The sequence below is a fragment of the Hetaerina americana genome, unplaced genomic scaffold, assembly GCF_022747635.1.
Source record: "Hetaerina americana unplaced genomic scaffold, ioHetAmer1.1.p SCAF_5, whole genome shotgun sequence".
Classification (NCBI taxonomy): Eukaryota; Metazoa; Arthropoda; class Insecta; order Odonata; family Calopterygidae; genus Hetaerina; species Hetaerina americana.
This window is the reverse complement of record NW_027287095.1, coordinates 33,279,336-33,517,831: the sequence shown is the minus strand read 5'-3', so window position 1 is coordinate 33,517,831 and position 238,496 is coordinate 33,279,336. Positions and strand designations below refer to the sequence as shown.

The window sequence follows — 238,496 nt, the reverse complement described above, 5'->3', positions numbered from 1 at the left end:
ACATAAAACAAAAGTATTCTGCTTCCATAGTACTAGCTCATTTACGTAGACCTTTGTAAACAATATATGGAGACATCGGGTAATTGCGGCAGTTTTGTCATACGCCAGCGGTTTCCAAACTTGCAGGCTCCCGGATGAAACATACACGTTGACGTTGAATCTCCCGAAAGTAATCAGTTCTCTTCCGATCGCAACCGCCCCACACGCGGATGTAGCTTGCTCCTGCGTTCACGACACTACTCGCGTGTAAATTCCCACATAGATCTCTTCCCGAGGAGTTAGAGTGTCAATTGATTCGGATTATGCTTGGTGAGGCGCAGAAACCCGAATATTTTCGAGATGGAAAGGGTGAATAAACGAGAGCCCACTAGGAGGAGGGAAGGTAATGAAATATTTCGAGCAAAGGAAATATGACTCCAACGGACTCGCGAACCTGACATCCCCTCCAGAGTTCCCTTCGAGGAGATTTGAAGGACAGGAAAGAGATTTGTAACTGCCTGAACGCAGGGAGAGGGTTAGAGTTGAAGGCTTCGTCGACGCTTTGGGCATTGGCCCGTTAGGCTCTCAACGCAGGTAAAATGGGTGGAAAGATATCGAACAAAGAGCAAGAAACGTTTCCCTTAGGTTCTACTCACCCACTCCGGTCTCTCCCAAACAATGAATGTCAAAGCGTGGACTACTCCGGCTGATTCTCGACGGCAAATGGACTGCATGCTAGAAAACTCATCTTGATGGCCTATTTTTCGCTCCGGTTTCGAAGTCCAAAGAGCCATCCGCTTCAACTCCACCTGTAAAAATAAAGTTGAGGTCGTACATTTATTTGAACCCATCTCACACATTCATGGTCAATCTAGGAAAATAATAACCTCTTGCTATACGACTTTGCGAAATCATTAAAAAATTGCATTAAAGGGACTCACGTGTTTCGAAAAGTCATTTGAATCTTCATCTGATTCAAGCGCTCTTTGACCTGAGGGATGTTCCTCGCAATGGGAAGTACAGAGGGCTTCCTTCAAGGAATAAAAGGTGCTTCTCAGCTCTAAAATGGTGACCTAAATGCAGTGATTGGTTGTTCAACTCATTTATTTACAAGGGTTCTCGCAAATGTTTATGCATCAACACGCATTCCTACGATCGCATATTTCTCTATATTTGTTGATCTTTATTTGGGGGTGTGTTTTAAGTCTCCTGTTTACGAACGACATCTTTCAGTCATACCCAGTAGAAGCTACCAATCCAATCTCCTTCTGTTAAACGTCTTATTTCCATCAGTTTTCTCAGGGCCTAAACTATACGATGACTAACCTTAATACCTAATGAATGCAAAACCCACCGTACTACCCCGGCCGCCTTTAATTTGGTGAGTTATGCAAATTAAGACCATTCTCAATGGAGGCGTGTGGCGGAAAAAGTTGAAAGTCATAGAAAGTAGTTAAGATCAGTAGTTGGAAAAACCCTGACTTATCTAAATCCGTGGGTTTCACGCGCGAATTTTAATTTTCAACAGAGTTATGCTGTGGACGAGGAAGGGTAAAGAGGTCGTTTTCGACTAAGAAAGAGGGACCGGTTGCATGGCAATTCGAAAAAAAGGCCAGTGAGACGGGGGAGGGATGGAAAACCTGGTATCTATACTGAGAACCTGGATGATGGAAGAGGGGAACTTTAGAAATGCCAGCTCGTGACTGGTAAAAAAGCAGAGGTTTTTCACACCACCAGTTAAAATCCTTCATCGGATGCAGTCACCCATCCTTTGCCGATTTGTCAAAAGCTTTCGGCGCCACCATCGCTTCGCCTATTGGCGTTCAAATTCGCACATGCAATTTCCAAAGGCGCCCGTCACTGTCTTTCCCGTAGATCTACCATACGCTGGCCTCGGAATCGAATGAGCGTCGACGCGTTTCAAAGGGTGCAATGGGTTACTCCTGCCTCCCCGTCTCCCTAACGAATTCCCTCTGGTATATCCTCCAAACTTTCTCTCCGGGAGAAGCCCTCCGAAGTCTGGAAATCACTGGCTTAGATGAAGCTATTTCTCTTCCTTTGGATACTGGTGAGGGAGAGTGCTTCTAGAAGTCGACCCACACAAGACGTCGTGGTTCAAAAAGACTTTCAGTTAGTCGCTACGTTGCGTGGAAATTTTTCTTTGTCCAGCTGAGATGCTGGCGTATATATTTTTGAAACTTGAAACTGAGAAATAAGGTAATTGTCCTTTTTGTTACCAATCATCCATGGATATAGTCTGACCATATCAAAACCACCCAGCACACACAAGTACCGTCAATAGATTTGTTTTACAAATAGCAACAGCAGTGACATTGAAATTATTAGGGAGTCGTCTCACAATAGTTTAATAAGGACGTTCTCATCTTGATTTGAACTTTTATATTTAGATTACTCTAACGTAGGTGTGCATCCCTATAGGCTGTGGACATAACTGTTGAAAAGAAAGCTTTAAATCAATGTTGCTATTGTGCTCATATCATCCCAAGCAAATACTGTTTTGCGTGCTTAAATGAAAAAAATAGACTGTTAAAGGGTTGACTGGAATAATTTATTGTTGTTTTTTCACTGGAATTATGGACGTGTTATTTTATGAATAGTGAATGTATAATTATATATATATTAAAAAGAAAGCTGAAATGCCTCTGGCATATACTTTCCAAATTTTACCGATTTGGAGAGAGGCAATGAAATAATTGCTAAATCACTTCGGCAATGGATGAAGAATGCATTTATAGCTTAAACATGAGGATACCTACTCAACGACTCTTCAAAACATTCAATCGTTCTATAGGGATGGTAATCTTTTGTGATGCTAACGTTAGAATAATAACTTAGAGCTATGAGTACCTATTTTTAAAAAAATTATTACCCATTATACTTCGTTAGAAATAAGAAAATTTCAATGTCTAGGCAAATATATCTAATTTTATGGATTTCATTTTTAAAACCGAACCAATGCCCTGGACTACCAAGATTGCAAAATTGGATCCAGGAGCTCTTCAATATTGTTCAAATACGGGAACTTATTTACACTGCCGTAACGAATAGTGATTGTACAATTTTCAAAAGAGTCGAATGTCTCCCAAGCATTTATTTTCACTAAAAGATTATAATTTTTTTCTTCCTAATAAAATGAAATATTCCTGGTTTTTTCCCACCTTTTTCCTAGCTTAATTCTATATTTCCCAAGTCAAGATTTCGACATGGTCCACTAAACCCTTGCTCATATGAGTAAATACGAATGAAAAGTGTATTTTTGGAATCGACCAAAATTTGTTTCAAGAATGTGCTTGATTCTATGATAATGGGAACGGCCCTTGCCTTGATTTTAAATATAACGTTCTCGCATTGATATACACCACTATTTGACCATGGCGTTTCCAAATTATATTTTCCTCTCCCAAGTTTTCAATGAGTCATGCATAAGCCATGAGCGCTTTGGTTTTTTTTATCGTTACACGGTTCGACAGCATTGGAGTTCCTGCGTTTCGAATTAAAAACAAGCATTTGGTTAATTTTGGGCAAAGTTTTTTATTTAATGATGCAATCCAGTTTTTTATGTGAAACATCTTCACCTAACCTAATGATGATGTTTAACGTCGAAATCCGTGCCGTTTGAATAAACCCGGTGTGAATAACTTTGTTGGCGTATTTCGATTCATAATGAATCGATTCCAGGAAGTTAAGACAAAGTCACGGATTTCTTGAGTTTGACTTTTTTTCACGCTGAGTTAACAACGGTTTGTAAATCGAACACAAGTTTCCTATGAAATGAATGCTGTAGAAATGCGAGTGAATGTTGAAGCAGAATACGAGGTGTACATACACTATACACTCAAAGAGTTGTTATATGATTAATTTACTTTTTAGAGCCGATCCGCCCACAAGAAGCAACCTAGTGTTAATGTCATTGACATAATGTAAATATTCCGTTCTCGTGAATTATATAATTCCTCGAATTTGTTAGATATTGTACCATGAAATGCATTTACACCTTATGCTATGAAATATTAACAGGTAAAAAGCTTTTCTTCCACTCCTACACAGATGTTTATAACAGAATATAGTTGTCGGCGTACTTTTTTATGGCAACAGCTTTGCATTGAAGTTGTAACAATTATTGAAATTGAAGTTGTGCCAGATCCATTCATTAGAACACTTAAAAACTGCTGATTAAAATATATACGCCCATGACAAAGGAATGGCAGAATACTTATGTATACATGTGTCAATTTTATGTGGATAAAATTATTTTTTAGCCAACATGGTTGTTTCAGCTTGAAAAAAAAAGTTTCGCAATTGTTTTACCGTTCGAACATCTTGACGAAGAATGAATGAAAAGGGGACCAAATATTGTCCTTCTTAAAAAAGAGGCATAATTACACAACCAAAAATGCTGTTTTGTAAAGTGAAATTAGAGAAATGAGGCATTGTTGAAGTATTTGCTGTAAACCTGATAAAATGCATGGTGTTTTTAGTTCTCAAAAAGAATGAATATCAATCAGCCATTTGAAGGTTATCACTGTATAATTGTTCATTAAATTGAGAGTTATGTTGATCAAAAAATAAACCTAAAAATGATAAATTGCACCGGCTCTGTTGTTTTTTCAACGCATAAGTGTTAAAAAAATGAATGGGCTCAATCCTTTTCAACGGTCCCGAAGGTCAGAAAAGATTAAACTGATGCCGGAGATATCGACCGGATGACAGATGGCGGCATTATGTACATTAACAGGTAAGTAACTTTAAGACTTCAGTGAGATGCAGATGTGGTAGACGCATTCTCCTCTGTATACATTCTTTTTTCCTCAAAATAAAGTAAAAACACCATATTTCATTATAAAGACTCATGCAAAACCTATAACTAGCATATTTTCACTTGCCCTAATAGTGGTCTTTCCAGTTTAATCACCTTTTTTGGGCGATAAATGAAGTCCTAAAGAGTTTGTCACCATATGCTAACATGATGACACTTCGCCGCCTTAATCACAAGCAGTGAAAGGAGGTATTAATTATTTTTTGGAGTAAACTACGCGTTCATCGTAGATAAAACATAAAATAGGAGATCCCTACAACCCTGTGCATGAAATTTATTATTATATTATCCAGCAGGATTAAATGATCTGTTAAACAGATTTTAAATTAATCAGGAATTAATTTCAATAATCAGATACATAAATGTATGGGATCTATACAAAAAAATGTTACATCCATATGCTAGATCGAGGGAAAAAGATGCCAGTTCGTATTGTAATGAACAGATATGGTGGTAAGAGTTCTTGAGAAATACTAAAATGTTTGAGATGGGAATCTTTTATCAAAAACAAGAAGAGCTAATAGGCAAGTTAGTTAGGTAAATATCGGGTGAATATGAGACATAGCACATAAGAAGATCCTGGAGCGAGTTTAGGAAAGCCAATTTTTATTGGAAAAAAATTATATACATACAAAGTTCAAAGGATAAACCAAAGGACAGACAGAGGAAAGTATTAATTTTTAACACAGGTATAGAAGAGTGGAACTCGATATCGGGAAAATACTGCAATTCCTTGACAATCAATGTCAGAGCGTTTAAAATTAGATTAAAGATGTACAATAATTGAAAAGCTAAAATGTATTTTAAAATGAATTTCAACCACACCGCCGGGTCGTGATCCCATCGATACATGGCTCTAAATAAATACATATCCATGGTTATTAATACTAATGTAATGAATTCTTATCAGCCTTTTTAATTACCAAAATAATAAATATGTTCATTAGTGCCTATGTAGTAATCTGGGCACAGAGTTATACCAATACATCGTCCTCAGCTAACATTTATGCTATTTAAACCAAATATTTAAGAAAATGTATTTCGCACAAAATGCTTGTAATCGCCAATATTTTATAAGTAAAACAAAAGAGGCTTTTGGCCATCCTTTGAGAATCCAAATAAATTTGAATATGACTCTTGAAGATTGTTCTTGAATTTTTTGCTGGCTTCAATCTCCAAAGGACACGATGATAAAAAATCAATTCAAGGAAATTCACCACCCTCTTCTTAAGGTCGTGGCAACGATAAGGAAGTGAGTGTTTGTTATTCGGCTTTTCCCGAAGATTCCTGAGTCAGCGGAATATCTTGCAGGGCGTTCTACGGTTCAACTTTGCATAAACTCTTCTCGGTGGGCGATAGAATGGGTGAGTGGATGGATTGAGTCGAGCACGGCGCTCTCCGCTTTGCTCCCGTTACCCATCGCGTGGGTGTGTGATCACAATGGAGGCATTCCTCCAACAGAATCCTGGCAAAGGTTCACATAAAACTGACGTCACGAACGTATCTCGGAAAAACCGTCAACTTTTCCTCGGGCAAGACAACCGTTAAGGACGGTTAAAACTGTACTTAAACTCTACGACATAAAGTGCTTCAAATCGTGCAGTAAAATTGTATTGAAATTTCTTAACCAGAAATGGCAGATGGAAAATCAAAATTTAACGGTAAGTCTTTGTGGATTGCTTGCTATAAAATGCATCTGCTACACAACCTTATGCGAACAAAAATACGGCACAAAGTACTTAAAGTAATTGAATAAAGGAATAGGCATATTTTTAATACTTTTCTCAAACTAGTATAATGGATTGGTGGTAATAGCGGTGATTACTATCTGAAAATAATTCAAATCATTTCATAAATTCTGCAAAACGGATGGACACCATTTGAAGTCCCTTGTCGTTCTCAGAATAGGTGAAAAAGTTGGAAGCGTGGAAGCTAAAAATTTCCAAGGGATATCATCTTGAAGAAACCAAGTTATAATTTGGATGTCTGCCATTCTGCAAAATAAGCCATAATATGGCAAAAGAAACATTCAAGTAGCGTTTCTTTAAAATTCACTTAAAGTATTCTGTAACCAACTGAGGCCCATTTAGGAAACAATTCAATTAGAAATTAGAGAACACTTCTGAGAACTAAGAAAATGAACTGATAAATACTGAGACAAACCGAGAAAAGCTTCCTGACTAGCGGGAAATTTTTTTTCTTCGAAATATTTGTCCTCTTCTTTCATTTAACTTTTTAATGGAGTTTGATTGAATAGCCTATACTAAATAAAATTCTACCCGTTTTTATGAGATTTTATTCTTCATAAAAGTATTAAAATTACACATTATTTTAAGAGAAGAATGAAAAAAATTAAATTGAGCAGAAAATAAAATCAACTAAGAAGTACTGGGCATGGAAGAGGAGGTGTCTAGGTTGGGAGAAATTCAAAGTGGATGTAGGGCGTTTCAATAGGCGATTGGATGGCCAAGATTGCGACAGAGGGGAGAAGGTTTGGCAAGGGGAGAAAAAGGAGAGACATGTCGGACGGAATAAAGGGAGGTAGAAAGTATGCAGAATAGAAGAATGTTGAGAGGATCAGAGAGACCAGACAGGCCTTTTGCGAGACTCGTAAATGTAGAGATGGTTAGTCTGTGTTCATCCAGAACCTACCTTGAACAATAGACTACCATTAGCAAGAAAAAGGCGGGAGACATTGAAAATGTTTCTTTTCGAATTTTTAATACTCGTATACATTTCTACATTACGAAATTAAAATACAGTGAAAACAAAGAAAACATTAGTATACGAAGGAACCTTTTCCGGAGCAGTCGAAATTTAACTCCAAAGTTTACGAATGTTATTGTTGCTCATGATTCTCGAGGAAAAGTAAAACCCCAAATTTCTATTCATCTATTTAACGAAGAATGGAACATCAATTAACATACATCAAAAATCTTCCCTTAAATCTTGATTGAAGGGAGATTCTAACGCCTTACATTTTCCTTAACACATATGGCCCTGTTGTCTCAAAAGTTCTTTCAGATTTTAACTATTATACTTAAATACAGAGGTCTTATTTTGGTAGTATTTTCTTGAAATTTGTGCTGCAAATGAATATATATATATATATATATATATATATATATATATATATATATATATATATATACACACACATACATACATATATATCCATATATGTATATATATATATATTTATATTTTTATAAAATAGTTTAATTTCAAAGAACTTCGGGAAATACAGTAGTTACTTTAACGAAATCATCCACTGAGGATTACACAAATGCTAAAGTTTCGGGCGTAGAAATAATTCTCCTTGGCCGGGATGCGAACCCTCATCCCTTGTCCTGGCGAGCGCTTTTAACCAACAGCTAACGAGACGTCCTTCTTGCACACTATGAATTTCTAACGGCCTTGATAGCTTTACTGGACGAAAGCAATCGGCCGGGTATCGAAGGATCCGCCGGTCAAGAATAATTATTTTTACACGGCGAAATTATCACATAAATAATAAACTACTTATTTCGGTCTTATTTGTGCATACGGTAAGAGCACGCCGAAAGACATATCAAAAAAGGTCAGCTGAAGAAATTTTTTTCCCTTCGCTCCTATAAGCAAAAGCCTGTTTAAACCCTATCAATATCTCCAAAATAAATCCTTCTCCGTCACCGAAGCGCAAGCACTATTCATTTAAGGCAAGGTAAGACGCATTGTCGCTTCGTTGATGATCTCTTGAGTCCAACGCGTCAACTGTTTGCACTGGAAGATGGTCAACGTTCTGGATGTTTGACCTCTTCCCACAAGTTTGCTCTCCTCCCCACTTCGGTTCCGCACTCGCCAAAATGGAATCCCGATCACGTGCGCGCGTCGAGGACATCCAAAATTACGTGACTTCACTCTCATTTGAGACAGTTTACTCACCTCGGCTTGACGGTCGGTCGAATTCCGGGCAGGACAAAAGGAAAGAGGGGGGATTCGACGAGGGAGAAACTAAAGAGAGGGCTCGAGAGAAAGCAGGTATGTGTGTGCCCATCAAACCCCAAACTCCCCGACGGAGGAATGAGGAGATACTTTATTCACGGTCATCTCACTCCCCACGAACAAACAATCGCCCGAACGGTCGTCGGGTCGGATTCGCGTCGAATGACAAATATTGAAAGAAAGCGTCTCAAAAAAATACGGTTTCTTCATTGGAAGTTTGAATAACTTCCATTTCCACGCTATTATTCCGAGCATTTCGTGTAAAAGAAATTGTTTAAAATCACAGGCTCTAAATGGCAATGCTGGCTATCTTCAGTAAAAGAAATGAACTTCATAATATTTCAGTTTTAAAGAATTATACAAAACGGATTATTTTAATGGCTTTATTTTGTACAAAATACAAATATGCATTATCTGAGGAGACATTAGCGATGAAGGTTTCAATAATTTCCGTTTCATCGTAGAGTAAGAGAAAATTTATAATTGATGAAACTTCAATAAAACGCATTAATAGTTGCCAAACGAATAGGTTTGACAACTGCTGATGGGTTTCCTAGTTTAAATCAAACAAATCCGCATCTCAAAGTCGAGGATATTATTGAGTCTTTTCAGCTTCTTGACGAATATATATCAGGTGCTTAAACGCACTGCCAGTAGTTTTAATTGAAATTTATCGATATTCCGAGAGGTCACGACACGTCAATACGGGTGGTTACGATTGGTTCAAAATTCCCTTTGCCGAACATTGAGTTTACATGTGTTTTATGCAGTTTATGTCTATGTAGTTGTTACCAAACAATTTAATAAGTAAGAATATTTTTAGATATAATTATCATAGGAGAAGCATAATGAATTCTATGGTCTCGGGCTCAACTTTGTGGAGGTTCATGTTCGTTTAAATGAATATACTTTGTAACTTCCACACAATTTTTATTCGTACTACCGGTTTCAACGCAACGGCGTCATCATCAGGTACAAACATTTTTAGGGCACAGGGTTGTATATATATGCACTCTTCGGAAAGGAATGTTGGGGGAGGGTGGGTGGGGTGAATGGCTAATGGGAGGGAGATTCACCCCACCCACCCTCCCCCAACATTCCTTTCCGAAGAGTGCATATATATACAACCCTGTGCCCTAAAAATGTTTGTACCTGATGATGACGCCGTTGCGTTGAAACCGGTAGTACGAATAAAAATTGTGTGGAAGTTACAAAGTATATTCATTTAAACGAAGCATAATGATATAGGGTAAAACTCATACTTTTAAGGGCAAATGTTGCCCTTCGATGGCCATTTATTAAAATTCTGAGAGATGTTGGCACGCCCACTGCAAGATCTCTTTAATTTCCTACCGTGATCACAGAATTTTGGTCGGCTGTTTCCCATTTTCGTCTCACCCAAAATTCACTCGGCGTATTAAATGTATTGAACAAATAAGTAAATGATGAGCTAAGAGACGTGCCGGAGAAGACCACCGCGCAGATGAGTTCGCAAACACTCATAAATCACGAGAAAGTGAAAAAAAAACAACTTCAGGGGAACACAATGGATGATAATTAACCGGGACATTAAGTCCGACTCGTTACGGTTGCTGGTTAGACTCTCCTATTGACGGGAAGGCGTTTCTTTCTCGTTTTTCTTCCGAGTGGGACTAAGAAAGGTTGAGAGAGGGGAAAAAAGGACGGGAGGTGGTGTTGGGAGATTGGGGGTGTGGGGAGGGACGCACGAAAAATAAGCCGTTAGCCGCGCGAGGAAATGCTGGTGGAAGAGAAATCGCACCTCGGGGGAGATTCCCCGAGTTCCCAAGGTCAGGCTCGAGTCCGCGATAGAGATCGAGGAACGCGTTCCCTCACACCCGCGATCTCAGTTGTCGTCCGCGGGGATTCGCGAGCCGGTCATCCGCTCCCCCGGGCGGAACCGACCCCTCTCCCATTCCCGCCTAGGCAACCTCCGAAATACACTCGTATCTACCAAATCCCTGAGCCAAGCCGTCTAACGGTGTGCTGAGGTGAGTGGGCAACGGATGCCGTGCGGGTTAAAGGATGTCTTAGGGATCGGATCAGGAGTGTTCAACCGTGAGGACGGTCAACTCCCGGAAAAAATGCATCGTAGATCGGTTTGTTTTCTGTCGCATCAAGAATTTAGTTACCACTACGGTGGTTCTTCGGACGATTCTGTCCTCGAATAGAATGACTCCTGATATTCTTAGTTGTTCGAGGTGCGACTCTATGGAGTCGATTCATTTCATTACCATTCACCCAATAGATAATAAATGCCCTATCAGTGCTATTCCTCCTGTAGTTAGTCAATGATATTTGAATAAAGAGCTCTCAACATTTGAACACAAAGTTTTCAAAATTAACTGACTGTGTTGTTACACAACTTCCTCGTATCATTTTCTATGTTGTCGAAGACAAGCTGTCGAAACAATGGTCAGCTAATTTTGAAAATGCGTACATTATGGAAATTTAAAAGAGCAGCTTATTTTAATGAAGCAGTAGCTGTTATAAGAAGCGCCAATGAGTGAAGAAATCTACTCCATGGGTGTAGTTGTGGATGTTATTTGGCGTGGGTAAAATTTTCAGGGAAAAGGGGAATGGTTATGGGAAATCTGGCATCTTAATTAACCAACTCTCAACGAAAGGCGCCGAGGGTCCCACAGCCTAACTTCCCGTCCGACGTACTTCACTTGAAGCGCTCTATCTAGGGATTGGAATGTCCCTAAAAATCTCTGTTACCGCCAGGATACGAACCCAGGTCCGAGGAGTGGGAATTCTAGCTACCTCACCAACCCGATTACCTACTATTGTATTATATGGATACTAAAAATATTCACAAGGTAACGTCAGTATAATATCCAGTGGAAGAGCGTTATTAATAAATAATAAAACATACCTAGTCAAGTTTATCTAATGGATTATTACAATAGTTTCGTTTTCGTAGAAAAATATTAATACCTTACCATTACTAAACTTGGGAAATGTTAGTGCTAAAGGTTTTTATCAACGGCAACACGACCAAAGATAAGATCTGGTTCCAAATGTTAAGTATTTCGGAATTTATCGTCGTGAAGAGAGAAAATGGAGGCCTGATTTAAATATGTTTTACAATCGTTAATAACGGCTCAACTTAAAGTGATACGTGACCCTTTAATAATTAATTGCCAAATAACCTATCTATATCAATTACAATAAAGTGATACGAAAGAACTAAATGCTAACGAGTTATCAACCGAAAGGCCGGTTTGCTAGGTGAGAGATCACCTAGTGCTAAACCAAACGACGTGTGAAATTTACACTTCGGGGTAGGTATCTTTCCCTGTGCCGCCTGTGGTCCTCCAGGCAATACCCGAAAAATCACACAAGTGAGAGTTAACTATGTTCTCAGATGAAAACTTATTCCACCTCAATGTATTCCTATTTTAATAAAATGCCATGCAATTCTCGAGTAATTGGTTTAAATGACAGAAATTTTGACATTTTTATAGAATGTATATTGGTAATACGAGTTTTTCTCGAGTGATAAATATTACTTTTTCATTAAACACTTAAATGTCCCTAGCAACGCTAAGTCGTTTCACTACACTCATAAATCATTCATATGAAAGTGTTCTACAAATTATCTTACAAGAACATCGGTATGATATTGAGTCAGTAATTAAATAACTCCGGTTACTCCTAGCAATGATAAATCAATTTTTAATTTAATATGAATAAAATCAATGAAAAGCGTATTAATGCCCCTCACGCAGTCAATCTCGAAAAACCTTAGATAAAGAGGGAGTGTGATAGCCTAGTGGGCACAGTGCTCGGCTGCTGACCGGAGTACCTCTGTTTCAAACCTCCTTTGATGTTTTCAAACTAAACCATCAAATTAAATCCAACCGATGCGAGTACTATGTTTACTTCTACTTTTTAAGGAAAGGCATTTTGGTAATAGGGAATTAGGCCCTTTAAACTAAAAATGTGAATTTTACAAATTTAGGAATAGAAGGCCTAATGTCTCAGCTCGGACATAGCCCTTCATTCGCCCAACAAAACGAAACTTCGGAACACTGAGGTTTTTGTTCAGTGTTCTTAGAGTTTTTTCGACGAAGAAATATTTCGGCAATAAAAGAGGAGGCCTAGAACAAAGTTGTTTCAGAGTAATGAACATTCCTAAATTAAATCCTGCATCCGATTGCAAAAAGACATGATGCGACCTATAAAAATGAACGATTGCACTCCATGCGTAAACTGACGAGCTCTTAAATATTAAAATTATTTCCATCCGGTATTAAATTTTAGTTTTCCGTCATGAATCACAGTCGTTTCAGAGATGAAATCCAATTTACGTTGTCTGTCCAGCTGCGAACCTGCGCTGAAACTCTACCACTCCACGAATACAAGTTTCCTGTCCGAATCCTACACCCTTATTGCTTGGTCCAAATGGCGACCAAAGAAGGCACCATACCTGATTTTCTGAATAATTTATTCCAAATCTATTATAGCTCATTCCTCAATATCTGTCCATTTAATCTCCTGCAATTGCCTCTTGGGCCATGTTTAAGAGGCTTCTATTCTTCGCTCGTCCACTTTTCCGTTGTTACTCCTCTCTGATCCGTACACTTTTATGCTCCATACGAACATTTTAAATAAAGAAAGTACATGTAATAGTAGAGAAGGAAAAACAATATTACAAACTCAATGACAAAGAAAAAGTACGAGTTACTTCTTGTACATGGATTGGACAAACCTTGAGGCAAAATATTTAAGTTAGAAACATTATAGAAGGGAAAATTGAAGGGAAGATCTCTCGTGGAAGAACAATAGAAATGTACACAGGACAAGTTAAGAAGGGCGTAAAAAAGGAAAGCTATCAGAGGGTGGAGGAATCAATACCTGACAGTAAAAACTGGAGAGTTGCAGTAAACTATCTTATGAATGAAATATTGATGGTGATGATTCCAACAATTAGTCCGACGAAACCCATTTTCTTATTCCGTTTTCTTCCACAATCCCCTTCGACCTTCCCCGTGCCTGCATTGTGGTCGCAGTCCTCGTGAGCGAGGCAAAAATCATGACCCACGGAGTACGGATCTAATGTTTACCGTATTTCATCCTACTAATGGCCCGGCGGCAGCGGCGTCCGTGACAGAGCGTGCGCCCATAACATCACCCCCTCTCACCCGCCACCCTAATCTTCGCTGCGGGTCAAGAGAAGATGATCCGTTGACCGAGAGGGCCTCAAGAACCGAGGAGGGGGCTGCGAAGGGGAGAGATATGAGGAAGAGAACCCTTTAATAAGACCCCTTCTTCCTCATGCTTTTTGCGGCCGGCGTGAGAATCCCGCGGAGTCATCTTTTCCGTTTCCATCGGTTCATACTCAAGGACCGCGCCATCATCGCCGGCAATCAATCCTGTTATTGGTTCATAGCAAGTCTCCCAAGCTATCATATTGCCTGTCATTTCCTTCATTCCCGCATGGTTCCTCCCGCTGATGTCTCCCATCACCCGCTTCTCTTATTAATTCTCTGTCTTCCTCCGTAATTCTTCCCCCTCTAATATTACATTCAATTTTCTCTCTTCCTCTATTAAATACCCTCCAAAGACTTCTCATAACTTCCACTTTCCGAAGTACTTCGTTTGTTATTCCATCTATTTTGTTTACATAGTAACTCTTCGGGAGCACCACGTTCCTTTAACTCCAAACTTTTCCCTTCTGCTATTCACGTCGTCCATGTCTCACAGCCTTAGAGAGGCAAACTCTATTTGCAAGGTGATCAGAAAAAAGTGGAATGAATTTCGGTCAGCGACACAAAAACACTATACACGTGCATGCATTCGTAGCGTCTCAAGCAAGGATCAGCTCTCCCCTATCAGACATAGTGCCTTCGCTTTATAAAAATATCTTTTTAAGCCCCACCTTTTTTGCTAAAATAGAATTTAAGAGTAATATGCCTTATGCAATCCTGGCAACAACGGAATTCTCCCCACTTGACCATATGTCTCACCAATCAACGGGAAAGACAGATCGTTCCACGGTCTCACAAAATCCTTAAAAGAAGGCGACAGCAGGATGACAAAACATACAGAAGAGGGCCAAACAATTTAGAATAGTGACTTGGAATGTTAGGATGATGTTTAGGACAGGAAAATTAAAAAATATTAAGCAAGAGATGGAAAGAAGAAATATTGATGTTTTTAGGGCTGTGCGAGGTGAGATACCTGTATACATAGAGGTGGAGGTGTAGACAGCCAGCGAGGGGTGGCAATATTATTGAATGAAAAGGTAGGAAGAAACGCAGTAAACATAAAAATGCGACACTAGAATATTTGTAATATCATTCAAATCTGAACCAAAGAACTTGATAATTCTTTAGGTTCTCATACCAACAAGCAATCATACGCAGGAAGATGCCGGCTAGGTATACGATCAGTTAGAGGACATACGGGTTGTAGAGGACATGCTGTAGTTGAGGGTGTTCCTGGAGGGACACAGTGAAAAGTGATGGGACAATAAAACGCCACGGTAGGCGAAGATGGTAGTGGGGTTGGGGACAACGGTTTAGGAACAAGAAATTACCCTGGAGAGAAAGCAATAGAGTTCTGCAGACGACAGGGCTTAATCATTACCACAGTAGGAAGAATATTTTACAAGGGGGAAATAATTGATGACAGGGACGTTGAGGAAAGATGTTAAGAAAAAACTCGTTAAAATTTTATATGAAGCGCAGATCTGTACGGCGCGGAAATATGGTCGTTGAAGCAAGACGATTGGCGTAGATTGGAGCCTTTTGAAATATGTTTGTGGAGAAAGATGGAAAAGATGAAAGGGATAGAAAGGAAAACAAGCAAAGAAGTGCTCGTGCGGAAGTAGAATGGGATCGCTGGGAGAAATCTGAAGGAGACAGGGAAGATGGATGCAGAGCATTTTGATTGGCGATGGGATATTGATGACTGATTGAGGGTATAACGTTAGAGATGCGAGGAAAGGGTAGAAAAAGGATAGGTATGTTAAATGGAATTAGGAGGAAGGAAGTTTGTGTAATTGAAGATGGGTTTATTGTGGTGGCGGATGTCAGGTTCTGTTTTTTTCAGATAGACGAATAAATGTATCGTCGTACCGTTGAAAAATTTTTCAATCCTGACCTATCTTGACCGCTACAATACCAATAATAATAATACTATATGCATTGCTTCAAAGTTGTTTGACATTTCCACAACATCGTAGGTGAAAAATTGAGGGTTTCCGCTACGACGGACCACGTGGAGGGTCTAGGGAGACAGTAATGGCCGCAAATGGGCGGTTTAGGGGGATGGCCCTCTCCAACGCACCCGCGATTCCACTTCGCGTATTCTTGAGAACTCGATCCTGGTTTCCTGCCGGCGACCACAACGGGAAACGGTTAAATATCCTCGATTCCGAGGGAAATTTCTTCCATCCTGGCGAAAGTCACCGTTACGCATCATATTAGCGGGAGGGAGTGAAATGACTAATCATCCCCCACGGATAGAAGGAGGTGCTCTTTGAGGGTTCCCAGGAATAATGGGGAAAAAAAGTCGTTATCCTCTCGTTTTAAAAGGGGAAACATTTCATTCCGTGTCATTGCCGTCTCACAGATCGTGTCCCCACCGACCCGCGGGAGGATCCGGCGTGTGTCGACGGATGAGTAAGGGGGGGATGGGAGAGGGGGAGACGGCCGAGCGGGCGGATAACGTAAAGGAACGGGCGAGGGGAGGATGAGGTTCGCATGCCTGCTAGCAGCACAGCGGAGAACGAGATGTGAAAGCGGATTTCGAATCCGCTTGCTCACACACGCACACACACTAACTCACACGTCGGCTCATTCCCCGTCTTTGAAGCTAGGGGAGGATGAAGGCGAGTATGGCAGTCTGAAACTCCGTTTTCAGTAGATGATGCGTCCGGCTTCTAGCTGTTGACAATAAGTATTTTGTCACCTTGCGCAATGCGGCTAGGTGAGAATAGGAATGTTGTTGTGAGACAGAGCACCCACTTGGCAGTCGATGCTCACTGACATCCATCGCAGTGCCATTGGTTTTGACAAAGTAGGATTTATTTTTTTTACGAATGAGGCCTGGAAATGAAATAAAAATACAAACCTGACATGACATCCTACAAGCCACCATCTTGAAGTGTGGAAGGGGATGTACCCACACATGCCACGCATTTGAAGAGTTTCGGTCATTGGTCGTGCAACAAAGACCGGTTACATAATTTCGTAGAAAGACGTATCATGCCTGTCGGATGACGCATGAGTACGAATATTAACTTCATTCACTCATTTGCATTTAAACATAAATCTTATGCGGAAAATATTTTTTTTATATTAATGAGTTACATTTAGCTCCTACGATTTCCAAATTTGTTTCTAACGAATTTATAGCACAAAAAATTCGAAACTTCAGTTACTTTCAAAAAATCTCCCTCTAGACGCACACATTTTTACAACGTTGACGCCATGATTGGTAAAAAAATGAAATTGCCGCGGAACATAGGAGTAGACTGGAGGAATAGGAGAGTTATCCGCAACATGTACATATCACAGACTGCTTAAGTGTGAGTGGTAGATGGAGAGTCGGGATGGACAGTTTTGGGAAGAGAGGTAAGATGTGGGTATCCCTTATAACCTACACTTTTTGATGTATATGTTGAGGTAATGCTAAAAGAGGTATGGTATCAACTGGAATTAGAAACAGAAATAGGTGTAGAATTCGTAAAATAGGTTAACTTTGCTGATGATCAAACTTTACTTTGCCAATCCGTCAAGGGTTTGTGAAGATTTCTGAGCGCATTGAAAAGACAGTGCGATAGGTATAGGATGAGAATAAATATAAACAAAACAGAATTTAGCGGTTTCCGATAAAGAGGAAGGTTTGAAATATTAATAAAGGAGTTCGTAAACTAGAGCAGAAGGAACAGTTTACCTGTCTGGGAAGTCTTCTGACCGAAAATGGCCAAAAAAGTAGGTGCATATGTTGAAGAATTGCGTTAGACAAATAAAATTTCTCAAGGAGGGAATCGGCGACAGGGATGTTGAGCAAGGAGATTGAGGAACGGCTCGACAAAACTTTAATATGGAGCGTGGCTTTGAACAGCGCGGAAACATGGTCACTGAAGTAAAATGATAGGCGTAGATTGGAGGCTTTTGAAATGTGAGTGTGAAGATGGATTGAAAAGGTGAAACAGACAGAAAGGAAAAAACAAACAAAGAAGTGCTAGGCATGGTGGGGGAGGAGAGAGGGTTGTTGGGAGAAACTGAATAGATGCAGGAAAGATTGATTTAGAGCACTTTCATTGGGAATGGGATATTGAAGGCTGTGATAGAGGGAAGAACCTTAGGCAGACGAGGAAAGAGAGGGAATAGGATGGGGATGTTGGATGAAATGAAGGGAGGAAAGAAGTACTTGAAGAGGGACTTAATGTAGTGCCTGATGTCAGGTTGTGTTTTTTTTGGGAGAGGTAAGTAAATTTAATATTGTACAATTGTATAGGCTGTGTTCATTCAAAACCTACCTTAACCGATAGAATACCAATAATAATAAAATGTTTGTCGCGAAACATGAACTGTGAGGCAGCGCAGGGAGGTATTTTTCATGGTTGCACTCTTGGGATATTTTACGGACTGTATTTTACGTTTGTGTACTTGGTAACCTATGGGTCTCTTTAGCTTAACTGGTTAAAGCACTCGAACGGAAGTCGCCGTATCTGGGTTCGATTGCCGGTCGAGGTGAATGAGTTTTTTTCCTCCGAGAAAATATCTCGCATTTATGCGCACACAATCGGCCGACTCCGCTAAAGTTACCGTTGCGGCATTTTTAGAATTTTTTCAATTAAAGCAATCGGTGTTCACGAAGGAATTTACGGCGGTGCCTTCTGCCAACGCAGCTAATAAATGGTTACGCGGAAATTCGCAATGTGCTTACAGGGAATGTTTGACTGCAAAGTGAGCTGTGGTCCTCGAAATTTTTTCATCTCCCGCCTCCCTCGAGAAATTGAATTTTTTTTTGGACCACCCCGAGTGCATGAATTGCAATGTAAGCGTGATGATTAATCGTAAATTGCGCCTTCCTTGACGTCTCACCACGCCTCCTTGGGAATTTGCGGCTTCCACGTCGGAAACCGAGGGCACTATCCCATTAGCCATGTTCGTTGGTGTTCACTTTGTATCATTCGTCCGCAAACTTCTGCGGTGTTGGGGTTGAAAATTTTTCGGAGTATTTTTTTCGGGTTCCCGAAAATGGGTTGACTCTCGAGAGTGCGGGGAACGGTTTTGCGGAGCCTGTCATAGACATCCATTCCGGACTTGAAACTGTCGGCGAAGCCGCTGAGGGAACTGTCTCGAAATTGACGCGATGCGGGTGGTTATCCGAAAACAATGAAAGAATGTCTACTTCGTAATATGTTTTCAGATACGCATCAGCTTGGAAACGCGAATTTAAACACTTGAATAACATCACAGCACAAAGCGCACTTTACCAAACTTTCAATGTGGCACACAGTTTCCATGATGCGTGCAGGTGAGACATCAAAAGAGAAACATTTTGAAATAATCTTTCAGTTAAATGAATTTGCAAAAGTTTTTCAATCATCTCAAAATTATTTTCCATTGGTAAACTCAACGACCTCAGGAAAAGTAAGATTTTTTTATTCATTATTGAACGTAATGAAATTATGCAAGCCTAATTTTTCATCAGAGAGGCTTATCTACTGCACCTTGACACCTCAGCGCCAACATTGGAAACTTTAAAAACGCCCGGCATAGTCGGTCGGAGCGAAACCCGCAAATTAAAGAGCGCAGCTTGCGTCGGGACTCCATTGTTTCGCCCACCCGGACCCAGTTTAGCGGCGTTTGGGTATGGTGGACTAGCTGCCTAGCTAGCTCATTGATGATAGAACGAGCCGTGTCCACAAAGACTAGGCTTAATATTTCATCCTCGAACCCAGTGATGTGAAAAAAACGGTCGATGGGAAAGCCGTGAGTCTCGTAATGCGGTTTAGCTCAATTTTAACTAGAAATTCGTTTATCCGTTCTTCCCTCGTACGGAAATGTCGTATATTCTTTCTAATATACCCGAGAACTTCAGCAGTGTGTAAAATTAACGCTCAATTAATTAAAACTAATACTCGTTTGAAAATAATTTTTCCATGAACATATATATGGGTTTGCATCGCCAAGCACGTATTTTCAGGTATATTGAGTGTTTTTTTTCACTTTCCCAAATACTGTAAATTCATATTCTTCCTTAGCCTTTACCCTTTCCATTTGGTGTTTGCATTCTCCGCCACACACCTCTTTGCAGGAACGCGGGGTATTAAAATATCATAGATAAATAGCCCAAAAACCCGAATCTTTTAAGTCACATACCAAAAGTTAATGATTAAGCCAAACCTAACAATAATTACATGATATAAATAAGCATGTACGTGCGTATGCGTGCAAGTTGTTTTATTTTATTAAATATATATTCATATGCATGTACCTGTATGGATGGTACCTTGACACTCCCTCCGTACGTACTTCAGCGGCTTGCAGAGTATTACATGTGGAAGTAGATAAAATGCGTACGCGTAAACATGATAACGGACTATAGTAACGCACTTGGTAGAATAACATGCATATTGTATTACCGTAAGCATTCTCTTACAAAGTTCCGAAGTTTTTGTTCAACGAATATGGTCTACACCAAGGGTAGATGTAATTTATGGACTTATAGCAATTCAGCTTTTCGAATATAAAGACTCGGAAAATAAATGATAAAATGAAAAAGTGGGTATAAAAGTTCCAAAAAAAAGATTGTAAAAGTATGGGAAGACGAAAGTAAGTATTTGCTGGCGCATGGTACACGACCGAGAACCGCTTCCAGGCATCAATAGAGCAACCTTCTCTTTCTTTATCCCTGAGAATAAATATCCCCCTGTCAATTTTCTAGATAAGTTCTTCTTTTTCTTTTGCTGTCAACATATCGCAGACAAGGATGTTTTCTCCTGCGATTCCTCGGGGGTTATTCAGGAGTTTCTGTGCCGATCGGTTCGAAACTATAGATTCGGCTTGACATCACAATTGAACGGATGTCTCCAACTTGCTATTCGGGGGCTTTTAAGCTGTCCAATACGTATATTCAGTTGCGGACCGATTATACATTCCGCTGAAATGATAACTAAAGGCCACTCGATGCGATTAATCGAGTGGTTCTATGAGCTTCGGATGCCCATGTGCCCTTTTAAGAGTGTAAATATTGAAGAACTCAGCAGCAGAGAAACTTTTAAAATAGTTAATTAGTATAATATACATTGGTAGTGGCAAATAGACTCGTTCATAGCCCCTGTATGAAACGGCGGTAAATGGTAAACATTGACAGGGCAATTACTTTCGAAAGAAAGTTTTGTAAACGAAAATATTTGTTCTTCTGTTGATTTAGAATGAAATCCGCAAAAATTTGGGAGCGTTAAATAAAAGCATCACTCTGAATGGGAGAATTTGTACCTACTGTACGAGCATATTATTGTTGTACAAGGATTGTTTCATGAAAAGAGAAGAAAGAGGGTCTTGATATGGTATCATAATAAACTTAATGGCCATGTTCAACAAGTTAATTATTTACCGGTCCAGGCGAATGATTTTTACACTCTAAAATAGTTGCATTGAAATGCACAATAGCTGATAACTACGTTAAAAGTTACTGTTGCAGCATCTCCCTATAGAGTATCTTTGGAATTAACAATTCACGTTGCCACTATGCAATTCGAATTCAATTCTTGTAGATACATGTATTTTGCCTGAATAATATTATACCCGTATTTTGTAAATTAGACAAGCAAACTAACTAAACCACCTTGCTTTATCTTATCAATGTCAAAACGCGTTTCCTTTTAATAAATAGTTCTATTTTATATACTGATCGCGCACATGCTTTTGGAAGCACATTTTTTCATTAAAACACTGTTCCTACATAGTTTTCATTGGGGTTACTAAATACTTGTTGATATGTATTGTATTCATTGAAATTATTGCATTCATGATGGTTTCTGAAGCTTTACGCAGAGTTTCTGAGCCATTACTGTCATCTCATTGAGCTAAAAGTCTCTGTGTTCAGCGACTATATGACAACTCTCAAATAACATTACTCCTAACGTGCGCAAATGAATTTGAAATCTTATGATATGTGTGGACATATCATAAGATTTATCAGAAAATTAAAAAGCACACGACCTTCCCGGGAACTAAAGTCGATAACTATAGACTATTATAAATCACTTACATAGTTATTATTACATTTAAGAACCTATGCTATCACGATGAACAAATATCACCGGATAATAAATACATAGGTAATACACAAATTTCAGCATATAACCTATCTCTTCCCGCCATCAATTACGGCTTATTACTATAAATAGATTTAGGGGCTAATTATCCAACACCTACGTAACAAAATATTTCAAAATGAACTTCGAACATCGCGTAAGGAAATGTTGCATTAAACTTTTTGCATTTAATCCGTATGCCTATTGACCCTATCAGTGATAACTTGGGGCCACGGCAATTATTGTGATTATTTTAAATGATGAATCTTTCTGTCGTTTTTGTCAAATACTTTGATTAATTTCCTAAGTCAAGAAAGTCTTAATCAAGAAAAGGTCTAATATTACTGTAATGGACTTGTTAATAAGAACAGCATATGACGCAAGCACTCACTTTTTTAACTAGAAAAAATAGCAAGATCATAATAGTTCATCACTAGTAAAAATGTGATTGTTTGACAGGAATGTATGCCTAAGCCTGGCAGCAGTACACGTCTTCACTGTAGTGAACACCATTATTAAAATGAGGAACAAGAAGAAAAAAGTATATTTCAACCAAAATACTATAAATAATATTAAAATGAATTAACACTGCATTTCATACAAACAAACATGCAATGATGTGATCCCCAAGATCGTAGTTTTACCGTGTTAGCGTGCTAGAATATTTTTAAATGCATTTTATAATGAAAATATCAATATCATTTCAATGCATAAAATCTTGAAACTACGACCTCAGTGAAGTTTCCAATATTCCATTACCTTCACTTCTTCACGCATTGGGTGCTTATTACCAAATAAACAAATACTATTGCTTTGATCGTCCACTTTAAGTCCGTTTGTTGCACCTGAGCTGTTACCCACACAAACACATTCCAACTGTCATCGCTTAAAATTAACCAAAGATATCACTCGTTGGATATTTCGACTTAAGTGACTCTTGGCAGCGTAATGAAAGATCTAAACAGATGAATAATAAATAAAATGGGTTCCCGAAAATCAAAGTCTAATGGAATCGGTAAGCTGACTGATCAACCAGCCAGCGCCGACGAATCGGTTGAATTAACTCGACTGAGGAAAACTCCATAATAACCGACCTCATAACGATTACTACTCGTACAAGAAGTGGGAGCCACCAAGAAATTCTCTCGCTCTTTCCCCTCTCCTTTCCTCGCGTAGCCTCTGCATCTACCGTATGCACTGCTCATTGAATCCTGATGGCTTTCGTCTGTGCAGGAGCCAGTCTGATTCGCCACGGTCGAGTCCCAGTGGGGCACGTCCTCTCGGACTCGCGGTTGGAGATCGATTCTGTCTCCCTGTGAGAGCGCAAATATCTCTAGGCTCCAGCATTTGAAAATTTGGAGAAGGAAAGGCGAGGGTAAAGTACGATACGGGGAGAGGAAGATCACGTCATGGAGGCAACGAAGTGAGTTACCCACGTCTCATAAGGTTTATGAAAGTTCTTTCTTATATTCCACAAATGATACAAACCTTTCTTTTCATATGAATGCACTTCTTCGTACGCATATTCTTGCTACTATTCCGTGATTATACAATCGATCGCAATTTTAATGCTAGCGTTCGGAGGAGTTCAATTTACAGCGTTTTTCAAGTCTGACTCGAGGCTTGGCTGTGGATCGATAGATAGCATCCAAATACTCTCACCGGCAGTAACGAGACTTCTCTTCTACCACCTTGCTTGGTTTTCTATTCAGCATCACTCACGTTCAGGCGAAGCGAAAAGGAGTTGAGACGGGATCGGCCAGTAAGCTGACGTACCACATTTCCATACCAAAGATATGGGTTCGAATATTAATGGTAGCGAGTTTTCAAATATATTAAAAATCCATAGATACAAGAATCTAACAGTTTTCTTATCACTTCCCCAGGCGTTTTCATGTGCACAGGAATGGGTTTGCTTCGTATTTCTCGAGAGGCATTGTTTTAGAGGATATCCTCGAAATATTTTTAATCACACTCCGATCAATAGAGACGATTGTCTGTTTTCCTATTCATCCCCGCCGGCGAGAAAGGAAAAAGAAGGGAGGCCATTATTGGAGAAGGGAAACGGAGGGTACAAAAGGCGGAAGAGGGGGAGGAGGGGGCTGGGAATGACCATTTCCCCCACGAGGCGGGCGGCTCGCGGAATAAAAAAGGGGACGGCTCCACGCTTCCGGGAAAGAGCGAACGTGATGGACGCGAGAACCCAGCCCACCTCTTCCAGTCTGCCCACCGTATCCTGCCTGCCTCCGACCCCACCCTACCCAGGGGAGCCTCGGGAGGAAAAGAGGGGAAGGGAACTGGAAGAGGGCGATATTTAGCTTCACCCCCTTCTCCTGTTGTCACACGCGCGCACGCATGAATGCGACGGAAGAAGACGACCGTGCTCCGGCGTCGTTGACCTCGTCCGTGTCAGGGGTCGGACCGGCCGCAGTTGTGGACAGGCTCTGAGCGATGAGCAGAGGCGGCACATTGAGATTCGTCAGTTCCGATTACTCATTTTGGCCTCCAAGACCCGTTTCCGTGAAACAAACACCGAAAATCAATTAACACGAAAACGCTAGGGGTGAAACGTCTGTACAAACACCAGTCCACGCATATCGCTTATCATTGTCGCGTCTGGGGAAACTCACCGAGTATACTGCTGAAAGATAATAAGAGTCGTACCCAGTGTGGTGTCATGGGGACTGCTCGTTGCCGAATGTTGGTTTAACCTGCGTGCATGGCTGTTCATCCAACGATGGGTGAACAAGCACGATACCCAACTCTAAACGTTCTAAGGGGCACAGATTAGTCGGGTCTAAACCAATTCGAAGTAAAATATTCACTCGTCAGACGCGGAAAAAAAATCATTTGAGAAAACAATTAGCCCCAAAAAAATGTTATCAAAATATGATCGTTCTACGAATTCGTATTTTATCCACTTAAATTGTATAAATACCTTCCTAAAAGCCATTGATGAGCGTAGAAGAACTTAGATGTTATACAACTCGGTTATTTTTTCAGCAGTTCAAGATTTTGAAAATCTTAAACAGCGTATTTAGGACACGCGGCATTAATGTTGCAATTCAAAACTTCATTTCTATATTTCACTGAACGGTAATACATGATAATTGATGACAAAAGGATGATATTGCGAATTTAATCACCATTCTTTATCATTTTTAATCCCGCTTACCAATGCACACTAAAGATTAAAATATAACCTCCATCTCCAATATTCTGCCAGTAATATGATATTGGCACTCATTATAAAAATATGGTTGGATCTTCGATAATCATCAGCCAGGAGCGAGCTGCAGACTGGCTATTCTTTAACTTTGATAATTTTATCAATTTTTCAGCAGACCCGGCACTTCTTTTTGTCTTGACACCGCACATAACTTTGTTTTATTAATGGATTGATTAATCACTTACCGAAGAATAATGAATGTAAATCATGGGCGATTCGGAATCAATGATGCGCATTAATTCTCAAATGATTACCTATTACTTTATCGCCTTACACTGCCAAATGTTTCAATAGATATGCAAACAGAAGAGACCGAGTGCATTCGTCACCTCTTTCTCATTCTTCTCATTCGACCTGAAGCATCATGATGCCACAGGATACGCAGGCGCCAGAGCTTCATATGTCCACGTCGCTTCTATCCGACATAAGTAGATCACACGCAATATGCCATCCGTGGCTGACAAAAGCCAGATAAACAGTCACCAACTGATCAGCGAAATGCTGCAGATGCTTTTATTCTACAACCCTTCTATTCTATTCCCCGTTAGCCGTCTCATTCCTAAGTGATTCTTGGCATTCTCGCGCTACTTCGTTCACTTTGCACACATGATTCCCTCCGGTAGACCTTATGCCACCCTCGTAGCAAACTGTTTTTCATCCTCATCAGAACGAGAAGTTTATAACCTCTATCTCATAGTTTTTCATAAAGATACATTTAAAATATTTAATATTTCCTAACCATACCATTTGCAATCACCTGACACGGCGAAGCTTATCTAAGCTTCATTTGCTGCATTTCCATTTTCTCGTATTTATGTTTATTTTAAGTGAGTCACATATCACGAAATAAACTTTGAGTAAATGGAACAGTTTACCTATCTAGTGAACCATCTTGGGATGAGAATAAAGGTAAACAAAATAGAATTTATGCGGTTTCCGATAAAGAGGAAGGTTTTAAATATTAATAAAAGAGTTCGTAAACTAGAGCAGTAGGAACAGTTTTACCTGTCTGGGAAGTCTTCTGACCGAAAATGGCCAAAGTAGTAGGGCCATAATTTGAAGAATTGCGTGAGGCAAATAAGCTTTCTCAAGGAGGAGGGAATCGGTGACAGGGATGTTGAGCAAGGAGATTAAGGAACGGCTCGACAAAACTTTAATATGGAGCGTGGCTTTGAACAGCGCGGAAACATGGTCACTGAAGCAAAATGATAGACGTAGATTGGAGGCTTTGGAAATTTGGGTGTGGAGATGGATGGAAAAGGTAAAGTGGACAGAAAATAAAACAAGCGAGAAAGTGCTAGGCATGGTGGAGAAGAAGGGAGGATTTTTCGAAGAAATTAAAAGGAGGCAGGAAAGATGAATTAAGAGCGGCAGACAGTTATGATTGGGAATGGGATGTTGGAGACAGAGATAGATGGGAGAACGCCCGGCAAAAAAGGAAGGGAAGGAATAGAATAGGTATGATGAACAGAATATCCTTACAAGCATCAGTATGTGTCTAATTCGAAGCCTGGAGACTGACTTCCTCTTGTCTTCCCGAATCCGAATTTATTTTCCAACTTAGAAAGATTGTCTTCTAGCTTTCCTCACTTCCCTCAGCCCATTATTTGTGCTACAACGCTGATGCAAGTGACATCATAATCACGATTTAGTACCCCGAACATGATTTTCACATCGCATTTATAGTACCCTTACCGATATTTACCAATAATCTCTTGCGTATCCGCCATTTATTATTTAAAATTACATATGTTAAAATACCGCAGATAAGTTCTCCGTTGATTTTGCCAGTCCGGGAGCCTTGTTTCTCTTTAGATCTTCCTTTTCCCAATATTGCCTCTCGAATTCACCACTGAATATTATTATCTGAGCCTCGGCTCCACCGTCCACATCCCTCTCATCTTTCATTAAGCCGTTTCCCAAAGGTTTTGACCCTCGATAAAGCTTTTTAATATATTACCTTTTTTCTTTATGCGATGCATATTTCTAAAAATTTCTTTTTATTTCAGAATGTAAATTGTGCTGCTCAGCTATGGAAAAGCTGACTGAAGCGCTTAAGCATCAAGTAATAATTATAGATTTTTGATAAAATAACCTTTTTTGGGATCTGCGAGTTCAAAGGAAAGAGGACAAACCGAGGAATTGGAAGGAACTCCAACGGATAAAGTTCAGCGTTATTTCTTATTTAATTTACTCGATGTAATACAGTTTTCGGTGGTCTAATTACATTAAATGTCCCTCATTATTTCATGTTTTTGCAAAGTTAATATATTTAGGGTGGTCATTCACAGAACACCTTTAATTTTATCTCGTGCAAATATCGCATCTTTTCTTTTCGAAAGTAAGCTTAAACTTCATTCATCCACTTACGGACATATCTGAGCGGTCGCGCGCTGTATCCGAAATATTAATGAGATTCCAATCATCAAATCGACACATCGATTGGGACGCCGAAGTTGGAAAAATATGGATTCCTCGGTAAGCGCTACGGGTAGTCTACCTGAAGTATCGTTATGAAGTATACTAAGCCCACCTGAAGGGCATGTGCAATCAATGTAACAGGTGCAACAATATACATATCATGGGTACCAATGCAATAACATTATTGCTACGTTACTCTTTTGGTGCCAAATTTGCGCAAGAGCAGCATTTCATCTCTAAGGCAAAAGCCGGGCGATTTGCTCCGCGGTAACTAAGGCGGTAGCCGTAGCAAAGGACTTTAGTGGGACGTTGGCCCGGCCTGTTAATCTACTAACTGATCCTACAGGCAGCGTGGACTTTGTAAAGACTGCAAAATGTAGTAAGACTGAGTGATAATTGAAATTTAAACGTTGGAGCATTGTGATTTACAAAATAAATCAAGATAAATTGGTGGAAAGCTATCACTTTTTCAAATTATACAATTGGCTGCAATCTATCGACGGAAGCCCCGGTTTTTATAGCACAAATCTGAATTACGAGTGCAATCACGGTCTCCTCTGATAACTTCAAACTGTATCACTCGGCCTAAAAAATTTTGTATAGGTACACATGATAACTGCAGACTTATTAAGTAAAAAAAATATTAACTCTCAATATGACCTGAATACCTACTTCGCCGACAATTAGCAATGCCGAAAGGAGTCTCAAGTATTTGCGTTATGACTGTCTCCTTACCAGGCCTGCTTGTCTAAATGATCGAAAGTGCCTAAGATCTGGATGGAAGACAAATGTCCACCAGTTTTCCTAGGGGTAGGAACTTAAGATGTATCATAGTGAAAGTGAGTATGTCGATGCTCACAGATGCCAGGTCAATACATTTCAATGTGCCTCTTCGCATTTGAGTAAATACGTCAATTTTGAGAAAATGACCATAGAAGCCTCCGGAATAATGGCTTAATTTTGTAAAACACACTCGCACTCGCTAGTAAGCATGCTGGTAGTGTGCGCAGTGAACGAAGAAAAATATGTCTGCATTACAATGAACCCGGGGAAAGTGAAGTTATGGGAAACATTTCCGTCACGGTCGAGGGTAAAGTAATGCGAACAAACTGACCATTTGAAGTGCGCACTGAACAAAGAATTCTAAGCGGGAGTGATGAATATATGATTGATAATTTACTGTACTAGCGATTAGGTTAAAGAGCGGTTTATTAAAAATAGCAAAGCAACACGAATATTAAATGCTCATGTCAAAGTTTTGATTGGCAAGCATAGTTTCGATAACTTGAATTAACATCAAGTAAATCATAAAATTATAGTGCGCAAATTTAAATATTGATGTTTCATTTAGAACGTAACGAAATTTCACCGAGTGACACCTGAATGTTTATCTTCCAGGCGGTTAAATGACGTATCGCATTTTATGAAACGAGTTCGAGGATGTATTTAATTCGGAGAGACGAGAGAGAAGAGTTTGATGGATGAAATGTGGGAGAATGAGCGGGAAGGTAAATAGGGACAGGGATCTTACCTCGGCGCGAAGGTCGTAGGGTCTCCTCCGGTCCACGGTACTCCGCACTTGAGGAGTCAGCAACCAAAGTCAATGAGACCCATCGATCTTTGTCGCTAGGCGGTGCATCGCCGCCCGGATATCCGCAAGCTTACACCACAGTGGATCCACTGCCGTGGTGTCAGGAAAATCCCTAAATTAATTCAGAGCATCCTTCCTCTCCGACGTCCTCTTCATCCGGGGTTGGTCCTCGTCGCGACCAGTCGCCATCCGTGCTCTCTTGTGCCACTTAAGAAAGTAAATATGGAAGATGCACCGACATGGAGATCATTTTCTATATTTAATTATTTCAAACACACCCGGTAAATCGATTAATATCGACTGTTTAACCACGTTCATAATATCGTCCATGTCATTATATTAAATCGGATGGACGATACATATTCATTATATTGTCCTTATCGATCATATACTCCACATTGACAATATCGCTCATATCATACCGACGATAATTATTGACCAACGATATAGAGGTTTCTCTAAACTTTTTGCGAGTGTACCCTTTTTTTTAAATTAATCTACCGTTTATGGGAAATTATTAAATTAGTATCGATATTTGTCGATAATCGTCAAATGGCATACTCTTAGACGTAACTTTCTCCAGAATTCTCGCCTCAAATGAAGGAAGGTGAATGAATTCTTCGCGGTTGAAGATAAGGTTATGTCTACTTCAAAGGTATGGACCAATGAAGGCACTTAATAAAACTAATTAGACGGTATAGTCGATATTACTAGATAAATCTATCCGAATATTACCACCATGCTGATGCATCATCGCCGCCTCTATTTTATATTTACTATATTTTCTAGCAACGGCCAAGAGTGGAGTACGAATATCGCACTATCCAGCCAAAATGACAAACAAAAATATTTAACGTTCTATATAAAAGTCTATGAATACCGAGAATGATCGATAAAATTATTTATAGAGCTAGAAATCAAAATAATAGCTGACAAACGAAAAAAAAGATTCAGTCGGTGGTAAGACCTCACGGAAGTACACAAAGAAGAGACTAGCGAAGGCCTTGGTCTTAAGCCATTAGTTTGGTGTGGAGCGTTTAAAGAACCGTAAAGTTTTTTTAGATGCAGGCATGAAAAACGGTTTGAAAAATTTAATGACGGAAAGAAAGACAAACTAGGAAGAGAGGCGCATGGCACAAGAGAGGATCAAGGTGTATCTAGAGGAAAATTGAAAGTTTTCGATCACATATTTTCAAAAACTCAAAATTAGTTTAAAATTTACTTGATTAAATGTAAGGCTTGATAGTTTTCCTATAAACAACATCAAATAATAGTTTTAATTTCATATTAATTGAATTTAATTTTGCCATTGGAAGACCAATAGGCGCCCTTTCTTAGACACACCGGAAGCCACCGAGAGCACCGTTGCTAAATCCGGGAATGTGGGATGCAACTGCCGGTGATAGAAGTGCTCTCGGGTGGTCAATATTGAGCCTAACGTTGCTCGGTTCTGAAACCTGATCTTTGAGGAAATATTCCCACACAGACTTTATTGGAAGCTTTTGGTTGGTGAGGATGGAGGAAGATGGAGAAAATAAGCTAGAGAGAGAGAAAAAGCGTGACGAAGAAGTGTTAGAAATGGTTGAGGAAGAGAGGGAGCTCTTGGTGGATATTCCAAGAATGCAGAAAAAGTGGATGGATGAGATCTTGAGAGGTAATAGGATGTTGGTTTGGAGAACGTTGGGGTGGAGAGGAATAAGAAAAAAAAATATTTTTGGTCGGCAAAAAAAGGGGGTGCTCAAATCTGAGGGATCAAAGGAGAAGATAGTGTATACGAACGTAATCGTTTAATAATAATATCTTAAAATAATCGTAATAAGCGTTTTTTAAGCGTTAAAGAACTGCTTTTCAAGCCCATATGGGGCCGTCAAATTCATGCCTCTAATGAAAAATGCATTAAACAATAATTTAAAGTATTATGGAAAATTGCGACAACATAAATATATAGGCATAGTCCTTAATCTAAGTAATGATAAAATAATTCCTTTGTAGTAGTGATCGCATTAAGTAACTTTTCATACCTAATCCCATTAATCCAACACAAAGCTGTGAGTGGTGCGAGTACGTAGTACACTTGCATGAAATAAATTTCAAAAACGAACAGGAAAAGAGTGAAATGTATCATAATAAAAAAGATTTAACATATTAAAGGCGCACTAACCAAAAGAGAAAAATATTCATAGTTTGTGTACATAATTTATGCATAGGTTCCAAAAGGATCCCACAAAAGAGATGAACCTTCAAAGGAGTGAGTTATAAAGCGTGAGATAAACCTCCTTCCCAATATCTAATAGTAAAAATACGAGATAATGTCTCTCTAAAAAGTATCGGCTAGAACAAATTTCAAGCAAATTCGAAAAATCCTCACTAAACCACTGTTGGAAAGGCCCTCGCAAAAGGAAAGTAACCACGATGCCCCTGTCTACATAGTTATATCAATATGAGGGTAAATAGAAACAACATTTCCACCATGGTGCGCATCATCGAAACCATGGTCGCGAAATATTAAATCTTAATGGTGGAAATGTTAAGTTTCTTTTTACCCTCATAATGAAGGAATTACACAAAGTTAAACCTGAAACTGTTGTGTTTACTTATGGTTACCACGCGGCAGAAGTGAAATACTGCTTATTAAACGAAGGGTCTCAAAAATGACCGGGTAGTACTTCTGTCTTATCTTATGTAGTAAAGTGGTTAAAGAATCTCTCTGACAAATTTTTCGACAGCAAATGACTAAATCTTTATCTTATTTTCTACTGACCAAAGTTTTATATACTTCCAGGAGTCTCACGTGAAACAGTTCTTCCTTATTTTTCTTGTAATATATTAACTGTTCCAAAGATAAAAACCGATTGCAACCGTTGGAAAATGAGCTCAAAGATAAACACAAATAAAAACAATATTTAAAATGGATTTTTAACTATTAGCTAGAGCCAGCTGTTTATGCAAGTAGGCTTTCCAAAAATTATACTCAGGCTAATATTAATATTTTTAAAATTCCAAATTTTTTATTCACTTTCATATAAATATGTAGAAAATTTTGGTTCTCCAATATTTACCTTTGTTTCATTGAGTGTATTTGCAATGCAGAACATATGGATCATCTCTCTTCTCTGAACGCAAATCACGTGCAAAATTCCTTTTTGCTCTTGGGTTTTTCCCCCAAAACGTGACCAAAAAAAGTTTTAATACTACTAGAAACTAGGCTAAATCGTTCCATTCGCTACCAGATGTCGCCGTCATCTTTCGCAATCACAGAAAAAGTCGAAAAATCCTTCTTCTCTTTTTGACCTCGCTCTCTCTCTCTCTCCCACACACGGACGAAGACGAGAAAGAGCGCGCACACGCAGATTGCAAGTGCGGCGTCGACGACCGAATGCCGTCCGAGGAAACGGTTTTCGAGGAACCGGAGGAAACGCAAGACGGGGTGAAGGATCAGAGAGGGTTGCCGTGGGAGGGGAGCGTGTGTGAGGGAAGGGAGAGATGTGATGTGGGCGAAAGGGGGTGGGATATGGAGGAGTGGAGAGATGCACGTGGATAGGGGAGAAGGGAGAGATGAGGGAGAGGGAAAGGAGTCAGAAAAAAAGAGAGGAAAGGACGATTGCGGGGGATGTTGGCACTGTGGTGGGAGGGGGAAGGAGGGAGATGTAGGGAGGCGGGGAGGGGTGGAGAAAGAGTGTCGTGACCCGGGAGAGATGGGTAGGCGAAGAACTGATATGATCGAATCGGGAGGGCGCCGTAAAACTTTCCCTAAGCGGTTCACGGAAGGAGAGCGTTTTCGGTCGACACCGCAGATGTACGACGAAGACTTGGACCAGACGATTACATAGTAGCGAAGGAACCGAAGGGCAGCATACCGGATGGCATAACCTGTTGACGGATATAAAATGTGGATAAGATCGCATAAGAAGCATATGAATGTGGGTCCGTGTCTAAGAAATCCGCCTTCACTGAACGCATTACCGTAAATGTCATGAAAAAGCAGAATGATAAAAAATTGAATTTCAACATATTACATTTACAATGCGTCGCAATTTGAGAAAAAGTTGAGGCCGATACTTTATGGAAATCCATTTCTAAGGCACGAAGAAAAAACAAAGGCTTTGATTATTTCTTCGTGCTTTATAATGTGTCACTAGTTCATGGGATTAATCAGGAATGGTTCTTTTGGTGGAATTTGATGTATTCCGGAGAAAATAAATCTATTTAGCGTTGGAAGTGTTGAACGAAATAGCCTAGATATTATAATAGGAGACCGATTCATATGAGAAAAACCCAGACCAGGTCTTTGAGAAAGGAATACAATATTTGGATTTATTTTAAGACAAATTAAATCACTGAAATCTCAACATGCACCGGAGGCACTCTCACATAAAATAGCACACCATACCACACTCGCATATTTTAATCACTTAAATGCAAAATTCGCATCTCAACATAACTTAGGCCTACCCCAATCATTTTTATTTTTTAAACCTTTGCAATAATTAAGATCAATCGCCAGCCATAATCGAGATTATTTCTGTGCATTAAAGTATTTAATTATTATTCCTCTTTGTTTACATCGCCGTCTGACGTGCTCTGATATCTAAAACACCTGAAGCGAGTGCAACAGGTCTTAGAAAATTCTTAAATTGATCTTTGAATCGAACTATTGATTATACTTTTATGTAGCATACGGCCCAAGAAAAAACTCTGGGAATGATATGTTCAAACATAAGTTTAATTTTAATCCTAGCCTTCCGAATAGAATGTAGAACTTGACTCATCTTATGCAAATATTTAAAAACCACTACTGAGCGATTGCATGATGTAAAAGCGTCTCAGCTGATTACGCAAAAACAAATTTTGAAATAGTTCTTCGCAATTCCGGTCGATCGTAATAGATATTATATGAATCAATTGAACACTCGTTTAGCAGCTAGTTCAGGAAAAACATTGCTTGAAATAATAATGGCAAATTTTACATGGTATTAAAACCACATGAAAAGGAAGAGACGTATATTCTTTCATTGAAGGAGGCAAAGAAATTGAAACCTTGTTGACCAAGAGCCACAATGAAAAAATGCTGCATGAGAGTGTCCACCACTTAAGACAAGTATGTTGTATGAATAAGATTGTTGTTGCAAATTAAGCAATTGCAATGTTAGAGAAATGGTATTCCTGCAAATGTCAGTTTAAGTCATTTTACTCCAAATAAAACATAGTTACTTGCATAAAAAAAGCAAAATTTTAGCAAAATAATTTCTACTATGTCATGAAAGCGTGAAATTCCTTATGCTCCTTTTATGTGATAATGTTCCTGTTTTATTGAACTTTTGGCCAATTATAAAAAAACTGATTCATTCTAAAAATTCTAGATATGATAATACGCTAACATTAAGGAACCTCAGAGAATAATAATGTCGGTCCGAATGTTTCTTCTGCCTTTGAGATCTATTATTTTAAAAGTGAAGACCAATTAGAGGCAACCGGTTAGAAAACGGATTCTGAATCACTAACAACCAATCACGCCATACTCTTCTAAAGCTATAAAAATTGCATACTTTAGTATATAATTGTACACCTCATCCATGAACTTGTCTCGGCGAGTAGAACAAACGGTTCACGACGCTGTAATAACTAGGAATAGATAATGGATTACAGCGCCAAAAAATTAGCCTACCAGCTTTGCAAGAGACAATTCGCTACACTGTGAACCGCAGGTGGAATAAAAATAGAAACTAAAATGGGGGACAAGGCAAATATTAAAGCTAACATCATAAATGCTCAAAATACGTTTATAGAGGAAAAAAGAACCACAAAAATGGGCTTCCGAGGATTTAGGGCGAATGAAGAACACATTAACAAGCACTATTTCACAGATGCAATCGTCTATATGATAGAAAATCGGCAAACCCAAAAGTAAGTCTTATACTCAATGGATCAGCATCTTCTAAGCTATGACATGAAAATAAATATGAGTAAGTCAAAACCACATTATAATGGAGAGAGAAAATGTGAAATTTGAGCAGAAAATTTGGAAAAGAGGGACTCTTTCACCTATTTCGGATGTAACATTATGTGAAATGGAAGGAGGTCTACGGACATTAAATGCATAATAGCTCAAAATAAGAAGGTTTTTACCGCTAACAGACAATAGCTGCGCTAAAAAATATATGACTTCAAAAAAAGAGTGATTGTGTGAAGACGTTCACCAGTTCTCACTTAATCGATTAGGGATTTGTACTATCGAAAAAAGAAGGCCAGGAAAGAATACGAGCTTTTGAAACAGTGTGGAGAAGGCGGATGCTGAAGGTCATATGGACAGATAATATGAGAGATGAGGTATTCCATGGCTATACGTAAGACGGCTTTACTATGAGAAAGTCAGCACTGTGTGAAAAGGCAAGGAGCGTATGAAAAAGAGATACCAACTAGTCCAGGCACACCTTAAAACACAATGGATTTCAAATGAGCACAATGCGATCAATACTAAAAAGGCGAAGACGAGGAACACAAAGGGATGAATCCGTAGGGAAAAGTGAGAAAGACCAATTAGTAGGGGATCCATAGTAAATAACTGAGCGCTATAATCAACACTTATCGAATTGCGAAATTGGTGACAATAATGATGTAACTCAGTGCACCTATAGCCACCGTTACTCATCCCTTACACCGCAAAGAATCCTATTCATCTATATATATAGTGGAATAATTTTAAAGCAAAAATTAACAATAATCAATCTCCAGAAGAATCACATTAACTTCTAATTAAAAATAGTCCATAACATGAAAAATGTCATAGCAAAGAACGAACAATTTCCTTGAGTCATCCAAGAAAATCAATGCAAACATTTTTAACACAATTTATAAAGCCATATTTCAAAAAAAGGTCAAGGTGAAGTCAGTCAGGTTCTGCATGAGATGAAGTTTGATAATTTAGGACACATTTTTCAACATATCACAAGCGTAGATACATATGGAAAATTCCGAGAGATATAGTAGGCAGGGTTAGATTCTAGTTGTAGTAGTTTTAGGAGAGGCGACCGACAGTGAAGGCCATTTGTGCCATTAGGGATGGGTGGGAAAGGTGGAAGGGTGGAGAGAAACCAGGCATCGGCATTTAGCCTTCTCTGGACGAAAGGCGTCAAAAGGTCCTTCATAATGTCCCATCCGACAGACGGCGCACTCCCTCTAAGTGCTCTCAACGAATCACCTCGAGTAGGGATCGAGATGCCACTAAAAAATACTTGCCGTCTCCAGGATTCGAACCCGAGCCCTCTCTGTAGGAAGCCAGTAAGTTAACCACCGCACCATACCGATCCACGTTAGCTTCTACCACGATGAGCAGTCATGGTGAGTTAAGACAGATTAGGGATTGTCGTTCTTATTGAGTAACGGTGGAACGGTGAGAGACGGATTAAATGTTATAAAAAAAAGTCATACAATTCTCGAGAAATAGGAGGTCTAAGATAATCATCAAAGTAGGAGGAAATCAACTAGACCAGGTGGAGCAGTTCGTGTATATTGGAAGTATTTTAGAGATAAACGAGTGCAGTAGTGCGAAAATTAGGAGAAGAATTGTGTTGGCAAAGAGACATTTGCAAGAAGAAAATGTATGATGGGCACCCCAAGTTAATACGTGAAAAAAATAAGTAAAGACTTAAATATTAAAAATTTACGAATGTGAGACCTGGTCTTTGAGGCAAGAGGATCAGCGTGGATTCGCAGGTTTGTTGGGCGTGGCGAAGAATGGAAAAATAAATTGGAAAGAAGACAAACTCTTGGGTTTGGCATTGGATGGGCGAAAAGAGGAATTCAGCAGAGGAAATTCCAAAAAAGGCAATGAAAGTGGATGAATGAAATATTGGAAGGTATAAGGGTGTTGTAGGTCGTGATATAAGAGGGAGAATATTGGGCAAGTGGGGTAGGCAAGAAGGCTTCCTAGACAGCATGAAGGAAGTTGCGAAGAAATGAAAAAACAATATAGAGTAAAGGAAAAAGAATTTTTCATCTTTATTTTCAGAATAGTCTTTCTAAACCACCTTAATTCTACATTTAAATGGATATTATACCTTGAATGAATTAAAATGAATTTATTTGGTGTGAATTAAGAGGAGCACAGAGGATATGAAGTATAGAGAGGTATGAATATAAATTTAAGTTACAGTATTGAATGTGATAATTGAAAAAAATCATTCTATTAATGATGAGTAAATTGCAATGCTTATATCCAAAAATTATCATTCTCAAAATATTTTATAAACTGAGATGTGCGTACATATGAAACAAAAATCCAAATTTCGGCATTAGACTCAGGAACAGACTCCACATTCATGACCAAATTTGCATTCAATACTCCCGAGATTTGGCGTCCACGAGGAAAATAAGCGGGCATATCTTCGAATTCTCTATTAATTGGTTAACCAATTTTATGAACGAACAATGGGAGCTATCAAATTTCAGTTATCCCAACTCTTTGAATGTTTGAAGCATTAAGCTAAAGGTCTCACAACAAAAAGCACATGCTGCAAATTCTATTCCCCGGATGCAGTAACGAGTATGGTATACTTTCTAAAGTTTACAGAACAATGGCTCAACTCAACGTGGCAACAGTGATGTCGAGGATTTCAATGCAAAGCGTGCTTAAAACTATTCACATTGAACATAATTAACTAAAATAACGACTTTCCCTTGGGCATGTTTACCGTTCCTGCGTGTGGCCTCAATAACATCCATTTCGAAATCATTGTCCGTAATAAACAATTATCATTCAGTGTTATATGAACCATCGCACATAAGGAAAAAACGCTTTTTTTACAGTTACATCTACGATAACCATCACCCGAGACTAGTACCTTCTTCCCGGGAAGTAAAAGCGGCGTAAGAGGATATTTTCTGAATTATTACCCGTGAACTCCCACTCCGGACACACGTTATGCAGCGGAAGGGGCAAAGAACCCCGACAGCAAGGTAGTGCGCGCGCTAATACGGTCGCGAAAGTAAAAGAGAATACATGGCGGGTATGAAATAAAAACCACAGTTCGGGTTTCTTCATGTTAGCAATTGAAATTAAAACTTAAGAAAACTAAGCTAAATGATTTACGCCGGCATTTAGTGTTATTTTTCGTATATTGGAATCCAACCAACAAATATATGTTCCATAAATGTATTTAATGGTATTTACGGGGTTTCTCCACGTCGTGATACCTTCCTGACCTGAAAATGTCATTACACGACGAAACTCGAAACGTTTATATTGAATAAATTATGGAAATAAAAAGTTTTTAGTTTGATTCAAATTAAAAAACTAAATATAATATGACATTAGAGAACATGTAGTGTACACCTATGACGCGATCATTGATATTTTTCTAGAATTATACTTATATGCCTGTGAGTGCGTGCGTACATAAATGTACATAAGTGCGCATGTATGTATGTGTGTGTGTGTATATATGTATATATATATATATATATATATATATATATATATATATATATATATATTTCTATATATATATATATAGAAATATAAAAATATATAAACACACGTACACATTATACACATACTTACACGCAGCACAGTGTGCGCGTTTTGAAGTTCCTTGATTGCGCCCAAGAGTTAGTTGACCATAGTATCACATATTAACTGAACCCAAGGTCGGTCGGTTTAGTGTGAGAGGAATTCGGAAAATGTGATAGTGAGCCAAGAGTATCTTTTATGCTCAGGGTAAACGAGCAGCCACAACTTCCATTGAGACAAAAAGTAATGTTGAAAAATAAATAACGAAATACCCAATTAATCGAAACTCATTTGATAACTCTAATCCAACCAGGTCAACAAAGGTCAAACCAATAGCTAACACTTACTGATTTTACAAAAATGTCATTATTCGCTTTTGGAGACTCAATCTAAAACCTTATTCGGCATTCTTCTTGATGATTGATCGCTCAAATTTTAAGAAAAATATGTAAATGATTGAATAACGGTTGTGAAGTAAAATTAGTCATCTCTGACTAAATGAACATCGTATCCAGCAATCAAAAGCTAGGGACTTGGCACACCGTGATTTCAAATAAGAAATAAAGAATCCACAGTTTAAGTTACGAGGAAGTTAGGGCAAGTTATAGAAGTCATTTTTTGAAGAAAAATAGGACATATTTTTATAGTTTTTATGCAGTCATATTAAATTAACAATGATGCCATGGACGACGTGAATATATATCGAAATTTCGTTGCTTCCCACATTCTTAGATTCGATAACGATTTCATCACTTCAATTCTTTTTCATTGAAAACAATTCTCACCGAGGGTCAACTGAGTGTTCATTTTGTCTGCCAAATCGAAACTCGTTTCCCGATGGCATTTATTTCCTCTCCTTATGCTACTCGCTTCGCGCGCGAGGTCAAGTTCGCATAACGTAAGACCTAAGGTCACTCCGAAATGAGTGCGAAAACTCCAATGAGGGCATAATGCAACATTGGACGTCCACCATCCACACCATCGTCCTGCAATCCATGTCCCGTAGAGGATCGTCGGGTGGGTCCGGGAGTGGGCGCGCGTGAGAGGGGGTGAGGGAAGCGAGAACGAAGGGAGAGGGATGAGAGGGGGAGGGCGGGGAGGACAGCGGTATTCCATCCGCGCCGCCGCGGTGGTCTCGCGCACACCAGCTCCGGAGGTCAGTGTGAGAGGTTCTTTCCCCTTCGCTCCCCCACGCGTCCCCGAAGTCTCGTCGTCCCGGACGTTAAGCGCGTCACGGTGGCATCACACCGACCGACCGCTCGCCAAGTGTGGGTGGCCGTGGAAGACAACAGTCGACCCTCGAGCGCAACTTGAGGAGGAGGACGACCAGGTCAAACCAGTGTTCCGCACCTTTCATTCACGGGGACCGCTTCTCATTTTCCGGTCGTCCATCTGGAGAGCGCCCCGCGAATACGACGGAGGGGTGACCGGGCGCCTCGGTCTCCCGGGCGTTGAAGTCTCCACACTTGTGAGTTTCATGTGAGTACGACTTAAGTGTATCCGAAGGGAAAAATAGGTGAGGTTGTGCCCTACTCTACCGGAAAAATACTCCACCGATCGAACACGTTCATCGGCCCGCAGTTAAGGGTAACTAAGTCCTCGCCGTTAATTTCGAGGTGAGCCTCATCTAGCAACCGCCCAAGTGAGTTGACCCAGTGCGACAAATGAAGAGCATAATATCGTGGGTCTCCCCGATTCCGTGCACAGCTCACAACACTCAGATATAACCCGAACATAGACTTAGATTATGTTCAGGAGTCGGGCATTCTTCCCGCTTGACAACACGAAAGAATGAATTTCCGAGGATGAAATGTAAACTAAGGGGGTTTGGAGAGACATCGTAAGACTAATATACGGCCTAAATAATCAAATCCCTAAGAAATAAATATTTTTAGCTATGAATTGAAGGATTCTACAATTTTTTTCAGGATACCAATAAAATACTCGATTTATATTTCGTAGAAAATATTGTACCCGGTAGTAAATTTTCCTTCGCGGAGAATGACTACCAGGTCCCGGCTTCGGTCTCCGGTCATAGTCTGAATTTTCAATTGCCCCTTGGCGAAATTTTCCGTCCATTTTCCCTTTGGCCCTTCAGTTATTTATGAGATGAGTGAAGCGACATGAACCGCTCGTCGAAAACGGAATTAGCTTACTCATCACTTTTCGTCATGAGCAATCCAATAACGTCACAGAGTTTACTGCGTTTCTCAATCCATATCGTGGATTCCCACCAAATTGCCGCCACTAGTCAATTCTAAATCAGTCACCAAGTTCAATCCTTTTAGAGGTTAACTCACAAGTTATAGAAATAATTCGACAGGGAGTGGCTGCATTCGGTTGGGGAATGGGGAATGATAGGGCGTTGGTGGACGAGTAGGCGAGAGAGAAAGTTGGCTGGGAGATACCGATCCGTACCAACTGTGGGAATCGGCTGCTGCTGATGAGATTCGGCTGTATGGGAATCTATGGGATAGTAAGAGAAGAGTTAAAATAACGGTGAATTTCGGGTTAAATATGAATGCTGAAATTAAATTTTCCTTAACCGAGACTTTTAGGAGTATGCTCACATAAGGGTAACCTCGATATCATCGGCTGACAAATTTAAGGCACTCAGGGTAATAAATTCTGGAGCAATGACATCCCAAAAAAATATGAACCAAAGCGAAATTTAACGCACTTGTCTTCTAATTCCTAAGTCATCCTAAAGGTGTGATTAAGCATGAGGTCTTTATTGCTTTTGTGTACATCAAGTGAAAAAATTGTGAGAGTGACAAAGCTGGTGAGGATTTTTGGGTTTTCTTCCGCGTTTGGCACTTATATCTGAAACACGATATAAGCGACCAAAGCGGAGAAAAACACGAAACTCCACCAGTCGACCATGGGAACCTGCGGATCTTTTGGTCTAGTGATTCTTGTCACCAGTTTTCACTAATTAAGCCCGGAGAACCATAAACAGAACGGCAAAAAAATTCTTTAACACGTAGCCAACGTTTAGGCCACAACTATTTTGTAATAAAATGCCACATGAAATGGAGCCAATGTATTCTATTTATCGAAACGCCATTTAAAAATGTTTCTTTTTGATCGAATATTGCGGAAGATATGACCAAATCCACATTTTTTAAATTTCTATTCCAGTAAAAAATATTTGCGACACTTTTATAGCCAAAGTTAAACATTCTTACTTTATCGCTGTAAGTTAAACGCTCTCACAAAACCTATTTGAGTAGGTGCGATGTATTATACAGTGTTGACTTCGTGCCTAAATTAGACTAACAGATTTTCCTTAAAACAACCCAAAATTATAAGAAGACCCTGTTCAAATTTTGTCTTGCGATTACTGGATAAGTAGAGGAGTATATTCATGTATTCTCTTATGCCTTAAAAATCGGATGCGTAATTAACATTGAAACTGATTCGTGACAGATAATTCCACCAGCGTTTATTCACAAAACTAAGGAGAATATAGCAGCATTAGTCCAACTAAAGACGCCGCTTTCCAGTTAGCTTTATTTCATATATATCCTGACAAAGCCTTGTGTCATAAACGCATCAACCTCCCTCTAAAAGGTGTTTGAGCGGGTAGTATATTTCCGAAAGTCATAGGGAGAACATTCCTTTATGAAACGTGCATAAAGAATTACTACGGTCGGGATAAAATTATTTTGAGTCATAAGACCGATTTCTTGGGGTGGTAAGGAACGAATAACTCTCTCTGATATTACCACGGAAATACGTAGAGATCACTTTTCCGGAGGTAAATCGTTTCATATAAACTGTATCGATGAGGGGGACTTTAATAGTTTATTTATAATACTGAGAAAGAGTAGAAAGCATTTTATGTGAGATAAATAGAAAAAAGGCATGGAAATTATAGAAAAAATGGATGTAAGGAGCTCAAGCGATCGTCATGTGTAAAAGGTTTCCGTGGAGTTTAGATCGTGAACGCCGCATATTCTCTAGAATTCATTTTTCTCTACACTTCCTATTCTCGCGTCTTGACGTGTATACTGCTTTCAGGCGGAGTCGGTTTTCTCGCCGTTCTTTTTGGTTCCTGAAGGTCAAAGTGAATCTACATACAAATTTCCTCGGCTTAGCGCAACAAGAAGACTGGGAATTAAACAGCTGGTACACCATCAAAACCGTTTTCGCTAAAACGCAAACTGCGCGGTGGGAATTAAGTCTTCAAACGAATATGGTAAGGTTTAACTCCCATATTCACTCGTGTATTATATATATTTGGATGCATTATAAAATCGTCTCACTGAATGATTTCACACGAGTATGACATATTTCCATAGAAGAGAAATTAAGAGTTGGCAATATGACGAGCTCTTTTGTTGACAAGTTTGATACAGTCAAGGCCGAAAATTATCAAGATTTTCCACAAATATTCATGATAACGCTTTCTCTTTTTGACGACATACAGGGTTCGTCCGGAAAATAAGTGTACTGATTTTTTCCCGCCGCTCCAGGCGCGCCCAGCACCGCTCTGACGGGCTGCGATTGGAGGGGGGTATGTTGGCAAGCGACGCTGAAAAAGGCAGTCGGCTCTGAGCTGTGGTGTAGTGAGGAGCTCTGTTAACGCGAACCTCCACGCTCGACCCACGTCACGGAACGCGATGCCGAAGTTTTTGGAGCAGCGTTATTTCATCAAATCTGCGGTAAAGCTTGGGAAATCGTCTACCGAAACTGTCGGTATGATTAACCAGGCTTACGGGGAGTCAGCCATGTCCAGAAACATGATCTTTCGGTGGCACAAGATGTTCGTGGAGGGCAGAGAAGAGGTCGACGACGAACCACGGCCTGGACGCCCATCAACGACACTCACCGACGAAAATGTGCGAAAAGTTCGCGATGTACTGAACTCTGATCGTCGTCTTAGTGTTTGGATGATAGCAGAGCAGTGTAATGTGCCAAAAACAATAGTGCACGTGATTAAAAACATCTGGCGGCTGCATCACGACAATGCGCCGTCTCACACCGCGCTTGTCGTGTCGGACTTCTTTGCCAAGCACGGCGTGGTAACGCTGCCGCACCCGCCCTACAGCCCGGACTTGGCACCACCGGACTTCTTTCTGTTCCCGAAGATAAAGAGGAGTTTGAAAGGAACGCGATACGGGACTTTGGACGCCGTCAAAGAGGCCGTGACGACGTGTCTTCGAGAGGTTCCCGATGATGCCTTCGCGGGAGCGTTCCAGGAATGGGAACGCCGCTGGAACAAGTGTATCGACTCACAAGGGTCCTATTTTGAGGAATATTAGCTTAAGATGTGTAAAAGTGTAATACATTTTTTTTCCTGAGCTCAGTACACTTATTTTCCGGACGAACCCTGTATATGCATATGAACTCCAACTGAACCAGAATTTATGAATTTCACGTCCTTCCTGGTTTTATTTATTGTACAAGATTAAATTAAATTCAATAATGGCTAATAATTGGCATATTAAATGCCTACATTTACGTTAAACTGCAATTTTAAGCGCAAACGGGTATGCACTTGATTCATGTCGCATGTAAATAAATATTGTAAATTGTAATATTGAAAACTGCCTCCGGAGTCATCAACCCGACCTTGTCTCTCTTTTTATGTTAAAGTAAAATAAAATAATGAATTAACTTTACCCAATTTAGTTACTTAGAATTTGAGCCATAAATCAGCAACGAATGGTCATAAGTGACCCGAGTAAATAAAAATTGTACTTTAGGCAACATAAATTGCCTGAAGGCAATAAGTTGTACATCTCAAGCGCTGTTTTAACGTCGAAGAATCTTAATCAAAAGGAAACACCTTCAATAATTATTGGAGGAAACGACACGATGGATATTCTTTTATTTACTAGAGCATTACCGTGAAAATATAAAAACCGTGTAGGTGAATTCAGGATTGCAATTAGCAGGCGCAAAGCTATCGTATTAATGACTCAGATATAATTCTTAAGGGCAGTACTATGTACATAGTACTTGTAAAATGTTTAAAAAGTTATATTTTCAACGCAATGAACCAGAGAAATCTTTCGACGCGTTGAACAACTATGATGTTAAAAGGCCAAATCTCATTATGAACATTAACATTTTAAAAAGAGACGTTTCAGGCGTGATATGGTGGAATATCATGATTAATTAAAAATAGCAATTTTCCACAAAAATAAAATTTAATGCGACCGGTTTCAATGTTACACCACCTGATGATGATGTAGTAACATTGAAACCGGTCGCATTAAATTTTATTTTTGTGGAAAATTGCTATTTTTAATTAATTAACATTTTATTTGCGATTGCGGAATCACTCAAGCAAAATAAATGTTCCGAGTCTTAAACAGGCCAATACTACATTCAGAGGTCAATGAAAGTGAGTATCAAATGAAATAACTTAGAAATGTCATCAGAAGTACGGGTTTTTTTAGTTTCCTCGTAGTACAGGCCGAAGAGAGCTTAAATCTTACGCAGAACTGGTATCCACGAGTATCAATCAATTTGAGATTGAGATATTAGGAGAAAAAAAAGCCGAACTGATTATTTTTTTCCAACGCTTTATTTCTGGGATAAGGGTGAAGTAAAAAATGTGCGGAGATTTATTTATTTAATTATTTCCATGTAATGGCATGAGATACCTTGGAGATATAAGCATTAACATGGAATATTTATCTGTCAGTTACCACCCCTTCTGCTATACATATTATCCCAAGTCTAATCATATCATCTACTTTCAATACAAATGTGTATATATATCGCTATCAATGTTCGTGTCCCTAAACTGAATATTTTTAGCCAATCTGCCCATAAGATCTCAGCGGCATGCACACGCGGAGAGACTTTAGTCGTGCAAGCGTGTTCAGGAGACCTCGAAATGAGTATTTCCGTTGGAATTTCCGTAGTCACTTTTTTCCATGAAAACATCACTTTCATCTATAAAACGTACACACACACACACATATATATATATATATATATATATATATATATATATATATATATATATATATATATAAAACTGGTCCAGTTTTGGATAATAATTCACATAACTGGCATTATGAAACTTCTTTTTGAAGAAGAATATTCAGTAGATGTTGGGCTGTTTTGTTAAGAGAGACATGGGCATTGTTGCTGAAACGTTAGGTAGATAGTGCCCACCAAAAACCTAAATTAAACGGTAGATTACCGAAAGCAATAATATAGAGTTGGTAAAAGTTCCTTTTTCCTATATGCAAGGAATATTTTGGAATGATTTTCAACATGCTATATCTCACTAGCCTATCAGAAAAAAGGAATCTTCTGTAGCATCCCATTATATTCTATAGTAATTTTCAAAATGGCATAATTTTTCATCAAATCTTTTCGATCGATTCTTTCTTTAGTTCATCATCAATAAGAAATTCTACCTTAACATTATTACAAAAAGGAATCTTTATATTGCATTCGTAAATTTCTTTCATTGGCGGAAGAAATGAGTTTGAAGGAACATTCAGTGTCATTATGTCAGACTGAGTAGCATATAATGCATTTCATCACAAAAATGAATTCTTCATGTAATTTTATGTAATTTATGTTAAGAATATTTCATTTCATCACTTTGTGTGTGTGTGCTGGTGCTGAGTGTGTGTCGGGCCAATGCTCACACACACATGTATGTGAGCATTGGCCCGACAAGTCTTGGTTCAAGTCCCGGTCAAGGAAATATTTTTGCACTCGTGATCTGCTTGATTCCGTCTTTTCTGTGTTTGTCTTATATATCATCTATGTGTTTCAGATGCTCTACCACACCCGTGAAAACCTTGCCGTGATTGCCGATAAAAAAATATCAAATTCCTCCTCCAAAAAATAATTTGACCAATAGTGCAACATTTATCAAAGTCAGAACTTCTCTGTCGAACCGTTTCAACAGATAATCAATGCGATTAGTCATAGTTAAAATCTCCTGCACTTTTTCTAGGAGAATAGATACACAGTTTCACATTAAATCTTGATCACTGATTCTCTAGTTGTCCTTCCTCGAATAGAAATAGTTGGAAACGTCAATAATGCAAATTTAGCGCAATTCAAAATACAGTATTTCATTTCGTGCATACTGTCCCGGCAATGAAGGATGGGTAATTGGGACTCGACCCTGCCAGGGCTGAGACTCCGTTGGCTGCGAGATTTCAAAACTTTTTTCCGTTATCCGAAAGATGACAGCACTTCAGTCATGATCTAGACGGAAATGGGATCTCATTAGCAAGCGTCATGCACGGATTCCTCCCTCAAACTCACGATTCAGACAATCGTGTTTCTGGGAGCAAATGCTACGATTTGAGAAGAATAAGGATGGCGATTCTTGTCTGGAGGCATACATCCTGCATAAATCGGAATAAGTAACGGAGAATATGCTAACTAAATATTACATGCATAAAACTTCAACCCGGGAAATAACACGATGAATGCATAATATCCCAAAAATCTTCAAGAGAAAGATTTTCATGTCTTAAACAACCCAAAATTTTGTACAGATTTTTAATAAATGGCAATCGATTTGTTTGGAACAGTGGTAAATACCTCAGAATCAGTCATACAAATGATATATTGAGGTGGCACAGAGACAAGGGACGAGAGAAAACTCATTAATTTATATAAGGCAAAAAGAAAAAATAGTCTGTGGCATGAAATGTAAGTGCTAAAGATATTTTATCTTATAAAGTAGTAAGGCCTTAGGAGTGCTGTAGTACGTAGTCCTAGGGTTCATCAAAAACTTACCGCTTGCCGGTAGACGACTACTACTAATAATAGCAGATAAAATAATCCAATGTAATAATAAAACTGAGCAATTAAAATTTGTACTCAAGAAAATTTTTTCTATTATGGAGCAAGATCACTAACGAACGAAGAATCAAGAAAAGCTTTGAATGTTTAAAGACGCATCCACATCCCCACGGAAAAGGGACATTTTAGCACAAGCCAGGAAGGTTTTATTCCATAAGAAAAGTCTAATCTGCAAAAATTAGATAACCCAAACGCATACTAAGAGTGTACTTCACACAGATACACGTATGCAATCCATGTATCGCGAACATTGGCGGCAGCGAACCTAATTACGTAGAAGGGAAACGATTTGAAAACAGTAAGGGAAACTGATAAGGATCGATTAATTTTAAAAGATTATTCTGCCCAAAGTGAGAGGAGAAATTAACCTATTAAAAGCGCTATAATGAAACAAAGATTGCGAATACATTTGAAGACATGTCGGATCGCTCCAGATAATCGTTCAAGAATGATGGTCGAATATATAACCGGAAGTGGCGGTGATAAACTACTAATGAGTTGCCATCTTCCCAATCAGTCAAGTCACACCAGTTTCCGCCTGAAGAAGTTCTCCTAGGATACGCGGCGGAATGCTCTGAGTACTGCAAATCAGAAAATTAAGCTAGCCATCATCTTGGAAGTTATGGAGGGTTTAAATTTTAATTTAAATCAATATATTTCTCGCTGTTCATATGTCACGGTTGAATTTTTAATAGGGAGTCAAATATGATTAACTTTGTACTTAATTTAGTATCATGATATGATATGTAAATTCTGTTGAAGTTTATGTAGGACTTCAATTTCTCCCGGCGGATGATGGCAGTGAATTCTTCTCGGGATTTCATCCAATTCCAAAGGCTACTGGGACCGCCTCACCAAGGAGGCAATTGAAATACGACTCTCTAAGAATAACTTTAACAGAGACGAGGGTTTCAGCCTAAGCAGGACATGGAACCCGATCCTGAAAATGGCGGGAAAACGTGCTCGGCCTCCGCCAATCAGAAGGGACCCAACATGACCTAAGCAGGACATGGGACCCAATCCTGAAAAAGGCGGGAAAACGTGCTCGGCCTCCGCCAATCAGAAGGGACCCAACATGACCACCGAGGATATATAAACCGGCACCTTCAGACTGGCATCATCGGCCCTGATGACGATGGAAAAGGATTTCATCGAAACGTCGGCAGCGATGGAGATGGAGGAGATTACCCGGATGAAATCCCGAGAAGAATTCACTCTGTTGAAGTTTCTCTTTTCACAGACAATTCTCGATGAAGTAATTTTCTGCTTTCAAGTTCTTTCTTTACTTTTCACGAATTATTTATTGAATCGGCCATAGTTGTGATATGTCATTTCATTTTCAAGGTCACGATTTCAGTTTTACGAGCCATATGTACACTCCAGGGAGTCATAAAGTCAGAGGTCAAGGGAGGTGGGAGTAGGGAAAGGAGAGTGATGGGGAAAATGGAATAGCAAGGATAGAAAGGTAAAAATTATAGCAGAATACGATTATTCTTTGCAATGAATAATCCAATAGATCTTTAGGATTAATACGAGAATACAGTAAGGGGACACCAAGTACTAAATCACCACTAAGGAGGACTGGTAAATAGCCTAACTAAAGAATAAAGGTTATTTATCAGTAGACCGCAGATTCTTACGTTCTAAACGTTGTTTTAGGAGTCTAAAATAGGCTCTTCTAATAACTTAATTAGGCTTCACGAATGTTGAAAATCATGTATATAGCGTTGCTACAAATAAAGATGTACTAAAAATCAGAAACATCATCTTCGTCAGCTATCAACTTCAACTCACGAAAAGAAGGAACTTTCACGTTGAAATAATTACGTTAAAGAGTTCAAATATTTTCAAAGAACTTAAAAAATTTTAACAGCATGTACTAAAACTTCTTTTTTAAGGTTTCAAGAATCTATTAAGTTGAACAGACATCACACTTTTTTATATAAGAGTCGGTCTTTAAAACTAAGGGGGTCGGGCGAATGGTAACCCAGAAGCAATTAGTTACTGGCCAGAGGGTCAGGGCTCGATACTGGGAGACGCCACGGTACACCATTACCTTTGCCAAAGCTAAGTGAATTTTGGCTACCAGATCTTCGTGGGAAACCACAGGCGTCACGAGCGAAGCAACTGGCCTTCATTCGCCCCGATGCGTGAATTTCACCACCAGTGGCTTAGCACTGGGTGAGCTCTACCCTTACCTATTATAACAACCTTGGTAACCGTGGTTTATAGAATTAAAAATAGTCTGCTAAGTGCCACTAGATGAAAAAGTACTTTCAGATAGTCCCAAGGAATAATTTCTTCAGTTTATAAGTATTTAACGAAGGTTAATTTATACCAACGGTGACTAATATTTTTACCGAAATGTTCGGAAAATACTGCTGGTCTGCTGGGTAAGTGCGCGCAGCAGTAATTTTAAAATTATGTTAATATCAAAACCATTTAATTCATGTATGAGTTTAATGAAATCTGATTAAAGTTATCGGGCGCCATTTAAAGGAATTTCTTCACGTCAACCAAGCACAGCACTCATTTGACTTTACACTGTGCCTTTAATTTTGTGCCCCATTGATGCAAAATTAATTATATCTTTCTCATAATTAAAGAACAAAATTAATCATATTTTGCTCCCTGCTAAAAATTAAACTATTAAATATGAGCATCAAGCTATCTATTGATTTCAAATAAAATTAATACGGATTTAATATTTGTGCATCGACACGAGTCGTTGGGAATAATGGCGGTGGATTAATTTAATTTTTAAATTTTGAATAAAATATTACGTTCACGCTATATTCTATTCTTCTCTTGTTTTGCTTATTTATAATTTTCCACTTGATGTAATCTAAAATCGAGGAGATAAGGCAATACATATTTTATAGTGTTTTTCGGCTACTCTCCTTTACTTCCGTGCATCCTAATATCAAAATTCCTCCTGCCAAAATATGTAAACCTTTTTCTGAAATCTCCTTGAAATAGGTTTACAATATTTACGTGAGATGATTTTTTTAGAAAGAGACAGAAATTGCAGCTAATTGAAGATTCAGACAGGGCTTTCTGAAACTAATGAATATGGGCATGTATGATAATTAGGGTACCAAATTAAAAACACTGTTTTGACACATATATACATACATATATATATATATATATATATATATATATATATATATATATATATATATATATAGATGATTTCGTCGACGTAACACGGAAGCGTTGAATAATAAATTGGACAGCAACAAACAATATATAAACACATAAAAAGATCACCCACACGTTATTTCTTGATCATTTCGACGGAATTCTGGTCCGTCTTCATCGGAAGATATAGAAGTAATGATTACTTCTATATCTTTCGATGAAGACGGATCAGAATTCCGTCGAAATGATCAAGAAATAACGTGTGAGTGATCTTTTTATGTGTTTCTATATTGTTTATTGCTGTTGTATATATGTTTTTGTTTTCAGTTTACATTTTTTAGTGCAAACTGAAAAGTAAATATGACATGTAGTAATTTCTAAAGGAGACTTCTTCATAATAATCTTAATACGAATCTCAACACGAAAGGTTTGCCTTCTCTCTCCGTGAGTACACTTTTGCATCCTCCTCCAGGAGAATGAGAACCATTGTACTTTTTCACAGATCTTAATTCAACGCATTACGTCATATTCAAGATATATATACATATATATATATATATATATATATATATATATATATATATATATATATATATATATATATATATATATGTATATATATATATATATCAACACTAATATGTTCATATCTTTGAATCCTTAGTCGGTGGATAACAAAGCTCTGGAAAAATACACCGATTTTCATTCCCATAAGATTCTTCCACGATGTCACTCCGAAAGTATTTTAAATTTAATGGGGGTTGATCAGCTCAGTAGATATCATACCATAGTTACGAGTATACGCTCGTTATTAGAACGTAGATAATGTATTCTGTGAAACTGGCGTCAAACAAAAAAGGCGCGATCAATAAAATAATTTGATGTACTAGATTTTATTCTAGGCAAGGATAATGCTTAAAAATATGTTTTCAATGTCTCCCAAATGGTTTTAAAAAGCTTTGACTGACCATAAAATTCAAATTATGCCTATTTTATGCCACCCAACCTGAATAGTTCCCACCGTTAAAGTATGTAAATAATGTTTAGTATAAGTTAGGCTCGCAATCTTTTGCTTCAAATATTGTTACACTGAAAAAGCCATTAAATTTATCATCCACATATTACTTCATTTTCTTTAAGATCTTAATAGCTGATATCTCAACTAAATCATGAAGTTTATGCAAACAAAAATTTAAAAGTTAATATCAAATTTGTACTGGATTAAATTTGCACTGATTTTATTAGCAACATATATAAATAATTGGCTCTGAATATAGTCATTTTAGAGTTTTTCATTTACTGTCAAAAACATCTTAAATCTAACGTATAAATGAAGTTTTTATTGGAATAATTAAGGTGATGTTTCAACAACACTGGCATAGTCGAGTAAATAAGTATTTTGAATATTTTCATTTTTTCATAATAGTTTTAAGTAAAAGGTATTTTTAATAAAGCTCCAGATGAATATTCTCGAATATAGTTTATATTTATGCGTCATAAATCCTAATCAACTGACGCGGTTTTCTGAACCAAACATAGTTTTCATTAGCCGTCCTGATTGGACTGTGTTGAATTACCTATGCTTATGAGGGCTTAAGCACAAATAAATATCTCTTTTGTATCATACAATAGTAATATGCACTTGAAAATAAACTTGAATGGATACTTTTAAAATTGCATCACTTAGTAGTGAAATCTTCCTTATATGGGAATGTCTATCATAATAATTTCATAGGAAGGGAAGAGATCAATAAATGCTGAAAAGAATAACACATTGGGTGTAACTTTACATTTTACTCCCATATGAGGTCAAAATCTAAGTGAAATTTTGTTCAAGATGCAGTTTTCTCACGTGGTAATCTAAAACCAACATTTTTTTAGCATTTAATTAATCCTAAGATTAATATTATTCCCTCGCCTTCCATTAGACAGGCAATACTTGTTACAGAAATGAATGAAGGAACAATGCCAGTAAAATACTTTATCGCCAATAATACGGTGAAAGTATTCATAACTCAATTATTTTCTATTCTCCTGTTCCTCGAACATTTTTGAAAGCATATGAACATTGATTTATTTGATTAAAATAGAGGAACTAAATGGGGATTTAATGTCGGCTTTATTTATCCAGGGCGCAAAAGGACAAGGGAGGTGAAGTTTCTAGTTTATCCAAAACAGCTGCAAATTGCCCAAAGGTAACATGGCTCTGCGACATTCTCAGCCCCGGCGCGTGCCTGACGTCTTCCAAAACGATCTCAGACCGTTCCCTCCGTTACGAACTACGAATGTGCTTCATTAATAAATTCATGAGTCATTCACGTTACTTATCCAGCGATAGACATCAAACTTTAGAGAACCGAACCTACGAAAAACATTCCGGCCTCAATAATGAATGAGGAATTTGTAATTTGGGGAGAACACAGGCGCAGACGTAACACCGAAGGGTCCTTCCCAAGAGAGGGAGAACGCTTCCTACGTCTGATGCGAAAAATCCGCGCAATTCATAATTCAGAAATCTTTGTTCGAGAGGGAAGGTGGGAGAGAGAGAGAGCATAACCTCCTCGCCATTCCGTTTTCGGTAGTTGCCTACCCCTCGAGTCAAGGACTTTAAATCGAGAGAGAGCGAGAGATGCCTGGGGTGCATAACCATATAACAGGCGCTTCATAATGCATGGCATGAAGTTCGACAACATCAACCGAGATGGTGGGATATGGGGAGAGAGTTCAACGACACCGCGGCTGCACTACTTGGGTGGTGTGGGTGGATGGAGCGGAGCACGCCGCTGGGCTTCCGAGGTGCTGTTCCGAATGGTTGGGCCCGGGATGTATTCGTTCCCCCCTCTTCTCCCCTCTCCCTCGCTGTGTATCCGAGGGAGCGAGGAAGGGGTCGGGCGGACGGGGAGTGTCGAAAGGGAGCGGGCGGCAAGGGTTGCGGGAGGGATTGGGGCGATGGGGAATCCGGCGGAAGGTAGGCAAGCAGTCAAGAGGGAGGGAGGGAAAGGGGGGGGGGCAAAAAGAGAAAGTTAAGGGAAGATGTGGGGCAGATTGAAAGGGCCGATTAAATAATTGATTTGCATGGGGGACTCCGGGGTGGGATCCGGACGTTTTATTCTGTATTCCTCTTTCTTTTTTATTCTTTTCATTTCTTCACCACCTTCCCCTCCAACCCCACCCCACCCCCCACATCCAACGACCCCCCTCCTCGCCTGTCCCAAAACACCTCGCCGGGAACATCCGCCTTTTCAGAAACACCGCCGCCGGGGATAAAAGCCATTAATTACAATCCCTTATCGTAGGAAAACGTACCGTTATGCCTCGCGACCTACGAAAATCGTATTTAATAAAGCGCACGGAATGGCCGAGGCCGCAGACATTTAAGGGATGTCGATTAACGAAGAGAATCAATCGAATTGGTCCGGCTTCATCATCATTGGGTTGACCACAGCGATAACCACTCGGGTGGTTAGCTCTCCCATGGGGTAAATCATGTTTATCATTGGAAAAAGCAATGGGTAAGGTTTACTTGGCAGGTCCATGAGTATTTGAGCAAGATACTCAATTTCATTTGGTAATTACCCTATTTTTCACGAAATAAACCAATTAGGACGGTGTTTTCAATGGATTCAACAAGTTCCGATGCGTTTATGTCTTCTCGTGACGTAAAGCAGGAGGGAGATGGCGCCTCATGTAATGATCAAGAAATAACCGAACAAGAAAAGTTTACCATTACAACATGTATCGTTTTAATTCACATATGAAGGTCATTTATGGATATTTCAATGAAAATATTAGAAGTGGTGGCATTAAAACACACGCTTTGGATAACATATTCATTCTTTCTCCGAGTCCATGGCTTTTGTAACGGTTGAGTATCAAATTCAAGGTGGCGTCATATAGATGGGTATCTTATATTTTACATTTTCACCTCCGAAAAATATTGTAAGAAACTTCATCAATGATATACATTAAATAAAAATTTAATCCCAATTGTGTCTCATTTTTAATTAAAATACGTGTAGAATTTCAATACAGATGGACAGATATCCATGGAGACGTCAAAAAAGTGAGTTCTTTTTCCTTTTGTTGAATAGGTTGCGTCAAGAGAATCGTGACTAATGCTGATTATATGACATTAATTTGATCCGATGACCTAAATTTGATAATTGGGACACGTGGGAGAAATAATGCTTCGAATAAGATTAGGATGCACACGATAATCAAGAGCATCCAGCGCAAAGTACTTCCTTCTGATTTAATTGGCAAGGTGTTTAAGTAACCGGTCAACATGACCAGAGGAGAAAATCTTTTGAAGGTTGATCAAAATCTGCAAAATAACATCATTTATCACTCAAATCGACTTAATTCAGTGGTTTCCCGTTAAAAGATTATCTTTAATGTGGCAGGTCTAACACGCAGAACCCAAAAGAAAATTAATATCCCGTTGCATTATGCCGTATTTTTTTAGAAAAAGTAGATTGCAATCTTTCGAGTTACATCCTTCCCAAAACTTAAACTTAGCTAAAATAAAAAACATATGAGGGCCGCAAAAATATCGTAGGAAGTGAAAGGAACAATGATTTCTAAAACTGAATTTCTTTGTTTTTCTTCCAAAAAAGGTCCTTGCAAAGAAAAGAGGGAACTTTCAATACAGAATCTTTGGAACTCCCTCAATGGCTATTAAATTGTATATTTAAAAACCAAATAAAAAATGGGCAAGTTTCTATAAAAAATTCGCAACACCAAAAGCGCCTCTTAATGCAATGGAAATGTAAATTGCGCTTTCCCAATAACAATAAATAACTCCACATTTCAAATACGGTCCTTAACCTATGAAGATGGAATTTTTTTCCCATAAATATAGGTTATATCACATTTTTCAGTTTCCCTTGGAGCAGTTTTTTTTACATTTTCAGACATATTATAATATAGGAAGCGGTTGATAAAAAATATGCCCGACATTCCTGACATTATTTATCACCTCTGATAATGGCCGCCGGCGGGGTCAATATTCTCTAGGCAGAGTTGAGTTAAAAAAATTTTTTTAAGATTATTAACGGTGAATTCATTCAAACATTTTTACTTGTACAACTCACTCAATTTTATATGACTTTTTCCTAAAGGAAAATTTTTGTTGGATTTTAACTCTGTTTTCTTAGTAGAGCTGAGAAGCCATTCAATAATCATTGCAGCGTAATCTCCGCATTAGTTTCCGATATTTGCGAGTAGGCAGGTTTAATTGACAGTTTCGTGGGTGTTCAAGTCCATTTCTATTCAGAAATAAAAGTTCATCGAAGTCGCAAAATGACCTTCGAATTGTAGACTCCCATTTTAATCCCCGAGGAGTCTTGTGAACGCGTGTAGAATACGACAAGAAAAATGTGTGAGAGTTGTTAAAATAATTGTGAAAAAATTGGTTAGTGACGAATTAAAATAAATCAATGTGAAGTACAACTGATGAAGTACAGAGTTTACGAAAAAGAACACTTCAAAATATGTATGCGTTATGGTGGTGCCAAAACCGGTGGCGGTGCAGCTTCCATTGGGATGATTGAGCTTTAGTTTCCACGTCATAACCATAATACCATGATTAATCACCAGTTATGACCCTCTGGAGCAAATTTTGGTCGTCGCGGACAGAGTCCGACACCTCATTAGCAATGTTAATGTGTTCCTGTTTTTGGTCGAAATTGAGCAATTTTGGTACGAATTTTGCGGTGACCCGTGTCATACACAAATCATTATTAATGGCAGGAGCCAATCGATATGTTTATGTCCTCAGCAACTTCTCTAACGGTGATTCGACGATTGACCAATAATATTTTCTTCACTTCATCAATATTTTCGTCTGTTGTTGACGTGCTCGGGCGTCCGGCACGCTCTTCGTCGTTCACATCTTCTCGGCCCTCCGAGAACATTTTTTACCACCGATAAACGTTGTTTCGGTCCGAGGTAGCTTCTCCATATGCCACAGTAAACATTCGGAATACGTCCGCGCACTTAATTTCGTTTTTCTCACAAAATTTGATACAGATTCTTTGATCCATTTTTTTGGAACAGGCAAAAATCGAAGACAAGCCAAAACAGCTGTCAACAATTAATGAAGCACTCAAAATGGCCAAACTTTTCGGCATTAGGAAGAGACATAAGCACCATACATAATGCCACAAAAAAATCAAAAATCAAATATACGTAACACGCGGAAATCCAAAATTTTCGATACTTTTTAGACAGACCTCGTACATATAAACGATCCCATTGCCTTTGTTTCCCTTAGCTGACATCGAATTTAATAGAGCCACGAGATTCAATTCCTCTTTGAAGTGAGGCCTGAAAATAGTAATCGATATAGGCTACTGTATTCCAAAAAGAGTTAAGCGAATAATCAATGAAATATTTCCTCTTCAAATAGCAGATTTTGAATGACATGTGTTCTCGCGCACTCTGACTCAAAAGAGATTTCATTATTTTGAAATAAAATAGCATCAACATCTTCATAATCTAGGTCCTAAAGATATTTTTAAAAATTCCCCACATGGGAAACCTTCGCACAAAGTATATTCCAAAGAATTTTGCATCAATAATCACGTCCCAGAATGTGACAAGAAGGGCGGTGTGCGTAAACGAATTGGCACGTAATACGGAAAGCACACAATTGTTGTCCGCGATGAACACAGGAGATGTTCATTTGAATACGCTGATTTTTGATGCACTCCGGCGAGTGGAAGAATTAACGTCACCTGCAGAGTTGAAAACATTTATTCTACGGCAGCCAGTCCAAAAACCTCGAGAAAAAAATGCAAAACTCGTAGCGTAAAAGGCCCGTTGAGTAATATTTTTTAAATAAATCTTTACCGTGTACGATCGAGAGAATATATACGTAACCCGGCATCAAAAGGTTTACGAATGATGAAAAAAGGAAACTACAATTTTAAAACAAGTTCTTAACGATAATTACGTTATGTTTTTAGAAAAGTCCTCATATACCGCCTCTAAAATTCAAGTCATATTCTCCCCTAGTACCAGAAGTGCGAAACACCTGAATATTGCTACACATATAGTTGAATCCGATTTTATTATGAAACCTTTCCGCAAATAAAACACAGTAATCAACCCGAAGGTCGGTTGGTGATAGTAGAGGGAGAGGAGTTGGCGACCCACTTACAGCAAATATGCGTACAAATTATAAACCGTGGAAAGATTGGATTTGGATGAAATTAAGACCGGTAGGAAGCATGCAGAGCTAAAGAATTAATTATTTTAATATATTATGGGGAGTAATGAGATTATTAATCGAGAGGAATATAGAACACCACCAGGAGGTATTTGCCTGCTTCGTAGATTTCGAAAAAGCGTTTGATAGAGTGAATTGGGAAAAACTAATGAGTATTCTGCAGAAAATAGGAATAGATTGGAGGTAAAGGAGGCTAATCCGCAACCTGTACATGTCTCAGACTGCTCAGGTGCGAGTAGGGAACGGGGAATCCGGATGGGCAGTGTTAGGAAGGGGTGTAAGGCAGGGTTGCCTATTATCACCGTTGCTGTTCAACCTGTATGCAGAGGAAATTAGTGAAGAGACAAAAAAAGAACTAGAGGTAGGAATGAAAGTGGGCGGGGAATTCGTAAAATCAGTTAGGTTTGCTGATGACCAAGCTTTAGTTTGTCAGTCAGCCAAGGGGTTGCAAGCATTGCTTAGTGAATTGGAAATTCAGTGCGACAGGTATAGGATGAGAATCAATATTAATTAAACAAAGGTTATGCGATTCTGTAGAAAGAAAGAGGCTAAACTAAACATTAAAATAGGAGGGCAAAAACTAGAGCTAGTAGAACAGTTTACGTATCTCGGAAGTGTTTTGGACCAACACGGTCAAAGTAGTAGGGACGTAAGGAGAAGAATTGCGCTAGGCAAAGAGGCTTTCACAAGGAGGAGGGAGTTGATGACAGGGACGTTGAGTGAGGACGTTAAGAAAAGACTCGTAAAAACTTTGATATGGAGCGTAGCTATGTACGGTGCGGAAACGTGGTCATTGAAGCAGGAGGATAGACGTAAACTAGAGGCTTTTGAAATGTGGTTGTGTAGAAGAATGGAGAAGGTGAAATGGACAGAGAAGAAAACAAACGAGGAAGTACTTGGTATGGTGGGCGACGAGAGAGGTTTGTTGGGAGCAATCCTATGGAGGCAGGAAAAGTGGCTGAAGGGGGTATTGACCGGTAGTGGGATGTTGAAGACTGTAATAGAGGGGAGAATGTTAGGCAAACGAGGAAAGGGCAGGAATAGGATAGGAATGTTGGACGGGATGAAGGGAGGAAGAAAGTACTCAGAGCTGAAGAGGGACCTGATATAGAGTAGGATGTTGTGTTTTGCTAGGGGTCACAAATTATTTAATTAGTAATTACGTCCATCCAAAAACCTACATTAACCGGTAGATTACCTAATAATAATAATATGGGTATGACACATTTTTTATCTCATGATATTAAGGGGTTAGAAATATAGCGATGTGCAGTGCCAGGGTTCATCAAAAACCTTTAATATTCTAAACCTGACTGACTACACTCTGACTACTACGGATGGTAAAGAAGGCAATGCGATAGCAACAATATTCAACAAAGTAGGTAAAGTAAGTACTATGAAATTCATCAGTTCAGCGGCTTATATTATGTATTCGTTATTATATCGGTGTGAGTTCTCGTAAGTAAAACAATACTCACCAACACGGTTTGTGGAGTTGCAATTTTTTCCCACGACAGATTCCAGGGAAGGATATTACATGTATATCAATCTCTCTCTTTAATCTCGACCATACTCAGCGATAAAATCAATAATTTTCCTTAAAGGCTAAATAACTCGTGGATGTATATACATAGACGCTTCGTCTGAAAATCATTCTGAGAAGATTGGTACTTGATACATTCGGCAGGGCTCCATGGTTTTCGCCTCGATGGCCAACGATGCGCATCATTGACCGAAAAGCACCATTACGGAGAGTTATTCGAGGATGCCTCTGTTACAAATCTTGTCCGGAAATGCCAATACTTAAAAGCACTTCCTTTTCAAGCGTGGTGAGGCAGAGGTCTTACGGCATTTTAACGCGGAAACAATCAACTGAAGTGGTTCGTCCATTGTTCCCCGCAAACCAATTTGAGAAATTCAGTATAGGCTTGGCTATTCATTATAAGTTGGTCATTGGCGTGGGGTTATTTTTTCAGCAAACTACTAGGTCTTCTTATGACCTGGCAGCGGCTCTCCTTAACGGGGTCAACCTTAAATAAAACCAATAAAAAGGCCTCGTGGTTATCTCGGGAGTAGAGTTAATAATCCCATAAACAACCAAGGGTATTGTAATTGTTTCGAGGTGAGTGTGACTTACGTGAGTTGATCCTTGGCGTGGGAATCATTTCCCCGGAAATCTCCGCGTGTTATATGAGCTAACGTTTGTGCATTGTTTCTTTTTGCGTGACATCACCTTTGTGGTCATATTAATAACGACCAAAAGAGTTTTCCCCCAACTTTGTAGTAATAAGACCGCAGCAATTCGCCTCCTTTGCTTGCAAACCGAAATTAATTTTTTTTTCATCGGTAAATAGATAGAGTGAGGGTGGTAGTAAACAACCTACGACTTGTTTTTCTCAACTGCAGGGCTGCACGCTCTACGCCTTAAATATCTTGAACACGAATGGTAAAAACAATGGGAGCGATTTTTATGAATTTCGACGAAAATATTACTTTAAATAATTTCTTTCTGTCACGACAACGGCGTAACCAGGGTGAGATAGCTAGTACGAGGGTCATCCGGAAAGTAGTACCCGTTCGTGAAATAAAGACACAAAAGTAAATATTAACAAACATAAAAAATTTTATTTGAAAGAGGATACTTTAAACTACTTCTCAACATAATCTCCAAGCAAATTAAGGCATTTGTCATAACGTGTGACAAGTTTCTGTATTCCTGCTGCATAGTCCTTCGCCGCCAGCTCATTGAGATACGCGAGGGACCCATCTTGCACAAATTTTTGCATAATGCAGATGGTGTTTAACAATTTCATGAACAATTGTTCGAGAAACATTGGGAAAATGCTCACAGATGTCATCAATTGTGACGCGCCGATCGTTCCTCACGAATTCGTCAACTGAGCTCACCAGTTGGTCTGTAATGACAGACGGTCTCCCCGAACGCTCATCGTCGTGTGTGTTCCCCCTCCCCATGTTGAAGTTGCGACACCACCGCCGAACAGACGACTCGTCCATTACATTGTCTCCATACACCTCCTTTAATTGGCGATGAATATCACATGGGCGAACGTTTCTTGCATTGAGGAATTTAATCACTGCCCTCACTTCACAACTGGCGGCGTTCTCAATTTTTTTAAACATTGTAAACAATCACAGAAACAACACAGGCAATGCTAGCGTCACGCAACTTGGCTCAGAGAAGGCAGACAAGCCACTGAAGCTATCTGACCTCGTCCAGCGGCTACTCGCGTCGTCAGCACTTCATGCGGCACGAACGGGTACTACTTTCCGGATGACCCTCGTATATTGACCCAGCAAATTTTATATTCACAAGAATAGCTGTCTCATTCAAGTACCATTGATGTTTTCACGATTATTTTAATTTCCATTTAAGTTCTGGAAAAGGCCATTCAAAAATTTTGAAACAACCTTTTGTGTGCATGTTATTTGTTTTATTTTTTTGCATTTCTCGTTTTCGTTTGCACTAAAAATCGCAATAAAATAAACAAGCTGTAAATCACCTTACCTCATATGGAGGTGAAGATGAAGATAAATGGGAGAGAATGCAGACACAAAATAGTTAGGTATACACTTGACGTGAGCTTAGAACTGGGAAGAAAAACTCTCCCTCGGGGACATTGGAGTGGGGTACCTGGAGGCTTCCCTCCTCTCCAGAAATTATTTCCTGTCTACGCCATCGGCCGATGTTGATTATTTGCACTTGGGTTCAGTATTTGACCAATTGACAATATCACTATAAAAGTTTCTTTTGGTAACTGGCACATTCAATACCTATCACTGGAATGCAATATTATCTCGCAATGAGTAATGAACGATGATCGTTTTAAAACTGAGGGTGGGAAAATGAAGTCGATCAATAGAAGCGTTACTTTTTCATGCAGAGGCAATACCGTCCATTGATGACTTGAGGAATTGTGCTCTGGTTTGTGACAATGAAAGCCAAATTTGTAGCTTGATTGGAGTATCCCGGGTACAAACTCGTATGGATTTAGTCCCTCAGTTTCATCCAAGTTGTATGATTTTTCGTTAGCTAGACCCACCTGGAAAAAAGTGGCATAGGAAAGGGAGCTGGTCCCCTTACCCTGAAATTGCGAATTTCAAGGGTCGTATATGAAGACCTTAGTTCCTTAGAGGTGAGCTCACGACTCAAATTCGCCTTTAAAATGGTTGGTTTTGGTTTGCATGACGACTTGGTAAAATCTTTCCATAGAGTATGACGAATTTTATAATGCTAAGTTTGCATTCATTCAATTTGTCCCACCCTTATGTATGAATTTATGACAGTAAATGGCTCCGAAGTGAGTGAGCTCTACGCCCACCCATCAAACCAATCCTTTTTTAAGGAGAAGATGAGCGCAAGGAGAACCAATTACGATTGCCTAGTAGTTGCGACTATGCATCCGTGTGGTAACTTACTTTTCACTGGAATAGTGCACTGTTTAATTGCTTTTTTATAACAATATTATGTTTTCCTCACATAGGAGAAAGTTTAAGAAGGATAACGGTACAAACATTTTCTGGAATTTCTCACTCAGGATGTATGAGGGAAACGAGTGAGAATAATCCAATTCAATTGGACGATAAAGGCAAAATATCAAGCAAATATGTCACTCAACTTTGTGTGAGCACAATAATTTTTTCTTAGGGTAATTCTATGGTAAAGTTTCCGAGAAATGTAGAAAATTATTGGAGTCAGTTAAAACAGTAGTGATGAAATGGAAAAAATATAGATGAAGTTAGTCAAAATCATGAATTTTGGCGAATCGAAATATATGATAGATGGATAGAAATTCGACGCATTGAATATAACCTGAAAAAAATAATTGCGGAAGGATTTGATAGTGAACACAGACTTGTTTAGAAGTATTCAGCTAACAAGGACGGGAAGGAAGTCGCTGGTGCTGTCGACAACGTTTTCTTTTTTCAGTACTGCTAGTTCAGGAGGAAGTTATTTCGGAACGTGTACGTGTATGCTATCAAGGCGTGTGCGCATTCATCTATCGCAGGGTTGAATTTAACGTTCGATCAGCCGTAGAGCCGCGGAGAACGGCACGGTGACCCAATGGATGTGTGCAACGGACTGAGTCACATGCGACGAGTACTGAATGCATGGTAGTGTATTCCGTTTAGTCGGGGAGCGGGAAATCTTTGAGCCGAGGCTTCGAACTCCGTCGTATAGGTACAGCTGGGATATTTTTCAGGCATCGGAGACACAATTCACGTCGGCGGCGTGAGGAAGTGAACGCTCCGCTAAGGGTCGAGATCCGATGTGTGCGGTAGGACTCCACAGTGATCACTGATCACGACAGGGTTGCCAGATTTGGCGCGATGACTGCAGCTCTCTTTCATGTTCTCTGGAATAGATGGCCGTCAAGTTACAAAACTTATCGTTCGTAAACGATTCGTACCGATTTATTGAAATGTCCACCACTAGCCTACTACTAACCATAGTCGTAGAAGATCTGTCTGCCATAAATTAAAATACTGCTCTTTGGATAAGAGTTTGTGGGGCGTAAAATTTGGCAACAATAGATTCCTTTTCACTCGAAACGTATTGGTCGAAAATTTCCGTCAAAGACGTTCTGGACGGGAAGTTTAAGGGTGAGAAAAAACAAAGGTCATTTCCCTTCCATCGTTCCCAAAAATATCACATGCGCGTATCAGCAGTTGAGATGGGTGGAAACTGGCGTCGTTGGGGTGGTTATCAAATTTATTGAAACCATTCGAAAAAATATGTCATGCAGAATCTGGAATCGAAGAAATTCGCACCAATTTGGGTTAGCGGTGAACAAAAATCAGCCCTGTGTAAGTCAGTAATATCTATCTCTTAGGGTCTTTTTTTAGTCCATGTTTCTATTAATTTGTCTGGCGAACTGGAATATCATTAAATTTGAACGTGAGGAAATGGTTATTTGTCGAATGCTTATCCATGATTGTAAGAAAACCGTATATTTAAACCTGCCTTAAGACTTACCCAGTAACCACAGTGAGTGACAGTCTCACCGGCGGTCTCAAAGGTCAATCCCGCCCCCAGAATAGATATTGTGTTGTTTCCATTGAAATGAGTTTAAACACTAACTGGCCTCAGACATAAAGGCACTCAACAAAACATTCACCCAGCACTGAAAGCTAAGAAAGCAGCGTTAAATCGCTCCAGTTCGCATGTCTACAACAAAAGAGGTCTTCGGAGAAATTTTTAACAGTAGCTGAAGCATGTTGAGTATTTATGCGATTCCCTCCCTCTCTCTCAAAACAGTTATCTGCGCCACAAAGCTCGGGTAGATCGGCCCATTTTCACACTCGAGGGTTGGTGGAATTATTTCGAGCGTACATTTTTTTCTAGCGACTTTCAACGAGGTGTAGCATTAATGGAGAGATGTAGGCCGAGTTCTTAGGATATTATGCATCATTTAAGAAACGATGTCGGAATTATCGCGCCATTAACGATATGCACCATCGAGTCTCAGTCACACACAGGAGCTGTCTCGTGACGGATTGATGTTTATCGAATGAAACACTAAATCAAATCATCTTGGAAATTCGATCGTGACCATAGTGGGTAGAAAGTCGACCTTACATCGTGCCTACACGCGCGAAATACTATCAAAAGCATTTTTTCAATGGTAGCACCGCTGCAGCCAGCTAAAACCAATCTTTAACCCCTGAGACGGCGCTTTATCATAACCTAAAGACTTGGTACATACAAATCCAAATTGGAAGAAATAAAAAACTGGGGTAAACTCCTGGTTCTGCTGAACCATTCAATTGTTCAATTGACAGCAAGTACCAATTAAACAATAGAAATATATCATAATTTTTTGCAAGCTATATCATAACATTTTCCGTCAAGCATTTTTAAACCTATTGTTTCCTCCCATCTAACGAGCATATTTTTTTTATTTTCTTTTTACTTCCACTAATAGAATCCTATGGAAGTATTTACGCAGTTTATTAAATGAATTATAAGTAATTTACTCGGTCTAATTCAATTCGTTGCTAATTAAATGAATTAAATATTGTTAAAAGGCTCGAAGCAACGAAATTTTATTTGCTAGTTCGGTCGCAGCAACTTGTTCGAAATAATCGATAGCGTCCCTCGAACGGCTTTCAGAGCAGAGTACAGCAACTAAATCTGAAATATTATCCCGTAAGTGAAAAAATAAAATTTATACACAGAAGCTGAAAAGGGTTAAATAACGTAAACCCTACTGCAGGTTCTATGCAAAATAAGCTAATAACGGATCAAAATATATCACATGAGAATATGTATAATTTGTCAAAGGAGATGATCGAATGTTTATACCTGTAGAATAAATAGATAATTTTTTTTAATACTGTTTCTATTGTAGAAAGATATAATACCACTGCGTTTATTTTGCTTAACGATTATTTTCACACAAATAAAATTGTTTAAATTTAGCAATGTTTTAACACGAAGTTTATGTTTTAATGGCCATTATTTTTTATCTCATTTTTCCTTTAGATGTATTTTAAAGCGAGTGATTAAGTAAACCCTATCGCACACTACTCAGTCGAAAAATCTTGCCACTACAATTTTACCGCTTCTGTGGCTATCCCATTCGTACATCGAAACCGGCCGTGATGTTAGACTGCTTCATTTCATACTAATATGGGGAATATGTGAAAAAGCTAGCATAATATTAGGATGTATCAGAAGAGCGCAGGGGAAATATTGTGAAAAGGTTAACGAGAAACGTTTCCTATCGCTCGTCAGGTATCTTTTAGAATATGCTGTTAGTATATGAGATCCTCGTGAGTTTGGATTTATTGCTGAATTGGATTGCGTGCAGCGTAGGGGAGGTGGATTTGCAAAAAGTTGTTATAATAACCATAGTGGCGCATTCAAAATATTAGAAGAGCAAGGCTGGGAATCACTTACGGAGCGAAAGTTAAATTACAGATTAAATCTCTTGCATAAATTGCAAGGATGTATCTTTAGTAATCATGTTGATATTAGACCTATTAGACCCATCGCTTTACGGCATGAGATATCACGTTAATAAAATTCAAGAGAATAAGTGTAGAACAGATAGATTTAAGACGTCATTTTTCCCACGAACGATAACGGATCAGAATAAAATAACGTTTGTCCGATCGCGCTAGGAGGGTTTTGGGTCAAGAGTAGTCTGGTGTGTAATCACCCCCTGCCATAAACCCTAGTTGTGGCTCGTAGGGAACTAAATAAAACTGCAGTTGAAGACATGTGAGCTATTGACTGTGAAACTTAGGTTAATTTCTAGGGCCAATAATAAGATACTTAGAAGGCTCACTTGACATCGAACACGGTACAGACTTTCCCCATTGATGGTCACCGGCTGACCGAAATAACGTTATTGGAGCCTTCTAAGTTTCTTATTATTGGTTTTAGGAATTAAGCTCACTACAAAAAAATACAGTTGAATGGTGAGCTGATTTACCGTATTAATTCAAAATAAGAGTGGTGGAACAATTGAAGACCGTTGGATTTTTCCCCTTCTCTTATTTTGCTTGATATTTGGTTTGAAGCCTACCGTTGAAATGTTAAGTATTGTTGCACTCATAATGCTCAAGCTGAAATACGAACTTTTATTGAATCCTTCTCTTGTTTAGTAGCTGTTTCTCGTATACTTTTTACATTGTTTATTGGGGATTGCACGCGATTGGAGGACTTGAGAACACGTTCCCACAGGTGATTGGTCGACTTAATGACTTCAACTTTAAAAATGAACAACAGTCATCTTTCACGTCACGTTGAGCTCTTAAGTGAACGGGCCCGTAATCACGCTCAACTATGAATTAAACTACGTTTCTCAAGAGTTCTTAGGATAAGTCCTTAGATCCAATACTATCCGACCTTATGTGTCACCAAGTCTCCTTCGTAACATTTCCAGGAAGAAACCAAGGCACGCACACGAAGCGTGTCAATTACGGAAATCAATCCTCATCCTCATAAAAAGCCGGTACACCAGCCGTCTGAACAACCTAGAAACGGATTAAGGTGAAGAGTGAACTGTACATTTTCCCAATGAGTCCATGAAGCGCTTGTGTATGTACGTGACGACAATATGGAAACTTCAAATTAAAATCGCTCCGTTTAACAAAGGAAGAATTATAAAACCTCTGACATGGAAAAATCAGTCTAAACATCGAACCTTTACCATGTGATATTATCCTAAGTGTTGGTACGGATTCGTAGATGTGAATATTAACTTTATGATCCTCCAGTGCGTAGTTTCTATGTTTCAAGGGATTTCGATCGTCCACACCAGAGCTGGACGATAGGCATCGTTCACGAGATCCTATTTTTATTGATCGACATACTAGATGGTAGAATGTTCATTCCATGGCTTCCAACTCTTTTGAAAATGCAAAGTTTAGTATTTGTGACCATAAAACATTGGCAAGATATGATTAATGGGGCACATCAAATTTAATTTTCGATTTCCCTGCTAATTCAATTACCTGTGGAATTATTTGACACAGTGATAACTGAGATATTATAAATGATGCTAAATGAATACGCCTTGATGCTATAACTAAAATTAACATATTTCTTACTCTCTCCACCTTCGCTAATAATACTACTTGGCATATAAGTGTGCAAAAGGGAGGAAATAACAACCCGGTGGGATTCTGATATATATATATATATATATATATATATATATATATATATATATATATATATATACACATATATATATAAAACCATAAACACAGTAATCAACCCGAAGGTCGGTTTGGTAGGTGATGGTAGAGTTCACCCCGTACCAAGCCAGACGGCGTGTGGAATCCACACATCAGGGGAGGGGGGCCTGTTCCTTTCCCTGTGCCGGTTATGGTTTCCCAGGAAGATCTGGTCACCCGAAAAATCACAAATCTTGGGTGGAGCTGTAGGTGCCCAGAGTATTATATATATATATATATATATATATATATATATATATATATATATATATATATATATATATACACACACACACACACACACACACACGAGGGTCATCCGGAAAGTAGTACCCGTTCGTGAAATAAAGACAAAAGTAAATATTAACAAACATAAAAAATTTTATTTGAAAGAGGATACTTTAAACTACTTCTCAACATAATCTCCAAGCAAATTAAGGCATTTGTCATAACGTGTGACAAGTTTCTGTATTCCTGCTGCATAGTCCTTCGCCGCCAGCTCATTGAGATACGCGAGGGACCCATCTTGCACAAATTTTTGCATAATGCAGATGGTGTTTAACAATTTCATGAACAATTGTTCGAGAAACATTGGGAAAATGCTCACAGATGTCATCAATTGTGACGCGCCGATCGTTCCTCACGAATTCGTCAACTGAGCTCACCAGTTGGTCTGTAATGACAGACGGTCTCCCCGAACGCTCATCGTCGTGTGTGTTCCCCCTCCCCATGTTGAAGTTGCGACACCACCGCCGAACAGACGACTCGTCCATTACATTGTCTCCATACACCTCCTTTAATTGGCGATGAATATCACATGGGCGAACGTTTCTTGCATTGAGGAATTTAATCACTGCCCTCACTTCACAACTGGCGGCGTTCTCAATTTTTTTAAACATTGTAAACAATCACAGAAACAACACAGGCAATGCTAGCGTCACGCAACTTGGCTCAGAGAAGGCAGACAAGCCACTGAAGCTATCTGACCTCGTCCAGCGGCTACTCGCGTCGTCAGCACTCGTATATATATATATATATATATATATATATATATATATATATATATATATATATATATATATATATATATATATATATAACCTTTTACGAGGCAAATCCTTGTCTGGGCATTATTCTTTAATAGAATTATTTTGAGAAATTGAGAATATCGGGGCTACGATCTATTTACTACGTTATTATATCTGAGTAACGCCTGGTGATACCTGTATGTACATGAATATTATGATTACTATCATTATTCCAAGAACCTGCGGGAGATGCCGCGACAGTAACTTTTAACGGAGTCATCCGCTAATATGCTGTAACAAGTTCCGGGTTCAAATCCTGGTCAAGGCGAATGATATTTACACTCTAAAATAGTTTTATTTTAATTCTATTATTAGTAAGTAATCTACCATTTAAGGTAGAATTGAAATGCGCAGAGACTGAACAACGCCACATTTCTAAGCCCTGCATAGCAAGGCACAACCTAATTTCCCACACTAATAGGCCCTTCAACTCCGCCTTCTCCTTCCACTTCCCATCTCCCTTCATTCTGTCCAAAATGTTTATTCTTTCCCAACCCCTTCCTTGCTTTCTTAACGTTATCTACTCTACCACAACACCCCCTCCATCAGAGTCTTTAGCGTACACGTATAATCTCTTATCAAAATGTTCTGCCTCCTCTGGACATCTGCCAACAACGCTCTCCCCTCCCCCACCATACTCAGCGCTTCCTCGTTTGTCTTCCTTTTTGCCCATTTCACCTTTTCCATCCTTCTCCAAACCCAGATTTCAAAATAATCCAATCTAAGTTTATCGTCTTGTTTCCTCGACCGTGTCTCCACGTCGTACAAAACCACAATCCATATCAAAGTATTCACTTTTCTTTTCTTAACATTCTCAATCAAAGTCCCTGCCATAAATTCCCTCCTCCTTGTGAAATTATTGTCTAACTTCTTCTAATATCCCTCCTACTCCGGTAATTTTGGTCCACAACATTTCCATATACATACAAAAAGATAGAGATGTCCCCTTATTTATGAACTCCTAGTTTAATGTTTAATTTAGCTTTCCTCTATGTGGAAAATCGCATTAACTTTGCTTTGTTCACATAAATGCCAAATCCACACCTTTCACACTTTTTCTAATGCGTTCACCAATAATTGAAAACCCCTTGACAAACTAAACCTTGATCCCTGCAAACCACCTTAGTGATTTTATAAATTCTCCTCCGAATTTCGTTCCAATTTCCAGTTTTTTCGATATCTCTTTCACAAGTTCCTCCATGTATACGTTGTAAATTACTGGTGATAATGGACACCCCTGTCTAGCAATGCCTATCCCGACTCTCCATCCATCATGCGCACCCAAGCAGTCTGAGACGAACAGGTTTACCTCCAGTCTACTCCTATTTTCTGCATACATTCATTAATTCTATCCAGTTTACTCTATCGAGTGCCTCTCGAAATCTACGAAACAAACAAATACATCCAATTGTATTCTACGTATATGTTCCTCTCTAATAATGATTTCTTTACTGCTATGGTATCACGCGTGCCTCTCCTCTTTCTGAGCCCAAACTGATCATGCCCTAAGTAATCATATGCCCTCCTCTACATTCCCTTATTGATGATCTTAAATACCGGTTTGTCGGCGTACAAAATCAAACTTATTGTTCGGTATTTCTTCACAACTGCCTGTCCCTTTTTTGCATTGTTGCTTGCACTGATCTGACGAAAACTTTCGGCATAATTCCTTCTTCATAAATTCTACGAATCAGTCCATAAAAGCTCGTCCTTCCACGTTCCCCTAAACTCTTAATTAATTCCGAGGGGATTTTATCTATCCCGACGACTTCATTTGATTGTATTCTCTTAATACCCTTTTTATATCACCATCAAGTATGCCTAGACTTAACCCATCACCATGTACGCAATCTTCTTTTTCTATGCCTACACTTGGCCCAATACTTTCATCATAAAGATTCTTTCCATTTCTCTTGAATCTTTCCCAGGACAATTAAAAAATTTAATGCTTGATCTTTCAGAGTGTACACGGATTTTACCTTCTTATTCTCTGATAATTTTTTCACCTTCCTATATTGTGCATCAATTTTGACCCTTTCTTTGAAAACTTTACATATCCTCGCCTTGTGTTTTCCTTTCTTGTTCCTTTCGCTCTATTAATTTCCCTTCTTTATGAATGATATAATTTTTACTTTACTTTTTCTTCGACCAAATTCTGTGGGTAAAGCCTTCCACTTTCTTCTCTCGTCTATCTTCTCAGTCATCTTCCCCTGAAATCCATTATTTCCATATCGAAATCCTATTTATGACTGCTATTGTTTCGTTTGTGGATTTCAATATCTCTTTTTGTTACATATCACCATTTTCTTCTACTGTGCCCGTCTTCCTGTTTTCACTCTTAAATTTTTCCTTTGCCTTCCAGTACTCCTATATCTATCTCGAAGATAATTTTTTCTACTCACTTGATCAAACCTCTTCTATTCCCCTACTCCTTTGATCATACCTATACCTATCCTCTATCTTCCCTGTTTTATGCTTCAAGATGGTAATTATTGGTTGTTTATGAATTAATTGCAAAATATGTTAATCGATATTATGTTAATTATTATGTTCCAAAATACCCACTCCTAAATCGTTTGGACAGAAAGAAATAAATGGTGAAAAGTGCAATACAGTTTATCAAACTAACCCAACTGAGATAGCTATTCCAAAGGTGTGCCAACTGAATTGTGCTCACGCTAAACATTGTAAAATTCCGCAGCCACAAAGTTCCTATAGGAATAATATTTTGACGAGATTCTAAGCTGCCGAGATTTTAATAAATAAGTCGACTAATATTCCTTGTACTGCGGCAAATTCTCCTCATTATTTGATTTTCATTTGATCAGTTCGTCGAATATTATCTCTTTTCAAAATATCAACAATGCTGCGTTTCTAAAGATCCGATAACTCAATTCCTCCCTATGTTATTTCGACAATTAATACCAGGAACACGAAGGGAATACATATAAATCGCGGTTACATCTTAAGTTAAGTCTTAATCGTGATTAAGTCCTTCATTTTCTAAAGTAATGAACCGTGAAAGAAAATACGAGAATGGGCACCATACATTAAGATTAGAAGAGTCAGAGGGATTGCGTCCACCTCGGTTAGGAACATATTTGGAGTTAAAATGTAAGGGAAAGCGTCACGAATAAAATGAACTAGGAACAAACACGTGTAGGCAAAGTGAAGAAGGATTTTAGAGGACATATCAGAAAGTAAGGGACGTAAGCATTAGAGAAGAAGTTTAGAACGTCCGCGGCTAGTCAACCTCCGGGAATTTAATATTGATATAAAATTACAACCACAAATAATAAGAGCGATCGAGGATGTGTTGGAAGTGATTCTTAAGGAATGTACTGCATTTTCCCATTTACAATGAATGAACTGCAGTTTCCCATTTAACATGTATTCATTCCAAACAGATAAAAATGTTTTTTTAAGTGGAAACTTAAATGGCTTCTTTTTTTGCTTTGACCCGTTTGCTTCAAGCATCCAGATTCATTCTCAAACTGGCCGTGCAAGTATAGATACAGGATAGATATAGGTCTTCAACTATACCATACTTAACCATACTTTTTTGTCAACGATAACCCCTGAATATTTGGTCTCCCGGTAAATTTATTAAATATCCCCATCGTGCAGCTTTTCAGGATGGTTAACAATTCATTTCAGACTATTCTTCAAGGTCTTACGTAGGCGTGAGCTCCATCAACTCGGACGGGATTCTCCATCTCAGAATCAAAAGGGCACGTCCCTTACACGAATGTACTCGAAATGACATACACGCAGAATGTAAACACTCTCCGCAGAGCACGCCCCAACAGGTCCAGTCGGGTGACGCCCATCCAACTCCCGCAAAGGCGGACGACCGCCCCTTCCGCGGAATCACAACTGCCCCTCCTTCCACCTCCACAACTCCCCGATACCTGTTCCACTTCCATTGTGAGCGGAGCCCGCGAGCCTACCCCGTCCCAGCCGATCCCTTCACTCCCCCTGAAACCCAGCCCGGGTGGCTGTTATAGAGTCGTGAAGGCTCGTTGGAAGGGAGTACAGTTACTTCACCCCACACTCCGCTTCCACACCCCACCCCTCGCCCAAGACGTGACGGAGTTTTACACCGGGACGCTATGGGAAGTGGGAGAGCTCGGGGAAATGGGAAGCGGATTCGTGCGGGAGGGCGGGAGAGATGGATGCTCCTCGGAGGGCCGTGATTGGGTTTGTGGACTGAATGTTTGGCACGAGGGATGCAAAATCAAATGAATGCTCACTGTGTACGGCTATTTTCCACTCATTCTATATACATATGCACATACCCACATTTCAAAAGCCTCCAATCCTCGTCTATCCTCCTGATTCAATGTTCATGTTTCCAAGTATGCGCCGTAATCCAAATGCAAGTTTTGACGAGCCTTTTCTTAACATCTTAACTCAACGTCCCTGTCATCAACTACCTCCTACTTGTAAAAGCCTATTGTATGCTCGATTATTTGACCTTTTTTGGAAATTTTGTAGGTGACTAATGGCGTTAATGACAACTGACATTTTTCTTGAATCCTGAATTCCTTTGTTGCCCACTTAAAAACTCCGTATTCAGATTACTCCACGACACTCTATTGAGTGCCATAGCATCATTTCTGGCAAATCAACGAGAGGGGGATAATAACAGTTTTTTGGAATGTCCCGTACAAAGAATGGCTTAAGCCCAGCTAGTTTATTACCAAATACAACGCAAGTTTCAACTCTAGGCGTCATCAGAAAATATAGATTTTATTGGATTTCAGCTCGTTGTTTGAATATGCATCCACATCCACTAGGGAAGAGGAGAAGGTGAAGTTTGGACTGGGTGCAGCATTTAGTTGATAGTGGCCTGATATGTTCATACAATACACTGAAATTCAAAACGTTTACCGGATGATGACGCCGGGGAAATGAAGCCCGCTTTGTACAGCATGGTAAGTGAGCTTTGCACAGGGTGTTCTCGATATTATACCATGGTGTTCGTTCCACCAAGGCACTCCGATGACGGTTGATTAAATGAGGGTGCACAAGTCCCTCAGCGCCAAGGGGCGCGATCGCCAAGTGGTGATCACACATGAGAGTTGGCTCGCAATGGGAGTTGACTCGTGAAGGGATCCACGTGGAGGGAGGGAATTATACCCCGCGAAAAATTTCTTTCACACCCCAATCTCATTGCTATCGGCCATGGTCGAGTTCGATGCTCGGATGGAGGGGCTGCAATATTTATCACCATCTAGTCGGAAAAACCGGACCGAATTCCTGGGACCTAAATAATAAGTAAGCAGCGCATTATTTATATTTTACTTTCCCACAAAGTTGAATGCACCCCAATAATAGGATTAATTTTATTTTTAATAATTTTGTACATTATTGATACAAACGTTATTTCGTGTTCAAGGATTGTTTTTGAGCTGGCTTCGTCTTTGGCACCTCAGCAAATGCTGAGGTAGAAACGCCTCTAACATCGGGTCGATTTCACATTCGATTCGATAAAAATATATCGATTACGAGTAGGCTCTTACTGACTAGGGACTTGAAGTAAGTCTGTGCCGTATGATGGAGTTATTAAGTTTGAGTAAGGGTTCATTCAGGAAGGAACTGCCAACAATTAAGGAATATAGGACCCTGGTCCAGATGAAAACAGTCAACTAGTCGGCTCCAGCACGAGAGCCCCGTCTATAGGTCTACATCATTATATTGGGTCAAACGATATCAATATATATCCTACATTTCGATATATCAATTTCCATAGGTCGATCAATTTCAGTGGACACCCAAAGGTATTAAAAATGCAATTAAATTGATATCCAGTCAAGAATAAATTAAAATATAACATTTTAACCTTGCTATTAAATATTCATTGGGATCAGGAGGGAAAAGTGGGAGAAATGAATATCAACACATCTGTGTATTACCTAGTACTATACGCATTAAGGTGTGCAGTGGTCCTGATGAGTGCTATTTAATTATAGATTGAAAACCAATCGCGTCCAAAAATAAGTCGGCCCCCGATGTAGAACCATGCGAATGCATCTTTCACTCTTGCGCTCTCTCTATCTCTCGCTTTATCACCATCTCCCTATTCACTGCTCGAGGGTTCAATCACTTGTGTTTGTCACAGGAAAACTTGACCGAAATCCCTACCTTTTTGTGACAGGGGGGAAATTCAGTTCTCCGAAGAGTTAAACAGAAGCCAAAATGTTTTCAAGGCACTTTACTCGCACGGACTAATACGCTGAATATCATAATTTACCAAGGGTCATGAGCAGATGTAACATTAGTTTCCTTCTAAGACAATCTGAGAACCTTTTGCCTCTCGTGAGGATTAACGGTCCACCCTTATGGGAACCCGATAACCCGAAAATTTAGCCAAATACTCCATTTCCATTAAGTAAACTATGGAAACTGGCACTATATAATATGCGCATAAATAGAAACATGTATTCACAGATAGGCAATAGTTGATGGCAGGCACCGTGAGTTAAAATGTAAAGAATATACCAGTGACAACTTTAATATGGAGTGTGGCTTTGTATGGTTCAAAAACTTGGTCGTTGAGGTGGGAGGAGGATAAGCGTAGATTGGAAGCTTTTGAAATGAGGGTGCGGAGAAGAATGGAGAAATTAAAATGGACGGAAATTAAAGTCAACGATGTATGTGTAGGCATAATAGGAGAAGAAATTAGTTTGTTAGAAGGAATTTGAAGAAGGCCAATAAAGTGCATGCAGCAGGTACTGAGATGTGGCAGAGGGATGCTGAAGACGAAGATAGCGGAGAGAATGTTTGGAAAGAGAGGTATAAGGAAATAATAAATAGGCATTTTGGATGGCATTGATGGAGATATATACGTGTAGTATGCACAATTTAAGGTTAAAAATAAACATGTGGGTTTTAAGAATATTTTTTGTCATGTTACTTAGGGCTTAGGTTTACATACACAGGTGTTTAGCGCCAGAATCCAGAAAAAACTACCGTAAGTCAGAAGATTACTACAGTTAAAAAAATAAATTTAAATTTATACGCATGCGTATTGAGAGGAAACGCTATTAACCTAAATTACAGAATTACAATATAATAAAACTAATGTGCATGAAAATAAAAAGGAATCGAAGAAATTGATCTTGCCATAATCCACCATATTTTATAGTGACTTCATTTCGAATTTGTTGTGAAAAGAGTGAGTTTCAAAATGGTTTGCCAACCTCTAACTGGAAGTTTTTTTATTAAATCATATTATCTTCTTCCCATTTTAATATCCTAAAAATCTCACTTCACTCTCTGCGTCACATCGCAAAAGCTGCGCGATGAAACAGTCCGTGATCCGGAAGCAAAATGAGGCTTTGAAACTCGCGTCACTCGCTACAATAGATGGGACATCTCTCGATCATGCGCAAAATCAGCAAGCGAGACAATTTTGCACGATGTCTGCTGAATGCCCTTGGCGGTGATAGCACATACGTGCTCTGGTGGTAAGTCGAGTGTTGCCGGCGGTGCTCCACAGATTGCGCGCCTTCTGTCCTTTGCAGTTCCTCGTCAACTAATATACGAGTACATGTAATTTGGGCGTCACGTGCTTTGGGAACCTCATGCGACTATCTAGAAGCTTGAAACTTCAATTGGATCCCAAGGCCGCCCTCGTTATCTCAGAAAGTACTCTCATGTATTAAAAAAATAATTCTTTATCAGATTTTCTATGCTACTAAACTACTAGACTCGTACACTATGCTATGCTATAGTATTACACACTATACTATATTGCACTACACTTTATTATAATACTATAATACAAATAGTACCCTGCAAGCCCACGCTAGCGTGTGTGATAGGAGGTGATTACAAACCAGAGTACTTTTGACACGAAATACCTTTCCCCCTAGCGCAGCCGGATAAGGTTATTCTGATCTCTTATCGTGTGTGGAAAAAATTACTTCCTAAATCTTAACGTTACACATTTAATCTATTTAATTTTATTTACACGATCTCTCTAAATGTAGTGCGATGGTGCTAATAATACATTTTCAACATCATCACTATAGTAACACCCTTCCAATTCATGCCAGAGATCATTGCTAAGAAGATCTGTTCCAAATTTACGCTAGAACTGAAATCTGTAATTTAACCTTCGCTCCGTGAGTAATTCCCAATTCAGTACTAGTAGCTTTAGGGGAGAAGTAGTTTTATGACGGGCAGCTGATTTGCGCCATTAGGGATGAATGGGAAAGGAAGGTTTGAGAGAAACCCGGTGTCGACATTAACTTACTCTTATCGAAAGGCGCCAAGGGGTCCACAGTATAATGTCCCATCCGACGGACGTCGTACTCACTCCAAGTGCTCTCAACAAAACACCTCAAGTAGGGATTGAGGTACCACTGAAAATATCTACCATCTCCAGGATTCGAACTCTCGGTTGGAAGCCAGTACGCAAGCCACCGTATCATCCCGGTCCCTCCCTTTCTCCCCTAATAACTTTTATACGCTACCCATTTTATCATAGCAACGTTTTACAAATCTAGCTCCTCTAAGCTACATGAGAACTAATTCGAAAATCACTAACTTCATGAAGATCCCATATAATAGAACCATATTCTAAACGTGACCTAATGAGAGAAAGCTGACAATGCTTCTTAACCTTCTCGTCACATTTACTAATTTTTTATTAGCTTGTCCACATATTCCCCGCATTTGTTTCACCCAGGAGAGGTCGTGAGTAAGGTGGACCACACCTGCAGTCATGTACGAGTGTTCCGTCTACATGACTAACACATAGTCATAACGGTGAGTGTAAGATACAAGATTTTATTGTAAATTGAAAATACTCTCCGAAGAAACAGCGAAAAACACCGATAGAGTAACTTATCGGAGTCACCTCCTTGGCGTTCACACAAAAGCGAGATTTTCACAGTGGCAAAAAACAATACGCCTAGTCCGGGATTCGACTCCGGATGCCTCGATGCTGTAACCATTTAAACAATGGTCCAAAATAAATTTTATTTTTTAAAAGCATTACAATTTATGAGTCTCCTCTTCCTACTTTGTGGAGAACAAAGCTCACAAAAGAAGATACCGTTCAAAAAACCTTAGCATCAAAGGATGAAACTTCGAGTGTGTTTTCGATTTTTTTCTATATGATATCAATCATGTGTTCCCCCCCCCCCCAATCATCCTCCTCCTCCAAAAGGAAACCTGTGGAACGCTTTTCCTCCGTTTCCTACAGTACTACGTTCGGAATGCAGCTTTTTTTCGCGAGAGGACATATAAATGTTGTTCTCAATTAGGGTGATCATTGCCTTGGTTAAAATCCGAAAAGAGAACACGGAAGTGTCACTTATACAAATATCTCCCCTCCCCTTATATATGTATTCCATTTTTGCTTAATATTTTTGATCGTGTCACATTTTTCCTAGCAGTCATCACAAACAAGTATATAAGTGGTCATCTGTTTTTGCGTATCTTTGCCCAGGGGCTTTGTGAAGGGAACATTTTATCTTCACCTGTCATGACTATATCCCATAGAATCCAAATCATCACATTCTTTCCATTCTCTCTTTCATATCGCCACCGTGGATGCCCAATAATGCCACAGTGACATGATTCCCTGCCTTCTTTCATCTTCCATATCCTCTTAAACAATGAATTTTTCGAGGGTTTATTTTAATGGATCAAGATTATCTAACAAAATTACAGTGCAAGCAATGTCGAGAAGTAATTAAATTCGTTCGCACGACCCCTTGGTCCCCTGCGACATTACAGTCAACCTTTAAAATCATTGCTAAGACTATGGTCAGTTTCGACAGATAGAAGCGGAATTTTATGTCAAACAAGTGGAATGATTTTTACATGAACTTTTGTGCATTTGTTAAAACATAGGCATAACGTTATTTACGTTTAGATCCCAAAGACAAATGCAAACATTTGGCGCAATGTCCAGAGTTCTATATCATTAGTGGTTAAATCATTACAAAAATCATGCCGCACATTTCATAAATCGGTCTTTCTGCACGGCGACCACTACCAAGGCAATAGACTTGTTGATGATGCAAAATTTGTGACGATGAGAATTTATTTTGCTCATTTGCAAAATTTCTTTTGGCAAAGACCCATTATCCATCGCAAATACTTTTGGAGTCACTCTCGTACCAATTAATCCATAGCACAAGACATGAGTAAATTTGATTTCATATCTAAACCTGTTCATTGCTTCGACAAAATCCACGCGAGTTGTCGCCATGCCATTCTCATTCGCGTGGAACTACCCAATCCCAGAAATTTCTCATTGTGGGATAACTGAATTACTGCTTCTGGAATATATTTTCGGATAACTTCAAGGAATCTTCAAAGTTTAACAGTGCAAATTCACCTCAGTTAATTTTGATTTAATGCTAACAAACATTAACATCAGCTGCAATTATTACCATCACTTTATTTGCCATTTAAATCTAAGTTATTTATTGCTTTTATGTGATTTTTATGATATATACTTGGTCGTTGTATGGTTTCACTGAATTTAAAATTAAATAGTTGTTGGGAAATTGCCATCCTCAATTGCAATGCAAACAATTTCCTCCCTCTTTGTCTGCCCCCATTCCTCCTCTAACGATCCAACACAATATTAGCTAGAATACGAAACCTAACCTCGTCCAAAATCTCCTAAGTCATCCCCCGTGCGTGTGAGAAACTAAAATGAGCCAGTTCGAGACCGCAGCGTATCGCTAGTCGAAAAAAAGCGCGTCTTCCCCCACCCTATGCCTCTCTCACACACTGCGGAGCCGATGCCGCAAAATTCTCAACATAATTGCCCGCCCCAGCGTTCGCTCTTGTTTGTTACTCCCACGCCATTCCGCCGCTCTCCGCCCGCTTACCCGATGACGAGCAGCGGGCGCTGTCCATTCCACGGGAGGGCCGCGGTTTTATCGCTCGGCTCCCATCGAAAAGTGCCGGATGCGAGACTGGCTGAAAAAGAAAAAAAAAGAAGAGTCGGGTCGCGGGTTTCTTTTGTTTCATTTCTATTTTCGTTTTAGATTTTTTTCCAGTTCGCTACCTTTTCGGTCGTCATTTGTTTTCGAGCCCCGCTTTGTCTCACCTCCCGCATTTCCGACGCAGTCAACTATCGGGATTCCTCGGTTGAAGCCCGAGAACAGATTTGGCCGCGGTAATACATACGAGTGCATGATGCTCTGATGCCGAGCATCAGACCCTGTCCTCGATTCGTTTGCCTCTTTTTATAAAGGAGTGATTCATTCTCTCTGATTCATGGATGTGAACCTGAATCTTATGAGACGTTCTGCTTTAAGGTTGCATCTGACAATTTCGTGGTGGAACAACTACAGTGGTCCAAAACGCTGCAGAAGTTCGTGTTACCCACTGCATCTCTCGCTGCAGTTTTAATATTGCTTCCCAGATCTCCTTTTTCCTTCAATCGCATTTAGGAAAAAAGAAGAGTTTCCTCCATTCATTAAGTAAGGGAGGTGGACAACCCATGCGTCATATTGCAATGCCTGTCTTTGCGAAACAGAAACTTTGGTTGTGGCAAAAAATTACCATACGGTCCTTAATATTAAGAGTTTTCAGATTCATTGCTGTGTTTTAAGGAGATAATTTCTCGTAGCATCATTTAAATCGTTTTGATACATCTATAGGCTATTAACTAATTGTATATCCTGTCAACGTTATGTGGCAGCTTGTGGATTCGCAATAGATTCAAACGCTTGTGCTGAAGCATATTTCGTATTTATCCTAAATTTACGGGTATATCATCTAGCTAATTATGATTTTTTCAGTTGAAAATTTCAAGACCCTGCTCAAACAAATATTAACATGCAATTGGGAGATAATAAATGGTTATTCTCAACCTTGCAACTGTGAAATTGATTGCTAATCAGAAGTTATATAAAATCTCTTTAATATTCCACGCGACATATCCACCGAGACACGCATATGTATGTATGTATGTTATTAAAGAGGCATATTTATAAAGAAAGGGCCGTTTGCTTATATTTAAATATTGGCGCTTCAGAACACAGTTTTACTCCAGTAGCGTCATCTAGTGATTCATTAAGAAGCTATAGCAGCATTTGTTTTGTTTCAGAAGTCGTTTGCGTGTCCGTCCATGCAAACAACAATGTCCGCGACAATCGTTCATCCCGTTAGCTGTGAAGTGCGTTTTGTCATACGATTCTTGTATGCAAAAGGAGTGTCGCTGCTGAAATTCATCGGGAGTTATTCCCAGTTTATGGACCTACAGTTATGAGTGAAGGAAAGGTTAGATATTGGTGCCGTGATTTTAAAAATAGATGAACAAATGTCCATGACGAAGAGCGAAGTGGCAGGCCCAGTATTCTGACCGATGAAATTGTTTCGCAAGTGGAACAAAAACTGCGATGTGATCGTCGATTGACGATTAATGGCCTGGCTGAACGATTTCCTCAACTTGGACGCACTACTGTCTACAATATTGATACGTAAAACCTCGGATGCCACAAAGTGTGTGCAAGGTGGGTACCGAAACACTGCTGCAAAAACCAATAGGAAAATTCAAGATTATCCTTGGGAACTCTTTGACCATCCACCGTACAGTCCTGACCTTACACCTAGCGAATACTTCCTCTTCTTGCACTTGAAACAGTGACTCGGTGGACAACGTTTCGAAACCGAAGAGGAACTCAAGAACGGTGTTGTCAATTGGTTCAACTCTCATGCGGCGAGCTTCTATACAGAGGGGTTAAAGAAGTTGGTACAGCGGTACGATAAATGCTTGGAAGTGAACGGCGAGTATGCGGAGAAGTGAAGTAGGTTTGTAGCTAATTAAAGGTGCCAACAAAATGTGTTTCATACAATTGACTTTTTTCCTGTGATCAAACGGCCCTTACTCTATGAACATGTCTCGTATATATACACACACATTTATCATACATGCGCCAATGTTTTTCTCAGTGATACTACAGCATGTTGAATCCGCAGCCGAACAATTGTTGATTGAAATAATCCAAAATTTTTATCCATTGGCACCAAGGAAAATGGAGATTTATTAAATACGGAAGGCTGAAATAAAATATTAAAATATGTGTTGCCCATTTATCCAAACCATTCAATGAACCGAAAATGAAAGTCTCAAATCCAAAAATGAAAATTTGTCGTATCATGATCAAATTTGAAGTCATTACTGGATAATATTTTTTTTTAATATGTATCTGGTACGACTAGTCAACCTGGTCGTGCACTTCGTGTCATATCTACAATAACTCGAGCAAACTTGTCGTAGAAGTACCATTGTCTCTTTGAAAAACTATAATCAATGAAATGATATCTCCAAGGCAATGTTTTCGAACAAATAAAAAATTGATTGGTTTTCTTGCATGCGAGCTATTCCCAAGCCAATCAAGAGGACTAAACTTATATTCACAGAATGCGGTGTGAAATTTACTACGAGTGGGCTATGAAACACATAACACAAAACCTGATATAGGTTTCAGTCTGAGTTATTTTAAGTGTGATTAATTAATAAAATGACGATTTAAGTCTTAAGAAACAAATGCAAAGTTTTTAAGCACTCTTAACCCATCGAAAAATGTATTCACTTAATATAATAATACGCAAGCCATAACCTGGTGCATGATAAAACAACTGCAGCAAATGGCATTATGTGGGTTTTCAAAGCTTAAAACGAAGTGGACTAATTATATTAATTTTCATAAAAATGGTATTTCCACTCAATTCAGTTTAATATTAGCATCGGAGGTAATTTCATGAAAGCGAAACTCTAAATGAATAGCTTATTGTAGATGACAAATCTGAAGAAACATAACGTATTTTTACACCACCAATGCCACGAATCCATGGATGCTAAAACCGCTTCTGTTGGGGTAGTTACTACCCGATGAAAAACCGACTGGTTCGTGTCATAGGCTTCTTGGGTTAATTGTCAAACGATGATCAGCCTTCGTTAAACCTTCACACATTCAAGTGCACAATGCATTTCGATGTTTGATAAAGTCAAAGAGATAAAATGAATGATCACGCTATTATTGCACACTCAACGTGCAATTTTAAGTGTTGAAAACGCTTCTCACTCTAGCGGTAGCTATATGGACCAATTTTATTTATAAATAGTGCTTACATATTTTAAGTTCAATCACATAATTCTATGTACCCCTAGTCCTAAGAAAAACATTTGGTGACCTTAGAACTTGAACGCACTTCATGTGACTTATATTAAATCACTACTTCCATAGGGAAGGATCCCGTTTAGAAGAGAATATTACATACTCTTTTTATAATTGTTAGGCTTAAGAGGCCGTAAGGATATTACTTGTTTCATTAATAATCCTTAACAATTGTTTGCAATAAACGACTTCCGGCACTTTTGAAAAAGTTATACAATAAATATTCAATTGTTCCCGGCTCAACTTTGTGGAAATTCATGTTACTTAAATTAAGAATACAATAATCTTTCCACTGTCCTTTATTCACGTTCAACTAGTTTCAACGCTCAAGCGTGATGATGACGCTTGGGCGTTGAAACTAGTTGTACGTGAATAAAGGACAGTGGAAAGATACATTGTATTCTTCATTTAATTAAGTTATACAATAATTAATAATTTTCCTAACGCCCACTTTAATGCGTCCAAAAATGTTTAGGGCTTAACCACTAATTAAAGATGAAAATCAACCAATGACAAACTAGAAACAGCACCAATTTAGATTACATGTTGAAAATATTTTTTTTTGAATTGCCGTTGTTGTATAAAATATTCTGAGATAAATCCTTCTGTGTTGCTAGGAAAATATCAATGCTAACAAATATAATACTTCATTCAAGTATTTTCAGCGAATTTTCAACAAATTATTCCTCTAATATTGCCCTTATAACAAGAGTAGATACATGTTTGTTATAGTTAGACTAATCCACTTCAAGGACAAAATAATAAAAAAATTGGTAATTTAAAATTACCAAGAAATGTGAATAAACAATTCTGAAATTTAGTGTAGTGACAATTTTCCCGACTGAAAGACCACATAAATTCGCGAGTCAAACCTCTATTGAATTTAATATAGAGAAACAGATGACAATATGAAAAGGCTTATTCATGCATAAATGGGAATTTAGGACGTACTAAAATAATAAACCCTGCATAATAACACTTTTTTCATTATGCTTGCCGACTTTGTTGAAGTGTTATAATATTTTTATGCCAAAGTTTATATTGTCCTTAGCTATATTTGTATTGTGTTGCTCAATGTTGTAGGCTAGTCTACAGGATTTCAACGCTAAATGAAAATGCCAACTTTCCTGATGATGGGAAGCATTAAATTTTATTTTTTTTAAACCTGAGGTAGCATTTGCTCCAGTATTTTGTACAGTCAAGTATTTCTCAATAACCAGTAAGGTTTATCCCTGCTAGAAATAAACGAATATTCGCAAAATTAATGTATGAACATTATCCACAGACCATATAAATAGAGAAAGAAAATCTGTAATATCACTATAGCTACGACCATTTTTTTATTTCAGACCTTATACATTCCCAATAAGGGGTTGGAAGGTCGATTAAAAACACTTCCGCCACCGGTATTCGAACATTACATCTTGTATTAGGAAGCCAGTACACTAGCCGCCTCACCAATCCCATCCCTATGACCTCAAGTAATTTTGAATGGCCACAATAACTTTGAGAAACGAATCTTCCCGTAAATTTTTAATCGCATTCATTTTGTAATAACTATCCATGAATCGATTTGTGCTGATTGCCCCACTATATACAGGAAGACAGAAATGTTGGAATTCAGAAGGAATAGGGATAAGCAACTGCTTCAATAACAGGATATACATAACCAAAGAAAAATAGGCGAGAGACCATAATTAAAATTATTTAACATAGAGTTCTTTGATAACCTCTTTAGAAGAAAAACATTTAAAATCTAAATAAAAACATGAAAATACCTCCATTTTGGATGTCAAATATTAAACCTAGAGAGTAAAACATTGTTTCCAGCGCATTCATTTTTAAACTTCCGTTTCGGAATTACGGTTTTCCCTCTTCCTGGGATTATTCATGCATTTTTAAAAAATAATCCCACATTTAATATTTCGTTTAGGAAATGGAATGTTCGTAAGCTTGTTATAACAACAATCACAAACACCCAAGCCCATTGTTGGAATTATAAAAAAAACACCAAGGCGGGAATCGAAACCACAACCTCTGGATTAACGGGAAATTACGTTGCCGAGGCCGGCTTACCAAAACTTTCAAAAAACTTCGGAAACACTCCCGAATTGAATTTTGTACGTTTTGCTTCGGATCCCATCATTTCACTGAAATTCAAGTTAAATTACAGGAGAAAGGAGGAGAAATAAAACCATGAACCCCGAAGTAAATAACTGACGCTCAAAAAAAAGGGGGGGCATTCACGACCTCTTTCTCTCTCTCCCTCACACGCACACTCGTATATATACTCATGCACACATACATACACACACACACACACACACACACACACAAAATACACGTCACTTGGCAATAGCACGCCGAAACATTATAAATCTAATAAATACGGTCGCCGGTTAACTCAAAAATACGTCCAGCCGCTGAGTAATAGTGTTGATTTCGAAACTGCGCGCTACTGTGAGCGACTCTTCCCCTATTTTTTTATTTGCGCGCACCCGTCACCACCGCCTCTTTTTTTTCATTCACTCCTGCCCACTTTAAATGCAGCCTTGGCCGAGTGAATGAGTCGCAGCTTCCGCCCGCCCCAACAATGCATCGGAAATTTGTCCACTTGAACGAGCGTCAAAACGCCTATCACAACAAACACACTCCCGAGGGGGAATTTCCAGAAGGCCCGTCACCAAAAACCACCTGCTGTATAATACATTATCCATTTGAATTAATTTTTTCCCATTATTTGATCACGAGAATCTGAGAAATTATACATAAATTATTGCATATGGCGTAGACGTGTGTTCACGTTATTCCGAGAGTGGCAGGCAATTGAGTATGAAGAATAACTCATCCTTCATCTGCCAGGTCACACCATTATCCAACCTAATGCTATCATAACTATTGGAGTGGCAGTATTTTCCCCGAGATCGCCATGTAATGATTCAAAATGATGAAATAATAACAGTAATGCTGGTTCAGGAAAATGTGGGAGGAAGAGTTTTTATTTACTCATTACTGTAGCATTTATGCGGGAGGAACTTGGATGGAAGATTTCGTCAGATAAGTTTTATTTCCATTCCAATTAAAAAGGAAAGGATATATCATGTGAAGACTACGGAACAATAAGTTTTATCTCGCATGCAGCTTAAGTGGCTCTCAGGTTCATCAACAAAAGAATAGAGAGCAGGGAAAATGCTTACTTAGGGGATGATCGGTTTGGGTTCAGGAAGGGGAGAGGCACGCGTGATACCATGGAAGTAACGAAGTCATTAATAGAGAGGAACATTAAATACCATCAGGATAAATTTGTGTATTTCGTATTTTTCAAAAAGGCGTTTAATAAAGTGAATTGGGAAAAACTAATGAATATATCGCAGAAAATAGGAGTAGATTGGAGGGATAGGAGACTCATTCGTAACCAGTACATTTCTCATACTGCTCAAATGCGAGTGGCAGATAGAGAGTCAGGATGGCCGGTGTTAGGAAGAGGAGTAAAGACAGAGTTGTCCATTACCCTCCGTGCTTTTTAACGCACATGCGGAGGCAATGATTAAATAGGAAGAAAAGGAGATAGAAAACAGAGACGGTGGGCAATTTATAAAATCAGCTAGGTATACGGATGACGAAGCTCTAGCTTGTCAGTCACCCAAGGGGATGAAAGAAATGTTGGGTGCATAGGAAAGTCAGTGCGATAGATATGGGATGAGAATACATGTAAATATAACAAAGCTTATACGGTTTTCCAGAGAGAGAAAGGCTCAGTTAATACTCTAAATAGGAGGGCAAAAACTACGTAGAGCAGGTGGAACAGTTTACGTATCTCGGGAGTGCTTTGGACCAAAATGGTCAAAGTAGTAGGGGCGTATGGAGAGGAATTGCACTAAGGAAAGCGACTTTCAAAAGAAAAAAGGAATGGATGACTGGGATGTTGAGTTAGGATGTTAATAGAAGGCTCGCCAAACTTAGGAGCCCATGGATCATGGTTTTGTACGGCGCTAAAGGATGGTCAGCAGGATGATGGGCGTCGATTGGATGCTTTTGAAATTTGGGTGAGGAGGATGGAAAAGGTGGAATGGGTAGAAAGAAAACACAGGAGGAAAGGCTAGGAATAGTGGGGGAAGAGAGGGATTTTTGGAAGATATCCAAAGGAGGCAGGAAAGATGGATGAAGAGTATTTCAATTGGCGATGGCTTGTTGAAATCTGTGAAGGCGTCATGAACGTTAGATAAACGAGAAAGGGGTAGAAATAGGGTAGGCATGTTGGACGAAATGAAGGGAGAAAGGAAGTATTCGGAATTGAAGGGTTATTATAGTCTTGGATGACAGGTTATGTTTTCCTAGTAGAGAATAAAAAATGTATCATTGGACCTAGTATGGTCTGAATCCATTGAAAAACCACATTACAGAGCAGAATACAATATTAATAATCATTATATTGGTGCACTTCCTTTGTTCTTACCACAACGCGTTTTTATATGGTTCAGAGTTGTCGTTGACACATGAAATGTCATTTAAAATTATAATCGCTCTAATTACCTAATTCGTATTAAATCTACCAATTAGCGTCTCCTAAAACGGATAAAGGTATCAATAAATTTTGGTATAATTTTAAATTGCTTTATCATTTATAATTTAAGGGTAACATGCGTGAAACATGCTAGCAATAGCAAAGCAGGCTAGAGATTATTCATGAGATTTAGAATGGATTAAATATTTGAAACCCATCGAGCAATCTTTCCTCTTCACACCAGAGACAAAAAGGGATCGGTGAGTCACGTGATTTGTTGCGCTAGCCGGCGGCGCAACTGATCGTTGAATGGTTGGAAGCCACGCCTCTAGCTGCGTTCTCATAATCGCTGTGGCATAACGACGGCCCATCTGAATGCATATTAATCAACAAATGGATTGATTTCCATAATTCCTTATTGGTTAAAATGCAATCATTACTGATTGAACATATGTTTTTACTCTCTTCTAGTACGTTTATAAAGTCGGTAACAACGTAACCCCACGGTAATGCCGAAGGCAACAATAAATGTGAAAGCTCCTCCGAAATCACAAATAGTCGTGTTCTTTTGTGTACAGTCACACAGGAAAGGTTGGAAAACAGTTACGAAGGCGGTATGCCGCTGGTAATAAAGACTTTCTTCCCTGATCCCCATCTCTTTCTCAGGCACTACCTTCACAGTCACGGGAACGGTATCTCATTAAAAATAGTTCTTGAAACTCGACCGAACCACAACACCGACCCGGTAATACTTAATCCCAACCCCGTTGGGGAATGGGAGAAAGGGAGTAACAAGGGTGAGAGCACGTTTCTCAATTAACGAGTGGAGACCAGCGAACGAATGATCCCTAATTTTAACTCTTCCAATTATTCTCCACAGGAATCCAAGATGGCGGCGAGAGGAACGCTTCCCCTGTTGCTCCTGCAGCTTATTAGCTGCGCCGTCGTGGGAGAAGCCGCGACGGCCGCCATTTTACCGGGTGAGTACCATGTTATAGTTCGTGAGAGCAATTCCCCCCGCGACTTCGACTCCCGTCACTGCTCTCCTAATTACTTCGCTCTTTGTTCCCGAATGAGAAATTGCCGTGAAACTTCTTGATCCAATCACGGACCGCGCTCCGCCTTAGCTTCGTGCACGGCGGGGAGGAAATGGGAAATTGAGAATCTGAGGCGGAGAGAGGTGGGAAAAGAAAAGAGAAAGAGTCGTTTCCCGTGAACTTTGTAAGACGACGCCCGCGAAACTTTTTTTTTTTACTTTTGTTTTTAAGAGAGCCACAGAAGCAGACCCTCGCGCCGCCCTCAGGGGAGATGTTCCAAAGGAAGAAGATCGAACAAATCACGCGCTAATTTTGTTTTTTCTTTGTTTTGTACTTCTTTTCGATTGGGATATCCGTTGTGCACCCAGAAAGCGAACTTTTTTTCCGTCCCACGGAAAGATGAGGTCACCGGTGAAGATAATGCTTATTTAACGTTCACTAGGAGGCAAACTTCACACCAAGAACTGCGTCATCATCATGATCACGGGCTATCAATCCGACGGTTGGTATGTTTGGCAGCTTTCCAAACTATCCTGTTCCCCACCAGTCTCTCTATTCTCTCAAAGATCGTTGCAACCACATTTTGCATCAACTGCTACTTGTCGTTTATCCTTTTCCTCTCTAATTCTTTCCCTCTATATTTCTTGGTATAGTCTTCAACATATTAGTCTCCCTCAGGATGTTTCAAATTATTATCACTCTTATCTTGCATGAAGTGTTCAATAAATAACAATCAATTGAATTTCTTGGAAAGAATTTTATTTATTAGCCTATGTCAATGTTATCATCTTCGATGTAGCCCTCATTTAATATGGTACACTTATGCCAGCGCTTTTGCTAATCCTCGAAACACTTCTGGAACTCGATCTTTGGTATAGCTTTTAGCTATCTCAGCGACGCGTTTTTAATCTCATCCATGCTTGTAAATCGACGGTCCTTTCAGGATCTCTTTATTTTTCGGAACAGAAAAAACACAGGATGGATATGGAGGCTGGGATATCATTAAAGAGCTGTTTTTGGTAAAAAATTCACGAGCAAACAGTGAAGTGTATTGAAGTGCATTATCTTGGTACGAAAGCCATGAATTGTTTCGCCACAAAAAATTCGGGTGTTTTTCGTATTGCTTCACGCAAACTTCATTCAACTCGTAAGTAGTACTCTTTATTGATCGCCTGACCTTGTGGTAAGAACTCATGCTGTACTATATGAAATGACAAAATTTCTTTCACTTGTTGAAACTCGTAAATGTCCTCTATAAGTTTCCTTCACCGAGATACTTCTTCCCTTGTTACTCTTTCTCGCCATTTAATTTTCATCATTCTTCTACATCATCACGTTTCCATCGTCCCAATCTTCTTTAATCCACCACCCCATCCGTAATCCCCTCATCCGTAAAAAAGTAACCTATATCCTCATATGAATTTTTATAATGAATCGTTTCCTTGTTTCTATGCTAGTACGATTTGTTGTAATAGTTGTTCCTTCTCATTGAAATCCTACTTCATAATTCCTATTCTGCTTATTTCATTCCTACCTCGCTTCCTCCATCGTTGGTCATCTTGCTGTAAAGAATCGCCTAAAAAATAGAGCATGACTGCATTTTATGGACCAAAAATCATCGTGCTTCCATTCTACCCCGTAGGCGAAAAATTTTAACTCTTGGTTTTAAATGTTACCTCCCCTAACTCCGGAAAAATTCCAGACTCAATAAATAATTGTCAACGAATTTCTTCCTTGTGTCTATGCTAGTATAACCAACGTTTCCATCGAGTTATTCTTCAATCCCGTACATATAATTACAGCTGAATAAAAAAAACCTCAGCAACTCGCTTCAAGTAAACGTTTCGTCTCCGCTGCGCATGAAGGAATAAGAATTGTTTGTGCATGGAGAATACAGTTTTCCATAAACCGCTACGTTAATTGAAGCGTTCGGAGTCAAGTTCGGGATTAATTTAAGCTGCGCAACAACATGGGTCGTGGTGGCGTTCCCATACCTCTCACCATTAGGTACACTCGCCGCCAGTTCGTAGCCAAAAAATGAATTCATGATTGTGACCGCTGAACGGAAGCATTGCAAGTTTCATTTTCATCGTCCCCGACGAAGAAATTACGAGAGGATTTCCTATATTGTCTTCCCTCCGCAATTCCTACGGAATGCCAGCCAATGTAATGAATAACGGGAGCAGGAGTATGCTATCCCCCTTCCCAGTGATGTGGTTTCAATACGAATCGTGATTGTTCATTTTAGATGGGTATAGAAAGGCAAAATGGTTGCACCTAACCGGGTTGTGTAATCTGGATGCCTCACCGCGTTGAATCCACATACGCTGAAAAGCATTTCATGATTGTCCAACAGCGAAAATTTAGGTTCTCTTTTACCTTATATGGGGTGAGCGAGGAGTTTTATTGCGCAAATATTGACAGCAAATAAAGGTATTACCATCCAGTTCATTGCCCACCGATATATAACCAATCACTCAGGTATGTGATCGGAAGGCCTTACGACGAGTTTTTCTATGCTTGAACTTGAATTCAAAATAAATAAATACAATTTGCTCAAACTAATACGCTGAAAATCACTATTTACCTGGGGTCACGAACAGATGTAACATTAATTTTCTTCTAAGACAGTCTGAGAGCCTTTTGCCTCTCGCGAGGATTAATGGTCCACCCTTATGGGAACCCGATCACCCGAAAATTTAGCCAAATACTCCATTTCCATTAAGTAAGCCTTGGAAATTGATACTTTATAAGATGTGCATAAATAGAAATATATACATATATATATATATATATATATATATATATATATATATATATATATATGTATATATATGTATATATATATATGTATATATATGTGTGTGTGTATATATATATATATATATATATATATATATATATATATATATATATATATATATATATGTATATCCCTCCCCTGACTACAACCTTGACGTGGTGGAAGGGCTTGCGCGTTCCGATGACCCCTAGAGCTGTGCTGGCGGGAGTAATAATTATTGCTCCTGGTAGGGTCACCCATGCCAGATAGGTCGAAGGTTAGGAGCCAGACGAAAGGTAGTCCACGCAGCGTCTGTTCCTCAGTGAGGCGGCTGCAATGGCGTCTGACCCCAGTGGGGCGGCCAGTAAGTGATGGTGTCACGTTAAAAACACTATTGAGGAAGGCAACGGGAAACCACCTCAATTATCATTCCCAAGATTAACATGATGGACTATACAGAGATTTTGAGCCCTGGCAACTACGGGGTTCGGCCCAATCGGCCGTGTGGGAGGCAAGGCTTCCGCGGTCGTCATCCCACGAAACCCTTGCAAGGGAAAACCAGCAGCAGAAGGACAGAAGACGCAGGAGAAGAAGACCAAATTAGTTAGAATAGGAACGTGGAATGTCAGGACGATGATGAGGACAGGGAAATTAGAGAATGTTAAGCGATAGATGGAAAGGGGAAAAATAGATATTTTAGGTCTATGCGAGGTGAGATGGAAGGATAGCGGGGATTACTGGAGTTATTACTGGAACATAGACCAACAAAGTTAGACATTGAAAATGAATATGACGTAGAGGAAGACAGCTTAGGTTCAGGCATACTAGACGATGAGATAGAAAGGGCATTAAGGGTGATGAAACTAAATAAGGCCGTGGGGGTGGATAACATTCCCACGGAACTTTTAAAATGCTCAGGAAAATGTGGGAGGAAGAAGCTATATGGGCTGATCCGTAGTATATATGAGGAAGGAATCTGGCCGGAAGACTTTTTGAGATTAGTTTTCGTTCCTATTCCGAAAAAGGTAAAGGCTACGTCATGTAAGGACTGCAGGACAATTAGTCTGATATCCCACGCAGCTAAAGTTGTTCTCAGGATCGTAAACAAAAGGATAGAGAGTTGGGCAAATGATTACTTAGGGGATGATCAGTTTGGGTTTAGGAAGGGGAGAGGTACACGAGATACCATAGGTAAAGGCTACGTCATGTAAGGACTGCAGGACAATTAGTCTGATATCCCACGCAGCTAAAGTTGTTCTCAGGATCGTAAACAAAAGGATAGAGAGTAGGGCAAATGATTACTTAGGGGATGATCAGTTTGGGTTTAGGAAGGGGAGAGGTACACGAGATACCATTGCAGTAATGAGATTATTAATCGAGAGGAATATAGAACACAACCAGGAGGTATATGCGTGTTTCGTAAATTTCGAAAAACCGTTTGAAAGAGTGAATTGGGAAAAACTAATGAGTATATTGCAGAAAATAGGAATAGATTGGAGGGAAAGGAGGCTAATCCTCACCCTGTACATGTCTCAGACTGCTCAGGTGCGGGTGGGGAACGGGGAGTCCGGATGGGCAGTGTTAGGAAGAGGTGTAAGGCAGGGTTGCCCATTATCACGGTTGCTGTTCAACCTGTACACAGAGGAAATGATTAAAGAGGCTTGGGAAGAACTCGAGGTAGGAATGAAAGGATTTCGTGTTTGAATATAAATAAACATGAAATCCCGCCATACGGCGAACAAATATTCTTTCACATGGAAATAGATATGAGGAAAACGGATAGGAACACACATACAGGACGAAGACAAGAGAGGTAGGGAAGGCGGAATCGAACAGATCGCAAGAGTAAAAATATTTCCTTGACCGGGATTCGAACACAGGATCTTTCCACTTGCCGGTGTTCCATCCGGTGTTCGAATCCCAGTCAATGATAAAGTTGTAGGCATAGTTAAAGAAGGAAAAATGTTCGTTTGAAGGAATTCGAAGGAGGCTGGTAAAGTGCATGCAGGAGATCCTGAGATGTGGCAGAGGGATGCTGAAGACTAAGATAGCGGAGAGAATGTTTGGAAAGTGAGGTATAGGGAGATAATGAATAGGCATTTTGGATGGAATTAAGGGAGATAGTATGCAGAACTAATTAATGAGTTATTGTAAGATGCAGTCTGGGGTTTAAGGATATTTTTGTCATATATATTTTAGGTTTTAGGAGCACAGTTAGTGTGTAGCGCCATGGTCTACCAAAAACCTACCCTTAGTCGGTACCCTGATAATAATAATAATAAAAGCAACTACTTTCATATCAAAGATATATATTTAACCTTCTGGAATCAATTATGCACAATAATACAAGTTTAAAGCTTGGTACTTTTAAGTTTAACTATTGTTTCCTTTTAGAAAATACCCCTCTAAGCACAGCATAGGTATAATCAAATATGATCCTTAAAGGTATTAAAAACCAAGTAGCTCACTACGAAGCTCATTAAATTACTTATTGTGCAAGAAATATGATGGCGATATACGTATGATCATAATTACTGGCAAAAAAAACAGGTCACGAGCAACATTGGATGGAAAGAATTAACGAAATATCTTACTGTGGATCATTTTCTCCGGCAAATTTATGTACGTACATTATAAATTGAATACTTTTTAAGATTCTACCCGCGTGTTAATGACTCTCATTATTTTCACCCTTAATCTTTTCATTCACAGCTGATGTTTGCATGTTCAATCAATTCTATGGCTTTTTTTCCTTCCCTCCCTTTCAAAGTATTATGCCACGGAATTCTTTTCATTGATTCTAACGACCCCAGTAGCCTCCAGTACGACTGAATGTGACTATTGCGTCACTGCCAGGGAAGCGTGCGCAAAGTAGAAAAGTGAAATTGTACATCGCACTGTTCTTTAATCACCAATTAACGCCAACTCCCCTCGGTCCTCTCTTTCCCAGCAATGGATCGTTACGTAACTAAACGAGGACTCCCTTATGCGTAGTTGTTAAGTCTTCAGAGATAACGACTCCGCATATAACGACCGTAGTCTTTCGAGTTTTGCATCCTTTTACCGATGGATTTGAAATAATCTCCGCTCATCAAGAGCCAAATTTCATCGGTCAAATACCGAAATAACAAGGGCCATACAGGTTAGCGGTAACCTTGAAGACCAATTAACATTAATGAAAGACATAAGATAATACTCATGCATAATAAAAGGCAGACTTAACTTCAATATACACTTCACGTAGACAAGGTTACATAATCAAACTTCTCACAAAACTGGAGTTTGTTAGCTAAGCCCAACAATCGGAAAAGCTTTCTCCATCCGTAGTTGGCCAATGAGAAATTTCCCAGTACTTCATCTTTGTCTTACCTCTCAAACACCTTTCCCTCGTAATTGAGTTACTTACGTCGATTGGAGCGGTAATTTAAAGTAGTCGCGTGTTTCTGATTTTTAATGACTACCGACCTACAAAATGCGAGAACCTGATTTTACCTCAGAACTCATCGATAATTTACGGGAAAAAAACTGGGTTCTTGGTAATTAATGGAAGGTGGGAATTATAATTCGAACTTATTTGTTCATTAAAAGTTATGTTGACGACTTTCGATCATTTCGAATTGTGTAAATGCAACCAAAACCTTTTTAAAGCGAATTTTAATGAACATTACAGTCTGAAACGGCTGCCGGAACAAAAACCTATGATTTCAAGTATCTTATATCTCCTTTTAGCAAGTATATTGATGCAGAGAGTGAAATGTATTCGTAAAATATTGCATCGGCCATTAGGTTAAGTTAGTTTGGTAGTTAAAAACCTATATTTACTGAAGAAAATATCCCGGAAATTTCCCATTATTTCAGCATGTGCATGCAATAGACGATCTTAGGTAATATGTTCAAATTCATCGAAATGTATGCACTCTCAAAAACGATCGAGTGATCTTAGCGACTTAAAAAGTGTGAAGACGAGTCAACTTATGCCTTAAGTTACGTCATCACGGGTAGGTGCGACCGCTCTCGGTCCCATACGCGTGTGCTCGACCCAGCGCTTCTTTGATTTCTGGAGTTATGGCCCTGCATTCGACGCGATCCGGACGTAATGAGCGGAATCTCACTCAGAGCTAATGAAAATTTATGAAACGGGATTATTAATTTACGAAGGCGTCCGTTCACTTCATGCATCGGGAAATATGAAACAATCGCTCGACGTAAGGTCGTTTAAGTAGTCCTCTTTGCGGAAGAGCTGTTTTTACGAAGGAGTTCGCATTGGTTCACTGATGGAAGAACGTAAGGGAATATAGTGAGGGAGGTCGTAGCCTCATTACCCGTTGAAAAGCAATTAGGTCGGCAACCCAAAAGTTAGGACGATAAGCGCGTCACAGCCGAGGCACGGTTAAAATGTGCGGCGGTGTTCCTTCGATGAAGCATAGATGCGTTCGCTGGTGCGGAGAGATTTACCAAAGTCTACTCAGACGACCGTCGCAAGGAAGACCGCTGACGCTCGCGAGTTGATAGAAATGGCTATAATAATAATCGTCAATTTCGATGATATACAGTCGGGTCATGTGGTTCTGGTTCAATTGACCCGCATTTCAGCTCTGCATTAAACCCTCCAGTCGGACGTATCGTGGGAGTACACATTGAGAAATTTATATTTTTCAGATGCAATACAAGTTTTCGATTCAGTATCCTCAAACCAATGGTTCTCAACCTTGTTTACTCCATCCCCCCCACTTTCCCTATAGCTCATTCTTCTTTATAATTCCCCCTTCCGAAGATGCAAGAGGTGAATTCCTCAGACAGACATTTTTAATCTGTGATGCTCAATAAACTATATCGAATCCCACATAATAAATTAAAATCACACTGCTATTTGCTGCTGAACGCTCATTATCTACAGAACTTCACATTTTGCAGAATATTGGTCCAAATCCCCCCTCCGAATCCCTAAAATTCCCCGGAGAAAATTTTAGGGATTCAGAGGCGAAATTATTGTGGCGATAACTCGTGGTGAGTTGAAAATTGCGGGTGACTACAAGCCTTGAGAAAACAGACTCGAGTCGAAATGGTCAGATGAAGGGCAGGAACGGATTTCCTCAAAATCATCTCACGTTAAAATCAGTCCGCTTAGTCCGCTCGAGATGGAATGTTTGGAAGAGATTAGAACGCCCACGGGGCGCTTCTCGTGAGGGATCGAGTGGGCCACGAAGTGTGGGACGCGGAGACGATGAAGGACTTGTCGGAAAGAACGAAATAGTGTCGCCGGCGAGAGGAAAGTGGGCCGAATCTCGTCTTCCTAACGAAAGGAAAACTGAGCCTCCGTAGATTCTAACGAGGCGAGGACGCGGCCTGCGAGGACGCGCCACAATCGCCGTGGAAACTGGGGCAGAAAAAACGAGGAAGGGAAACTATGAATTGGTCATAGGGGGAAGAAACATTTAATTGGGTTATCGAATGATTTGAGTTGCTGGTATTGAGTCACAGAACTGGAGGGGCGAGTGGAATAATAAAGAACACCGACGGAATTCAAATTACCTTCGACTACTCGAAAATTCGACGCACAGGAGTTCAAGTTATGGAATTTTGACAGTAAACCGAACAAATAAAAGTAGATTTATATATATGTATATAAATGAATATATATATGTGTATGTATATATATATATATATATATATATATATATATATATAAATCACGGTAGTCCAGGGGGTAGAGCGTTGGACAGCTGACCGGAGGGTCCCGGGTTCGATTCCCGGGCAAGTCTCTGGGCACCTACAGCTCCACCCAAGCATGTAATTTTTCGGGTACCAGATCTTCCTGGTACCCGAAAATACCATACCATGGAAACCATAACCGGCACACGGAAAGGAACTGGCTCCCCTACCCTGATGTGTGAATTTCACGACGTCGGGCTTAGTACTGGGTGAACTCTGCCATCACCTACCAAACCGACCTTCGGATTGATTACTGTGTTTATACTATATATTACCTGTATATGTATATATTTTTCCTTATATCTGTTTCCATGTAAATGAGCATTTGTTCGCCGTTTGGCGGGATTTCGTGTTTGAATACGTATATATATATATATATATATATATATATATATATATGTATGTATGTGTGTATATATATATATATACATACATACATATATACGCATACATATATATACAGTATATATATATATATATATATATATATAATATATATGTATTATATATACACATCTACACGATAACCCGAGAGCCATTTTAAGGGCGTTAAGTATGGGGTGCTAGGACGCAAGCCAAGTCATACATGTATAAATATTCACTTTGACATGAACATTAATATTTAATAAAACCATAAACACAGTAATCAACCCGAAGGTCGGATTGGTAGGTGATGGCAGAGTTCACCCAGTACTAAGCCCGACGGCGTGTGAAAATTTACACGTCAGAGTAGGGGGGCCAGTTACTTTCCCTGTGCCGGTCATGGTTTCCCAGAATGATCTGGCACCCGAAAAATCACATAGCTCGGGTGGAACTGCAGGTGCCCAGAGTGCCTTGCCGGGGAATCGAACCCGGGACCCGGTCAGTAGTCCAACGCTCTACCCCCTGGACTACCGCGACCCACAAATAAACCATATCAAGGGGTAAAAGAAATTGAAGTGGATGATTAGGAATTGAAGTTTCAAGTAAAATAAGCTTTTTCATCGTTCTATGTAATGATTTACGTATTCATAAATCGACGATCTGTTTATGATATGATGTTGAAAGCTAGCGACATGACCAATATGGTTTGAATTATTATCAACAGTTCTAGTCAAGGTAGGATTGTGATGGAACCAGGGACTTGCGGGAACTGTCTCCCTCTTAAGCCCCACCTATGGCAACACTAAACACCATAAAACCGTTAACTACAGTAAAACATTCTCCAAATCCACAGACTTCCTACCTCCCTTCGTTCCATCCAAAATAGCTATTCCTTTCATCCCTCTACCTCGCTTACGCAACATTTTCCCCGCCATCACAATCTTCAACATTTCATTCCCACTAAATATGTTCTCCGTTCAATTTTCCTAACCTCTTCGAATCTCTTCCAAAATACTTGCCATCGTTCCCTATTACGCCTCGTACTTCTTCGTTTGTTTTGCTTTCCTTTGACTTTTCCATTCTTTTCTACAGTCGCATCCCATGCGCCAACCATCAACGCTCATCCTCTTGCCTCAAAAATCATGTTTCTTAATCCCACAAAACAACGGTCAACATCAAGAGTTTTTATTACACCTCTGCATTAATCCAGCATTCCCAATCATCCGAGAGTTAGTTATTTATTGTCCGAAAAAAATAAGGTATGTTCACACAACTATGGAGCGAATATGGGATATCTGTTCAAAAAGAGTGTTCAGGACAAACTATATTTTCAGCATTTATCGTGTAAAAATGGTATGTGGTATTTTTAGTCTAATGTGTTATGTATGTATGTATGTGCAGTATAAGTTACCTTAATTCGACTCCAGTATTGTGCCCGCGGCAAACGTCGCAAGTTAAAACATATTCGGTTCGCCTACGCCCGTTTGTGAAGAAGAAAAACGCTTTCCACGAGGATGTTTCTTCACATTAGGAAAACAGAAAAACGTCAAATAGGACAAAATCTGGACTATATTGAGAAAGAAGGAGAAACTTCACATTATCATATGCGGGACAATCGCAATTTCGCATTGGATTTCGCGAAGACACCTCTCCTGTTCAGTTTTTCAATTTACCAACATGTAAAATGTAAAATTTCAACATTCATGATACTTCTTTTAACGTCATACGACCATCTTCTCTCACAATGGCGGCAGCAGTGTTAAAGTTTAATAACATAAGAGCGGCGACAGGCGCTCCGAGTCCACCTTCCATTAAAATAGAATTAATGTCACTCTCTTTAAAAATTTTTAACCTTTTTTTAGTTTTGCAATAAGAAAGAAAAGACCCCCCATGAGCTTCCTGAAGTATTTCATAGGTCTCGGCGGGCGAATCGTACCGACGAAAGCAATATATTTCAAGGCAGCGTCACGTGCAACACGCCATTGTTTCCCGTAACTTCATATTTCAGCGCATCGTAGGGCCAGGTGTTATATTACGTTGTTGGGAAATGCAACACTTTTGGGCAAGACTACGAACAAACATAGATAAATTCCTAAGTAATTAAGAGAATATTTTTGGACGTAAAATATATTTTTTAATCTTTTAAAGATGCTATTATTTCAATGTGCACTTAACAAAAGAAATTAATTTTTGTATAGGGGTCAAAATTATTTCATATAAATATGGATAAAGCGTGGGCCGTTTGTCAATGAAATCTCATTAGTAAAATAAATATATTGCCACTATTTCTTTTTAACCTAATGACAAAAATAATGAATACTGATGAAATATTTATTTTCAACTTTTTAAGATAGAAATAAAATTATGAGTCACAAAAGCTTTTTTTTCATTTTGTACTTTCGGTATTTTTAATAAGGTTTGGTATCATTCCCTCCTCAAACTTAGCTCAATCACTTGTTACCTAACGACACCCAAGTTCCAACTATCTGCAACCCTCAAACCCTATAAAAGAGGAGGCTTTCTTTGCGAGATTCAAACCTTCACCCAAGGATTAGACACCCAAATTGTTAGAGCATTCTGGCAAGGTTGGAAAGGAGGGGGGGAGAATAGAATCGAATTTGAGCTCTGCCAACCCACACCTTCCCATAGGTACTCTGGTTAGGATTGTCATAGAACATGTAAATCCGGGGAACTGGTGGGAAGTTTGGGAGGAAAGGGTGTGGAGGATAGAGTGGATGATCAACTGAAATGTGATAAAATATTACATTGTCAGTGGAAATACACAAGAATAGGAAGTTTTAAGTCGATTGAACAAAGAAAAGTTGGTGAATAAACTATTTCAAATTTGAATTCTACAAAACGAATTTTATTAAAAGCGAGTAACAATAAATGACATTTCCCATTTCATCCCTTTTTCTAAACCCATGCAAAAGTAGAACATTTGTTGCAAAAAGAATAAATAGAACAATTTCTATTTAACGAAACATTTTTAATTTAAGGTACTTAATTTTTATTATAAAAATATTTTTAAAAACATTGTTAATAGTACATATCGCGCGTACATGAAGCTCAAAGTAAACTGAGTTATTGTCCCTTACGCTTCGCAAATGCAATATCCTCGTGTTTGTCATGGATGTAATAAAGCATTTTCAAATTATTCACAAAAAATTGAAAAAAAAACGAAAAAGTTTCATTTAGATAATTTCAAAATTATTCTAATAGACGAGATATCGCCTTTAAGTAATCTCTTGAAGCGGTGCTTATGTTGGCTAGGAGCTAATACAAAGATAAAAAAAGTAAAATAACATTTACTTTTGGCAGATGTAATGATTTATTGTGAATTTAAACTTGGATTTGGATTTTTTTCGGCAAGCTAACCAATTACAATACGAAATACTGCGGGTATATTCAACATAATTCCCATGCATGTTTTGACGTGTCTATGGCAACTTGATCCATGCACTTTTGAGCTGTCCAGTACTAAACAGGAACTTTTTGATGGTCGCGCGTTCGATTTTACGGTGTAAAAAACGAAAATACAAAAACCACCTCAATATATCAATTAAACTATGTAACTCAAACACGTAATATCTGAAGTAATGATTTTAAACGTGTCTAATAAGCTATTAAACTTAAAATAAGGAGACGCTCTTCCTTGTAAGTCACATTAGGAAAGCTACTTCTCATACTAACGCACAATTGCCATCATATTTAGCATATTATTCTCTAAAACCTCTCGATTTCTTATTACTTTTGCACGGTGCCTAGAACAAGGAGAAAACTTAAATATTTTTTTTTAATCGCATTACATCCCTGAATCGCTTCCTCTACGAAATCGTACATAAATCAACGGCTTCGGTGGCACCTGCTCTACCGCACAATCCGGAACTTTCACGGATCTGATATCACCGTCGGAGAAGGGCTGTGCGGAGATGGCATTCAAACTGGAGAGAGAGTGGTTGCAGGGAAACTGTCGGGTCGTAATTGGTTGGAATGCCGCCAAATAAGAATCGGGCGAGAGGGAAAAGGGGAGTGTAGGGGAGTGAAGATGGGGTGGGAAGCGATTGCCAGAAGGTATTACCGTTAACGGCCAAGTATCGAGCAGGACTGTGGAAAACAACGCCTCAGAGTGAAGTCCCGCTTGATTGCAGGCGGCCGGAGGGAAGTGGTGCTGGAGGAATCGAATTACCTTCTCCCACCCTCCCCAACCATTGTTGGCCCCTGCTAATTAAAATGTTTTGCGAGAGCATGAGTGGTCTTCCGATAGAATCTCCCAGCCGCTCCGAAACCTGAATCCGGGTGATCCTATCAACGGTCTTCCGGATCTACGTTACGAGAAAAACTATCCTGGAGTATGACCTGATGTTCAGTTGCGCGAAAGGACATTGTGCAGCATCGGAATCCAGGTTTATAAAAAGATGAACGACTTTGAAAGGGCGTAGTCCCTTCCCATGGATTTGCGCCGAAACGCCTTCATCACACTATTTGAAATTAGCTAAATTAATGATAAAGGGACCACGTCAAACCTACCCGAGTGTTTAGTATATGTTTGCCATTCGTTCACATTCTATACCAAAGCTAGTTAATAACGCACATCTCAAGCATATAAATATTTAAATTTCAAAAAGTTACTTCATTTGGATTTCCCCATGGGACTGTGTGCTTTTCATGAAATATTATGTCTGTGCGCTGCTGAGGAATCCACCCTAAAAATTACCAGCGACATAACCAATCCGTCAATCAGGTGCTCAAATTCATAAATAATAGATTCCGACTGGCGACGAAGGAATATTCCGCATAAGGTATAGGAACCAAGAAAGCCTCCATAAATTACCATTTCATTTTCATGAACGGAGATCAAATTGAAATCGGCTAAATTTCTATTTAATTTCTAGACGATCGATAGGCCGTATTAAGGCTTTTCACAAAGTTAATTCACAGCAAAAATGCATACACATTCCATAAAAGAATACCTCTCCCAAAAAAAATCATTTCCGTATCATGATCGGAAAAAATTATTCCATAAATGGAATCCTGATTTCATTCTCCATACGGATAGGTTGTTATATGGAGAACAATTACGGCTAAATTCGAGATGTAAACTTTCTTCCTCTTGGAATTATGGAACTTCCCCTGCATATATCACCGGATCAACCGAATGCTAAATGCTGAGACCCGCAGTAAACTAATGCATGCATGCATGCAATGCATGGATGAACTCAAGTAGAGGCTCGCTAATGATAATGGCACTAACGCTAACCTCTCTTCGAAAACCTCCATTCTATTTCATCAAATTTTAAAGAAATAAAATAGATCATTAATAACATTTGAAGTTATGTTCACATTGAATATACTCAGTAAAAATTATTTAAAGTAACTGCTCCTCTATTTCGTAAAACTGGTACGCTAAAAATTATTTAAAGTAACTGCTCCTCTATTTCGTAAAACTGGTACGCTATCAGTTGGCTATCGCACGAACTTGTAGGTCAGTAATAGTACTTATTCAGTAAATTACCTGTTACCATGGATTTTAAGTGATTCAACTTTGCTGTCAAAGGGACCTTGTGCCCAAAATTTTAGCTACTGCCGGAGTCAATATTTTCTCCGTCAGTGTTCATTTCATCAGCATAATATTCCCGCTGCACAGTGGTTATGAATTTGAGACCCCTGCCACTTGAATTTGAAAGACTATCATGTCATTTCTTTTTGTTTTTAAATGTGTAGCATCACCTATTAAATTTCCCCAAAAGAGCGCATTTCAGAAATATTTTTTTGGCTTACTTGAATTAACCGTATCACTTATTTCGGCACGGCCTTGTTTACATCGCTTGCCACATGCGTATTCTCATACTCATCGACAAAACCAACTTCTATGGGCAGCGTTATGGGTGTTGTATCAGTCTCAGTCTCTCCTCAATCATTTTCAATACTATTTATTGCTTGACAGTCGCATTCTTCAACCCATTCATTCAAGATAATTCCCCTATTTAAGTCTTCAGCCGCCCCTAACAGTTAACGTAGGTCATGTTTATTTACATTTTATTTACATGTTTTTTTACATTTTTCCAATTTTCAGTCCTCCAGAAGTACCATCAACAGCCTTTATGCCATCTAAAAACATCTTCCGTGGTAGAGCATCGACTCAGGAAGCCGAAGGCCCGTGGTTCGAGTCCCGGTCAAAGAGACTTTCTGCTTGGAATCCGCACCCTTTCACCTTCCCCACTAGACTTGTGATCGTCCTTTTATGTGCCCATATCCCTTTCCCTGAATTTAATTTTGAACGAACCGGCCAATAGCATGAAATTGTGGAACTAGCTTTTATCTCATGCTATATCTGTCCTGCAAATAAGCACTGAAATCATTTTTCATACTTATGGTGTTCCTTTTCGGTCGATAACCGACTAAGCGTTTAAAGGTAGTGTTAGTGCTATTATTACAGGAGCAAGTGAAATACTCATATTTATTGCTTTGGCATAAACTGGTAAACTAAACGGTGGTGTATTGCCTTCTGGCGAAAAAAGTAGACGTAACAACCTAACAAGAGGAGCAAACCGATTACATTAACAAAGAACTTTATCTTCGTGGTACAACCTATGAAAACCCTCCCCACTGGAAGGTAGCTCTTTAACTCCCTGCCAGATAATATCATTAAAAAAGAGTCCTTTCACTAGTTTTAAAAAAAATCAAATATTTGGGTTGAGAATGGATAATAGGGTCTTTCCCCATTAATTCCATATTTTCTGATATCATTTTACTGGTTTCCTTATTGATGTTTATTTAATTTGTTACTCAATATAACCCTATACTTTTTCGTACCAAAAAAAATTGAAGAAAAGTCTCCGAAATAATTTCCTAAACGATGTCTGGTCATTATCTTTCAATATAAGTATTTGACTAAACATGTAATAGAATTAGAAGGTATTATATGTTAATGGTATTTTGGTGAACCATAGTCTATGCAATAGTCAACTAGTTTTTGCAATAAAAACAATACTGTTTATTTATTTTTTTTAACCCGTGCACAATTATATGAAGCCTCCATCTCAATTTTCTTCTCTGTAAAGCTCTTACATTTTCTTTTCTCATTGGATATTAATGAACAAATGAAAAATCAAAACTGAAATTGAGAGGTGGATACTCCTATCTTCCACGAATTATACGCAATACCGAGGAGCCCAAAAGTTCCCCAATCCTAATTCAATTCCCTAAATCCCTTTCTCGCCTCTTGTCATTCGAGTAGTAGTAGTAGTTTTGAGGGGAGGCGACCGACAGCTAAGGTCATTTGCGCCATAGGGGAAGGACAGGAAAGGATGAAGGGTGGAGAGAAACCCGGCGTCGGCATTAGCCTACTCTTTACGAAAGGCGCCAAGGGGTCCGCGGCTTAACGTCCCATCCGACGGACGGCGTACTCACTCAAAGTGCCCTCCACAAAGCACCTCAAGTAGGGATCGAGATCCCTTTGAAAAATATTCAACACCGCCGGGATTTGAACCCGCGCCCTCAGGGTGGGAAGCCAGTACGTTAGCCCCCGCACCATCTCGATCCCCTCTTGTCATTCGAGCTCACACCCTCCGTCAAGCATCATCGGATGGCCTACGGATTAAACTCACTCAACAAAATCTCACTGCAGTTTTTGTCCTCAAAACCGTTGCAGTGAAATAAACATTGCCTCCAAGGTCAGTATTGGCTTTAATTAGATGTCAAAAACATTAACGTCCTCAAGTCCGCGAGCGCGCGCACGTTACCTTTCACGACATCCGAAGGGCATTACTCTTAAAGGCTTGGGCATATTTTACCCTCAAGAGGCATTAATGAGGCATTCACCAACGCGGTAAATGGTTTAAAAACACGAAGCCGCGCTCAGATAAAAATTTTAAGCGCAAGCTCACGCCCACGCACTCAGTGAATGCTATCGAGGTGAGGGGCCCTTGGCACGCGAAGAAAAATCGCAAAGAGCAAAGGATGTAGACTGCAAAATTAACTTGTGTAATGCTTTTAATTAAGCTAAGTAAAATGCTTGAAGCTCCTTATAATTAATTTCAGTTAAGTTATATCCAAATTAATTTTTAAGTTCAGCCCCAAATCAATTTGATAAATATATTTTCAATCCCACGAAAAGTCTTCTCAAAAAATGTCCTATTCCTCAGAGAAAAGATGAATCATTATGGAGGCAGACCAACTGTTATATTTTTCTCCAGATGAGGAGAAGTATCTTAATGACATTCTCTATCAGTTTGTCTCGCATTGGTACGAACCTAAAATCATTCTCAGGAGGCTCTCCTTTCGTCTCACGGCTCGACTTTTGACATGTCAAGTTCACACTAGGCTCAAGTGTAAGTAAACCAACGCGTTCCGTCAAAATGTTAATAGAAAAAATCAATTTACGAATTGTAAGAATCACCCGAAAAGTTAACTTTTTGGCCTAACTCATAAACGTTTAACTCGTCACTAACCATTTCTGATGATGTACCTAATATGATCTCCCATTCCCCCCCCCCCCGCCATCCTCTCACCTTTCTCTTTCCCCAACAGGGGTTCGCCACCTGATGGGAGAGCCAGATTTCAGGAGCGTCACGCTGCGATGGGAGTGCGATCGGATGTACCCAGCGCCCACCTACGGGTTCCGCGTGAACTACTGCGAGGTTCAGGCGTGGGGGCAGGATCGATGCCGCTTGCAGGTGAGGCGGGAAGGAGAGGCAGGCGCGCACCATGCGACGGCGGCGGCACACCCCCTCGCCACGCACACTCGGGATGCCCTCGAGGGCACCATCCGAGCGTGAGATCGTGGCCTTGGGAGGCCGACCGCTCCCCTTCTCGGGCTCAATCCCTTTACCGCTCTTTCGAATTCGGTGCAGGGGCAAGAAAAGAGCCATCCTCCGCGGGGGGGTAAAACAACTGGTCCCGTCCGAGAGGCAGTCCTTAAATAACGTAAAGCCTTTGTGGGGCGAGAGGGAGTGTTGCATGTCATCGTGTTACCTTAAGGGGAGCAAAGAGGACGTTGGGGAGGAACCTAACGTAACGTACGTAACAATGAATTATTTGTCATTTTTTTACTAAGAGAGAATTTTAGTCATAATTAATCACCAAAGAACGCGCTGTTCAAATGCTCACCAGTGCAACTGTCGCTCCAGAATTATTTCAGTATTTATCAACCTGTTGAAAAAGTTACAAAATGTTTCATTTCACTGCATGCATGTGTTTTGATACCACTAAAATAAAAAATAATAAGTGGTAATTCATGGAAGTGTACTTTTTCCAGTGGACTAGTATTTGACGGCATACAAGACGCACCCTAATTTCAGTACAACAAACATAAGAAAATAAGTTTTGACAGTCCTCGCGAAATTGCTACACCCCACCAACTTAATTTTTGGTATTTTTTTAAAACAAATAATACCACTCCGTAAGAAGAGCACACGCTGTTTTGTTATAAGCAGAGGTGAAAAAATACGATCAAGTTCGTTCAACACGATATTCACGTCACATAATAGTAATGAGCTTAGCAATAACAATCCCAGCTACAACAATCTTCAATTGAATAATAAATATTATATATATATATATATATATATATATATATATATATATATATATATATATATGAGTGTGTAAATATATTGATATTTATATAATTATCTCCAATTAGGTAGTACTGACCATCTGGGGTAACAATAACATTCATAATTCTACGTTAACCCATGAATTTCGAACTTTCACATAAAAAACGTGGGTGTTTTTTATTCATTATTTTAGAAATTAAACGGTAATTGAAGTTGACAGCAGATTATTGAAGTTAAAAACTCTTGGCCGAATCTAAATGATCTTTTTTTTCTTAAATGTGACCGTTGGACACATTAAATCCGGGAATTACGTGAGATGGAAGGATACCATATCTTACGGATTCTTACAAAGGGATAGGGAGGTATAAAAACCTAAAATTGCCTTGCGTGATTTGACGGCGATCCCTAAGGGCGCCCGACGGAACAAGGTGACGAGGAACCCTCCTCTCAACAGTTTGAACAGATTTCTATGATCGAATGATTCAGTATCCTCTTAAGGAAAATATTTTCATGCAGCTAATCATGTTTTCCATCGATGCAACTGGAATTGCAGCCAAAGGAAAAAAATTGGAAAACTCGAACATACTGTTTTTGTAAGTTAAGATGTTATTGCCTCTTTATTTGGTCGTTCATCAACATTATAAAATGTAAATTCGCTGGTAATCTAAGAATAAGCATAAAAAGTAACGGCATCACTATGTTTGGGAAATCTCTTAACTGAATGTTTTCCTTCAAAAGCTGTGCCTGTTGTGAAAATCTGTCGCCATTAAGACACTAAAAAAGTTTTAAATATATTCCTGATATTCAACAGAATGCTCATGAAAAATCACTTGAGTGAGGTCTAAAGAAATCACGTTCAAATGAACTTCAAGATAATTGACCACAATTAATGAAATATTTCCAACCAAATCTCTCTCAATAATCTCTGTATTAGCACTTTTGATAGGACAGCTCATATTAATTAGTGTTTGCTGAAGTATAAATAAATTCAAATTTTGTTAGAAATTTTAATTAGTCAGAATTATTATTTCTAACTGGTAAATCCTTGATTGACCACCTACAAAAAATAAATGCAAAACAAAATAATGTAAGGATTGTTTTTCGCTGCACTAAACAAAATAAATGGCTAAGAAGATTTACATTTTCTATCTTACTTCCCATTCAAGGTCATTAATGCTACATCCAGCAATGAAGTTCTTATGGCACCCAACTCTCCAATACGGATGTTTTTTGCTCAAATTGATGGTCTGAGAATGGCCACAAATTACTCCTTTGAAGTTTGGCCGGTCGCAGTTGGAGAAGATCAAGACTTAATCTCCAGTGATTTAAGGGCAAATTTAAGCAAAACAATAGTCTTGGAAACAAAAGGATGTAAGTTACCTTTCCCAGCAAGTTAAACATTTGACCGTTGACCCTTTTTTTTGAAAAACTCAAGGTCAGACATGCCTATGAGTTACACTGCTTTTGACACATGTCAAAGAAGTGCAATTGATGGCAGTGGCTACTCGCAATTAAGATTGTGTTCAAGTCCTCTCAATAACAATTCTAATTCCATGGTCGAATGAAATAGCATTTCCCAAAGTAACCAATCATGTATACATTAAATAACAAATTGAAGAACTATGACACTGAATAATAAAGAGAATAAAATCAATCGTTGAGCATACCTTTGAAAATTATATTTTATCAGTTTCAGCGAAGGCAACCTTATGCCTACCACAATTCAGTGAGGTCGAGGTGGAGACTGGACCATACTTTGGGGGAAGGATTGCCGTTGAAGGAGTGGATGATAGCATTCCAGATGATTCATTGGTACAAAATGCCACTGATGACCCTGATACCAAGGAGAGAAAGGACAGCTTAAGAACAGGGAAAAGAAAGAAACAGAGGAGAGGTCGCTGTTGGGTGGATGGTGACCCAGAGAGCCCCAAAACAACATACATTCTGAGGATAGAGCATGGCATGGAAGATGCCTGCGGTGGCGGGAGTGTTTCAGCCATCAATGAGACAGCAGTCTCTGCTTTCGTCATGGTGCAGGAATCCCGATCCATTCTAACTCACAGTGCTCGGAGATTTTTGGTTCTTTGTTCTTACCAACCTGGTACCCTAACAGTTCGAGCAGGGTGAGTAAAAGGGGATGTCAAAATTCACTTTGGTTCGAAAACAACAAAAGGTATTGCTGAGATGATTTACTTTCATTTACAAAATTGCCTCACCAAAGCTTATTGATGTATAAAAAGGACGTATTAATTCAATGCATTCATGACCCACCCAGGAAAACTTGAAAGTATAATTTTGCAAACTTTTGCAGTGCCCATGACTACTTGAGCAACCATAGCCACCATCATTGAAGTCTGAACGTCATGTGGGAGGCACATATTTTTTTGTTGATACTTATGCAGAAAGCCATATGAAAATATTTTATATTTTTCATGCCTTTTGGCATTGCAGATTAACATGAACATTGTGGTAGTGTTAATACCAACTCTGCAAATCCAGCAAACAAATCTAATCAAAAGGCAATGCCACTTTGAGAACTAGGGAGGAAATCCAATACAAGTCCTGGTGTTCCCTTCCCAAACCTACGGCTATAAAAGATACACGAGTAAAGTTTTTATCTCTAACAACAGAAAATAGCATATTCTAACAATGTCACTCAATGTATGTATTACATATCTTTTGCAGTAATTTGTTTCATGTGTATTCACAAAATTTCAAGAAAACATGTCCATACTCTACTACACTGCATATCATACACAAGCATATAATTTTTATAATATGCAATTGGACTCATTTTTTACAGCAATAAATATATCATCTACATCAGTTAAAAGATTATACATCATCAGATTGGATCATTAAGCATTATTTCATTTTTTTAATATATTAATACACATGTATACATTTTTCCTGCTCTGTAGCAGATTCATGGATACCTGTATAAGTGACCCAAAATAATGTATCATTTATTCCAAAATAGAATTCAACTGCCATCATCTGGTAATAGACCTGATACAACTGTGGAAGGTCTTGGATACGCAGATGATAAAGGTGAAGCAGAAGCTACCAACGATGTCAGAGAACCACGAATACTTAGACAGTCTCGAGATAGGAAATATGAGGGACTTATAATAGCCAGGGCCCGCACAGCTGAAAAGTTGACAGCACAAGGTGAGAGCTCTCAAAATTTTAAACTTCAGGAAATGAAAAATCACAATAATTATTTTCTTAGGCAATACTTTTGGGTTAGATATCAGAGATACCTAAATAAATATTATTAAAGATTTTTTTCAAGTCCTTGGGCTAAAGAACAAGTGGTATATTAATACATCAAATAACTTCAAAGACATTATTATTCCTCTGTAAAATGTCATCCACAAACTGACTGACTGATAAAATTACTGTAAAGCATAAAATTAAAAAAATTAATGCATTTATTTTAAGTACCACTACATATACCAAGTGATTACACATGTAAAAAGGAGATGTGAATAGTCAGCTGGGGTATATAATATGTGTGTATATCATGTGAGAATAAGATTACATCACATGAAAATTAACTTCAATAGTTGACACAACTCCACTGATAATAAATAATTCTTTTTTTTCTTTTTTCATATAACTATCCTTGGTGAAAAGAACATCAAAAATCATCAACGTCAGCACAACTGGTTCTAATGATATTGCTGGTTGTTGCTGGAGTAGTCGGATTTGCAGTTCTTGCTGTTTGGCGCTTAGTTATTGCAGGCACTAAATGGAGACATGGCCTTCTTGGTAAGTAAATTTAATGTGGGATGCACATAGGAGCACAGTGAGCAGTGGTAAAAGGAGTTCCTGGCCCTTAGTGCCGAGTTCAGAGGTGTACAAAAAAATCACTTCAACAAATTAATGTGGTGAAAACTTGGTCCTGCGGGTAAAACTATAATGGCTCACTATAATGAATGGTGCTTCACAACAATTACTATAATAATAGATTGAATTCAATTACAATGACTAACTTTCCACTCACATCAAGAAAGACCCACAGCTAATGATAGATTACCTACTTATGAAATTTTGCATTAGTTTGGATGGCCATTCTACATTTACTGAAATAAATCCTAGATACAGCAAAAGATACTGAATCACGTGCATAGTTTTATGATTAAATAATGTTATTAATTTTGGAAAAATAATACTTATGTGATCTAAAGTGAAGCCATGGGCATAAGGTGAACACTGAAAGCCAAACTGCAAACTACACAATAGTGACCCAGCCTTCAGAAGTGATTGTAATAAATAATAAAGAACTACATTCACCCATGATGTAAATTTAGCCTTGGGCTTCCACTGGGACACATGCTACAATTTGTAAGGTTTTTGTGATAAAGGAAGTATTTGAAGCATATGATAAGAAAGTTAGGTGACTAACTGGTAACTATGTGACTTTTTTATATATCCATATAGAAAACATGACCTTTAGAACATTTAAGCGTGTTCTAATATGACTGCATGTTGGTGCAAGGGAAGTCCAGAGCTCATTAATCCAATTGAACTAACTACTGACAGCATGGGTTATAAAATACCCACCAGTTCATTAATGACTGTCTGGCTTATCAAAAATATTGATCTTGAGAGAGGTTAAGAGATTAGCATCCAATTGTTGTACAGATATTATGAAACTCAATTTATACCCATTCAGGCACTGATAATAATAATGACAGTCTGTAATAAACAGGAGTGATTTCAATGCACACATTTGTCAGAAATATAAATTTGCCTTTTATATCTATCTTAGAAAGAAAATATATAAATATCCATTAATTTACTTATTCGGTATTCTCTAGTCAGAGATTTTCATAAAAAATTTCCAAAAAGATAACCCATTCACAACAGTTTTGCTGAAAATTCGATTATCTTGAATATTGGTAAATGCATTCTAAGTAGATGTGATTTGTTTCTTTTTCAATCACAAATCCCATGGAAATTACCCAAAACATTAGAGAGATATCGGTGAATCAAGTAAGTATAAAAAAGTCATCACACACAGAACTGAAAACTATGCTCATAGAATATTTCCTGGAGTTTCATTTGTACAATTTTTATTACATCAAATTATTAAGCTGGTCAAAATCAACTGAGAATTGAAAGGTTGATGCTTATTTTCTATAAATTTGATGGATTAGGATTAGTTTGAGTGTGTGTTCTGGTATTTGTCAACATAAACCATACCTATACGAAAGCAGATCATCAAGCAAACATGCAATTTGTTTTCATAGAAATCAAAATTAATCAACTAATGAAATTTATTTCCTGAAACTATCAGGGGAATATGACTGCAGCGAATCCATTAATGGAAATGAAACAGTAACAGAAGTGAGTAGCAATGCATCTGTGGCTGATATGGAAGCAGCTACCTCTGCAAGCATGAGCAGCGAGAGTCATGCTGCATCCTTTTCCGATCAACGTGAAAGTAGTGTGAGTGAAATTGCAAATCAGGATAGGGAAGGTTCAGTGACGAATGAGATAAACAATATGGGGCTGGCTGCAGATGCAGAAGAAGCTGATAAGCATGTCCTCAAAATACATGTTCACTCTTCTCAGTCTGATGCTTAGACCAGAGGGTGGTATGTGATAAATGTGTGAGCTATTTATTGCCATTGAATCAACACACACTACCAAAGACTCAATTCTTGGTTGATTCCAAGAGCAATCCTAATTGTGAGGGAGCAAAATATGCAAACTTTGTACGTGAATACATTCCTTAATAAGCTCCTAAAATTAATTTGACTGTACTGTAATTTTAAATTTATTTATGGCTTTGCTGACATGGCCTCTCATGCAATGATGTAACTTAAATGAGAGCTTTTTTTAAGTATTTTCAGATTGCTGTTGCATTAAAAAAAACATCTTTTTAACTTATACTACAGTTTCCTTTTTTTTTTGGCTTCATCAGAAATCTTCACAGCAATGCCTCAATTTCACCAGAAAACATTATACAACTAATTTTTTCATTAATCCAGTGGGCCTTGTTCAACTGTTTTTATACTTGAGTTCCAAAACATTCCATTCTCTCTAAACTAAATATGTCAACTATTGAAGGATACCAGGCCCCTTGCAAGAAATTCTAGAGCATACATTTAATCCATTTTCATTAACATTTATCATAATACATGAACATCAAAAAATTTTTTGTCCAGGAGGAAAAGACATTGCTGGAGTATTTGCTGACATTTTATCTGTAATGCATTTTAAATTTATTTTACATAAATTGTCAAATCTGTAGTTTTACAATGCCTTCATTGACAGTCATTGATTTGAAAAGTAGTAGTAGTAGTTTCTCGGGGAGGCAACCGACAGCTGAGGTCATTTGCACCATTAGGGATGGACAGGAAAGGATGAAGGGTGGAGAGAAAACTGGCATTGGCATTAGCCTTCTCTTATCAAAAGGCACCAAGGGGTCCGCAGCTTTATGTCCCATCCAACAGATGGCATACTCACTCAAAGTGCTCTCTACAAAGCACCTCAAGTAGGGATCAAGATCCCACTGAAAAATATCTTCCACCTCCTGGATTCAAACCCACACCCTCTGGGTGGGAAGCCAGTACATTAGCCACCACAACATCTCAATCCCCCAAATTGAAAAGTATCCAGAGCCATGACATGGAATGATCAACTAACATGAAACATGAAAGTGTGTGGAATAACAAAGTCAATTATTTCATTTCAATATGTTATGTAAATTCCATAAAGTTGTGCCTGAGACAACAAATTTTTTTACATGAAATATGTTCGAAAATTGCAAATGACTACAAAAAGCATTTTAATATATTTAAAAGACAAAATAATGAAGTGCATACACATATATTTGGCGAATGGTTGAATAGAAAAACTTAAGTGAATACACTAGTGAACAGAAATAACTATCAGCCATCTGAGGTTAATTAGGTTAACATTCCTAAGAGTAGCATAAAAAGAATTTTTTAATTCACTTATAGCTGGCATAATTATTAACTGTAATTATTTGATATGTGATATGTAATTATGTAAGCTGGCTGCAATAAAACAGCAATGTTTCATATGCTGATCTTCAATAGAACACTTTCCCTACCAGGCAAATAATATGGATGATACAAAGCTCGAAAAAATATGTGCTTTTGTTGACTCATCTAAACTCAATTTTCTAGTACAGATTACTGTTAACTCATATCATAAAAATAATTCTGTGTGCACGATTCACAAGGAACTCCCAGATTGAAACTCATGACCACTTGGAAATTCAGGAAAATCAAGCTCAGGTCAGCTTTTTTGACTGCTAAGTCAAAAAAGCTGACCTGAGCTTGACTTTTGACTGCTAAGTCAAAAAAGCTGACCACACACCACATATGAGCAGTTTTATAAATTCCTGAATACATTTTTAAGTGTTTACGCAACTATTTAATGATCCATTCATGAATGAAATTCACAAAGCACATGATGTATACCAAAAGAGAAGAAACAAAATGAGTTCTCACCATCCAAACAGGTACGAACATAATGTTGCCAATTATCTGAGACCCTTATGAAAAATTAGAGAAAAACACTCAATAGTTTTGTTGCCGTCACAGACACACAAGAGTGGGCAGTGTGTTAGCCTTGTTGATAGTTCTAGTTTCTGGAGAGCACCTTATGAGTTTAAATCCATGAGATGACCCCAGCTCAACCCTAGCTCTATCATTAGCCAGCCACCAATCTTTCTGACAAGGAAAGGAACCAGTCCAACTACCAAAAATGAGTGAATTTCACAATCACATTTTTAGCCAGGTATGCCAAGCAACCATCAAAACAACCTAATACAACAGAAATACAAGGAAGCAGAGATGACACATTCGAATAACATCACAGGGTTCAGGGAAAAATATAAATAAATTTTATTAAATGAAGAACCACCAACTTCACATATTATTCACAAATGTCCTGGAAGAAGTTTTTTTCTATAAATAACCATTCTACATGGTAGAGAGAATACATTTAAAATAATTTTAATCGACTGTCACCATCCTATACGGTGTGAGCTTTTCACTTCACAATCCAGCACATTAAGTTTTTACTACACTCACAAATTGTTAATTGCAAAATTGAGCCCAAAGGTTTTGGTTGGGGTACACTCTCCTGATGTCATGTATCCCAAATTACTGGAATCCTTTGTACTTTCACTTAGCAGAGACTAGAGACAATGAGTTCCTCACCTGAATTGCATATACTCACACACAGTCCTATTAATGCTTGCTAATGCGAACATTACAAAGCATTTTCAGAAGTTTGACAGACAACCCCTAATACATACAATGTATATATATGCCCTCACACCATTTCATTGATAACAATACAGCGGTTGGAGAAAATCAACTTTACCTTCAGGATTTTTCCATGGAGAGATGGTGAAAGAATAGGGCATGAGGTATAGGAAAAAGAGAATTTTTAAGTGCTAGTAGGTACACGTATGGAGTAGGACATGATTCTGAAACGTGATTCTGATAAGCAAACAGATTCCTTTACAATGAGAAGATTCCTATACAGGGTAGCTACTCTTGTCATAAAATTTCAAATTCAATGGTACTGATTAATTTCAGAAAAAAAGTCACCATTTACAATGTAATTGTAAGGAATATTGTGAAAAAATTTTACAGTTTTGATTAGCATGATAATACAAAATTTAATGTTAAAAATAAGCATATGTCATTCACATTAGGATAACATAACATTCCCAGCTCATGGACTACAACCTTGACAAGGTGATGGCCTTGTACAATTTCATGGCCCCAAGAGCTGTGCTGGCAGAAGAAATGGTATTTTCTCCTGGTAGGGTCACTGGGAGGATTCCAAAGGAGGAAGGAAAGATGGGTGCTGAGCATTTTCATAGGCAATGGGATGTTGAAGACTGTGATAGAGGGGAGAATGTTAGGAAAGCGAGTAAGGGACAGAAATAGGGTAGAAATATTGGATGCAATGAAGGGAGGAAGCAAGTATGTGGAATTGAAGAGAAGCTTATAGCAATGTTGGATACTGGGTTGTGTTTTATTAGGAGAGACAAGGAAATTGTTGCTGTGCCATATGGTAGCTCAAGTCTATCCATACTCTACCTTAACCGGTAGATTACCAATAATAATAATATTTCATGGGGCTATGGTTGTCTAAAGGGCAAAAGCACTGGGATACTAAGCAGAAGGAAGAGGTTTAATTCTGGGGGATACTTGCAGACTGTAGGGCCTCATAGGGCAAATTAATCTGTTTGAAAATATGAGAAACTGCGTGAAGAAATCTGAAGTTGCTAATCAAATCTTCAATGATTTTGGCATACAAAAACCTTAACATTGATCTCAGATCATGGGAAATTATTCACTTCACCCAAGACGTATTTAATTAATGCATTTTGCTCATTATTTTCACATTAATATGATACATACTCAAGATACTGTTTTACGAAATAAGTTTATTGAGTTTTCCTAGCACCAGTAAAGCTAAATTTCCTAATTAATAACTGCTTATACAAAGATCAATTAAAAACAAAAGTTTCACGGCAGTGGTGCCCCTCAGAGAAAGCATATTCAATAACAGGATAAATAGATTTAATGAAAAGCAGTCATTATAACTTGTCATCAACTTGACAGCAGCATCATTCATAGGTTCTTATTTAGCATGCAGTCATTGCCACCAGGTTGTGCTACTACAATAATCAGTGAGTTAAAAATCTGAATCATAGAAATGGCAGTCTGAATGCTGTGAAACTGTTCAACGCTGGCAAAACCAACATTCTACAAAGAGATAGGCAATCACTGTTAAGAAATAGATGATGAAAACCAGAAAAATTAAAATTTGTAATAACACCTTCAGTGGGCCAACATATGATTCATTTAATTTGCAGGAAAAAATAGACCTGATTTCATTACCACATCAAAATATGATAAAATGGATGAGATGCCATGGAACAGTAAATACAGGTTTGAAGATAAAATTCATGGCTAATTAATGGTTTTCTCTTAACTTTCAAAATTCTCAGTGATTACTGTGAAGGTCTTCACAGTTTCATTGAGGAGGGGCCACCCTGCTTTGCCTGCCTCTGGAGCATGAGTTGGACAAACCATGGAAATAACATACTCTTGGTGAAAAGACTACAATTGTCTCGAAAACTGTGGTTAAGTTAGTGATTAAAAGGTACTTAACTGAGTTAAAGAGGTGAAAAATATTCAATGCAAACATAAACAGCTAAATTCATCAAGCCATGGCACATGATGAATCCAAAGGAAATGATGGAAGAAAATGGATAAAAAAATATAAGGATATATCAGGAGACAATTATGGGGAGAATTACTTCAGTCTTGGCTACAATAAGCAAGACATAGATATTGGGGTAAAAGATGTGAATTTAGATAACTCTTTGCACCAAGTACAAAACTCCTCCAGTGAGGAACGATTATGGTAGAAATGGAAGGCTGCTTTGAGCTAAGCCTTTTTCCTAGCTACAGAAAATATCAGTAACCCTAGGCCATAAGGTACCAAGATAACCTAAAAGCCACAATGGTTCAACTAGAGGATTGGATTTACTTTCAGATTACTGCTACTTGTTATTGGTACTGTGCAGCTGCAGATGCAGTAGGATTTACAGAAAGTAGCTGTTAACTGCGACTTCAAGATTATCTTCTTGATTGACTTTAGAGTTTATTTGCAATCAACTTAAGAGAGCCCTTTTTTATACTTGTACATTAAATTTAGCTAATTTAATAAAAAAGGACTTACCACAACACAATAAATTAATATCCTCAAGTTTGCAGAAGGATTTGCAAATATGAAATAGGGAGGTCAATTGGAAATCTGCCGTTAACTCTCTTGAGAATTTTAAATTTGAAATAGAAAATTTAAAAAAAGTCTACGATCAAAGTCAATCAAAAAAAAAGTTTTTTAGCTTTGATAAGGAAATCTCATGATGGCATAATGAATATTTTCAGGGCTTTCTGTAATCACATAAGATGGGAATGAAAAAATAGGTACCGATGGCATGCCAGAGAGACCCATTCTTCCATGAAGAAGGCAAAATATATTAGTCAATCCACTTTACTTACCCAGAAACTATGAAAGTTCTACTAAATTAAAGTTCCAAGTTACTCTTCATGGATGGAATTCAGCCTCAGAAATAAACAAGTGACAACATATGCTGTTTCACAATGGACTAATATTGAATTTTTCACTTGTTAGACATAATAATATTCCTCTGTGCATCACTACTTCCAAGTTGCCATTCAATGATGAAAAAGGCCACAGTTGGGCTAAGATTACAGCTACCTTCAAATTCCAACGGTCAATTTGCACTCAGATGAGACTTGATGAAGCACAGCACATAATTTGACCAGAAACAATTAACTATCGGCAAAAATCCTCATCATTTTAATACTTAATATCAGCTGATGTTATGACACTAAAATTATTGCAATATTCCACAAAAACATTCTCCTGGTCACCTAAGATGCTCAATAATGAGTTTGCAAAAGAAAAATGAGAATGTGAGTAAATTGGCCATCAAATGAAATTACAGGCTCTTACCAAGGGATAAGACAACTAAAAATGAAGAGCCTTGACTCATGATGGTGGGTCCAATACAAATATTTTCTTCTCGAGTTTCTGCGGGGGAAATAGAAACTGCATTGTAATGCGATCCACTTCTTCCAATGCAAGCTGAGCATGCAGTTGAACAACTTCATCGGGATCATTTGACCTCACGGACTTCAGTGTCCTATACAACTCGGGTAATATATTTTCCAAAACCTGCAAGAAGATAATAAATGCCACGTAAACATTACATAGAAAAACAATTTTGAGTTCATTTCATGGAAGACATGACATGACACTAAACAGTCCAAGACCAAAAATTTTGTCTCTTGTAGGAACTTGGCATGCATACAACATCAAGCCATTTGATTATGATTAGCTTTACACTTAAACAAAATGCTGCATATTGCCGATCACTTTCGGCACTGGCAATGAGAAAAAGTTGCAAAAAACAGAATGTGAAACACAAAACAGCAACATGCAACAATATTGACTCCATGTGCACACAGGTGATTTGTGTCTTAGTCAGTGAAAACTTTTAGCCCATTGACGCACATCGACATATGTGCTGACATGTTATCATATTTTCACCTTCAAGCACCATATAATACCAGTTTCAATAATTTGTCATTCAAATTGCATCTTGATGGCATTTTTTACAATTAAAATCTGGTATATAATAAACCAGCTGTTTCTGGACTGTGATCACCTAACACGAAAATTCACGATTTCGGCATCTAAAATCTTGGAAAATGTTATTTATAACTTACTATAATCTTCAAAAACTGCATGTAAACTGATTACAAAATCGCATACAACAGCACATAAAGATATGTAACAGGAGTTATGCATGTTTGTGTCCCAGATTTACTGAAAGCATGCTTGACATTCATTACCATAATCTTTAAAAACAATCAACTTATCTTTTCATTACCAGAATAAAAATATTATTCCAGGACAATAGAATATGAAGCAAACATTAAAACTTAGCATACAACCAATATAATCTTCAAACAGCATTAAAAAAAGCTGATAAGCCTCAATATTAACTGAAATGCAGATTTATTGAATATATAAAAAAAATGCCAGGCAACATGTATTTTATTTGAACACACTGATAACCTTTGTATTTGTATCCTTCTATATCATTGCTATCATTTTTTTATAAAATATCTTCACCTTAGGCTAAAATAAAATGGAAAATAAAATTTTATACCTCAATATACTATAACTTGGTCACTATTTAACTGTTCCCTGCATACAACAATTCAATATTGATAACACTGATATGTTTCCAGAAGCTATTTCATTAATTTTTAAAAATAATCACAAATTTGCAGTTAAAATCTGATTTTTTATGCATATTACCAGTTATGTATATTGAAAAATCTACAATGGAACCTCGCTCAGCGATTAATTCATATAACGAACAAAAACATTAGTCCCGAAAACAACTCACTTGATGAGTGCCTTTGACAAGGAGAGGAGAATTCCCAGAATTATTGCATGCGTGCTACTGCAGTTTGTCTCTAGCACTCATTCGACTGGCATCTATGTGTTGCCAGTGATCATACATTTTTCCAAACTTGTGTTGAAACATATTATTATTAATTTTTTGGGCAAAGTTTAATAACGGTTTATGCAAAGTTTAATAATATTTTGTGCATAGTTTTAAAATTTACCCAGAATAAAAATTCTTAAGAAGAAGGCCATGAGAGTAAAAATAAAAAATAACTGTAGAAATGAAAAGTAATACCATTGCAAATCAGCAAAAAGGTGCGAGCGTGGCTGATCAAGTACACACATCAACAATCGGTTGACATCAACTATAGGCCTTCTCTTCAAGAACATGGACAAGCCTAAGGAGATAGATGCTTCACTTACAGTGACAAGAGTATCTATGCAATGGTTACGAATTCTCAATGATGTAGAAAGATTGCTTCTCGTATGCATAAACAAAAAGCAATTGCAATGCAACACCATTAACAAGAATATTATTTGTGAGAAGGGGAAAGTGATTTTTGCCAACCTCGTTAATAAGATGTTAGGATCATCAACGTCTGAACAAGTACGTATTTAAGAGGAGCCATGCATAGCTCAAGAGGTTAACGAGAAGAACAGTCATCCACACCATTGTGAGGCATGGTGAAGCAGCAAGCTCTAAGAGCCAAAGGCAGCAGAGACCTTCATCAGTGACTTCAAAAAGCTTGTAGATTCAGAGGGTTAGCTGCCACAATATGTTTTCAATAATGACAAGATGGTTCTTTTGGTGGAAATAGATGCTGAAGCAAACCTATGTTTGTGCACATAAAATTAGAAGAGAATGAATTGTCCAACTACAAGGCAATGACAGGCCATCTGACATTGCTATTTTGCACAAATGTAAGCGGCAATTTAAAAATGAAGCCCCTACTTGTTCACCCTTCAGAAACTCTACGAGCCTTCAGGATGTGTTAAGTCCAAAACAGCAGACTAAATGTGATGCGGAGGTCATGGGAAACTTATGCATCATACCATGTGTATGAGGGTTCACCATAATTTTCTTTTAAAACCTAGGACATAATTTTTTTTCAGCAGGGAACGCATTATTGTATTCTATATTAATTTAATTGAAAAAAGTTTTTTCGCTCTACAAGAAAGATGGTGGAATGGCTCATGCTTGTATTATAAGGTTACACTGTATATTGTACTCCCAAATATTTTCACATGCTGTCTTGTTGTTAGAAAAATATTGCTGGGGCTGTTTTTTATAAAATAATTAACTCATAAAAATGTAATCATTTCCTCCATGAGAGCAACACAATGAGTGAACAAAATAGAGAATTTCCAATATAAATATGCATATCATTCAATTATTGCTTCAAAAATCCAAAAGAAGGTCCACTCTGTGTCGGGAGAGGTTTGCCTATACTAAGCCTCATCTCTCAATAAACTACCGTAAAAATTTCAGCCATATAAACTACGCAGTTTCATGATTGAATCTGCAAACTTTTGTTCATTTAGAAAAATGGAAAAAATTAGTGTAATGCTATAATTAAACACTTCTATTTAAAAGACTTAACAGCAAAAGAGATCAAAGCCAAGTTGGACTAAGTTCATGACACATCTACTCATGTGTTTGTGACTGTTTACAATTGGGTGAATAAATTCCAATGTGGCCATACATCCACAAATGATGCACATAATTCAGGATGTCCAGTGAAAGTGACTTCCTCTAAAATCCACAATATGACTCAGAGGGATCGATGAATCAAAGTTTGTGGAATAGTTGAGGTCACAGGCATATCAAAAGGTCAAGTGATTTCAATTTTGCACAAAAAATCGGGTGTGGAAAAAATCTTGGCAAGATGGGTTTGCTCTCAGTCTACAATAATCATATGGTTGATTTGGAGGCTGGTTTGGCACTTTTTCATCACAATCTTGACAAGTTTCTGAATTGATAAACAACTGCGAACAAAACATGGATACAGTACTACACTCCAGAGACCTAAAGATCGGTCAAAACAGTGGGTTCCTTCAATCAATCTGACTCCAAAGATGGTCAAATCAGCTGACAAGGTGGTGGCCACGTGATGGGATGCACATGGTATCATCCACATAAATTACTTGCAAAAAGGACAAATGATAAATGGAGAGTATTATGCATCTTTACAGCAACATTTGAGCAGAGGAATGAAAAAATAAATCTTCATTTGGCAAAGAAAAAAATTTTCTTCCATCAAGCCAATGCACAGGTGCACACCTGTGCAGTTTAAATTGCCAAAATTATTGAATTAAAGTTCGCATTACTATTCATCCACCATATTCACCAGATTTGGCCCCAATGCCTTTCTTTATTTCCACACTTGAAAAAATTGGCACGGTAGAAAACGATTGTCAAAAGAGGTCAGTGCCTACAAAGGTGCCTATTTTGAGCACCTTCCAAAATCATACTTTTTGGAAGTCTTAAAAAAGTTGGAGAAATGCTGGAAAAAGTGCATCAGGCTGAAAGAAGATTAAGTTGAATATTTAAAAAAAAATCTACCCAAAATAATTTGTTTTTATATTTTTTCTGAGGACTTATTGAACAACTAATGTGACTTCCTAGAATTTCAGGCAGTAAAATTAAAATTTCTGATCTTCAAAATGAAGACCTGATATTTATCATTAATTATGTAACTAGGCCATATTATCAAAGCATAAATATGCTGTTGCTGTCATCTCCATCAATTACTGACTGACTTGGATAAGAATCTTCCATTGTAACCGTTCGAAGTCACCAAATGAACTGCACTGAAGTGACAAGATGCATCTTATGCTAGAAATCTACAAATGGGAGTGTTGCAGGTGGCCTAACATACATATAAATAAAGGTTGAACATTGAACAGTAATGATTTTCCTTTCAGATGGGTTAACATGAAGTTTGTGAATATAAAACAAAATATGATATGCTCCAGCAAAAAAATTCAAGAAAAATACAGTTTAAGTTTAGCAGATTGTCCTTCATGTTAAAAAACGTATGATTCTGGAAGCCAGGAAACTATCTAATATTTCCCAAATTTCTTAATTCCCATCTTTACAGATTTAAAAAAAAAACACAAAATTCAAGGAAATTCAACCCTTATGAATATTGAGGACCTACTGTAAAATTAATAACTGAAAATAAAAATTTGCTCAAGGGAATGAGCTGCTTACGTTAATCAGCTCTATGAGTGGTCATCTGACATGCAGAAAATTTAACCAAATTGGACTTTGACTTTTAATACAGCTCTTTTTACCGGAGACATAATACTAAGACTTTCGGATGTAATGGATTCAGTGTATGGATGAGGCAGTATCTGCTGACCACTATCCCGGAAAATTTACTCCTACACTCTGACTACTGAGTGTTAACCAATGGTATCTTAATGATATTTTACATTTTTTTACTAATTCTAATCTTATTTAATATTATCAGTAATCACCATTGAATTGTGACTATATTCATGGAAGCTTTTGAATGATGCAAATCTAACTAATAGCAGATTTCTTTCTGAGAATTTCTCATTCTTTACAGCACACTGTTGGTATAATTTTAATACATGTGTATCACCACATGGAAAAGAATATACTATACAATATAGCAAGCAAACATTTCAATTTTACAATGCACAATAATCTAAGTTACTAACTTTCTCTCATCAATCCTTCAAAAAAAAATTGACTGATGTGAAAACTAAGAAAGGACTATGCCAAACCCTTATTCAGGTTCTAAAGATCAAAACAAATTTCCCACCGCTGAGGTAGTTTCAATAAAATGTGAGATTTACCTTGAAAACTTCAACACCCATTCCCTGAAGTAAAAGAGTAACCACAAGGACTGCAGCTCTTCTAGCCTCAACAGCAGAATCAGTTTCCAAAACACAACGAACACACCATAGAACCTAGTTAAAAGGAAAAAATGGTCACGATGATGCAAAAGTGCAAGTTTTGATACATTGATGCAGATAGGGGATGGTGGAGGGAGTGGTGGAGGGGGTTGTGGAAGAGGATAGTAGAGGAAGGAGGGTTGGGTAGTTGATGGGACAGTGGAGGGGTGGAATTTTTTTGTAACATAGATTCATGTGTGTGATGTTGAACAGGGAAGCAATATAGAAAAAATACATAATTAACAACATGTTGTCTCTGTCTCTTGGCAATTAAAATTTCTAAAATTTCATAAGCACAAAGTTTCTTGCTCCCCTCTTCACAAAATAATACATAAGGTACACAATTGGCATTGCGATAGCATTATAGAGTTGTTGAAAAGTGAGAAGCACCACTGTTTTACAGCATAAAGCATGATACATTGTACCATCACTAGAATGTGCAAAATTTTAGAATCAAGAATAGAAAATTTTATAACTTGATTATTTAATGAATGAGCTCAGGGCATGTCCAATGACTGATATGTATCTGGAAGGCAGAAGGATAAATCAGTATTCATACCTCAGTAGTGATGGAGCCGAGTTTAAAAGACAATATTTTGCAGACTTCACCCAAATTAGAGAGGCTTGATGCTCTAACCATTCCATCCCCATCTCTGACGCCACCCAGAAAGGAATTCAACAGAAGGCAGCTGTACTTGGGAGCCATTTCACCTGAAATTTATTTGTAAGGGCAAATTATAAAAGTTTTAGTCCAAGTAAATCCTGTTGTTATGTATGCTTCAAGTCCATAAAAGGATGTGACAAGGAGCATAGAAATTTAGCCAGCTTTAAATGAAGCTTCAACTGTAAATTTAAAATGTCTTGCAGCAACATATGAATTTTAATATTGAAATATAAATTACTTTATGAATATAAGCTATGCCCATCTTTGGACACAATATGGCATAAGTACAATGAGCTAAGAGGTGTTTTTTCTAGAATTAAGAAATGCTAATCAATCACTACATGGCAATAGCTGAGAAAGATATAACCAATGGAAAAACTAGGTAAATTAAACTAAACAACGATTTAGTCGTAGAATTTGATGGTTCCTGACTCTACTTTGAGAAAATTTAAGATCACTGAATTAGTACAGTTTTCATTTTTTCAAATAAAATTATTAAAATGAAATAAATGGAAACTTTACTTATTAAATGATTTAGTTGTTGTAGTGCTAACATTTTATTGCTGTTTCAATCATTTCTCTTTCTCATTTGAACTTTAATTTCCCTAAACTATCCTTCTAGAGCCCATAAAACTCAAATGTTAACAATATTTTCCCACTAAACAGTCTATGATTGTCCAAGTGGACTATTCAAAAGTTCACATTTTTTACAGAAAATCAATGGAACACAAAATTTGCACATAATAAAAATTTCAAAGGCTCTTAAAAAATTGTTATTTCACGTCAAATTAGGTTACATATGTCTTGTATTTCACATGAAAAAAAAGACTAGGATGAATTATAAATATTTTTTTTCAAAAATGAAGACTAGAAAGAATGCAGGGACTTGGGATTAAGACATAAGTATTCAGAACAATGTAGCAAAATGAACAAATTATACAGGTTTGGCCTTTTTCAATTCAATTCGGCTCCTAATGAATCCTAAATTTTGTGATCATAACGTGAACATATTTTTTTCAAATATCAAAGTGCATACTCACTCATCTAGATCACTGACTAGTAAAGCATGAAATTTAAGTAACTTCCTCAAAACACTCACCCAAAGTGCGAGTAACTCTAAGAAGAGCCTCTCCAACCTTAAGCCGAACTTCATTAAATGCGGTGTTACCAGCCTGAACCACAGATATTTCTGCAAACTCATCAGAAAGAGTTTCAAGTACTTGATCAGGAAACAAATAGCCTAATTTCTCCAATCCATTGATTGCAGCCAAATAAATGTAGGAATCATCATGTTTTAAATTTTCCTGCAATCATTAAAGAAATATTAAATTTCAAACCCATCAGAAGGAAATGTGGCATCGTGTGAAAGATTAAACAGAAGAAACTAATCCAAGTGACAAAGAAAACACACCTATATTGGAAAAAATATTTAAACCAATACTGCAACGCAAATAAGCGCAAAAATCTGTTATTAATTACTTCAAGATGAGGTGTGATGAATAATTTTGAGAAATGGTTGGAACATAGCCAGAGAGAGGGAAATTGTGTTCAACAACCTTGCACAGTGCATTGGAATATGACTAACCATTTGACTCCTCAAAGCATCCATTACTTCTAATTAATAATGAGAAAATGCAGTGAGCTGATTTAGTCACAATTCATTCAGCTAGTAGTGTGCTCTCTTGAATTTGTAAGAGTGTGCAATCATTATGGACAGTTCACCCTCAAATTTGATTGAAGTTTCATAAAGAATACAAGAAAGGTTTCAAAATGTTGGAAAATACATGCGGAAGAGGCAATGAATAAATCAAAAGCATTCCATGGTGTTATGATTTTAAAAGATGTAAAATTAAGATGAAGATGGAAAGCATTCACCATCATTTGGAAAGAAAACTTGACTAAAATGTTAGTAATGCTAAAGACATTGCTTGATATTACCTGCATTTTGGTAGGAAGGATATCTATACGGAGTTAGTTTGGGATTTTCTTGAAGAGTAAGCAAGACATTTTGATTTAAAAATTCAACATGAATAGACTTGCAATTTAGCTGCTCATCTATCATGAAATTTATTGAACAGCCATTTAATGTAACCCAAAACATGCACATGGAGCCCCATCCAATATTATTCTATATTTGAAACTAGTAAAGTAGTTAGCAGCAAAGGAACTACTTAAAAAAAATGACTTTTAACAGAAATTACTAGAGATTTTGCAAAAGTTACAGAAAAAGGGCTTTTAAAAATTCTGAAGCCATGGAGAAACTGCTAGGACTTGTAAATTGATTTGTAGTTTGTGGGTAACACTGCAACAAAGTTTCATTTAACTCTGATCTCAATAAGACTGGATTTCAACTTACAATATTTAGATTTCCTCTCACATAAAAACATTCAGTAGAGCACATGGCTTAGCATAACAAATAAGTGCATTAATGCTGATGACAAAATGATTACTTTGCATTGCAAGTAAAGGGAAACTCATCAAAAATCATAAAAGACACAAGCCAGGTTAGAGAAAGGAGGGCTGAAAAAAAATCAAAAATATTACCTGAAATATTTGTAGCAATGTAGTCTGGTGCCTCAGGGTGGCTGGGTCTTTGCATGATAGAAGCTTTGACAACATGATAAGGGCATGCCCTTTCAGGTGCACAGCGTTCTCTTGAGTCATTGCCAGTGCCTCTTCAAATTCAATGTCTCCCTCTGATGCATCTTTACTTTTCGAATCTTCGGAGCCACTGCATTTCTTTGCTCCATACTGAAATTCATTCTCAGATTGTTTCTCATTTCTAAATTCCCTGGGACGAGAGCTTGTTGTTTGTTTGTCCTGAGTCCTGACACCAGTATTCTTCGAACCACTCTTACCTCGTGTTAAAATGGCACAGGCAACATCTTCAGCCATGGCTCGGACTTCGGGACATGAAGATTCCCGCCTGAAAGCACGAACCTGAGGTAGAATCTCTCGGAAGGGTACCCACCACTCCTGCTCATTCTTTTCTCTTGGAGACTCACAGAGGCTCTTCAGGATGAGCAGGGTTACCAATACAAATTCGGAGTGACTCTCCTCAGAGGGCTTATCTCCCTGTTCCTCGTCTAGGACACTGGTGTCATCCTCGTTCAAACCAAAGTCCAAAAATGATGGGAATGGCTCACTATCAGAAATGTTCAGAAGTGTTGAGTCACAATTTCTCTGAGAAGTCTTCCTTTCGTCACCGGGAGTATTGTTCCCCTCCATTCCTTTACCAATCCTATATTTCTTGAAGACTTTCTCAGCTTCCTTTGCCAAAAAACCTCCCAAAAATGTCACCACATCCTTGGGATCACTAATGACCTGTTCTTTAACAGAGGTAACCTCGAGCAGGTGGCAAAGCAACTGAGTTGCAACTGACTGCTTAGCAATTGAAATCAACCAATCATTTTGTTTTTCAACGTTTTCACCTCCTTTTGGCAAAGCCTGGAGCACATAACGGAAGATCACTCGAGCAGCTGGTCCATTGCTTTCACCCGACACCAATTCAAGAAGGGGTGAGGAACCCCATCCCAACTCCTCACTCCCTCCAATTTCAACTACTTTGCCGGTGTTCTCAATGTCCAAAGTTTTCTCCAATAGCTCTTTCATCAGGCTCTCCTCCATGTTTTTTGGCTCGCTCGAATCATCATCAGATCCTACTCTACTCGCCATGTTCTTTAGACTCTCAAATGAGCTGGAGCCTTCAAAAAGTACTGAGTCTAGAGCACCAAACAGCACCGAGTCATCGGGACAATTGGTGATGAACTTCACCAGTAGCTTTGAAATTGTTGAAACACTGTCTGCACCCAATGTCTTGTCTCGGTATTCTCTGAGCAATATGCTGAAAACTGGAGCCAAGAGATTTGAAGGGAGAGACATCCCAGGGTCATTTTCAACAAAACAAAAATAAAGAACAGATAGGCAGTGATTGACATCCCTATGTGAAGATGAATCATTCATTAAACCATCGCCCTTTTTAGGCACGGTACCCTTCAAAATATCATCTGTCCTCTCATCAGCAACGGCACTTTCACTAAGAGAATTCTCCAATTTCACACTATCACCACGATTTGATTTATCTTTCAAATCCATTTCACTGGACTCAGCTCCTCTGATTTGCTGGCCACCACCATCATGGACCAAGTCTTGGGGATTCATCTTCAACAACAGTGGTTCCATCAAGGGATCAATAATGTACATTCTGCATATTTCTTTTTCAGCAGCCAATAGCATGGAAATGCAAGTAACACCAGCTCTGGCATAATTATTACAATTTTTCAAGTTGTTTGCCGACAGCAACTCAATAACCTGTGGGAAAAAAATACACCTATTTAAGAAAATTTTAAAAAATTATGAGCAGCTAAACATACGAATGTTCCTGAATTTTAAAAATTCAAGAATGCCATAAGCCATGATTCACCTACTTGATCCCATTTAGTGCAATGCTTTGTCTCTATGTACCTTGATTTTTAAACATAATATTTTATACAACCTTTTATACTAAAGTGCAATGGAAGTTAAATTGCTATTTTTGTATTTCCTCGAAATATTTTGTACTGCTACTTTTTTTCTTTTTGAAGGTTATTATGTAGGTTTTGTAGGATACCTTGTATTACATATTACATATTATTATAACTATTTCGTATTAATTATTATTATTATTATTACTTTGTATTGAAATTGGTTTTTAAATTTATTACAGGTAAGATTACCTTAGGTAGATTTTGGATGGACACAAGCTACCAAATAGGACAGTGACAATCCCATGTCTCACCTAACGAACCAACCCAACATCCTATGCTACAACAAGCCCCTCTTCAACTCGGTATACTTCCTTCCTCCCTTCATCTTGTCCAACATCCCTATCCTGTTCCGGCTCTTTCCTCGTTTGCCTTACATTCTCCCCTCTGTTTTAGTTTTCTACATGCCACTGCAAATCAATATACTTTTCATCCATTTTTCCTGCCTCCTTATGATTTCTCCCAACAAACCCACATCTCTTCGCCCACCGTACCTAGCACTTCCTCATTTGTTTTCCTTTCCTTCTCATTCAACACCTCAGAGTTTGTACACCATTTTCAGAGACTTATTGGCAGGTGTAACTTAAAGCAATCTGCATTTGTCTCAGTAAAGAGTATGATGGCACCTTGGAAATTATGCAAGCTATTACTAACCACAGGTAATTAGTGCAGAATAAAATTAAAACCCATTCCTGTAATTTGACCTGTAAGGGTCTGGAGAGTCTTTACTGGTAATTTAGACCAATACTATTGAAGGATAGAGCTGGCACTCTGAGTCAATGAAATCATAAATCATTTTAGCTGCAAGAGAACAGTCAACTTCTAAACACTTGGTCAGTAACCTACCTGCAAACATATGGCTTTACACCACTCCACGTCATCCTTTTTAGAACTGATGGCCATGGATACCAGCTTGCCAAGAACCATGTGCTGGGCCCATGAGTCCGTGGTTGGTTGAGGAACTGAGAATACATCACAGATTGCTTGCACAGTAGCAAGTATCCCACCTTTGCGAAAGAGGCAAGAATTCAGAAGACTGGCACAGCCACGGCGGAGCCAGACAGGGGCCAGCTTTCCTTTCCCCTGGGAAACAAAAATTCATATGATCACGCATAAAATTATAATATCACACCAAAAACATGGCATCTATATAAATCGTAATAAGAATCATAACAAGATGCCATAGACCTTCACTACCTCACGATATTACTCAGAATTGAATTTTAATGGAACTTGTTGAATAACCAAAAAATATGCCAAGTTGTAACTAAGGAAAACAATGATCAAACTAAAAAGAAGGCTAGTACAAACTTAAGGCTAATTCCCACATAATGGGCTACAAAAATGCTAGCCGCAGATTCCGCTCAGTGTGAATTATGTCGACAGCATTGCCACACACAGAGATCACACTATGATGGTCCATGCCAATTACCTCAACAGAATACATTATGAAAAATAAATTTGAATTTAAAAACATGAATAGCTAATAAGAGTGGTCACTGCTACATCCAATCACACCACTTCACAAGACCAGGTGATGGAAGCAAAGAGAAGCAGAAGGAAGTAGCGGATCATACGTTCTACATGGCTAGAGATAAGAAAAGTAAATTTCATGCATTCTTCAGGTGCCTGAAACGTGATTAACAAAGGTCTGTACATATTTTATAAGTCAACATTGGACTTGAGGATTAGATAGATAAAAATGAAGTGTAACTTCAATGAATAAAAGTAATTGCAATTTTAACTGTACATTTTGGAGATTCTAGGTCTCTTCAGTTAAATATTTATTTATTCTGTAGTACTATTGCATTTGTTGAAGATTTTTACATTTTCCCACCCCAATGAAAAAAAGTAAGCACACCAAAAGTTTTTTTTTAATCCTTAACATGTACCATATTTAATGACATGAAACATGCCTTTTTTCCAAAATTATGACTCCAATAAACAGCCGCTTCTTATAACTGAAGGTTCAAAATCCATGAGTTAACATTCAATACTGAATGTTATTTTTATCCCAGATTGTCAGTAATACCCATTTTGACTCCATTCTATTTATATTATTATATTTATTTGTATTTTTGCTTGTGTGTATCTTTCTGAAATCTTACATGCAGTTAAATACAGTGGTATTTTTACCAGTCAAAAGATATTACTTTACATGAAATGAAATTGAAGAAATGGGATTTTTTCATCGACAACTTAAAGACTCCTACATCGATACCCTAATGTTGTATATAAGTATTTTAGGCAGGCAGATCCTGGTAAGTTTCAACTCCTTAACGACTGACGTTTGTTAACTTAATATACCCAAAACCAAAACCATTAATTTATCAACAAAACTGATGTTTGTTGAAGGAAATTTGGAAATTTTTAGCATCAAGTCTGGGGCATTAAGTAGCAAAGATATTTTTGATTTCAGGATTACTCAAAATATCAAATAACTTCTACAAAGCTGTTCAGTTTAAAGCTTTCTAGCTGCATTGGTGAGCCCTTGAATTAATATCCCATATCTTTGGGGAGGAGCATCTACAACATACGTACATGCATCTGTAATGTATATATATTTACCCTCGACTGGGACAAGAAAAAATTTTAAGATACCCAAAGATGACACACAATTGTAAACACAAATGCCACCAATTAGATACAAAAATATGACTTATGACACAACTGGGTTTTGCACTCACATTCGTGTGAGATTGGTAATCACCAAATATTCCTGAAGGGCATCAAGCAAAACTATGGTGACTTCATGCCATTTTCACACAATGGATTATGCCCAAACTGCACAGCCATGACCTTGAAATAAACTTTCAAACCATTCTAAAGCAATATAGTTATTGAGAGGCATGAACTGAGTCCTTTACACAGATATAGCTAAATCCATACCATTTCCATCTTAACCAAAGGAAAATTGAGTACCCATTCAGAGTAGGAGTTCTGACAGGATAGTCAACACACAGCATGAGCATTTAAAGTCCATTTTGTGAGAATCAGCCTTCACTGGGTCCATAAATATTACTGACACACTGATAAACAGAGAAATTTGCATAAGCATTACTGATGTACAGATTTCCAATTCACCATCCTTAGGTCATCAGCCAATTCTCAATTAATCAGGAGACTTACTTTTACACATCATGCTTCATTTGATTATATGATTAAGGCATTCACAATATATGATTAAGAATATACTAAAAATGACATAGGAAATCATGAGGAAGAAATAGAGTATGAAGATCAATCAAGTAGAAACTAATGTTGTTTGATAGACCAGTATTTACCAAAGTTAAAGAAATGATGAATGAACGAATATTGGAGTAGTAGTAGTAGTTTTGAGGGGAGGCGACCGACAGCTAAGGTCATTTGCGCCATAGGGGATGGATAGGAAAGGATGAAGGGTGGAGAGAAACCCGGCGTCGGCATTAGCCTACTCTTTTACGAAAGGCGCCAAGGGGTCCGCAGTTTAACGTCCCATCCGACGGACGGCGTACTCACTCAAAGTGCCCTCCACAAAGCACCTCAAGTAGGGATCGAGATACCTCTGAAAAATATTCAACACCGCCGGGATTTGAACCCGCGCCCTCATGGTGGGAAGCCAGTACGTTAGCCCCCGCACCATCTCGATCCCCCACGAATATTGGAGGATAAGAAAGAATTTACTCAACTGTGAAGCAGAATCACCACAGATGGGTAAAGTATGAGATAAATAAGAAGTAAGAAAAGACAAGCAAAAGTAGAATTCAATGATAAGAAACACCTCTTTACTCTGAACTACAAATGTGTGTGAAGCATTATATGGGTATGACACCTGGATTATTGGGACAGAAGGGAAAATGAGATTGAAGAATTTTGAAAAATGATACTGCAGGATAATCCTAAGCAGGATACCCAAGATCAGTTGGGAAGACAAAATAAAAAGTTTATTAGAAGGCAGGGGAAAGTAATGCCTTCTGAAGGGCAAGAAAGGCAAATAACAGGAGGACAAGACTAGCAGGACATATCCTGGTTGAAAAAAATCAACAAGATCAGCCAACTTTCTTATATACAACGTGGTGGTTTTCATAGGTGTAGATTGACATTAAGAACTTCATGTTTTCAACATCAATACTCTTCCTCTTATTCATTTCTTTAAAACAAAGAAAGTGCAGTAATGATGAAATCTGATAACATTAGTACAAGGTAGGATATGAAATGGTGGAGATGGAGAAGGCTCTAATTTTTTGTTAAGCTATTTTTCTCATCCACTTAATTTGTGACTAACACAATTTTCCTGCACAGGGCTAATTCAACTCAGCATTGAAATACTGTCATTCAGCAATTAAAACATGAAATAGAGACATATTTGATTAAAAATATATCTCATAAACTCAGTCTCTATGTACTACCTAAATTCAAGCATAAAATAATTAATTAAAAGAAATTATCTACGACCCACTATTCTACCATGCATATCATTTGTCAAGGAAATCCAAAACTTACTGTATTGCTAGGAGATCCCTGCAGCAATAAAAGATCTCTAATAACCAAAGGCTGATGGGTGTTCATGACCAAGTTTTTCAATTCCCTTGAAAAAAGCTGTTTATCATGCTGCAGCCTATTCCAGAACTCAACAGTCATTTGAAAGTTAGATTTCAAGTGAATGTTTGATAAAGGCTTCTTTTTCTGTTCTTCAATTTCAGAAACCAAAGCCAGTGTCTTCACCTCTTCCTTTGGCTTGGAAAAAATTCTAGTCATCACATCTTTATCCTCAAACTGCTCCGACTTTCCTGTTGAAGATGCTGGGTCATATTTCTGCTCAGCAAGATTTTCTTTGAAACCTCCTTTCCCAATATCAGTGTTAGGCTTTTTTAGAGGAGCCATTGACAGTTGACAAAGAGCAGCCAAAATGTCACAGAGGTGTCGCCTTAAAATGAGGCTACAAAAATATCGAGAATCGATAAGAGAAAGGAGAATCTTGGTGACAGCAGATAACCTTTCATAGAGCTATTTGATAGGAAAAAAGAAAAGCATTGTATCAATATCAAGAGTGCACTGAAGAAGAAATAAAATTTATTTTTACAAGATTTAAGCCCTATGGATGCGAGATTTAAAAATATCTTTGTAACTAGATAGGTGCTTACGTATACACAGTCAAAATGTTCCAGAACTTACTGTGGTTACATTAAAAGCAAACAATATGAAATGACTTGCATAATGTGATACATATGCAACTTTCTGTGAGTACGTGCAATACTATAAAATGTATTATCGCTAAATTATTCCAAGGCCATTACCATCAATAAATAAAGCAATAATAAATGTGTACCGTATACTATTTCATACATTCACACAGCCATTTTTCCATCTTTATCTCACACATATAGAAGAAAGTTGCAACATGTTTTTCTTATTCATTGTAAACCAAAGATTGTGGACACCAAATCAGCAGATATAGTATCACAAGCACACAGCTAACAGGTTAGCATTTGGTTTGCCACATGATGACTGAAGGATAATCAACCAAAGAGGCAATTATGAAACTCACGCATGTATTGCTCAGCTTTAATCAATACAAGCACTTACTTTCCTGAACTACTGCATTCATAGCTCCTGATAAGTCTTGAGCCTTTTTCAAGTAATCTTAAATTTCCATTCTCTTCTGAGTTTACTTAACATCCTCCAGAACAGATCTTAGTATCTCCTCCATTCACATTCTTTCTTCACCAAATATATATTAAGCATACCTGCCACATGCCTCTCCTCCCATACCTTATGTAACCCTTCCCCCTTTATTTTTCTCTCTTTCCAGCCCACTTTCTCCACTGGTTTGTCTGCACTAAAGCATATTGTTCACACCCTCCTTTTTTAGTGAGTGCCTTTTGTAGAACTTGTCACTGAGGTATTCCTCCCCTCTCAGCACCTAAAAAAAAGTTTCTTTCCCATTTCTACATAAAAACTTATATGCTACGCCTCAATTCAGATTCTGTCACTCATTCATAACAACCTAACTTTCTTAATTAATCGTTTTTGGCCCACTCTCAACCAATTAATTCCGAATTCCTTTTCTTCAATCTCCCTTGATACAAACATACATAATTTCCACAGCCCACATTTTTTCACATTTCTGCTAATCAAACATGAAATGCCACACTTATTTTATTTGTTTGGTGGTTATTGTTAAATAAATAAACAGTTAAATCTACGATCACCCAACTTGCTCCTACTAGCAACACTCAGTCAATGGCACTAGATCATAAGTTTTCACAATGATCCAACAATTGAGAGATGATTCTGCATAGGGAGCATTTTTCCATCTTGATATAACTTCACTTTCCTCCTAATGACACTTGTAGTAGTGCAAGAATAAATTTTTAGTCAACAAATACTCCACACACACAGCCCTTTTGAGAGCCACCATTTAAGAGCATCATTTAACAAATGGTGCTAGTATAAATGCACTCAGTAGCAGAAAAATAAAATGTTCCATGCCCGTATAAAATATCATTACTTTTAACAGCAATGAAGTCACAAAACAGGGCAACCTTTATGCCATATTTCATGCAGAATAAGTGTATTAAATTCCTATTTCATCAAGAATTTATGAGAGAAAAATCTTTAGCATTTATTCATTGGCATACACAATTCTATATTAATTAATTAAGGGATTTCGACCACTAATATAAGAGTTGTGTATGCCTACTGTGTTTAATTAAGCAAATTACTCAATTAGAAAATTTGTTGTCTCAGGCGTAACTTTGTGGAATTTGCATAACATATTGAAATGTAATGAAATAATTGACTTTGTAATTCCACACACAAGTGTGTGGAATTACAAAGTCAATTATTTCATTACATTTCAATACTCAATTAGAGGCTTGACTTAATAAACTACTAAGACTAAATATTGTTTGGTACAAGCCTTCGGTAATTGCTACAACAGTTTATTTATTTATTCAGTATTAGTCCGAAAACAGCACATTTTGGCCTTTACATCGAACTATTAACAAAGTTAACAATGGTCACATTTACAAACACCCAAGCCCTAGATGGAGGGAAACTCACCCAGGCGGGAATCGAGCCCGCGACCCTTAGAATGGCAGACGAGGATGTTACCCCGCCGCCACCGGGGTCGGCCCAGTTATTTCACATATAATATGCCAATAAATTATACATAGTAGAGGTCACTACATTATAAGTAATAATATAAGACTTTGTGCACAAGGGACAACAAGCCAGCTATTAACTGTGTTGATCACTCTCCTCCATGTCAAACTGTCATCGTACTTCCCCTCTTCAACGCCCTCCCTCCAACTGATAATTGATATTATTATAAGCAAATATTTTCCTAGGTTTCAGATCATATTTTCCTACTGCAAATTTATAACCTGCCATTCACAATATCTAAGTTTTATGACAAAGACATGATATCGTGAATGCATGATAGGCAGTTGGTAGGATTTTTCATTTTCATATTTGGAGAAATATTGCCATATAAATATCAATATTTTGATTTCAGATTAAAAATATTTTCACTTTCCTTCAGCTACATAAGGAATTGGTAGTTGGTTATTCCTTTAAATAGTGTAAGTGATATTACGGATGTCTTCACTCCCCTTTCCCTTCTGTTCTGTTATGCGTACAGATATTCAAATCCTCTTGACTGCACGATATCCCTCACACTTTCTGGCGCAAAAGAAGTTCAGGTATCAAAAAAATATTATTTTTATATGAAGCAGGTTAACGATAGATGTAAAAAAAAGAGGAAATATGAAATCATGGTGTTCTTACTCAGAGAACTTGACCAAATCAATTCCCATCAAAGCATTAAAGCCCACCCCATTAATCCAGTAAAGATGGTACTCAATCATCCCTCCTATTATAGGTTTCCGACTGTTACACTACATTACACTAGGATTATTGTGAATATATCAGGTGAAATTATAAAGCTGAGTAAAGTATTTTGCACATAGAAAAGGCATGATAATATTCTATTCAATGACACATTTCGATCAATTTACACACCATAATATAATTGTCTTAATTCAAAAATTAACGGGTATGAGTTGTATAAAACTAACAAAGGCTGCATTTGAACCTACTAATTACCAGATAAGCAATTAAACTTTACAAACTGAATGGGGTAAGAGAGGCTGAAAGGAGAGGAAAAGTAAAGATAAATATCGGCACCTGCATGCCCATGATAAAGGTACAATATGGCTTACAGCTGAAGTATGCTGTCCACTGGAAACTACATAATACTTGTGCTATTATATACCCCAGTAGAGTTCAGATTAACATTGAAAATCATGCCACATCTATAACTGGTCAATTCACGTAATGCAGGGCGATCCTATTTACTTTCCCTGGGCCATACAGTACGTTTTGCAGTACTTTTCGTTAACTTGAGAAATCAAATGGCTACCTTGGTCCACTAATGGCCATTGACAACACATAGTTGTTGTTCTCTCATATGTCAGCTTCATTTGATCTTAAAAGTTTGAACAGGATAACAAATTTCTTTGGTAACAAAAAAATTTGCTGAAACACAAGAGACCCTCATTTTTACTGTGTCCACGGATGCCAATCTGTCTTTACTCTTCATTTGTAATCCTCTCAATCACAGGCTTCAAACACATTTAAAGATCATCAATGACAATCTAAAATCTGTTATAGACAGCCCTGAACGGCTTCTCAAATCCATTTCTTAGTACAATCTCTACCAACCGGTAAGCACTTATTACTCTGGGTGGTCACTTCCACATTGTCACTCACTAAATGCCCACTTTTCTTCCATCTCTCTTCCCTCCTAAATTCACTTTCTGACAGCATGGATCTGTATTCTCTGTCAATGTTTTTCATGAATTCTGCATTTCCTTTAATATAGTCTGGCAATATTCATATGTATTAAAGCAATTACAAATGACACTTAATGGGCTAAAATGTTTGTCACCCAAGACTTACACCACCTTCCCTCAAAATAATTACAACTCTCTACTCGACTTTTGATGACATTTTGTAACAATTGGCCTTGTTGATGTTTGTATGCGTACATCTCTGATTTCATATTTTAATATACGTGTCACTATTCATTGGCAATACTGCTGTATGCAGACAAGTTTTCAAACAAATAAATAAGCACATAGTTATAAGACCAACAGGTAAGTTTCAGAGGGGAAATAGCAAAAGAGGCCATCTCCCATACGTTAACTTGTTATTCCCTGTCCTCTATACAATCCCAAAATTATGTACACGTCAAAATATTGACACATTCAGTACTTATAGTTATAATATAAAAGTATACTACCTCAATCACAGAAATTGGGCTATTTTCGGCAACTGAACTGGTGCTCTTAACCCACTCAGCTGTTGATGCCGAACATCTCTTTTCAAGTGGTATACCAACTCCAGGAAGAAGACTAGGCAACAGACCCAAAGATATCACAAACTCAAATGTTGTACGTATTGACTTTTCCTGGCGGACGCTCAGCATATCTTCAGCATTTCCACATTCTTTCATAGAAAGGAAAATATGTAATGCCAATACAACCCATCTCCATCTGAAAAAAAATCCACCAGGCAATATTCATAAAGATTGATGGGCTATTTCACTTTCTCTTATGGGATTAAAGATGGCTACAACAAAGCATATTTTTAAATAATTTTCAGCCAATGACAGAGTGAATAATTAAATTGAAAATGTTCATATCATTTTTCTTCCCATATATTTTGTAGGTAGACAACTAAACCAAAAATTTAGCACCTATTTCCACCGTATATTCAACCAATTACAAATATTTTGACCAAACATTTGTGACAAGAGGAACTAAGAAAGCAATCCTTAATCACATTAAAAAGTGCCAACCCCATTTTATATTTTAGTGATATCTTATTTTTTATTGTAATACTACTTTTGCTTGATCAAGATGAAATTTAAATTGATAATTAATTTCGAGTGGAGTACGCTATAACTCTAACGCTCCCATTTTATCAATTAATTCAGTCAGCCTGTTCACCACCGACACTGCCTCTCAATCATAGCTACGATCGAAAATGCTCCCTCACATTGGCAAAATGACTCATTGAGAGTCGTAACACCCCTCTCAATAGTCACTGATTCAATGCTCGATATGCCATTTAGATTATAATTAATGGAGCAATATAGCCAAAGTCATAGGGGCCCAAAAAATTAACTTCGTAATTTCTTTTAAGCTTGACCCCATTATTTGTCACATTAATTCATAGAATTGGTATGAAAGTACACGTCGTTAGTAAACATAGTTATAAGGATAAATTATGCCCATTTCATTACATAAACCATAGTAATGCGCTCACAATTAGGGTAAGCGAATTTACAAGGGCCAATTTCAAATCATCTAAATAGAAACTCTCCAATTTCCTCCACGACCCAAAAGTTTATTAAAGAATGAATACGTAACCCACATTCACCTTTAATCAATAAAAATTGGACCAAAAAGTCCACCACACAGATTAACAGCAGGCTAAAAAAAGTGCTCGGTCCTCTTACCTCACATCGTTTAAACCAGTTTCCAATCCATAATTTTTGACGGTGGTCAGTTGGCTCAACTCTTCTACGGAGAGACTTTTACATGCGTCGATAATATTGGATGCAAATTTTTCCTCTAGGTCCGTAAATTTATTACCTGAAATCAGCGCATTATATTGTCAATCCATTTCAGCACCCATTAATTGTCACATTACAGTTGGCCAAAATTACCTTTAGGAGGATCTGTTAACAAACAGAGAGCCTCACAATAGCATTTAATTGATAAATTCATGGTCAGTATTCCAGTTGAATTTCACATTTTTACACCACTACTAAAATATGGGAGCTTGGCTGGTCCAGCTACTATAAAATGCGCCGTGACATTTACATGAAATAATAAAAGGGGTTCAATTAATAGAGACCTGAGGTATTAAATTATTTCTAGAACACCTTCCCATACGTAACGTCAACAACGCAAAACTTACCTCAATAGTCATTCATTCTCTCAGAGTAATTTCATTCCATTCTTACACAAAATCGTCTACAAACTTTCATAAGCAATTCCCGCAAAACGTTCGTGCGCTGCGATATTCTATTTTTTCGGTTTACAACGAAAATTGACTGGCTGAAACCGTCAAATGTTAACATGAAGCTATACGGTGTTTTGTGTATTTGGTGTATTTTCGTAAATTACATAAAAGTGGCCTCATCTCTGTTTAATAAAGACCGGTTTCACGAAGAGTTGCTTATTAAGCCTTTGCATGGAGGTCATATATATAGTTACTTTCAATTCACCACAACTTGGGATGTAGAATTCAAATCAGAATCATGTAAGTTGGAATTCTCGAAATATTTGGATTTTACCTCTTTCTTACCATAGTATTCCTTTAAGACAGGTTTAAACACTTCTCATTGATTTATGAAAACTTGAAATTATCATTTCAGTTAGGCATTGCCATTTATTTCCAAGAGCTTTGGGCGAAGTCGTCGCAAAACACAATGTACGTGAATTGCATATTAGTTTGACTCAAGGAACTTGGAGGCATGAAAAGTGGGGTTATCAAGCAATCGATGCACCTCCTGGAGCTGAACTCTGGGTATGGTTCAAAGAAGGAACAGAAGAGTAAGTTCGTTTTGCTAGTTTTTTGGGTTCACACGCCCATCGCTTCGGAGATTTCGTAGAACTAACTTATGGTGTAATTAAAGGTTGATTTTCCTGATTTCTGTTTGGTTTGACCCTCCTTCTTAAGGCCGAATAATAGAATCCAATTACCTCATCACATCAGCCCTTCTGCTCTAATATGTTTTTAAATATTTAATTAGTGGAATGTTGCAATTTTTTAGTACGCACTGTAAGTTGCATTCCAGAAGCAATTTAAATCATCCATTCTTTGTTCGCAGTGTCGATGGCCAGTGGAAACACCTGACTGGAGCATTATCCGGCCTTTTGTGTGCATCCCTAAATTTTATTGGTGGTCATAATAGCCTTAGCCCTGAGCTTAGCTTTTCCCCTACCGGTGTACTCGAAGAAGGCTATGTAAATGGGAAACCTAATTCTTCGTACGTTAGGTATGCCACCCTGCCTCGAGAGGTAGTGTGCACAGAAAATCTTACTCCGTGGAAAAAACTCTTACCTTGTGATACTAAGGTACTGAATAAATGAAATTTCTTCTTGTCACCATGTACTTCATTATGTGTCTGTAAGCTATAATACATGTTCTAATGTGTGTTTAATTCAATTTCTAGAGAGGCCTCTCCACACTATTAAATGCTGGTCACATATACAACACCAACTACCTTTCCTTAGGCATACATCTGAGACCAATTTGTCGGGTATGAATAGAAATAGGGAACTAGTTATTAATTTTTTATGCACGAGATTTTTGTGCGAGTCTTTATAGCTGCACAATTGAAGTGCTTTCTATTACATAAAATGTGTCATACTTTACTGAGATACATATTTGTACTTCTAGGATGAATCGTGCTTGATAAGTTCAGTTGAGCTAATTCAAACAGTGTCTTTAGTATATGATACAGCAATAGTGGGCACAGGTTCAAGAGACTGGTCGATTCGCAGCCTCTTCGGAACTGGACTTGCTGGACCCTGCCCACTTGCATCTTCTAGCATGATATACATAGATATTTCTCAAAATACGGTAAGTCACTGCCAGCTCCTAGTACCCCAAAATGTTTCAGCAATCGTGATGCTCACATCTGATCTGAGTCAACCATTCCCATGTCAAATCAAATCATGAGTTACGCCATCTCTCTCCATGGTGAAACAACATCTATGCCCTCCGCCAGCACCCACATGCAATATCCCCTTCTCCTCCCTCCTCTTCCCCACTCCAAAACTCAATTATTTTCTCAGCATTCATTCACTATGAAACAAATTTTGCCTTGGAGAAACTACTGTATTTCCACTTCATTACTATTTCGTGACTTTGTTGGGATATTATCTTTTTTACAAGTTCTGGTTAACATGTGCTTGAATCTGGAATTGGTGTAATATTGATATGGTTTTTATTTTGTCTATGAAAATAAAAACCATATTCCTACTATACCAAAGTTGAAATCATTCATATAGCTCATCATTTTACTGAATAGTTAAAATTTATAAGTATACTCTATTATGATTAATACTAAAATTAGGTACAGCATACTTAGGTATTCTAGCAATTTGTGGATTTTACATTTAAAGATTACGTTAGTGCTCTTCACTAATTAAGAATGGAATATAGTATTCCTGCGGGTAGAATCCTTGGCTATTGACTGGAGGGCCCATGTTAGATTCTGGGTGATGCCTCTGGAATCCCTCAGCTCATCCACCTGAGTGATTTTTTGGATGCCAGATATTCATCAGGAACCAAAGGGAAAGGGACTCATCCCCCAATCCTGATGCGTTAATTTCACATGCAATCAGGCTTAGCACTAGGTGAGCTCTGAGACCTATCAAACCAAACTTCAGGCTAGTAACCGTGTATCTGTAACTAACTTAAATAATTAAGAATCCTTTAAGCTGTATTTTAAACCTTGAAGTGGATGATATTTAAAGATAGGTTATTGAATATGACAGATGATGTGACCCTCATTTATGACAGTGAGGGGTGATAATTTATTATGCGAATGTTGAGATTACTTCTTGTAAAAGGTTATGATCTCTTTGTAAAACAATGAATGTAATTACAGTTATTAAAATATCTCAAAATCAAGATGATCAGGAGGAGAAAGCTGAGTCACGAAGTTTACTTTTTAGCTCTTAGAGAAATCTGAAAGCTTCTTGGAGCACATTGAAAAAGTCACAATCTGGCCTTCAATCATAAAATTATTAGCTAACCTCTTTGTTTATTTTGTGACACCATGCCATCTGCCATGGTTTTAGGGGTTAGGTGATAGAAGAGACTTCATAGTCTCAATATTGCCCCAAAATAAAGAAGATTGTCAATCTACAGGTATAATCTCCCTGTATCTATAGTTTGTTCCATGTGCATATTGCCTCAGGGGACTCCTGCTTTAGTTCACTCAAATTCTTTTTTCCTTGGCAGTCATAATATGTAATTCTACTTTTAAAAATGAACGATTTGGTAAGTGTCCAGTTCTTTCCTACTGTCATATAAATGCCCATAAAGCCTTCATTTGAATTAGCTCTACAATCAATACTAAGACCTATAACAATACTAAATTAATTAACAGAATTTTAGAAGCAATGTTTCACATGTGCTTCTTTTCTTTGAATTCATCATTTTTCCTTAATGAAAAATGTGTTTATGAAGATCCGCTGTCTGTTAAAAATTGGTTGATAATGATTGTGTATGAATGTTCAACATTGAAATATCTTTCTTCCCGTAGAGTGCATTTACATTTCGGCTGAATCCTCCACCTCAAGAAGTTCTTACAAGCTTGCGTGGAGGGCAGCATGGAGTGTATGCTGCGTACAATGTTGCAAAATTGTCCTTGCCTCACATGTTCAATATTGCTGCACAGCATTTACCCAGCTCAGGATCACCATTTGGAATCAATATACCCCCTCCCATATTTCACGCTAGCAGGTACATTGTAGGTAAGCATTTATTACTTTTTTACTTTTTGTATGTATTAGAACAAATTTAATGGAAGGTTCAGTTTGAATTTATGGTATCCTTCTGCAAAATATATTGTAGTGTCAGTCAAAATAATAATTTATATGGTCCAAAAATGAAAATAGCATTGGACAAATCAGTCTATATAGGTACAAAGTTTTCCTTTTCTTATCATTAATGAATCAATTTTATGTAGTTTATGGAGGAAAGGGTGGTTGGTTTTAGATTTAAAGAAGGAGGTAATATGAATATTTTTTTTTCATGGGGAAAAGAATTGATATTTTCAAGTCCCATTGCAATGGGACCAAGCAGTAAGGTTCTTGTATATGTAATGGCTATGGTAGACTTAATTAAAAGGGTTGTGAGCATCATTATTTTTCTCAGAATTGGTACCAACAGTATGGGTACATATAACAAGACACAATATAAATGCAGGGAAAGGGTAAGATGACCATTTTAAAAAAATGGTATGAGAAGGTGTCATGAATGTTCATTTGCAGTCAATCTGATTGCCCTTATTTGTTAATTTAATATGACAAATGCATCAGGAAAGGTTGCCTAGGGCAGAATATGTATATGCAAGTCAAACTTGCAATGGTGCATAGTACAGCATGAGCAGAAAATCCAGTTGATTTTATGAAAAAAGTAAATGCCTCTCAACTTCAAAGTCATGGTATTGGCGTAAGACTGCCAGGTAAGTAAATGTTGGCCACCTCAGACAAAGTTCTTGTGGAATTCAGAAAAAGTCCCGGTGCACATAACTCAAACAAAATGAAAGGGTAGGTTGCCAAATAATCCTTAATCTTGAAGGTAAAATTCTTTAGCTCTTGCCATGAGTGAAGTATATGTAAACCATCAGCTGTGAACTAAGAAAATTTGGGAGAGCTCACATACATAAGTATCAAGAGAAGGTGTAGCCTACCTAATGCTCTATAGTTTGAGAATGGCCGCACTGCTGGGAGCCATAAAATCAATCTTGCAGAAAATAACCCTGGCTTAGGCAACACTGTGCTTGTTTCCAAAAGTGCCTCAGATGAGGGAGAAGCATAAAGGTTCCACTTTATAGTTCCATTATTCAGTTTGTCTGCTATTGCTATTATTTGCCCAAATGAAAAACTCTCAGAATTGGAAAAGCCTGTCTTTTGGTTTTCTCCCACCATACCTCAGGAATACCTAAATGATACTAGACAGGCAATTTTCTGCTTATGATTCAGTTTATTTTTAGCTCCCAATTGTGATAAATTCCTTAACTCTCTAATGGAAATTTGCTTTCACTCGTGCGTTGGAAGCCTAACCAATGACCTTTGTGGGTATGCAGACTTTTGAAGGGGTTAAGATAAAAACTTTCATCTTGACCATTAGCCCTAAGTGTAAGTTCTGGTTCAGGCCTAATGAACTTAGCAAGAATAGCCGTAGGCAACTTCAGGGAGTCAAGCTGTGGGAAGTTTCATAGCTCAGAAAAAGTGCAGACACTAACTGGATGAGTCTTGAAAAAATCAGTAAAAATATGCAGACTGGTTAGTTTTCAGGTTTCACCACACTTTTAAATAAGAGAATATGCAGCCATAGCAAAACTTTAATATATCACTAAAAGCTGTTCAATTTTTTCATGGTTGACTTAAATCCAGGCTTTGCATCTGTTCAGTCAAATAGGATAGTTTGTTTTATGTTTTCCTCTTTATAATCCATGATACACATTGTAATTGTTTCATTACAGGATATGGACAAGAGCGTGGAGGTATTGTGACAAGAGTTCATAACAACTATAGGCAACCCCTGGATGTAATCTACTTTGAGAACATCCCTTGGTTTCTTCCAGTTTACATGCATACACTTCAGATAATGTCAAATGGAAAAAAGATTGAGCCAGGTAAAAATTCTATCAATTTGTTTTGTCAAACAAAATTACCTAAACTATAACAAAGATTTTCAAAGTTAAGCTTTAATAAAATATTAATGTTATTTATTTGATGTATTTCAGTTGTTAAACACTATAAACCGGGAATGGAAAGGACAAGACCATATCACCTTGAAGTTGGCTTAAGGCTGCCTCCAAGATCAGTGACTGAAATATCACTAAGGTTTGACTACATCTTCCTCAAATGGCAAGAGTACCCACCTGATGCTAACCATGGCTTCTATGTTGGATCAGCAGTGTTTACTACCAGTCTCCCAATAGCACGGAATTATACTTCTCCACCGCAGGAAGGCAGCCTCTTCTCCTCAGGGTTGGTTGCCTAAAATGTATATATAATCACTAGTACATAACTGCCCACCAGTCTTTCTATGGCTCTCAATTAGTATATAAAGTACATCATATGTTATTTTAATTTTTCATATTGAAATAATTTTCCTAAAGACATTTTTAATAGTATACCTATATATACCCAAGGTTGGGCTGCTATGGAGAGGAACCCAATGGTATAGAGACTGAGTGAGAAAACATTGAACAGGATCCCCTACAAGTTTTTGAAAGTGGCATTTAATATTTGACTAAATATCATTCAAAAGGGGAATGTTCATGCTTTTTTCCTATAGAATTGCACAGAAATTAAGTATATGATCATTTTTAATTAAACCATTCAGCATGTAATAAAATCCTTTTTGCTATAAGTATTCAAATTTGCTTTGGAATCAATAATCAGTTGAAAAGTAAAAAACTGTTAAAAGATTTTTTTTAAAACAGTTCACTAATCATGTATAGAACAGGTGGGTGTCTGAAATTAAAGGAATGAAAATCACTGGCTAAATATATGCTCAAATGTTTATCAAAATCAAAGACTGTATTAAAAGTCTTCCATGTTGATGAACCAACTGAATATGAAAAGTATATATGAACAGTAAACACCACATTATGCATTTCCATTTACCATTAATTGTAATCCAAACCAAAGGTATTGGCAAACGCACTTAGAAAAGTATTTATGTTTTCATACTTATTAGAGTTAAGTGTCTTTATATGAGTATTAGTGTCAGTCTTTCTCTATAAATTTTCAAAATTGAACTGGGAATGGGAAGCCTATCCCATTTCCATAAGAATGTTTTTTATCATTTTCCTTGTGGGTTTATTCTTCATGGTGATTGTAACCTAGTTATTTTTTCCCCTTAGTTTTAATGCTTCAAGAAATGGGTATCCAGTGCAGCTCCGTACAGAAGTTCTCCTCGTTTCACTGCCAACTCCTGATTTTAGTATGCCTTACAATGTTATATGCCTGGCATGTACAGTTGTGGCTCTTGCCTTTGGGCCACTTCATAACATCACGACAAAGAGGTGAGATTGAATCCAATTTATTGTCTTGCCAACTGTTATCAGGAAAAGCTGTAGATTTTCAACTGATGATCCTGCCTCTCCAACAAAACCATTCAAACATAATATATTGAGGGAATTCCCAAAAATTACTATTTAAGATTTGGATGCTTTTAGTTTTTTGTGTTTGGTGACATTTTTCTTCCTCTGATTGCTATCCCCTTTCTCTCCGTAAAATAGATTTTAATGTTCCCCAACACACAACCCACCACAATGCTGTATATCACTTTAAATATTTACGAGGAAGATCAGAACTCAAACTTTGCATGATTGACATTTGGATGGTTCAATAAGTAATACACAAAATGGGTTATCACACAATTAGAACTCTGAATTGAAGGTCTGATTAAAGTAAACTTCAGATGAAGGTATCACTAATTATGGAAGTTTTCAGTACAAAATAATTCATTTCAGAAATTTGAGATTTAAGGTTAGACTTTCAATAAGCATGCTCTCAAAACAATCCTGATTAATTTCTTTGTATGTTTTTGTATTAGTTTATTAGTCCACGAATGGATGCACATTAAAACACAATTAATACTGACTTTGGCAGGGATTGTCAGAATTTTTCAAATGCAATGAAAGCAAAACTATAGAATAGCCAAATATGATTCTGAGATTACTGAGCCATATTAATTTAAAGATAATTTACTGATTATTATCCTTTCAGACTGATGCTGACTAATATACAGAAAAAGGGAGTGCTTGATTGGCTGAAGAGCAAATTGTGGTGGAGGGCCAAGGAAAAGTCAGAGTAACTACAAAAATGTCATCTTGGTGTTGTTTGTTTCATGTTGAAAAGGTTGTGATTTTTCTGTGCTTAACGGGAATGTAAGTGATTTTAAAAGCTGTTGTGTGCCATATTAGGTAGACACTTCAAATAAGCTCCTGTGAAGCATTATTCATGAGGAAATATTGGGTTTTTCAAAGAAATGCAATCAAAATTGTAACTTACATTTAGTTTAAATTCTTCGTAAAACCCTCTTTAAATTTAATTGCAAGGACATGTGAAAGGAGTCTTCATTGCTGTTGCATTTCATGGCTTGCTGGATTTAGTGTTCAAGTGAATGGATTGAATAATGTATGCACATCCCTTTATAACTTATTTTTCCTTCATGCATTTTCTTCGGTTTGTTTTCCTCACTGTCTCGTCCTTCATTTTTCTTTTTTGTTCATTGGCATTTACTTGGCATTCCTGAATTTTTTCTCTGTGAGAAATATACCAAAGATGGATTTAAAATACAGCAGAAAAGCATGAAAACATTAAGTGACTGTACTCTGTAATTATATAAAAGTTCATATAATAAAACTGTGTATCCATTTATTTCCAACGTGAAACAAAATCAATTTTGAAAAGTCAAAATCATTAAAGAAGAAAACAAGTTTATACAGTTTATACTAGTAAATTTTGAACTCAGAACAGAAAGTTGAAACAATATAACTTGACGAATCGGTGACAGACTGTGGGCTTGGGCATCGTTTGGTGCAAAATCAAAGAGGCCATCCCAGGGAACATTATTGTGATTTTTTTCATCATCACTCTTTCACAGAGAAGAGTCATAACTTTTCAAATTTCCATTTGGGAATCATCACCTATCAAGGCCTATGCCAATTTATAAGATAAATGCCCATGAAGTCATGAGAATCACGACCCTCCCTGTTGCTTCAGCCATCATGGCATCATCCAGACATTAAAGGTGAATTCATATGAGCAATGGAGTGGTTGCTTTCCTCGTAAGATTTCCCTCGAATGTTATGAAGGACATAATTGAATGGTAGCCTCCATCTGAAATACAGTAAACGTGGCAACATTTGAACTCAATCTGTCAGTCAGCACAGTGCACCCCACCACCTAGCAGTGCAGTCACCTGATTGGTTCTGGGCACGCATATAAGGCTACCACCAAAGAAATTTGAAATTTGCTGTCTAGCAAATATGTATTAGGAGTAGTGAAAAAGGCTAGAGAAATAAAAATGGAGGAAAATAAGTCTAGAGACAACTGCTTCAACCTCGGTAATGCTGAAAATCCTCTAGATGACATGAAACTGCCTCCACTAGGAACCAATCAGGGTGCACCACACCAAAATTCACAGCTACAAATACTTGGCAATATCCCTACTTCATCAGACTTCACCTAGATGACAACGGCTAAGTTAGCCATTGAAATGTTGGCGTAAAACATCACCACCTGATGTGCTATGCTACAACTCATTTTATATTCAATTTACTGAAAAAAGATTCTTTACAACACTTGGGTATTCTTGTATGGTGAGCTGTTTCAGACTATTTTCAGGGTTGCTACATGGATATTGAAAAATAAACCACATTTTAATATTCCCCATTGCATTGTGCATTATATCTTGATGTCCAAATGGTTTACTTTTCAGTGTGTCAGATTATTTTCTTTTCAATTTACCTGTCACCTTAATTACTTTAGGAGCACGCATAACGAATACAAATTAAATGATAGGTCATGTCATCAAACTCTATTCAGAATAAATGTTTGGTACATGCTCTGAATTGATGTAGAATGTTTATTCCAACTCCTTTTAATTTTGTCCATTCAATTTTAAATATTAATCGTAGCTTTTAACAAAAAATAAGTTTTGGAAAACTACGACGACCATTTTCCCAACTTTTTTCTTATACTCAAAACCCCAGAAATATTTTTAAAATATGTTCATAATAACCAGATTAAAATAATTTTCATTTATAAATTGTGAAATCTTTTAATTGAATTATATATCTTTGAAATAGCATAACAAATACAAATTAAATGATCTGCCTAAATGGTGATAAAATTGCCTGTTTCAATGACCTAAGGAGTTAAAATATAGCGCACAGAAAATTTTTAACATGAAATAATTCATATTTTATCATCTTCAAATGATAATGGCATTCATCCAATTGATTTACCAGAGTGATATTTTATGAAGCCCATGTATGTACTGATGAAACTTTTATGCAAAGATGTATTAAAACATCTGGATGACATACACTCATGAATATTAAAATGCATGTAGTTAGTGTTACGGAACAAAAACAAAAGTATTATTGTCACGAGTCTGACGATAATGCATTTCAATGATCTGTAAGCTACTACTTGATCACCATGCACACTTTTGGCAACAACCTTGAGTCTCAAAACTCAATGATTAATAGCCACTTTACAAAAATGTACATCAAAGTAATTTATTATAAACCTTCTGATAATTATCATTCTCAATACAATTAACAAAAAACAGCACAAATATTAACAAATAGTTACAAAACTGTACACGCATCTAATTCCGTTAACATCAATGTTCAGTTTTGCTCAAGTGCCGTACTTGATGTGGGACGGTCAGGTGCAGAACAACAGGGAAGTGCAATGAGTGGCTCACACCCAGGACATTTGACCAAGGAGCATAGAAAATTGTCATTGTAAAGAGTTTTAGAAACATAGTTATTTTTGTTCAAAGAGAGAAAATGAAACACTTCCCATTGATAATCAAACAAGGCATACGTAAAAAGATTCTGGAGATCTCATGAGAAGATTCAAGACATATTAGCTAATTATCCATTAATAACATCACATGAATAAGGCCAACAAATTGATGAGATTCAAATGTCCCCATCCCATTTTTATGAAAAAGATTGCACACCCCTATCAAATTTTCAAGCCTCGTCAATTTCATCAACCAACATTTATATTTAAACCATGCCACTACACCCTCAAAAATCCTCTCTTTGTCTCTCTTGCACATCAAGAACTGCTACATTGCTGCAACATTTGACAGTATAAACACAAAATCTCACCAAATATAAATTTGCCATAGTAGTAATAGGCTAAATTTTCTTGCAAAACAGTAGTTTGCCATAACAACTCTTGTATTATCACAATTTTAAGTTTATTATCAACACCAATTCACAAACATGACATCAAACCAACAACAAAAATAAATAATAAAACATTGACCTCACAGCCTTTTTCAAAAATTCAGATCATTTACCATGATAATATATATTTGAAATGATAAAATGAGATTTTTTTTCATCAAGATTAAATAAATTAAAAGAAATATAAATTTGAACAATTTTTAAGTTTACTTCACTAACAACATTCAGACAAAAATTAAAATTGGAGAAAAGCTTTGTTCTCTGGGCTGACTAAAATATTTCTTGGAACCTATTTCTGCAATAGGTGGATAATTTTCTCTAGTTATAATATATGGAATACAGAGTACAAAATAAATGTCGACTAAGGAATTATCTTCTCATCAGGGGTTCTTATTGCCAATGCACTACATGTAATACTTATTCATTTTGAGTTTTAAAAGTACAATATAACTGATGATGTTTATTTTAACTATCGGAACATTAAATCATGATTAATGCAAGACTATGATAATTAATGAGTTATGTGCTTTTCTTCATATGGAAATGCATCAAGCAACTATATAGTGTCAACCTGTCCATAATTTGAAAAAAGAGCATAAATATTCACTAATATTTAACAATTATTAATCTTGTCACCTAATCACATTAAAAAACATCGATATTATCAAAACATTAAAAATGGAGCATTTTAAGAAACCTGACTTATTAAAAAATGAACTGAGTTTATATGACAATATTAACGGATAAACATATCAATGGATATTGCTAAAAGCATTTTGGTTGTGCTGTCACACAATATAATAAATTAAAATCAAATTCCACCCATTAAAAATTGCTCAGAAGACTTGACAAACAAATAAGTAAGCACACTTGCAAAAATGTTAAGTTTTAAGTAAAAATTCCAGGTTAAAAATTTGTTAGAATAACATGGTATCTACCACAAACTCCAAGCCCATTAGGAACTAAACCTATGAATATTTACATTATTGTATTACCTTGTGATACCTCATCATAAGGATAACATTTTCCATTTTTGTGCCATTATATTGACCTGCAGTTGTATTGTAACAAGAATTATATGTATTTCCAAAAATGATATAACAAAGATTGCAAATAACAGTTATTGCTCATTTTCAGCATGCACAGCCCATCATTTGAAGTAGAAACAAATACTTTCTCTTTTATCACAATAATGATAAGCACAGGCATGATAATTTATTTTAAATGTTATTGTAGGCACATATTTTAAAAAGTCTCATGAAACCATGACTAATGAATATGCCCCACTACTTATCAGCAAGGATCAGTCTCACTGTACATTCGATCAATGTTTTCCCTCAGCATCTTCTCTTGTTCTGAAAAAGTTTAATTTCATATTGAGGTGAACAATATTAAAAATAATTAAATTGGCTACAAATTAATTTTAGAGAACTTTAAGCCTTTTGGGCCAAATAAATACCACATGCTAAAGCATTTTACGGAATTTTTTGAAACCAGAATGTAAATCACATTTAATACAACATCTTGAGCAATTTAAATGTAGGATATTGTCCATTCCATGTAGATTATCACAATTTGGCTTGTGCAATACCTTTCGAAATTCATGCAACCATCTGCACAATCACACTCATCCAAAAGCAACAACTCCCAGCATTAAAGTATTCCAATACAAGAGTGGGCTGAAATAAAATCATAAACTTTCTAAAATAAGCTAAAACCCATTTTTATGATTGAGCTTTGAAGAGTATCCCCTTAATTTCAACCAAAGAGCCATAGATCTGAAAATGTTCCTTCACCAATAATATATGCAAGAGCTATAAATCCATGCCACCCACAATTCTTGATATTTAAGGCAAACCAATTCTGGTGGAGTGGGAGTAAAATATTTATATTTACTCAATTTATCATAGTGTGCATTTAAAAAAATTAAAATCACTCACCTGGTCTGAGGCTTGCTATAAAGCACTGTTTTCTGAGGAATTCCAGCACCATTTCTTTACTCAATCCAAAAGCATGCATGTTACAAGTGAAAGTACTGTAAAAAATAATTTGCTAAGTAAGAAGAGATAGCCGACATATTCATTCATTCAATATTATTTTCTTTCCATAGATAAAATGGAACTGACAAATAGGGAATAGCATTTTGAACAATGGAAAATTAGCTCAACTGCAGATGCAGCTGACCTTAATAGCCAATATAATAAATTTGAAACTCCAATAGCCGTAAACAGTTTACCTTTCTAAACAAAGTGAAAATGAAATTAATTGGCTAGCGCCACAAGTCAAAAAGGGGTAAAGGTAAAAAAGGATAATGAGGTAGGTAAAAGGTAAAAAAGGAGAGGATAAGAAAGGTGAATACGAATACGCGTATTTCTTGACAATTTTGATAATGTTTTAAACCTCTCTAGTGAAGTATTTGCCAAGGAGGAGCTTAAATTATTCAATTACGGACTGAATTTCAATCTGCAACCCAAATCATCCCCTATTACTGATCTCGTAGCTCACTTAGAAGCTTCATTGAAATTTTTTGATCATTCCACTAAGGACTTCATCCGCAAAGGTTGTGAGAGGCAGATTAAGAATAACATTAAGTCATTTAAAAGTACCCCATCTTCTTTTTCTAAGCGTAACTTTGAAATAGTCAAAAGCTTAAGATCTAAAGATTGCTTTTACCTCAAGGCTGACAAAGGTAACTTGTGTGTCATTTTGGACAAAGACCATTATTTCGAAAAAGTCAGTATTTTGTTGTCAAACAGCTCTTACTCTGAGGTCAAAAGGAACCCAATTAACAAACTTGTGTCCCAGTGTAAATCTGTCCTAAATGATTGTCCTACTGTTATTGATAAGAAGACAAAATTTAAACTTTACGTGTCTAATCCCATTTTACCCAGACTTTATTGTCTCCCCAAAGTCCATAAGACAAACTGCCCCATGAGACCTATTGTTTCTACGAGGGTCATCCGGAAAGTAGTACCCGTTCGTGAAATAAAGACACAAAAGTAAATATTAACAAACATAAAAAATTTTATTTGAAAGAGGATACTTTAAACTACTTCTCAACATAATCTCCAAGCAAATTAAGGCATTTGTCATAACGTGTGACAAGTTTCTGTATTCCTGCTGCATAGTCCTTCGCCGCCAGCTCATTGAGATACGCGAGGGACCCATCTTGCACAAATTTTTGCATAATGCAGATGGTGTTTAACAATTTCATGAACAATTGTTCGAGAAACATTGGGAAAATGCTCACAGATGCCATCAATTGTGACGCGCCGATCGTTCCTCACGAATTCGTCAACTGAGCTCACCAGTTGGTCTGTAATGACAGACGGTCTCCCCGAACGCTCATCGTCGTGCGTGTTCCCCCTCCCCATGTTGAAGTTGCGACACCACCGCCGAACAGACGACTCGTCCATTACATTGTCTCCATACACCTCCTTTAATTGGCGATGAATATCACATGGGCGAACGTTTCTTGCATTGAGGAATTTAATCACTGCCCTCACTTCACAACTGGCGGCGTTCTCAATTTTTTTAAACATTGTAAACAATCACAGAAACAACACAGGCAATGCTAGCGTCACGCAACTTGGCTCAGAGAAGGCAGACAAGCCACTGAAGCTATCTGACCTCGTCCAGCGGCTACTCGCGTCGTCAGCACTTCATGCGGCACGAACGGGTACTACTTTCCGGATGACCCTCGTAGTATTGATTCACCCACCTACCTGTTATCTAAATGGTTGGTCTCCCAATTCTCAAGCCTTAACTTCGTTAGCCCTCACTCAGTAAAGAATAACGTAGACTTTGTGAATAAAATTAAAGACCATAACTTTTCAGAGGGTGAAATCATGGTGTCATTTGATGTCGCTAACTTGTTCCCTAGTGTCCCCATTGATATTGCCATCCAAGCATTGGAAAACTGGCTTAAATCGCTTCACTTAGATTCCAAAACAGTTGACGAATATGTCAGACTCACCAATTTGGTGATGAACCAAAATTATTTTACGTTCCAAGGTAAATTTTACAGACAAGAGTTTGGAACTGCTATGGGCAACTCACTTTCTCCCTTCTTGGCCAATGTGTTCATGTCTCACTTTGAGTGCACTTTTAAAGAAAAATTCAGCTACTTCCCCGCGGTTTATTTACGATATGTTGACGACATCTTCTCTGTATTCGATACGACTAAGTGTGAACTTAATGACTTTGTGAACAATCTCAATAGTCTTTTCCCTTCCATCAAATTCACGGTTGAAACCGAAAAGAATAACATCCTCCCTTTCCTAGACCTGTCCCTCAATAGATCGAATGATAAATTACTTTTTGACATATACCGGAAAACCACACACACAAACAACTACATCCATAAACATTCTTTTAACCATCCCAGCCACAAATACACTGTCTACCATTCTCTCATACACAGAATGTTAAATGTCCCTTTGGAAACCATGGCTTACAATAAAGAATTAGAATACATTAAAAATATTGCCAAACTTAATGGTTTCCAAGAATCACTGATTGACAACATATTAAAGAAACACAAATTAAAGAAATTAATTTCCAAGGCCACCACACACAAAAAAGACGCAACAAAGAAATACATTAAATTACCCTTCTATCCTCAGTTAACCAGAGGCATTGAAAAAATTTTCAAGACTGTTGACACGAAAATTTCTTACACCAACAACAGCAAACTAAAACAGCTCCTAGGAAACACCAAAGACAAAACACCAACAACAGAGAAGTCTGGCATTTACCAAATCAACTGTGGGACTTGCCAAGCTTCTTACATAGGCCAAACACGCAGAAACATTCTTACGAGATATAAAGAACACTACGCCCACTACAAACACAATAAACCAGACAAATCCAGTATGGCACAGCATTTAATTGAAACAGGACACCACATGACAAAAGACAATTTAAATCTCCTAAAACAAACTAAGAATAATTTACTTGACGCTTATGAGAGCATTTTAATTTTCAAAAACAGAGACAATCTCCTAAACAGTGACACAGGACCTATATCATATTCCTCTCTTTTCTCCCTGTTAAATTTAAAATGCCCTTAGTTCTTTGTAAACCTACAGTCTCTTCAACGTTTGTGCTTCTTTTCCTTTTTCCTTTCCCTTCACTAACCGTCATTTTTCCGTTCTTGTTGTATTCCCTTCCTCTGTAACGGTTTTCCCACATCCTCAACGGTTATTTGTTGTAGGTTGCCTTTCACTTTTCCCTCCCCCTTCTACGTTCGTTTAACGGTTGTGTTAAGCTTCCCTTTCACTTTTTCCCCCTCTTTGCAACGGTCATTTCTTTGACCGTGTAATTCCCCCTCCCCCGCACTACATAACCTATCGTTCCAAACTCCTCCACTATCAGCCTCGTCCATTGGCTCTTGTCTTTTTCACCCCCCCCCCCCCCACACATGTAACACTATATATTCTTCGGATTGCCCTTACCCTTTCTCACTTCGACTTGTGTTGTAGTGACGATTACCCTTCAGTACGCTGAAGAGGGCTACTTTGTGGCCGAAATACGCGTATTCGTATTCACCTTTCTTATCCTCTCCTTTTTTACCTTTTACCTACCTCATTATCCTTTTTTACCTTTACCCCTTTTTGACTTGTGGCGCTAGCCAATTAATTTCATTTTCACTTTGTTTAGAAAGGTAAACTGTTTACGGCTATTGGAGTTTCAAATTTATTATATATTACTAGCCGTAAGAGCTCATTTCTATCAATATTAATAGCCAATACCGAGAAACTACAATGAAGGGACTACATTGTCCACTTCTGAGAAAAATCAGGAGAAACTTCAACCTGAGCACATTTTTTGGGGAGAAGACACTAAAAAGTGAAAAATAATGGTATTCGAGCTTAACTATGAGAAATGAATTAATTACCCCAATTGCCCGAAAGCTGCATTTTCCAGGTAACTTCTTTCTTCAGTCAAAAGGGGAGATGAGGGATCAGGGGGTTCCCAAGACTGGATGGGCAACACCCGTCGAGATCGTTCACATTGGAGTGCATCAAAGAATGCTGCATTCCAAAATCGTAGACTACGCCATATTGGTTGCTCACGCAGATATGCTGCAGGGTATTCACGATATGGCTCACAACCAGCTTTTTCCACTGGAGTAGGATGAAAGAGAAAGGACACAAAAGGACTTACATGAATGCACACCCTTCACATCATTTTATTTTGAGGTAAGCAAAGTCATAACAGGCTGATTTTGTGTTATTTCAGGAATTAACTTCCTTTTACTTTTTCCATTTATACTGCCCTCTCCTTGCACACTACTTTCACTACTGTTAAATCCGTACTGTTTTTACACTGCTCTTCTGTTTCTGAGACTCCTCATATTAGGTTTTTCTCTCAAAAAGACTCCTCAACCACACCCAATCACTTTCTCTGTCTACCCCTTCCTCTATTCACACTACTCTCTGCTTATTGATTCAACTCTCATTCATCCTTACAGCATGACCAAAAGAACATAGCACTCTTCAAGCATCTTACAGTGCATTCCACCCACATTCTTTCATAGGTCACTCATTATTCCTCACTCTATCTATCCTATATTTGTCACAATACTCCTTGAGTACTACCAACACATTTTTTTAACATTTATGCTTTATCTGGTCATACCTAAGTGGCGAGGAATGCAATTTCATACACATTCATTTTTGCTGTCAAGGAAAAAAATTCATGTTTTTACGAATACTGACCATATTTATGCATTACTAACAACCTTTCCACTCATATTCACATGCCCCTTAATCCCTTTTTCCATTCTGTCATCTTTCTCAAAAATTCTGCCACGAGATATAAAAATCATTCCCTTTTTAAATTCTTTCACCATTCATTCTGTTTAATCACACTTCTCATTCTTTTAACAAATCATCACCTCTTCATTTCAGATGTTTCACACTAAATTTAATTCAGTCTCGTCGATAAACTAGAACTTGGGCTTACTGCAGATTTGTTGGGTAATCCACCAACAATGCAGGTATGTACATCTCCTACAATCAATCCTGCCTTTTTTAATACATTTATCACTACAAAAAACAGAACAGCCTTGGTGACAATGAATGGGAGATTACAGTGATAGAGAGGCAGTGAGAGGAAAATAATTGGCATTTTGGAAGGAATTAAGGGGAGTCGAAAGTATATATGGCTAAATAAAGAGCTATTCAGATATTTTGTACCATGTTAGTCAGAGCTAAGGAGAGCAGTAGTGTGTATTGCCAGGGTACATAAATCACTGATTCTTACACCTGCCTCAATACTTCAACACATCAATTTTATAGCATTCAATATCTATTCATTCTCTTAAAACCTTTCACAACTTTCCCCTGCTTACTCCATAGCAAGACTTTTCCCAATCAACTAAATTCACAATAAACTTCTTTTTGCACATCCAAGCAGAAAGGAAAACTGATTACAAGTTTATAGTATAATAAACCAAATTTTGAAAAGAAATTGCACTCGCATCCACCACACTTGGTGCATGCATTCCACATTTGGGGAATAAAATACCATTTCCTGCCCCCCCTTTCCATACTATTCTGATCTAGGGGAAATATTAAAACTTTAAGCAATCATTCAGTAGACGTACATTCACATGGAGATAAACCAATAGAAAATAGACTGAATTAAATGTTTCAACTTTATACCTTTGTTTGGATTTAAGGATTATTCTCCAATTACATCAAGTACTCAAGAAGCAGAAAATCCAAAAAGGAGATTGGAATGGAAAAAATTCCATCAGGAAGGGGATTTTAAGGGACACAGCTAACAAGTTAGTTAATGATGATGTTTAATCTGAGCTGCATCGGCACTAGTGGTGTAGCCACTAAGCCACTCCTTTTGAATGATTACTCACCAGTAACCATTCAAGAGGAGTGAATTCATCATTCAATTATTGCCATTTTTCTCAAGAATTGTATTTATACAGGTTTAGTATATACCCCATTTTTACAGATTTAGTTTCATTGACCCAGCACTATCATGTGTTTTTTAAAAATTTTGCAAAGAGCATGAGTGGTATAATAATTGCCCATCCACCCTTGTTTCAGAAGGGATTCTAATAACTCTGGGAAAAAATGTGCAGTTTTACTCATGTCAGGTCCTGCAAGTTTTGACTTTATGAAATTGTTTACTTGCCAGTTTATACAAATAATGACCACAAGTATTCACTGCTTGCATCACCAAGCTCAAGGTTGTGATGCCAAATTTTGATGACTTCAGGAGAAGATACTGTTCGAAGGATAGGCGACAATCCCATGTCAAAGATCCACCAATAGAAACATCTTTGTTTGGTAAATACAGCTCCTGCACTTTTTTGCTTAGGTGAGATATTACTGGAAAAGTCTTCCGTAGTTTCCATTTCCTTTCCTTCTAATCACAACTATCAGGAGCAGATGCACCATGAACTTAATTCAATTTGGCTTTAATCTCTTTCGTGGTTTACATTTTTAAATAGAAGAGTTTAATCACTACACGAAACTCATTTTTTTCCATTTTTCTAAATAAACAAAAGTTTGTTGCTTCAGTTGTCTATAAAAATGAAACCACATGATGGATATAGCTGAAACTTTAACAGCAGACCAGCAAGATAGGATGTTTACTAAAGGTAAACCTTTTTGGATACCACAAGCACCATCTCTTGGATTTTCTAAGGCCTTATTGAAGGACCCACATATGCACGATTGGAAGTTGATTGAAAGAATACCGATGACCAAAAAATGCAACGCAGTAATACAGAACTAGTAGCACATCAGACAGGGGCAAGTGAAGTTTCCACGTCGGAATCATAGAGAGGTTAAATGTGTGTCCATACTTCGGAAAATATAACCGCAGTTATTTAAGCACATTTAATAAAAACAACCACCTTTTCAACAAGTAAAACATTGAAATAAAGAGATGGAAAAATCCATAAAAAGTGATACATTCATAGAAATTAGAAAAGAAAGACTAGAAATTCATATAAATATTTCATATAAAAATTATACATATCATCTTGTCTCCAAACTTGATCATCTTTGAGCTGACATAATGGAAAATCACACTAGCTCAAATGGATTGCACATGCATATCTTACTACAATGCAACATACCTTGATGATAGAATGTGAAGCACATGTTCATCAGAGATTTTGCGGGGGAGAAATCATCAGCCTCTGCACACTCAAAAAGGGCCACGGCAAAATGCTGAACTAAGCCATAAAAAGTGGACTCACTAACACGTTTGCCTTGAACACGCCTTGCATTCACAAAACGTGCAAACCACAGCCTTCCAGCTTCATGCTGAGGGCAAAGAAAGATATTATTTCTGAAAAATTTTAATTAGGCCACAATACACTTGACACATTAGAAAATACATGCAGTTACCCACAATGTGGGAAGGGACACAACCATCTCTCCAGTTTCGGGGTTCCTAACCAGATGTAAATAAACTTCTAGGAAATGCGAGGGGACTTTCATGGGGCATTACTTTACAAATACATCCTGAAACCGGCTATAGACAAACTTCAACCACAATAAGAATTATCAGATGCCTAGCTTTCCCCAGGCATTTCTGTTTTTTTTTACGTCATCCAGAGATGTGCAAGTGGATTTTCAATGGTGGATATATAAAATGATATACCTGGTCACTTTGGACAACACCTGCTTCACACAAGGTGTGTGATTTTTCAGGGGTCAGATATTTCTGGGAAATATCAGGCAGCATTAGGAAATAAACTGGCCATTCAAACCGTGATAAGAAAATTTCACGATTAGGCTTAGCATGCCCGGCTTAGTATAATGCAAGCTGTACCCTCACCCTCACTTTTGTTGTAACAGTATTATATAATTATGTACACTGATACTGAACTAGTTTTTCAAATAAGAATCACATGGAATCAATTTTAGGTTCTGTGACATTGTAGAATTTATTCATGTTTATGGGAAAAGGCTTGGTAATGTTACACATGTATTTATTGAAATGGTTCAATGGTTTTTGCATTTTCACTTAATTGGCAATGGTACACATGATGTGAAAATGTTCAAATAAGAAAAATCATTTCAATAAATAAGGGCAGAAAATTATCAATTTTGGTTATACCATTATCCTCATCTTATCCACCATTATCCTATAGATCATAATTACACAGCAATAGCCTCCGGCTTATTTAGAGCAAAAGAAAAACTCAGGTAACATATTTTTTAAATAGCTGTATCATCAATACGGAATGATTGGAGGTGTTCCAAAATCTTCAACTCATTTCATTTAACAAATGTGCATAAAAGAAAAAGTTGCATGATAAAATGTCCAACATTGAAAAAAATTGGAATGAGGATACCTATTTATTAATGAAAAAAACATGTTATCTCACACCATATTATACAGATATCATGGTTCAAGCACAAGTACAACCTAATACATTCTTTCATTGGGAAGGATTCATGCTAGATAAGAGAAATATACACCTGTGCAAGTTGTCCAAAGCGTGCCTTCCTATCTGACTGGATGCTACCTGGGTTCTCAAACAAGTCTTTGACAAATAAGCGCATGAATTCTGCTGCTTCCATGGCTCCAGCACCCCCACCCTCTTCTGATTGTGTGTCAAGACTTAAACTAGAAGCCCATGACTGAACAGATCCTTCCGAACCTGTGTGCAAAAGATTAAGAAATGGGTGAGCTGGAAATGCATAAAAAGGATGAACACCAGGTAGGTCAGCAGATCCCAAACAGAAAAAAAGTTTCCATGCCTGAGACTTAAAGCGTAGACCTTAAACTTAGCATGCTCAAGCCATTAAGCTAACATGGAACACATAATTATTCCTGAAATCCATGGGGTTCACTGCAACCTAATGTCCTGATTCTTTGGCCAAGAGATAGTACTTGTGAGCTATTTCACCACCCACTGCCACAATAGACAAACATGCAAAAGGAATGGATAACAGGGCGAGTTCATGCAATGCTATAAAGAGTACGTACAGTGCATTTAAATTCATGCAGACCCAGTGGAAGAAAATGAATCACATTGATCGAATACAAAGCCATAAAAGAAAACTCATCAAATGGAAAAAACACATTCATATAGGTATCACTGAATTGCTAACCTATAGGATGGGTTGATGTATTAGATGCACCACTTTGGGAAGGTTCACTTTGGTATCTTTGGCATGAAAATATTTAATGCATTTCATTGATTATATTCTAAATAATTTCTGCACGTGCACTTCCTTATGGAAAAAAGCCATCCTGTGAATGGGCATTTGTTTTATTTTTTGTACATAATAGGCACACTTTAGCATCACTCTTATCTTCCATCTAAGATACATGGTTGAATTAAATTTGTACAATAATTTTAGAATTTTGTCAAGTCATCCCATCCTCGTATATTAGTATAATACATATGCATATACATTATTGCACCTAGCCATGGCATGAGGACAGTGCTATTAAGATTGTCTAGGTAGTCCCAAGGTATGGAGTTTGACTAATTCAGAATAGCTAAAGCAAGACTATGATATTAATAAACTTTGATTTTTCTCATGGAATTTTGCATGAATTATACCAGAACTGACTGGTAGAGCACTCACTGTACCCAGTAGATGGAAATTCTCTAAGTGGCATGGGTGGCAATAGGACGGTAAACTTCCACATACCATTGTTCATTACCCAAAAATGTCAAAAGCAACACTTCAACAATCAAATTTATGACGGAGAGTATATATAGAAGTCATATAAGATTGGATTAGCAAGGAATGACTACAACATTACCTAGACCATTGGTACTTGAAATATGCAAGGCATGAGTGAAAGAAAAAAATAGCATTGGCGAATAGCACATGATGCTGAAATTGATAGCAATGGCTTGAAATTATGGCTAACAAGTTTCTTTAAGTGTACACAACAGTCAAGATGCAGGTTTGAGTTCAACTGAGAAGGCTGAGATGCATATAAGAGAACATGAGCAAGTGACTCCTAAAACAACCACATACATATCCACAGCTATCCATAAGGAGATTACCTTTGGTAATGCACAAGCAGCCAGGATTCTAGTAAGCATGCTACATATTGTACAATGGTACTTTCCAGTGTACTTTGTACATCAGAAATGTTAATCCTTAGGCTTCCGCGACGTCTATCTGATGATGGATCCATGCTGCTACCAGGAATTACCATCGCGTAGGTGCCTACGCAATGCCCTTCCTGAATTCCCTTCTGGGAATTACCATCACCTATGTGACGGTAATTCCCGGAAGAAACATGGATCCAACATCGGAAATGTGTTTCCAGTATACACTGTAAAGAGATTCTAACAGCAGTGCAACTTATGAAAAATTGAAAAACTGCAAGCATGACCAGTATATGGAGCGACATTTAAAAGGGCACGTCCTAGATAATTATGGCTCAACTGTTTTTTTTATTTTTACACTATTACAACCATCCTCATGGACTACAACCTAGATGGGTGGAAGGGCTTGTGCAATCTGATGAACCCTAGAGTGGTGCTGGTGGGAGTAATTATGATCGCACCTGCTAGGCCCACTCATGCCAGGTAGATTGAAGGGTAGGAGCCAAACAAAAGGTAGTCCATGAAGCATCAGTTCCTTAGTGAGGCGGCTGCAAAGGTATCTGACCCCTGTGGGGCTGCCATTTGACTGATGGTATCACATTGAAAACACTATTGAGGAAGGCAGCTGGAAACCACCTCAGTTATTTATTCCAAGGCTGTTATGATGGCCACTATGATGACAATGAATCCAGGAAACTGTGGGGCTCAGCCCAAATGGCATTGTGGCATGCTCCACAGCAAGAGATGCAAGGTTTCCATGGTCATCATCTCATTAAATCCTTGCATGCGAAATCAATAGCAGCAACAAAAAAGAGAATCGAACCAGTAAGAATAGGAACTTGGAATGCTACAGCAAGATGAGGAGAGAGAAATTATAAATGAAAATCGAGAGGTGAAAAGAGAAAATACAGATATTTTAGGGCTGTGCAAGGCGAGAAGAAAGGATAGCCAGGATTACTAAAGCAATAGCTATCAAGTATTATAAAAGAGGTGAAGAGTCAGCAAGGGGTGTTGTAATATTGATAAAAAGGTAAGAAGAAGCATGGTAAAGATAGGGCAAATGAACGAATATTATTAGTAGAAATAAAAGCTGAACCTTCAAACTTGGTCATTATTCAGGTCTACAGGCCACCAAACAATTATAGGGAGAAATAAGTCAATAGGATATAAGATCAGTCAGAGGACATAATTGCGGGTGTTCCAGAAGGAAAACATTTGTTATAGTTGTGGGGAATTGGAATACTACAGTAAGCAAAGGAAGAGATGGTTGAGAGGTTGGGGAACAAGAAACAACTGTCGGAAGAAAGCAATAGAGTTCTGTTGAACACGGGTTAATCATCAACAACACTTGTTTTACACACCACAAAAAGTATACATTGAAAATACTGCCGATTAAGTAAGATATCAGGGAGATTATATAATGGCTAGGAGGAGATAAAGGAACAGTGTTATCAATTATTATTATTATCATAGATTATTAAAACCAGGGATTAGTGACAAGACTATGAAAAAAATAGATGACTGTAAACACAGATAGAGGTAGAGGGTAGTATGCTGAGTCAAATAATAACCAGATACAGGAAAAAATATGACAAAAGAATCATGGGGCACGAAGATATGGAAAGTTTACTAAGGATGGGTGAAATTAAGGTGCTATACAGGAAGATAAAAGCACTGTGAGGAAGTAAGAAGGAAAAATATGTCCAAAAAATAAAAAATAAGCTGAAAAAATTAATTATTGAACCAGGGAAGATCCAAGTGAAATGATATGAATACATAAAGGAACTACATGCATGGTAAAGACTTTTTAGAGGAGAAAAGTTAACACAAAGAAAACGAATATAATATAGTTGAGGAAAGGTCCAATCATACTTGACAGTGAAATAGAAAGGGCAGTAAGGGAAGTGAAATCAAATAAGGTCACACAGTTGTATAAGATTCCAGGAGAACTGCCTCAGTGTTTAGGAAAATGTGGGAGGAAGATTTTTTACAAATTAATTTGTAGCATTTGTGTGGGAGGAATTAGGTCACGATATATTATCAGATCAGTGATAATGAATTTTCACAAAGTGGAGCCTGAAACAATCAAATTTATGTTTAGACAACATGGTTAAAGAGTTATGGGAAATAACTGGAGATAGTGAAGAAGAGGGTGGGAAATCTATAAAATTAGTTGGGTTTGTGGATGATTTATTTATCTAGCTTTAGTTTACCAGTCAACCAGGGGGTTCAAAGTATTGAGCATGTTAGAAAATCGGTGGAATAGATATGGGATGAGAATAAGGGCGAATAAAACAAAAATGATGAGGATTGCGAGAAAGCGAAAAGCTAAGTTAAATGACTAAAATTGGAGTTAGAGCAGGTGGAACAGTCAATCAACCTTGAAAGTCTTTTGTACAATAATGGTCGAAGTATGTAGTAGAGACATAAGGTGAAGAATTGCATTCGGCAAAGAATTTTTCGCAAGGAAGAGGGAATTGATTATGGGGACTTTGAACATTCATGTTAAGAAAATGTTCATTTCATGTTCAAAACTTTGATTGGTAGTGTGGTTTTGCAAGGCGCAGAAACATGATCTTTGAAGCAAGATGATGTAAAAGCAAGATGATATAAGAGAATGTATATTTTGAAGACTTTAGAAATACCAGTGTGGAGAAGGATGGAAAAAGAGAAATAGACAGAGGATATAACATTGAAGTATTTGGTATGGTCAAGGAGGAGAGAGGATCCTTGGGAGAAAAACAAGGGGGACAGGAAAGATAGATGCAGAGAATTTTGATGGTGATAGGAAGTTAAAGACTGTAATAGAGGGGAAAAGGTAGGCAAACGAGGAAGGCGAAGGCAACGAAAAGGCATGTTGAACATGGAAAGGGGGAGGGAAGTATCATATGTAGAATTGAAGAATGAATTAATGGTAGTGTTGGATTTAAGGTGGTTTTCGTTAGGAGAGGCAAGAAATGTATTGTTTTTTTCATTGAATACACTGTTTTCAACTAAAATCTAGCTTGACCGGTAGAATACTAATAGTATTGATAATACCAAATAACTGGAAGACTGCGATAATTTATATCGGTACAAATAAATGGAAGGCTGAAGCAAATACCAGAATTATGGAGCATAGAAATGTGATTTAAAGTGTTGATTTAATGAGAGAAAAGGTAGCACTGGGCAAAATCTAGGGAGTGGAATGTGGTTCCTTAAATGGTAGGGCAATTTGGATCAGCGGTTTGCACTTCAGCAACACCTTAGGAAAGGCATGGATTTGCAAAATAAAGTGGACTGTACATTTGACAATCATGAAAGAAGTAAGATAAAATTTGGCTTGGTCATGCTGAGTAACTTGATGGCAGGGTAGAGTTCTCTCTCTACACTCTAAAAAAAGATTAGGGATTCTCAGAAAAGGAAGACCGTGTTCAAAATAATTTATGAATAAGACAGAGGCAAAAAGAGTTTTTGAGGAAATTACAAAAAGGATTAAATATCCTTTAGTTCAATAGTTTCAGCCTCAACTTTGTGGAAGGGAACAAAGTGTTTCTTTTTCATTTATTAAATATCCTATTTATGACAAAAAACAGGTTTTTTATTGACTGGACTTACTCATGAAGCCTCTTTAAGCTCTGAGAAAACCATTCAAAACAAGGCAAAGATTCTATTAATTTAATGGTTAACAGATTTTCCTCTGAAAATAAAATCAATACAGATTTCCTTTACTCTAAGGTCAAAATTTTCCCATACATTTCCATTGAGGAATTGGCAACAATAATAAAGTAACTCCTTGGGCATATCAACAAACTACCTATAATTAAAAACTCTAACTTGGTAATTTCGCAGAATTTTATTTAGACAACCCAGGTTTCGACATTTAATGTCATTGTCAGGTCAGAATCCTGACTTATGGCATAGACTCCTCCACCTGTGTAGAATTATGCAAAATATTTCCTATACATATAGACTATACATAGATTAAAATAGCCTAGTTCAATAAATTAAGCCTCAGGAGCCTACTTTCCTGCACATAAGACAAAAGGGGGGAAAAAGTGGAGTTTACAAGTTACGTCGTGAATGTGATGCAATGTATGAGAGCCAAACAGGCTGAAAATTTCAAGATCGAATGATGGAGCACTAAACATGTGTGAGAAACATGGAAGTCTACAATGCAATTTGCTAAACACCTATTAGAAAATCACCACAATAGTGGCTTTAAATTTCAAATTTTACAAGTGCAAATCAAAGAACAGAGAGTGGACACTTTGGAACAGTTTTGAAATTTTTAACAGTGTACGCTCCAAGGAGAATATTGTTAATGAATGTGTACCTCCCACTCCCAAACAACTGCGCTAAAGATGAGACAAACACCTCCTCTTCCTAGTAGTAGTTTTTATGGGAGAGACAACCAACAGCCAAGGTCATTTGCACCATTAGGGATGGATGGGAAAGGAAGGGTGGAGAGAAACCCAGCGTCGGCATTGGACTACTTTTGTCAAAAGGTGCCAAGTGGTCCGCAGTTTAACGTCCCAACCGACGGGCGTCGTACTCACTCAAAGTACTCTCCACAAAGCACTCCTAGAAGGTATTGGGATACCACTGAAAAAATATTTGCTGTCTCCAGCATTTGAGACTGGGCCCTCTCGATGGGAAGCCTGTATGTTAGTAATTGCACCATCATGATTCCCTAACCTTTCCCTATGATATCCAAAGTATGAATGATCTTGTTATCATTGTCAATGTACAGCTAATCTCTACCCTCCTCCCCCAAGTTTTTTCACCATTTGACCAGAGCACTCCATTTGGGGGTGCTCCTCCAGCTTTCTACCCTTCCCTCCACCCTCTAAACTCCCTTACCTACCTACCTGAGGGTAACGTATACAAAGATGAATGTCCATAGAAGTCACTACCTGATGATGGTATTGACCATCAAAACTTAAGTCTTGTCTAAATAAAATTTTGTGGAATTACAAAATAACAGTTTTTCATCATAAAATGAATCGATTCCATAATCACACCTCAAACCATGGCAAACATAATTATATCTAATAACCAGTATCCACTAACTACACCAATTCCAGAAAATATTTGAATAGTAGTAATTTAACTTTCACTGAATCCAAAAATGAACAAGCATGAAATCTCAATAAATTCTCGCTCGTGAAAATGTGTTTACCAGAATGTATTCCACCCCATGGTTTCCGACAGTCATGATCTGAGGTGTCTAAGCTTGTACTGGGGCCATAACCTTCCCCTTCACTGCCAGATGCACTGCTAGCTGGGGGTACATCTGCGGTAGATTAAAAAAGGTCCAACTTTTCATCCAACTGAATTAGAATACATACACACATTTTTATCCACACAAAAAACATGTAAAATTCAGAATAAGCGCAGATGAAGAAATTATTTTACCACGCCCTAAATAGGGCAAATAAGACAACTCACAAAGTTTCCTAACTCACCTGTTATAACTTTCAGTTTATCAAAAGGGTCAGGCCCAGTGGCCCTGAGTTCTGGGTTACATTTGTCACTGAAAGTACTACCACTCTGTCCACCAACTTTGTCCTTTTCAATGTTACACTCTTCATCATCATAGCTATTCCCACTCCGTCTAGAATGGCTTTCAGCATCATCTTCATCAGTCACTAAACTTAAGGCTGAACCCAACCGTGAGGATAAGCCCGAGAGAAGACCATTACTCCCCTCAAGTACACTTCGTAGCCCTAAACGTAGGGCACCTCTTGTGCGCCCAACAATTCCACCAAGAGGCTGAGCACCCCGCCCCTCTTCCTCTATAGCAGCTTTCACATCAACCATCGGGCTAAAATCTGTAAGAAGGAAAACAATGACATATTAGTTCATATTTGTAAAATTTCGTGAACAAGGTTTATCCGCGGACACGTGTACACTTTCACCAGTACTGGATGCTCTGGATTGAAATATTTTAACAGGTTGTTCCCTTATTTTAGACTACGAAAAATAAACTTCTAGATTCAGCACAAGGAGTTCACAGAATTCATCCATTTACACGAACTACATAAAGGGCCAAACTAAAGTTAAGCTCAGTTTGAAGCAATCTTTTAAATACTGGGGCATTTACCGCGCTATTCTCAATAGCAATGACAGACGTAAAATTGCATTTTAGGTATCAATATTAGCAATATAATAAGTTCAATATTCAGGCTCTAATTAAAATGCTTGTTTCGCCCTGTATATTAACGTACCAGAACCATCATATCATTAAAATGCAATTAAACCTTCATTAAGACTACTTGGATACATTGTTACACTGAATTATATGGATAGACAGAAACTTAACAAATAAGTTAAAACTTACAGTGGAGTATTAGTCTGTTGTACAGGAACTATTTCAGAATTAAACTGGTTTCGGGTAAAAATCTGCTAAAGGAAATTATTATTTTATTTTAATTCAGAATAACTATTACCCGAAAACAATAATCCAGTACAACGCAATCTCTCACTGCGACCGTAACTTAAATGTTCTTACCTGGGACAGCATTTTAAAAGAAGTTGACTTTGGGTTATTTTCTTGGTGCTTAAAAACTGCTATCAACCTGCGCAAGAAAGATATGGGAGTGTTACACCTAATAAATCAAAAATATTCAACTTACCAATCCTGCCGCATGGTTTATACTGCACCTTTTTCTGCCGATTGTTACTATTGATGAATACTCACTATGAAGTTTTAAAGGCGTTTGCATGAAGAAAATGGAAATCAGCCATTTAATCGATCAAAAGTAAAAAAAACAACATTCAGCCTTTACCGTGAAATTGTAACCGGTTCACACACCCCAGCTTAATAATTCGAATAAAGCTATTCTACAATGTTTACATGGATAACATCCTTCAACTGTTTACCATTAACAAAGCGCTTACGAGCTTAGGTTGTTTCATTGGGATGTTGATGCCAGATATATTTTGTAATGGTTGAATGAAAATCAATTTTGTCGATATCCAACCTCCTCTTCAAAAGTAAATGAAATTATGATATTCCGGAGTAAATTGTTCGTCGAAAATTAGAACTTACTGCGAGACGTTCATCTGAGTATCAAACCGTTGCTTTTAATGTTAACACTTTGGAAGTAAAGCTAATAGCTGGTTAATTTTCATACCTGCGCAATTAAAGTTGGATTGTAGTTGGATAATATCCTGTCGTGTTTTCTTTTATCAATAGCCTTACGCGATAGGGACCAAAAATACAGCATAGGTGGTCGTGAAAGGCTCGAGGTAGATAAATTCGAACCATAAAAAAGCTAATAAGTACGTTCGTTTTCATTCACTGGGTCGATTCTTGGCCGAAAATACTCATTCCAATGGTCATTTTAAGCAGAATGACATATCTGGGCCACATTTCGGTAGTTCCAGAACGTTGTTCATTCAATTATCACTTACCCATAATGACTGACCGTAATCCACAGACTCGCAATACCGCTATGTTTTGAATGCCCATAGATTCTCGTGAAACTCAGTAACTCTCCTGGCGCGCTAAATTACTGATCGAGTAGGTAAAAATGACCCAACTTCCTTCATATGCGTGCTTCTGACATGACAAAGTGTAATTTCTTTAAGTAATGGTTGATTTTCGCCGAATTTTCTATGACAACAAATTCCTAAAATTTATGGATTGTAATCCATTCAGTTTCTGGTATAAAAATTTTTTAGGGTTAGTATTTATGGTGTTTATGTAACATTCCGTTGTAATCCACTGAAAAATCAGTCTCTCGTCATTGTTAATCAGCTTTTGAGCATTATAATAAGAGACCCATCCATCAGAAACATTGAATGAATGGGAGAAAACGATCGTCCATACTTTTTAAATTCAAGTTATTTCATAGAACTGAAGAAATAAAATTTTTTGGCAATTATTGAATCAATGGGTATGACTTTTCCGCCCTGTCCCACCGATCTTCATCCTATGCTCCGCGGCGGTGTTAAAGATCCAACCACCCCATCCCCAATCTGTGACGCCCAATCACCAAATTGAAATGTTCAATTTTTTCGTAATTTGGCACCGTTCAACTGATTTTGGCTTCATTCCTTCGCTCGCATCAACTTACTCTTGCAAATTTTGTTACCAACGTAAGAAGCAAGACATCTCATATGAAGAATACAAAATATCCGAACTTTCATTAGCCCATTCTTAAAATCATTGAATTCCGACCAAATGCTAATGAGAATTACGTATGCCTAACTTCCGTGTATTGTTTCATGTAAGCGTAATCAACCTTAAAATCAAATGAATTACAACCACTTGAAACACTATTCAGACGATGCAGCAGACGCCAGGCGTGGACCTCCCACTCATTACCCTCTATTGTTAGTTTTCGATTTTTGCCTTGCTGAACTCACGAAAAATTTACTCTGTTCATTTATTAATAATGGTTTTATTGATGCCTCTTTCTTCGATCGAAACGGGGAAAATACTTGAAGGGAAACCAACCAACCAAATTGCCGACGCCACTCCCATAAATGCGAGGGCGAAATCCTATTTTAAGATATGATATAATAGTGTAATACAACGCTGTCAGGATTGTCAGTCGTAACTGATTTTATAATCACACTTAGATTCACGTTACAATCAGCAGCTATCGAATGAACTGGGATTTTTAATTTTAGACGCCCCTATTATAGAAATAGAACTTCGCTGCAGCAGGTGGTGTGCTTGTTTTTTTTCATGTGTGGGATCGTCGTGTAGGGTCTCCGGCAGTCATTTTGAAGGGGGTGGTGTGTGGTGACGCTTTGGTATTCGTTATTGAAATTACTGTTATTTGAGGTAAATGCATGAATGAATTTTTATATGCTATCTTTATGAAATTTTCATTTGAAACTGCAATTGTTCGATGTAGGTTGGTCCACGCCAGTGGGCGCATGCCACCGATTTTCGATTTCTAATTAGGTTAAATTCTTCGTCTTTTAGAATCGGAGTTATCTTGAACTTTAACCATGGCTGACCGAGGATTTCCAGATCAACATACTACAACAACCACCGTAACTTCTACGAATACATCAGTACAAACCAATATTAGATTTGATTCGAGTTACATTCGTACGTTACCAGGAATGCTGAAAGTTGGTCAACTGGTAAGATTTTTGTGTGTTAATATATGCCGTTTTCTCGGGTAAATATTTTTAGACATTTTTTCTGTTTGTCGTATGTTTTAATACAGTTTTAGTGTAATGATGAATGAGCCACTTTTGTTGTAATTCCTGTATTTGTCACTTCAGGTTTTGAACATACTCGGGTTTATATGTATCATTGCCTCCAATGCCTCGCACATTTCTCGAGGAAGTTGGTTTAATACCGTGGCAATGGGAGGATTTTGGTTTACCGGAATTGTGCTAGCCTTGTACCTCTTCCACATTGTTGAGAAACTCTACAGAATCCCTTGGCTGAAGATTGTGAGTTATTTCTTCAATCCATTCTTTATTTTTCAAATTTTCAGGATTCTGTATCCTTAAGGGAATTAAAATAAATACTGTATTGATTTTATAACTTATTAGAAACTGAGCGAGGCAACCAAAAATATATAAGTGCTGTCTTCTGCGTTTGGCGCAGTTGAGACGTTAGCATCAATGCTCTTCTCAAATGGCTTATGAGTCTTTGGGTACGTATTGCTATTGTTGAATATTAGGTGAAATATAAATAAGGTGATATGAGACTCATGTTTTTAATAGTGTGCAAATGTATGTTCGTGCTGTTGAATTATTTCTAACTTCACACTGTGACGTTTACTTGTACAGATATATAAAAATCACTTGGATCTGTATGTTGCTCTGTGTGTCACTCCAATTTGTAAAATCAGCAGCAGAGATGGTATGGAGGTGGATTATCCAATTTTATCCCAAAATCTTATTTTATACTGGATTTGGTTAGCCATAAGTTAAGACCTCTTTCAGTTAGCAAAAGAGGTCCATTTATATTTAAGTAGCTGCAGAGGTGTAAAATATTTTACAGCAGCTATTGAGCCAAGTTATTTAAAAGAAGACATCTTCATTTTTCGAAGGGAAAGTTTCACTGGTCATAGTAATTATTGATTGTTTGAAAATATGATATTATGTGATGCTGAAAAATCCGAAAGAAGCTGATTGGTTGATAAATTTTGTTAATAGTGTAAAGTGAAGTAATAAGAAAACAGTACCCAATTTTTTTCAATTCCAGTGGAATTTTAGTGTCACTTCCATCGTTGTGGTAAATCAATGTACGAGGTGAACACTGAACGAACAGCATTCTATAAAAATATTGAAATATTCCATGGCTGGCATAGTAACATGGTTTTCATTCCATATGCTTCACCCTCAATACATAAAATTTAACAAGATTATATCAGCATGTCTTATTTCAGATATTTCCTGGGATATCTAAGTTCTCAAAATGTCAATCATTGTTGTATAACTTAATTATGGTTACTGTAATATACAACCTTTTACAGTGATTTGGTCAATGTTTGTGAGAATTTCCTTTTATTTACAGGAATTTGTATTCTGTGCCATTTGGACATTATTTTATCTTATTGCTGCCTCTTTGGCTGCTGCATTTGCACCTCACAGTGAAGCCTTTGGAGCAGCAGCTGTAAGTTTTTGAATTCCTGTTATTTATTGTATAATTTACATCTTGAAAGTGTTGGGTAATTGCTATGTTTATTTTTACCTAAAGTGCCTCCTCTTTATCAATTTAATTTGGAGTGTCTGATGGGCAGACGGACAAGGATTAGAAAGGGCAGGAGAGTGCTCAAAGTGGAAGGTTCAATCAGAGTAAAAAGGAAGGAGTACCAAGAAAAACTTGATATATCTATATGAGGGTAAGAGAATGAAAATGTTAGGAGAAAGGTGGGAGGGCTCAGAAATGGAATAAAAAGACCAGCTAAGGAAATAAAAGGATTGATAAAGAATAAGAAAATAAAGAAGTCATGGGAGAAACAATTAAGAGGATGATTGAAAGACGAAAATGAAATAACATATATATGGATGTAGGTAGAAGAATGTACAGACCACAAAGAAATGAACTTAGACAAGAAATTGCTAGGGCCAAGGAAATGTGTTGTAAATATCAGTGCAAGGAGAAAGAGAAATTTCTAATACAAAGAAAAGTGGAAATGCTATATAAGAGGGTAAGAGAATTTTCAGGATGTAGCAAGGGAAAAAGTATACCCTCCAGAAGTTATTACGCATGGACACTATCAATAGTGGTTTAGGGAAGAGCCAAAAGAGGTTTAGGGAATGTGGAATGATTGCATGAAAAAGCTATATGGTAAGGTATTAGGCTGGCCATTTCAGAAAATGAATGGGATTATGACATAGATGAGGAAAACTTAGGTCTAGGAAGACTTGATGCCAAGTAAAAAAGGGCATTGAAGTATTTAAAATCAATGGGGATAGGAAAAATTCCTGTGGAACTTTGTATGGATCTAGGAAAACATGGAAGGTAGAGTTTTTATGAACTAATTCATAGCATTAATGAGGGAGGAAGATTTCTTCAAGTCAGTATTAGTTCCCATCCCAAAAAAAAGAAAGGCAGCTGTATGAGAAGATAGTAGAACAATGTTTGATTTCATGTGCAGCCAAAGTAATTAACTAAGGGTCATCAGTGAAAGAATCAAGAGGGCAAATAATCACTTAAATGATGATCAGTTTGGGTGCAGAAAGGGGAGAGGCACTAGTGATGCCCTAGCAGTAATATGGTCACTAATAGTAAGGAACATCGTGCACAAGGAATGTATAGTGTATTTTTTTGCTTCATATATTTTGAGACCTAGGTCGATAGTGTAAATTGGGAAGACTCAATGAATGTATTGTAGAAAATAAGAATAGAGTGGAAGGAGATAGGTGGACTTATAGCAATGGAAGAAGTGCTCTTCTTGTTTATCTGAAGTGATGAAATGTAATCAAGTAAGAATTGTTTTTTTTTTCTTTCCAGTGACTAGAAGGCTGGAGTTTTGCATTAGAATGATTTTTAAAGTAATTTTATCCCCATTTTTTGTCGTCATAACTTTATTATCAATATCTTTAGGGGTCAAAAATATAAGTAGAGCTGCTCTTTTTAATATTTATATTTTTTTAAATATAATCTTAAATTGCAGATCAGCTCAGTAGTCCAGCTGGAGGATTCCTCTTTTTATATATGAGGGAAAAAACAATTCTTTAAGTGAGTGCTAACAACCAATGTTAGGACTAAGCAAAATCACTGGCTCGCACCAGAAAATAGTAGATTCACTCCATTTCATCAAATCCTTAATTGCATTTTCAAAATAAAATGTACAAGAATTGCTCACTTTATAGTATAGGATTTGATGCTCCCTTTAGTCACTCATTTCAGGTTCAAATGTTGAAATATTTTAATATGTTTTATTTAATAAGTCTTTCATATAATATTTATAATAGGCAGCATATCTTTACACATATCCTTAAATTCAACGTGTTATCTATCATCATGTAGCTAAAAATGCAAGTTTTATTCTGGAGGGCACAGAAAAAAATGTCAGGACTAAAAGCCAGATGATTCCATCTCCTCACGAGAACTAGTGGCAGTAATCAAAGTGATTTTTCGCTAGTGCAGTAATAAACATTGCATCAAAAAGTTACTGCTCCTCCAATAAAAAAAAAGATTTAAGGATTTCTAATTATAAGGGAAATTGTTTTTGTGATGATAAGATAAATAGTTAAAAGGCAATGTGTATTCTTGTTTAAAAATAACTCACTTTGGAGTTTCAAAAATATTTTTTTTTGCAGTTCAGTTTCCCTTGAAAAATACTCTTTGGTTAAGGGTGGATGTTTCTCTGGAGATAAATAGCATGTGACAGAGGTAGGGGTAGCATATGAGCTAGGGAGAGAAAATGGCAAAAGATGAAGAGAGTAAGAATCTCTTCAGGAATTGTAATTGTTTAGACGTAGTTTAAATGTATTTAAATGATAAAACTGTTATAGTAAAGAAGAAGATTCAATAAATGTACGTATATTGACCCATGGGTATTCGCTCCACATACAATGGTTGTCACTAGACCAGCAGACTAACATTACAAGGATAAAGAAATGTTTCCTATTTGAATGGATATCTTTTTTTAATAATTGTTTGTTATGGTTGTAATAGTCAAAAGAGCATCCTTTATTTGTGCACTTAAGCTCATTATCCATAATTGTGAGGATTGGGATGGTGCGGTGGTTAGCATACTGGCTTCCCACCCTGAGGGCCTGGATTCAAATCCTGGTGAAAGATCTTTTTCAGTGGTGTCCCGATCCCTACTTAAGGTGCTTTGTGGAGAGCACTTTGAGTTAGTATGCCATCCGTTGAATGGGACGTTCAGCTGCTGACCCCTTGGCACCTTTCAATAAGAATAGGCTATTGCCGACACCAGGTTTCTCTCCACCCTTCATCCTTTCCTGTCCATCCCTAATGTTGCTAATGACCCCAGCTGTCGGTCACCTCCCCTAAAACTACTAATCCATAACCCTTCTGATATATCCTCTAAGAAGTAACTAATGGAGAAATTCCTTTTTTTTTCATTCACATTAGTTCTTTGGATTTGTTGCAATGGTTCTTTATGGAATTGATGCATACCTCAAATTCAAGGCAGTGCGTGCTGGTGAAATTGCCCAGGGTGAACGTGTGATCGTGAAGAGCACAAGCACTGCAGCTTCTCCTGCATACTAAGTAATTGTTTACAATGTATAACCATTATTCAAGGTATTGAATTTATCTTTGATTGTAGTTATATTATCTCAGTTTGATAACTTGCCTTTATTAAGCTTGAAAGAGTGTGGTACATGTTTTTGTTACGTTATATTAAACATCACCTCTGGTGTGTGGTGCCCTTTCAGTGACTTATTTTTGCCTTCATACGCAGGGTTTGGAATTCAACATGGTAAATCTGAACAAAGGGACTTTCAAATACTTTTTAAATTAGCTGCATATATGATTTTGAAAGATTCTTATTATTTGAAGAAATGGTGTAGTTTTATCCCAAATATTTTTTTTGTCCAGATGCATGTATATGAAAAGGTTGAACATTATAGTTTGAGATATTTCACAACCCTACAGTCTCAACAAAGGTTGTAATAATGGATCTGAGCAGATTAAGAAGTTCCTATTCAAAATGAATATGGCATGGTTGACTTGAAAATTTGAGGACATTGTAACTTATTGAGCATAATTCAATCTTTAGTCTTTAAATCATCATAACAATGGGTCTTGATGAAAATATTTTGGGCACAAAACTAACATTATTATGTAGAATAACAATCTATTAAAATATATGTGTTGCTAAATATAAGTTTTTTTTTTTAAATGGCTGCCATAAGGTCCACCAGTTTACAAACAAATAATGCTTTTTTTGTTTTCACGTTATTTAAGTTGTCCATGTTGAATACCATGCCCTGTATATTGTCAGAATTATGAGACACTGGACAAAAACTTTTTTTTTCTGAGACTTGACTTATGCTGACGTTGAATTACTATTAAACCAAAATTCTAATGCAATTGGCTGTTGCCATTATAGACAATAATTTTAGCAGCTAATAGGCAATTAAAAGTTAACCTTAGAAGCATCTTGAATGTTTTTGTGTGGTATGGCAGTTATAAGCATGAGCATGCCCCAATGGGATTAGTGATCTGAAGTAAATAAAATAATCTCAAAATGAGTGGGGCATCTTGTGAAATTCATGAGTCAGGACAATTCTTTGGACCATAAATCTGTACCTGTTTTTTCAGATGTCATTTGAAACCCATGTAAATCAACATAATATGTAACATTATCTTCTTATTGTTGCACTGTTTGTCTTAACATATCTGCCATATCCCATGGATAGGAAGGAAAATTGGATAAGCTATTTTCATGTTAAATTTAAATCCAATATGCTTTCAATGAACTGACACATCCTGACAAAATATGCCCGTATGTATACACTTTGCAATAAATAGTGTTATAAATAAAAATTTGGGCCCTTAAAGCTAATACAGATCTCTTGAGCAGGAAAGGATATTTCCTTTATATTTGTGTATTTTATGATCAAATTCTTTGTATATTTTCTAAGTCGATTTTTTATAAAACATAATAAGAATACATAATTATTGAATCAAATTTTATATTTTGCTGCATACTTATTTGGAAAATTAGATGTTTCGATTGATGTATCATATCTTGGTAATTTTCTATCTACTTGAAGTTTGGTAATTCAACTGGTATCACTGTTAAGAATTATTATAATTTTTTTACTATGTACAGGGTTCATTGTTGAAATATTTATATACTTTGTACACTTCCATATGTATATGTAGTCATGTAGGTAATTGAAGAAAATTTTATCAATGCCATGCCATTTTTGGATACAGCTAACAAGTACAATTTTTTTTAACTGAAATCGTTTTTCACAAACAGTTCACGCAAATAACTTTTGTAATAAATTGATCTTTTTAAATTTGAGAATATTTTTATATTTTCTTGTCTGGGGCATAAGTAACAGGCAGATCTATTGTTTCCATGAGTCACTTGCAATGAAAATGAATCTTGAGATGCCAGTGTACCTCATAATGAATACATTTTTTCCTGTCTCTAGAAAACTGACCAAACAGAAGTCTTTGATCATAATAAAGGATTTAATTTGTTCAGAAAAATAAGTACTCTTGCATCCTTATCACTTCTACAATGAAACATTTTTTTAAAAAGACATGTAGGTGCGCCCTTGTAGGCTTTTCCTTATGATTTCCCGTCCACTATATTTGTTTCATTGTTGCCAGTGTGATAAAGAATAAGTTATTCAAGATTAATATTGATCTCCTTGCCATACCTCTCAAGCATTATACACTGCATTGCCTTTTTTGCTTTTATAAAATATATTTGTATCAAAATTTATTGTAATTATATACAAAGCCAATATGTACCATTAGTTATCACATTGTCAATGTGCAAATTTGCTATAAATGTCTTGTTGAGTAATTTTTCTCAGGTTTTTCTTGTGCGTCCAAAATGAATGCATCAATCAGTAAATGTTATATCTGTCTATCATAAAAATCTCCATGGCCTTTCACAGACGAACCATCTTCAGTTATGTTCTGAATAGAGGCCGTATATTGCTGTTATTATATAGTTGATGTTGTATTACCGAATCAGTGTTCCTTGATATTCATCATCTAAGTGTTTTTCCTTGAAAAATATCTTTGATTTTGTTGTATTGGTGTGAAACGTTGTGTGAAAAGTATAACCAAATTGTTGAAGGAATACTACCTACTGTACAATTAATGTTGATAAATGTAATCATAACTTAAATATTTGGGTCCATCATCCAGTAGTTAAATGTTTTGACTACCCTAAACTTTAAGCCTTACAAGTTGTTGAGAGAAGCTAATTGATTCTTGTGAATTTATATTTTAATGAAACCTTATGGTATATTTAATCAGTAAAGGTGGATTAATTTTAAAAAAATAAATTTCTGATGAGGTACAAATTATTTTGTGTATGATTGTTGGGAGAGTTATTTATTTTCTATTTAGTACTGTAGATCTGCAGATCCATTTGTAATCGGTGTATATAAGTGTTACTGAGTCATGATTTTTGATATACTATATGCTATAAATGGATTATTTCAAAAGATCACTGCTTATATGGTTATCAAATTGACATTCTTTTTGAAAGGTTATATATGTTCCCAAAGGATATGAGTGGGAATTTGCTACATTGGTATGTGACTTATAAATTTTGTATCCGCTTTATGACATTAATAAAGTATGTGCCTGTCTTCATAAGAGTATTATTATTTAGAGAACTACATTTTGATATTCGTGACTTGAAGACCCAAAAACTTTTTTTTTTTAACCATATTTTGTATATTTTCCATCGCTTTTTCCTTTATTAAGTTAACTTTCCTGTTTGAAATGGAATTGTACTAATACTGTACAGTATGAAATTAAAGTCAAGGAATTTAAAACATTTTCAAGTATGAATATAAATTTTTCAGAAGATAAAGTTTCTCAAGAGAATCTCCTCCAGAACCAATAAGCAGGTAACAACCTTAAACTGATATTGATATAACTACCAATAGTGTCATATTCGAGTGTTCAAAAGATTCTTGCGAGTCAACCTACGACCATGAATGTATTGATAACCAAAATGATCATCCCATTTTGTACAACTGAATTATTGGGACAATTATTTTCATTTTATTGGGTGAGAGCAAAGAACACATCGGTGGTAGCCAAACACTGTCAATAGCACAATTTTGTTTCTAACAACTGTGGAACTGCTAAAATACTGGGAATTTTTTATTGATACAGAACTTAACTGGGAGACCCACACTAGTCAGATCTGTAATAAACTGAGTAAAGCTGTTTACATGTTAAGAATGCTCAACTTTCTCATTTCAAATGAGTATCATTTAACCCTTTACCTTGCCTGTATTTCATTGTCACTTAAATTATGTTATGAGGTCATTCGCCATATGTTAAACCAATCTTGCTACTACAAAAGAGTGCCATTTGTTTTGTTGCTAATACTTCATCGTGTGATCCTTGGGAGTCTTGTTATTAGGTATAGAAGTATGTGCTGTGTTGTGTCTGTGCTGAGTTTATAAATAAGGCTCTGGTTCATGTGAAAGTTAATCTACAAAATTACCAATTAAGGTCTCGCAGCCACAGCTATGCCATTAGGGGTAAAGCAAACTGGAATACTAATTATTGTACGCTGTCCTCAACTTGTAACTCATTTCAAAACATAAGTATTAATTCATATCACTAGCAGCCCACATATTTGAAATCAAACCATCCCGAATTTCATGAATAGGGTATATACTGGGTTACTTGCTGACCCAATTTATTCAATTGATGAATATTTTAATGACAATCTTCACATTTAAGAATTTATACAGCATCTGTTCCTAGTAAGGCAGCTGTAAAGACATCTCACCCCAGCGGGGTGGCCATTCAATGGTGCCACATTAAAAACACTATTGAGGAAGGCAATGGGAAATCATCTCAATTACTTATCCATAGCATTGAATGATGGTCACTAAAGAGATAATCAGTCCTGGCAACTAGCTGTATTATCCATATGTCGTGCCCAGGAGCAGGAGAAGCAAGGCTTCCATGATCGTCATCTCACGATATCCTTGCCAAGTGAAAGCTACAGTAGCAGAGAAGAGAACTGAATTAGAATATTAACTTTGAATTTTAGGATGATGATAAAGGCATGAAAATTATAAAATATAAAGCAAGAGATGGGAAGAGGAAACATGTTTTAGGGCTGTGTGAGGTGAGATGGAAGGATAGTGGGAACTACTGGAGTGATAGTTATAAGGTAATATACAGCGTAGGGGAATAGAGCCAGTGAAGGGTGGGTAATAAAATAGAACAGAGAAGAATGAAAAGGAATATAAACAAGAGTACTATATATATAGTGGAGGAGAAGTGGATCGTTGGGAAAAAAATAAACGAGGTAGGATAGGTGAATGCTGAGCATTTTGATTCGCGATCAAATTTAGAAGACTGAATAGAGAATGAGTGCCAATTGAGCCAGGGTAATGCTAAAGAAGGGGATGTTGAACAGTGAAAAGAGAAAGGAGGTTTGTAGAATGGAGGATGGCTTTATTTTAGGGTAATTTCAGGTTGTTGTTTTATTAGGAGAGGCAAGGAATGTTTTGAATATGTCAATCCAAAACCTACTCTATATGATTGTCAAATAATAATTCTTCTCCAAGATCACTTTCCAACGAAAAGTGAAGAGTCAGGCGTGATGTTGTGGAATCGAGACAATAAAAACTTCGTTGCAATTTTCCACAGTTAAAACTTTATTGCCGACCATGGTTTCGATACACTGTATCATCATCAGGTTCTGAGCAATAAAGTTTTAACTGTGGAAAATTGCAACGAAGTTTTTATTATATCACTTTCCAAGTTATCTCAACTATACTTGTGTCATTCCCATCCCCAAGGTTGGTAATAACATGAATTCTTACAACTATACACCCATAAATATTCTTGATCTCCTCCAAGGCATTTAAAAAAGGCCAGTGGGATTTAGTACCTCCCTGGAATCTTTCTACCTCTTACAGGGCTCAGCATGGCTTCCTAAAAGCATGTTCCATAACGTTCCGTAAGTCTGTATTATTTCAATTCATTAATAGAGTTTATTTGTCAATTAACAATAACAGTAGGTATTTTCTGTGACTTGAAAAAGCATTTAATGCTCCCAACCATGATGGATCTGAAACACTGTCTACACTAGGTAGTAAGGGCAATGCCCTTTTGGGGAGAGTATTAGGAGAGTGATTTCATTTCCAAACTGACAGCAGCAGTCTGCTGGTGACTAATGGGTGTTCCTTCATGATTCTATTTTGGGTCTCATTATATTCCTGGTTTGTTTTAATTGTGCATATCTCTACAACTAGCGCATGGTAAGCCTGGAGTATACATGAAACCAAAGCTCAGTGCAGTGAGCTTCATGAGGGAATGGGGATAGACAGGGCATGAAACAGTAAAAAGAAGAGTAGTAGAGGAAGTGAACAGCCGAGGAACCAACTCAAACCAGGGGTTATCATCCATGCCATCCTGAACCACATTAGGCTAAGCATCACTTTCATGTTGGCTCCCTTTCAATTTATGACCCATTGAATTTACAATATTACATCATCAAAACTAATTAATCTCTTAAATTATGCTAAAATGAAATCCCATCTAATTTACGGCATTATTTTCTGGTGGTCTTCCTCTGCCACAAAAGCAAACTCTCATAAAAGAGAATAATGCGCCATGTACTCTATATTGCAGGGCGTCCTCTATTCAAGTCCCTAGAGATCTTAGCCCTTCCTTCTTTATAATTTGTACTGCACTTAACAGACAGCTTCTCCGTCAATTTTTGATCAGTAAGCAATTTCCCCAACACTAAATTGTGCAAAAACGAACATCCATGCTTTGGTACTAAAGCTGTCAATGTGCCAGAAGTGGTCGCCAAATGGCCTCAACCATAAGCTCCCCAACTTAGATACTATAGCTTATAGTAACCAATTCAAAAAGCCTGGGAATACATTTTTGCCAACCAAGCATAGGCTAGCTAAATTTTCCGTAGTCCTTAAAAATAAATGAGTAGTTATTCTTCGCTGAACAAAATCTATTCTATTTTAAAAATCCTCTGGGTAAATATTTTTAGTGAATTCCTCAATCTCGTAATATTTTAAAGACCAACTGAAAGTAATAACATTATAATTACTACTGTACCATTCAGATATCCATCTCTATCAGGGGTAAAACCACAGTAGTGAGAAAATCACAAGCAAATGAATACTTCAGTTGAATGAGTGCAACCAAAAGTAACCTGCCGAGACAAAACAAGAAAATAATACCTACATTATATTCAAGCGCAGTACATTTTTCCGGAATAACAACATCCGGAATTTCTAGATTCTTAATTTCGGAATTTTAAAGGTAAACCAAGAAAAGATTCTAACTATACAGAATTACTTGATAAATAACTATTTGACGTACATGGAGGGGTGGCGCAAAAACCTACCCCCTCAAACGCCCGATCGGTATACATTTTTTTCATGAGCAGTATTTAAAAAAAATTCCATTCAAAAGATCGCACACCACTCGAATTTAATATTTTTGTTTCATACTGCTTCGCCATGATAAATGGGTGATATGTGGTTTCGGTTAATTTTGTTGTGTGCCATTTACTACTTCTCTCACGAAACACCTTACAAATAAGCGCTGCTGCACGTCATTTCTTTTTTAGCATTACGCAGTGAAAAGCGAACACGGTTCGTTGGTACGCCTGATGACATCACTTTTTTTAGGGATGAGTAGATGTGTGACATTGGACTTAGGATCTGTAGTCACAGGTATAGTGATGAAAGAAACCGAGAAGATTAGTCATAGCTGTGTGACATTAATTACATCTTATAAATATTTTCGAGTGTGTGGTCGGTATTGAAAAATCAATGGCCTTATTGAACTTCGTAACCTCCTACTAAGTACACAATCTCAGCGGTACAGCTGAGTGATAACTGTTCAATGTAGAACAATGTATCATTATCTGTAGATTTAAGATGTTGGTGTATTGTTATCATAGTCTTCCTTATCTCATTTTGTGCGGCGATTGATTTACTCGGGAGTATGTTGCTATAGTTGATCTTGCAAGCTGTGTGCATTATTTGGACAAATATTCTAGCTCTTTTATTTTAATACTCTTTTGTTTACCATATTTGGAAATTAGAAAATGTTACCATAATATACTCAATTTTGCGGTCATCATTATTTGTGACGATGTATCACGCAGTTAAAGTGAAACTGGTTCGTCGGTTTTGTTTTCAATTTATAAAACGGGTGACTTTTTAATGTCGAAACAGGACAGGTAATATCACATGTGAGATAACATGCGTGTTCCAGTTGCGGTCTTTATCTTGCGTTTAATTCATTGCGTCAAGGGTTCACCATTCTATGTTAACTTCAGTGTGTATGTGTACGTTTTTTGCAGGCCTTCCTGTGAATTTGAGTCGGTGATGAATCATTTTGTTTGGGTGTGGCGTTAAAAGGTGGGCGATGGGCCAAGGGCCTAGCATCCCCACTGCAGGCAGGAGGTCTAGCATAAGGTCATCATGGAGATCTCCATTTACTGCGAGGAGATCTCGAACACATCAAGAACCTCTCAGTGCAACCTACAATTTTGTAGACAGTGATTTAAAGGTAACTTTGAGTTGTGCTTTGAAAGGAGAATAAGTGAGCACAAGATGTTTCACTTCGCAGCATTACTTTTCTGCTTGTTACTGTTTTGGTCTGGTTTGAACATTTTTTGTCGTGAAATATGAATTGGTTACTGTGTATAATTTCCTTTGTGTTTTCATGGTTCTTTGAAACTTAAAAAACATTGCTTTTCAGATGGAGCAGCTTAATATTAATTTAGCAACAGAGGAGGAGTTAATGACTTTACCAGGCATCAGTCGTTCAGTAGCACAGGGAATCGTAGAATATAGGCAAGCCATTGGTCGCTTTAATAAAGTGGAAGATTTAGCACTTGTCTCAGGAATTGGTGCTCATAAGCTTGACCTAATACGACCTGAAATTTGTGTTTCACGGAAAAAGAACAACTCGAGGTATACATTTTAACTTTTTTTATGCATGCATTGTGCCAGTCTTTGTAAATTTAAGTGTGATGATAGTGTTATGTCTTTGCGTGTGTCGAATTCCAAGAATTGATACCCGGTTGCATTGATAGAATATTTAGCCTCATCTTAAGTGAACTTAAATTGTAAGTAATTATCTTTGGACATATTAGCTGGTAGAGATGGGTTTTTCATGTAAAAAATGCTAGGCTAATTGTTGGTTACTTGAAATTATATTGGCTTTCATTAGGGTTGTTGAAAAAGTTAATAATATGAAACCGATTTCGAAATAGTGTCATAACAGTTTCAGGTTTAACTTTGTGGAATTCACATAATAAATAGTGTCATGTTTCATTTACTGATGTGTTGATATTCAGTTGTTAAAATTTATCTTCCATTGAATCCCCAAACGTAAATATTATCCTACTTCAGATGACGTTTCTGTTTCTTCTGAATTAGTTTCATACCTGATGAATAGTACTTGTGCATAATTAATGTGTTTGTAGTTACTAGACACCGATAGTGGAGAAGTAGCCACATGCTGCAAGTTTATTCATTTGAATTATAAAAATTGATATGGGTTTGGAAATTGGGTGATTTAAAGGATACCATCCCACCATACTTATATTAATGTTCATGTTTACATTATTGTTTAGCTATAGTTGAGTCTGGTGGATGGTGTATAGATGATCTCCTTACTTTCAGGAATTACAGTGGTATCATTAACTGCTGTGGTCGCTTAACACAGGTCTGTGCTACACTAGTTACAATGTCTTGGTTTTCACAGGAAATGTAAAACTGTTTCTTTTAAAAAATGTCCCCTGCTCTACTCTCCTCATGTGGCCTTTTTTTTGGAGAGATTCTCCCCTTCTCCGCCTGCGTCTTCATATTTTTTTTTGTTTGCTGAAGATTGCATCTTAACATTGTAAGCTCAAATATTCTATCCTACCCAGATCTATCATCAAAGACAATTCACCAATTTAGCATGCAAAGTATGATCAGGACATGCTTCAAGGACAAAATTAGATTGTGGTTAGCTTAGACATTTTTAATGTCCTCCATTCTCCGTATGCTTTTGCTGAAATGCCTCAACAGAGGATATAAGCATGTGTTTTAATCACAAGCATTCATGCACTAGCAAGGAAAATAATATCCTTGTTGAATTATTGAGCCATGAGGGATTGTATCAAGGGATAGGGAAATATTCAAATCAGTACTCCTGATCCTTTCTCCACACTAGCGAGAGGGATACCAGAGATGTCTTCTGTAAAAAAAAACTCCTGTGACCTTCTAAAGAGGTATCACCCACTCGGGGATTGTGTTTTGGCAAAGAGCCTCAAGGCAAATGTGGAGATACATGACATCATAATCATCATTCCTTGTATTTGTTCAACTAAGATGACTGAAGTGGGATCAAATATGAATTTATTCTATGGACAATATAATCATATTTATTTTTTATAAATATTTCTAAGCTCAGTGCTTTGCAATGTTTAGTACTAACTGGCTAAAATGATATGAAAGTATGTGTTTGTAACCTGGGAAAATAATACCTATGTTTTATTATCGTACATGATAATTTCCCAACCTATGGGGAATTTTTGTGGTAATTTACTTATTTTTGTCTGCAGAAAATAATGGCAATAGTCACGAAACTAAAGATGCTTATCCAAAGTTTTTTTGCGGCTATTGTGGAATCTTATGGTCTCTGCATTTTGCATGGAAAGGTTTCTTTTGTTGTAAAGTTTCACAACTCATGACTTTTGACTGAAGAAATCATCATTGTTGAATTTTTATTTTTGAGATCCCAAGGTGTGCATCCAATTTTGTGACAAGATGTGACATTAATAATTGCCATTTTATCTTATGCCTATTAATGGAAGAAGTTCTGTGATGGATGGCCTGATGTTTAAGTTCTTCTTTTTGTCTTTGGGGCACAGATAGAATATAGGAAGCTAAAAATAATTCCCATCTATCTACATCAGCATGTTACGAATATTTCTTGCTAAGAAGTTAACTTAATATCCGAATAATTCAGCATTTTTTACTGTGATTAGTGTTTCAAACTGACAATTTGACTTAATTGTCCAGAATTTAGTTGCATGAATTTTGATGCTTTTCAAAATGAAATTCTTCCTTTAAAATGTTTAATCCATCAAATTAACTCTCTGACCCTTTGTCTTACAGTTCTCCATCCTCTCGAGCCCAATCATTTGACAGCTTGCCCAGCAATGGCTCTGGTAACACTAGAACTCAAAACAGCACCGTTGATGGAGTCACAGGTAGCATTGCTGTACCACCTTCACCAGTTGTATCAAATTCGAAACCCACACCCATTGATATTAATACTGCCTCAGTGTTTGAATTGATGAGTGTAAGTTCTGTTTATTTTGAGCACTTACTAATATTATGCATTCAATGGACAGAAGATTATATTAGGCATGTGATTTATAAACTGATAATCTTAATTTTTATCAATAAAATGTTGCTGTTTTCAAAGTGTTTAATTGTTTCATACTCATTAGGTTCGAGGATTGAATCAAGAGCTGGCAGCTAATATTGTCGCGTACCGCGATCGACGTGGACCTTTCCGCTCTGTGGATGATTTGGCTCGAGTGAAAGGACTTGGCACATGGCGTCTAAATTCCATGCGATCTCAGTTTTGTGTTAAAGTTTCATCTGACAATTTTGCAACCAATGGTCTCCGAAATACTATTACTCCTAGTGGTATTGGCAGGAATAATGCATGGAAGATGCCAAAAGTGAAAAGGAATTTCAACTCCTCATGTGATAGCCATAGATTAGGTAAGTTTTGCTATTGTAACCACTTCTCTGTAGTCATGTCTGTCTTGGAGTTGATTGTGCCCCTATCTGTAGTGGGAAAAACCTTCGGATGCCATTGCTTGATAATAAAAGTATAGTAAAGTGATATAATACATATATAGCCAATTGGCATAATATTTTTAATCGTGATTTAGCTATTAACTTTGTAACTTAGTACTTAAATCTCATTGCCCTTAGCATTTCACTACATTTCACCTGTACTCTTCTGGCCATTTTCCTTTGTTCTTAAGTTGATTTTAAAGAGCCTCTTTCCAATAATTGAAACTGATACCTCTCTTAGTGAGGTTTTAGAAACAAATTTTCCAAAACATTTGACCTGCAAATGGTATCAAGTGTCCATCAATGGCACAGTTTGATGAATTACTGAAGATTGGAAGCACAGCCTTGAAAAATTCTCCTAATTTCTAATGTTGAGTTTTACATCTTCTGAGTTTTCAGTGGAAAATCAGAGGGTTGTGTAAGCCCAAAGGCGAATGGATTTTATCAAATTGGGACATTGCTTCAAGTCATGATCTGTAATTGACAAGCATTCTGTAGGTTGGTTCCTGCATTGCTTATTCATACACTTAGAGCATCCCCTGTTTAGTCTGCAATGGGAAGAGTCCTCCCAAATTGTGGAAAGGGGTTAATTTTTAACTTATGTTACACAAGATGACAGGAAAACATCCCTCACAGAAATGGATAACCAGTATTATATACATCTGTTAATGTGTTGATAAAATTTTTAATAATTGGAATGATTTGAATATCGCAATAGTGACTCTAATGGATAATTCTCCTCCTGGAAATTATATCTATTTCTTAATGGCACTGGCCAAAATATATTCATTCCCTCAATCTCTAAAATTCAGTGAAATAGATATGTATGGTATTTTATATGTTGTGATGGAGTAAATAGCATTAAGAGAAGAAGTGTTTCACCCAGAATCAGATTGTTCATATTTTGACCCCATAAAGTAAATTTTGGGTTGGATCTGTGGATAATACGAGGGTCATCCGGAAAGTAGTACCCGTTCGTGAAATAAAGACACAAAAGTAAATATTAACAAACATAAAAAATTTTATTTGAAAGAGGATACTTTAAACTACTTCTCAACATAATCTCCAAGCAAATTAAGGCATTTGTCATAACGTGTGACAAGTTTCTGTATTCCTGCTGCATAGTCCTTCGCCGCCAGCTCATTGAGATACGCGAGGGACCCATCTTGCACAAATTTTTGCATAATGCAGATGGTGTTTAACAATTTCATGAACAATTGTTCGAGAAACATTGGGAAAATGCTCACAGATGTCATCAATTGTGACGCGCCGATCGTTCCTCACGAATTCGTCAACTGAGCTCACCAGTTGGTCTGTAATGACAGACGGTCTCCCCGAACGCTCATCGTCGTGTGTGTTCCCCCTCCCCATGTTGAAGTTGCGACACCACCGCCGAACAGACGACTCGTCCATTACATTGTCTCCATACACCTCCTTTAATTGGCGATGAATATCACATGGGCGAACGTTTCTTGCATTGAGGAATTTAATCACTGCCCTCACTTCACAACTGGCGGCGTTCTCAATTTTTTTAAACATTGTAAACAATCACAGAAACAACACAGGCAATGCTAGCGTCACGCAACTTGGCTCAGAGAAGGCAGACAAGCCACTGAAGTTATCTGACCTCGTCCAGCGGCTACTCGCGTCGTCAGCACTTCATGCGGCACGAACGGGTACTACTTTCCGGATGACCCTCGTATTTCCATCAAAGGGGGAACATAGCATATGCCCATGTGCTGTGGGAAGATTTTCTAAAAAAATGAAAATAGATTGGGAATTCCTTTTAAATTTCTTCTCCCATGGTAACGACAGTAATGCACAACAAAAATTTGTGTGTTTCATTTTCTTTTATATCAAAGCATTATAGTTTTTTTCTTTATGGATTCGATAATATGTATAGGCTATGCAGTTCAGTTCCTCTTAAAAATTTGTTTTGGTTTTCATACGTCAAGAGAGCATTCTCTTTGTACATTCATCAATACAAGTTCAAAATAAACTTGAGTATTGATATGTCTATATACATCCATTGGATTTGATCGCAGGAACCTCAATGAAAGCAAAATGCTTCACCTACTTAGCATTCCCAGCAATATTCAAGTCAATAAAAAAACTCTTAAAAGCACAACATAAGTGACTCAGTTTATCTGTAGCCATGCAGTTTATCTGCAGAAGTATGATGCAGGAAGAAGTCTTTAGGAATTACCTTTGAAAATCAATTATTTCCTTATGGATATTGTTGTACAGGGTGCGGCAACATAACTTCCTTTTTTCAAACGCAAAACACTTTCAAAAAAGGAATTTACGTTGCTGCTACCTGTATAATGGGGTTGACTAAAATTTTAATGATAAATTAATTTTCCCAACACTGTTATTGATATGTCTCATAAGGGATGACAGAACTTGTGTGTGACATTAAGCAATGAGATTGGAGTATTTGCCTTCCCCTTCATTCCCTGGTAGGCAGTTCAGTGGTAGATTCAGCTGAAAACCTGTCGGTTGTGGATTAACTGCCTATATCTCTCCCATAGTTACCACCCCTGTGGTTCTTGATTTTGATTACTAATACATTGTATTGTTTTTTTCTAGTTACCCAATGATGCGCATGTCTTTGGAATGAACTTTAAGATTTTCAAAAGCCTCTAAATAGTTTAAATGGTGTTTTCAACATGTACAGACAACATACTCGTTGCAATACACAAATTAATTTATTAAATTAATTCAAATATTGGCACAAATTGAATTCTTTTCTTCATGAACACTGTGAAGCTATACTGAGAGTGAACCTGCTTACCTCCAAATCCTCTTTTTTCTGCAAATTACATTTCTATTCTGTAATGCATTGCGTACAGTTACATTTTACATGTGTACATTCAATCATGACTTGAGCCTTGTGAGCATTAGCGAATAACATGATAACTTTTCAAACCAGTTCCCCTTACAAATAATTCAAAATCTGCTGGGATACATAAAAAAATTATCCATTACTCCCATTATTGTATGTCTATAAACATAGTAAAATGCTAAATTGTGGGTCCTCACCTTGTCACTGCATGGAGCCTTTGGTCTGATTTAAGGTACTGCTATTAGCTCACAGAAAGGCAATTAATGTCATTTGCTATTCAAAAGTTGTTTGGAAAGTGTAAAATGCTTGTTCCAATTTTAATCCACCGCTTTAAAGTATGATAATATGAAATCTGGTAATGACACAATATATCCACTAAACTTACAATGTACATGGCACATAATTATCCAAGTTTGTGTTGCTTTAGGTTAAGGCACCATTACTGGATGAGAGGCTGCACCCATAAAAATTTTAGAGCATTGTAGTTTTGGTAAGATGATTCCTGGACTGAGAATTAGCAGTTTTCTTAATTTTTAGCACCTTTGATTGGAATTTGAAATGTATTTCCATTAATTCTTTGAGTTTCATTTGCTCAGCTAGTTGCATGAATATGTAATATGTAGTAATGCAATATTAATTTAATTGAAAGAAGTACTGGAAAACCATTCGCATAAATACTTGGAATTGACTTGACCCATCACTTTTCAGTAATTAAATTTCACAGCTTTAAAGTTTATTTCTATTGTCAATGCTTCATTTATTTCTCTTTAAATAATTTGTCATGATTATTTTAATTTTTCTGAATTGTTATCCCCCTGGGTGCATCTTTTCAATGCCTTGCTTTCTTTTAGGGCATCGTAAAACCTCATCTGCTCCTATTAAATACTCTGGTTCATTTACATTAGCCAATGGCATGGACTCCTCAGCATTGCCTGTTGTCAATGGGGAAGCTATAACATCTGACTATGATGAGCTGTTAAATAAAGATTGGGAGCATCACGAAAGTGGAGATCCTCTGTGGGACTTATTTGAACTCCTTTCACTCCATTCTGAACGGCCCATTGTGGAAGACATTGAAGATGGGAAATGTGAAATGAAAGGAAATGGTGTAATGTTAAGAATGGCATCTTGGAACTTAGATAATTTCTCTGCTGATAAAGCAGGAAATCCAGGTGTCCGAGAAGTCTTATGTCGCACAATACTTGAAAACAGGTAATGCAGGTTACTTTTTTTTATAGAAGTTCATTAAAATAATGTGTAATTATTTTGTTAATGAATGTGAGTTTAATTTATCTCCTGTTTCCAATTATTTTCATGTGTGAATTAATGTTTAATGTAATTATTTCTTGAATCTTCATTTTAAGGTTTACTATAGTTGCTGTCCAAGAAGTATTAGAAGAGGCAGCTTTGAAAAAGGTAATGGATATCACCCAAATATCCACTTAGAATTATATCGTAATGAAACAATTGTGATAATTTATTGCTGTCCCGATACCCCTCCTCTTTATTACTTGTATTTTTGAACAAAACTAGATGAAAATTTCTGTAGAAAGAAACCTTAGTTTCTTAACCTGATGATGACTTCTTTTATATGTGTTTAAAAAAATTCCATGACTCTCTACTCACATTGTTGCTTTCTTATAAAATTTTCAATCTCATGCAAGTTCCTGGGTATTAATCAACTATCAAAATGATTGAACAACTTTGCAGTCAATAATTGAGATGTTTATTGCTCTATTAAATTGTTAAATGACTGCGTTGAGCATTTTCAATTTAGTTTTTATCCAAAAGAAAATTTCTTGTTTTTCTTTTAATCTTAAGTTAAATATGTATATGCATGTGTGTATATGCATAAATGGATGTTGATTAATTGAATTCTTTATGTATTAGGTCTGTGATGAAATGAATCAACCAATCCTGAGGAGAGTAGCCGAGTGGAAACACAATTCACGGGCATGGAAATATGCAGTCTTTCGAGCATCTAAGAAGGTGAGAGATATCATTGGCTTGGTGAATTAATGTTTTTTTTAAGTTTATATGATATTTTACTTTTAGGTTGATTGTCAAATTTATTTATAATTTTTATATTAAATGAAACAGCTGTGATTTGTCTCAAAAGTCATGTAGATTGCATGTCTTTAAATCCACAGAGTGTCATGAGTCTAGGGTTTTTGTACGATTCTGGGCGGAAAGTTGAGTTAATTGGATCGTCAGAATCATGCCAGCTTGAGAAAACCCGTTCTCGCTCAGTTCCTCTGATTGAAGCAGTAATGGCTGTGTTTAAGGTGAGTGATTTTAATGATTAGGTATTCACCTAACATTCTGCTACATAGGAGACTGATACCTTGACTACTAATCTATGGACTGGTTTGTGTGATGGTTTGACGCTGCCATTTTTTCTAACTCCTCTTTATAGAGCTTTTGCCCATTAAATTCCTATTGGGAACAGTTCACTTTGTAATGATTGATTTATTATCTGCACAAAAACTCAATTTTTCAGTAAATCCTGATGAAATGTGTCAACTTGTAGTCATTAATGCCGTAAAGCCGTAAAGTTTCTTAAGATTCATTTTGTGGCTGAGTTTTCTGGGATCCAATCTTTTTAACTGTCAAATCAGGAATGTCCTGTGATAAAAATGTTATCATATTAATTTAATGTTGTTTTTAGTTACTTCAAGTTTATATTTTGTGTAGTTACGAGTATGCCAAGTATCTCTTTCCTATTCCGTAAGGTAAACTGGATGCATTTTAGTGGCATTTTTTGTTTTCTCTAAGTAAACTGATGAGCAATGATCTAACCACATTCATTTTTGCATTATTTGCCCAGGTTCAGCTCTCTACTTTTTCTATTTTAAATGTTTACTGTAATCCTTGTGGAGAAATCAGAAATGGCTCAAAGAGCAGCTCCAAAGGTGGCTACATATCTGAGCATGATTTAGCATTGCAGCACCAGTTAAAGTATAAGGAATCCCAGTCGGAAGTATTAGGCCCATTAGTAATTTTAGGAGACTTCTCTGGAATACTAGTGAAAGGTAAATGACTTTTATGAGATTGAAAGAAATATTTGATTATTAAATGGACAAATGTTTGCGCCCTTAGCTTTTTTGTGCATGATTTGTGCGTACATTTTTTGCAATTTATTTCCAGATGGGAAAACTCTCCTTCAGAATATAGGGAATGGCTTTTGTAATGTGGCACCAATTGGTACTGTTACCAATAGTGAGGATGCAAATGGACAACTTCGGCCCTTCAAACAATTCCACGATAACATATTTTTGGGCCCTGTGGCAAACCAGTGCTTCACTGGTAAGTACTGCAAATCACCATCATAGATATCTATCGAAGTTGCTTGTCAAGATACTTCAATGGGATCCTTTGAAATATCTTCAACATGACCGTTGAAGATATTTCAAAGGACCTGTACTCGATTGTTATGCGAGACTTGACAAATAATAATTTAGCTCAACTTTAAGGTGAAGTAGCTCTTGGCAACAGGCTCACCATCCTCATTTTTTCCTAATGTCAAAGTAGATTCACAAGATTACTGCCTTTTGGCATATTCTTATAAACATTTTTGTTTTGTTTCCAAGGTAATTTTTTTCTGTTCATTAGGATAGCTTCTTGTTTTTTCCCATCAGTCATCTTAAAATGAAGTTTGAGCGAGGAGAATCCATTGTTAGTAGTAAAAATGATAAACCCTGATGAATTTGCTTAGCTAGTGGGAAGAAATAAACTGGCAGTAGTAGGACATTTGATACAAAGTCTATTTGTGGCTCTTTCTTCCCATTGCCTGTCCCATGAAAATATGTTGCATACGTGTGATGAAAGTCGTTAAATACATTTTTTCTCATTGTAGGGCAATGGGGAGTTGTCAGGCGTGGCTTATGTCATTTGGCAATCCCCAAAGGCTGGGCCTGGGGTGGGCCAGTGTCAAGTCACTGCCCACTTTGGTGCCGGTTGATCTTGGAGCAAAAAGAGAAAGTTACACCAGTCACTGGCACAGAGGTCATGAGTGTTGAGGCCAAACCTAGTAAGTCAGAGGACAAGAAACATCAAAGAAGTGAGAATCTTGTGTGACTCAAGGCAGCTATAAAGTTGCAAATATTGGAGTGAATTGTGTGAAATTACAGGGATTATGTCACTACTCACATGCAGGCCGACTGTATAGGGAGCATAGGCATATTTTAGAATATTGAGAATGTCAGTAATAATTAGTGAAGTTCTGGTCTCCTCTGGAAGGTGTTTTTGCTAGAATGTGTTCAGCAGATTTTGTGTCAGTTCCTTTTCATTCATTTTTGAGAGTAGTCAGTAGAGTAAATTATGCTTGTATAACTGCTATCAACTACTCATTTTCTGTCAGCCTGGTGTCATGACTATCTTTGCAAAACTGCTTTTATTATTAACTCTACTGTCAAACATGTTTCTTCCTTGATTGTCCTGAAGATCTTACAGTTTCATAGTTAAACAAAAACAATTCAGAGTAAATGGCTGCCTCTAATTTTCAATTATTTTTATAAGAAAAACCATATTAAATAACTGGTGAAGTGAGTAATGGGCTGGCATAAAAAAGACTGACTGATGAAAAAATTTCTCTATCTCCATTACGTGTAGAAAACTCATGAACTTAATGTGGATTACAGATTCATACAATGGAGTGATCTCATTTCCAGGAGTTTTTACTTATTTATTGTCAATTATTTCTCATGTCTAACCAAGAGAGAAGTGATCTTCATATTTAATAACGGTGTGGTCTCTATGCCTTCCACATAACAATAAATTTTAAGAGTTTGTCATAAAAGTTCGAAGTGTTGTGTGATCAATGTGATATATTGTGTATGGTGAAATGCTATATGTTCCAAGATGTGTCTATTTTTGTGTTGATTTTTCATATATTTTTATTTCCTACCTCTTTACCGGTGGGAAAGAACTGTTTGTTATTGCTTTGAATTAGCCTTTCCTTATGGTATTTTGCTTTAAATGCACAACCAACCAGATTATTATCGATATACCTATATTATTCTATGGCAGTATTGATATACATATTATCAATTATATATATATATTTTTAATGGAATATATACTATATCAAGAGTTTCTTTATCCACTAGCAGCCTGGTGCTGTATGGAGATATCCTAAATTTTAGGTTTCCCTCTAGAGTGATCAAATTTTTAAGATATTTTTTGTCTTGTTATGAAGAAAATGTATAGATGCCCAACTTCTGAAATATGACTTGGGAGAATTCAAAATAGGAATCGAGCAATTAGGTCTGGTGTTGCTGTAAGGGCCAATCAAAAATGGTGGTGCAGTTTTTATTTGTGAGGATAATAACCATTGGTTTGTGGTCATGCCTCAATTAGGATTGTTTGATGAGTTCACAGAAAAAATCCTTTGATTCTGCATACCTTGTTGGTAGCAATGGCAGACACATCAGATCTTTCAATGGTTGAGGTAAAAAACCATAAGCTGAGCAGCTTGTACTCATTCAATAAATTTTTTGTCCTGTAAGAAGTAGATAATTTCAGAAGTTCACGTTTAAAGCAGCTAGAAGAAAATTTGTTGCAAAAATTATACAGAGATTTACTAATGGTTTTGAAATTGTACTAAGCATCTTTTTAAATATTTTGTCAAGTGTATGAAGTTTTTGATATGAGTTGAGTAGAAAGTTAGTAGCATACTAGCATTTCCATGGAATGGAAACTTTAAACTGAGAGAAGAATTTTAACCAGTACTGTTGGAAATAAACATTCTATAATGTTATCAGTTTCAAAACTGTTGAATTGGGACAATCACCTTGAAATTATCAGGTGAAAAATTGGCCCTATATAGATTGTTTCTTTTGGATTTCCATTTATTCATCTGTTCTCATTCAAGCATCAATTGTATGAGAATGTAAGTGGTTAAAATCAAATGAGTCAAAGCAAGTTTTTATGGCTCTTTTCAGTAGTAAATTCAGAAACATATATTTAGGTCATATGCTAATCAAATTTTACTCATTTACAACTCTTAAACTTTTTGTGAGCTTATTCTGGATTTGCTAATGATATTAAGTGGCGTTTTGAAGTGAACAATACCTGAATAGCACATTCCCTACTACCTCTTTAATATTTGTTATCTGTAAGTGTTCTATCTTTTCAGTATATTTATGTATGTTACATTGCAAATATTAGAAGTTTTAAGATTACTTTTGTGATGAGCTGAGTAACTTAAGTGTTGTGTATCGATTTTATTATGTTTGAACTTATACTGTCCAAAAAATGAATTAAGGTGTATATTATTTATTCGTATAAACAGTTACTTAAATTGCTTCTAGGAATCCTAGACTATTCATTCAATATTATTTGTCAAATTTGTATTTGACATGAACTGAGAGATCCTTACCTATTCTCTAAAATTTACTCTTATTACTAAAGCTGTAAATCCAATTAACAATCGTGAAACATAAAATGTTAACGAAAGGAATTAAAATATATCAAATGTAACATCTTTGTAGAGATTGATCTTTTTATCAATAAAGTGGGACTGTTCTTTCTACTATGGAATTTGTTTTGTAACTTTTTGCATCTTATGTTTGATTCACATTGCTTTAATTTTCAAGTTAATGAGGAATATCATCACCAGCTTCCTTGGTAGCACACATTTAGGTTGGTACAGGGTCACACCCAAAAGTGGTAGGACTGATTTTCTCTGGTGTGAACGGAGCGGTGCAGTGGGGTCTGCCTGGCAGGGTAAGGTGGAGGGGGCTCTCAGCAACAGACCGACGCCAACCTCAGTCGCCTGCGGGCTGTCTTTGAGTGAGGACACCGTTTTTAGTGAAGCAAGTTTTTTGTCCGCGTCGAAAAACAAAATGAATCTGAATTTAGAGCAACGTTATTCCGTGAAGTTTTGTGCGAAACTCGGGAAGACGGCAACTGAGACCCTCGATATGATCAAGCAGGCTTATGGGGACGCTGCCTTAAGCCGTTCCACAGTATTTGAGTGCCACAAGTTGTTTAAAGAGGGTAGGGAGCTCGATGAAGACGACCATCGCTCCGGACGGCCGTCGACGGCAAGAACCGACACGAATGTGGACAGAGTGAGGACACTGCTGAACACAGACCGACGCTTAACCAGTGCAGGAAATTGCAGACCAGTTGGGTCTGTCTGCATCCACCGTCCAACGCATTATTTCACAGGATTTGGCCATGCGCAAGATGTGCGCCAAGATGGTGCCGAAAATTCTGAGTGTCGACCGACAGGCAACGCGTGTGCGCATTTCCGAAGAAGTGTTAGCTAATTTGCACCGAGATGAAAATTGTTTGGACAGTGTGATAACTGGTGATGAAACATGGGTTTTTCAATGTGACCCCGAAACGAAAAGACAATCCGCGGAATGGCACACTTCCGCGTCCCCACGTCCAAAAAAGGCTCGCATGAGCAAATCAAAACGATGTTGATTGTGTTTTTCGACCATCATGGAGTGGTTCACAAGGAGTTTGTCCCACCAGGGGAGACTGTGAATGCCAACTTTTACGTGCAGGTGCTCACCCGCCTCCGAGAACGCGTGAAAAGAGTCCGACCGGCCATCGCAAACTGCTGGGTGCTTCATCATGACAACGCGCCGTGCCATGGTGTGCTCGTCGTCAGACAGCTCCTGGCCAAATACGGCGTTGCCACGGTGCCGCACCCGCCCTATTCTCCCGATCTGGCACCACCGGACTTCTTCTTCTTCCCCCTGACAAAAGACAGCTCAAGGGACGACGTTTTGACTCGATAAAGGCTGTTCAAGAGGCTTCGACGAGGGTCATCAACGGCATCCCCAAAGAAAATTTTCAGCGGGCGTACGGGGAATGGGAGCAACGTTATACTAAGTGTGTAGCAGCTCAAGGAGCATACTTTGAAGATTATTAAGTCGAGGTAAGTATATCGTCAATGAAATTCTTGTAAAAAAATCAGTCCTACCACTTTTGGGTGTGACCCTGTATATTGTGTAACACTGAATCTTCAGATTTGCAATGAAATTGTATCCCTAGATGTCAGACTATTCTGTATTTGTGGTGTAACAGTAAATAGAAACTCATGAATGCGGCAGAATGAAAACTTTGGATGTAGGGTGTTGGGTAACTAATAATATTTTAGTCATAGGACATGCTAAAGAATACAAATATAAAAATATATATTTTTTGGAATCAGTTGGCTTTAAAACCTTTTCCAACCCATTATGTGAACACTTAGAGAACTTGAAATTTACTGTCTGTTCTAATTTATATCCAGAAGAAAATACTCCCAAAAATTAAACCCTGCATACATTTCAATGCAAAAATTTCAGTGTAAAAATCATTCACCTTGACCGGTATATACCGGAATCCCAGTGTCGAGGCGAATGATTTTTATGCTCTGAAATTTTTGCATTGAAATGCAATTAGTGGAAGTTACTGTTGCGGCAACTCCTGCAGTTTCTTGGAACCAGTAGACATTAATAATTTTATATCTAGAGCTACACATTTCTTCTGCTCCATTACTTTTAGATTCAAGTGCCATCTATATCAAACATTTATTCCCTGTACAGGGAATGCCATAGCAGTAGGCGACTTATCTCAGTGAGTCTCATTCTACTTAATCAGCCTCTTTCCGACTACATATACCCCTCTCGCTATGCAAGGGTGCCAGAATTAGGGTGGAGATGAGGAGAGGATGATGGGGATAGTAGTGTCACCCTCTTATCCTCTTTGTTTTTTGCATGTGCTCTAGTTGAAGTGAATTCAGAAAAAGTTGAACGGATAACACCAAGGGCAAATGCAATCGGCCGAGACAGAGCCTTATGAAGGTTCAAGTGGTGTCAGATAAGTCGGGCATACCAGGTGATGGCAATCGAGTTCATGAGCTTGGTTGCCTGCCTAAACCACAAAAGCTTAACGCTGGCTATTTCCAAAGCAAAAGGTAAACTCAAGCCAATTCTTATCAGTCAGAGACTGTTTCAGGGCTGTATTTTGCATATCTAATGAATGTGGGGAAAAATACAGCAATGGATATTTGAATAGTTCGAGTAAATGTGTGGGAAAAATAATTTGGCCTTTCATTTAGAGTTCTGGCGGGGCGATCCGTTCCTCCTGTCTGTCAAGCGGTGTTCAAAGTAACCCTCTTACCTATGGTCGACTTGAACACCACTTTGCCAAACATTATTTCACTTCCCCTCCTACTCTGTGCTTGGGTTTCAGCATGGTTTAATGAGTAGTAGTAGTTTTGAGGGGAGGCGACCGACAGCTAAGGTCATTTGCGCCATAGGGGAAGGACAGGAAAGGATGAAGGGTGGAGAGAAACCCGGCGTCGGCATTAGCCTACTCTTTACGAAAGGCGCCAAGGGGTCCGCGGCTTAACGTCCCATCCGACGGACGGCGTACTCACTCAAAGTGCCCTCCACAAAGCACCTCAAGTAGGGATCGAGATACCTCTGAAAAATATTCAACACCGCCGGGATTTGAACCCGCGCCCTCAGGGTGGGAAGCCAGTACGTTAGCCCCCGCACCATCTCGATCCCCCATGGTTTAATGAGTATCGGTATGGAGTCGATCGGAAATAACAAGGGATGTATCACTTTGTGGAACCATTTCCTCCGCCAGCTGGCACTCTAGTTTCCATGGATAAAATAATCAACCCGGCCGCATAGTCTCCGGCCTAATTTTTATCGAACCCGTTTTTATCCAGGGTACTCATTAAATGAATGTTGTCTTTCGCGGTCGCTTGAATTGAGTTATTTAGGGCGTAAGTGTTATTTAAAATGAAACGATATCAGTAATGAGTTTCAAATTACGAGAAATATCGCCGCTGTTCTAAGTATGAACGGGGAGAACATATATAGCTTTCGAGTTAATATTCAATTCCTGCCCGTTTGCCATATTACCATTGTTATTTCAATTTGAAATTCAAATAAAATGAAACTTTGAGATTTCAACATCTAGCTTTTAAATCATAAAATGGGGACTCTGTTTTCTTATTTCGGGAAGTAAATGTTGGATTGCGATTTTCATATTCCGCTATGCGGCATGGTAGTCCGTTGGTGGTATAGCGTTGATCTACTGACCGGAGGGTTCGGGCCTTGGGCACACTTCAGTTTCAGCCTACCTGAGTTATTTTTCGCGTACCAGATCTTTCCTAGAAATAGCCGGGTCAGGGTTGGCACCAACCGCTCCCCCACTCTGATGTGTGAATTTCACGCACCGTTGGATTAATAAGGTGAGGTTTTAGCAAACCAACCTTTTGTTTCATTGCAATGGCTTTACAGTTTTGATTGAGATTCTCCGAACTGCTCGCAGCTAGTTTTTTTCTAGTCTGTGTTTTTTTGTGTCCATCCATTGTAATATTAGCAAAGTAAAGATTTGGATATATTCATTAATATTCGGTGTGTACGTTGAGATTGTATTTTTCGCAAATGTGCTGTTTTGCATTAAAATTTCAATGTATTCCGATCACAACGCTTCTTATAAACGCCGTAATGGCTCACACATTACAATAATACGAGTGACCTGTTTAAATAACAGCTTCTCCCTCCAAAAATGCTTTTCAGACACAAATCCAGGGTTGTAAATAATAGTAGCGTAATCTGAGGACAAAAGTGACCCTAAGACAGTAATTTTAAGACGCAAAGATGGTTCGGCGCTGGCCTCTTACAGAGAATGAGCAAGTTAATATTAGAAATTATAGCTTGGCTGACAAATCTGGGAACAATTTCAACATTCCCAGTTTTTATGACCCGTCCACCCCTGAAACGATGTTATTTTTTATTTTGCCTTTCCCTCGCATATTCTTTGCATATATTGCTAAACACGTGTTTCTGTAAGTATCAGAGTGTGAAAATAAGAAAATGTCGGAAACTAATACCTTCATGATTGGGCATATTTATGGCCGAAGTACTGTTATCAACAATTGTGGTTTTATCACGCAGGATTCACCGGGAAGTCGGAAGAATGAGGCACGCCGAAAGTGATCCCGAATCCACATTATTCCTTACCCTGCTTCATTTCCCGAAATGTTGACGGCATTTCATGCGCAACCACGGCTACAAAACGCAGCCTCTCTATTAGATCCAATACATATAATATTTATTGAATTCATAACACGTTTCTTGTCTGATAAGTATTGAAAACTCCCTTTTATTCAATGCCCAATGAATGTGAAAAAATGTGACTATATTATTTGAATGAACTCTACCATCACCTACCAAACCGACCTTCGGGTTGATTACTGTGTTTATGGTTATTATATGGTTTTATAAGGAAATAATGCGTGTTTAGAACTTCTAATAAAACGTGATTAATTTCACGAATGAGTATTTAATCACGACACCTTAGACGCGTCTCCAAGTATTTATTATTCCTGGAAAGATACTAAATTTCACAGGATCTTTCCGTAAATTAGTGTTTCTTAGATACAGTTCTTCCCGAATTGATTCTAGCCTTGGAGATTATCAAGGTCACTCCAAGTCTCAAGGGCGTTATTAACTTCTCAGGCAAGGATTCAGGAAAACATAAGTTATTAGGCTCATGGTCAGCAGGTGCATGACCATCGAAAATATTGCGCAGTGTAATTCGTATGCCTATCGCACGCTTCCTTTGATATGGAGCCTAGTATTCGGTCATCGAGAAAACACGTATGAGTTGGGAGGCTTTTTTGGACGTGTGGGTATGGAGCAAAAAATGTGTGGAAGGAAAGATGAACGAAGAAGTCCCAGGCATGGTAGAGGGGTGTTGCGAATAACTCAAAAGAATCAGGAAAAAAGGACGGAAAATATTACAAGGCAATGGGAAGCTGTGAAAGAATGATAGGGTGAGCGAGGTAGATGGAGGAGGAAGAGGAATTTGCACGGTATTAAGCTGGGTAAAATGATGCGAATCTAGAGAATGATTTAGAGAAACGCCAACTCTTTTGTTTGTGCTAGAGTTAAGTTATTTAAAGAGATCACGAAATTGTGCCATACTTTTCAGCGTCTATCGAAAACCTACCTCTGATCATTAGACTTACTTCTATAACACAAGTAATATACATGGGGAGAGCGACGGGGAGGCTATATCGCTAAGTGCTAACGTGTTGTGGTATTTCCAATATGATGATATTCCTCTAGCTTTCAATAAAAGTGTTTTCATATTTTGCCAAACGAAAAACCAGTCCTTCACGGCAACTAGGTTAGTGGTGGGCGATCGGTATGTTCTTGGTGCACTGAAAGATCTCTTTGCCCCTGACCTTGGGACCAAGGAGCAAGCCCTTCTCAGCGCGCCCTTGTTTGAGGTTCCGCCTCTGCTCTGTTTACGTTTAGAGTTGCTCAGAGAGCACAGGAAATCCGTTGCCGTTACTCAGATCAAGCGCATTGACGTGGAAGCGTAATAAAGCCATATGTTGATTTTTTTATAGTTATGTGTATGCATAGCTCATCCCGAAATAATACTCATGGTATGTGTAATGCCACATTCACTTTTTGGTGACCTGTTCTTTCCCCCATGTCACCGATATATATATATATATATATATATATATATATATATATATATATATATATATATATATATAATCTACCGGTAAAGGCAGGTTTCGGATGGACACAACGACCAAAAAAATATCTCCTAACAAAACACAACCCCACATCCTACTCTACATCAAGTCCCTCTTCATCTCTGTATACTTCCTTCATCCCGTCCAACATCCCTATCCTATTCCTGCCCTTTCCTCGTTTGCCTAACATTTTCCCTTCTATACACAGTATTCAGCATCCCACTGCCGACCAATACGCCCTTCATCGATTTTTCCTGCCTCCGTATGATTTCTACCAACAATCCCCTCTTCTCGCCCACGATACCTAGCACTTCCTCGTTTGTTTTCCTTTCGGTCCATTTTGCCTTCTCCATTCTACTCCTTACCCACATTTCAAAAGCCTCCGATCTACGCCTACGCCATAGCTGCGTTCCATATGAAAGTTTTTACGAGCCTTTTCTTAAAATCCTTACTCAACGTCCCTGTCATCGACTCTCTCCTCCTCGTGAAAGCCTCTTTGCCTAACGCAACTCTTCTCCTTACGTCCCTACTACTTTGACCATCTTGGTCCAAAACACTGTTCTACCTGTTCCATTTTTTTCCCACCCCTATTTTAATGTTAAGCTTAGCCTTTTTCTTTCTGGAAAATTGCATAGTCTTTGTTTTATTAATACTAATTTTCATCCCATATCTATCGCACTTAATTTCCAGTTCACTCAGCAATGCTTGCAACCCCTTAGCCGAGTGACAAACTAAAGCTTGGTCATCAGCAAACCTAACTGATTTCACGAATTCCCCACCTACTTTCATTCCTATTGCCAGTTCTTTCCATGCCTCGTTAATCATGTCTTCCACATATACGTTGAACAGTACCTGAGATAATGGACAACCTTTTTATAGGTCTGTAAAAATTCAGGTGCAACAAAAGTTGTTGTACAAACCAAAGTTCTCAAACTGAAGGTCGGTTGTAGGCGAGTTCATCCAATACTAAACCTAATGGCGTGTGAAATTCACGCATCATTGTAGTCCAGTCCCTTTTCCCTGTGCCGGCTATGGCTTCCCAAGAAGATCTGGTACCCAAAAAATCATACGACTTGATTGTAGCTGAGGTTTCCCAGAGATATGACCCGGAATTGAAACCAGGCCCTCCAGTCAGTAGTCCAACCCTCCACCCGTATGACTACCACTTCGCCAAAAATATTTGCTATACAAGTATCTTCAACAATTCCTGCGTACTCAAAATCAATTGTTTTAATCCAAATATATTGTTCGCAGAGTGGAACTATAGATATCACGATATGATATGTTTATAACTGGGCTACAAAATCGCGTCCTAAATTGAAAAAAAAGAACCTAAATTGATGGCTATTCAGTGCCTTAAAAAAATTACCATTGCAGGAACGGACGTATTTAGGCGGTATATTTACCGTGTGCTAACCTTAACCTCCAGTTAATGCCAAAACTCAATTTTATGACCGCTAGTTAACTTCAAAAGAAACCGTCAAAATGTTAAGTTTATTAGGAGAGTATCAGTGAAAAAAGGCTAAAGAGCAATGTTATCTTTCACTTGTTAGACCTCATTTGGAATATGCTGCTAGCGTATAGGCTACTCGTGGAGTTGGATTCATTTGCGAATTAGATCGTGAGCAGCGTGGAGGAGTTAGATTTATGAAAAGTTGTTGTGACGAACTGAGTAGGGTATCAAAATTATTAGAGGAGCTAGGTTGAGAAGCATTCACGAAGCGAAGGTAAAATTACAAATAAAATCTTTTACGTGAATCGGAAGGTGTTCTTTTTAGCGATGATTTTGAAAATGTATTATTAGCCTCATCGTACTACAGCATGAGAGATAATGTAACCAAAATGAGAAATTAAGCGTAGAACAGATAGATTTAAGATGTTATCTTATCCACGAACCATGAGGGATAACGTCATTTGACCGCGCCGGGAGGAAAGGTATTTTTGGTCAAAAAGAGTCTGCCACACACTCTGGCGGCGGCTTGCAAGGAAACTACGTAATAATGAAATATTTATTTGTTTATGAAATCGAATTCATCGGTAATCTCCCCGTTGAGTTAACGTTCATATTAACTAACTATTGGATTAACGATACATTATTCAACCGAGCCTGTTCGTATTCAGTTGCATTTCTTGGCAAGCACGAATTAATTGGGGTTCAATGAATGTGGTATTTCCGTAGCACATTTGGTGGTGGTGCAGTACTTCTGGAATAGTTCAGCCTAGCCTACACTAACGAATGAAATAAAATGGTTTTAATTTACCCAATCCGTTAATGGCTTATCACGCATGTGTGTCCTTATTCAAGTAGTTTTTCCCAGTCAGGGTGTCCATTTTCTTGTTTATCATTCAATCTTCCATAGAACAAACACTTGTGATCGAAATATTATATAAGGGCGCGGCAGCTCAATGGATAGAAGTTTGGTTAATGACCGGGAAGCCTTGGTTCCGTTTTTGTTTGCTTGGACTCACCCATCTTCACTCAAGCCGAGATATTAAGGGTATCAGGTCTTCTAAGGAAATCACAGGACGCATAAGGAAAACATAATACTCCCTATCCTAATGCGCGAATATCACGCTTCATTGGGCTGACTCAGATACAGGTTCTGGCTCTACGCACACCAATCAAAACAACTTTCTAGTTGACCACTTTGGTTGGTAAAACGACCATAGCTACAATAAGATTTTAATCAGGAATTCATGATGTGTGAGAGTATAAAGCAACCACTTAAGAAAACGGGAAATGACCGGACGGTTGTTATCAAAGAAATATTAATTTTTTTCATTCCTAAGCTTGCTGCGACCAGAGAGACAAATTCAACAAAAACGGGAGAAGACATAAGCGGTTTTCAACAAAGAATGACCTCAAGAGTTGAGGGGCTAAATTTTCCCTTTTGTTTTATTTCAACTGTGGATAAAAGAAAAAAAATATTTTTTCTTTTAAAATGTGGGTGCTACTTAATTACTTTACGCTTGCTTGACCAAAAATTATAGTTTCATATCATGTATGTATTTTTTTCCGGAGCAGGAAGTTACTGATATCGATCTAAACACTTAAATTCATATGAAAACCGCGTCCGACTTTAGTACGACAATCGTTATAGTAGAAGCAAAATTATACAAACCAAGTGGGTCGCGGTAGTCCAGGGGTAGAGCATTGGACCGCTGACCGGAGGGCCCGGGTTCGATTTCCGGGAAATCCTCCTCCACCCATGTGATTTTTCGGGTACCAGATCTTCCTGGGAAACCATAACCGGCACAGGAAAAGGAACTGGCCCCCCTACCCTGATGTGTGAATTTCACATGCCGTCGGGCTTAGTACTGGGTTAACTCTACCATCACCTACCAAACCGAGCTTCGGATTGATCACTTTTTATGGTTCATATAAACAAAGCATTAGCTTTGTTTCCATTATTATGTAAATCTATCGGTTGTTTCGAGGTAATTAGGAATCATATTCATGTTAAACTCTAAAAGAGTTAACGTTACGATGAGTGAAGTATGGTACAAAGGGATTGAGAGCATGAAGGTTTTCCAGTTTCATTAATTTAGTATAAGAATCTGTTCGCTCCTTTTCATACAATTTCAGAAAACTTTTGGTTCAGATGAATTTTCGGCAATCAGACATATTCTGTATGGTGACATTACGAATGCGTCACCATAACGCAAGGGGTAACACGGAGAGAATACTCTGTAGATATCTTTGGTGCTGCTTTGAAAAAAAATTTTCTCTATATCGGAGAAATAATTAGAAAGAAAAATCCTCTTGATATGTGACGTTTAGCATTGGTTCATTTTAATGAGCAATATAATTTTTTTGCGCCTAGCGAATTTGGGACGAGCTAAGTAAAGATTTTATCGGTAAATTCAAATGGATTCGAGGAAAATAAATGCATAAAAATAATCTCCATTCTTGCGGCATTCCCATTTTGAACATTTTATGTGTTACCTTAATAAGTATTAACGTAATTAATCAATAGAGTCGTTTCTTTAATGTTCATAACTTTGTTTTTATTAACTCTATGAACAATAGGTCAGTGTAATGACCAGTACCATATAATTTTTTTCTCGTTGACTGATTGCAGCCGTAATTCAACCCAAAAAATTTCCCTTTCATGCTAAGGTTATCAAAATAAATGAGTATATAAATTTGTTATATTTCCTCTCCTATGAATTTGTTTCCTTCCCCCTGCCGTATTTCACTCAATTCTAAATGTAACGATTTTTTATAGGTGGGCATACGTATATTATCTACCTACCCTACGATCATCGTATGCTTTGTTCAGGTGAATATTGCATTCGAATAATTTCTATGAAATACCGAGTATGGATACTGTTGTTAAAATCTATTTTTATGCAACGAATGTTCTTGGGTGGCATTGCACGTTCGCATATTGACGTTTCATTTTGCACGAAAAGTCGTGTGTAATTCTTAATGCTGTTGAAATATATATTTTTGAGCTATCGTGGACTCAAAACGCAAAACCTCAACGAATAAAACAGACAGAGATAGATAAACAGGGATGAGGCGTTCCGAGGTCATCAGAATGTTTATTTCCGTTGACATGTCTTAGTATTATTATAAGGGAATAATTCACTCCTTTCCTGAAGATAGGAACGACTCAATAGTCGACAGGTAATTGTTTTATAGACATAACCTACTGTAAATATATAACTCGAACAAATTTTATACCGGCAAAAGTATTGCAGTAAACCACATTGCATTTGTAATCGAAACTCAAGACAAACTTAAACGGGAATAGAATGACGAAATAACTCATAACTTTACTTCTTTTTACCATGCACATTTCGCAGTCAAAACCACCATATTAGCAAGAAAACAGTGATAGAAAACCCACAATATTTTTAAAAAAATAGTATTTGTTGATTTTACTTCATGCCATTTTAATATTAGTCATTCAAAACTACTGAATACATATTACCTAATACTTTACTCTATAACGCATTTATTCACGAGTTGAATAGTGTATCGTAGTTATCAACAAATTGGATGTTTGCGGGTGATATGATAATTTGGAGGCAAATATCTATTTTGAATCATGTTTCAGCGTAAAGTGACTCGAAAAACATAATTGAATGGTATCATAAACGGTATTCATGCCTGAATTAATAATACATGCTTTTGTAAAATTTCCAACCTAAATCGTCCATGAAATATTTTTTATACGAACTAGGTGCGATGAATCTTGAAGAGGGAATTAATTCCACTAGGAATATTGGGGTAACTATTATTTACAATTTGTCACCTAGTCTCCATTTAAATTAGAGTGAGTCTATGGAAAAATTAGTTTTGTCAAACGTGTCGAAAAGAGCGATCTAAGTTTGAAGGTATTTGATAACCTGCTCATTTCAGACCTTACGTAAAGTAAATACTTGTACACAGAATAGAATGCGTATGTGAGGGTCTTAAGAAGAAAATTTACGGAAAAACATGTTAACAACGCATAGGATAATTATAATTGAGTAGAAAAGAACGGAGGGAGCATTCAGTGGACGCCGAAATACTTGTGATGCTTCCAATGAATAGGGGACGTATCCGATATGATTGATATAGCTGGGCGTTCGAGAGCTAACTAGGACTGCCGGATAAATTTTAATTGCTTAGAAAATATATGCCCTTTTTTGAATAAAAGGTTTTCAGACCAGGGTTGAGAATAACCACAGACAAAAGATTTAACTCGAGGTCGAGACCTTAAAAAAATAGGGTGGGTTGGTTCACATCTGAAATGTAGTCATTTATCCATTACATATACTTCGTATTGGTTGGGGTCAAAATATCGGTTCCTAAAATTAATGTCAAAACCTACAGATTTACGGACTCTTTTCTGCGAGAATAACGAATAACCGACGAGTGAATAATCTCCATCACACCTAATCCTCCCATTCGCCACTCTTAGGCGCATAACCTCCTTCCAAACGTCTTCAATACGAAGCATGTATTTATTATGTATTATGTATTTATTATGTATTATGTATTTATTTACGAAGCATTATTCATGCTATTCCTTGAGAAACTACCAATCGACAAACAACCGGGATGTCGGAGATCGCAGCATGAGCCACAGCCCAGCACCCTGATATCTATCTGGCACACCTAACAAGGCTTTAAGCAAGCCAAAGAACACATTCCTGGACTCAAGCTAAGCTATGCCAGAAAGTTTTTATCTCTTGACAGAGGCCAACTGAGAACGATGGTGGAAATGTTAAACTGGCCACTATCGAGTGAGAGTCACCTAAACTCTCTGGCAATCGAAGATTCTCCAGTGTGCAGAGGGTGTGAGGAAGGAAATTAAACCACATTCCATATGTCCACATTAAAGGTTTGTAATTTTCCGCTGACTTTATTTCACAGTACCACACGTTTCACCGACTTGCGGCATCATTAGGTACAGGTAACACACACACTCAGCGGTTGAAGATCGGACAGAGGAGAGGGGGGAAGTTGAAGGTGGGCGGGGGGTGGGTTTTCTGGGACTTCAAAGTCGGTTGTCGTGGCTTTTTCGGTTAAAGGAAGAAGAGGTGTGGCGCCTTGGTTATGACCAAGCATTGAGTCTGGTCCGGGTTTATTACAAACTATTTTAATATAAAAATCAAACAATTGTACGAAGTGAAGCCTGTAAGTGTAAAGTATACACATTCCATACGTTGTGAGAATGCCCTACACTTGCCATTACACGAAATCGCTGCCAAGAATAATCTTTCTTGAAGTATAGGGATATAAGAGACATTCTGGACTACATTAAGGTTGTAGGACTCTGGAGGTTAGGACACTAAGGTGGATAGCATAATCTTCAACCTATCGGTCCAACAGGTCTAAGATCCTTATGGGTTCTCTTAGAGGCCACTCACCAATGCATCTGCATCCGCGCCACGAGAAAGGAGGGCTGGAGGTTATAAGAGTCGCAATTTAATCCAATAAATTCCAACAGAAATGTATCACAGCACGTCACTGTTGGAATTTATTGGCATGAATTCGACATTCAGCGTGTCGACGCGGTGCTTGAGACAGTCATGGGGGCCAACTTCAAGAGTGAAGAACAATCCGTGCGAAGGAAAGAAATGACTTTATTTTCTTTTTAATACCCGAGGAGCTATCGACCGGGAGAGCTCGTTCGAAAGCGGTCAAATTACGACCGAACAAGTCTTTGGATCTTCATGACATAACCAAAAAAAAATGACTATAGATGTCGACCTAATTTGGCCACGCAACGTGGACAAGTGGATGTGTAAAATCCTATCAACAACATTTCAGTAAGATACCCCACTTGATAAGGGGTTGTTGTCCTTCGGTGCACGTACACCAACCAGTATAGCGCGCGTCACTGCGTCCTTTTTTTCTCCACTCGTGTCCCAGCCATGCTTATTCGTTTTTTTTCGTTTTCCGGTGCAATCTGCATGAAAACACTTATGAGTCTAGCTACACCTGCACTGCAATTCCACTGCGCATGTTCTGTGACTTCGATCAGAAACATTAAAGTGCATTCATTGGCTTTAGAACGGGGAGAGGGGGAGCAGTTGACCACTGAAAGGCTCTTCGAGAAGGGACGAAAGCCTGAAAACACCGGCAATGCGCCGCGTAGACAATAAGACCTCGACAATGAGAAGCGTCGATGTTGTCCTTCATATGGCATTCTTAGTGGATGATGCTGTTTATAAAACTCACTATAAAATATCATATAAATATATGGACCAAATAATATAAGGCGTGAGAAAAATAGGCTTTAAATTCATAGGATAATTGCCATTAAATAGGAAAGAATTGATGGTGCATTCGGTGAATCTTGAAAGTGTGATTTTAAAGCATTGATAAAGCTTCCCGTAAACTGGGTACGTATCCGATAGGTTTCATCCCAACATTAAGAAGATTCAATAAAGGCGGTCGGAAAGGTAAAAATAAAATTGGTGTGATAAAATAAAAAGGGCTATTTTTTAATAAAAATGTTTCACATCTGGGTTGATAATAGTTAAAGATAAAAGATAGAATCAGGTCTTACAAAGCATAGAGAGGGTTGGTTTGTATCTGATGTACTTATATGATCAATTATTCATCATATATGACCAGCTCATGAAATTGATGTCTAAATCTATCGATTCGGAGACTTGTTTAGTCGCCATTCCTTCCCGCTAATGCCTCCACCACATACCAATCACCTTTAGGCGACATGCAGGGTGTGAGATTTTAGGGGATACGTCCTTACGTAGCAACTGGGAATGCCACATAAGCGGCAAAATACCCAACAGTTCCAGTAAAGATTGGGAGTCAACTTTGGAGCGATGACAAACGAAGTAAATGTATAAAAAATCGAACTCTTCGCTCTTCAGCGATCATCGCATCATCACGTGACCCATTAAAAAACCGTCGTGTTTGTTTGTTTCGCGTGTCATCATCATATGTTCTAACGAGTATAATAAGGGCAAATGTTGCAATATTGCGCAAATTCTCATTGTGAAATCATTGATTCAATAGTGTTTTTTTCTGCAATGAGTGACTCCGTGAATAAAACGAATTAGTCAGAAGTTAGAATATTTTAACTTCTGAATGCTAGAATTGAAATGAAAATGTCGAGTCATCAGTTTTGAACTTGCTGCTTTACAATTAAAGCATTCGAAATAGGATATTCCAAAAAACGCCATATTTATGTAAGTTGATATTAAAATCAGAATAAAATATGGATTGCGGTCAAATTTTGAACGAACTAGCCCACTGTTGGAAAGGTACCTTGATAGCAGACCTTAATGGCGCTAAAAACCTCTAAGAGCCCCGAAAAAAATCGATGCCTTTATTTTTAAAACTATTGTTAAACTTTTTAATTAAATAATTAGTTTTTTATCTTCCTGCGATTTATACTTCGCAAATTGTAATTATCTTTGAAATTTTGCCCAGATTTTATTTTCTTGTACATTGCCATAGTTCGGTAATCCTTGCAAATATATGCTCAAGGGTAATAAATTATAGTGAATTACAATGAATATAATTAGACTGGCTCTTCTAGCCTCTCAGTAGTTGCTCACCTTATTAAAATTAACCTTTGCTGAAATATGTCACCACTAGATGGGATCTTAACATAAACTGTTCCTGTAATAAGTTATAATACTTCAGTCGTGGTGGAAATAAATTCTCTTCTTTTCTAAATTGCAAGGTGGTAATTTTTTTAAATAATCCTGAAACGACTAGGTACTTGTATTGAGACGGATTCCTTTCATGTTCTTCAATTGGCTTTTTAAGGTGACTCCTTTGTAGGAGATCTACAGTGAAAAGGTTGAGGAGTAGCGTGTTAAATAACGTTACTACAATATGTATCATATAATATATTTGTATCCCCTTTCGCCGAGTAAACAATATACACGTTATAAACTCTGTTCGCTGAAAGTTGACAACCATGTTACACTTTTCTTTCGCGTGGTCTCATATTTCCTAGACCTCTCTCTTTCGTTTTTTCTCACCATTTAAATTTTTTTTGCATGTTGAAAAATTATTCAAATAGACCACCCTTCTGCATTCCAAATGAACGTTTGGCCTCGAAGTTCATCTCGAGCTCTCACTCATTGGAGGAAAACCATGATGGCGTCATAAAAAAAGTCCACCACGTCATTAACCATATCACTCATCTCTTCCTTAAATATCAAAGCACGATGATTGTCAAACCGTACATCCGACTGCATGTTCATGGAAAGCTTGAAAGCTTCCTTTCCAATTCTAGCTACTTCCTCTTTTTTTACCGTTACCGTTTACTGATCGGAGGTTGAAAGCGTCCATGAATATAAATAAATGATCTAACGGAAGATAATGCAGCGATAGTTCGCACTTAACTGGGATGAGTGAATGGGGAAGCATCCTTCATGATTACGATGACCTCTCCACGCGCGATGGCAGTTTAAACGAATGCCTCCTCTCTTCCCGTTGGCTATGGATTCCGTTTCTATTCCAACGTTGATGTTACCATAAATGGGTCGCAATTATCATGAGGCATTTAATGCCTGGAATACTCTATGAACCGAGGAAGAACGCGAGAAGGCTGAAAGATGTTTACCTTACTGCATTCCCATAACCTACAAAGGGAGCTTGAGTCCTCCAAATCATGAACCTCATTTTGTATTCGTATAGAAACTGCACTTCTTCTCGAGAGTGGCAATGAAGTGGAGAAAAAACACGAAGATAGCATCAGAAATTCTAGAAATGTAACAATCGAGATGGAGTAATCTTCAGCTCTTCTATAAATGCTCGTTATCGATTGATTTTAAACCATACGCGATTGCGTATTAGACAAAATGCGTCCAGCGGAACGTGAAATGGTCCATAAATAAAGTGGACCACCTCAACCTTTAAAAAAATACGTAAGTTTAAGAGCACGGGCGAGAGCCAAAGGTTTTTCGCGTGGCCTTTTAAATCCTTGGCTAATACTCGCTTCAAAACTGGTTGCCTCTACGATCACGATGTGATGTGGATCACTCATCGAAGAGCCTGGGATCTTTGTCGGGAGTTCGGGCCTAGGTAGTCTGATGCCGTAAGGGAATCGACGTGAAATTAAGAAGGATGGTTTAATCTTCAATATTTTATGCAACCATGGAGACCATTGGTCTTGGTTTCCATTGAACTCCTTACTGCGATGGGATCCCTAATGCCCCGATGCCCCGAGATATCACTTTTCCCGAGGTAACCACAGGTAGTTGCGTGAGTGAAATCTGGCACAGAGATTTTCTCAGAATAATATTTTTGGCTTTAATTAAAATCAAAATTTACATTACTTATATGCCCACCAATAGCCCTGGACATTTTCCCTCTAGAGTGTATTTAGCACTATTCCGAAAACAGCCAAGTTTTGGCATTTTATATTGGATTTTCAAACAAGACTATAACAACATGGATAATCACAAACACCTAATTCCTAGAAGGAGTGAAGCGAACCCGAGACCTCTGCATTAGCAGGCGAGGGTGGCAAAACACAAGAGCATAAAATTACATACTGCAGGATGCGTTGCTGTCTCAGCGCGATTAGTTTTAATTTTAACATGTTCTTCAACTTTCTTCGTCGAAGAAAAGGTTATAAAATCATTTTTGTACTTACAGGTATATGCAAACGGGCTTAGAGGTTTTATAGATCCACTACTGCACTGGAATATGATTTATTTCCCTTCAAATCACCAACACGCAAGAATTGACCGAATGCTTATTGCAATGATCTAATGGTAATCAATTTTTAACTTATTGGTTGGTATCAAACCTTATTACGATCAAAGGAGCTAACTTTTTTAGTTCCAAAATTTATCAAGGTAGTACAGGCTCGCCAGTTAAAATTTAGGGATTTTTGTTAACAATTTGGGTCACAAATTCTTTGTCATGTCATGGAATTTTCTTCACAATGGAAAATGAAAGATTTCATCCATCCGTCCAAATTGGAACTGATTATCAACCGAAGGTCCTTTCACCGCCGAAGACTTAAGTCCAATTATTAAATTTCACTTCGCTCATGATGAATATTCTTACAACAATATATCTGTTTCAACACTTACCACTCCGTCAACACTTCATTACTTCTAGACATGAGAAATGGGGCTCAGGTGTACTTAACTCTGGAAGTGATCGCCAGCAGGGAAAGTGAAGAGAGGATCGGGAGGATCTTTTGGCTTTTCGAGAAAATTTATTAAGACCTTTCTCAAGAGAAGTGTAAAAGAAAATCAAAACTGTAGCCATACTAGTTCAGTGACACATGACTTCTCAGTTAACCGAAACAAATACTTAAATTATTAAGACATTGTAAAAACGCTTGCCGACGAATTTTAGTATCTTCATGAGAAAAAACTTGGCTTTTGCGAGCCAATCATATCTCCAATGGTCACCCGCGAAATCGTCCTTGAGATTTAAGAAATGAAAGTATGTAATTTCGCTCGAAAAAAGAAACTTGCTTGGTAAACTTGCATGCCAAACGATTCGATTTAATATGTAGGAAAAGGTCCAAATCACTCACCCTCGCACTATCCCTATCTTAGTCCACCGATCTCAATAAATCTTCTCCGACTTATTACGAGGGTAATTAGAAAAAGTTCTCGAAATGGAATAGAAATAAACGACTCACCTCAGTGAAACCTCGTACGCCAGCGAAGGTTTTCATTTGAAGATCAGTAACAAATTCAGTTCACTGATCTCATGCGAAGGAAATTGCAAACCATGATATACATACATTTGCATTGCAATATGGAGTGAAACACGTACGTTGGCAGGGAAAATATAAAAAGAGGCAGTTAAAGCAATACTAGAAGCTAACCTATGGACACATGGTGCTAAAGAATGAATGAAATAATCAATGTATCATTGTCATCTTGGGTTGATCTTCTGCGTGGCATGTTTACTTATGGTTGACCTCCATTCCTGTCTGTTCTGAGCCATTCTCTTGGCTTATTAATTCCAAGCAATGAATAAATTACATTAATTTTGAATAATGAATAAATTAAATGATGAAAATAAAACGGATGAACCCAGTCATTAATGATAAAGCTTTTCGAAGAACGGGGCAGAGTAAGAAATGGACAAGAAGAAGAGAGTAACTACATGGGCAAATAGCTAGACATAATATTAGGTGACAAATATCTCCTAAAAAGGAAGAACAAGGTTGAAGTTCTTTCAAGAAAAAGTAAAATAAAACTTTAATGCAAGAGGCTACGGAGGAATTAAGCGACTTACGAAAAGAATGATAGCTTATTGTTAGAGATTTATTACAAACCAAATCTATGATTGGCAATTGGATGATGATGCATCAGATAAATCTTGCAAGGAAAGTTTAATTACAGTCGCTTAATCGATCAGAGAATCGGTATGCAACAGTTTCCAAATATGTATTCAATTGTTCCCGGCTCAACTATGTGGAAGTTCATGTTCATTAAATGAAGAGCACAATGTGTATTTCCATTGTTCTTTAGAACAGTGGAAATACACATTGTGTTCTTAATTTAATAGACAGTTTTCAAGCGTGAACTCGTTAATGGCCAATTTCAAACGAATTCAAGACGCATAAATTTAAATTTTTGACAAACCTACATGTAGTATCAAGTTAGCATGATGGGTTATTTTAATCCCGTCCTGGAGTAGAATAATTGAGAAATGCCGAAACTTCGCCGCATGAATTTTCATACAATACAATTAGAGACCCTAACTGTCAAAAGCGTAATTCCTAGCCTTTCCAACTATCTTTTTGCGGAGGCAGTCTGAAATACGTATTCTCTCCGTCCTCCTTTCCCGATTGCATAACAGCATACTCCCTCCCATATCCCCCTTCGGAATAAAGTGTGGAGGAGGAAAACACCACGGGAAGACTCACATTTTAATCTCTAATCACACATACCACAAAAACCTAAATCTTTCTTTCTAAGATTCAGCCATTCGAAAGCAAAAGCGACCTTTTGTGAGCTCTCTTAGGAAACCTGTATAACCTGTTTTTAAAATGATGCTTAGGTGCGCGTAGCATCGTATCTCTCTAGCCGCCATGAAAAATAGCCACCACTACAAAAGGCTAAAACATCGACTGCACCTTCTTCTATTCTATAGTCCTGAGAGAAAAATAATTATAGTGTGCATTCTCCGAGGATAGAACGCATAAGGCATCATGATTGTTGACACGTAGCTAGTTATAAACATGTCCACACACGCGCTCGGCAGTTCGATCCAAGGCGACCAATCAATACATCTTAAATGCATGAATTTTCGACTGATGCATCCCATGGTATACATTGGACACCGATTTTTGGCCCTGGTGCCTTACATAAGCGTGCGATATAATAATAACCTGCCCAAAGGATCCAAGAATGTCTCACTTACCGTAAATAACGGAATTTCGCCGCAAGCTCAGGGGAAAGTCTGTGTGGGCTCGCAAGCACAAACACTCCCTCTGTATTAAGTTATTTGGGCGTATGATTCCATGACACTCATGTTTATAGGCAAATAACCTTAAATGAATAAGCAGCGAACAGATGCCGCTCCCCTCACAACTAGCGACCGAATATAAAAAACCTTACATAGTTTGTCGAGCAAGTTAGTAGATACCCTTGGAAACCGATCTCCCTCTTACTCTGAAGACTGTTTCTGGAGTAATAAAACAAAGTCCAGCGTCATACCTTTCGAACGAATACCGTGATATATTTCAGCACGCATTCATTACATCAACTCACAGGCAAGAGAAGTTAATCATGAAAATGTTCAAACACGTCTCATCTTAAAATTCGAAGGCTACTATAAGAAATAAATGTTGGATTTCAATTTTAATATGAAATACGAGCCTCAGCTGCTTGCTGTTAACGTTGAAGCCAATTCGAAGTCAAAAGAGCAAAGGGAACGTTGATGGTATCACTTGCGGCCACTCTAAGTGAGGAAGCAATACACGCCAACGTATGAGCAAGGACGTCGCCGACAAGCCAAAGATTTGACTTTCTCCGCGGAATCCAAAGGCAGCCGGTGGTCGGGGTGTTTGATAGATGGTCGGGAAATCGGCAGCGACTTGGTGGAGGTAACGTGCAGGATATTACGCTTAAGTTTATGTGTTCCACCAAGTGGAATAATTGGCAAGCGGGAATCACGAGCTCAAAGACTTTCGCCTCCCTCTCTCGTGTCCCTGCCGTCAAATGAATACCCTCTTGTGTCTCACGATTTGCATTTCTATTGCGTGCATCACCATCTACCGCAAATTTCACTTGGAAGGTGAAACATCCACGTTACGTAACATTAGTGCTGCTGCCGGGGCTTCGCCGCAGAGGCAATGGCTTTGTTATTCCACCCCACCTCACGCAGCGAGCATTGAAATCACCGTCCCTCTTTGGGTTGATAACTTAGTTAATAATATTGGTTGTTGGCAGATGGTGCTTAACGCTTACACTATTTGTCACCTAATTCCAACGTCGTTGTTTTTGCGATTTTTTTATTAATTAACTGGCCTCATGTGAGAGAGTCATTGACGCTGAGGTCTACCAATACTCTAACCGAAGTGAAATGGACACACTTAGTTGGCGGCGTCGTCCAGAAAAATTGACTTGACCATTTATTTTCATGGAAGCATTTATCACGCTCTTTTATCATACCTCCAACTCCATAGATGTTTATTGTCAGCGGTAAAGTGTCTTAATGCACGTCTGAATAATTGTAAAGTCACCATGAATCTCTAACAGTAATTTTGTATAGCTCAACCGTTTCTCTGAATGCATATACCGTTAGTTCTCTTATTAATAGATATAGGTCGTCACATACACTCTAATTTATTTGGAGCTTTATGTCTGCAGTTGCACAACGAAAATGTGCGACTGCGACTGGTTTAACGACGGCAAATAAGTAGGCATTGGACGAAAATTGGCAAGCTCCATACGTCCCTGAAAATGTGTGTATACGGATCTCATCATGAATCACCATAGAGGCCTTTGACAGGGCATTGGTTCACAGGTTGTAAATAATACGTGTACATGTGTGGTAGGTACCTGTCAAGCACCTCCCATTGGCACTAGTCCCTACTAGGCACTACCTGGCTACTACTAACTATATTCAACTCTTATCTCACTTTATTATAGCTTTCCCCGTACAACTCACTCTGCCATCCAATACTATGGCGGATATATTTTCTCAAATCTAATTGTCAATTCATTGGCAAAAAATATTCAAATAATCACATAGGCACTTAAGTAGCAATTCATACTATCCCCGAGTGATTACCAATTCAATTGTAGCACACTTAAACTACTCCCATATGCCGATAGTTACGGAGAGAGAAGAAAACGTTCTTTTCGACGCTTTACGCATGGTAAAAAATATGTACTGTGGAGAGAAAAAACGCCGTGGAGAGCGAAGAAACGCTGTCCTTTTTATTGCGCCACGCGATTCTTCCCACTAATTCAACAAGGTAGGAGGGGTAAGAAGTAGCTATGACGTAAATCTCCGTCTTTCCCATTTATTCTCATCGCACGACATTCACATTCTTATCTCTAAAATTTTCATGGATGAATATTTTTCTTATGGCTGTTCAGGAACTATAACAAAAATAACGGTGTGTGTTAGCGTGGCAAATAAGTTTTTCCACCAACTTGAAGGGGAGTGAATGTGGATATCTAAGAGGTAAACGAAATAATACCTATTCCCTCAAATCCTTGCCGCTCTGACGGAACCAAAATGAGCATGCGAAGAATCGTCACACGCACTCATGGATGACTGATAGGATATGGGAAAAAATAAATTAAAATGTCCATAATGTCTTATTTGGTGGTTGGTTACACGGGCGTTGACCGTTTAATCAACCACCAATCTTCCGGTTGATTTATGCGGTTATTATTACGGAAAAAATAATAGAGTATTTCTTGATAGCAGTAGAAGGCTATCGCTTCATGATGAACTCTCTCAAGTGACAATCCCACCTTCACAAAAGGGTTCAGTGATGCGAGAATTGCCTGTCCACCACCTCGCCGCTTCAAGAATGTATCTACATTTTTTTGCAATTTCAATGAAACTCATGATTGAATTAACCTCAATTTTATTTATTGCGCATACAAACACAGTTGAGGAAACATTTCCGTCAGGCATGTTTTCGTTGCCAACATGTGGGACGTCGACCTCCTAGGTGTTCCATTCCTGACGTAATTATGAATTACATTGCGAGGCGTAATTTGAATAAACGAACCAAATCTCAAGCACGAATGCTGAAAATTACACACCCGATGAAACTGTACTCTATAATCTCTGTCCTTGGCGGACAATCAGAAACTATTAAGCCATTAATTTTCGTGTTTTTTTTCATTGAGTAACTTAAATGACGCGCCTTGCGGGGAAATTGAAATGTTGCGGAAACCAGACCATATTAACTTCGGGTTGAAATGGTTAATCATCATCAGATTAAAGCCGATGTTGTGATGAAGTTGAATACGCACAGTGAGTTTACATCCACCACACGTGTTACAACCCAATTTTGAATGACATGATTATGGATCTAAAGAATAATTTCCGTTTTAGTCGAAGAATTCACGTTTTCATAACTTTGCATCCTTAGTGTATAGTGTCGCAAGTATGCGACATGGTTCTCCCTTCCTGGCTCCTCCGACTACCCACCCCAAGCAATCAACGACGCACTGTTGCAGGTGTACAACAATAGTATTCCTCCCTGGTTTTCCCCAAAACTCCCAAGCAACCAACGACAATGTTTCCAAGCGATCAACAACAATAGTATTCCTCCCCAGGGTTTTTCCCCAAAACTCCCACGTGACCAACAACAATGCTCCTAAGTTGGGTATAAAAGCCCTGATCGCGGGGCGAAAAGCGGTCAGTGGTTATCTGGCGGTGACCGGTAGGGCACGAAGCTTCGGCAGTGTTGCGCTTGTCGCGACAGCGTGTCCTATTCTTGACTCATCTTGGACGAGGGCTCCGCCCAGGTTACGTTCGTCGTGACCGCGTCCAACCTGCCTACACCCTTTCCCAGGTAAGGGTCAGTTGGTTATCTGGTGGTGACCGGTAGGGCACGATGCTTCGGCTATGTTGCGCTTGTCGCGACAGCGTGTCCTATTTTCTGACTCAACTTCGGACGAGGGCTCTGCCCAGGTTATGCGTGTCGTGACTGCGTCCGCCCTGCCACACCCCCTTCCTGACGGACGCGCGTTGGTGTACTGAGGGTCTAGCCATCCATAAATTGCGTATAACTTTGTAAATGGTGCATTTCAACTGTATTTTGTATAATAAACGATTGTTTGGGTAAGACTCGGTGTGGTATCTCTGACTTTCCCCGATACCCTTTGTGTCGCACCATTAAGGAACGCCCCTTGCGACATATTGGTGTCAGGTGTGGGGTCACGTTTGGACTAGTGATTTATTCAGTGAATGCGATAGTTATAGATTTTCATGTTCCCGTGTACCTTTTTAAATTGGAAAATTAGCCCAACCAGCGCCCACCATGGGTATCGGATAAACTCGGAGTATGAAAAAATAAATTAATTAAGCACCCTCAAAATTTTAACGTAATTAGCATTGGATTAAATTTCGCGATGGATGGCCTTAACCCTCATAGACTTGGTTACTATAACCCTTTTCTCGATTGTCAAGGAATCGTCCCTGAATTTAAATTTGGCAATACATTCGACTTCACACCTTCAGTTAATGTGTTAGAACAGCCGGGAAGTAGCACGAGCCCCCAAAATGTTTGCGGAGAAGCTACGCAAACCACCGCTATTGGCAGCCAGTTTCATTTAATTCCAACGTTTAGCGGTGAAGATGAGATAGGGGTTGACAAATTTTTGGAAAGCGTTCGTATTGTAAGTCATCTTAGTGGTTGGAATGAAGCACAGACCTTAGGAGTCGCTCAACTTCGGCTTGGAGGAACCGCCGCGGATTTTGTCTCTGCCAATCATCACATATTAGGTTCATACGCGGACTTTTCCATTAATCTCAAAAGGAGATTTTCCCTTAAGGCCTCTCCAATCATGTTAGAAAAAATATTTAACACTTGTGTACAAAAACCGCTGGAGAGCGTCGCAGAATTTTCAACCAGATTGCGCAATGTCGCCCGTAGGCTACGCGAGTCATGGGGCGAGATCGATTCAGAAACAGCGAAGAGAATGATTGAAGGTAGACTTCTCGCGCAATTTTTAATTGGGCTGAGGGAAGAGATTGGCAGGTTTGTGTTGGTGCGTAATCCAACGAACTTGATTGAGGCAGAAGGGTTCGCAAGCGTTGAAGAAGCTAGTGTCAGAAATTACGCCGTCAATAGAGAAGTAAACTCACCACAACAGTCTCATGCGTGGTTGTGTCAATCACCCCCTAGGTGGCCGCCGTCTCCAAATATAACGCCTTGGTCAGGGATACACCCGAATCCGCCAAATGTTGCAGGTTGGCAGTTTCCCGGGGAACAAATTAACGCCGCGCAGGCTGTCGGGAGGGGTTCCCAAGTAAGATCGGTTCCCCCGGTGCAAGGAGGGGCACCAAAGGATAATCACGGCGCACGCGTTTGCTTTCGCTGCGGTAAAACCGGTCACATTGCTCGAGCATGTAGACAGAGTGAGAGGGGAACGAGGCCGTCTTTGTGTTTTAATTGTGGTAATGAAAATCATTTCTCTACAGATTGCCCGCTCGTGATATGCGGCATCTGTCAAAAGACTGGCCATCTTCCCAAACGCTGCCCGAGGCGCGAAAATCCCTTCGTGGCGGGAAACGCCGATCTCCCGACCGGGAGGTCGGGACAGATTTAATTCTAGCGGTCACTCCAGAAGCGGGATGGACAATAATAGTCAAAATTTTAGGGAAAGATTACAATTTTCTAGTGGACACGGGAGCAGCCGTTACCATCATTAACAATAAAAAATTTCCGTTTGGCCAATTAAAGATTTCTGATTACAATTCTCGAGTGCGAAGCGCGTCAGGTCATCCCTTACCAATCATTGGACAGAGTTGCGTGCCATTTTTGATCGAAGATAAATTATATCCCCATGACGTCTTAGTAGTGGATTTGGGGGAAACGAGCTATGACGGTCTTCTAGGCCTTGATTTTATGGTTCGTTACGGGAAAGGTATATCGTTCAATAAACGGAAAATAAGAATGGGTGAGGGACACGAGACAGACCTAAAATCTAATACCGTAACATCGCAGATGAACGAGCCCAGAGGCGCCCATGAAATTGGAGTTTCGGAAGAAGTCAAGGCGTTTGATTCTTTAATTTCTAGTATAATTAATGGCAATGATTCGCAAATGGCCACGTATGATTTAGCATTCCTTGAGGAAAAAACGATAAGCGACACTAAAAACCAAAGTGCTCTCCCGGCAGAGATAATGAAATGTAACTCGCGAATAAATAATAGTATGGAGGGAAGTTGTTTTCAAGTAACGATGGAGGAATCGACAGCGAAGGACGATGGGAATAAGGATAACGGATCTCTAAATAAGGATTCACAGAAATTAGCAGAGGTGGCGAAGGCCGAAAGAGTCATAGATAGGGTGCCACCCGCGTCGCAATCAGGCTGCACCGCTAGGGACGAAGTTATTGGCGATGTCTTTGAGGTTTCCACCGACTCCCGGTTTGGGATAAAGGAGTTGGGTGATGATTGTGGTTTTCCGCCAGTAACAGAGGATCGATTTGTTGTCCCCCGGTGCGACGAAGTTATTGGCGATGTCTTTGAGGTTTCCACGGGCTCCCGGGTTGGGATAAAGGAGTCGGGTGATGATTGTGTTTTTCCGCCAGTAACAGAAGATAGATTGGTTGCCCCCTTGTGCGATGGCAAAGTTCGCGAAATTCAGACCGGCGCTAGTAATGGGATTGGCCGATCGAGAAAAATTATATTAGAGGAATCTATTAGAGTACCGCCGTTATCCGTTGTGTTGTCGAAGGTAAAGAGTCAGATGGCTGAAGGCGAAGAGGTGCGAGTCGTGGAAAGCGAGAGAGATTTATTTATTCTGCCGAGTATTGCTTCGGTGTCACCTGAAGGCACCGTCCCCATATTACTTTGTAACATTCGTAGCAGCGAACAAAAGTTAAAAAAGGGCCATATAGTCGAGGTGGTGCCATTTCGGGAGGAAGTTCAGGCACCCCTCACTAACTGGGTAGACGCTGAGGACGAAAACTTCTGGCCAGACCCTTCCGCGATGAAAAGACTTGTCGCGAGTCAATGTTAGTGAAGTTCCGTCCGAGGCGATGGAGCCTCATGAGGAGAGAGTTTGCATGGCAACACCCGAGAGTCTGGTGAGGAGGACCGGGACGATCCATTGGAAGATTGGTGGCTCGCCCCCGAAGGAGGACCCCCGGAGGAAAGGCCATCTCTCGCCCCCGCAGGACATCTCAACCAGCCAGAGGTTGTGGGATTGGTGAACCAGTACGAAGAGCGCCGGTTCCGTTGCTGGTGGGATGCAACCATGCGGGAATTTGAGGAATCCTGGGCATCCACCTCGCATGGACTCTCCTCAAAGGGATGCAGACCGAAATCCGTCGAGAACCCGTTTAGTTCCCCAGAGTCTCCTCATGTGTTCCCCTACAATGTAGACTCCCCTCTACGCTTGTAGAGGCCAATGTTGTCCCTTAAGGACGTAAAAGACATAATAAGGCCAGACGATTTCTATATCGACGTTGCCGGGCTCTAAGAGTGCAAGCTTCCCAAGCCCTCACGCCGAAATAAGTGTTTCTATGTTTGAGATTATTAAGTGTTTGTGCATTAGGTTTAAGTGTTTCTATGTTTAAGATTATTAAGTGTACCCTGTGTTAAGTGTAGCAAAAAGTGATTCATTAAGTGATCTTGCTATGTTGCCCTTAAACCAGCATTGGACCAATGGTTGATTGTTAATACAAACAATTTTGGACTCGGAAAGAAAAACTCTCTGTGTAAAGAACTTCGTAGTCATTTGGGATTCCAAAGAACGTGGTTATAAAATGTGGATTTTTTGTGTTAATTTTAAGTAAACGGTGAATATTTTAAGGCAAATACATCCGTATAAACAGAAGATTGGGGTTGCATTTTCTGGCAGGTACAAAATGCACAAGTTAAATATATCTTAAAGAAGATTGCTCAATTGACCGGTGATAAGGATTGGTCACTGCTGTACTACAAACCGAAGAACTTCTCACTCTGTAACAAATTAGTTTTGTCCCTCTCTCCCGGCATTCTTCCCAGCTATCCCATGAAGCCAGATGACTCAATACTATGGTGATGCTAGCCGAGTATGGGGTGTTAACACCTTCTATCCCTGCTCCCGGTCTCCTAAAAAAAGGCGACCCAGAGAGCGGAGCGAATGAATACACCAGGCTTGGCATAACGGGCGCCTGAGGAAGGGATGTTTTACCCCTTTACAAGGTGGCTCACGTTAAAATAGCGCGGCACTCTGGAAGGATTGCCCTGCTAGTCATTTTACTCATGCAACAAAGGAGTCAGAAAATTACGATTTTTGAGGCGCACCCCTTTTCCGGCCCCATCAGTAGATGGCGATCAAAATATTTAATTGACCACAGATTCACTTTACCTGGCGGTGAGTGATTTCAAAATGCAATTTGTAAAAATTGCTCAGAGATGTGGTGTGCACATAATTAAGGCCCCCTATACAATTCACAGTGAGAAGCTCGGACGTTGGTATGACAGCAGGTTTTGAGAATGAATGGTCATGGGAGTTTTACCTTACCTCCCAGATGCTCAGCTGATGATGGCTTCCAATACCTGCCAGGAATAGTCAGCCGAAACCAGAAAGATAATATTCTTAACATGGTGAATGTGTCCAATGCTCCACTGTTCTCAAATTTGTATTGTGTCGTAAAAAATTGTTGTTTTCAAGGGAAAAACTGATTGTGAAAAACTTTTCCTGCTTACCTTGCTGTTGAAAATTTTCGGGTTATGTTCAAGTGCTCTATAATAAGTTTTGTATTTTTAATTTGTGTATGTTGTTTTCCTGGAATGGTTAGACCCTTGATTTTATTTGCTACCGGGGTAATGTCGCAAGTATGCGACATGGTTCTCCCTTCCTGGCTCCTCCGACTACCCACCCCAAGCAATCAACGACGCACTGTTGCAGGTGTACAACAATAGTATTCCTCCCTGGTTTTCCCCAAAACTCCCAAGCAACCAACGACAATGTTTCCAAGCGATCAACAACAATAGTATTCCTCCCCAGGGTTTTTCCCCAAAACTCCCACGTGACCAACAACAATGCTCCTAAGTTGGGTATAAAAGCCCTGATCGCGGGGCGAAAAGCGGTCAGTGGTTATCTGGCGGTGACCGGTAGGGCACGAAGCTTCGGCAGTGTTGCGCTTGTCGCGACAGCGTGTCCTATTCTTGACTCATCTTGGACGAGGGCTCCGCCCAGGTTACGTTCGTCGTGACCGCGTCCAACCTGCCTACACCCTTTCCCAGGTAAGGGTCAGTTGGTTATCTGGTGGTGACCGGTAGGGCACGATGCTTCGGCTATGTTGCGCTTGTCGCGACAGCGTGTCCTATTTTCTGACTCAACTTCGGACGAGGGCTCTGCCCAGGTTATGCGTGTCGTGACTGCGTCCGCCCTGCCATACCCCCTTCCTGACGGACGCGCGTTGGTGTACTGAGGGTCTAGCCATCCATAAATTGCGTATAACTTTGTAAATGGTGCATTTCAACTGTATTTTGTATAATAAACGATTGTTTGGGTAAGACTCGGTGTGGTATCTCTGACTTTCCCCGATACCCTTTGTGTCGCACCATTAAGGAACGCCCCTTGCGACAATAGATTAGCATCTAGTGTGCGTCAGTGTTATACAAGGTGCGTCCCAAAAGTAGTATGACTGATTCCATTAAAAAATGTAATGCCAGGATTGATAAATTCACTCAAAAGTTTAGGAAGCAGTATGTCCACACACCGTTGCCAGCGGGTATTCTACGCCTTCTGGAAGACGGCGCCCGGAATACTACTGAACTCCCTCGTCACGGTCTGTTATAACGCTTCCACTGCGCCGTAGTGACGTCCTGACAGCACGGATTGGAGAGGGGGAGGGGAAGAGGAAGAAGTCTGTTGGGGCATGGTCTAAAAAATTTGGATCCCCCTCACATGGTCGAGAAGCTCTTGGCAAATCCGTGTGCGAGTTTCCTTTTGTTCGTCCGAGACCACTCGCGGCACCAACTTCGTACACACCTTTCTCATGTCCATGTTTTCAATCACAAGTCGACGCACATCACTTTCAGAGGTGCCAAGTTCATCAAAAATCATGTGAACGCCTAATCTGCGATCCTAGTCCAACAACACCTTCACTCTTGCAAGATTTTCGTCACTTTTTGAAGCCAAAGGGCGTCTTCAACATCTCTACTCTCCCGAAACAACTTGTGCAAGTTAAAAACATCCAATCTATCCATGCGTTATCACCATAAGCTGCCTTGAGCATATCATAAGTCTCTCTGCCGGTTTTGCGCAGTTTCACGCCAAAGTTGGTGGTGTATCGCCGTTCCAATAACCGGTTCATGACTGGGAGTAACGAGGTCACGTTATAAAGGTATCGCAAACGAGCGATCCACACTCCGCAAAAGCTGGGAGCCAACTGTTATTGGCCTCCAGCCTTTCCTGAGACTCTTCTCCCTTGAGCCCAGCCAGAGAAGCCGCCGCCCGTCTATCCCGAAAAAATACGTCGAACTTTGTTTTGGGACAGAACTTGTAGGTCCTACATGACGAGTTCCGGTGTTTCAATGCCAAGGACGAAACGTTAATGCAAGACCTCAAGACTTTCGACGGCGATTTCTGGGGTAAGGTGCGAGAAGTGTTCACTAAATTCTCAATTAAAAATAAGAAACGGACTCATTTCATTTGAAATTGGCAGAAACCAATTTTGGTTATCACTTTAATTTCCCTGGATACTTGGTGCAGACTCATACCTTGCGCGAAACCATATTTGGCAGTCTATCGTTTAAGGTCAACTTTGAATGGACACAGACTGAACACGCCAACATTTTTAAGCTTCACCTGAAAAGATATAACATGACACCGCACACAACAAACTATTCTTCAATTCCGCATATACGTATACTATCTCCCTTCATTCTGTCCAACGTGCCTATCCACTTTCTACCCCTGCCTCACTCGCCTACAGTTCTCCCATCGTTCAGCCTTCAGCATTTCATTATCAATGAAAATGCCCTACAACCACCCTTACTGCCTCGTTTGGATTTCCCCTAACAATCCTCTCTCCTTCTCCACCCTAGCACTTCCTCGATTATTTTCCTTTTTGTCCATTTCACCTTTTCCCTCCTTCTCCACGCCCACATTTCAAAACCTGCAATCCGCGAATATCATCATGTTTCAATGATCATGTTTTCGCGCTGTACAAAACCACGATCCATATCAAAATTTTGCACTAGTCTTTTCTTCATATCCTTATACAATGTATCTGTCATCAATTTTCTCCTGGTGAAATCCTCTTTGCCAAGTGATATTCCTTTTTCTTATATTCCTACTACTTCCACCATCTTGATCCCAAACACTTTTAAGATATGAATGTAAAAAGAAACTTAACATTTCCACCATAAATATTTAATATTTCACGACCATGGTTTCGATGCTACGCATCATCATCAGGTAACAACATCAACATTTTTCAACTTATATAGTCGGGCTCCAAGAGGGGAGTAAGGGAGAGGAGAGGGGGGTAAGTTCGGGGGAGTTACTTCTAAGATAGGTTACCTGCTCCATCTGCTCTAGTTTTTACCCTCCTAATTTAACGTGCAACTTACTGTTCCTTTTGGTCAAAAACCTCATAACCTTTTTTTGTCTACGTTGATTCTCATACGATACCTGTCACGCCGATTTTCTAATGCGCTCAGCAAAGATTGTAACTTATTAACTTACTGAGTAACTAACAGTTGATCATCTGCAAATCTGATTTTATGAATTCCCTACAGTCTTTCATTTCTATATCCAGTCCTTTTCATGCCTTCCTCATTTCCTCCACACATGCATTTAAAACACGATAATGAACAGTCTCATTCCTCTTCCCAAAAATGCCAATACCGATTACTAATGCTATAAAATTTTCTAAAATTAATTCAGTACATTAATTGGTTACGGGCGCTGGTTTAGTAACACTAATTAATTTACAAGCAATATTTCAACCGGGCTGGATAGTTTTTAATGTTACATTTATGAAATCATGAAAACAATGATTATCAAAGTAATTTTATGATAAATGGGCTTTATTACGCAACTTTTCATCGCTGCTAATAAATGATTTTTTCCAACGTCATCGTGAATTCCTACAATTAAAAACGATAATCTTCTATTTAACACGTAGGGTCTACTACGATGCATATTATAAACAAATGAAAAAATAACAATCTCCTTTTTTCACATAAATGGAAATATTAGGTATTATTAGACCCTTACCCACAATTACCTTCATACATAAGTGTTGATATAACTACAGCAATCAAACTTGTTCGTCATTCAATGAATTCTTACAGTATTATTTCCACACTTATTTTCTTTGCTATTTCTGAAGTTTGATGGCTCAAGCTTTAAGCTTTCGCCAAAACATCTCTCAATAGGTATGCGTTGATCATCACTGCATATTTCTTATGAGAACGCCAATTAGATCAGGATCATTACTCTCTACACCTGTTCAAAAATGTATAGAACCCGGAAGTAATTGATTGCATGTTTTCATGCAATGCATGTGGGTACATCTGTACTTACATCTTTTAAAGCGAAGGGGATCACCAAAACACTTGATGAAAAATTGAATAAATTGACCCGAAATGTCCCAACGGCATTTAAAGAGTTGTATATTTTTGGTTTGGCAGCTTGAGCAAGTTGATAAATTACGACGAAGAAAATGGACCAAAGACTTCTAAGAATTGGACAGGCTATCAAATAAAATCGCGGTCTCAATTAAAATGCACGTGTTCATCGTCTGAGAAAAAGTATTAACAGTCGGTATGTAACTCGAATGAATTCATTACTTTTACTCTCACAAAATATCGGTTACAGACGGAGTCTATATTCACTTTGTAGGATACATCGGTGTTTCTCTATTTAAATTTATTTATTTACCTATTCCAACTACTGTTTTTATTTACGAAACCCACTAACACCAGACACAGCGTCCATCTTATCACTCCAAGGTAATGGCAAGACAAAGAAGTAATTAACTATATTACTGACCACAAAATGAATACAATGTATACAAATAATGTGAGTCAGCTAAAATGTATTATCAAATATGCACTTTACCTCATAAACTAAATTCAATATCTGTTTAAAAAATAATCGCCGCGATGTACTCATAAATTCGAGTGATGTTTTCATGTTTTCCCGCAATGCCGCTCACAAATTAATCCGAGGAAATTTAACATTCCCATAATGCTTCCAAACACTCCGCAAGTTGCCTTTAATCTCGACCCGAGAGCGACTTGCTCCTGGAATCAGTGGAAATCGCAAATGCATCCGTGCTGCCCCTCAAACGTCTGGCGAGACGAAAAAAAATCGCCAGTTCATCGCTCCTGCTTGTTGCCCAAGAGGAGTGGGCCGGCCCTGCTCTCGATCACGACCAATAAAAAAGCGGGTTCCAGCAACCAAACAACTTTGTCCTTCACCTATAAAATCTGCGACACCTGAAAGAGCATCGCCAGACGACTCTCCGAGCCAGACTGAAATAAAACAGCTCACGCATGGACGTATCTGAGGCAGGGAGCACACCGGATAGAACAGACACGTATTCGTTTCGTGACACAAACGCGCTTTTGTATCAGGTAAATAAAAATGTCTAGTCAACTATCTAGATTAGAATAATATCGAACGAAACACGATGGCACATTCTTGACCTCGCACCCAAAAAAAGTTTTCACAATGAATCAAACAAAAACGTTTTTGTTTCTCGGGGTAAAAGCATTTCGTGTCATCGCGTATCTTTCTTTTCCGGAAGCATTACGGTAACTGAAGCTGAATCACACTACCTCTAAAAATCGAGCATCGACACACGGTAACAAAGCATGAAACATTTTTATCGGTGACTACTCTCTCGCTTGGTGTACAAAGTTCAAGAAACACTAGTTATACCGCAAGCTCGAAAGGTCGTGCGTTATTCATTTTCCAGTATCGATCATTGAGGTTTTATCAACATCGAAGTGGCGTAGATTTATTGGCATTGAGATATGTTTCGGGTATATCGTTAACTATGAACTTTATAGGGTAGATCGAGTAGTATGGACGACATCGTAATTCCGCCTTATCGAAAAAAATCCTCAATATCGTCGATTAGAAAAAAATTATCGACACATGATATATCGTTTCAATTAAATTATCCTAATTGATATAAAATAAATTTCGACATATCGCAATATCTACAGAGTTTACCGCAGCATCCTAAGATGATCCCATTCTCGTCTCCATGGAGACAATCTTCGTGCTTTGTTCGATTTCATTCTATCGGTGAGGGCACTCAACATATTTGTGCTCTAAGACGAAATCGTTTTTGAGTTACGGTGCACAAAAGTTAATACAATCATCGACCTAACCAATGGGTTCGGAACATGCAGTTTACGGTATACGACATTTATGATAAGGAAGTTTTGGAAGCTCACGGAGAGACTCATTACAAAACAAATTAAAAGGCGACCGGTAAAATGGACCTAAATGACACTAGATGGGCAATAGTCATCGCTTACGGCAGACAGAGCTTATTTTTAATTTATTAGAAAGAGTGAAAATCGCCTTAAATAAGGCTTCCGAATCGAAAGGCATACCCCATACTGATTCATTAAAACAGCCTCGTCAGAAATATCACGTGTTTGGGTTTTGACGTTGAAATCTTCAACAAAAACATAACCAATCAATCTTTAATTTAGTCCCAAATTTAATGAAAAGCTTCCCCTAGATCGATAGTTGGATCTGATACGAATACAGACTTAAATTAAGTTTAAATAAATGCCTTTAACTTTCCCTCCAAGGTGTGGTGGGTGTTTCACGCTTTCGACAAAATATTTTGGAAATTAACTGTTCCTAGTCGTATGGGCTAATCTACGAGGATGATCCAACTTCTATATCTTCACATGTGTTAGTGTGTATTTCATCTCTAACAAGAGAATACCTCGCTTCTAGGAGACAACAAGGCGAAGTCCTACAAAAATTAAAAAGCGCAACGAATTGAGGAACTTGAACTGCTCACAAAGTTCTCGAAATGATCTGAAGGGAAAGCTCGCCCCAAGAAAAATATTTTAAATACTACCTGCGCAACTTTATTAGAGAAAATGAGGTAGATACAAACAACGTAAATAAAATAATTGACGTTTCACTTCAATATTTCAATGATTATTGCATGTACGCATAGTGTATGTAATTATATCTTGGGTTGCGACGTCGGTGGATTTTTAAGTCAGACTTTCGGCACATGTCTGTTAAAGATATTAGCATATGTAATTCTTCAATAATGCTTAGTTTTGATTTTTCATGCCTGATGTGGAATCTCTACCCCAGAACACCCTTACGATGGCTTGCAGGCTCCCATGTAGACGCAGAACAATTAATTGAACAAGAGGTTGAGCCTTGCTCATTAAATTACTAGAGTAGAAAATGTATCTCCCCGTCGTACAACTCCGAAAAAACGATCAAATCCGTGATAGCAATCAAAAGGTAAATGCAACCGTAGAGAAAATATTTATGTAATCCACGTATACCTACCTACAGGTGTTTTCTTTTTGTGAGCAGGTTTCGTTAACGCAATGGCAACATGCTGGCGCACCAACTCAACACTTCGAGGAGTCTGGTTTCAGGGCGGCCACCAGAGAAAACGCGTATTCGGATGAGTAAGCAAATTTCTCTTGTCCTATTTCCCTCCCCATCGAAGAAGCATCCCGGTCGAGTTTCGAATATCGCCCCGCCGGGAGGAGGGCCCGAGGAGCCGATTTGGCCCCACCCCTTTCAAGTACCCATGTTGAAAGAGTGTTCAGGTATCGACGTCGCGATGTAAATGGATCTCTTTGCATGTTGCAGATATTTCGCACGTCAAATTCTTATCGCACATTTCATTTAAATTAGGTCCTTGCGGCGTTAAATTTATACTGTTCACCGACAGACCCCCGGTCATCTCCGTATGGTGCGTGGCGATGAGGCAACAGCGATGCTTGAGCGATATCGCAAGGTGATGTCGAGCTCCCGGTGGTACTGTGCTGTTGTGACCAGGGATGGAATGAGTATTGAAAATTAGCAATCAGGTACAGTAACTCATTTGAATGTTTTACCAGTTTCACGCATCAACTAATTTTGTTAAAATAACTAGTCAGTGTCACAAATAGTTTAGAGCTCCATAGTTTAGGGGGTGAATTTGTGGAATCAACCCAGTTTAAAAAGATGAGATAAGTATTGTAAAAAGGGTGGGGGACATGCAAGTCTTGTCTAAGTCCTCCAGCTGTTCAGAAAAAAAGCAGAGAGCTTCTACCCTAACTTAACTGCAGCTTGAGACGGTTGGTATGCCCATTTGATAAATGATGTTAGTTGAGATCCTATTACAATCTGTTCCATTGCTTCCTAAAGTTGACTAATAGGTACAAAACCATTGGCCTTTTCAAGATCTACAAATATCAGATGAATTTCTTTATGAGATGAACTCTTAGAGTGCATCTTCTCACTTATTGGCTTCAGGCTGAAAATATGGTCCAAATAGAATCGTTCCATTGTAAATATGACCAGTAATGACCGACATACGCATAGGCGTAAGGAGCCGGTGCTGCATTTTTCGTCATTTTCATTTTTCTTATAATTCTCTATGACTCTGCAGATCACCTATATCCCAGCGAATGGACTATTTCTTCACATCTTCTTTCCCATATGTTCATAAAATTTTAAATAGATTTTAAAATGTATTATGGCATACTTTGTACCTATTTAAACGTTGAACATTCTTCGAGTTAAAATATTTTCGATACAGTTTCTCCTTTTATTACAAACCTTCCATTTTCTCTAACGCCATCCGTTCCGATCTTCCTTTATTTCTTCTAACCCTTCCTAAATTTTTCAGTTGTCTCCACAATCAATTGATTCAAGAACCCATTTGATTCTTTACCATTCCAATCCCTATTGGCTGCAAGCAGCCTTTGTTTGAGTCTTTGTGAAATAAATATTTCACGCTTCCTTCCTGTATAAGATGTGCCAAATATTTTGGATCATCAGTAATATTAATTATATTACCCCACTACTTTTCATCGTACTGTACTAGAGCCTTAACTAGAAAAGCTGTTTCTGAAACAACCAGATGATGATCCGATTCATATTCTATTCTTCTTTTAACTCTCACATCTTGCTTTTCGATTAAACGCCGCTTTCTTACAATTACATAGTCTATTATTGATTTCAGGTTTCTCGATTTTTTCATCAATATTTTTTTTTAAACCTGCTCAAAAACCATTGGACCACAAGACTTTTATGAAAAATATTAATTCCATAATACGATCCAATTATTAAATTAATTTATGCCGATTTTGGGGCACGGGGGACAGGTGAAAACATTTGGAGATAAATTGGATAAGAGGAAGTAGAAGACATTTTGATTACCAGATTTCACCACGAAAGGAAAATATCAGGTTAAATAAAACCGCTGAATATGGAAATATAAAATTTCCTAAATTGCTCTCAGCCCATACAAAAGTTAGCATTTCAAGATTTTTACATGATCCAGCACCCGACACCAGCGGACTGAGAAACTGAAAACGTAAAGGGTGAGTTCTGGAGGAAACTTGAGTGATGCTTTGAAATTTCGTGGCGATGGCGAAAGAATAACAGAATCAGATGTCACAAGTGATTGGAATGCTTTCGGAAGTATATGCTTCCGAGAAAGTGATTCGGAATATGTTGATCGTTTAGGGAATGATGATGTAAGATAACGAATAATGGAATAGCTAGAACCAAAGTATCATGTAAAGAGTGCGATAGAAAAAATTGTACAAATAAGTGTGAAGTCAAAATAATTGATCAATTGGTCTAAATTTAGTGAACGGTGGTGCAATGAATTATGATATGAAATGCAAAAAGAGTCGGGGGCCAACAATGAAAGAAACGTTGGATGGAATAATGCCAGCAGTATGTGGAAAAGGAATTTCTGTATATGGAAGTAAATAGAAAAGTATTTGAGAGCTCTTATGGACACCTTCCGAACTCAATAAATACATGGTCTATCCCAAAGGTAGGACTTATTTTTGCCTAGATGGACGGACGGGCGGCGGTTTCTCTGGCTGATTTCGAGGGAGGGGAGTCTCAGGAAAGGCTGGAGGCCGGTGGCAAGTGGCTCCCAGCCTTTGCGGAGCGCGGATCGTTCGTTTGCGATACCTCTATAACGTGACCTAGTCACGCTCCATCATAGACCGGTTGTTGGAACAGCGCTACGCCATCAAATTTTGCGTGAAACTGGAAAAACCGGGAAAGAGACTCAATATCACGATAGCTTATGGGATAACGCCATGGGTAGATCGGATGTTTTAGAGAGGCACATGTTGTTTCCGGAGGGTAGAGAAAATGTTGAAAACGCTGAACGCTCAGGACGCCCTTCGACATTAAAAAGTGACGAAAATCTTGCAAGAGTGAAGGTTTCGGTGGACGGCGACCGCGGATTAAGTGGCTGCATGGTATTTTATGAACTGGGCATCCCTAAAAGTGATGTGCGTCGACTTTTGACCGAAAACATGGAAATGAGAAAGGTGTGTACGAAATTGGTGCCGCGAGTGCTCTCGGATGAACAATAGGAAACTCGCACACGGCACGGCACTCGCAAAGAGTTTCTCGACCATCTGAGTGAGGATACTATTTTTTTAGACAATGCCCCACCAGACATCTTCCTCTTCCCCCCTCTCCAATCCATGCTGAAAGGACTTCACCATGCCTCGGTGGAAGCATTAGAACAGGCCGTGATGAGGGAGTTTGATAGCATTGCGGGCGCCGCAGCGCCTTCCAGTAGGCGTACGAGGAAAACCCGCTCGAAAAGATTTGTGGACGCACAAGGATGCTACTTCGAAGATTTTTGATTGAATGTATCAATTCCGGCAAAACATTTTTATTCATGAACTCAGTCCTACTACTTTTGGTACAGATCTTGAATCTTATTATTTGGTAGTCTACCGTTTAAGGTAGGTTTTAGAAGGGCTGAGCACCTCGATATTTTTTAGCTTTTCTAAACATGTCACACCCCACCGACACCCCACACTGCAATACGACAAACCCTTCCTCAATTCTGCAAACTTCCTCTCTCTCCCTTCATTCCGTCCAATATGCTTATTCTTTTCCTCCTCCTATCTCGCTTTCCTAGAATTCTTTCCTTTACCATCGTTTTCAACATTCCATCCCCAATTAAAATGCTCGGCATCCACTATTCCAGCCTCCTTTGTACATCTCCCAACAATCTTCTCTTGTCCCCAACCACGCCTAACACGACTGTTTTCCTTCCCATTCATCTTATCTTTACCACTCTTCTCCACAACTACATCTCGGAAGCTTCCTACCTAGGCCTAACCTCTCGGGCAGTTTTCATAAAGAGAAACATAATTTTCATCATTGCCATTCACCCATATCGTCAAATAGATGGTGTAATAAAGCTTGCTAGTACTATTTGGAGTGTGTAACGGAATAACTGTTGGACAGTGGTAGAGAGAAGGGCAGTGTAAAAACGAGCACACACCACTCCCTCCTCATCACTGCATGGAAGTCAAACTTTGGTGTGCCAAGGTAAGCATTAACTTCGACTATATGCTTTAGGTCATATGGAGAGGATATTCGAGAGACAATTCAAAGAACAGATAAGAGAGAAGTGTAAATAGTTTGGAAAGGCTAGACGAGAACGTTATTGGTTAATGTGGTCGAAGAGACTCTCAAGATGTGGAGTGTTAGGAGTCTCAGAAATAGAATAGCATGAGAGAATGTGACGGTGCGGAATATGTATGCGAAAATCGGACAGAATACAAGAAATTATTAAAAAGGTTTATATCCACAATATATAATTAGGTTTCCATAACATTAAATTAAGCGGAAGCCATGAATGACTGAGTTCGCGATGACAGCTAAGGTATGAGGAATATATGTATACATAGAGCATACATATAATTATTTCAGAGAAATAGGGACGTATGAAATCTCTGAAATATTCAACACCTTATATGCAATGATTGCAGGAAACGAGGGATACATGAAATATAATTATTCAGCAGCCTGTAAATAAATATTGCAATACGACATATTTGAGAAATTATTAATTTTATTTATCTCCTAAGACACCGCACTACTTTTACTACAGGGTGGCCAGAGAAATGCAATGATAAAATTTCATAACTTATACAGGTTTAGCCAACACCTGTCTTGGTTTAAAAAAACCATCGCATTTTATTTTCAAATATGTTTGTCGTTTGCTTCACGTGTTAACACAATATATCATAATAATGGTCGCAGAAACCGGGTTCTAGTGATATGGCTGAATTAAAGCCGTTTAGAGTTTCCTTGTGATACAGGTCCCAAACCTTGCCACGCCTCGCTCGGAGGTTTTTTTGGCAGACAAAAAACGAACCAAGAGCAGAGACCTCTCAAAAAATATTAAGCGCTCATCGTAATATTTTCTAAGCTGTTTTCTTCCATTTTTGGTATACTAATATGCTATGCTAAACTAATATAAGTAGCCGCATTTAAGTTAAGTTTTGCGAAAGTAAATCTAGAATTTTAATGAAGATAAATGATACAGTATTCTCATTAGATCGTGTTGTTGTTATTATCATCATTATCTTGATGAATAACTTTTGAAAGTTGTGCATAGTCACTCTCTTTAAAAGATTATAGCAAATATTTACACGTTTTCTGTATTCACAACGGAAAAATTATTTGAAATCCATTTAAAATCTATAGAAAAACTTTTCGGCGAAATTTTCAGAACCTTGTTTGATTTCCCGACTTCCTCTGTTGCTGGCCACCTGTATTAACATGTTATTTACTTTAATTTTTTCGATTTCCCTTCAACTAATCATTAAGATTTTGGTAGCACCCTGACTCTCTATCCTGCGGCGTCACGTCTCCGAAAAACGCCTCCAGCATGCTAGTTTTTCCTTGTAGACGAACAATTTAAAAAAAATCAATTGGTACTAATTGCTGACCTTGAGCTGTCGTAGTTGATGAATAAAAATGTCCTCCTTAGGAATTTTTAGATTGTCTGTATTTACAACATAGTAAATACACACAATTGACGCCGTTTCCTTCCGAAATAGACACAAAGTCAAATAAAATTTGATTTTTAGCAATTTCAGAGAACTGACTTTCATAATGTTTTTCCAAATTGGACTGTCCTTTCATGCATTTTTTCAAGCGTATTTTTCAGCTCGTGGGACCCCATTTATTCTTTTCTCGAGTTCCTTCGACCACATTAACTTTCCCGGTCTACAACTTCCACTAAAACCATTTTTCTCCTTCGGTATCCCTCACCCTCTGATAGCATTTCTGTTTAACGTTTTTATTAATTTTTCCTATGTACTTGTCTCTTGATCTTTCTCGCGGAAGCTATCCTTCAATTATCCCTTCGACTACGCTTCTAATCCATTTTGCCTCAAGGTGTGTCCGACCCCTTTGGTTCTTCTCGTAGTCCTCCCCGTGATCCTTTCCCCTGTACCCTCCTATAAATGTACTTCCTCGTCCATCACTTTATCTGTCCATTTAATCCTCAGCATTCCCTTCCAGCATCATGTTTCAAAGGCTTCAATTCTTCTCTGGTATATTTTGCCAACGCTCCATGTCTCTAGTACTAATGAAATGTAATGCCACATTCAAGAGGATAAAACAAGGAAGATGGTTGAGGATATGGGAT

The 238,496-nt window shown here is 38.0% G+C and overlaps 6 protein-coding genes and 1 long non-coding RNA gene across 20 annotated transcripts; 4 read left to right on the top strand and 3 right to left on the bottom strand.

The window, feature by feature from the left end:
• Positions 1 to 40,178: 40,178 nt before the first annotated feature.
• Positions 40,179 to 112,804, top strand: LOC139693921 (uncharacterized). 2 transcript variants are annotated; one of them, XM_071592256.1, is made up of 8 exons: positions 40,179 to 40,337; positions 88,375 to 88,474; positions 105,921 to 106,066; positions 108,115 to 108,319; positions 108,639 to 109,071; positions 109,929 to 110,119; positions 110,588 to 110,722; positions 112,254 to 112,804. In XM_071592256.1, exons 2-8 carry the CDS (start codon positions 88,384 to 88,386, stop codon positions 112,541 to 112,543), a joined length of 1,491 nt encoding a protein of 496 aa, XP_071448357.1. In that variant the 5' UTR covers positions 40,179 to 40,337; positions 88,375 to 88,383; the 3' UTR covers positions 112,544 to 112,804. The 2 variants fall into 2 exon arrangements, with proteins under 2 accessions (XP_071448357.1, XP_071448358.1); XM_071592257.1 differs by lacking the exons at positions 40,179 to 40,337; positions 88,375 to 88,474; positions 105,921 to 106,066 and adding an exon at positions 106,252 to 106,408.
• Positions 112,805 to 114,813: 2,009 nt separating this feature from the next.
• On the bottom strand, positions 114,814 to 140,138 carry Tango6 (transport and golgi organization 6). Of its 2 annotated transcripts, none has more exons than XM_071591960.1 (11): positions 140,057 to 140,138; positions 139,803 to 139,934; positions 139,593 to 139,728; positions 138,372 to 138,624; positions 133,568 to 134,071; positions 129,932 to 130,168; positions 127,107 to 128,873; positions 125,662 to 125,866; positions 124,458 to 124,609; positions 123,800 to 123,913; positions 114,814 to 118,726 (listed from the first exon to the last, which is right to left on the bottom strand). In XM_071591960.1, the coding sequence occupies exons 2-11, from the start codon at positions 139,861 to 139,863 to the stop codon at positions 118,541 to 118,543; spliced, it is 3,615 nt and encodes a 1,204-aa protein (XP_071448061.1). In that variant the 5' UTR covers positions 139,864 to 139,934; positions 140,057 to 140,138; the 3' UTR covers positions 114,814 to 118,540. The 2 variants fall into 2 exon arrangements, with proteins under 2 accessions (XP_071448061.1, XP_071448063.1); XM_071591962.1 differs by having other exon boundaries at positions 139,803 to 139,931; positions 140,057 to 140,113.
• Positions 140,139 to 140,210: 72 nt separating this feature from the next.
• PIG-T (phosphatidylinositol glycan anchor biosynthesis class T) lies at positions 140,211 to 148,246 on the top strand. Its single transcript, XM_071592066.1, has 10 exons — positions 140,211 to 140,401; positions 140,517 to 140,694; positions 140,973 to 141,219; positions 141,318 to 141,404; positions 141,545 to 141,727; positions 143,421 to 143,631; positions 145,368 to 145,520; positions 145,632 to 145,878; positions 146,760 to 146,921; positions 147,628 to 148,246. Exons 1-10 carry the CDS (start codon positions 140,218 to 140,220, stop codon positions 147,713 to 147,715), a joined length of 1,740 nt encoding a protein of 579 aa, XP_071448167.1. The 5' UTR covers positions 140,211 to 140,217; the 3' UTR covers positions 147,716 to 148,246.
• A 1,526-nt stretch (positions 148,247 to 149,772) lies between these two features.
• On the bottom strand, positions 149,773 to 170,317 carry LOC139694241 (uncharacterized protein KIAA0513). Of its 9 annotated transcripts, none has more exons than XM_071592692.1 (10): positions 170,299 to 170,317; positions 169,394 to 169,460; positions 169,223 to 169,287; positions 168,348 to 168,713; positions 168,062 to 168,175; positions 161,303 to 161,484; positions 159,949 to 160,138; positions 156,736 to 156,964; positions 152,777 to 152,871; positions 149,773 to 152,191 (listed from the first exon to the last, which is right to left on the bottom strand). In XM_071592692.1, exons 4-10 carry the CDS (start codon positions 168,700 to 168,702, stop codon positions 152,130 to 152,132), a joined length of 1,227 nt encoding a protein of 408 aa, XP_071448793.1. In that variant the 5' UTR covers positions 168,703 to 168,713; positions 169,223 to 169,287; positions 169,394 to 169,460; positions 170,299 to 170,317; the 3' UTR covers positions 149,773 to 152,129. The 9 variants fall into 9 exon arrangements, with proteins under 9 accessions (XP_071448793.1, XP_071448788.1, XP_071448794.1 ...); XM_071592687.1 differs by lacking the exon at positions 170,299 to 170,317 and adding an exon at positions 170,019 to 170,275; XM_071592693.1 differs by lacking the exon at positions 170,299 to 170,317 and adding an exon at positions 170,019 to 170,275 and having other exon boundaries at positions 169,223 to 169,284.
• Positions 170,318 to 171,450: 1,133 nt separating this feature from the next.
• LOC139693863 (plasmolipin-like) lies at positions 171,451 to 179,626 on the top strand. The gene is made up of 5 exons (XM_071592172.1): positions 171,451 to 171,679; positions 171,824 to 171,987; positions 172,132 to 172,305; positions 173,378 to 173,476; positions 176,414 to 179,626. The coding sequence occupies exons 2-5, from the start codon at positions 171,850 to 171,852 to the stop codon at positions 176,549 to 176,551; spliced, it is 549 nt and encodes a 182-aa protein (XP_071448273.1). The 5' UTR covers positions 171,451 to 171,679; positions 171,824 to 171,849; the 3' UTR covers positions 176,552 to 179,626.
• A 1,074-nt stretch (positions 179,627 to 180,700) lies between these two features.
• Positions 180,701 to 183,568, bottom strand: LOC139693501 (uncharacterized). 2 transcript variants are annotated; one of them, XR_011702056.1, is made up of 3 exons: positions 183,368 to 183,568; positions 183,101 to 183,197; positions 180,701 to 181,010 (listed from the first exon to the last, which is right to left on the bottom strand). It is a non-coding gene; the product is annotated as an uncharacterized lncRNA (long non-coding RNA). The 2 variants fall into 2 exon arrangements; XR_011702057.1 differs by having other exon boundaries at positions 183,393 to 183,568.
• A 70-nt stretch (positions 183,569 to 183,638) lies between these two features.
• Positions 183,639 to 197,243, top strand: LOC139693500 (endonuclease/exonuclease/phosphatase family domain-containing protein 1-like). 3 transcript variants are annotated; one of them, XM_071591686.1, is made up of 12 exons: positions 183,639 to 183,723; positions 184,359 to 184,567; positions 184,760 to 184,974; positions 187,171 to 187,357; positions 187,509 to 187,788; positions 191,617 to 191,923; positions 192,076 to 192,127; positions 192,602 to 192,700; positions 192,862 to 192,996; positions 193,539 to 193,743; positions 193,859 to 194,017; positions 194,568 to 197,243. In XM_071591686.1, exons 2-12 carry the CDS (start codon positions 184,424 to 184,426, stop codon positions 194,786 to 194,788), a joined length of 2,004 nt encoding a protein of 667 aa, XP_071447787.1. In that variant the 5' UTR covers positions 183,639 to 183,723; positions 184,359 to 184,423; the 3' UTR covers positions 194,789 to 197,243. The 3 variants fall into 3 exon arrangements, with proteins under 3 accessions (XP_071447787.1, XP_071447785.1, XP_071447786.1); XM_071591684.1 differs by having other exon boundaries at positions 191,563 to 191,923; XM_071591685.1 differs by lacking the exon at positions 183,639 to 183,723 and adding an exon at positions 183,850 to 184,235 and having other exon boundaries at positions 191,563 to 191,923.
• The last annotated feature ends 41,253 nt before the right edge of the window (positions 197,244 to 238,496 follow it).

Bases quoted from the DNA above. Each gene is read 5' to 3' on its own strand.
- LOC139693921 (XM_071592256.1), top strand. From the start codon at position 88,384: ATGGCGGCGAGAGGAACGCTTCCCCTGTTGCTCCTGCAGCTTATTAGC. The intron at 106,067-108,114 runs GTGAGGCGGGAA...TTCCCATTCAAG, and splicing joins AGGATCGATGCCGCTTGCAG to GTCATTAATGCTACATCCAG. The intron at 110,723-112,253 runs GTAAGTAAATTT...TGAAACTATCAG, and splicing joins ATGGAGACATGGCCTTCTTG to GGGAATATGACTGCAGCGAA.
- Tango6 (XM_071591960.1), bottom strand. From the start codon at position 139,863: ATGAATTTATCAATTAAATGCTATTGTGAGGCTCTCTGTTTGTTAACA. The intron at 134,072-138,371 runs GTAGTATACTTT...CCTATCAAATAG, and splicing joins GCCCAATTTCTGTGATTGAG to CTCTATGAAAGGTTATCTGC. The intron at 123,914-124,457 runs GTATGAATACTG...CCTTTTAACTAG, and splicing joins TCGGCTCCATCACTACTGAG to GTTCTATGGTGTGTTCGTTG.
- PIG-T (XM_071592066.1), top strand. From the start codon at position 140,218: ATGAAGCTATACGGTGTTTTGTGTATTTGGTGTATTTTCGTAAATTAC. The intron at 141,728-143,420 runs GTAAGTCACTGC...TTCTTCCCGTAG, and splicing joins TAGATATTTCTCAAAATACG to AGTGCATTTACATTTCGGCT. The intron at 146,922-147,627 runs GTGAGATTGAAT...TTATCCTTTCAG, and splicing joins CATAACATCACGACAAAGAG to ACTGATGCTGACTAATATAC.
- LOC139694241 (XM_071592692.1), bottom strand. From the start codon at position 168,702: ATGGTTGATGTGAAAGCTGCTATAGAGGAAGAGGGGCGGGGTGCTCAG. The intron at 152,872-156,735 runs GTAATTAATTCA...TATTTTTTACAG, and splicing joins GCAGCTTTCGGGCAATTGGG to TACTTTCACTTGTAACATGC. The intron at 152,192-152,776 runs GTGAGTGATTTT...AAACTTTTTCAG, and splicing joins TATAGCAAGCCTCAGACCAG to AACAAGAGAAGATGCTGAGG.
- LOC139693863 (XM_071592172.1), top strand. From the start codon at position 171,850: ATGGCTGACCGAGGATTTCCAGATCAACATACTACAACAACCACCGTA. The intron at 171,988-172,131 runs GTAAGATTTTTG...TTGTCACTTCAG, and splicing joins TGCTGAAAGTTGGTCAACTG to GTTTTGAACATACTCGGGTT. The intron at 173,477-176,413 runs GTAAGTTTTTGA...CATTCACATTAG, and splicing joins AAGCCTTTGGAGCAGCAGCT to TTCTTTGGATTTGTTGCAAT.
- LOC139693500 (XM_071591684.1), top strand. From the start codon at position 184,424: ATGGGCCAAGGGCCTAGCATCCCCACTGCAGGCAGGAGGTCTAGCATA. The intron at 192,701-192,861 runs GTGAGAGATATC...TTAAATCCACAG, and splicing joins TCTTTCGAGCATCTAAGAAG to AGTGTCATGAGTCTAGGGTT. The intron at 192,997-193,538 runs GTGAGTGATTTT...TTATTTGCCCAG, and splicing joins CAGTAATGGCTGTGTTTAAG to GTTCAGCTCTCTACTTTTTC.